Below are 234,490 nucleotides of genomic sequence, written 5' to 3'. Positions count from 1 at the left end.
ATGAAAATTACGCACATATAAGTGGCAAATGATTGTAAAAAAAGCATAGAGGAGCCTCTTATATAGCCAAAGTGCCAAACACATTCTTGAGTCAAACATTGAGGACATTTTATCTTGTTCTAAATTTTTTTTTTTTTTTTTTACACAAAATTTGACATCAACAACAATGTCATATATTTATACAGTTTTTTATTTTTATCGTTATTTGTCTCTCGCAAAGGTTTTTTATTGTTTCCTCTAATTCGACGTCCACAATCATTTGTATGTAGCGTTGAGATAAAATGCTAATTTTGTTTTTCTTCTAACAAACACATACGAAATTAGTTAAAAATAAAATAAAATAGAAGTCCAATGATCACGAATCATAGAGCTCACATAATCGTCACAATCAGAAAAATATATTCCAAACTTTTTTGAGAAGAACCAAAAAGTTTTTTTGAAAGGGGGGAGTGAAAAAGAGTCTTGAAGGGGAGAAATACTTCTATGGGCACAAGCTCAAATTATACTTGTTAGGCTCTCTCACAAAATATAATAAAAATAAAGCAAAATTGGTTAAAGTGATGTGACAACTTTATTTTTCTTTTAATTTTTTTAGTTTGTATGAGTGTGCCCAAGTTTTGTGCTCAAAAGTTTGTGCCCGAGCAAGTGTTGCTCCTTGAGGGGAATGAACACTTGGCCCAATTTTTGGAATTCAAATAAAGAAGAAATTGCTTGCTCGATGATGATTAGAACACACATTACCCTATTTTGAAAGCATTATTGGTTCTTTGCTCATCACACATTATAGTAAATGATAGATGAAGCTAATAATACTACTCTTAATATGTTTTGGTGATAAATTAAATCTTCTAGAATCAAATGCCAAAGAGGTGAGGCTAACCAGATTTGGGTAGGAAGGTCACGCACGACCTTTGTGGTCAATGAATTCCACATGCTCATCACCTCTAGGACAAATTAAAAATCACAATAGCATTGATATCGTGGCTAAAGAGTGGACCTTCTCAAGTTAATATTTTCATATTAAAAATAGGCAATTTTTTAAAAAAAAACTAAATTAGTCCATCCAAATTGACACCAGATATAATCAAACTTGAAATCTTAAGGAGAAGCACACTCTGAGGTCTCAAGCCAATACCACAAAACTAACTCAAACGAGTTTATAAATAGGTAAAATTACTTAAGAAGCTTTTAATTATTTTTACAACAATTAATGTTAGTATATTAATTATTAATTTGTTACTATTTATTGTTGACAATAAAACTCGAGATTACTCTAAGATATTGAACTCAAGTGGTTAATGAGTTCTCCATGAACGAATCGTTAAGAAGAACCCAAATCCGATTTTGGTGGGAACAATTCTTAGTCAGTTTTACTTACCTCGCAGCTGAACTCTAGATTACTAGAACGACGATAACATAAGTTTTCTCACATGAGGGTAGTATACTTGCAAACACTTTGACAATAAACAAAAAGTAAGAATCGCGATTATGAATATGTACATGCACGGACCTAAGCTATCGGTTAGACTTTGTAAGACAAAGATTCAAGTTTTAGGATCCAAAAACCTAATTGGGCAGTTGTCTCCAAAGACAATTATAGACAAATCACTATAATCCAATAATCACACAATGATGATTAGATCACCGACCCTAGTTAAATGTGTTTAATGGTACTATCAACAACATGTTTGAGGTGATCCGCTCCATCATTGAATTAGGTCCAATCTAAAACAAATTTAATTTGAAGTTTTAAATCCGTTTCTATCTTCTTGTTTTCTTATAAGTTGAATAGTAAAGCATTAGCATGCATTAGTTTTACTTTCATGTTTCAAATTAATATATTAAGTACTTAAAAGCATATGAAAAAAAGTTGGTTTTTTAGAAAAGAAACGATAGAAATAGCAAAGCAAAATAGAAATAGAAAAAACATATACATTGGTGAGTGGTGACCACTCCAGTCTCCTCTTGGCCTAATTATAGTGATCATTTGCAAGGAAAGTTCTTCTTTATGATTGATGTTGAAGTGGTAAATGGTCCTTATACAATGTTCCTTTGATCCCTTGACCATTAGTATTTATTAATATTAAGCATATTTATTTTATTTCACGTAAACAAAAACAAAGAAGCATTCAATTCAATTATTCTACAATTGTGGTTGGTAAGTCGGCAGAACAAGTCAGCTGAGTAAATTCTAAGCAAGTGTCAAGTGTGTGACCAAATTCTTGTATCTTTCCTTCCTTTTAGTGTGTTTGACCCAACAAACTTGTATTCATGCATTGTATTTTCTCTTCTATGTTGTTGAAACATTTAATGATGCACATGCCACTTTTGTCTTGATTTATTTAAATTTACGCCATATTGTTGAATATTGGGTAAGGTTTTAGTAACCTTGGGAGGATTCAATATATAAACAAAATAGTAGTGAAAAGAAATTAGTAAACTTGGATTGGAGAGATACCAGAGGTGCCTTCAATTATAATTTTTTTAAAAAGAAATTGGACCGAATATTAATTTTTCCATTAAAAAATTAATTGGTCTAAAGTCAACGCTTAAAATCTTTACAAACAAGTAATTTAATAGTTAATTTATATGATCATTGGACTATACTTAAAATTAAAGTGTTTCTAAAGTTACCAATTGAGTTACTACTTCAAAGGAGTGAATCTTCTAATGTTGAAAAAACATGAGGGAATCTATTTTTGTACCTCAATGATTACTTAAAACACTAACTTTAATGATAAATAAAAAAATTAATAGGGTAAATGTCTATTTACCCTCCTTGCAAAATTAAGGATTTTTCGTTTACCCCTGCGCGAATTTTTTTTCCGTTTACTCCCCCTGCAATGTCAAGTTTTTTTCATTTTTCTCCCTAGATAGACAAGTGGACATCTGACTGTGCATCTTTGCTGACGTGGCATGTACACGTGGAAATGAATTAAATTTTTATTTATTTTTAAAAATCCACGCTAGTTGATATATATTTTTTTTAAAAAATAATAATAAATTTTTTTCGAAAAAAATTCTTAAAAGTTTAATTTTTTTTTACTGCCAAAAAAAATTCTTACAAAACCAATTAAACATACATTTACTAATATAAAAAAAATAAAATTAAACATACATTTAGTGTGAAGGCACCACACCATATTAATAAAGTAAAAGTGACTAATCTCCACAACATAATAAATGAATCAACAATATTGATTCAACATTTAATTTAAGGGATGCTCATATTTAAATAGTATATTAAAGTCTTATTTTACTTACCCGTTGTCTCTTCTGCACCTATTGAGTATGTAAGTTGCATACACTTTTTACTTTATTTAACTTAGAAAATGTTTTAGGATATTGAATCGTACACTTATTCAAATACGTCAACTTTTATTCTACGGTACGTTTTGTTGATAGTCAACATAGCATTTGAATATGAATATTCACAAGCACAATCGAGTGATTGGTGGAGCAAACAAAGCCAAATCAATTTGAACTTTAATTATTCCACTAACTAATCATATATTTCAGAAAAAAGTTGCCAACTAAACCACAATATTAGTCTCAAATCGTTAATAAGCTCCTCTTATAAATTATTCAACGACGCATGTCCAAAAGTAAACCAATCCCTTAGGCTGCTACGAAAAACACCATCCGATTTTAAGAAGAACTCAAATTCGATTATATATAAAAATAATTTTTTATTAAATTTTATTTATCTCGCGGCCAAACTCTAAATTATTAAGAGTCCGAGTCTCTTTCCATCTCTTCCTCAAAAAAAATTGCCAACTAAAGCAATTTGAATGACACAAATATTTTATTAGAGATTCGTTTTTTAACTTTGTTGGTTTCTCGAATAATCCTTCCATTGGCCTATACTATCAAATTGGATTTCCATTCAAGTCACAATTCAAAGTCTCTCTAGTACCCCATCAAGATGTGATATTGGATTTTTTCTATTGAGAAACCGGTAAAGTAGATGGATCATAGAAAAAATGACAAATTAAGTTTTGGCTAAAGCTATACTCATTTTCAATATTGTTCCTATCACAATTCATCTCTCACAAAAGACTACAAAAAACATCTTAAGATGACAATTGACAAAGGTTCTAGAACATAAGGACATTTGAACTAGGAGGAAACAGACAGCCAAACAACATTCAAGTAAATTTCGGGTGAAAGAATTAGGGAAACTTTTGCCGCTTATTTGGGTCTCACAAGACTCGAGAGATTATTTTCTGTAATTGCGCGAAGAGGATACATTTTATTATCCTTAAATATGATGCTTATAGTAGGAAGACATGTAAATGGAAATAATTGAAAGAAAACTACAACTTCGAAAGAATATATTTTGAACGAATAATAGAAAGATTTGAGAAAATTAAATAATTAATCTTCCCACAGACAACGTCACTATCCTGAACGGATAAGAACTATTCGAAGGTGATTTTCACCACGCGAAGGTTCCACTACGGTGGAGGTAGGTCCAAAGCACGACATAAACTGGTCTTTAACAATGAGAAAAGGTATTTGGAAAAAAAGAAAGAAAGTCAGCACTCCAAAAACTCAAGTAGTGAGTGAATCGTACATTGGTGTGATTTGGCGCAAAATACTAGACACAGTTGACGGTTGATCCAACGATCTCAGCATAAAATCGCAAGATCTTGTATGGCAAAGTGCATAGAGTGTGCCATAGTCCATTGAGCTGAGCGAGTATTAGATGAATTGAACCTTGATGAATTGGACCTTGGCAATGTCTAAAACAAGATACTTAGTTTCTACAAAACACGATGTCACATGTAATTTTGACAAAATGATTCCTCATCCAAACATGCATAATAATTTGATCAAAAGATTAATAAATAATAGTAAAATATAATAATATGACAATATAGGACTCGTGAGTGGCTGGGAATGAAACCATGTGGATGACTAGTAGTAAAGTTAAGGCATGCTATTCCTGCGCTGCATACTTTCCGCAATTGCTACTAGTGGACACTGATTGCATGCGCTCCTTCAACTTTTCTTCTTGGACTATTGCATCAAACTCATTACATATATATGCCAATTTTTTTTAAAAAAAAGAAAAGCTGATGATTGAAGAGGGTAGTATAAATGTATAATGTGTTAAAGGATATATAAGATTGGCATGATGTGTGGATAGGTGGGACATAACTCTTTTGGCTTTGTTTTTGTTGGGTTGTGAGGTGGGAGTCTCGTTAGATTGAATCGATACATTGGACATTGAACAATTGTACAAGTGATTTTGACACCACACTTTCACATAAAATTTTAAGGCATTGAATTTATGGATCCTATCACATATAAAATTTTCAACCTCAACTCTTCCAACTAATGTGGGATTTAACTCACACATGATAGATCTCAACATCTATCTTTAAGTGCGAGTCTCTCGTCTCTCCATGCGCTCCTTCGCCACTCAGTTATTGCTCCTTCAACTAGGCTCTGATTGGGGATGGGGGGAGTCTTGCTAGGTTGGATCAACACATTGGACATTAGACAACTGTACAAGTGACGTTGACACCACACTTTTACTCAAAACCTTAATGCATTGAGTTTATGGATCACCTCATTTACTTATAAAGTGGTCCCCAACTCTTTCAATGAATGTGAGAATTACCTCTTACTTGATAGATTGCAATAGTTGGGAAGTTTGAAAAAGAAAGAGGGAAGAGTATTGGAAAAATAAAAGTCGATGGAAATAATATAGGATTTTAAGAATTTTGGGTGCTTGTATGATAAGTAGTCGCATGATAAATATAGAATAGTGTAAAATTATGAAAATTTCATGTATAAGAGATGTTTGCATGATAAGTAGATAACACAGTTCACATGATAAGTAGAGAACGGTGTTTTAATTTATAGATTTTACGTTTTGACAACGTCCGCTAGTTGTAGCTGAAGAGGTAACAATGGAAATGCATAAGATGCGCGAAAAGGATTAGGAGCACGAAAAGAAATTGCATAAAGTCCGTATACTGTATGGGCCTTAGAAAGCCCAATTTGAATTTTAAACCAAAATCCTTACAATGGTAAAAGTAAAGTGTCAATATCCAATTTGTTGTTAATTTGGATGCTTTTGTCAACATTGTCTACTTCAATCGTGTCTATTATATTTGCAACTTTAAAAGACTTAATTGCCTAATTTATTTTGAATGTGTAAACTTTTCCACATAAAGAAGGCCAATAAATTATAATGGATTAGACATAAGATTGTGAACTTGGAGATAAGCTTAAGTCATTTAAACTTTCAACTCAAGGAGTGTTTTAGATGCATCATAATCATAAGATAGTAAAGCTTTAATAACTCTTAAGTACTTCATGGGCCGATAGAGCTGTACATTTTTATTTTTTTATTTAATTTAATTTAAATAGACATATTGAAAGAAAAGACTAAGGCCCAATAGAGCCGAACTCAGGAGAAACAAATTAATACGCCAGGAGGGGGGTGTATTTAGATACAATGAAAAACTAAACTTTTTAAGTGTGTTTCTCTCCCCCCAAACCTCTCTCGTCTCCTGATTTTTCATAAATACTCCGCTCAAGTTATAACATCTAAACTAGTGAAATGACCAGTGGTCAAAGTCAGCCCTTGGCATTTTATGATTGGTTGCTGCAGGGGCGTTGTTTATTATCCGACGAATTGGTTGCCCTTCTCTCATCTATACATATTGCCCTTCATTCTTACTTTGAATCATTCATCCTCCTCTCATCTCTTCTCTCAATTATCTTCTTGTTGATTTTTTAAAAAAAATACGTGGATAAACAACTGCATAGTCTGTTGTTGACCAATCATAAAATTTTCATCGTTACTCTTTGATGATGAGGTATGAGAATATTATGTATCTTGCTTTACATTTTGAAGAAAGTGTTTATTACCTTATTTAACATAAATAATAGTCCCACTAAAAAAAAAGTGATTTTTTTTTTGTTTTTTGTTTTTTGGGGTCATTAATTTCAATTGGTCTTGAGACAGAATTTGAGAGATACAACTATACAACAATATTAATAAAAAATCTAACATTAATATAAACTGAGTTATTTTTCAGCTCCAACGTTTATATCACAAAGGAGTGCAATTTTCCAAATACTAATCATATTCATATCTAATATATTTTAAGAGTTTTGCTAAACAACTCAAAAATAAAAAATTTGTATTTAAAAAAGATACGTGTATTATTCTCCTAATTTTAATTACAAAATAAACCTACAACTATTGATAATTGATAATAACATTCCACTAAAATTTAATAGGAACTTTGTTACGTGAGTCAGGGGCAAATAGGTTTGAATACTACAGCCTATGATGTCATCAGTTGCATACTTGTACTTGCATGGATGGAAGAAACATAGCTGTCAAGGGCAAATTCTTATCTACCCATTTCATTAAATTGGGCTGGATTACCCATTTAAGTTGGCACTAATCTAAACCATCCAATTAATCTTCTATCATTTATGTCATCAAAAATATAAAAGTTGCAACTCTAGCAAGTTATAATTATGTAATTATAAAAATACCCACTGAATTTTAACAAATTTTCATTCCATCTACTTCAAAGTTCAGATTTTTTTAACTAAAAATTATCATTTTTCATCTTTTCTTAATTTCTAGTTCATTTTCGTTTTATTATTTTTTAAAATTTTGAACTTGGTATGCAACAAATTACAGTACAACATTAAGTAGTTTTGTGGATCATGATTTTACAAATTTAATGACACAAATTTTATATTTTTTCGACAATCATAGAGGGAGAAATCAAAGAAAAACCTCTTCTTTTATGGTGTTCACAAAATCACGAATTTTGTTTTAAATCTCACGTTTTGATGTTTAAAACTTGATAATTTTGTGTTAAAATCTTTAGAAGATTGAATTCTGGTCGAAACGCACCAAAAATCGCACGAAACAGGGCTGAAAACGCGGAGAAAATGGTGATGGAGCGCAACCCAGTTTTGACCCGTTTCTGGTCACGGGCCGACCCGCCAGAGGTTGAAGATACACTGTTCATGCTCCAGTGAGTCCCACTCGCGGGTCAGAGAGAGTGAGGGAGAGTGTGATAGCTACGAGCGTCCGATTTATATGCCGTTTTTTGTGTTGCGCTTTATTTAACAAGCTTTATTTTTATAATATATATTTCAAATTTATTTCCTGAATTAAATTTTATTTATAAAATATAACAACAATATTAATTAATTAAACATTTTTAAATAATGTTATCTATATATATAATTCCTAGATAGTTCTCCTACTATCCATCTTAACCCTAATCCACATCATCCATTTACATCCAATTAAATCACACAATAATGCCATATCACTTTCTTATATTATATCATTTTCATCTCTTTTTTTTTTTCACATCACTTTCTTATATTATATCATTCTCATCTCTATTTTTTTTTTATATTATATCAATCTCATAATAAATAATAAAGAATTATGATTCTCCAATTATCCAAAAATTGATGTCACAAGATGTTACAATTTTCTACATTATTATTGAATTCTACCTCTCCAATTATCCAAAAATTGATGTCAGAAGATGTTACACTCTTCTACATTATTATAACATTTCTTAGTGACAGTGAAGATGAACATAGTTGAATTCTCTTTCAACATTTATCCCATTTAAATGTCAACCGTTTTCATAGAAACAACAAAGAGTTTATAATTTAGTCACAAAAAAAAAAATACGAAGAGTGTATACATTATTGACTTAATTACATTATAATTTTAGAGAAGAGTGAAGATTATGCAAAAAGTTTGGTTATGAGATTGAAATATATAATAACCATTAGCATTATCATATTTCATTCAATTTTGATGGTCTGTACTCATTCTCTATACATATAGGTATATATATTGGTTGGAGGAAGTGATAAGTACATCACTTTTATATTATTATTATTATTATAATTTTCATTTTATAATACTTATTGTTACAATTTATACGAATAATTTTTCAACATTAGAATATAAAATATTACATAACACCTGTGCATCGCACGGGTGTGGGACTAGTTATGAAAAATATGTTAGAAATACAATATTATATATCGTCAACTTTATATTGATATTCACTTCCCTTAATAAAGATGATATGATTATGCTTACCACATTCTACCTTCTCTAATTATAACAAACTTAATTTTTTTAATTAACAAAATCCTACAATTAGATGCAAGTGAAAGGTTAGAAATAAGAAGAAAAAAAATGAATTTTGCACATTATCTTTCTTATATTATATCATTTTCATCTCTTTTTTTTTTCACATCACTTTCTTATATTATATCATTCTCATCTCTATTTTTTTTTATATTATATCAATCTCATAATAAATAATAAAGAATTATGATTCTCCAATTATCCAAAAATTGATGTCACAAGATGTTACAATTTTCTACATTATTATTGAATTCTACCTCTCCAATTATCCAAAAATTGATGTCAGAAGATGTTACACTCTTCTACATTATTATAACATTTCTTAGTGACAGTGAAGATGAACATAGTTGAATTCTCTTTCAACATTTATCCCATTTAAATGTCAACCGTTTTCATAGAAACAACAAAGAGTTTATAATTTAGTCACAAAAAAAAAAATACGAAGAGTGTATACATTATTGACTTAATTACATTATAATTTTAGAGAAGAGTGAAGATTATGCAAAAAGTTTGGTTATGAGATTGAAATATATAATAACCATTAGCATTATCATATTTCATTCAATTTTGATGGTCTGTACTCATTCTCTATACATATAGGTATATATATTGGTTGGAGGAAGTGATAAGTACATCACTTTTATATTATTATTATTATTATTATAATTTTCATTTTATAATACTTATTGTTACAATTTATACGAATAATTTTTCAACATTAGAATATAAAATATTACATAACACCTGTGCATCGCACGGGTGTGGGACTAGTTATGAAAAATATGTTAGAAATACAATATTATATATCGTCAACTTTATATTGATATTCACTTCCCTTAATAAAGATGATATGATTATGCTTACCACATTCTACCTTCTCTAATTATAACAAACTTAATTTTTTTAATTAACAAAATCCTACAATTAGATGCAAGTGAAAGGTTAGAAATAAGAAGAAAAAAAATGAATTTTGCACATTATCTTTCGTTTGGCATATTCTTGTGTCATGGCAAATAATTTAGAGGAGAGAGTTATCATATTACCGAGGGGATTAGAAATAGAGAAACAACTCCTGACATCGCAGGAGTCGGTGTTTAAACCTTGAACATTCCACTTATTCATCTTTAATATGAAATTTTTAACCACTAGGCTACTTGACAAGAAATAGAGAAACAACTCAATAATTGGCCTATTTTCAAAGCTAGACAGACGAAATCAACGAATTATATGGATATTGGGAGAGACTCGGTACAAATCAAATCTTATTGAAAGTTCAAAGCAACCCAGAACTAATCGAAAGCTTAGAATAACACTAGTACAAATATTACATATTACTTAACGGTTTTACATCAGTGGAAGCTATGTCAGATGTGAAAAGGAATATGGAGTAGTGTTTACATCTGGTATCCACATAAGTGAAAAATACATAGAGACAACTTTTTACATCTGAGCTTAATATCCCCGGATACAAAACTAAACGCGGTGGCAATCCTGTAATTATTTCCAAAATTCTCTAAAATATGTATACATCTGGCCCATAATATGCTCAGATGTAAAAAGTATTAAAGTATTTTTTTTTAATGGAAATTATTATAAGTCACGACATAACAAAAAACACCTCATCTTCTCTCAGCCACGCACGCGAAATCGAAACCAAACCTAGCCTTCATCTTCTCCGTTTCAGCAATCGGTGATTCTTCGCTACCTCACTTGATCTATCGTTCACTCTCTCACTAGATCGAACTCATTCTCTCTCTCTCTCTCTCCCTATCACACTCGTTCTCTCTCGAACCCTAGCCTCCAATCCCTTTCACTGAATCACAAATTCAATCCCTAATTGAAGAATCAAGGCTTACTGAACCCAAATCGAAAATCAGTGAAACGATTAAGGGTTGTTACAGAGTCATAATTGCACCGCCTCTGCTCTCGATCTAAAACTAGTGAGTTCTGACGATTAAGGGTTTTTACGTTTTAGCATATGCTTATCTTTCATTTTAATCTTTGATTTTGATGATTAAGGGTTTAATCTTGTGTAATTTTTTTGTAATCTCTTCTACTTTTGCTTTTAGTGTTGTGAAAATTTGATATTGATGTGAACTGGAAAATCTGAGATTCAAGTACTTTCAATACCTTAAGACAATAAATTTGACATTTAACAAAAATTTGCTTCTATCAAAACTTTTAAATTTGTTGTAGATAATAAGATAAAAAAATAGTATTATGTCACCACTAACCATTACATAGATGTTCAATATTTGTGCATCTTGTAGGCTATAAAGGTGGAAAATATGATAAAGCTAAATGATGAATTTGATTACAAAAGCTTATCAAGAAGGATAGACATATAAGTAGGTAAACTCATTATGCAACATGATAGACAGCAGAAGGCATTTGAGGATGAGATTGAAAGCTTAGGTACTGATGCACAACATCTGATACTTGAGGCTTAAAGAAACTTTGTAGATTCATTGGAGGTTGGTCCCTTATTGATTTTTTATGTTTGTCATATGTGTTGAAGTTTGTATGAAGGATGATTTAGTATATATAGCATAACTTAATTAATTGCCAACAAAATCACCTTATCACTTCTAAGTGTGTTAGATTTATTTGAGTTGTCTTTACATAGATTGCCAAGGTATCCTTGTCTAAGTGTTGAAATTTGTGGTATTGTAATGCTTGTGTTTGTGTTTTGTGTCTTTGGGGGCCTAGCAGAGTTTTACCAAACTGCTAATTTTAACGCCATGTGATGTGATTGACCACAACACAACGAAAATTTCCTACAGTTACTATCTCAGCCATTGGATGCAGGTTAAACCGTATATTTTTTACTTCAGAATATGAATCGTATGATCGTCATCCGGTGACTGATATAGTGATCGCATGATATTTTGTCGGAGTCAAATCAATTTGCTTTATTAGTTTCTTTATATGATATTCATCCACTTGATTAATTGATTATATTTCAAAGGTTTGTTATTCTTGAAGTTTAACAGTTTAAGTAATAATATATTAATGTAAAAGTGATGAAAGTGTTTATTTTAAGATGAATTGGATTAAGAGTAACTTGAATGCTGATTGCTATGTTATTTAACAGATGATGATAATTGACTCTAAATTACCTTATCCAAGTGGAACTGCTACAGGTGTTCTTATTAATGGATTCCATACTCCTTAAGAAAATGTCATGGCCAAGTATGATTACGAGGCCAATTATGTTTGTGTTATTTGTCTTCTATATTTGTAATTTCAAGATGAAAACATATAAAACTAGTTTGGCATCTTTGACAGGAAGTAACTTAAGGGTTTCACGCAATTCTTCTCACTCAGTTTGCTTTGGTCTTTCTTCCAATGGTTCTATGCTGGTGGAGACCAATGTGGATTTGGTCAGTTTCCTACTTTCGGGTGGAAAGCGTGGAAAAACACGTGTGTGCTTTGATTCTATCTCTTTTTTTAATAGGCAAATGTTAGTATATTAGTGTTATGTTAGTATTTTCTCTTTTGTCAGGGTTGAACCGGTCCTTTAACTTCAACTTCTGTAACTCTCTTTTTAGTTTTATGAATCGGAACTATGAAACATTTGTCGATTGTATTGATTTGAATGTTTGATTTTTTTGCAGATTATTTTACTTTGATTTCAGCATGACTTATGTTGGAGCAGGAATGATCTGTTCTCATCTTGTCAATTTATCATTGTTTTTCGGTGTTGTGGTTTCATGGGGCATTATGTGGCCATTGATCAGAGTACTTAAAGGAAGTTGGTTCTCTGAAAGTTTACCGGAGAGTAGCATGAAGAGTCTTAATGGTTATAAGGTCTTTGAATGAACACAAATTGAAGGACACACTATTAGAACTAACATGATTTCAGTTTTGATTTTTTTCCATTTTAAGCCTTAACTTTCCTTTATTTTCATGATGCAGGTTTTTATTTCCATTGCATTAATCCTTGGTGATGAACTCTACAATTTTATCAAAATTATATATTTTAGTGCCTTTTTATCTTCTCTTTATTTCTTGGTTTTGTTTCCCTTTTCTATTATGTTAATGGTGTTTCCCTTGTTGATGACTTTCTATATATAAAGTCTTAGTGTATGGAGATTGTCCATTTCTTGTTTCATACCTTCTTGATTTTTCAGCATCAACCTCGGGAGTAGATGGGAGCTTGTCGGTATCTAGATTTCCCGTTGATCATGAAATCAATTTGAGGATTTATTTGTAGATGGATTCTGTTGTAAATTCAACCAATGAGGTGTGAACAATCTTTCTTTTTTTTCTTCATTAGTTTGTCATTGATTGTTAGGTAGGAGTAGGAATGTAGACAAGAGAAATGGGAAATTGATAAAAACAAACAATGATAACAGTCAATATTATTGAATGATTTAGGATTCTCCTCATATGGCTTTGCATAAAACAGAGCCCTTGCTCAAATCACTAACCTGGTCCTAGAAATGTTAATTTATAAACCACATGACTAGTTCCCTTCTTAACAAGAGCTAGTATTAAAAAACTTGACCACATACATGCAAGGTTCACTGGTAGTGTAAAACTATATGTTCATTATAGGTAGTCCATTAATCAAGAGCTTGTTGCTGCGTTTTTCTGTTTTGGTTTTAGCTCGGCGTGTTGTGTGTGTTTGCAACTTTTTGGTGTGCTCGTTTGTTTGGGCTCCTTCACCCTTGTAACTTCCTAAGTACTTCTTGTAATAAGTGGCTGAATTAAGTTATTTACATATTGTAGGTGTTCAATGATCCCACGACATTAACAAAGGAGGAGCTGTATGATTTGCGAGACCGCTGGGCAACTTATTTTCTTGACCTATATAATCCTGAGGTAGATTATGATGATGCCGATGAGAAAGATTAGGAGCTAGCTAGCTTGGTTTGTGTGAAGTTACAATGGATTAGTATTAATTATGATGATGTTTTTATTTGTATTTTGAATGTTCAATGGTTGTATTTTAACGACATTATTACTATATGTTGAATGTTGAATTTTAGTATTATGTTCTTGATGCAAGTTATGTTATATTGTTGGCATTGTGAGTTAGACTTTTTTAATAAAAAAAAGGATTTAAAATATATTAAAAAAAACGCAGGTTTTTCAAAAAAAAAAATTAAATAAAGTTAAGATTTCACATCTGGTGGACTTGGTCAGATGTAAAAGGTCCAATTTAATTTTTAAAAAATAATATTTGATTTTCGCCTTGGTCAGAGGTAAAAAGTGTTTTTTTACATCAGACTCCGCCAGATGTAAAACATGTATACTTACTAAGTCTCGTGCGCCTACATCTGACATTTTTCAGATGTAAAAAGTGTTTTTCGCCAGATGTAAAAAAGCTTTTTTCTACTAGTGTAATAATCATCTCAAATATTAATTTGATTAAAGTTTTATTATAAACAAGTTTAGAGATTCGTGCATTCGCACAGATCCATTGATTTTTATGCAATATTTAAATTCATAATGATATTAATGCAAAAATATATTTAGGGTAAAATATTTTAAATTTTGTTATAAAATATAAGTGAAACTATTGTGCTATTTATTGTAAAACTTATTAAATTAGTAAAATTGATTTATTAAAGGTATTTTCCCGTGTATACTTTTAAATAAATTAAAATTAATACGTTCTAAATTTTAAGCATGTCATCTTTTTATTGTATTTATCTTATATTCTTTCTATTTTTTAATATTTATTTTAGTTAAATTACAATAAAGAATACAAAACTTGGAACGTGGTTAAAACTACTAAGGATAAATTAGCAAATTATATAGTAATCAATTTTATTATATTAGAAGTAGATAACTATTGAGCTCTTCCTTGTAAAACTTATTAAATTAATAAAATTATTAAAGGTATTTTCTCGTGTATACATTTAAATAAATTATAATTAATACATTCTAAATTTTAAGCATGTCATCTTTTTATTGTATTTATCTCATATTCTTTCTATTTTTTAAAAATATTTTTAATTTTAGTGAAATTACACATTGGGTATGTGGTCAATTGTCATCCCTAATTCCCAACCTTAACTATCAACTAATTTATCACTCTTCCGCTATTTTTACCAATTAAAGTTTATATTTATTCTGGTGAACACTCAAAGGGGGTTATATTATTAATAATGTGATGTTGGAATTACAATGTTTGATTCCTAATTCTGGGAATCTTAGTAAAAATGTCATATATCCTTTTACAATGAAAGCTTGATGTTATTTATAGACTGATATTCATTCTTCTCCAAGTTTAAACTCCTGGAGATTCGGCCATCACCGTCTTCTCCGGTGATTCAGCGCAAGAATAGGGGTAGTCATCTTTTCCTTCGTCCCCAAGCTATGGAGGTTACGAGGTGTTGATTTCTTCCACGCGAAGTTAAGCAGTTGACACATAGAAGAGGAAGAAGATATTTGGGCGCGACATACTTGCTAGCACCGTCTCGCCGCGTCATGTTGGCTCGCCTCCTCTCATGGATCATTTTGATTGGGCTTTGATACTTTGAGACTTATTGGGCCTAATGGATTTCTCCCTTTTAGCCCATTGCCCGGTCCAATATTATTTTTCACGATAATACTATTTAAAAAATGGTTAGCGGTGTAGTTTATTGTCTGTCTGCCTTTCATTAAACTGTATATTTTTCATGCATATAAACTTTATTATAAAAAAGTTTATAAATATTCAAATGTTACTTAATTAATTTGAATAAAAAAATAGGGTCAAGTAAGTTTTTGGTTACTGATGACGGATCGTCACACTCTCATAATCCATGCTTATTTGAGGGACATTAGACTCATTTTAGAGGGTTTTAAGCAATAAAATCAAGAGAAATCAACTCGGAAGCAAGGTTACTTGGAATACAAGAAAGCAGGAAATTATGCAGAAAAATACAGTTTTGCACTACGCTGGGGGCGTGGTCCATCACGCGCAGCGTGATGCTTATCACAGAGAGACCAAAAATACAGTTTTGCACTATGCTTTGATCACGCGCAGCGTGGGGACTGTCCACGCGCGGCGTGAAACTCTGACCTGAGAAGACTTGCTCACTGACTTAGTCACGCACGGCGTGAGATCAATCACGCGCGGCGTGAAGGAGAAAATTGCACTACGCTGGGGGCGTAGCCCATCTCACGCGCAGCGTAGTGTTAATTTCAGCAACCACGCGCAGCGTGGTAGATCTCACGCGCAGCGTGGTTGCAGTCAGTATATATGGAAAAGTCAGTTTTCTGGATCTGGGTTGGAAAATTCTGCAATATTCATCTATTCTCTGATTTCGAAAGCATCAAGATCCAGATCAAGGACTCCGTAGGATAGCTCCGAGCACCTCAATAGCATGGATTCTCAAGCCATGAAGTTGAAGCGAGGACGCGAATCAAGCAACATGAGGAGCTAAGCTTCTTTTGGAGGTAGGATCTAGGATAATCTAGGATGTAGATGAATCATTTGTAATCTGCTATATGTAAGAATGTACTCTGTTCATGGTGTTGATTCAATGCAAATCTATGTTTAATGCTTTATAATCCTTCATTAGTGTTGTAATGATTTCGAGTTAAGTCACGTGCGAGAGTATTGATTTAATTTCTGAACTGAATTGCATTGAGCACTCGAGTGTTTCCGGTCGAGAGATTGAGACATAGAGTGTAGCGAACGATCGACGCGCTTTCATATCATTCGTTGTAGGTAGCTTCCGCCCGAGAGATCGGGGGAGTATCGACAGCGAATAGAGTGAATTTTGACAAGAGATTGCGATTCACTAATTTGTTGATCTAGTTGTGAACACTTGAGTAGATTCCTATGATATAGTAGATTGCATATGGTTTAGCTATAGACTAAGTGATTCCGATGATTCTACCTCGCTTTTCCATTATATCAAAGCACGTTTTCTAACAATTCATCACTCAACATACCCCCAATTTATGTGTATTTCTTGCATAATGTTTATGAACACGATTAGACTCGTTTAATCACACAATCCCTGTGGATCGATATTTTTATTACTACGTGGTAATTCGTTCACTTGCGAAAATTATCCATCAAGTTTTTGGCGCCGTTGCCGGGGATTGTGATTGATTCGACAAGGCGATAGTGTTCATATTTTCTGTGTTTTCCTTATTTTTCTGTTTTATATTTTTCTCCCGGAGCGTTCTACTTGTGTGTTTCCTTGTGCATGCGGAGAACAGGTCCAATTGAGCTGGAAGTCGATCCTGAGATTGAGAAAACAGCAAGAGCAAATCGTAAAGCGGAAGGAAGGCATGTTTGAATCATACAATCAAGAGGCACTCTTAACTAGTTGCAAGTTCAATAATGTCTTTCTACAAATCATTACCAAACAACTAGAAGCTCAATGTTTGGTGCAAGCAACCTCTCAAAATAATCCTCATTTCAACACCTTCAACCTTGGAGTGAAGAATCACATGAATTGTTCTTATGGAGCTAATCTGAATCAAGCATTTCCTCAAGATCAACATTTTGAAGATCACCTTGAATCTTTTGAAGATACTCTTATCTTAGCCATGAAGATGACTCAAGGCAATTTTGAGGTGATGAAGGCAAACCAAGAAGTGTCAAGCAAACGTCATGAAGCCTCCATCAAAAATCTTGAAAACCAAATGGGTCAATTAGCAAGGCAAGTCTCTTCTCTACAAACTCAAAGTAGATTTTGTGGAGACACCACGGATCCTCGTAATGAAAGTTGTAATTCCATTAATTTGAGGAGTAGAGAAGTTTCATCACCGGAAGTAGTGGAGAATCCTACGAAGGATGAGAGTAAAAATGGTGTAGTTGAAAAGATGAGGGATGGTGTAGTTGAAAATAGAAAAGAAAATAAGAAAGAAGAAAAAAATAAGGAAGAAAAAGCTTATGAGGGAGAAGTTGAAAAGAGAGTGGAGCATGAGTCTAGTGCCAAGAAAGGCAAGAAACCTCTTGTGAAAGGCCTCAAGTTTCAAGTTCCTTCACCATATGCTAGAATGCCTTATCCTAGGATGAAGAGGGTCAAGAACCAAGACCTTGAATTTTGTGGAGTGGTATCCGAATGCTTCAAAGTGGAAGTGCTAGAGGAAGTGGTAAAAGATGGGAAAGAAGAAGAGTGGGATCATGAGATTGAAATTTTTCTTCAAAATTTGGATAACCCCCTAGAAGAGGAGAAAGAGCCAAAGGCAATAAAAAAGCCACCGGAATTGAAAGAACTTCCTCCTAAATGGAAGTATGTGTTTTTGGGTGGCGACTCTAGGAAACCCATGATCATAAGTGATTTGCTTACTCCACTAGAAGAGAATGACTTGTTAAAAGAAGCGGAGAAAGTGAATGACGACCTAGGATGGGACTTGGATGGTGTGGTTCCTATCTATTGTTTGCACAAGGTGGCCAAAGAAGAAGAGCCCAATCCGGTTGTCAATCCTCAAAAGTCTTCCACTTCAACATTGAAAGTTTCGGTGAAGAAAGGTTCTAAGAAATCTCCATCACGGTCTAGTAAGAAGGAAAGAACCAATTTGAAGGCCAAATGGGAAGGTCTCAAGAGTGATTCGGGAAGCGTGAAATCATTACTATTTGATATTAATATTGCTCCTTTGAATGAAGAGAACAAGAGGAGCCGGGTTGAATCAAAGTTGAAGTATCCTCCCTAACTTGTGATGATGAAGCGTCAAGCTAATGACGAGAAAGAAGCGCTTCATGGGAGGCAACCCATGAGTTTACGGTCCTTTCTTTCCTTTCACTCTTATGCTACTTTATGAATAATTGTTTGATGTTCCTTTGAATTGGCTGGATGAATGTACAAATCTTGAAAACCAAATGGGTCAATTAGCAAGGCAAGTCTCTTCTCTACAAACTCAAAGTAGATTTTGTGGAGACACCACGGATCCTCGTAATGAAAGTTGTAATTCCATTAATTTGAGGAGTAGAGAAGTTTCATCACCGGAAGTAGTGGAGAATCCTACGAAGGATGAGAGTAAAAATGGTGTAGTTGAAAAGATGAGGGATGGTGTAGTTGAAAATAGAAAAGAAAATAAGAAAGAAGAAAAAAATAAGGAAGAAAAAGCTTATGAGGGAGAAGTTGAAAAGAGAGTGGAGCATGAGTCTAGTGCCAAGAAAGGCAAGAAACCTCTTGTGAAAGGCCTCAAGTTTCAAGTTCCTTCACCATATGCTAGAATGCCTTATCCTAGGATGAAGAGGGTCAAGAACCAAGACCTTGAATTTTGTGGAGTGGTATCCGAATGCTTCAAAGTGGAAGTGCTAGAGGAAGTGGTAAAAGATGGGAAAGAAGAAGAGTGGGATCATGAGATTGAAATTTTTCTTCAAAATTTGGATAACCCCCTAGAAGAGGAGAAAGAGCCAAAGGCAATAAAAAAGCCACCGGAATTGAAAGAACTTCCTCCTAAATGGAAGTATGTGTTTTTGGGTGGCGACTCTAGGAAACCCATGATCATAAGTGATTTGCTTACTCCACTAGAAGAGAATGACTTGTTAAAAGAAGCGGAGAAAGTGAATGACGACCTAGGATGGGACTTGGATGGTGTGGTTCCTATCTATTGTTTGCACAAGGTGGCCAAAGAAGAAGAGCCCAATCCGGTTGTCAATCCTCAAAAGTCTTCCACTTCAACATTGAAAGTTTCGGTGAAGAAAGGTTCTAAGAAATCTCCATCACGGTCTAGTAAGAAGGAAAGAACCAATTTGAAGGCCAAATGGGAAGGTCTCAAGAGTGATTCGGGAAGCGTGAAATCATTACTATTTGATATTAATATTGCTCCTTTGAATGAAGAGAACAAGAGGAGCCGGGTTGAATCAAAGTTGAAGTATCCTCCCTAACTTGTGATGATGAAGCGTCAAGCTAATGACGAGAAAGAAGCGCTTCATGGGAGGCAACCCATGAGTTTACGGTCCTTTCTTTCCTTTCACTCTTATGCTACTTTATGAATAATTGTTTGATGTTCCTTTGAATTGGCTGGATGAATGTACTTTAAACTCTGAACTTGAATCTTTTTATGTTTGATTGTGGAATTTCTTTTACCTTTGGAATTTGTTTCGATATCTTGGCATGTTCTTTTTATTTACTTGAGTATCAATTGCTTGATTCTATCCGTGTGTGATTTGTGATACTTTCAGTGCAATTGCTTGTTGCACTCATGTGATCAAGAGGCAAAGGAAGGGAATGCACACTTTTTGACCGGCTCTTTGATTCGACCCAACCGTGAGGTATTGAGCCAAACACTTCTCATTCTTTCTATGTGTGATATCCACTCATGTATTGTCTCTCGATTTTGCTTGTCGTCTCTTTAATTGATTGGTAATTTTGTCGCACACATGAGGCATGTTGTTTTGGTACCTTTGAGCCTTTCTATCCACCCTTACATATATATATATATATATCATTTGCTTAACCAATTTGAGCTGAAAGAAAATATGTTATTTTTGCAAAACCTTAAGAAATTTTTGAAAAAAAAAGGAATGACTTTCTTGGAGGTTAGGCACCTAATTAGTGGTTGATGCGCAATGCTCACCACTAAGTTTGGGGTTGCTCTTTGGAATTAGCAAACAATGAAGTTTGGGGTGAGGGTACTAGAGAACTTACAAAAAGTTTTTGGTTGAATAAATTGAAATTTTTTCAAAGATTCAAGGCTTTAGAGAAGGATATGTTGAAAAGAAATGAAAAAATGAAAAAAGAGATGAATGTGAAAAAAATAGAAAAGAAGTACTAAAAGAAGTGATAGCCTTGAATTCAAAAGAATTGCAAAACTTTGTTTGATGATTTGAAAAAGTTCTCTAGTCCACTATAGTTAAAAAGAAAAGGGTTTTGGGTGTATAAATTTTTTGACCTTAGGGGGATCTAACTCCAAGTTTTTCTACTACTTATCCTAAAAAGTCACCATCCACCCTAGCCAAGCCACGTTATAACCCTAAAAGACCTCTAAAGTGTGTGCGCAAAGTGAACCGAATGAATTTGTAGACTACTTGCAAAATTATTGTTGACTTGCTTGATGTGTTGATTTGAGTGATTTACCATGATTGAAGAGTGTATGTGAGGATTGTGATGAAATCATAGAGCATTGGTTGAAAAGTGTGAGTTACTTGAAAATGCCTTGCGGGAACTATTGTGCAATTGAGTGTTGCTTGCGAGTGGACCATTGATCATCAGGTAAGTCTCACGCATGTATGATTCGAGTAATCTAAGGAAAATGCCAAGGTCTTGACACAAAAGCTTGAGGTAAAGGTTGTTTCCTTGAGGACAAGGAAAGGTTTAAGTTTGGGGTTGTGATGACGGATCGTCACACTCTCATAATCCATGCTTATTTGAGGGACATTAGACTCATTTTAGAGGGTTTTAAGCAATAAAATCAAGAGAAATCAACTCGGAAGCAAGGTTACTTAGAATACAAGAAAGCAGGAAATTATGCAGAAAAATACAGTTTTGCACTACGCTGGGGGCGTGGTCCATCACGCGCAGCGTGATGCTTATCACAGAGAGACCAAAAACCAGCTTTGATCACGCGCAGCGTGGGGACTGTCCACGCGCGGCATGAAACTCTGACCTGAGAAGACTTGCTCACTGACTTAGTCACGCGCGGCGTGAGATCTATCACGCGCGGCGTGAAGGAGAAAATTGCACTACGCTGGGGGCGTAGCCCATCTCACGCGCAGCGTAGTGTTAATTTCAGCAACCACGCGCAGCGTGGTAGATCTCACGCGCAGCGTGGTTGCAGTCAGTATATATGGAAAAGTCAGTTTTCTGGATCTGGGTTGGAAAATTCTGCAATATTCATCTATTCTCTGATTTCGGAAGCATCAAGATCCAGATCAAGGACTCCGTAGGATAGCTCCGAGCACCTCAATAGCATGGATTCTCAAGCCATGAAGTTGAAGCGAGGACGCGAATCAAGCAACATGAGGAGCTAAGCTTCTTTTGGAGGTAGGATCTAGGATAATCTAGGATGTAGATGAATCATTTGTAATCTGCTATATGTAAGAATGTACTCTGTTCATGGTGTTGATTCAATGCAAATCTATGTTTAATGCTTTATAATCCTTCATTAGTGTTGTAATGATTTCGAGTTAAGTCACGTGCGAGAGTATTGATTTAATTTCTGAACTGAATTGCATTGAGCACTCGAGTGTTTCCGGTCGAGAGATTGAGACATAGAGTGTAGCGAACGATCGACGCGCTTTCATATCATTCGTTGTAGGTAGCTTCCGCCCGAGAGATCGGGGGAGTATCGACAGCGAATAGAGTGAATTTTGACAAGAGATTGCGATTCACTAATTTGTTGATCTAGTTGTGAACACTTGAGTAGATTCCTATGATATAGTAGATTGCATATGGTTTAGCTATAGACTAAGTGATTCCGATGATTCTACCTCGCTTTTCCATTATATCAAAGCACGTTTTCTAACAATTCATCACTCAACATACCCCCAATTTATGTGTATTTCTTGCATAATGTTTATGAACACGATTAGACTCGTTTAATCACACAATCCCTGTGGATCGATATTTTTATTACTACGTGGTAATTCGTTCACTTGCGAAAATTATCCATCAAGTTTTTGGCGCCGTTGCCGGGGATTGTGATTGATTCGACAAGGCGATAGTGTTCATATTTTCTGTGTTTTCCTTATTTTTCTGTTTTATATTTTTCTCCCGGAGCGTTCTACTTGTGTGTTTCCTTGTGCATGCGGAGAACAGGTCCAATTGAGCTGGAAGTCGATCCTGAGATTGAGAAAACAGCAAGAGCAAATCGTAAAGCGGAAGGAAGGCATGTTTGAATCATACAATCAAGAGGCACTCTTAACTAGTTGCAAGTTCAATAATGTCTTTCTACAAATCATTACCAAACAACTAGAAGCTCAATGTTTGGTGCAAGCAACCTCTCAAAATAATCCTCATTTCAACACCTTCAATCTTGGAGTGAAGAATCACATGAATTGTTCTTATGGAGCTAATCTGAATCAAGCATTTCCTCAAGATCAACATTTTGAAGATCACCTTGAATCTTTTGAAGATACTCTTATCTTAGCCATGAAGATGACTCAAGGCAATTTTGAGGTGATGAAGGCAAACCAAGAAGTGTCAAGCAAACGTCATGAAGCCTCCATCAAAAATCTTGAAAACCAAATGGGTCAATTAGCAAGGCAAGTCTCTTCTCTACAAACTCAAAGTAGATTTTGTGGAGACACCACGGATCCTCGTAATGAAAGTTGTAATTCCATTAATTTGAGGAGTAGAGAAGTTTCATCACCGGAAGTAGTGGAGAATCCTACGAAGGATGAGAGTAAAAATGGTGTAGTTGAAAAGATGAGGGATGGTGTAGTTGAAAATAGAAAAGAAAATAAGAAAGAAGAAAAAAATAAGGAAGAAAAAGCTTATGAGGGAGAAGTTGAAAAGAGAGTGGAGCATGAGTCTAGTGCCAAGAAAGGCAAGAAACCTCTTGTGAAAGGCCCCAAGTTTCAAGTTCCTTCACCATATGCTAGAATGCCTTATCCTAGGATGAAGAGGGTCAAGAACCAAGACCTTGAATTTTGTGGAGTGGTATCCGAATGCTTCAAAGTGGAAGTGCTAGAGGAAGTGGTAAAAGATGGGAAAGAAGAAGAGTGGGATCATGAGATTGAAATTTTTCTTCAAAATTTGGATAACCCCCTAGAAGAGGAGAAAGAGCCAAAGGCAATAAAAAAGCCACCGGAATTGAAAGAACTTCCTCCTAAATGGAAGTATGTGTTTTTGGGTGGCGACTCTAGGAAACCCATGATCATAAGTGATTTGCTTACTCCACTAGAAGAGAATGACTTGTTAAAAGAAGCGGAGAAAGTGAATGACGACCTAGGATGGGACTTGGATGGTGTGGTTCCTATCTATTGTTTGCACAAGGTGGCCAAAGAAGAAGAGCCCAATCCGGTTGTCAATCCTCAAAAGTCTTCCACTTCAACATTGAAAGTTTCGGTGAAGAAAGGTTCTAAGAAATCTCCATCACGGTCTAGTAAGAAGGAAAGAACCAATTTGAAGGCCAAATGGGAAGGTCTCAAGAGTGATTCGGGAAGCGTGAAATCATTACTATTTGATATTAATATTGCTCCTTTGAATGAAGAGAACAAGAGGAGCCGGGTTGAATCAAAGTTGAAGTATCCTCCCTAACTTGTGATGATGAAGCGTCAAGCTAATGACGAGAAAGAAGCGCTTCATGGGAGGCAACCCATGAGTTTACGGTCCTTTCTTTCCTTTCACTCTTATGCTACTTTATGAATAATTGTTTGATGTTCCTTTGAATTGGCTGGATGAATGTACTTTAAACTCTGAACTTGAATCTTTTTATGTTTGATTGTGGAATTTCTTTTACCTTTGGAATTTGTTTCGATATCTTGGCATGTTCTTTTTATTTACTTGAGTATCAATTGCTTGATTCTATCCGTGTGTGATTTGTGATACTTTCAGTGCAATTGCTTGTTGCACTCATGTGATCAAGAGGCAAAGGAAGGGAATGCACACTTTTTGACCGGCTCTTTGATTCGACCCAACCGTGAGGTATTGAGCCAAACACTTCTCATTCTTTCTATGTGTGATATCCACTCATGTATTGTCTCTCGATTTTGCTTGTCGTCTCTTTAATTGATTGGTAATTTTGTCGCACACACGAGGCATGTTGTTTTGGTACCTTTGAGCCTTTCTATCCACCCTTACATATATATATATATATATATATATATATATATATATATATATATATATATATATATATATATCATTTGCTTAACCAATTTGAGCTGAAAGAAAATATGTTATTTTTGCAAAACCTTAAGAAATTTTTGAAAAAAAAAGGAATGACTTTCTTGGAGGTTAGGCACCTAATTAGTGGTTGATGCGCAATGCTCACCACTAAGTTTGGGGTTGCTCTTTGGAATTAGCAAACAATGAAGTTTGGGGTGAGGGTACTAGAGAACTTACAAAAAGTTTTTGGTTGAATAAATTGAAATTTTTTCAAAGATTCAAGGCTTTAGAGAAGGATATGTTGAAAAGAAATGAAAAAATGAAAAAAGAGATGAATGTGAAAAAAATAGAAAAGAAGTACTAAAAGAAGTGATAGCCTTGAATTCAAAAGAATTGCAAAACTTTGTTTGATGATTTGAAAAAGTTCTCTAGTCCACTATAGTTAAAAAGAAAAGGGTTTTGGGTGTATAAATTTTTTGACCTTAGGGGGATCTAACTCCAAGTTTTTCTACTACTTATCCTAAAAAGTCACCATCCACCCTAGCCAAGCCACGTTATAACCCTAAAAGACCTCTAAAGTGTGTGCGCAAAGTGAACCGAATGAATTTGTAGACTACTTGCAAAATTATTGTTGACTTGCTTGATGTGTTGATTTGAGTGATTTACCATGATTGAAGAGTGTATGTGAGGATTGTGATGAAATCATAGAGCATTGGTTGAAAAGTGTGAGTTACTTGAAAATGCCTTGCGGGAACTATTGTGCAATTGAGTGTTGCTTGCGAGTGGACCATTGATCATCAGGTAAGTCTCACGCATGTATGATTCGAGTAATCTAAGGAAAATGCCAAGGTCTTGACACAAAAGCTTGAGGTAAAGGTTGTTTCCTTGAGGACAAGGAAAGGTTTAAGTTTGGGGTTGTGATGACGGATCGTCACACTCTCATAATCCATGCTTATTTGAGGGACATTAGACTCATTTTAGAGGGTTTTAAGCAATAAAATCAAGAGAAATCAACTCGGAAGCAAGGTTACTTGGAATACAAGAAAGCAGGAAATTATGCAGAAAAATACAGTTTTGCACTACGCTGGGGGCGTGGTCCATCACGCGCAGCGTGATGCTTATCACAGAGAGACCAAAAACCAGCTTTGATCACGCGCAGCGTGGGGACTGTCCACGCGCGGCGTGAAACTCTGACCTGAGAAGACTTGCTCACTGACTTAGTCACGCGCGGCGTGAGATCTATCACGCGCGGCGTGAAGGAGAAAATTGCACTACGCTGGGGGCGTAGCCCATCTCACGCGCAGCGTAGTGTTAATTTCAGCAACCACGCGCAGCGTGGTAGATCTCACGCGCAACGTGGTTGCAGTCAGTATATATGGAAAAGTCAGTTTTCTGGATCTGGGTTGGAAAATTCTGCAATATTCATCTATTCTCTGATTTCGGAAGCATCAAGATCCAGATCAAGGACTCCGTAGGATAGCTCCGAGCACCTCAATAGCATGGATTCTCAAGCCATGAAGTTGAAGCGAGGACGCGAATCAAGCAACATGAGGAGCTAAGCTTCTTTTGGAGGTAGGATCTAGGATAATCTAGGATGTAGATGAATCATTTGTAATCTGCTATATGTAAGAATGTACTCTGTTCATGGTGTTGATTCAATGCAAATCTATGTTTAATGCTTTATAATCCTTCATTAGTGTTGTAATGATTTCGAGTTAAGTCACGTGCGAGAGTATTGATTTAATTTCTGAACTGAATTGCATTGAGCACTCGAGTGTTTCCGGTCGAGAGATTGAGACATAGAGTGTAGCGAACGATCGACGCGCTTTCATATCATTCGTTGTAGGTAGCTTCCGCCCGAGAGATCGGGGGAGTATCGACAACGAATAGAGTGGATTTTGACAAGAGATTGCGATTCACTAATTTGTTGATCTAGTTGTGAACACTTGAGTAGATTCCTATGATATAGTAGATTGCATATGGTTTAGCTATAGACTAGGTGATTCCGATGATTCTACCTCGCTTTTCCATTATATCAAAGCACGTTTTCTAACAATTCATCACTCAACATACCCCCAATTTATGTGTATTTCTTGCATAATGTTTATGAACACGATTAGACTCGTTTAATCACACAATCCCTGTGGATCGATATTTTTATTACTACGTGGTAATTCGTTCACTTGCGAAAATTATCCATCAGTTACGATAAATATCTCGAATTTTGTTTTTAGTTCCTATAAAAAATTTCTACAACTTTTAATCCCTCAAAAATTTTCTGCCACAACTTTTGGCCATTACTTTTAATAAACTTTTGTGTACTTCCACATTTTCGAATGATTTTTTGTATTCATATTTATATTTTTTATGCATTTATATTCATGTTTATAAGGTTATAAAAACCTCTCCCATAAAAATTTATTTTTTTAAGATGAATTATTCATCAATTTTTAAGCACGTAAAAAAAATAAAATAACATTTAATTCATTCATTGTCAAAAAATTTTAATTTTTGCAAGAGATATTCTTATGATGTACTAAATATTTAATGGAATAAAACTTGCTAAGAGGGACTAAAAATAAAATTTAAAAGTATATAAGAACTAAAAATATATTTAACTATAAAAAATATGATTTTCTCTATTAAAAATAAAAAATATGATTTAAAAAATATACAATTTCGTATGTTGTTTGCCTTTGTGAAAACAAACGAAAAATAGTGTCAAATTTTCAAAAAATAATGAAAAGGAGTACTAGTACCGTGAGTAAATTAATTAAAGAGAGTGTACCAAAAAAAAATTAATTAAAGAGAGGGAGTTTCAAAAAAAAAAAAAAAAAAGGCGATTGGTTTTTCATTGTAAACTACAACAGACCTTGAATTGTGTGGGTGTGATTTAATACTTCCCTTCATTAACTTTGGGGAAAATGTAACATTATTAAAAATTTCATTGCTACAATTAAAAATTACAAAGTTAATATCTCTTCACCACTCAATATTTGACAGCTCGGATGGGTAAAAGTAACCCAATTGCTATGGATGGGTAAAAGTAAACCTACAACTATTGATAATTGATAATAACATTCCACTAAAATTTAATAGGAACTTTGTTACGTGAGTCAGGGGCAAATAGGTTTGAATACTACAGCCTATGATGTCATCAGTTGCATACTTGTACATGCATGGATGGAAGAAACATAGCTGTCAAGATACAGTGACCCATTTAACTGTTGACACGTGCCAAAGATCAACTTGGATACAAGTGTCGGACATAACACGTGTAAGATCCTAAACAGTCCATTTTTGTATGTAGTTTGGGTCAATTACAAAGTCTAGCCGACACAATAGTAGTTTAACCTGACAAAGAAAAATACCAGAAACAATACAAAATAATAATAATAATGTACTTTTTTTTTTTGGGTATTATAATAATAATGTATTTTGTTTGTCCCGTTTTAGTACGGTGTTTATCCCGTTTTGGTACGGTGTTTGTTTTTGTTTAGATTTGTAGGTTTGTTTCAATCCAACCTCGATACAGATTCAATGACTTTAGCATCACGTTGCAGATCCAGATATGTGATTATTCCGGATATTTGAAGTTTGTCATATCATTTGTAGGTTTTGTCTTAGACATTAGACTGTTTTATGTTATTAACTCGGATGCTGTGAGTCTGTTTGCATATTCATCCTTATTAGTTTTTAGCGAAATTGAATTTGTAATGATTCGATTGATGTATTCCATATGAATTAGAATGAATTGTTTTTGAGTAAAAAAATAATAAAAAAATCAATACTAGTACAGTTTTTGTTGTTGCACTCCCACTTCATTTTTCTAAACTCGTTTATGATAATAAAATTTAGCTTAGAAGATTTATTACTATGCAGATTAATGTGACCTAATGTATGGTGAGTATGCAAACAAGATATATATAAATGACATTATCAACAAAAATAATGTGAAATGATAGAGACCTAACACATAATATAAACCGATAACAATTTCAATATTCCATTCATATATGAACGTGTCACATTAAAATATTAAATTGACACAACAATCTTAACTAATATTTCTCATTATTTTTAAATAAGTAAAGTTATAAACAAATTAACATGCCTTGGGAGTTGGGACATTATGAGAGATAGAGTTGGAGATAAATTATAGTAGTTAATTCGAAGTGTTGAAATAAAATAGTAACACACAACACAATAGACTTGTACTATCTCTAGGTAGGGATGAGAAAAAAACTCAAACCCGAGAGACCCACCCGAACCCAAATCCAAGTCAACGGGCGAAATCTGATTTGACTGGGTTTGAGTTTGGGTTCGGGTGACACCCGATAATATGAGTGTGGGTTTGGTATCAGTCAAACCCACACCCGAAACCCATAACCCACCCGAAATATTTTATAATTACCTAATTACCCTCATAGTCTCCCTCAATTTTCTTGGAAGATCTTAAATTTTAGTTATAATTTAATTTCTTGAAAGTCTATGTTGTAATTTCTTGAAAGTCTATCCGTTTGAATTTCCTTTGAAGACCTTAATTTTAGTTGTAATTTAATTCAAAGTCTATATTGGAATTTAATTTCTTAAATTTGCAAATTATTTTCAAATGTGCTGCGGGTTTGGGTTTGGGTGGAAGAAACCCGAACCCAATGGGTGTGGGCGTGGGTGTTGTTTTGCCACCCGAACAGCCTTTGGGTTTGAGTTCGGGTTTGGGTGATGATTTCGGGTGTGAGTTTGGTAAGTGTCAAACCCGCACCCATGGGCGCCCGTTGCCATCCCTATCTCTCGGTGAAATGACCAATGTTTAACTAATCGGTCCAAATAGATGTATTAATTTTCGTATTTTTATTTTTTTTCCTTTTTTTCTTCTCTCCTATCGAGTACACCTTTAAAATGGGTTTAAGAGTTTTAAATGTGACTAAATCGTGCGTTAAAATAATTAATTTCGTATATTATTGACACAATGATTAAAGTATATATGAGAGTTCGCAATAAACATCAATAGTTTGACTTATGATGAATAAAAAGTTTGTTCGATTGATAAAAGCACAAGAAAGATCGAGTCCAAAATATATTGTCAATTAAGAACCGTTGATTTTGAGTAATTTTACACATTATTTTATCTTTTTATCAATTACATATTGTGTAATAAGGTTTTGATTATTTTTATGCCCACGTTCAAGGACAGAGATAGAACGGACCAACAGAGGTCACATTTCCTCCTAAATATTTTTGAAATTATTTTTTATACTACTATGAAATTATATTATTGACTTAATTTTACATTTGGTCCTCCTGTTTTATTAATACGTATGTATGCTTATTTTCTTATATTTTTTACGGGGATTTATATTTCTACTCATATATATATATATATATATATATATATATAGAGGCTTTTCCTATCATGCACCAGCCATCTCTAACGTGCCATCAAAATTACCAAATTCAAGTAAATTTTTTCTTTGTATAAAAAATGAAATGACATGCAGATAATAATAACCAAGCTAAGCTCCAAAGCTAAAGAAAGTGAATTTGTCATCCTAACTCAAAAGTATGAAAAATCAAGGGCCTAACAAGCAAATAATAATAATAATAATAATAAATTCTCCCCTTTCACATTCTTCCCTCAAATAAAAATAGATCTTGAGATTTTTACATCAATCATAGTCTGCCAATACTTTAATTATTAAGTAGTACATGATAATAATGTAGACTTTTTATTTTTTTTATTTTATTTCTTTAGAGTCTTTTAAATCTCCTTTTCCATCTCTCTCATTTTGTGGTCTAGACTCCTCCCACCATTTCCATTCCCTAACAACCTCAAAACACACACACACACACACACTATCATTATACTATGATTGAATGAAATCTCTTAACTATGTTGTTTCATAACAAACTTCACCTCCATTAATATTAATCACATAAAATCAAATATTCCTACACACAATTAATTCCTTACCATGTTGAATAATAATCCAAATATTTCCACTAGCCATGTATCACATGAAAACCAAGAAGATGAACAAATAACTGAAATAAGAGAAATCCATGCCTTAACACCACCTAGACTTCCACCACCACCTCAACCACAAACCAACCGCGGCAGCGGCAGCAGCCATAGCCATCGTTCATCTTCGCTATCAACTACAAGCACCGATAGCGAAAACTTCACAACTATAAGCAGAGAATTCAATGCTCTTGTTCTAGCAGGATCAACTATTGATCACAATAACATAAGTCCTCATGAATATGAAACAAGTAACAACAATAACTTAGGGAGGATTAGAGAAGATGATCATATGATGGAAGAAACAAACCCTTTAGCTATTGTTGTAGATAACAATCCTTTAGATCCTATTCCATCTTCTGCTAGCCGACGAAATATCGATGGTGGTGGACGTACTCGTGTTGGTGGTCAAGGTGGAAGCGAAGAACATGCGTCGGTTGATAGAGTGAAGAAAGAGGAAGTTGATGCAAAGATTTCAGCTTGGCAGAATGCTAAAGTTGCTAAGATTAATAATAGGTTTAAGAGAGAAGATGCTGTTATTAATGGTTGGGAGAGTGAACAGGTTCAGAAAGCTACTTCATGGATGAAAAAAATTGAGGTAATTAATAAATGGTTTTTTCTGTTCTTTAATTTCTCACGGTGTTTTTTGCATGTAGCCATGTAGGTTGTTAAAATTTTGTTGTCAAATAGTACATCGATATTTGTTGTCAAATATAACTAAGTCATTAAGTTCAAGTGGTTAATGAGATTTACCAAAGGATGAATCGTTTGGAATAATCCGAGTTCAATTTATGGATGGAACAATTTCTTGATTAAATTTTACTTGTCTCCTGACCGAACTCCGGATTATTAGAGTTCTTTTCCAAAAAAATTATTGTCAGATATATTAATAGGTGTTAATTTGTGCATTTTTAAATAAAATGTGTGTGGAAAATAAAATTGCATTAGAGATAAACACATATTGTGTAAGTATTTTGATATTCAAATAATACAATCGTAATCGTAATTAGTAGGTTGATTATGCTTATTTGAGTTGATGATTACTATGAAGACTATAAGAGGATTTATGATCTGCTACCAACTTTAATCCAATCGATACGTGACTAATAAAGATGAGAAATAATATATCAACGCAAATTCTAGACACAAACCAAATAAATATACATCTTTTTATTTTTTAAATAATATAATGTTCTTTATAGATTTACGTGCACACTCATTTTCTCTTATATTTATACATTGTCAAATACGTGTCGGCCAAATTTATGTTTAAATAACACAGTTCAATAAAGATTGCCTAGCTAGCTGGGGTTACTTGGGCAATGATTGTTTCATTATTCTTAATGATGGATTTTTACATTAGTACTAATTATTAGAGTAAGAAAGTTTCGTTTTAAAGTTATACGTATGATTGTTGTAATTGATTTACAGTGTAAAATTTTACGTATAATATAGTATATCAAAAGTAAATTTACAATATAAAAAAGGTAGATAAAAGGTGAGGAATTACTTTCTGTTGGTTGTTGAGAAACCTGCCCCGGGCATGGGGGAAACTAGCTAGTAAAAGTATATGAATAAGAATAAGTCTTATTCCCTTAATCATCTCTTCATTTTGTTTATTACTTAATTTACAATTTACAAACAATTTACTGAACTAGCTACCCTTTTTATCTCTGGCATTTGCATGCATTGCTATTTGCTAGAAAATATTGTAAAGGCAACACATGAAACATAGCCAATTAGCCATTACAAAGTTGAATTAGAATCAAATCTTCAAGAGACACCTCAATTATAATTTAAATTTTAAAGTAAACAATTTCATTTAGAAGATAAATTTTTTTTTTCCTCCTCGAAGGATCAACTAATGAGAGGTTCTGAGTTCGATATCTGCTATTAACATTTTTCTCATCCACTAACAAACTAATAAGTAACAACCAATATTTGTTTGTTAAAATATATTCGAGTTTAGGCGAGGAAAACAACTTTAATGTCACGTACATTAGTACATATATATATGATAAAAATCATAGATATGTTAGATTATCAATGTCGATTTTCTCATTAAGAGTCGAAATTACTTATTTTATCCTATAAAGAGAATTATTCACTTCGGTCTCTGCATATATAATATGATGTCCATACTAATTGAACTAAGTTCACAGGGACCTCGTTAGAGTTGAAATTACTTATTCACAATCATTTATAAATTTGTTAGCACTAAATGATTACAGTTCTTGCTCATAATGAACCACAAAAATTGTGCAGAGAAAGCTGGAGGAGAAAAGAGCAAGAGCATTGGAGAAAACACAAAACAAGGTAGCAAAAGCTCATAGAAAAGCAGAGGAGAGGAAAGCATCAGCTGAGGCAAAAAGAGGAACTAAAGTGGCTAGAGTTCTTGAGATTGCTAACCTTATGAGAGCAGTTGGAAGACCTCCTGCCAAAAAATCTTTCTTCTAAGTTAGTTTCATCATATTTTAATTTTGAAAACACATTTTTATTTTAGACACAAAAAGGAAAAGTAAAAAAAATAAAACAACTTTTCCTTTTAAATTAGTTAAAGAGTGCATGAGTGATTGCAATGAGAAGTATATAAAAATAGGAAGATAAGTATCATAAAGAACCAATTAAAGTGTTTATATGTGATTGGTTAGTGTTTTGATTATGGTGAGTATTGAGTGGTGACATGCTTGTTTGTTTGATTGTGGTTGTTAAACACTTTGGTGTTTTGTACATTACTTTAATTTAATACTTTTTGGAAAGCATTTCCTTCCATCACTTGTAAGTGACCACACCACACCTAATTGTGCCTAATGCTCTCAACTACTTTTGATTTTTCTCTAAACTATGAATGGGATAATGGCTTATGCAACATTCTCTAACAAATCCACTTTATGACTTACTAATTCTTAAAAATCCTATATTAAGAGTTAGAAAATAATTGTTAAGCTTATGAATCAAAGGATTAAGATCAGACGATTCATATTTTAGCAGTATATTTTCAATTTTTTATTTTTTTTTAGATTGAAAATTGAGTAATCCAGTCAAAATATGAAATATGAATCCCTAACAGAACTTCGATTGATACCACATAAAGGTGGGGAAAGGCAATACATGCAACATTGTTATATTCCAAACATTAAGTTCAAACTATGAAGCAATTAGCTACTAAAACATAGGATGTGCCGATGGTTCAACATTAAATATGTAGTTTGGACATATTGTAAGTGCATCTCATATAATAGTTACAGATATATTTAATGTGCTGGAGCGTAAATCAAACTCATAATTCATCATTTTCCATATTAAATGTGTGAGATTCTTACATTTGAACCGTTAAGAAGTCCTACATCGGATGTGAGTTGGCATGAACAAAGTTTTATAAGTAACCGAAAACCAGTTACACAACTAAGCTATGACTGCTGACAGACACTCCAACGTTTTTCAACTGATCGGAAGGTTGCTTGAGACGTTGGCAATAGGCAGAAACATTAGAAAAATATTCAATGCGGGTAGATGTACAATGCTTTATAAGTACGAGTCAATCCTCACTTTACAAGTCGATTTTGTAGTGTTGAGTTATGCCCAACTTTCAATTCTAAGCGGGGACCTATCTTTGGTGGGAATAGTGAAAGAAAAGAAATAGAAGGGGAAGAAGCGGGGTAGTAGTTGGTTAACTCGTCGGGCTCATGAGGGAAAAGCAAAAATCTAGTTATGTTGTTGTTGTTTGCCGCCTCGACGCATTCCCTTCTCTCCCTGACATCGTCCCACACAGAAAGAAAGAGCGCAGAGCCCCAACCCGACCTCGATGAACTATTTGACAAAAAAAAAAGAAAAAAAAAGTAGTTTGAACCAAATTTGACTTATTAGCCAAACAACATTAGACCATTACCAAACAATTTTGAAATTTTGGGCCTCCTCCATTCAATCAGTTATTCTGGTGTGGCTATTACTCTTTGAGGCTTGACAGCCCACTAAACATCTATTACTCAAAACCTTCCACTAACAATAACACAAACTATTTTGATTGAGGCATTTTTCTTTGTTATGTAATTGTTTTAGATCTAAAAACCCTTGTTTTAGTAGTTTTGGGCCTCTGGCCAGCTCTGATCCTAAAAATCAGCACTCTTATGACTAAAATCCTATATTAATCTGAATAAAATTTGATTTGAATTCCTTAAGTAAGATCTCTATCTCAAATCTTGCAGATAAAGGGAGGTGATTAAGATAGAAGACTTCCAATCAAAGATTAATCATGTAAAATCAGCATATAGATATATTTCGCGCCTAATTACATTGGTCAGGAAAAAACTACGTCAAAGATTAATCCCTCGATATTTGCCTTGTCGAAAAAAGAAAAAAAAAACACAATGACTTATGGAAACTCTTCTATTAGATGTCATACTTCACTATTTCATGAGCTTTAGTGCTTTACATAAGCTTGCAATCTGAAGGAAAAAAAGAAAGAACTAAAGTTAAAAACAGTGTATTTGATTTCTGGTGCACCATGAATCATCAGTGGAAGGCTTTTGTGATCATTGCTAATATAGAAAAGGACTTGTTGCCGACAAGAGACACATCATCTAAACTGTCAACATAATCAATAACATACTATGGTTGAGATATAGATAAAATGTCTTTCTTTGGTAAAATATCTATCAACCAAAAAGGAAAAATCACATGCATCATCCATTACCACCGAAATTCTTGCCAATCATATACATGTCATTCTTAAAGTTTCTATTTTCCTCCTTTAATTCTTCATGATCATAAAAGTGAATCTGAACTCACTTTTGTTTTTTACATGCAGGTCCAATTATTAAAAGTTTTTGTAGATAAATAGTAAAATTGAAACAGTACTGTTTTTTTTTTTATGTTGAGTAATACATAGTAGTACTTATTTTAGCCTGATTCATGCATATATAATACGATGTCCCAACTAATTGAATTATGCTCACGGAGATTGAATAATACATGTCTAAATTCTGAATCGTGACAGAACGGTAAAAAGTGTTTTAAGTTATCACATATCAGAAACCTTATTTAATTTTCATAGTAAGCAGTAGTATTGATCCATAAATGTGTGAGCCTGGCCGTATTACTACGTATAGTTTCATTCCAAAATTAACATGAAATCTAGTTAATGAACAAAATTAACACAGAGAATGTGAAAGCAAACTTTAGTTTGTTTTATCTCCCCTGCATAATTAGAAGACCTTCATGTTTAGTTCAATCAACATATCCTTTGTCAGCAAAAAAAAAAAGTGAAATTAATTAAGCACTTTTTTCAAATAAACTACAGTATGTATTAGGAAAAACCATACATTATATGATGCTTATTTGCAGATACATTAATTGTGATAGAAAACTCTTACCTTACTCCCACAACTACCTTGAAATCATCTTCAAATGATCTTTTGATGGCTATCCAAATGTGCTTTATGTCCTCATCACTTTTGGTAGACTTTTGGAAATTAAATTTACTTCCAGGAGCTAGGTGTATCTATACATAACTGCCAGAAAAAGTAAGGTAGATATGGTTTTGACTTTTGAATGCTGGTCTGCAAGTGCAATTGCAACTGTGGCATACTTCCTCTTGTCCTTATTATAAGAACAAAAAATACTTTTTAGATTCAATAGAATGTTAGATGTATTTGGTCCATATTATAGACCAGATAATCAAATATTCTGTGAATCTAAAAAGTAAACTTCCTCTTGTAACGAGGACCGGAAGGAGTACTTTTTTTGGAGCTTGCTACAACTAGAACCGTGAGCGCATTTTGTCCTCAATAACAAAGCTCACAATGCAATCATGCATTATGCGACGACAATTTAAAATCATTTATACAATGAGAATAACATTGTTACAAATCTATAGAACAAATGGAAGAAGATCATAAGATTCATAGGCATAGGTGCATATTGATACATGTTTGACTTAAAAGATTTCATATTTTTCTTAATTTATTTGCAACATTTTGCAAGGTCAATTGATTCAAATTATACAGCACACAAAATATGTAGAGATTCAAATTATTGTGTTGACCGTGTGACTGCAAGAGTGTTGGGAGTCCATTTGACCCAGTCACACACAAAATTACCAAAAACAAATAAAACGATCATAATGGTTATGTTGCAAGTTGCATATATATATATATATATATGAGTCTGCCACTCGTATTTAAAAATGAATAAATGATGCATTATTTTGGATTCTAGGAGGAAATTATCAATTCTAGTAACTACCAAATTGGGTCCAGGTTGGGAATCATTTTTTAAGAAAAAGGGAAAGTGTCTAACAGTAATTTCAACGGTAATACGCGTAAGTTAGACTCAATTTAATCAAATATTCTTAATTAAGAAAGAAGCTTCCATGAAACATACTTTTGTCAACAAATATTAGTATTTAGCTAATGTTTGAGTAGGAATTATTTTTGGAGGTATATAACACGTGTATATGAATATAGTATGAGTATATACATTGCGGACTATGCCATCTTCACTCTCGTTTGATCTTAGTTGCTTTAATTAAACAATGTTGACTTTATATGGTTTAGACGGTTTCTAATTTGTAGAATCAAAGGAGTAACTACTTAATCTTCATCAATTAATCATCAAATTTTTTTTTTTGACTAATAATCATCAACTCTTTTATTGCATATTTAATATCCATGCCATTATTATTATTATTATTTTTATAAATAAGCATATATAGATACATGTAATTGTTGACTGACTTGGCTAAATACTTTGGAAGAATTATACTAACAAAGAGGGTTGGACTAGAAAGAAAAAGAAAAAAATATACTCGAAAATATGTAGTTCCTAGGGTTGTGCTAAAAACAAAAGGGGTAAGATTGAAAATATGATGAAATGGTGTATCTCTTCTCTCTTTATCATCAACTGGTTAAACTAATTGAGCTAAGGGTTAATGAGTTGGAACCCACTTGGGTTGGTGCATTGGTATTGGCTTGGGACCTGGGAGTGTGCTCCTCTTGAGGTCTGAGGTTCAATTCTCTCTGATGCCAATTTGAGTGGGCTAATTTAGCTTCTTCAAAAAAAAATGGTTAATGAGTTGGAGGTTCAGAGATTAAGTTATGACAAGAAAAAAAAACTAACATAACGTTGTAATATATTAATAATTTGCTTATAAAAAATGTGGAGATAAATATAAAAAGATTACAGACTATCCTTTTGCTAAGCCCTAGCGCCATATTAATTTTTCTTTTTTAGTTGACAAACCACATTTTTAGGGGTTAGTTTAGAGCAAAATTGAGGTTTTTAGAGGTTAGTTTAAGGTAAAATTGAAATATTTAGGAGTTAGCTTAGGACAAAACTGAGATTTTTTGTCGAGAAATTTGTGAAATTTTACCCAGGCTCTATGATTTTTCTGCCTTCGCCACTGAACTAAACCGATCGATTGTTGAGGAAGTTGTGAAAAAATTATTGATCATTAATTATTTAATCGTACAAGTAATATCAATATTATTTATTAAATATTTTTAATATTTAATACCAAGATTTTTTTTAAAGCATAAAACATACTAATGTAATGTCAATATATCTCTGAAGCATACACTCAATAAAATATTGCCACCTTATAAATTTATTTTCTACATTACTTGCATAAAAAGATATGATGATTCTTTGTAGTAAAATTATTTGCATTGTCTATAATAAAAAGATACGATGGCTGCAATGAACCAAACCTTTTATCTGTAAAAAAATCATTGTTTGACCATGTAGTGTGGTGTGTTAGTGCTAGTGCATATAATAAGCACATTTTTGTTTGTTTGACCAACCCAAAGTGCCACCTTTCAATTTTATTGGGAGTCAAAATCGTCGAGTTTGACCAATACTAAGCCAAAATAAAAATGTTTTGCATTTTGTAGGCACCTCAAGTTTATATTACTATTCTATTGGGTGTCAAAGTCGTCGCTGTTTGACTGGTAAGTCGCCAAAAAATTGAAATCACTTAAACAAAAATACTTTGTTTCATAATTTCTTTTCTTAGTAATTTATTAAAATTAAACTAAAATTTAAAACTATGTTTTAAATTTGAAAATTATCTCAAAAGCTAAAATTTGTGTAGGCTCCACAAAACATTAAATGGTGTATTATTGACTACTTGGATATGAGGAGCTACTATGATTTACAAGGAGGAGATAAGATAATGCTTGTTTGGCTTTCTTTCTAGGGTACATAATGTCCCTTGTCATTGGTAAATCCATAAGTTTATATATGTCCATTTTGAATTGTGGATGAGTTTTAGCAAAATTATATTTTTGTTGAAATATTAAAATACAATTTTTGTCAAAATTACGATCATGTATAATCCAAGCATATACTCCCTCCGGTCCTTTTTATAAGAAACACTTTGGAATTTTTATTTGGTCCTTTTTATAAGAAACACTTTGACACAATTCCATTTGTACCCTTATTAAATACAATCAAATAATTCATTATAATGCTAGTGCATTAATTAGAGAAGTTTATTTCCTATGCTAGTCAAAGGTTAGTTTTGGAATATAACATAAAATGTTAGAATCATTAATGAGAAAATTTACCTTCCTTGGTCTGTGTAATTTTATCAAAGTGTTTCTTATAATAAGGACCGGAGGGAGTATTTTACATTGGTTTATCGTCGAGCATGTTAGTAAAAAACAAGTTTGCCTTCAAATCTTGGTTGAGGGACAAAAGTATGGAGGCATAGCTTTTTCATCTTATTTTGTGTCTCGTCTTTTGAATATCGTTTAGAAAATAGAATTTTACGTCTATATGATGTTATGATACCATTATATCGAGATAATTGAAATGGAAGTTACAAAATTATTATGTAGTGCCTCTAACTTTGCCTGAATTTTCTATTTCTCACTTAACGACAAGAATATGTGGGTAAGGGTTGGAGAAGATGTGCAAATCAAAAGTGAACCAAACATATATATATAATGAAATGAAGGTATGGAAAGAAGACTTTGAAATTTGAACATGTGATTGAAATTTTGATTTCCTCCTCTCCTTATAAGTGATATTTATTAGGCTCATTCCCTGTATCTCTTTATACTTTCATTTTCACTTCTTGTAAATTGTAATTGTGGATCATTTCTTTTTTATATAGTCAATTTATTGAGAAAGTACATATTTCATTTTGTGTTTCTTAATTTTCTGAATAATTTATAAATATGCTACCTCTCATACATTATATCATATTTCTCTCTTTTTTTTTGGATGCAATATTTCTCTTATTTGTCTTAATGATTTCTTTGGTTTGTCTCATAAAAATTATCGTGATTCATGCTTATCTTACTGAAGTTTAAACGTGTATCATCCTTAATTTAACTTCAAAGCTTGTATTTTCAAGTATATATTGACTTGCTATACTGTTTAGAATTAGGAGAAATCTTGCGAAGAAAATTTGATCTCTCTTTTAATAAGAATGACACATGAGATAGATTTTCTCTTTGAGTTTTTAGATTTAAACTTGTTTGAATCTTATCAATGATTTTTTTACTATTGTCGTGATTTCTCATAGGATTTTAAATTTTAGAGGTTGTGGTGCCTTTTTCATATTATCAACATAATCAAAATAGAAAGAACTACTTAAAAGAAAGATGAACATTAAAGCACCTACCTTATGATTGAGAATCAGAGGGAGCCGTAGTAGGAACAAGCCTTAAAACTTACATGTCATGAAGAACACTTGCATTAATGTTTGACAGATTAGAATCTACTACCAGTCTACCACTATAGACTTACTCAGAGCCCCTAAAAGGAAATGAATCAACCACAACATTCTCGTGTTGCTCTTGATGGAAGAAAGTGTCAATTGAGTTTGTATCAGATGCTTTATCATAATTCTTAGTAATTTTTACTTGATCTAAGAGAGACTGAAGACTCTTTGCCTTGTATCTCGATAATGAGAATGTAATCGATAACTTGAGTATCTTTTACAATTATTACTGATGAGGGCTGATAGACAATAATTTTTTAGGAATATAATCTATTGCATTTTTCTCATCCTATTTTGAAGCTTCAATGAGACTGAAAACTTATTTTTCTTGCTTGTTATTCAATTTTTTTTTTGTTGTCACTGCCCCTCGATCATTCTCTCACATGTATAGCCTTTTAAAATATGTACGATCCCATATTCTTCATTAAATTATGGCAAACGCTAAATAGTGCTCCAGGGGCACTTGTTAAGGATTCAAATTTAGAAAGTTTTACTTAGAAATAGTGTAGTCAATACAACAAAAGTTTATATTTTGAAGTTTTCCATGCACAACTTTTATTTTATTTCTTCTTTTGGTTCCTTAACTAGTGCCCCGGGGCACTGGTTAACAAGACCCTTAAATTATTTATAGAAATAATTATTCCATATCTCCATTATATATTTTTCTAAACCAAAACTCTACGTTCTTCTTCCTAAATACACTTTAGTCTTAACTTGGTTCTTTTTTTTTTTTTTTTTTTTTTTTCTTTTCTTTCTTACATAATACATATTATTGATTACTTTTCTTAATTTTTGTTTACCTTTTTTTTTTGGTAAACTTCACGGAAAATGTTTGTTAAAGATACTATGACTATTGACCATGACATTTAATATATTAAAAATATTACTAATAATAATCATAGAAAATTAAAAGTATTAACAATAAAAAATCACATTTTTTAAGAAAAAAACCTTTTAATTTTAATATCTCATTAAATGTTGTTATCCACCCATTAATATTTAGCTTAGAAAACAAAATACATAGAAAGAAACTTGTAAAATTGTAACTTTATATTTCAAGAATATATTTAAAATAATTTCAGTTTTTCTCTATTACACCTTACATCTGAAAATGATCTGCACCCCCACCAAACAACTTGGCATTAATTAATAGGATCCATTTATATATTTATATACAACAATAATAACCAAAAAAAAAAAAGAGAAATAAAATTCAACTTTTAGGTAAGTGATGGTAATGGCTCATTGGCTGCTAAACTACATTGTTGACCTCCATTCCTTAAATTGCAATACCCAAATTATCCAAGTGGGAACATAACACTCCAAAAAAGCTCATGTTATGGTGAGTTTCCCTAAAAAAAAAATTATTCAATATTAAAAAAATTAGCGACAAAACTTATTATCCGTTTATCTTTTATTTACGTATAATTATTAAATCACTAATATTTTCCTTTACAATATCGGATGAATGAAATCACTATTATTAGTTATTTTAAACCATCTTTCCGTTTTTCAATATATATAACTTAAAAATCACAAATATATCTTAAATTATTGTTTTTCACCAATGCCAAATTAGTACATTAATTAAAGATTCCTATTTTTCACGTTAGTCTAGGATTATTATTTATTTTTTTTTTAAAACAAGTTCAGGATTAGTTTTGAAATAAAACATAAAATTTTAAAATTATTAATTGAGAAATTTTTTTCTTAATCCAAAGGATTTTTTTAACAAACAGGAAGATAATTACCAGAAACAAAAACAAAAACAAGAAACAAATTTGACAAAAAAAAAACAGCAATATTGAGTTGGCTTTTCTTTCTCACACAGAAAGAAAAGCTATGAAGAACAAAAATAAATTAAAAATCATAACAAGAAACAAAAAAGTCATCATAAAGAATAAGAAGAGAGAGAAAGAAATGGGTTAAGAAAAAAAAGAAAGAGATTAATAAAACGACGATTGACGAAGTCTCTGCGAAACAAGTTGAAAATTTTCATTAAACCCATTTTTCTCCCTTTTCTTCACCTTCCCAAACACGCCTTAAATTCATTTCCTCTTCTTTCAAAACCCCAACTCTCAAACACCAACAAAAAAAACACCCCAACAACTTTGAAACTTTTTCTTTCCAATTTTACCCTTATTCTTCTTCTTCAAATTTCAATTTCAGATCCAATTCAAAATCTCAAACCCAGATCTTAAGATTGAACCCTAGAAACTCATCTAAAGTCTCAAGATCATGGGAAATTGCTGTGTTACCCCTGCTGTAACTGGTGAAGAAATAACAAACAAGAAAAACAAAAAGGGCAAAAAAGAGAATCCATTCGCAATCGATTACGGATTCAACAACAACAACAACAACACCACATCGAAACTAACCGTTTTGAAAGATCCAACGGGTCGTGAAATCGAGAATCGTTACGAGTTAGGTAGAGAACTAGGAAGAGGTGAATTTGGTGTAACGTATTTATGTACAGATAAAGAAAGTAGAGAAGAACTAGCTTGTAAATCAATATCGAAGAAGAAACTTAGAACTGCAATTGATATTGAAGATGTTAGAAGAGAAGTTGAAATTATGAGACATATGCCACAGCATAATAATATTGTTACGTTGAAAGATACTTATGAAGATGATAATGCTGTTCATCTTGTTATGGAACTTTGTGAAGGTGGTGAACTTTTTGATCGGATTGTTGCTAGAGGTCATTATACTGAACGTGCTGCTGCTGCTGTTACCAAAACTATTGTTGAAGTTGTTCAGGTTAATTCTTTGTTTGGATCTGATTCTTATGCTTTTTTATTTTATTTGAATTATTGTTGTTAAGTTTAGATGAAGATTTTGATTAGGATTTTAGGGGGTAAGTTGACTTAAATTTATATACTTATTGTCAATTAATTAATTATTTTTATCTGAGCTGGAGTTTTTAAGATTATTTTTAATGAATTTGGTGATTAACTGATTTTGATCTTTTAGTGATGTTGAAATGATTTTTGAGCTAGGTAGGAGTTTAGAAGGTGATTAATTAATGGAGTTTACTTTGTTATTTTGTGCTAAAGAGTTGATTTTGGGAAGATTTTGTAATAAGTTAGTTTAATTAATGGAGTTTACTTTGTTTTCTTTTTTTTTTTTAACTAATGGAGTTTACTTTGTTAAGTTGTGTTAAAGAGTTGCTTTTGGGAAGCTTTTTTGTAATAAGTTGGTTTAATTAATGGAGTTTACTTTGTTATTTTGTGTTAAAGAGTTGATTTTGGGAAGATTCTTCGTAGTAAGTTAGTTTAATTAATGGATAAATAGTTGATTTTGGGAAGATTTTTGGTAATTAGTTGGTTTAATTAATGGAGTTTACTTTGTTATGTTGTGTTAAAGAGTTGATTTTGGGAAGCTTTTTTGTAATAAGGTAATTTAATTAATGGGGGTTTAGTTTAATTTTTTTTTTTGATAAGCGGGGTTTAGTTTAATTTGTTATGTTGTGCTAAGAGGTGTTTTGTGAAGCTTAGTTATTTTTTATATTTGGAAATTAATTGGTTTATTGTGTGAACAATAAATGTATGTTATTGGCTGTTTAAATAGGGATTTGACTGTGTATAATTTGGTTTTCAGTTTTATGCTGTGTGGATTCTTTGCTCTTCATTTGCATTGATGAGCTTCGACTTGTTCCATTTTTTTTTTTATGCTTTTGTAAAATGGGAATTGGACGTGATGAACTCATGGTTGTTTATTTTGTTGATTGTTTCAGATGTGCCACAAACATGGTGTGATGCATAGGGATCTCAAGCCTGAGAACTTTTTGTTTGCAAATAAGAAGGAAACGGCAGCATTGAAAGCTATTGATTTTGGATTGTCAGTGTTCTTTAAACCAGGTAAGGCTTTTGCATGGCAGTCAAGTTTGCATTGTTGCTTGATTTTCATCGTATTGATGGTTTCAAGGGTTTGCAATTTGCTGAAAGTTTGGCGTTTGATGCAGGTGAAAGATTTAATGAGATAGTTGGAAGTCCATATTACATGGCTCCCGAGGTGTTGAAGAGAAATTATGGCCCAGAAGTTGATATCTGGAGCGCTGGAGTTATTCTTTACATCTTACTTTGTGGAGTCCCTCCATTTTGGGCAGGTTAGTTTTTGCCTTGTGATTATGTGAATCTTGTTTATCGTCTTCTTAGAGATTGAAATCTTAATTGGTCCACTTTTTAGTCACTGTGAAGCTCATGCAACTAATGTACTAAAATATGTTCAAAGAAATTGTTGCAAGAAAAATAAATGCATGTCACTGAATTGTTAAAAGAGGGAGGATTTAAAAAATTAATATTGTTTTCTCCCCTTCACTTTAGAGCTATTCTTATTTAATCGTCGTTACTTGTCACTTTTTTTTTCGTCTGATTAATCTGGGTTTCTAAATCTTGTCTCTCTTGTTTGTTAAATGAAGAAACTGAGCAAGGAGTTGCACAAGCAATTATACGATCTGTTGTTGATTTCAAAAGGGATCCATGGCCAAAGGTTTCTGATAATGCAAAAGACCTTGTGAAGAAGATGCTCAATCCTGACCCAAAGCGGCGACTTACTGCACAAGAAGTGTTAGGTAGGTAACATGCAATTCATAGTCTGCACAAAATTGACATTTTTTTCCGCACAGAAATGTTAGGATGTAACATTGCTTGTTCACTAAATGCAGATCATCCATGGTTAATAAATGCAAAGAAAGCTCCGAATGTTTCTTTAGGAGAAACAGTTAGAGCAAGGCTAAAGCAGTTTTCTGTAATGAACAAGCTTAAGAAAAGAGCTTTAAGGGTAATTTTCTTAACGATATTTGAATGTTCCTTGGGGAATAATCCCTTAAACATTAATCCATTTGACCATTTTCATGAGTCACTCATGTTTCTTCTACAACTAATGTTTCTTGTATGAACAGGTTATTGCAGAGCATTTGTCGGTAGAAGAAGCTGCCGGACTAAAAGAGGGATTCAAACTTATGGATACAAGCAACAAAGGCAAGATCAACATTGATGAACTACGAGTAGGGTTGCATAAACTAGGCCATCAAATTCCTGATGCTGATGTCCAAATTCTTATGGAAGCTGTGAGTTTTACTTTCACCCTTTGTCTAGATTCCATTCTCCACATTTGATATTTAAAAATTAAGTAGCTTAGTCAAATTTGGAGGTCTGTTTAGTTTTTCCAGCATATTTTCTTTGCAATATTTTCGTTTGTCTCTTCAAGTTCTGACGTTTGAGGACTGCTGCTTTTACAGGGTGATGTAGATAGGGATGGATACCTAGATTACGGGGAGTATGTAGCCATTTCTGTTCATCTGAGAAAGATGGGAAATGATGAGCACCTTCATAAAGCCTTTGATTTTTTCGACCAAAACCAAAGTGGGTATATTGAGATGGACGAACTGCGGAATGCCTTATCTGATGAAATTGAAACAAACAGTGAAGAAGTCATTAATGCAATTATGCATGATGTGGACACAGATAAGGTTAGTGAGTCTATTTTCACACTAAAAATCATTTTCCTTCTATTTTTTGTGGTTATGCTTATAAAATAGTTTTTTTGGTCTTGTTTTATTTAACAAATAGATATTTAGACAACTTTGCTGCACTCTTAAGTATCTTAAGTTTCCTGTTTTGTCTTTTGTGCTTTGGAGGATACCTTATGGACAAGTTTTTTTTTATAACTCTAGTGATTTTTTGGGACCAGTTTTTGATCATATACTCCCTTTGAATTGCAGGATGGAAAGATAAGTTATGAGGAATTTACGAATATGATGAAGGCTGGTACAGATTGGAGAAAGGCATCAAGACAGTATTCGCGAGAAAGATTCAACAGTCTGAGTCTGAAATTGATGAAGGACGGATCATTGCAATTAAACAATGAAAGCAATGAAGGCAGATGACGATTTTGTTTAGAAAAATCCCAAAATTTACTTTTGGAAAAAGAAAACATGGTAAAGAAAGAAGTCTACTATTTTTTTAATTTTAACCTTCTCTTCATTGTAATTCTTTTCTCCAACACCACCCCATTTTTGGGTGAAAAAAAGAGAGGATGTTGGCCCCAGCAGTGTTGCTATGTTGTTTGTATGTGTTTTTAATTTTTTCTGGGTTTGTTGAGGTTGTGATGATAGGAAGACAAGGAGAGGGGTGGGAGAGACTAGACATGTCTTCATTTCTGGTTGTAAATATTTCTAAATTATCACGCTTTATATTAACGTCGCATTTTTAGGCAAACCTTGCCTGTTATTTCTGTTATCAACTGCAATGCTAGGGCATAGCATCCATCAAAGGCGTATGCATTTGTATTGCATTATTTACCAACTTTTATAAAACAAGCTTGGACTATTTTGATTAGGTAATTGATTAAGTAGAGTTTGTTTTCATTGGTGACTGACTGACTGGTGATATAGTATATTTATTGTCTTAAATTAAGTTCCTTTAAAAAATAAAAATGTAAGTTCAACATTCAAGATAATCTCTATGTTTATATAATGTTAGAGATAATAAAGCTTGGAACCTTTGTGTTTTTAGAACAGCCATTGATTAACATTACCAGCATACTAAAGGTGTCCAAACAAAATGAATTTCATAGACAGATTATTAGAGATATCATGTCCAAGAGTTTGTATTGAAAGCATAAGCATACGAAACGATCTCGAGTCCCTTCTGTAGTTCTGCTATTATCCTATTGTGACATTTTTTGACCAATTGTTACTAGTTGAACAGAGGATGATCTTAGAGTAACGACCATTTTTCTTGTCTTGTGAGAAATCTTATACAATTAGGACAGCACTTAATGCACTCATACTCCTGTTTCTTTCCCTCTAGCAAGAACCCAACAATCAAAAGATCAATTTTACGTTGTCGTTGCAGTCATATTTTCATTACCAGAGAGATGCACATAATTGAATGACAGAAAAACTGTGAGGTATCTGTTAGCAAGAGCTTGCTAGTTATTTAGTCTAGTTGTGCTGAGATAGTTTGAGAGAGAATAGATAAGGCATGGTGCTAATAAATTAAGAGGCATGCATGCATTTGAGAAGAATTTGGGGACGGCAATATGACATAGAGGTGTCAGTTTAAATGTCACTATATTTCACTATATTTTTAACTAGTTTAAATGTCAGTTTTGTTATGAGTGATTTCCTTGCTCTGCAGGTTAGTGAGTTTATGCAAATTCCACGCAAGTTTGTGCATACCAATACGCAAAAGTACCGCGAATTGGTTCAAGGTTATGTGACTATGCTCTAAGCCTCTAACCCATATGTCCCTCCGCCTAAACCACCAAGTCATCTTATCACTCTTCTAATTCATTTACCATACTACAAATTTTAGGCATCAAAGCTATGCAAATGATTGTAAAGCTAGAGCTTTAAATTTAACGTTGCTTTGCTTAGCAGAGGAAAAATAACAAATTGCTACAATTCAGAAATATTTCCATGTTGATATGACAACATACTATTTTGTCACTTTTATGAATATTCAATAATCTTTAGCACATAACTGTTAAATATGCTTGGATCTCAACCTCAAAAGCTAGCTCAAAGGGTGAGGTTGCCCTCACATATTTATACACTTCACATCCCGGGAACCTAAGCAATGTGAGACTTCAAACAATTCACATCCCGGGAACCTAAGCAATGTGAGACTTCAAACAATCTCCAACAACACAACAACATATTCAACACCCACCCTCACGCCTAGCGTGGTCCTGGGTCAAATGCCCACATTGCAGTCCTTAACCCAGCTCTGATACCATGTTAAATATGCTTGGATCTCAACCCCAAAAGCTAGCTCAAAGGGTGAGGTTGCCCTCACATATTTATACACTTCACATCCCGGGAACCTAAACAATGTGGGACTTCAAACAATCTCCAACAACACAACAACATATTCAACACAAGACTAGTAATTATGAAAGACTAAACAAAAGACTCTGAAATTGAGTTCCCCGAAGATAACGGAGAATACGAAGCACGGCTGCCCAATGTATTGTAGTGGGAGAAACATGTTACCATGTTAGATAATAATTATATTATTGTTGTAAGGGTAGTTTAGTCTTTCATAATTACTAGTTTATATACTCTATTGTATCTATTATTCTACATGACTTTTTTGGTTTATTGTAATGGAAAACCCTAGCCTCCTTTTTGAATAGTTTTACATGGTATCTAGAGCAAGGTTCGATCCGCCGCCTTGAACAATCCGTCGTTTCCGCTGTTGAGTTCCCAACAAAATTGGGAATATATTTGTTGCCGAAAATCTGATGAGAATGAATTTGGTTGAGTTCTTGCTGGGGCGCGTTTGATCTCTCTGGTGGTGATTTTCCGTTGCGGTAAATTTTGGACTTGTAGCTATTTTGTTGGTTTCGTTTGCTTTTAAGAAAGGGGAAGAGGTATATATATATATTGGAAATTTGCAAGCTGTTTGTTTGATTTAGAATGATGTGATGCTGATATATAATACCGTGTGGTATGTGATGCTGATATATATAATACCGTGTGGTATTTTGGTCTTCTATCCATGTCTCGGTTCTCTTTGGTTTGATTTTTTTTGTTATTGTTTAGAAGGTTGATTAAGTGACTGTTCGCTTTTATTTGAATTCCTTGTGATATTTCTATTGAGAAACAATTTGAGTCTAATTGGTTGGTTGGTATATTGTTGATTGAATTCCTTATTGATTGGCTCTATTGTTTTGGCATTGTTGGTGATTGGTTGGATTTCTACGATTGAAATAATTGTTTGTTGGTTCATTTGATTGTTAGATAATATGGCAATGTCTTTGGCTGCTCCTCTTCCTGTTAGCATTGGTATTGATCATGTATATCCACACAAGACTACTTCAAGAGTGTTTGATCTTGCTGCACAGTTTCAAAAGTTTCTCGCCACCCAGCCACATGCAACGTCTGTCTCCTCTATTAAAGGTTTGACCCCTTCTGATTATTCAAGTATTTCCTCGATATGGATCCTTGATTCTGGAGCATCGCACCATATGTCATATGATCGTAAGTCTTTTTTGTCTTTAAATTCTACACCATCCATCTCAGTTATGACTGCCGATGGAACTCCTATGCCATTAGCAGGAATTGGGTCAGTGTCCACATCTAATTTGTCTCTTTCTGATGTTTATTATATTCCTAATCTTACTTTGAGTCTTGCTTCTGTTAGTCAGTTATGTGATTCTGGATATTCTGTTACGTTTTCTTCTACTCATTGTCATGTGCAGGATCAACATTCAGGGAGGTTGATTGGGAAAGGTCGTACACATGGGGGACTTTATGTTCTGGATGAGCTTAGAGTTCCAGATATTGCAGCCTCAACTTCTACTTCGATTGATTTATCATCTTTTCGTTTGAATTCATCATCTTCTAACTTTTATTTGTGGCATTCTCGTCTTGGTCATGTTTCTGCATCTAGATTAAAATACTTGGCCTCTACTGGAGCTTTAGGAAAATTGCAAATTAGTGATATTTCTGATTGTTGCGGTTGCAAACTTGCTAAATTTTCCGCTTTGCCGTTTAATAAAAGTACTTCTAAGTCCAAAGCACCTTTTGATTTAGTTCATTCTGATGTATGGGGTCCATCACCGGTCCTTACCAAAGGTGGTTCTAGATATTATGTCTCTTTTATTGATGATCATACTCGTTATTGTTGGGTTTATCTAATGAAAAATCGTTCTGAGTTTTTTGGCATATATCAAAAGTTTCGTGCTATGGTTAAAACTCAACATAATGCTGTTATAAAGTGTTTCCGTTGTGATCAAGGTGGTGAATATACTTCTAATAAATTCTCTGAGTTGCTTGCTTATGATGGTACAATTCACCAGACCTCATGTACTGATACTCCTCAGCAAAATGGCGTTGCTGAAAGAAAACATCGTCATATTGTTGAAACTGCTCGTTCTCTTTTGTTGTCTGCTTCTGTTCCAAGTGAGTTTTGGGGTGAAGCAATTCTCACAGCTGTACATGCTATTAATAGAATTCCGTCGTCGGTGACCTCAGGTTTGTCTCCCTTTGAAAAATTGTATGGTTCTAGTCCTGATTATTCTTCTTTGAAGGTATTTGGTTCTACCTGTTTTGTTCTTCTCCCACAAGTAGAACGAAATAAACTGTCTCCTCGTTCTGTGATATGTGTTTTTCTTGGCTACGGGGATGGTCAAAAGGGTTATCGTTGTTATGACCCTTCAAGTAAAAAATTGTATGCTTCTCGTCATGTTGTGTTCCTTGAGCACATACCATTTTACTCTCTTTCGTCTGATACACATACTCCTAGCTTGTCTGAACTAACGAATATTGATCCTTTCGGTGTCGATAATGATATTTCTGCTGATTGTAATTTTGAGAACTGCAGGGATGATACTAGTGCTACTCCAGATACATATGCCCCTTTTGTCCCATCAACTAATCAACAACCTCCTCTGACTGTTGTTCTTACAGCACCACCTCCACCACCAACACCACCACCTCCTCCTCGTTATCCTTCTCGTGATCGTAAGTCTACTCAATTGCCTGATTTTGTTTATTCAATTTATTCTGCTTCCTTTGTTTCTTTTCTTACCTCTGTTCATAGTTTGTCTGAGCCTTCGTCCTATAAAGAAGCTATTCTTGATCCTCTTTGGCAAAAGGCTATGGCTGAGGAACTTGCAGCTTTGCACAAGACAAATACTTGGGACATAGTACCTCTTCCGCCAGGAAAACGTGCAATTGGGTCTCGTTGGGTATACAAGATTAAAACTAAGTCTGATGGGTCAGTTGAGCGTTACAAAGCTCGTCTTGTGGCTAAGGGATTCTCTCAACAATATGGTATGGATTATGAAGAAACATTTGCTCCTGTGGCCAAAATGACCACTATTCGCACTCTTATTGCTGTTGCATCTGTTCGTCAATGGGATATTTCTCAAATGGATGTTAAAAATGCATTTTTAAATGGTGATCTTCAGGAGGAAGTTTATATGGTACCTCCATCAGGTGTTTCTCATAATCAGGGTGAAGTATGTAAGTTAAAAAGAGCTCTATATGGTTTGAAACAAGCTCCAAGAGCTTGGTATGAGAAGTTTTCTACTGTGATTAGATCTCTTGGATTCTGCTCTAGTGATCACGATTCAGCTTTATTTGTTAGGACAACTTATCATGGTCGTATTATACTCTCTTTATATGTTGATGATATGATTATTACAGGTGATGATGTTGATGGAATTAATGAGTTGAAATTACAGTTAGCTAAAAGATTTGAGATGAAGGATTTAGGCCCTCTTCGCTACTTCTTAGGGATTGAAGTTGCCTATTCTCCTAAGGGCTATCTCTTATCTCAATCCAAGTACATTGCAAACATTCTTGAGCAAGCTCGTCTCTCTGATACTCGAGCAGTAGATAGTCCTTTAGAGTTGAATGTGAAATATGTTCCCTCTTATGGGATTCCTCTACCGGATCCTACTTTGTACCGTACTTTGGTTGGAAGCTTGGTATACCTTACTATTACTAGACCTGATATTGCTCATGCAGTGCATGTCGTTAGTCAGTTTGTTGTTTCTCCCACTACAATACATTGGGCAGCCGTGCTTCGTATTCTCCGTTATCTCCGGGGAACTCAATTTCAGAGTCTTTTGTTTCCGTCATCCTCTTCCTTAGAGTTACGTGCTTACTCTGATGCTGATTGGGCTGGTAATCCTACTGACCGTAAGTCTACCACAGGCTTTTGTATTTTTCTTGGAGATTCTCTCATCTCTTGGAAGAGTAAGAAACAAGACATCGTTTCCCGCTCTTCTACAGAAGCTGAGTATCGTGCTATGGCATCTACCACTACTGAAATAGTTTGGTTGCGTTGGTTACTTTGTGATATGGGTGTGCCTCTTTATGAACCAACCCCTATGTACTGTGATAACAAGAGTGCCATTCAAATTGCGCACAACTCTGTCTTTCATGAACGTACCAAACACATTGAGATTGATTATCACTTCACACGTCACCATCTTCAACATGGTACCATTACTTTGCCGTTTATTTCTTCCTCCTTGCAGATTGCTGATTTGTTCACGAAGACGCATTCTACTAAGCGTTTTCGTTTCTTAATTGACAAACTCTCGATGCTTCATGTTAACACATCGTGAGTTTGAGGGGAGATGTTAGATAATAATTATATTATTATTGTAAGGGTAGTTTAGTCTTTCATAATTACTAGTTTATATACTCTATTGTATCTATTATTCTACATGACTTTTTTGGTTTATTGTAATGAAAAATCCTAGCCTCTTTTTTGAATAGTTTTACAATAACTACTCTTCACCCAACTATAAGTTCAAAAAAGATCATATAATGAACAAATAAATCATATAATACACAAACCGTAGCCAGAACTAAAACACAAATAAAGAAACTCGAATTTGCTTGTACTAGCTAACGTGTTCTTAATAGTTGAAACCTCCTCCATTTGCTTTCCCTTAACCCATTCAGTAGCTGAAAATCAAGAAACTCGAATTAGAAACTAAAATATAAGAGAGGCTTTGATGCAAAAAAAAAATCTTAAGGTAAAATAAATAGTCTACATCCGCTGGTCTAGGGTCCTGCTTCGCCACTGGCTACGTGGCAATTGCTGAAACTCTCCCGAATCCTTGGAAAACTTTGAAGCCCAAAAGTGTCCTTGATCTGATTTGGATGCTGCTAACTACACCGTCATATATTACCAATCCCACCCCTATATAATGCATTTTTCATCTCGTGTTAAAATACTTTTATTTTTTCTTAAGTAGACTAGTAGCTAGACTCATGCTTAAATATGGTTATATAGGGAATTCGAGTTCTAACTTGTAACATCCTGAAAAATTAAAACTACTATATTAGTGTTTAATTAGAAACTAAATCTTCCTATAAGATTAGTTAGTGAACTTAAACCAATTAAAGTTAAGATTAAAAGTTAGAATATAAGAGCATCCACAATGGAGCTCCCCAAATTTGAGTACTTAACTGGGTCTCACGTGTACATATCACTAATTTATTATTTTTTAATAATAGACCTAATAAGGTTGTCAAAAAAAAAAAGACCTAATAAGTACTCAATCACTCCAACACAATACCTCTTAAAAAGTTCTAAATCGGTCCCACTAATAACTTTATATCGCATCAATAATACTACATCTTTATAAGTAGGTCCCACAAAAATATATTATAACGAGGAGAGAGAGGATACCTATTTGAGAAGCAGTACCTATTAGTATTAGGTACTCAATGAATTTTGCTTCAATGGTAGTACCTAATAAGTACCTATATAAGTACCTAATAGGTACTATCATTGGATATAGTCTAAGTAAATTAGTAGTTTTTTTTTTGACACCAAGTAAATTAGTAGTTAACTAGTAGTATAATATTGAACTAGTAATTAATTAGAAAAATAGCTAAGGACAATGAGGTAATAAATCATTGACGTATGGTTAAATCTTTATATAAGGGTAGCTCATGACTAAATTGAGAACACAAAATTCATTCATTAAGATATGTTTGATTTCCTTCTCAAGAATAGTTTTTTAATTTTTAAAAGTTAAAAACTAAAAAATTGATTGATAATTCAATTAAACAATTGAATTAGGTCCTAAGATTCCAATTGAATTAGGCACTATTTTTTATTTTTTAAGACAATGATAAATATTGAATTTTTTTCAATAATAACATTTTTTATGGTATAGATTAATGATCACAAACAACAAATTTAAGATTGTCGATTGAACAAATGTCATCCATGGATGAATGCCCGATTCAACCCAAAGATGTGTCAACACCAAGCACCCTTGAAAAACAATTTTTTTACCTTTCTACTTTCTTTCCAACTACACAAATAAATCTAATTATGGGTAAGACAAAATATAAACGTATTAGTATTGAAATGATTGAATGGGGTTAATCATTATCATTTTTTTTATTCAATGTACAAACACAGGTCAAAGTAGCTAGCTAAGGCAAGACAATGACATGAAAGAATAAGTAAGCAATATGCCACGTACTAATCCTCAATCATGCATGATAAATAGTATATAAGTTCTACAAATAGTAGTAATCTACTTCTGCTGATTTTGATTTTCATTCCCTCTTTTTTTATTGAATGATTTGGATTTCCTCTTTGTCAATAATCATCAAATATGTTTACATCATTACATATAGTAACAATGATAGGCAAATAGTATATTATTTCTGTCTTAACTTTTAAGTATTTTTGACCCACATTTTAAGTTTCAAAACATTTATACTATTGAGTATTGACGTTTTTATATGTTTTTGTTAATAAAACACATATGTGACTGACAAGATGTATAATCTTAATTAAACCTAGTAAAAAATGTTTTAGTAAAATAATATAGAAAACTCAAACATCTTATCGACCTAGAGACCATTCATTCTTTCTATGAAATTGGATTTTCTACGGTTACACTTCTCATCGATGTAAATTGATGGTTGAGACCATTTTATGTTAATTGTACATGTAATAACAAATATCAAGTTGTCCAACCAAGTCATTGAGCTCAAGTAGTTAATGAACTTCAGCAAAAACGATGAATTTTGGGAGAACCTGAGTTCAATTCCTGAGTGGAACAATTTATTGGCCAGACTTTACTTACCTCGCGGCCGAACTCTGGACTACTAGGGTTCATTTCCCCTAGGAACTAGAGGGTTATAAACAAAAAAAAAAATCAAGTTGTTCACAATTCCTAGTTCAATCGGCAAAACATGCCGAAATTCTTAAGTCGAACGCTATGATCAGAATTCGAACCTCGACTTTCTTACTTACGTGAGTTTATGATGGCCTCGCTATTTCTTCCATGCAGCAAAAAGAAATATATCAAGTTTTAGTTTATTTATTGCAAAGATGTCGATTAATTCGGGTCCATATTTAATTATGTAAGAATCTTTTTAGATCAAATAATTTAGTAATCGTATTTTTTAAAGTGAATAAATTAATGGATATTCACAAGTTTAAATCTCAACTCTACAGTTGTCAAAAAAAAAAATCTCAATTCTACATACAGTAATATTTCTACCAATTAATTGAGTTTTACTCGTGTTTATAGAAATATTATATAATTTTTTTCCATACTTAATATATATATATATATATATATATATATATATATGAGATGAATCAAATTACACCGATGTAACATTTGAGTAATGTTATACCGCTCAAAAACGCTTTAATGCATACAAATTTTATAAAATTCATCATTGGATTGAATGCTTATATCGTATAGATCATCCATGTTAAGTTTTATAAAAATCTAAAATCATTTGATATGTTTTTGAGATATGTCAAGATTAACGGTATTCAATAAAAACGCATAAACCATCAATCTTCATTGGTCTCAATAACATATCAAACGATTTTAGATTTTTGTAAAATTTAACATGGATGATCTATACGATATAAGCTTTCAATCCAACGGTGAATTTTGTAAAATTTGTATTCGTTAAATCGTTATTGAGCGGTGTAACATTACTCAAATATTACACCGGTGTAATTTGATCCCTCCCCTATATATATATATATATATATATATATATATATATATATATATATATATATATATATATATAACTTATAAGTACAGTTATTTTCAGCACCACAAAAAAAATGCACACCACCAAACAATAATGAGCTCAAAATTTTGTGACCCGCATATCTTGAGACCTATCAGACATCTGTTTTTTTTTTTTCCTTTCGTCTATCAAATAGTTTAATGACTAAAATTTTATATAAAATGAACATGTGGAATGTTTGAGTTGAAACTCCAATCCCTACTTAAATAATATATTGTTTCTATTAACTAAATGACCATGTTAAACAGTGCCCCGGGGACTCAAAAATGCTTAGATGGGAGGATACAAATTTCTACTAACTTGACTAAGACCCTAGCTGGCATACAATAACATTAAAACTGTTAACGAAAATTTACTGTCCAATTGAGTCTTACAAAACTCGGAAGTTTAGCCTTTCAAGTTACGCGCGGAAAGAATATTGTTGTTTAGTTCTTATGGGAATTTATTTATTTTTTCTATAGAAAAAGACAACGAAAGGTTGGGATGGGACTGCAGCGATCTCTAACAAAAGGCGGTGTAATGGCTGGTGGAACTTCTGTTACTGATTTTTTTAACAAAATCTTGAAAAGTATTGCAATTTGCAACTGTATCTGCTACTTGTTTTGGTCAAGTTACACTGCTTCTAGTCTAATAAATTTGGACTGTTATTCAATATTCTCAGTACCTGATGCTTCTACGCTGTTATTGCTGTTAAATTTTGTTTTTACTAAACTAATTTAAAGTCTTAAACCCGATTTATGGAATAATAAGGAGGTTCAATGTAGAAGCAACAGAAGTAAGTTATTATAAACAAGCACAAATAGTTTATTCAATTCATTCCAATAGTTTCCAACATGTTCAATCTATCTAGCAGATGAGTACATGAGTTTCGAGGCAAGCTTACCCAATAGTTTTCCGTGCCATTTCCATAATCCATGATCCACTATCCTCAGTTCTTTTCTAGTAGATTTTCTTGTTTAGTTGATATATATTTTTTTTTAATAAAGTTGTTTTGGACTAGGCCTAGAAGCACAATTGCCGATGAATTGTAAACTGGGCCATCGAGCAAGGCCCAACAGAGAGCAGCTCAAGAAGCAACCCTACGAGTCAAACGGTCACAATGCTTGATGCGTTGTAACGGCCGATCACTGGAATGATGAGCAATAACTACTCATCATGGCTAACCGTTTTCCGACAGCCACTTGATGACCATTAATGCCATAAGGGTCTTGGTCCAACGATGAGGGCTATATAAACAACCTCTCCATGCATTTGCCAGGTACATTATCTTTACTCTGAAAACCATTGCTTCACCCAAATCACCGACTTGAGCGTCGAAGCAACTGCAGGTACACAACCCCCACTCATTCCACCGGAGTTCGGAGCGGAGCAACGCCAAACACAATCGTCCTTTATGATCAGGTAAGATCAAAAGTAAAACTTTATTTTTTTAGTTTAATAAATAATCGATGTATATATAATAATGTACATGAAATATGTCAATTACTCAATTAATTTGTAATAGATAAATTTTTACGTTGGAAGGAGCATCTTAAAATAATTATGATCTTTAAATATAAATCGTTCAACCTCAATCAAGCGGTATTAATCTCATTGACCGCATGTGAAATTATGGGTGTTGACCGCATCCGATCCAGTTTCGTTTATGAGTATTACAGTACACATGTAACACAATAATGCAGAATAATTGAGGTTTATATTAAACCTCAGTCCAACTCAGGAACTCCCTCACATCATTATTTACCATTTTCTTGTGCCGCCAATGTGATGATATGATAGGTACTCTTAGTAAAAAAAAATAAAAAAATGTGATAGCTACTCGTTCGTTCTTTGCTTGCTGTCAGAAATTATGATAATTTAATTTAATAAAATAAGAATTAATTTATTGATTGGGTAATAGGATCCATCCATCCATCCAATGGGCGCCGCATTCCACGTGTAAGAATCGTGAGTCGTAGAAGTTGCTCGATATTTAACATGAAACTAGTATAAAAACCCAATTCAAATCAGAAACAAAAACAAAATATATATATCAGCGAATCAAACAACAAACTTGAGAGAAGCTGTGTTGGTAGTTTCGTGCTTGCGTGTTTTTATAGAAGCTGCATTCCCTCCTGGAATGCAAAACTTCTCATTTTCTTTTAATTAATAAATTGAATTACTTGGTCCAGTTCACATTTCTCCGATTCTCTCTCGATCGGCTATATAAAGTAGTTACGGTACGGTAACTTCATTTCCTTTATCATTCTTTATATTAGAATTTTGATTTTGTCTCCTACTTTCTTTTTTGGGAGGCGGTTATAGATTTTCCTCTAGTCACCGCCTTATATATGTATACATAGTTGCATACATACATACATACATACATACATACATACATGTTAGTATTATTGGCAAGGGTGTAACTGGGAAAAAATTAACAATTCTTGGATCAATATTTTTTTTTGACTAATTGGATCATTCATCTGCAAAAAAATGTTGATAGCGGATAAACTATAAGTTAGCTTATAGCGGGATAATCTAGCTGACTGAATGTGTAGTGTTCAGTAAAATTAGCGGTTGAATTATTTTATAAATATGAAATGAAATAAGAAAGATAATCTATTTATTAACATTTAATTTTTTTTAAGTAAGATAATATGGGTAAAATTGGAAAAAAAAACACTAAGCTATAAGCTAATTGAATCAGGGCCCGTTTGGAATAGCTTATATTTGAGCTTATGCAAATAAATAAGTTTTTATGTATTATTATTATGAGCTTTTCAAGGTAGTTTATGAGAAAACAACTTATGAAAGAGACAATTTTTGTTAGTGAAAACTAATGAATTAATATAAAACTTTATTTATTTGCATAAGCTATTTTTATAAGTTATAATTTAGTAAAAGTAAGTTATAAGTTAATGAAAAAGATGTTACCAAATAGTTTTTTTTTTTTGTCAATATGAACTTTTATAAGCTGTAAGTTATAATCCATAAGCTCAAAATGAAATGTTGGCAATATGTATTACATTACAAGATTTGGTGTTATGTTATGTTTGTTGGCAGCTTTTTGAACATTAATACATTCAATGTTTTCAACTATCTTATTCTTATGCTACTTATTGTTTGATATGATGATACAGCTATCAAGTACTGAAAGATGACGGTCACACCTAAGATCTCTGTTAACGATGGAAACTTAGTTGTCCATGGAAAGACCATACTGAAAGGAGTCCCAGAAAATGTTGTGTTTACTCCAGGTTCTGGTAATGGTCTTATTACTGGCGGTGCATTCATTGGTGCTACAGCTTCCCATACCAAAAGCCTCCATGTTTTTCCCATTGGTATCTTAGAGTAAGTTCTTCTAGCTCTCTATAGAAAGATGTTGAAGTCAAAATTGTTTAGGCAGACTTGTTTTGCTGATCATGATCTGTTTTCATTGAAACTAATAAAATTAATGAAACACTCGCACTTTATTTACAGGGGGCTGCGGTTCATGTGTTGTTTCCGGTTCAAGTTATGGTGGATGACACAGAGAATGGGAACTTGTGGAAGGGATATTCCGTTGGAGACTCAATTCATGCTTATAGAAAGCAAAGACAGTGAAGGGGAAGATGAAAATTCTCCAATCATCTACACTGTCTTGCTACCTCTATTGGAAGGTCCATTCCGATCTGTTCTACAAGGCAATGAAAAAAGCGAGATTGAGATTTGCTTTGAGAGTGGTGAGTAACTCTTTATCATGCGAAAAAACGGTTCTGTGTATAGGCTACATAATGCTTATAATTTAGTTATGTTTACTGTTAATTCAGTTCCTTTCGGTCTGCCAAAATTTGTGGGGTGGAGCTGTCATTAATGCAAATAGAATTGGGGCTGGATAATCCTCAATCAATTGTATCAAACAAATGGAGTTTATTGCTTTGGAGAAAATATATATGTAAGGTGGTATCCCAAACAAACTCCTTTTGGTATGTGATTTGGTTTTGCAGGGGATCATGCTGTTGAGACAAATCAAGGCCTTCACATGGTTTACATGCATGCTGGCACCAACCCTTTTGAAGTTATCAACCAAGCTGTCAAGTAAGACATTTTTCCCATTACATTAGGGCTGTTAGGATAGGCTTTGTTGAGCTTATCTAATGGCATAAACATTCGTGAAACTGTTTGGAAGAGCTTATGAAAAACACTTTTTATGACATGTCCATAAAATGTTTTTGCTTATTTCCATAAGCTCTTCAGGGTAACTTATGAAAACAACTTATAGCTTATGTGAAAACCGTTTTATTTTAATTTATTTTATCTTTCCCTATAGAAATAGTTTATACATAATGAATACTTATATGATAAATGTTAGGGTCAGTAAGTTAGTCCAGCACCTTGTTGGGCTAGCTGATGTGGTCCTATGCCCCTTACTATGAGCGCTTATGGTATAAGCTTTTAATTGAGCTGTTTATCTAAACAGGGCTTTTGTCTTGTGCTTCTCCCCTAAATTCCTGTACTAGTGTCCCCATAATCGTTTTAACTGACTGAACATCATGATACCTGGCCTTGTTTGCATTGAAGTAGTTAGAATATATTCTTCATTTTTAATTAAAAAAAAAAGAATATATTTTTCATTTGATGAATATTAGAATGTGTGTATTGAAATTTGAAAATTGTAGTTTTAATTGATTCTATTTGTTGTTTTATTGATTTAGGGCTGTGGAAAAGCACATGCAAACATTTCATCACCGTGAGAAGAAAAGAGTAAGACCCTCTTCCTTGAAGTATTACCAATGAATGTACAAGTATGCAAAGTATCTTATGGATCTTCTAATCTTGTTTTGTTGTTTTTATTTATGTAGCTACCATCTTTTCTTGACTGGTTTGGTTGGTGCACATGGGATGCTTTCTATACTGATGTAACATCTGAGGGTGTTGAGCAAGGCCTGAAAAGGTAATTAGCAAGAGAAATTTTATATTATGTTTGTTTCATTTCATATGAATGAAGTAAAGGTGAATTTGAAGATAATGTTTGAAGGTTAACTAAAAAAAAGAAATTTGTTAAAATGTAACTGCAGTCTATCAGAGGGAGGTACACCTCCACGGTTCCTCATCATTGATGATGGCTGGCAACAGATTGAAAGTAAAGCGAAGGATCCTGGTTGTGTTGTACAAGAAGGAGCACAGTAAGAATCTTATGTTCAGTTCTTCTCTTTTCTTGTTGATTACCATACCATTTAAAATACTTGTTTCGTAACTGACCTGAGTAAAGTACTTGCAGTTGATTAGTCGGAAAACGTAATTTTTACTATTAATGCAGGTTTGCTACAATGTTGACTGGGATTAAAGAGAATGTTAAATTTCAAAAGAAAAAGAACGGCCAGAACAACGAACAGCCCGAGCAGACATCGGGTCTTAAACATCTTGTAGACGGAGTAAAGCAACATCACAATGTGAAGTATGGGCCTAGTTCCTTAAAATTTGTAGATACTATTGTGACACAGTGCATTCTCTATTCTATATTCAAGACGCATTGTTTTATAAGTAGCTCGACCAATTAATTATCTGGATTCTTAATTGGTTACTTTTGTTATGGACAGAAATGTTTATGTATGGCATGCACTAGCTGGTTATTGGGGTGGAGTGAAGCCAGCAGCAACTGGGATGGAACATTACGACACTGCCTTGGCATACCCAGTACAGTCGCCAGGAGTACTCGGAAACCAACCAGACATTGTCATGGACAGCTTGTCTGTACACGGCCTCGGTCTAGTACATCCGAAGAAGGTTTTCAACTTCTACAACGAGCTCCATGCTTACTTAGCTTCATGTGGAGTAGACGGAGTGAAGGTAGATGTGCAAAATATTATTGAAACCCTTGGTGCTGGACATGGTGGCCGAGTCTCACTTACACGCAGCTATAATCATGCGCTCGAGGCTTCCATTTCTCGTAACTTTTCCGACAATGGATGCATCGCTTGTATGTGTCACAACACTGATGGCCTTTACAGTGCTAAACAGACTGCCGTTGTAAGAGCCTCTGATGATTTTTACCCGCGTGATCCCGCTTCCCACACCATCCATATTTCATCTGTTGCATACAATTCACTTTTCCTTGGAGAGTTTATGCAACCAGATTGGGACATGTTCCATGTAAGTGATAGTGAATTGATCTCTAATTTTAATTTAATTATTGATTGCTGTTGCATAAGTTAATTTTTCGTCATTCTAACAAAAATATTCTGTGATTTTAGAGTTTACATCCAGCAGCAGAATATCATGCTGCAGCTCGTGCAATTGGTGGATGTCCAATTTATGTCAGGTACGGAGATATTATCCAATTGCAAACATGTTCTTTATACATATACATGAAATGTACATAAATTTAACTAAGAAATTATTTTGTCTTTATGATGATTTTACAGTGATAAGCCAGGCAACCACAATTTTGATCTTCTTAAGAAACTGGTTCTTCCTGACGGTTCGGTTCTCCGTGCTAAGTTACCCGGCAGGCCTACACGCGACTCTCTCTTTGTTGATCCGGCAAGAGATAGGACTAGGTTTGTTTTTCTTAACTCTATAACATCTGCGATATTTTCAAAGCTGTGTATCATATACATAAGTTGAGGACCTGTTTATTAAATTGAGTTATGATTTTCAGCTTGCTCAAAATATGGAACATGAACAAATGTAATGGAGTTGTTGGTGTATTTAATTGCCAAGGTGCTGGGTGGTGCAAGGTAGAGAAGAAAACTCGCATCCACGATACATCTCCTGGTACACTCACTGGTTCTGTTTGTGCCTCTGATGTTGATTTCATCCACCAAGTAGCTGGTGCTGAATGGCATGGGGAGACTATTGTTTTTGCTTACAGATCAGGTACTATTAATCGTTCACAATTAATTTTACATATAAATAGTGTGTAAAAGAAAATGCATTTGTTTCTGACTTTCAAACGAGTTAACAATCAACATGAAAATTTTCAGGTGAGGTGATTCGACTACCGAAAGGGGTTTCGATTCCAGTGACACTAAAGGTTCTGGAGTTTGAACTTTTCCATTTCTGTCCAATCCAAGTAAGAACTCACCATCCGCAGCAGCTTACAATATTTCAGTGGTTTCTGGATATTTTCCACCTTTGTTTTTGTTATACTAACTGATGTGATGTTTTATTCGATAGGAAATAGCGCCAAGTATATCATTTGCAGCAATAGGTCTAATGGATATGTTCAACACTGGAGGAGCTGTGGAAGAGGTTGAAATCCACACAGCCTCTGATAACAAACAAGAACTATTTGACGGCGAGGTTGTATCGGAACTTACCACTTCTTCTCTTAGTCCTAACCGTACGACAACAGCAACTATTGCTCTAAAGGCCAGAGGAAGTGGCAAGTTTGGAGTTTACTCCTCTCAGCGTCCACTGAAGTGCACGGTAGATGGCGCTGTAACAGACTTCAACTATGAGTCAGAGACTGGGTTGACAACCTTCTCCATCCCAGTTCCTCAAGAAGAGATGTATAAATGGTTAATTGAGATCCAAGTTTAAGTCATCAACACTTGGTATTAACTGAATTCTGTAGGGAGAAGAGGTTTGTTGTAATAATTACCACACATTTGGTATCATGTAGCTGAGAGATGAGGAAAATGGGTCTTTTGTTGTTGTAATATTAATTAGAAGTCTATTGTTTCATGCATGTAGTGGGGTTAAGTGAGGTTGAGGGTTGTTATTGTAACTTATAACTCATGTAGCTGAGAGTTGCAAATCATGTCATCATTTAGGGAAAAGAATGATATTCTAATCCCATATGGATGTAATATGCTTTCTTTAAAATAAAATGTTCACATGTTTGAAAAGTTTAAGTGTATAATTCTGCTTATTTCATCATAAAATGGTATAGTGATACACAAGAAAACAGAAAAATAGAAAATAAAATTCTGAGGGTTTGGTTGAAATGTGATTTGAATTGAAAACTATATTGAATTAGGAACCTGTAAATTAACAAGTAGAAATTATTGTTAGAAAATTCCTATTTTGTTATTATATAAATTAAGCTACCTTTAGCCTTCTAAACAGAACATTGTTTATTTAGTCAAGAAAAGAAAAGAAAATAGAACATTGAAGAAGACTGTTGATAATACTGTTAACTGAAGGAACCATGCAGTCAGCAAAATGAAGCAATCCAAGAATTGAAACCAATTTATTGAAAGAAATAGGTAAGTGTTTTACTGCAATAATAGAAATGAAAAATGTGCAAATGCTGCAAACAAGTAAATAAGAAACTAAGCAGAATGAAATTGAAATTCACATGATTTACAGTTGCACCCTAAATTTTTTTCCTAATTAAAATAGTTAGGTAAATCTGTTAGTTAGGGTCTTAGGGAAGTTAGATCAATAATAGCCTTAACTAATATCATAACAGCATAATCCTATAGTAAGCTAGCCAAAGGGATATACTCCACACCCAATACTGCAAAAAAGGAAAGAAAAAAAAAAGTTGGTAAATCGAGGTATCCTGGACTGGGTCAAAGTCAAAGTCTAACTTTTACATTGAGCTCGGCCTGTCCAACGGTCGCAGAAGTCAATCCTTTTGTAACGGCCGACATCGAAATAATTGACATTTACTATCGATCATGACTTTTCAGCCGTTAGTCCGACAACCATTGATGTTGTGAATATGCATTGATGGCCTTGGCTCTGCATTGGAGATTATATATATATATATATATATATAGGGGTTTTCTAACTTAGACCCTAGTTAGGTCTAAGTTAGCAAGGTGCACCTTTTGAGTTGGACCAAAATACCCATTCTTTTAATTTTTGAAAGAATAGAGCAACAGGGGCATTTCTGTAATTTTACATAAAAAAAAAAATAAAGACACGCGCCCCCACCTTCTTAAAAATTAATAGACGTGGATCCAGTGTCGCGCGCGTACGGAAGGACCATGGTTACAGACCGTTGATTTCCATCAGACAGCCAAGATGTGATCTCATTAAGGCTGTCTGATTGATCAGACAGCCCAGATCATCCTACCATCATGTCTGCGCCACACTAGAATATAAGCTGGAGAGAGAAAATTTTACTTTTGAAAAAGGCAGCCACGTGTCAGCATATGACTGGGTCTGCCTGATTTTTTCCATTTTATGCTTTAAACTCGATTATTTCGTCGTAAATTAATTTTTTATTTTTTAATTTTTATACCAAAATTCATAATTTTTTTTTCTCTACAAATAGAGACTTGGTTCGTTTGATTTGGACACCGAAAAAAAAATGCGATTTTTCACTACTTTAAACTCGATTATTTCGTCGTAAATTAATTTTTTATTTTTTATTTTTTATACCAAAATTCATAATTTTTTTTTCTCTACAAATAGAGACTTGGTTCGTTTGATTTGGACACCGAAAAAAAAACGCGATTTTTCACTACTTTAAACTCGATTATTTCGTCGTAAATTAATTTTTTATTTTTTATTTTTTATACCAAAATTCATAATTTTTTTTTCCTACAAATAGAGACTTGGTTCGTTTGATTTGGACACCGAAATCCTTCTGAAACCATTTATATGGTAGAATGGTTTCAGAGAGTTGTAATCTGAAACCATTTTGCTGGTAGAATGGTTTCAGTAAGTTGATTACTAGTTATTTGCTTCTGAAACCATTTAGCTTGTAGAATGGTTGCACATAGTTGTATTCTGAAACCATTTTACTGGTAGAATGGTTTCAGTGAGTAATTTATTAATTGTGTTTGCTTCTGAAACCATTTATCTGGTACAATGGTTTCAGAGAGTTGTAATCTGAAACCATTTTGCTGGTAGAATGGTTTCAGTGAGTTGATTATTAGTTATTTGCTTCTGAAACCATTTAGCTTGTAGAATGGTTGCACATAGTTGTATTCTGAAACCATTTTACTGGTAGAATGGTTTCAGTGAGTAATTTATTAATTGTGTTTGCTTCTGAAACCATTTATCTGGTACAATGGTTTCAGAGAGTTGTAATCTGAAACCATTTTGCTGGTAGAATGGTTTCAGTAAGTTGATTATTAGTTATTTGCTTCTGAAACCATTTAGCTTGTAGAATGGTTGCACATAGTTGTACTCTGAAACCATTTTACTGGTAGAATGGTTTCAGTGAGTAATTTATTAATTGTGTTTGCTTCTGAAACCATTTATCTGGTACAATGGTTTCAGAGAGTTGTAATCTGAAACCATTTTCCTGGTAGGATGGTTTCAGTAAGTTGATTATTAGTTATTTGCTTCTCAAACCATTTACCTTGTAGAATGGTTGCACATAGTTGTATTCTGAAACCATTTTACTGGTAGAATGGTTTCAGTGAGTAATTTATTAATTGTGTTTGCTTCTGAAACCATTTATCTGGTAGAATGGTTTCAGAGAGTTGTAAACTGAAACCATTTTGCTGGTAAAATGGTTTCAGTAAGTTGATTATTAGTTATTTGATGAGATTAAGGTAGTGAAAAATTGAGTTTTTTTTTCTGTGTCCAAATCAAACGAACCAAGTCTCTATTTGTAGAGAAAAAAAAATTATGAATTTTGGTATAAAAAATAAAAAATAAAAAATTAATTTACGACGAAATAATCGAGTTTAAAGTAGTGAAAAATCGCGTTTTTTTTTCGGTGTCCAAATCAAACAAACCAAGTCTCTATTTGTAGAGAAAAAAAAATTATGAATTTTGGTATAAAAATTAAAAAATAAAAAATTAATTTACGATGAAATAATCGAGTTTAAAGTATAAAATGAAAAAAAATTAACGCAGCCAATTAAAATGTGACACGTGGCCTGCCTTTTAAAAAGGCTTTCTCTCTCCGCGTGTTCCTCTCCACCACGCGCGCCTGTCGGCGCGTGTGCTGCACGCGCGCGTTTTTTGTCAAATGAGAAGCTGCCACGTGTCTGGGGGGGGAAAAAGAAGTGGGGGGCCCGTGTAAAATTGCAGAAAATTACAGAAATGCCCCTGTTGCTCTTTTCTTCCAAAAAATTAAAAAATGGGTATTTTTGTCCAACTCAAAAGGTGCACCTTGCTAATTTAGACCCAACTGGGTCTAAATTAGCAGCCCCCATATATATATATATATATATATATATATATATATATATATATCTTCTTCTGCATAAGAGTCTGGTATGATTCATTCTACTCCAAAACGTTCACTTCACGCAACTACTAACTTGAGCATTGGAGTGTCTACATGTATAACCTTCTTCACCACCACCATATTGAAAGGCACACCATCTGCCACGTCAGTTCTAATCTTACCTGATTAAATCGAATTATAAACTAAATAATTAAAAGACTCGTATATCTATCACTAGCATCACATTATGTTGGTAATATGTTGCAAAATAGTATGATCAAGTGCACTAATTGATTACATATATCCAATCAAAAAGAGAGGTGAAATTTCGAGAGATATTAATGATAAGTTTAGGTTAGTCTTTGACACAAAAAGCTATTTATTGATATTAATGACAAGTTTTCAAATAACAAACTTCTACGGTTCTACTCTAAAACCATGCCAACCAACAAACCTTCCTTTCAAAGCTAAACACAATAATACTAACAAATATTCTTTGGGTCATCATACACTTGTTGAATAATAATTAATTAAGATCACAACCTGCATATGTTTCTTGATAATGATAATGATACTTCAACTGCACACGTTAATTAAAAAAAAAACCATGTTTGATAACAGCATACATACAAAGTCCCATATTTCTTACTAGTGTTGGCCAAAAAAGAATGTGAAATTTCCCCAAAATAAAATGAAATAAATTGTCCTTGTGAGCATAACTTAGTTGGTAGAGACATTACATTATATATGCAGAGGTTAAAGTTCAAAAACTCTGGACACTCTACTTACTATCTACCTTAAGAGTAAAATTTCAAACCATTAAACTACTTGACAAAAAAAAAAACCCAAATCAAATATTAACTCTTATTTCGCTAAGGTTAGTATCTGCACAAGACGACCATAGATTAGTATAAAAGAAACTACATAATAGAGTGTCGTATATATGCGGAACGCCAAAAAAACAAACACCATCTAATACAGGCCCACCTCCTAAACCAAAAATCAGAAAGGAACCCATCAGATTTCAGGCCACCAGAAAACACCAACCTAGCCCCAAAAGTTGCCACTAGATTGACACTAACTCCCGGTCTCAAATAAAAAATTATCGGTCCATTATTGAATCTGCACAAAATTTGGATCAAGGCAGAACAAAACAAACACCGTACTAAGACGGGAAATCAAAATGAACAACGTATCAAGACGGAAAGTCAAAAACTAACACTATACCAAGACGGGAAATCAAAACAAATTCCGCACTATGATGGAAGTAAAACAACACCCGACGTAAAAATCACAAAAAGGAAAATCAAACGAAACCTAAAACTATGTGAAAATCACTTATTTAAATAAAAATAAATAAAAATCATCAAGAAATGATCAAAAGGGTGATTCCAGATCAAAATTGATCATAAATCACATCTGCCTAATGAATGAGCAAGAAAAAAAATACAAAGAGAAATTAGGGTTTTGTTGAGTGGCAGTTGAGGAATATGGGATTTGGATTTTTACAGAAAAGCTATTGCATTTCAATATAGCTCCATGTCATAAAATTCAATAAATATTACTATTAAATTAAATAAAACTTATTACTCTGACTTAAATATATAAGTAAAAATTAAAATATATTTTGCTAAAATTTAAATCAAATACAATTTAACTTTTAGTTATTTAAATTTGAAGAGAGTAATCATTAATTATTTAATGGTAGAAAACAAATTTGTCTATGGTATAAAATTTACACATTAGACAAAGTCTATATAAAATGATAAGGCTATACAAATTCTTTCAGATTACTAGTGTTTTTGGGGTTGCATCTGAAAATGAATACAGCATAAAGTCGCTCCCCATTATATCAGTCGATATCTTCTGTTAAAAAAACTTTAAAAAAATTAACACTTAATTAGTATTTTAGTCCTTAATTTTTTTTTTTTAGTTTCGTACTTTAATGATTAAATATTTCTTTTTGGTGATATCTTCGTTTGTCATTGATCCTTTCTATTAATTATTTTTTTTGCAAAAAAAGTTAACTTTGAGGCCAATATAAAACCTATTAAACTAGATAAGAGACCAATATAAAATCTATTAAACTAGATACAGGACCAATATGAAACTAAAGTTAATGTTTTCTGCAAGAAATTTACAAAAGGGATCGATATAACAAACAGAGAATCAGAGACTAATGTGAAATCAAAGTTATCTTCAAAGGACTAAAAAGAACGTTTAATCGCCGAATGATTAATGTGAAACCAATTTTTTTAATTGACACAACCAAAATATTCTTTTAACAGACTAAAATACTAATTAAAATTAATTTAGAAGATACCCTTTGAAGTTTGAATACGTATACATGAGAATCGTACATGTATCAATTTTGAATACACGTACGGCACCCTATAGGCTATATATACTAACAATAATTTTGGAATTTTTTGGTTAATATATTTTTTAAGTCCATATTATTTTTATTTTATTTTGTTTCACATATAAAAGTGGTTATATTCAGATATGTCGAACATTACATATAAAAATATCTGCTTATAAAAAATATATATATAAAAATACCTTTCAATGAAAATTTTATTTTTCGTGTTTTAATTATCATTAATTATTTTATTTTTTAATACTTTTAAAATATTTGATGTAAAAAACTAAAAACATGAAAACGTTTTGTCATCATGAACAGTGTCACGTCATTAATAAGCATGACACATCAGCAAAAATTTGACTAAATTGAGTTCGGTGACTAAAATTCAAAAAAATCTAAAATAGGGGATCAAAACTTCAGGTTTTTCAAAATAAGGGGATCAAAAAGTTGGCTTTTAAAATAGGGAATCAAAAGTTCAGGTTTTTCAAAATAGGAGGATCGATCAAAAGTGCATTAAAACATATTTTGTTTATAAGCAAAAATTGAATTATAAGAAGTACAATGAATATTCAACCCTTACAATTCAAGAAACAATCGCCTTAAATACAACCTAGGCAAGCTAAGGGGTTGTTACACCATTGTGTGAGGAAAACAACATTATTATCACACTTTATACAATTTATAAACCAAAACCAAAAAATATACATAATTTGGTTTACAAAGAAATATACATAATTTTCTTTCAATTTCAAACATTGGTTCTTCACGTCGGTTAAATCCAACCATCATTTTTAAAACCTAAAATGATTATCATGGGAAAACTAAGTCTGAATATTTGAAAGTTTCAATACAGTACTCAATACTCATTTTATAAATACGCAATATATGATGTAGGCTCGAATGCACATGTAATCAATATGTCCATATGTCTCTTATCCATAAAAAATATGTCCAAGTCATGTATATTTTCCTGGGTCTTCCTTGCTAACGAGTGTCTCCGGGACACTTTTTAAACATTTCATTAAAAGAAATTTTTTATTTAAAAAATTAAACACTCCAATTTTCAATGCGTTGACTTTACGTATTTTTATAAAAATTTTATAAAAAACTTACTATTTAAATGCTTAAAGAGTATCTGGGAACACTATTTAGCATTTGCCTATTATCATAAATGGAAGTAAGATTGAATAATTGGTAGGTAGGGATAGCAATGATCCTAATAATCAACTGAAACATAACTACATAAGTTTGAAAATCGACTTACAAATAATTCCTTAAAGGAAAAATGCTAAATCTAGCAAAAATTAGTTTATATGATAAGTTCGCGAATATGGTGACAATATAACTTGTGTATTTTATTTACGTTCAAAAAAAAAAAAAACTTGTGTATTTTATTTGTTTTTCTTTTAGGCGTTTCCTTTTTCTATTGGTCTTCCTTTATCTCTTGTTTTCTTCTTCTAAAACCTCTAGGGACGGGGAGCCAGGATTTAAGGTTAGGAGGATCGAATTTAAAAGTATAATTCAATAACGAAAAAATTATGTTTTAAAAGCATAACATATACAAGAAAGTGTAAGATAAATCGAAAGTTAATATTGCGAATCTTTATTTTATGGGCAATTTTTTTTAAGTCGAACTTTTTGGCACCTCCACTTTTACATTTATTATAATTTTGTCTAAACTCATGTGTTTTGTCATAAAAATTGCGAGTTTTGTGTAAAAAAAAGTGAATATAATCTCAAAAGAGATATTTTGTCATTAAATTCAATATCGGGACAATAATACACACGTTTTTAGCAAAAAATATAGTCATCCAGCCAGCGGAAAGACCACTTAGCGCAGGAAATCGAGCACAACTTATATAATTTTTAGGGGGAAAACATCCGTTGAGATCAAATTTACAACAAATTTATAATATAGCCCAAAATGTTTAATTAATAAAGAGGGACCATTTTCATAAGTTTAATAAAATAAAGGGGACTAAAAGTGAAATTGAACTTATAGTATAACAACATACTAGTATAAGGGGGGACCATGGCCTCTACTGTGCTGGCCCCCCTATTAGCTCTGTCCCCAAAAACCTCGATCACCTCTGCCAAACATCATAAAATCACAGTATGTTTCGTTTCAATTCCATGTATGCTACGGAGGAGTGCCCACATATGTAATCTACAGGGGCGATCTACGGTTCACCACTAAGGGCAAAAAAAAAAAAAAATCCATTGAACAATGAAGAAAAGGGAAAAATGTAACAAAAAAAAAAGGAAAACTAAATTAAAGGTTAATTTACCAATGGCTCAATTTTTCTTATTTTTTAATTGTTAATTTCTTCTTCGTTAATTTGTATTTCATTTGTCAATTACTAATTATATGTTATTTTTATTTATCGGATCAACTTTAAATCGAACCTCCAAATAGTAAAAATAATCTGTCGGATAAGAAGGTTTCACCAACTATTCAAAGATTTGAATGTTGAGAAAAGACGAGAATTTATTCCTTTCCATAAAGTTTGCGTAGAATTTTTATCTTCCCAAAAGGTATTACACTATTACCAATCATCTATTTGGCGAGTTTCCAATCAATCAAAGCTTGCAGACCTAGACTAAAAAATTTAGTCCAGTGCTCTGGAGTATAATAGTTGTCCAAAATTCAGCAACTAATTCATCAGAATCTCACTATCAATAATCATCTTCCTCTTACTTCTTGATATGTTATTGAAATTTACTAAGGGTCCGTTTGATCTGCAAAATATAAGAACTGGATAGAACAGTACAAGACAGTACAAGAAAGAACAGTATAGGACAAACGTTTAAGATTTTGAAGAAACTTTGTGTTATACGATATTTTGTGGACAAAAGGTTATTTTGGTATTTTAGACAACTTGTGCAGAGGATAAAAAGTTGTCCCGTGGTTCTGTGTGGGACAAAAATTTCAGTTTTTGTCCTGTACATTAGCCTCAGTTTGTCCAGTACCATGAACAGTTTTAAAATCAAACACAGTACAACCGAAGTTGTCATTTCCAGACCCTTATTTTTTTAGCAGATCAAACGCACCCTAAGAGTAAATGTTTATGCATTTGTATAGAACATTATTAATCTTGACGTGCAATAATATATTAAATGATTTTAAATTTTTTAAAATTTTATATGAATGATCTATTGGTATTCGTTAACACGTTATTGAATGATGTAATATATCTCGAATTAATGTTACACACAACTAGAAAATCTCGCCTTTAGTGATTGAAATATGCCGGTCTCCAAATCAGTCACTTTTTTTTTTTTTCTTTTTCGGCTTTTCACCACCAGTTGAATCTGGTTCGGGGGTCAGTTGAATATGCTATAGAGTTGTTTATCGATCCCATGTACATAAAACATATATACATATATTTTTACAATTTTCTTCCTTTAAGAGCTTATATATGTTGATACACATACATAATAATAAATCACAATTTTGTTTTTGAATAACCCATAAATCAATCACATGTATGGAGCAAACGTTGTATGGAACAAAAGTCTGTCTAGAGTGTGGTATATAGATTGGCCATTTCGTCTCAATCTCTTATACCTTACCTATACTTCCATACCGTTATATATCTATATGTGGATCAAAATATGAAAAACCAATAACATGATATTTTTAATTTCCTTGTCTATAAATACACAATCACCCCCCTCATTAGTTCCATACCTCACTACATAGCTTTTGCTATATCTATACATTCTCATCAAACATTCCCACACCTTTCAAATTGTGCATCTATATATTTTAATTTTCTACATAATACAAATTAAAAGGAGGAAATTAAATTAACTATAATGGCTCTTCTAAGACATTTCCTCATCTCATTATTCACTATCATCATCATCATTTCTTTTGTTGCTTGTAATAGCAACTTGCAAGAGGACCCACTTATTACTACATACGTTGATGATTCACCTTCCAATGATGATGCTGACACATTATTATTCAAGAACTTCATCAACCAAAACACAAATAATATTTTGAGATTTGATGCCACTTCACGTTCACTAGAAATTGTTAATGTCAATGATTATGGAGCTAAAGGGAATGGTTATACTGATGATACACAGGTACATAAATATATATATTTTTTTTGGTATAACTATAGTATATAAATAATATACTAGTCCATGATATTTTGTTTATATTTTTTTTTTCAAATTAACATTGTACCAAAAAAAATTAACATAGAATTATTGATATTGCTAAATTTCATTTTTTTTCTTCTCTCTATTTTTTTTAAAAAAAATACATGTATTAATTTGGTTTTCTCATGATTAATGAAAAATATAATCAACATAATTTTTTTCATATTCAGGCATTCAAGAAGGCTTGGGAAGTAGTATGTTCTTCAGGAGAAGCAATTTTTGTGGTACCTGAAGATAATAATTATCTACTCAAACCAATCAGATTCTCTGGTCCATGTAAATCTAACATAACAGTCCAGGTCAGTTATATTATAAAAAAATTAAGCTAGTGATTAATTAATTAATTCTTCATTTTTTTATGCTTCACCTTTTAAGTTAATAAATTATAATTAATTAATATATCTTAGAAAGTAACTTTGACTATATATATATATTAATTAATTGTTAGATATCTGGAAGTCTTGAAGCATCAGATGATCGATCAGATTATAGTGAAGATCAAAGACATTGGCTTATATTTCACAATGTTCAAAAACTATTAGTTAATGGTGGTGGAACCATCAATGGAAAAGGAAGTATATGGTGGAAAAACTCATGTAAAAGGAACAAAAAGAAAGTAAGATATCACAATTAATCCAATATTTTAATCAAGTTAGTTAAGCATCATTGCATCTATGTAATTCATCATATTCAAATTTTGACCAATTTTTTTTATATTTTTCTTCTCCCTTTTGTAGCCTTGCAAGGATGCCCCAACGGTACGTAAAGCTCTGTCTAAAATTTCTCGACAGTTTAGTTTGTTCGGTCAAATCTCAGTCGTTGAATTGAAATTGAATTTTAATTTAACGACTGTAATTTGGTTGAACAGTTTAGAATCAAACTTACTAACTAACTCTTTTTTGTAGGCTCTAACATTTGATAATTGTGAGGACTTGATAGTTGAGAATTTGAAGATAGAAAATGCGCAACAAATCCATGTTTCATTCCAAGATTCGATTAACGTTAAAGCTTCCGATCTCAACGTGTCATCACCAGAGGATAGTCCTAACACCGATGGAATTCATGTCACCAATACCCAAAACATCAAAATCTCTAGCTCTATCATAGGAACTGGTATATATTCCTAATTAAATATCTAAAAAATTTCAAAGCAAAAGAATTAAAAAAATTAATTGAATTGAAATTCATATATGTATACTAGTATCTACTAATTAATTAATTAATTAATTAATTTGATTGTCCATGAATTTGTTTGTTTTAGGTGACGATTGTATATCAATTGTACATGGATCTAAGAATGTAGAAGCCACAAACATAACTTGTGGACCAGGCCATGGCATCAGGTAATTAACTTAAGTAACAAGTTATTTTTGTTGTGAATATTAGTTTTGTTATATTGTATTATTTGTATATAAATTTCATTTTATTTGCAAATGATTTATATATGTCAGTATTGGAAGCTTGGGGGCTGGAAAATCAAAAGAATTTGTTTCTGAAGTAACAGTGAATGGAGCTAAGATTTCTGGAACTAAAAATGGAGTTAGAATTAAAACATGGCCGGTAATTTTAAACTTTATTTTAATCTCCTTGCTTTGTATGTATGGATTGTAATGGGCTAGTTTGTGTTTTCAAGCGCGGAAGCGCATGGTCCAAATGTTGTGACAAACGGACTCGAGCGCGCTCTATTATTTATAAACACCTTAATTTTTCTTAATCTATACCTATGTGAGAATTCTTAATTAGTTTTGGTAGGTAAATATGTCTGTGTTGACGGTTAGTTTATTCGTCATTTTTTATAATTGCAAATGTTCACACGTCACTTTTTTTGCTATTCTTAATAAGGCGATCGGTTTATTCCAACCGTCTTATCAACTTAATTGAGTTATTGAGAAATCATGATTCATCCATGAAAAATAAGAATAACTCAATATGTTTGTCGGATTTTTGGAGTAATTATATAGTGGAGATGAATTTAACATTATAAAAATAAATATCTTTAATATGAAGATTTTAATCAGAAATTATTTTGAAATGCAAGCAGGGAGGTTCAGGAAGTGCCACCAACATAAAATTTCTGAACATTGAAATGGACAATGTGACCAATCCCATAATAATAGACCAGAATTACTGTGACAAGAAAAAAAAGCCATGCAAAAAATCGGTAAATTAATTTTCACAACTCTTTCTATACATATATACTATATATTGGCTAGTGGCTACGAATACACGCACGCGCGCGCGCACACATACACTTATGTTTAATGATTTTTTGTGGCTTATGCAGGACTCTGCTGTCCAAATTAGCAATGTGTTGTACCAGAATATAATAGGTAAAAGTGCTTCTGATGTAGCTGTGAAGTTTGATTGCAGTGAGAAATTTCCATGTAAGGAGATAGCATTGGAGAACATAGACTTGCAATATGATGAAGGAGAAGATGCTAAGGCTTTATGCAACAGTGTTGAATTGTTTTACACAGGACATGTTACCCCTCGCTGCTACTCATAGAAAAATACTCCCTTTAATCTTAAATATAAGAGACAGTTGAATTAACAAAAAATGATATCTCTGATCCAAAATTTGAATCAGATACATCAACTTTTGTTGACCAAATTATCTCTTATATTTTAGACTGGAGGTTGCACAAATTAAGACCTCTCTACATTATTCATCATGGAAAGACTCAATGTATATATAATTATAATTATGTGACCATACAATGCAATTAGTTCATCAATAATTGCTAGCTATATGTTAATACAATGTAAATTAATACCCAATAGACATTGATTTGTAGTGAATCATGTCATTCTTTAAACATGATTGTAATAAAATGATATTGCCATTGTTTCATCCATAAGTTTCAAACTATGTATTATTTAAACATGTAAATTCAAACTTTATATATTATCCAATATTGCAGTGTGGCATGTTCTTAACTTTCAAGTGTGGAGGTCAATGGACTAAAAGTTTGGACCAATAGACTAAAACTCTTCATCACTTATAATTTCCAACAACCCCCCTCAAGTTTGAACATTTTTTTTCTCCCTTTCTCCTCTTTTTAACCTTTTTGTGACTTGGATAGTAGTTTCTCCTCTTCTTTTGGGCTTGTTCTCAGCGGGAACAAGTCGTGTGTCCAACTATACCCTAATAATTATTTTTTATTGAGTCTTCGAATTATAATATTTTTTTTAGTTTGTGTTTTGGACTGGACCAAGGCTCAATTCGCTCAGATAATCCATCTAAGTGAACTACACCGTATGCAACAACACATTGAATCAATTCCTGTTATAAAATTATGACCCTCTGATGACAATCAGACAGTGATTCGTGAATCACACCAGATCTTTAGCATCCAAATAACCAGATTAAACTTATAAAAGATATCTAACAATTAGTTAAAGTTACATTTTCAACTCTGGTGAAAGCTCTAGCTCTCCTAAAACACTCAATGATTTAAGTGTTGGAGTCTTTGGAGATACATACACCACTCCCCTTTGAAGAGCAACTGTCCTCACATTAAATCAACTATGGTCACAGTCTTAAGTCCACTTTTGAATACTAGTTAGATTATTGCACAAGCCAATATGAAATGTGGCATATTAGTAGACTAGTTAATCAATTAATCTTCTTTAGTGTGGATATTTTGGTAGTCCAAAAGTTAGAACCAATAAACTAAAACTTTCCACCACTTATCATTTTCAAGATATCTACCCTCCAGTAGATATCTTGGACACGCATTTTATTTGAATATGTACCGTTATATCGTTGAAGGTGGATAATTGTGATAGATTTACAAATAGTATTTTATTTTATTAATTTTTGGACATATTAGAAGTATCTACCACAGCAGTGTACATGTACATATCTAAATAAGATGTGTAGAGGGGCGTTCACCTATTTCTAATATCACTCTCGTTAATTAATTGATTGATCTCAAGTGATTAATAAGCTCTAAGGAAGAATTATCGAGATAATCCAAATTCGATTCATAACTTGAACAATTTTTTACCAAATTTTACTTAACTCTTGTCCGGACTAGGATTTCCAGGTCCCTTCCCATGAAAACGGAACCTTGGGAGTTAACAAAAAAAAAAAAAACTAATATCCGTCAGAAAACATGTGGGACACGCGTAAATTCTTCGGCTTTGCTTCCAACCAAATGTTTTCCATACACAAAAACTAGCAACCAAGCCTCTGACAATTGCTTAAGGGGCACAAAATTTGCAATAATTCATTAATATTGGTAAATTTCACTCTCTTCTTGTACCATGTTAGCAAAGAGTTTACGGTCAAATACATACTACTAGTAGTATATTAAAGGTGTCACATTTTATTAATGTATTAAAATAAAATTATTTCTTTTAAAGTCGGTTTGATGATCAATAGCAACGGTAAGACCACTCCAATAAAGAAATGAAAGAAAGCTCGGAAACTTTGTTTGGCTTTTTTACAACATTAGCCAACGGTTTGGAGAGAGCTTTTGCTTTGTGCTGTTGAATTGGAACTTCATGCCAAATGTTAATCCTATGGGATCCAAAATCCTGATTTTTAAAGTAATCTCCGAAACAATTTTTGGGCACAAATTAAGCCTTTTCATGATAAGTAGTGGCTCCACGCCTCCACTTACTGACTTAAAAATGATAGCCTATATACTATTTGGTGGAACATTGAAATTTTTATGTTAGACCAACATTTTTCCTTTTCTCAAGACATGGTACAAAAATAAGTAGTAGATCCAGATAGATTCAAGTGGTGCATCTCTTTACCAAACATGGGTACTCCTAAAATAGGAAGTACTTGCATCGGGTATGTTATAACCGGTATCGGTACACATTTTGTACTCCGTAGTCCGTACTACTATTCCATACTCATTTTTATTTGCTTGATTTGAAGTGGTGAATACAATAAAAAATGTATAGGGTGTGTAAAAAGAAAATATTTTGATTTTTTATTGCAATTCAATTCACTTTTTTAATTTTGATGAAAATAGTGGTGTCAGTGAAAAAAAAACGCAAATCTTTAAAGCATGACTTAGTAATTAACTCAAATTTATTTTATATAGTATATTTTATGCTAACGCACCCGTATTTACATTTTTTTTAAAAAAAATTGTTGTATTTCGTACATGTAGCTGTGCTGAGTATTGGTACCGTAGCCGTACCTATCCATCGTAGCTTCGTATTGTTTTGATTCAACAAAACTAAAACATGTTGTCTCACAAGTACAAAATTAAGACGATGATAAAGAAGGAATTACAATATTGAATGACTAAGAGAGTAAAATTGAAATAGTAAGTAGGTGAGTTCAAATCCAATAACATCAATCTAGCTTAGGTTCTACAACTATCACATATTGATACTCTATAGTATATCACTTAAAAGCTGTGTAAACTTTTTTTTATCACTTAGCATTCACTAACAATAGTCAAAATAAACCATTCATCAAGTTCTATACTTACTAATTTATAAATAATGTTTGTGTTTCAATAGAATAATGCATCTAATATGAAACACTCATACAAACAAGGACATTGGACATGGCGCATCGACACATGTAATAATTTAAGAAAATAGAAAAATTTAATGTAACCATATGAGTCTTTGTCACATGCCTTCAATCAGAAGTGTCAGAGTCGGTGCTTGATTCTGATCCCTTTTTCATTTACTCACATCTCCTCCTGTTGCTGCAGCTTCTGGCTTTGGTTCTGCCTTTGGTTCTTCAGGTTTAGGTGCTTCCGGTGCCAGTGGTGGTGGTGGTGGTGAAGGAAGTCCTCCATCAATACAACTTCTACACTTCTTTTCAACCCAACCTTCTATATCATTCTCACCATTGCCTCCAAAGTGTCTTCCACCACACAACCTTGCTATCATTCCTGCAATTACACCTACTATAGTAATCACTGCTATGACCACTATAAGTGTCTCAATTGATCTATGTGAATAACGATTTGTTTCCGCCACTTTTGGTGGTGCCTCAACATAAGGCTGCATTTCACTCCCTTGTCTTCCATCCATGATTATGATGATGAATCTGCTCAGCTCAAACTTGAAGATGAATCTGAACTCTTAATTAGGCCTAGCCAAGACTCTTCTGGTTTTGCTATGTCAAGTATTATGGTATGTGATTTAATGCAGGACAGAGAAGTTAGTAAATAATTGTAGAGTGAGGAAATGAGACAGCACAAAGCTTGGATTCTGAATTATCTTATATAGATAGACCACAGTTAGTGTCAAGTGAGTTTGTTATATATCATGTTTACTAGTATGTTACATTTCTTTTTTTGAATTTTATTTTTTTGTTACAATGTTACATTTCTTTTAGTTTGTCTACTTTATTGAATGTTTTTTCCTGTTTAATTTCTAGATAATAAAAAATTAAAAGCAGGTGTGGCTTTTGAGGTGCAAAAAAAATAGATGAAGGCCAAAAGCTTCTGACATTAGCTCACTTAACATACCTCAATTAATAATATACGTGTATGGTTGGATTAACGGTGAGATCTGCAACGCGATATCAGGTGGCGCTGTTTTTTATCAAAACTTTAAAGTATAGGTTTTGTCAAAATTACGGTAGTCACCAATAATTTTCACTGCGGATCCAACATGTATATACTTGTAAAGCGAGGAGATGACTTATGCTCATTTATACAATCATGTTGTTGCAAATTTGGACCGTCTAAATAAAATCAGACTGTCAAAATTTGGATATTATGTTTTAGACCTATTTACCAAAGATAAAATATGAATCATTTGATTATGATTGAACGATTAAGATTAAGCGGCCGAGAAAATGCAGGGTTATCTTAATTGCAAGGAATCCAAGCATGTCAGCGGGGGTAGGGGGCTCATGGATTACAATCCAAACTAAGTCACAAAATATATTTTGATTTATCCTCCCAACCTTGTCCTTTTTTATGTCACATGTTAATGTCTCATCAATTAAGCTGCTAGCCTGTGACATTGACCCCTAAGAATATTGGTAATTTTGTTTGTTTTTGGTCTTGAAATTTTCCATACTATTTTCCTATAGCAGCATTATTGTCTTTTATATGTCATTAACAATTTGAGAGTTATGAGTTCTGGCTTCATCAGTGTCCAAAACTTGGTGGTTTGTCAATTTGTGGAAACTTTAATGGATACGAATCACCTGATGACTGAAGGAATAGTTATGACTCAAAGGAGACCCTTTAATGTGACTCTTCAGACTCTGCATGGCCTCTTTTAGAGCGTGGACCATGGACTATCATAATTTGCTTTGTTTGGAAATATTTTTGGAGTTATCATCATGTATTATAAGATCTCCAAATAATAGTTGAGCAATTCAAATTGACGACTTGTGTAATCATACACCCTAAAGAGAGAATGAGTTTATCTTCCAATTTCTTTATGTTTTTCTAAAGAGAATAAAGTTTAGCCCCCATAGACATTCAGTTAAGACAGTGTGCAATATATAACTATTAAATCTTTGTCTCAAACATGTTAAAAAACGTATTTTATTTCAGAATCTACCCCTTAAGCTAAAGCTTACTAAGCTTTGAACTTAGTACAAAATAAACCCTGAAAACAAACTAAATCAACTAATAGCTTCAGATTCAACTTCAGATTATGTAATACTCACAATTTGAAACTCTGAATCCGTGAGGGAATACTCACAATTTGAATCCGGTGAGAGAATACCCACAATCTGAATATTTGAATCCGGTGAGGGAATACTCACAATTTGAATCTAGTGAGGGAATATTCACAATCTGAATCCGGTGAGGGAATGCTCACAATTTGAATCCGGTGAGAGAATACTCACAATCTGAATATACGAATCCGGTGAGAGAATCCTCACAATTTGAATCCGGTGAGGGAATACTCACAATCTGAATCCGGTGAGGGAGTGCTCACAATCCGAAATCTGAAGCTGAAATCTGAACCTAAAATTCGAAATTTGAAGTTGAATCTGAAGCTATTAGTTGATTTAGTTTATTTTTAGGGTTGATTTTTTGATAAGCTCAAAGCTTAATAAGCTTTAGCTTGAGGGGTAGATTCTGAAATAAAATATTTAGTTTGAGTTAATATGATTTTCGTTTTTTGTTTGACAAACTCTCGATGATTATCTGTTAATCATCTTGAGTTTGAGCGGAAGTGTTAGATAATAGTATTATTAGGGCTTTAAGTATTGAGCTTTACGTGTTAGTAGTCTAGTAGCCCATTAGGAATTATTATAAATTCTCTTGTAATCCTTATTATGTTAAGCAATGTTATTATGATATTATTGAAACCCTAGCCGTTATTATGTTAAGCAATGTTATTCTGATATTATTGAAACCCTAGTCGTCACTTTGTTTTTATCTCTTAACTTTAACAGAAAGAAACACAAATCACGGCTAGGGTTTCAATAATATCATAATAACATTGCTTAACAAAATAAGGATGACAAAACAATTTATAATAATTCCTAATGGACTACTAGACTACTAACATATAAAGTCCAATACTTAAGGACCTAATAATACTATTATAACACTTCCCCTCAAACTCACGCATTAGCAGATAATCATCAAGAGTTATTGACCAACAAAAAAGCGAAAATCATACTAACTCTAACTAAATATTTTATTTCTAATACTACCCCTCAAGGTAAAGCTTACTAAACTTTGAGCTTGTCACAAAATCAACCCCGAAAATAAACTAAATTAACTAATAGCTTCAAATTCAACTTCAGATTTCAGCTTCAGATTGTGAGCATTTGCTCACTCAGAGTTTCAAAGTTTCAAATTGTGAGTATTTCCTCACCGGATTCAAATTATGACTATTCCCTCACCAGATTCATTGTGAGTATTCCCTCACCGGATTCAAATTGTGAGTATTCCCTCACTGGATTCAAATTGTTAGTATTCCTTCTAGATTCAAATTATGAGTATTTCATCACCGGATTCAAATTTCAGAGTTCCAAAGTTTCAAAGTGCGAGTGAGTATTATATATTGCCTCACTCAAACATCCAAAAGAAACTAAACAATTTTTTCCTTCCAATTTCTGCATCACAGCAACCACATGACCAGGATTCTTACTTTCCAACACACACGAGATCATCCCACGTCTAAACTTATTCAAAAGCTTATCATGTGCAGCCAACTTCACCTAGAATAGCAACGATATGCCATTTACAAATTCCATGTGAAAGATTAATCTCCACCGAACCAAATTCAATCAAATACAAACCACTTTCAATTCAACAAATTTCAAAGGATGTAAAATAAAGAGGATTAAACCAAGATTGCACGAACAGAATGAATAATCAAACTCAAACAAAAAACATTCCCAAATCAAATCAAACTAATTTAGACAACTAACCATAACTCAAAAATCCACAAACCCAATCATAATCTCGTTCTCAAATTTTTAAGAGCTCGACAGTAGAATAACATACAATCTAAGGAGGATCGAAACAAACTTGCATACCATGTTAAAGTTCAGAGAGAAACGCAAATAAGGACTATGGTTTCAATAATATCAGAATAATATTGTTTAACAAAATAAGGATTACAAGACAATTTATAATAATTTCTAATAGACTATTAGACTACTAACATATAAAACCCAATACATAGGGTCTGTTTGGTTCAAAAGAGTAGAAGGGGAGGGGAGGGATTTTTTTAGAGGGGAGGGGAGGGAAGGGGAGGGGAGGGAAAAAATTTAATTGCAGATGTGTTTGGTTCAAAAGAGGGAAGAGGAGGGGGAGGAGAGAGATTTTAATTGAAAATATGTTTGATTCACGAGGGGATGGGAGGGATGATATAATTAAATTACTTTTTTATCCTTATAATTTATAAGAGTCTCATAATTTTAAAATTTTTCACCTTATAAATATTTAAATATAAGAACTCAATAGACTCGAAACTCCACAAATGTAATTATTTGTTGATGTTAATTTTTTTTATTTTGATGGTTGATTGAATCTAATAAATAATTTATAAAAATTAAACTGCACACAAAAATTTAAAATTTAATCTTATAAAAAAAATTATATATATATACCTTTAACGTAATAGGCAAAGACAAAAAGTTATATAAAACAAATTAATCACATGCAACAAAATATAAACGTAGGCAAAACAATTATATAATAAAATTGTATATTCGATGCAACAGGTTGAAAATTGTGTGGAAATAATAAATATCAACGAATCAAAAAAAAAATTGAAAACAAATTATATATGTCTGTGTGAGTGAATAATAATTAACGTAAGCAAAAACCTAAACAAATAGCAAGATCTCTTTTTATAATAAAAAAGTAGCAAGTTTTTTTTTTACACAAAAAAATAGCAAGTTAGCAACATTAAAAATGCAAGTAAGGATGATTTTGGTATTTAAAAATAAATATAAGGATAATTATGTCAGCATAATTAAAATTGTAATAACATTTAATGCCTCCCCTCCCCTCCCCTCCAAATCCCCCCAATTTGGGGGGAAGCAAAAAGTGGTCTAAAATGTGTTTTGAATCCCTCCCCTCCCCTCACCTCCCCTCCTAAAAAATTGAACCAAACATAAAAAATTGAAAATATCACTTCACCTCCCCTTCCCTCCCCTCCCCTCCAAAACCCCCGAACCAAACAGACCCTTAATGGCATAATAATACTATTATCTAACAAAATATTCTGTGTGAATAATGTATATGTGATTAAAAAATTAACTTTAATTCTTTTGTAAAAAAATTATAAAAAAAAAAAATAAATTTGATTATGTTAACTGTGATTTTTTTTATAATCTGGTTCGCCAACACATGGGGAGGCTTAAGACGAAATTAAAATAACACCTTTTAATACATAATATTATTTTTTTATAGGATACCCTTTAAATATTCAATTACATCAATTATTTCATTATATTAGTTATGTTGCATATTTTTCTACAATCAACATATTTTTATAGGAGCATAACAATTTTTTTAAAAAGATACATTTATAAAAATAATATAATTGTTAAAAAGTTTAATCAACGAGGTATATTTTAATGGCTGATGTATATTTTAGAGGGTTGTCTTAAAAACTTTAAGGATTTGGTTTAATGGTAAAAATCTAGATATTGAATGGGAGAAGTCTTTCATTCGAGCTCTACTAATATACTTAGAGATAGATAAATATAAATATACTTTTGTAAGTAATTTTTCTATCTTAGACTGAACAATTATCTTCTCTCTAGTTTTGTGTTTGTAAAAAAGAGTGGGTTGCCGTTATATGTTGGGTCGGTTAGGATAATTAGCAATCCATAAGTTTAAACTTAGAGGCAGACATTTTTTGGTACAAAGAGGCAGACTTGCAACTTTGAAAATAGTACGTTGGTACTTGCAACTTTGTCTTGAGGTGTTTAAATAAACGATGGATAAATAATGCTTTCTTAGAGTTTTTTCTATGGCTCATGTTAACATGTGCATAAAAGGCACATGTTAATGTTCTAAATATAGAAAATTGCATTTATTATTAGAAAAAAATTTAATGCTTAAGAAGTTAAATGCACATATTTCAATATATTATTTCTACTTTTGATTCCTTAACATGTGTTTTTGGTGCACATGTTAACATTTTCCTTTTTATATAAACCACTGATTTTTAGGAAAAGCCGGGAGGAGACCCTAATAATTATAGGGTCTTGTTAAACAGTCCCCCGAGATACTCTTTAAGCATTCCTTTTAAAGAAATAATTTATCTAAAAAATGAAACATTTCGATTTCCAATGCGTTGAATTCACACATTTCTATAAAATTTTAACAAAAACTTACTATTTAAGATGCTTAAAGAGTGCCCGGGGGCACTGTTTAGCATTTTCCATAATTATATACCACACAAATAAGATACTACTAATAGTAGAGAAATACTTTTATGGTATTGATCACCATTTGATGACACACATATAATAAAACATACATATTATTTAATTACATGCAAGTATTTCTCACTAGTAGTATTTAACCACAGTAAAAGAAAAAAAATAGTATTTAACCATACACAAATTCTTTTTTAGCATTAAAAAACAATAAATCTAGTCATATTGTACTTGATCTAATTGTGAGAATTATTAATTCAAAAATAAATCGGATCATGTGTTTAATATACAATACAAGGTGTGGTTATGGTGTATAAGCTTCTTCCTTATGCACCATGCATAAACAATGAAAATTACTCAACACATCCCTCATTTACTCCACGCACCCCATATGCTACCTCACTACTCTGCGCGACCCCATATACTACTTCATTACTTGCCCTCCCCCCATTTACTCGCGCGCCCCCATTTGCTTAGCGCACCCCCCCAATTTTTTCCTTTTCTCCCCTAGATTTCTTACGAGCCCCCCAATTTTTTTTCCTCCTCCAGATTTGTAGCGTATCCCCAAATTTCTAACACATCCCCCATTTCCAATTAAATAATAACTTTTGTTCCTTTGAAGTACATATTATAAGAATATATTTTCAATTAATTGTGTTGGATGATTATATAGTCATATTTTAATTTAAAATTACATACTAAAACATGTACTGTAATTATGGTTTAATTTATTACAATTAACATAAATCATTAGACGAAACCATTGGTTTTTTGTTTTATTACAAAACCATTAGACAATTTTTGGTTTCACATAGAAAACTATCAAAACAAGTAAACCATACTTATGGTTTCAGTAATAATCAGTATTTAAAATCATTAAACCATTTAGTGTAAAACCATTTTACAATACAAATGGTTTTAGTGTATAACTATCTAAAACCATTTAACCAGCATAATGGTTTCCAGGATTTTTAAAACCATAAAAACACAATATTGGTTTCAGTAAACACATAAAACCATTTTACAATACAAATGGTTAAATTGCATTTTTGGCTCCCTATATTTCAAAAACTTACAATTTTGGCCTCCTATGTTTCAAAATAGCACTTCTACCCCCTATGTTTGTCCCCTTTTACAAAAGGTCAATTTTGACCAAGTCAATGCTGATGTGGCAAGTTACTTAAGTGACTCGTCTGCCACATCAATTTTTTTGTCACTTTTATAATTTAAAAAATGAAAATAAAAAAATATGAAAAGAAGAAGTCACGTAACAAAAAAGAAAAAAACATAACACGGACTTTGTTTCTTCTCTCTTCTCAATCCCAAAATTTTCTCAACAAAACATATAATTGGATGTTTAGGTCTTGAGTTGAATTATAACAAAACATATACAGGAATAAAAACATAACAATAACAAAAGTACATGAAATCAAAATAGAATAAAGACACTTTACGTGTTGCCGCCGTACTTACGGTCTTCATCTCCAACAAATGCACTTTAGGGTTCAAAACAAAATAGTAAGAAGGGAGAAATTGAACAACAAAACTTGTGATTGAGTCACGATAGAAATCGAACAACAGACCTTACAATTGATTCACAGTCGAAATTGAACAACATATTCTTTCTTTTTTTTAGATTTACGATTGATAAGAGAGAAATTTTTAGGATTGAGAAGAGAGAAGAAACAATGTTTTGCGTGTTATTTTTGTATTTTTTACTGATTTTGTAAATAAATAATATATGAGAATAAGCTTTTTTCTGTTTTTTTTTTAAAAATTATACTCCCTCCGTCCCGAATATTAGTCCTTTTGGACTTGGGCACAAAGATTAAGAAATGGTTAATTTTAAATCCTATGGCCTTATTTGCCCCTATGTTTTTTTTTTTGTTTTTTTTTTATTCGCATTTTTTATTATGGAAGATACAATTATTGCATGTCTTTCTATATGCCCAAAGCCACTTAAAGTTTCGTGTTTTTTTTCTTCAAAAAGTACCTAGTAAACATACCTTTGGTTTAATAATTTATTTAGAAAAAAGCTGATTTAGTAAGGGTATTAATGAAAAAAATATGTAATTGTTTCTTGGCTTCTTAAATGGACTAAAATTTTAAGACAAAACTAAAATCCTAAAAGTATCAAAGTTTTGGGACGGAGGGAGTAAGTGACAAAAAAAGTGATGTGGCAGCTAAGTCACTTAAGTGACTTGCCACATCAGCGTTGACTTGTTAAAAATTGACTTTTTACAAGAGGGGCCAAATATAGGGGACTAGAAGTGCTATTTTGAAACATAGGGGCCAAAATTGTAGGTTTCCGAAACATAAATGCCAAAAATGCAATTAAGCCAAATTGTTATTACTAATTTTATGATTAAAGCGTGGAATTAGGGAGGAGACGATTCCCTCCCATTCCTTGGAACAGACATGTCTTTTCTCCCTATATCCGCGTAATTCACAATTTCCCTTTCTTCTTTTTTTTTTTTTTTTTTTTCCTTTTCTAAATCCATTCCTGATTTTTGTTCTGGAAGGATTTCGTTGAATTTATCGGTGTTCAGCTTCAGATTGAGCTTGGTTTAGATCATGGGGACTCCTGAATTCCCAGATCTAGGCAAGCATTGTTCTGTTTCTGATTGCAGACAAATCGATTTCTTGCCTTTCACATGTGATCGCTGCAATCAGGTTTTTATCCTTCCACTCTCTGTTTTTTATTTTCTAAAGTCATCATGATTAATTAATGTGCTTATAGATCATAAATTTGTATGTCCTGTTGCATTTTTATTTTATTTTTTTTAAAATGTTGCATTCTATGTATTAATTCATTGCTTGTATTTTGAAGTAGTTTAGGTTAGGATACGTTTGATAAGCTCACAAACATAAGAAGATAGCTTATAGTTCAAGGTTTATAAGCTTTATGCTAAAAAGTTGTTTTCTAACGGTGATTTTCTGAGGAGCTTATAGTTTACTTTTACTATCTTATAATTTTTTTTTTTCTAAGTTATTTCAAGTCGGTTATAGCTTATCATTTTCTCTCATTTTTATCATTGTTATCTTAATTAAAAAAATTAAATAAATATTTATTAAACATATATTTTTTAGAAGAGGGATCCGTCGACTCTAGGAGTAAGTCTTCATTGACTTACCCCGCTTAATAACTCGATATCGGCATTATATTTCTTCAATTCAACCGTTGAATTCAAAAATCTCATTGAGTAGATCAACTCCACAAATTTTTATAAAAATTCAAAAAATGTAGTTATGTATTCAGACTATTGAAATTCAACGGTTTTTTTAAAAGTTTGTCGTACGTTCAATTGAAGTTATCAGAAAAAGTATCAAACAATTTTGAATTTTTATAAAAATTTGTAAAGTTGATCTACTCAATGAAATCTTTGAATTCAACGTTTGAATTAAATAAATATAATACCGATATCGAGTTATTAAGCAAAATAAGTCAATAGAGACTTATTCCTGAAGTCAACGGATCCCTACTCTATTTTTTATTATGTCATTTTATTTTTATAAGCTACCTTAACGTTGAGTTTATCAAATACTACAAATTCAGTTAACCAACTTACTACTCCGGTTCTGAATATAAGCAAAAAAACAACTTTGTAGATTTTTTAAATAAAACATGTATCTGAACCATTAAAAGGTTGTTTTTTTGCTTATATTCAGAACCGGAGGGAGTATATGTTATCAGCTATTCGCTATAAGTTCATTCGCTATAAGCTAACTTATCACTTATTCACTGTAAATAAGCTAGAAGAACCTTAGTCAAATTTAAATGATTGCTTGTATATTAGTGAAACAATTCTCTTAGTTTCCATATGAATGCATGATTGACTTCTGAGGATGTATATACATAGGATAGGATTGTGTATTACTATTTTACCTGTTTTTAGTTTAGGAACTCTTTTTGTGAGCTAACATTAACAAGATCTGCTCCATAATTTGATTTGCAGGTATATTGTTTGGAGCACCGAAGTTATATTAAACATCACTGTACAAAACCAAACAAAAATGATGTCACTGTTGTTATATGTCCACTTTGTGCCAAAGGGGTTCGTCTAATTCCTGATCAAGATCCAAACATAGTTTGGGATATTCATGTCAACACAGACTGTGACCCATCAAATTATGAAAAAGTCACAAAAAAGAAAAAGTGTCCTGTCCCAAGATGTAGAGAAACCTTGGTATTCTCAAACACAATCAAGTGTAGAGATTGTGAGGTAGATCATTGTTTGAAACATAGATTTGGACCTGATCACAAATGTTCTGGACCCAAAAAGTTGGAAACAAGTTTTTCATTTATGAGTCTTTTGAATAGTAGTAAAGAAGAATCAAAACCCAATTTAAATTCAACAACCACATCATCTAAATGGTCTTCAAGCTTTCTTGACTTGGCTTCTAAATTGAGTGGTGAAATTAACCAAGCATGGCGTGGAATAGGACAGAGTAGTGGCAGTGGTAATGCAAATAATCAAATGGAGAAGTGTCCATTATGTGATGCTAAGTTTTCCTCGGCGACTAGTTTGGTGAATCACGCGAAAAAAGTTCATCAAAGGAATGGTAGCAAGCGATATGGGGTAAAGAACGTATCGATCTCTGCATGTCCGAAGTGTAGTAAAGGTTTTTTGGACCCGGTTTCACTTGTGGAACATGTTGAGAGGGATCATGGTGGTAGTTCTTGAGTATAGGTATGGAGTTAAATAAGAATGAAATTCTGAGTTGATGAAGTATATAGAACTTTCTTTGATGAATGATAAGTTTGTAAACATTGTTTTGCCCTATTTGATAGCAAAAGGTTGTGTGAATACAAAATTACAATAATTCAAGTCCATACAAAATAAAATGATTTGTTGACACTATTTGAGAAAACTCTATAAAAAATTTCTACCTTCCTTGCCGTTATGACATTTCTTGCTATGAAGTAAGTTAAGTTCGTTCAATCTCTATTTTTCTTTCTTGCCTTATTATTGATTATATAAACATAAGACAAAAAAAAAATAAAGTTGAAACAAGAAACCTAACCTACTCCACAGAAAAAATGACAAGAATAGCAAGCAATGGAAAACAAGTTCTCGCCGCCGTTCTACACACATTTATGTGGAGGGTAAAAAAATTATTTAGAATAACATATTTAAAAATTTGCTATAAAATATCATTAAAATATAAGTAAACGCACATGTCCGTTAATAAAGTATTTAGAAACTATCACAAAAAAAAAAGTATTTAGAAATATCCCTTTAATATAAAAAAAAATTTAGAAATAAGGTATAAAATATTTTTAAAATATAAGTGTCAGTTTCATGTAAAATTTATTAAACGGATAAATTTATTTTATTAAAGCTATTGTCACGTGTATATTTTTATCATAAATTATAATTATCAATGACAAATATTTATTCAATTTTGTATATATATATATATATATATATATATATATATATATATATATATATATATATATATATAAGTGAGAAATAATGATCTAGTGTATTTTTTTAATCATAAATTAGAAATTTGATTAGGATTATTTAGGGAAATTTAGTGAATTTGATAGTAATTAAATTTATTATAATATTATTATTATTTGAAATTTGATTAGGAATATTTAGGATAATTTAATTAAAAAAAAAATGAACAAGCAAAAATGATATGTATTTGTTCTGGTAAAAAACAAGGGGGTTTGTATTATTGATCAAATGGTGTGATTACACTCAGTTCAATCCCAACAACCCTGGGAGTTTTATAAGTCAGAATTCGATCCATTTACAAATGAAAATATGGAACTATTTATAGAGCTTCTAGTCTTCTTCTCCAAGCAAGGGTTCCTAAAAATCCGGTCCTTAGCATCTTCTTCGGTGGTATGGCGTGAAAATAGGGATGAGAACCTTGGTCTCCAAGCTATGGCAGTTGCGAGAAGTTTATTTCTTTCTTCTCAAGGTAGCGGTTGATACAAGGAAGGAGAAGATTTTTTCAGTAACACAGAGTCCACCCTTTTTGGCGTTGCCCTAGAGATGCAGGTCACGCCCTAGCTCTAATCGCCTATTGGGTATTTTAGGGTTTACTTGATTTTGGGCTTATCATCCTTTTTACTTTAATTGGGCTTACCGGATATTCACTTAAGCCCATTGCCCAGTCCACAGCCCCCCAAGCACGAGGTCCAAAGGAATGAAGTGCTTGAGTAGGATTCGAATTTTCCCTCTAAAACCTGTAGCGCGGGAAGAATTTCATCACGTTCCTCCCACTTTCTGGCACACGTTCTTGTGCTCCTAAGCCATATCTATCAACCGCTTCTCCCCTCGCCGATACCACGATGGGATATTTTCTCTATAAAATGGAGCATTTGATAGAATTAACTCGTCACATTCTCACCTGCTCTCTTAAAAGTTTTCCTTCCGCAGTATGTCTCCTAAAAGCCTTCCCTTTGAATGTGGACAATCCCCTGCTTCCCCCGTCATCAAGCGGCTCCGCCGTATGTTGACCCTGAGTACGGAGGACTTAATGGATGATTTTGGTGAATTCTCGGAATTTGTCAAAGAGCTGAACGATTATTGCTGGAGGCTGACCAAGGAGGAGAAGCGTTTTCTTGACAGTGTGCTGCGTCTAGAGAGAGAGTTGAAGGATAGTGCATCCTTTGTGATTGCTGTGGAGAATGTCAAAGAATGCCATGCCGAAGTTACCGAAGCTGTCGACAGCCAGATAGAGATCACGAAAGAGACCATGGGTGTGCAGGAGGAAATCCTAGGGATATGCTTCAACGAGGAGCGTAGAGTGGACGATCGTTTGGCGCTGCTGAACAAGGAGATGAAGCCGCTCGTGAAGAGGAAGAGGGCTCTCCAAGGCGAGATTAGGGACGATGTTGCTAAGCTGATTTCAAGGCGCCATTCTTTGATGGACCTTTTAGACAAGCAGAACGAGCTGAGGGAGGATCTGAAGCCCATTGACGAGAATATGGTGAAGGCGAAGAGGGTGAAACGGGCATTGGAGGAAATGCACCGTATCGCCGTTGCCGATGCTGGTGAATTGGGGAGTTCTACCATGCCATGAAGTCTTTTGTTTGCTCATCTTTCCGTTTTGTGCTTTTCTTTCTAGTATTTGTAATTTGCTTCCGGATTTTTGGGGTCTTTGTTATTTTTATTCTGTTTCTTTGCTTCCGTTGTATTTCTTTTGTACGAACTTGAATGCTTAAGCAATTTCCTTTACTTATGTGTTGCTCTTCTGTCCTTTCTAGTACCGCCTTCCTCTAAAATCTCCATTAACTTAAACGGGTCAAACATTGACTCCTTGGAAAGATAAAAAATAACGGTTCTCAAGACAGTCAAACCAAAGTAGTTGCGACTGTCCAAGCATTAATTACGACCGTTAATAACGATGTTAGGGTTGGGCAAGATTGGCTATAAATATCAACTGTTATTCTCATATTTCATCAACTTGTTTTGAATCTTTATTATGGAAAATAACAATGCGAAAAAACCTGTTGCCAGAAGTACTCCGCCTCAGCGGAGGAAGAAAAGAGTTGAGGTTTCAACCTCTAATTCCACTCGCTCCCGAAGGTCTAAGGATGTCAAAAAGGTGGAGGTTATCGTTCTTTCTTCGGATACCTCCGATTCTGGTAGTGGTGATGAGGATTACGTTTCGTTTCTGGAGACCTACGTTCCTCCTGAGCTTCGTGCTTCCTCGTCCAGTGAAGAAGAGGGGTCCCGGGTCACCGTGGAATCCAAGATGACTTTCCCTGAGCCTGTGCCAAAGGATTCGGAGTCTGATTGATAGGATTTTAAGATTTCTCCATGTATTCTTGGTTTTTTCTCGTTGTACTTTCCATTTTCTGCTAATAATAAAGATTTTCTTTCTTGCTTTGAGTAGAATGCATTACTTTATGTCTTGTCTTTGCTTTATTTTATGTCTTGCTTCTCCTTGATTTTTGGCTTTTTCTCGTTTGGCGTTGTTTTGGATATCTTTGTCGCGCCCCTAAGGCGAATCAAACTTCAAAGAATGGCGCCACTCTCCCCGCCTGTAGGCGTCGTGTTTAATTATCTGACGATAAATCTTCTAAGGTTTATTCTCGAGATACGCGCTTTGACACGTATTTAATCCGACGACGCGTGCGTTACCTCTTGCTTCAACTTCTGGACTTCGAACAACCGAAAAGGTTTTTCTCTTTAAATATTACCTCTGTTTCCTTCCCTTTGCTTGTTTCTTCTCGCAAATCCGCACTCTTTTTCGCATATCCTTCTTCGATTCTCCAGCAAGCCTTTGTTCAACGCTACGTGTTAGGACGCTCCCAGCTTTGTCAATTTCTTTGAGGTATTCTTTCTTTTATACCTTATTCCTTTTCGCCGATTTGGCCTGTTTTGCGTAGGAACCCTAGTTTTCTGATTTAGGTTTAGGAAGATGGTTATTTTGAGAGAGTTAGACGATAATGATGGGAGGGTTCCTATTTCTGCTCCTAGTTATCTCGAATGGGCGCAACAAGTTCGCGCCCATTATACTAGGGCTAATGGTGTACTCAATAGCCGAGGATTTTACTCGGAATTATGGGGTTTTGATGTTGGGAGTAGTAGTAGTGATAGTGATAGTGATAGTAGTAGTGTTGATAGTGGTAATGACAGTGATTGCGTCATAATCTCCCCTTCCTCTTTCACAGGAAAGCGGAAGAATCCTTGTCGAGATCTGGTTGTTGCTGGTTATACTCCCGTCACCATGGAAGTTTCTTCAAAGTATACCAACACGGAAATGGTGAGGAGCTTTAGGAAAGCCGTCAAGCTTTCAGACCCCTCTCATGAAGACCTTATTATAACCGAACCCGTCAGAGAGGACGAGTTTGTATTTTCCAAGAATGACAACCCGCCGCATTATTTCTATCTTTATACCGGCGTAATACAACCCCTTAACATTTGGTTACCTTTTACTTCCTTTGAGGCGGAGATATTGAAGGTTCTCAACGTCGCCCCCACCCAACTCCATCCTAATAGTTGGGCCTTTATCAAAGCCTATGAGGTAATGTGTTCTGGCTTCGAATTGGAGCCTTCAATTGGCGTTTTTTTCTCTTTCTACCACATAAAGAACTTGAAGCCGCAAACTTTGGTCTCTCTTAGCAGTCAACCTAACCGTCGCCTTCTGAGTCTATACGCTTCCAACTTCAAGAACTTTAAGGATTCTTTCTTTCGAGTTCGTAGTGCTGAGAAATTTTCTGACTTGATGTATGATGAGGTTGATGATCCTCTATTCCCTTTCTACTGGACTGATAACCCTAGGCTTATCAAGGGTGCTATCTTTGAGGCCTTAAGCGATTTTGAGCAAGATACCGTCAACTTCCTTGACTCCTATGCCCTTATGGATACCGCCGATATCCTTAGGTGTGAGGGTAATAGTGAAGTCCTGACAGAGTATTTACGTAAGTAGCGCATTTGGTATTTTTCTACTTCTGTTTAATGTTGATCTCGCCTCATTATTAACTCTTGTGTTGTTTTTTTTTTTTTTGTCTCTTTTTACTTTTGCAGAGAGAATGAGGACTATTTCTAATGAGGAGAGGCTGGCATTCTTGGCTAAGGCTCGCCAGCAAAAGGCCAATCCTGTTGTCGCCGTGACTGATCCACTGAAAAAGCTGCAAGTGGAGGAAGCTGCTATGAAGGAAGGGCGGAGCAAGAAGAAGCATGAGGGGCGTATCCGTGTCGAGATCCCGGGAAAGACGGCCTCTGGAGTAGGGGAGACTGAGGGTGTTGCTCCTCCTCCTCCCAAAAAGCAAAAAGTTGAGAAGATTACTCAGAAGGCTGGGGGCGCTGACAAGGGCAAAGGCGCGGCTTCCAGTTCTTCTCAGCCTCCTGCTCAAGACGCTGAAACCGCTGCGCCCCTTTCCTGGAGCTCCTTCGATCCTTTGGAGTTTATTGAGAGAGGAGTAACTATGGTGGGCGACATGACTCGCTTCACCGACACTTCGACGGAAGACCTAAGGAAGAAGGCCTTAGAGTATGAAGTCAAGGGTACTCTTCTTAATTATCTACTGACAAACCGCCAAGAGCAAGAGGTTCTAGAGGCGAGGCAAAAAGTGAAGCTGGTTGATGATAATCTCGCTGACATTGAGAAGAGGTATTCCGAAACTAAGGCAAAGTTGGAAGGCGACATTAAGAAGCTGAAAGAAGAACGGGAGGGCGAGACAGAGAGACTGAAGAAAGAGTATGAGGAAAAGCTGTCTAAAGTTAAAGAAGGCTATGCCGCTTCGGAGGCCAAGCTCAAGGAGAATGCTGCTACCCAGAATGAGAAACTCTCTAAGCTATCCAAGGAGAAGGATGAAGCGGTACTGTCTGTTGGGACCTTAGCTGATGAGAAAGCTAGATTGGAGAGTGATGTCACAGAGCTTCAGCTCTATGCCGCCAACCAATATGACGAGGGCTTTTCCTTTGCTATAGAACAGGTTAAGCTTCTTTTTCCGGATCTTGATGCTAAGCGCCTTGGCGAAGCTGATGCAATGAATCAAATTGTTGACGGCAAGCTCGTTCCCTATGTTCCTCCTCAGTGAATGATCTTTTTGTAATGATTTTGTTTCTGCCCTTCTGTGGCTTTTTGTAATTATTTTGTATGCCCTTTTTGTGGCTTTGAACAATTTACCCCTTGGCTGGGTCCTTTATAAATTTCTTTATTCGCCTGATTTCTTCTCTTTATAACTTTATGGATTATTTTTGCATTACGTTGTGAGGTAACGTCTTCTGTTATTCTCGTCTAGGAAACTTTGTCCTTGCACCTGTGACATTTTCTACTTTCTATAATAATTGTAAATTGATACAAATAATCGTTATACCTGTTGACTTTTTGGCGTTATAATGAATTGCCCGCTTTGGTTGTGTACAAACTTCTTCTGGCGGTGTTGATAATCTCGCCCTTTTCTTTGCCGTATCTTTTTCTGACGTACCCCACTCGTAAGACTTACAGGTAACGCCAAGGCCTTTCAACCTTGTTTAATTTTGCTTTTTCTGACGTACCCAACTCGTAAGACTTACAGGTAACGCCAAGGCTTTTCAACCTTGTTTAATTTTGCTTTTTCTGACGTACCCAACTCGTAAGACTTACAGGTAACGCCAAGGCTTTTCAACCTTGTTTAATTTTGCTTTTTCTGACGTACCCGACTCGTAAGACTTACAGGTAACGCCAAGGCACTGTAACCCTTGTATAAAAATATTTATTTTTTTTTCTGACGTACCCAACTCGTAGGTGACGCCAAGGCACTGTAACCCTTGTTTAATAATTTTTTTTTCTGACGTACCCAACTCGTAGGTGACGCCAAGGCACTGTAACCCTTGTTTAATAATTTTTTTTTTTCTGACGTACCCAACTCGTAGGTGACGCCAAGGCACTGTAACCCTTGTTTAATAATTTTTTTTTCTGACGTACCCAACTCGTAGGTGACGCCAAGGCACTGTAACCCTTGTTTAATAATATTTATTTTTTTTTCTGACGTACCCAACTCGTAGGTGACGCCAAGGCACTGTAACCCTTGTTTAATAATTTTTTTTTCTGACGTACCCAACTCGTAGGTGACGCCAAGGCACTGTAACCCTTGTTTAATAATATTTATTTTTTTTCTGACGTACCCAACTCGTAGGTGACGCCAAGGCACTGTAACCCTTGTTTAATAATTTTTTTTTTCTGACGTACCCAACTCGTAGGTGACGCCAAGGCACTGTAACCCTTGTTTTTGGTTCAGCGCTCCAATCTGAGTTGATCTTTAAATAAAGATTCAGAGCTCAAGTTCGAGATAACCATTTTTTGTTGGTTCAGAGCCCGTAACTCAATCAGGTTGACCTTTATTGACGCAAATATTTTGGGATATGCAGGAAGATATAAACTACTAGAATTTTGAAATTCAATGAGCCTCGATAAAAACCCCGTTGAAACAGGGGAAAAGAGTGTCTCATTGTTTTTTATTCATTTATGAAAACGGTTCTTATACATCATTTGAAAATATTGTTAAAAGAAGAGAATGGTTTTACTTATTCTTCCACCGATAAAGTGATGCGCCGTGATTAGCTATAGTAGAACTTTAGGTTGGCTACGTTCCATGTCCTTGGGAGGATTTTTCCTTCCATGGTCTCTAGGCGATATGCTCCTCCTTCGAAAGCTTCTTGCACCCGAAAGGGGCCTTCCCAGTTTGCTGCGAACTTTCCTCCTTTATCCTTTCCCATAGGTCTTTTCAACACCAGGTCGCCTTCTTGAAAACTTCTTTGTTTGACTCTCGTATTATAACGCCTAGCGGCTCTTTGCTTTATGGCGAATTCCCTGAAATGCGCTCTTTCTCTTCTTTCCTCGATCATGTCCAGGTTCTCTTCCAGAGCTCTGTCGTTCTCTTCCTGCGTTGTGGTTTCTCTGCGCCAACTAGGAGGATTTATTTCCACCGGGATCATCGCGTCCGAACCATAGACCATTGTAAATGGCGCTTCTCCTGTCGAGGATTGGGGAGTGGTGTGATACGACCAGAGGATGGGTGAGATGTGGGCTACCCAAGCTTCGCCTTTACTATCTAGCCTTCTTTTTAAGGCTCTTAGTATCACCTTATTTGCTGACTCTGCTTGTCCGTTAGCTTGTGGATGCTCCACTGATATAAAGGTGTTTTTGATTCCTTTGCTTCGACAGAATTCAACGACCTTTTCGCTGGCGAACTGTGTACCGTTGTCGGATACGATGTATTTGGGCAATCCAAATCTGCAGATGATTTTCTTCCAATAAAAGATTTTTACCTGTTCCGCCGAGATGCTGGATACCGGCTCTGCTTCAATCCATTTTGTAAAGTAGTCTACGGCGACGATGATCCATCGCGCTTGTTTATAGCCAACCGGAAATGGACCAACGATATCTACACCCCACATGAAAAAGGGCCAAGGGGATAATACTGACTTTAGTGGCTCCCCTGGAACGTGATGCAGGTTGGCGTGTCTTTGACATTTGTCACAGTTTCTTACATACATGGCGGTATCATCATGTATATCTGGCCAATAAAATCCTGCTCTCAATATCTTTCCTGCTAATGCTCTTGAACCGATATGACTACCACATGATCCTTCGTGGACTTCATTCATGATGCGCTTGGCTTCTTCAGTACTGACGCATAAAAGGAGGGGGGACGCGAATCCCCTCTTATATAGCTTATCTCCTACCATTGAATACCATGCCGCCATTTTCCTCAGTTTAAAAGCCTTTTCCCTTTCTTTCGGTAGCTCATCCTTTTGGAGGTACCGGATAATGGGCGATCTCCAGTCTTCTTCTTCTATTACCATCATTACCTCTTCCCCGTTGATGCTGGGAGTTTTTATGGTTTCTTGGATAACGGTTCTATGACTTCCTGGTTTTTTGGTGCTCGCCAGCTTTGACAATAGATCTGCTCTCATGTTTTGTTCGCGGGGGACGTAAACTAATTCGAAGGAATCGAAATGCTTAGCTAGGTTTTGCACCTTCTCCACGTATTTGATTAACTGCGGCTCCTTCGTTTGAAACTTCCCTGATACTTGGTTGGTTACCAGTTGGGAATCACTCATGGCCTTTAGCTCTTTTACCTCCATATCGCTTGCCAACTTCATTCCTGCTATCAAAGCCTCGTATTCCGCTTGGTTGTTGCTAGCTTTGAAGGCGAAACGTAGTGATTGTTCTATCATCACGCCATCCGGTCCTTCCAGTACTATTCCGGCTCCACTTCCTCGCACATTGGAGGCCCCGTCAACTGAGAGTGTCCAAAACGCCGTTTTCTCTGTTGTTGGCGGAGTAGACATCTCCAATACAAAATCAGCTAGTCTTTGTGACTTAATGGCCCCTCTAGGTGAGAAGGTGATGTCAAATTCCGATAATTCCACGGACCACGCCACCATCCTTCCTGCCAAGTCTGGCTTTCGGAGGACGTTCTTGATAGGGTAATCTGTTTTAACAACTACCTGGTGGCTTTGAAAATACTGCCTTAACTTTCTGGCTGTGACAACTACCGCGAGAGATAACCTCTCTATTCTTTGATACCTAGTTTCTGCTCCCCTTAAGGTTCTACTTACAAAATATATAGGTTTTTCTTCGCCCTCTATTTCTTGAACTAGAGCTGAACTCAAAGCTCTATCCGAGACTGCGAGATATAGGTAAAGGGTGTTACCTGGTAATGGGCGTGTCAAGATGGGCGGTGATGCCAGGAACTCTTTTAGTTGTTTGAAGGCTTCTTCGCATTCTGGCGTCCAGGAAAATCTCTCATTTTTCCTAAGAGATGCGAAGAAGTGGAAACCCTTTTCGCCCGCACATGATAGGAATCTGGATAGTGCGGCTATTCTGCCTGTCAAGGTCTGTACCTCTTTCACGGATGTAGGGCTCCTCATGTCTATGATGGCTTGGCATTTTTCGGGGTTAGCCTCTATTCCTCTGCTGGTGAGCATAAACCCTAAGAATTTTCCGGCTTGTACCCCAAAGGAACACTTTGCTGGGTTCAGTCTCATGTTGTACTTTCTTACTGATCCCATGATGTCCAACAGATCATCATCATGGCGACTTCCCTCGGAAGTTTTTACTACCATGTCGTCGATATATACCTCTAAATTCTTCCCTATTTGCTCAGCAAAAACCCTGTCCATCAACCTTTGGTATGTTGCTCCCGCATTCTTCAGTCCAAAAGGCATGACGTTGTAAAAATAGTTGCAGGTATTCGACATAAAGGCTGTATGGCGGGCGTCGGAGGGGTTCATCTTTATTTGATTGTATCCGGAGTAGGCGTCCATAAAACTCAGCATCTTACACCCCGAGGCGCCATCAATTAACCTGTCTATGTTAGGTAGGGGATATGGGTCTTTGGGACACGCCTTGTTTAAGTCTGTGAAGTCCACGCACATTCTCCACTTCCCGTTGGCCTTTTTCACCATGACGACATTTGCCAACCATGAGGGATATTTTATTTCTTCGATGAATCCTGCTTCCTTTAGTTTCTCTACTTCCTCTGCTATAGCGACTCGCCTTTCTTCTCCCACCTTCCTTTTTCTTTGGGAAACTGGTTTTGTGCTGGGTGATATTGAGAGTTTATGTGTTATCACCCCTTCGTCAATCCCTGGCATATCTGAAGGTTTCCATGCGAATAGGTCAGCGTTATCCTTCAAGATTTTGATGATTCGTCTCCTCTCCTCGCTGGGCAACGCTGTTCCCAAGTTAGTTGTCTGGTGAGGGTAATCGCCAATTTGAACCTGCTCTAGGTCTTCTATAGGGCTTACCCTTCGATCTTGGAATTCCTCCCTTGGATCCATATCTGCGCTCTCTATCATGTTTATGCCGCCTGGAATTGCGGCTTGTCTTCTTTCGAATTTCCCGCTTGCGCCGGAAGTTCGGTGTCGTATTTTTAAGCTGGACTCGTAGCACTTCTTGGCGAGAATCTGATCGCCCCGTACTGTTCCTACTCCCCCATTCTCGAGGGGGTATTTTATTGCTAGGTACAAAGTGGACATGGCCGCCCCTAATGCGTTAAAGGCGGGCCTTCCTATAATAATATTATAGGAGGTAAAAGGAGTTTTAACTACCAGATATCGAACCTTGATAGTTTTGGCGTTGCTGCCTTCTCCAAACGTGGTAAGAAGAGAGGCGTAACCCATTACGTCCACTTGTTCGCCAGAGAACCCAACCAGGGTTCCGGAGTATGGTTGCAATTGCTCTTCTGCCAATTGCATGGCCTTGAAAGCTTCCCAGTACATGATGTCCGCTGAACTTCCCGAATCTATCAGTACTCTTTTTACATCACAGTTCAAAATTTGGACTTGTATCACTAAAGGATCATCGTCATGGGGTGCTACCTCCAAACCATCCTTTGCCGTGAATGCCAAGTCTGGTACGTCTAATGGCTGAGGCTGACTTACGAGGTATATCTCCGAGATGGCTCGGCGTACATACCTTTTTCTTGCTGAGCTTGATTCGCCCCCACCTGAGAATCCTCCCGCTATTGTATTCACGGAGATTCTCCCCTTGGGAGGCTCTCTGCTTGGCCCAGGAGGGTCTCGTGGCTCCTGCCGGGGGACTTTTGGCACGACAACCCGCCCTTGGGCGGCGTCGTCAATAAATTTGCGAAGGTGTCCGCTTTTGATTAGTTCTTCGATTAAATCTCTTAAGCGGAAGCATTTCTCCGTGGAGTGACCTCTACACCTGTGATATGCGCACCAGGCGTTATCGTCCAACCCCATGGGAATGTTACTGGTTCTCCTTGGGGGGAGGTTTGCCAAACCAGTGGCCAGAATCTCATTTAAAACGTAAACCTTTGAGGCGTTTAATGGCGTGAGGTCTTCATTGGCGGGATGATTCCTGAATTCTCTTCTGGGCGGTTGGCGGTAGGGCTTCCCATGGTGCCTCTGCCATGGATCCCCTTGGTGGCCTCCCGATTTTGGTCGTGGGTGTTCGGGCGCTCTAGTGGCACGGCCCACGTATTCCTTCTCCTTAACATCTCTTTGCCTTTTCTCGGCGTTACTTTCTTCGCCCTTTATATAACACTCCGCCCTCTTGTTCACCTCTTGCATTGACGAGGCTGGCTTTTGGGCTAAGGACTCGTTGAAATGTCCCGCTCTTAGCCCATTGTGGAAGGCTGCCACGAACATCTCCTGATTTGGATTTGAGACTTTGATGGTGGCTTCGCTAAATCTGGCGAGGAAGTTACGTAATGACTCGCCATGGTTTTGGCGGATGGAGAAAAGACTGGTTGATGTGACTTTCACGTGTTTCGATCCAGCGAACTGGTGAATGAATTTTTTATGAAAGTCAGCATAACTCTCGATTGAGTTTCTTGGAAGGTTCATGTACCAACGCAGGGCGACATCCTTGAAAGTGCCGGCCAGTAATTTACATTTCAGATGCTCCGGAGCGTTGATTATGGCAGTTTGTGTCCCAATTGCCATCAAGTGCTCCCTTGGATCCGTCTTTCCGTCGAAGGTAGGAAGGTGAGGAACCTTGATTGTTTCCACTACTTGGGCATCCCACAAGTGTTGTGCTAAGGGTTGTACGTCCATGACGCCCTCTCCCTCCTCCTCCTCCAAAATCAATTTCGCTCTTTCTTTTTCATTAGTTCTTTCGGCTTCGATGGCCGCAATTTGAGTTTGTAAGCGCCGAATCTCTACGACGGCGGCTTGCAGGGTGTTAACGTTAGAGTTGTCGTGGTTTTCGTGTTCTCCAGCCATGTGAAGATGTTTGATTTTTCGTCTAGTTGCTGTGATAGGCTGGGATCAAATGATTTTACCGCAGCCCCACGGTGGGCGCCAAAATGTTCTGGTAAAAAACAAGGGGGTTTGTATTATTGATCAAATGGTGTGATTACACTCAGTTCAATCCCAACAACCCTGGGAGTTTTATAAGTCAGAATTCGATCCATTTACAAATGAAAATATGGAACTATTTATAGAGCTTCTAGTCTTCTTCTCCAAGCAAGGGTTCCTAAAAATCCGGTCCTTAGCATCTTCTTCGGTGGTATGGCGTGAAAATAGGGATGAGAACCTTGGTCTCCAAGCTATGGCAGTTGCGAGAAGTTTATTTCTTTCTTCTCAAGGTAGCGGTTGATACAAGGAAGGAGAAGATTTTTTCAGTAACACAGAGTCCACCCTTTTTGGCGTTGCCCTAGAGATGCAGGTCACGCCCTAGCTCTAATCGCCTATTGGGTATTTTAGGGTTTACTTGATTTTGGGCTTATCATCCTTTTTACTTTAATTGGGCTTACCGGATATTCACTTAAGCCCATTGCCCAGTCCAGTATTAATCAAACAAAATAGTCTCTCCAGCATAAGGTGTGTCAAGAAAGACTACAAAAGCTTACAAATGAGAGATCGGAAGAACTACATGATACACAAAGGAATTTTTTTTTTTCTACCCTAACAATTGTCAATCTACCCCAACATTAATTTTGAATGGACGAATTTACCCTCATATATAAACTAAAACTCTGAAGAAAAAAATTTGGTTACCGGAACACTTTGGAAAAAAGTGTTCAGGTATATAAAATTTTTCTAATTTTTTTTTTACCTGAACACTTTGAAAAAAAGTGTGTAGGTATGTAAAATTTTTCTAAATTTATTTTGTTACCTACACACTTTGGAAAAAAGTGTTCAGATATGTAAAATTTTTCTAATTTTTTTTTGTTACCTAAACACTTTGAATAAAAGTGTGTAGGTATGTAAAATTTTTCCAAATTTATTTTGTTACCTACACACTTTGGAAAAAAGTGTTAAGGTATGTAAAATTTTTCTAATTTTTTTTGTTACCTGTTCACTTTGAAAAACATTGTGTAGGTATGTAAAATCTTTCCAAATTTATTTTGTTACCTACACACTTTTTTTCAAAGTGTTCAGGTAAAAAAAATTAGAAAAATTTTATATACCTGAACACTTTTTTTCCAAAGTGTTCCGGTAACCAAAAAAAATTTACATATCAGAACACTTTTTTCCAAAGTGTTCCGGTAACCAAATTTTTTTCTTCAGGGTTTTAGTTTATATATGAGGGTAACTTCGTCCATTCAAAATTAATGTTGGGGTAGATTGACAATTGTTGGGATAGAAAAAAAAATTTCTACAAAAAGTTAGTCAAGGCCCAAAGAAGTAAACGGGCTCGACCAAACAAGAGTTTTGTGATTTAAATAATCTAATTAATTAACAACCTATGTATGAATAATTTTCTTATAAGTGTAGTTTTTTTTTTGTCAAGTAGTTTAGTGGTTAGAAATTCCACCTTAAAGACGGATAAGTGGAGTGTTCGGGGTTCAAACCTCGGTTCATGCGTTTATAACACTATGTCCCTACCAACCAAATTAAGCTCACAAGGATTTACGAGTGTACTTTTGTTATTTACATATAATATAATATGTATCATACATCTATTTAGCTTATATAACATACATAGTAAAATTATTTAGTTACTATGTACCAAAAATAATAAAAAATTATTTAGTTACTCTTACTCATGATTTTGTGTAAAAGAATCAGAGGTGTTATTTAATAGTGTTAATGATTTCTTTTTAAAAATGATATAAAATTATTTCTTAGCGTGCCTCACAATAACTATTTTTTTGTTTTATTTTGAAAAACATAATAACTAATTAATTAATCAATTAATTTAATCAATCAATTATTAGCATAAACTATAGAGGAAGAAGAGAAGGAAAAGGAAGAGGGTAAATGTGGGTCCAGAAATCATTGCAATGTTCTTCACATTTGCCTTTCCTCCATTGTTCCCCCTTTTTTTCATTACAAACAAATCTTTCTCTAATAGCCCAACAACATAAATTCATATTCATATCATCACATTCTTCACATTATACCAATTTTTTTTAATTCTTTTTTCACAAACATTTTTCCTTGTTTTAAGGGATTCCTTCATGCATAACACATTGGTACATTCTTTTTCTTAAATTGTAACATTATCAACCTTCATTGTTTGTTACATTTTTATTTTCATATTTTTTTCTTATATCCTTTATTAAAGGATCAAATTCTAGTGCTGCATTTTCCCATTTCAGGCTAAACTTGATTACATTCAGATTTTGCTATCTGCAGGCTGGTGATTCAATTTGAAGCCTGCCCAATTGATGTTTTGGCCTTTCTTTCCCTTCTTTACGTTCAAAATCGGATTTTTCTGATTGGTGTAAGAAGGGAAAGAAAGCAGAATTTCATGCAAAACTTGGTTCAGATTTTTTAATTTTTTCAAAACTAATCAATTTATTGATATTTTTGGAATTCCAAAATGACTACGGCTGTATCCGGTGTTGTTTCCCGCCAAGTTCTGCCTGCTTGTGGTAACCTTTGTTTCTTCTGCCCTTCCTTGAGGGCAAGGTCTAGACAGCCTGTCAAGAGGTACAAAAAACTCATTGCTGACATTTTCCCTCGTAACCAGGTTCGATATTTCTATTTTCCGTTTTATTTCCTTTTCGGACGGTTCAATGTCTCTCTAGTCATGTCACATTGCATATATGTATGGTAGATTTCGGTTCGGTAACCTAAGCAATTCACTTTAGATGTAAAGTAAGTAATATCAACAGAAAATCAATATTCATGTTTCATTAATACATTCACCATTTGTTATATTTGTGTACATTGACCATTGATTTTCTCATCAACTGTTGAGAGAGATTACTTACTTGACTCTCTATAGGAAGTAATTACTTACATAGAATTGTAACTTATGTTGGTTTGATGTCAATTCTGGTATTTAACTAAGTTAGTGATGTTGAAGGCATGCAAATATTCCTATTTAAGTAATGCATATGCTTGTTTTGCTTCGAGGTAGTTAAAGAACGAAAGCGTGGTATTGTTATGTACTAATTGCGAGATCAATGCCTACATGATAGTGGCCTTTAGGCTTATGTAACATGATGCATATGTTGTTTTAATTGACTTTTTTTGTTGTTCTTATAGTACTTGTTTTTATGTTTCATGCAATGTTGGCTATACTGATTTTGTTTATGAGTTGACACAGGAGGAAGAACCAAATGACAGAAAAATAGGAAAACTTTGCGATTATTCTGCCAGAAATCCTTTACGCATCCCAAAGGTATGGAATATTTTAACAAAAAGCAGGAGCTTCTTGGTCATTAACATTGTTACATGTAATTTGTGATCAGATTGTGACTGCCCTTGAGCAAAGGTGTTACAAGGAGCTACGAAATGAGAATATTCGCGCAACAAAAATTGTCATGTGTATTTACAAGAAATTTCTGTTTTCTTGTAAAGAACAGTTGTGAGTTCATATCAGTTTGAAGTTAATAGCTGTTAAATTTACATGAAGTTATTTTTGTGCTCTTTGCTTAACGTCGCAAAATTAAGAGATTCAAAACAATTGATGCGTGTATTGTTTCTATGTTTATTGATAGGCCATTGTTTGCTAATAGCTTACTAAGTATTATCCACACACTGCTGGATCAAACACGGCAAGATGAAATGAGAGTTATCGGATGTAACATTCTTTTTGATTTTGTAAATAGTCAGGTTTGTTTCAATTCTTTTATTGATACAAGTTTTAATTTAAGTGAACTAATGATATAAAATAACCATTGAAGTTTCTTGTTATCCTTCTAAATTTTGGTCCGAAGAACGCTTGAGACTCACATGTATTTTATGTTTTGCAGGTTGATGGAAGTTACCTGTTCAACTTAGAAGGCATTATCCCAAAGCTTTGTCAATTAGCTCAAGAAATGGGGGAAGATGAAGAAATTAAAGTTCACCGTTCATCCGGTTTGAAAGCTCTTTCAGCAATGGTACTTATTTTATGATTCCGCGATTGTTCTTAAGATAAGATCTTGGACAACATGTTGCATATTTTTTTATGATTCCATCATTGTTCTTAACTCCTTTGTTCAAGGGTTGTATAATCTGTATACATATCCTCTAGAATTAAATCGACTACTTTGCTTTGTAGGTTCGATTTATGGGCCATCATTCTCACATATCAGTCGAGTTTGATAATGTAAGTACATAATTTACTTCTTTATCAGAAAACTTAGTCCATAAATCAAATATATTGTTTGATCTAAAGTGAAAATTTCTACTTCATTATAGATTGTTTCAGCTGTCTTAGAAAATTATGAAGTTCCTAAGGAAAACGAAGCTACTCTTGATCAAGAGGAACAAGGTAGTGAAAATAAGGGGGATGATGACACCACCAATGAGGGTGAATCCTCTCTATTGCTAGATGTCAAAAACAGAAATCCATCTTGGAGTAGAGTTGTTAACGACAAAGGCGAAGTAAATTTTACAATGTAATTGTTTTTATCAGCATAAAATCTTTAAAACCGATTGTCTTTTATTTATTTCATTAACTTCCAATGTTTATGTTTCATAAACTAATGCAGTGAAGAAGATAAGAATCCTTCTTTTTGGTCTGGTGTTTGCCTACATAATATGGCCAATTTAGCCAAGGAAGGGACTACTATACGACGTGTAATGGAATCTTTGTTCCGATACTTTGATAACGGCAATTTATGGTCTATAAACCACGGTCTTGCTATTTCTGTGTTGAAGGACATTCTATTTTTGATGGATGATTCTGGTATAGTATTTTTCTTGCTTGACTGTAAAGTTTTCCTATGTCATATAATCTTTTGTTAATTACTCCGAGTTATACCTATCATCTGGTTGTTGCAGAGAAAAATACGCATGTATTGCTGTCGATGCTAATTAAGCATCTAGATCATAAATCTGTCCTTAAAGAACCTAACATGCAGCTCGACATTGTTGAGGTTGCCACTTCACTTGCCGAATATGCAAAGGTTCAACCTTCTGTATCGATAATTGGTGCAGTAAGTGACATGATGAGACATTTACGGAAGACCATACATTGTTGCCTAGATAACTCAAATATGGACAATGATGCAATCAACTGGAATAAGAATTTCAGGCAAGTTGTGGATACATGCCTTGTTGAGTTGGCGAATAAGGTACCTCACTCTTGCCACAACTTTTAATATGTCCTAAACATTCACAATATTTAAAGTATTTATTGATTTGTTGGTGTTACGTTGTTTTTCAAACTTAGATCAATGATGTTATATATAGACCGATATCATTCTTTATTAGATTACGATAAAGGTATAAGGAGAAATATAAATTGCTACTCGTAAACATTAAACAGGTTGGAGAAGCAGACCCAATTATTGATGTTATGGCTGTGATGTTAGAGAATATCTCAACTATTACAATGACATCTAGAACCACGGTCTATGCTGTTTATCGGACCGCTCAAATTGTAGCCAACTTACCATCCTATCCGAAAAAGGCAAGGAATCAATATTCGTGCTTTAATTTTTTCGTCTATGATTTATGGCTGAGTTTCATGGATTAGTTTGATACTAAAATTAAAATTACTTTCCGCAATAGGCATTCCCTGAGGCATTGTTTCACCAACTACTCTTGGCTATGGTCCATCCAGATCATGAGACACGAGTGGTAGCTCACCGCATTTTTTCTGTCATTCTTGTGCCAACTGCTTCTGTGCCCAAAGCGTCAGGTGTTCCACGAACACTTTCAAGAGCAGTCTCTTTTTTCACTTCTTCAGCTTCCTTATTTGAGAAACTAAAACTGGAGAAACGTTCTTCAAGTTTAAGATTAAGTAAGTTTAACAAAGAAAATGTTGTCGGAGAGGTTGAACCAGCTAATGGCAATGTTGGGATCATAAGCAGATTGAAGTCAAGCAATAGTCGTGTTTCTAGCATGAATAGTCCCCGTTTTACGGATAAAATGGACGGAACTACTGCAAACAGTGATAATCAGAACATGGTGAGTCTTGCATTTGAGTTTACACTACGTGTACGATGTTATCATGGTTAAACTCCACTCTAACCACGATATGATATTTTTGTGTTAGCTTAAAATTTACGTTATCTTGGTTAACTTTACTGATGGTCTTATTTTCACTTGAGAATAGAAGGTTGTTGCCCTCAGGCTGAGTAGGCATCAGTTAAGCCGATTGGTATCATCAATTTGGACACAATCTATATCTCCTGAAAATATGCCTGCAAATTACGAAGCAATTGCTCTTACATACAGCTTGGTGTTAGTTGTTTCTAGAGCTAAGGTAATAACCGGATTCATGATTATGCTTTTCTTCTTAAAGGGTCCTTCTCTTTGTATGGTGCTATGTTTCCATTTTCATGGTAATGTGTTCCTTGAAATTTTTTTACAATATATTTTACACTTGATGTTTGAATATTAATGTCCACGATCCGACTTATAGTATGTCAGTTTGCATTGTTCAGGTATCACACTGCTGACATAGAGAAAATATTTAAGGTCGTCTACTTCTATACTTTTCCTTTAAATGACCTTCTAATTTTCTTTTACTTTGCAGAATTCTTTTCATGAGTTAATAGTTCAGAGTTTTCAGCTTGCGTTTTCTTTATGGAATATTTCTCTCAGAGAAGGTGAGTTTTCAGTTACGATAAACTTAAATTTGATTGTCCTTAGCACTGAATCTTGTCTGATAGGTTGGCACTGATTGCAGGGCCATTGCCACCATCTCGTCGGAGATCACTTTATACTTTGGCAGTTTCAATGATTATGCTTTCTTCAAAAGCATATAACATTGTCCCTCTTATCAATAATACCAAGCAAGTGCTTACGGAGAGAAAGGTAAGACGTTTATGAAATTTCCTGGATGTTATACCTCATGTTAGAAAATGTCTATTGGAAAGAAACATGTTAAATAAGGCACTGGTTAGCATTTTCCGTTAACTTTAAAGACGTGATCTTAGTTTTTACATTCTGGAATCAGATTGATCCCTTTCTTCAATTGGTTGACGACAAGTTGCAAGTTGTTAAATTTGCACCTGAAAATCTAACCATCAACTATGGATCCAAAGAAGATGATGAAAGGGCCTCACACACATTGTTGGAATTATTGGCTTCTGCACACCAAACACATGAAATCTTTGCTTCTGAAATCATTAGAAGCTTGGACATTTATTCAAAAGTAAAGCTTCTCGCTTCTTGTATATGCTTTGGACTGTAATGTGGTAAATATATTCTCATTTCTTGACATTGTGAACTTTTGGTCTTTTATGCAGGCTGAATTACTGTCAATAAAAGAGAAACTGTTAGAAGAATTCTCACCGGGCGAATCATGTGATCTTGGATCTCAGTTGACTGCGAATATTCCCAGAAAGGTGTGTCATGTTGATTTCCAAAACTAATACTCTCTTCGGTCCTTTTTATAAGAAATAACTAACTTTTTAGATTCATTAAATAACTGATGTATCTGGTGTATAATATAGATCAGATACATCAATTATTTAATGAATCTAAAAACTCAACTGTATCTTGTAAAAATGACCGGAGGTAGTAACCGTCTATATGCTATTTTCTTTGTTTATAATTGCAGCTTATGACCAATGTTGTTACTTTTACATTTTTCAGAATACTTCAACAACCGATGATGACTTTATTTATGAGTTATTTGAAAGTCAATTAAAAAACAGTCCAAGAATATCCATGGAGGTCCCTAGTCTTATGAGTGCTGATCAACTTTTAGAATTAGTACGTGACACATTTCTTGCCCTTGTATATTTTTGTATTCCAATTGTATTATAAGCTCTTCTCATATCAATGACACAAAATTTGGCATCACACTTATGCAGGTTTTCGACCCATCTACTCCTGCTGGGAGGATTTCTGTATCACCTGCATTTGATACGCCTTACGAGGATACGACTGATCACTGTGAGGTACATATGATGGGAAAGGACAAAGTGTCCAGATTGATGAGTACCACTCAGAATCAAGAATGTCCGGTGAACCACTCTTTACCAAAAGACGACAATGAAACAAAAACCATGGATTCGTCTTCCCATGAGGATCCTCAGAAGGTACTTCCTTTTGTATCCACATCTAGTAAACACATATGCTTACATTCCACTCAAATTAAGTTTATATATAATATGCAGGTGGAAAATTCTTTCTATGATGAGAATTTTGTGGAATTGTACCAACCAACTTCTGGCCCCATTCCGAATTTGTGTGGAGCAGAATATCAAGATCATCCTCACTTTTTCCAACTGCCAACAGCAAGTCCATTTGATAACTTTCTGAAAGCTGCTGGTTGTTGATCATGTAGTTGTGTTGAATTACAAATTCTATCAAGTGGTTAAGAAATCGTAATGAAGAAAGCAGCGATGTTTCTAAGTACTGTAATTTCACCGGTGCTAAGGTCAAGATATGTCTGGAAATATTATAGTGCTACTGTTTTGAACATAATGGGCTGTGTTTCTGAATTTTCGATATTGACAGTATTATATTTCAATGTACATATACAGAAACTGCAGTTTTTTTGGCGATAGCATAATATGAACATAAGAGATTTTAAATGAGTAAAAAATTTCAGTGTTTAATTTTGAACTATACTTCAATTTAATTGCCATTGACATACAAAAGATAGACGGAACTAATGAAGAACATAGACGCATACAAGTCTACAACCAGAAAAATGTATAGAAAAATAAAACTCTCCAATGAATTTTTTTCCTTGGCAGAAGCAATAGGACATGTTTCTTCAAATGGACCTAATCAATTTCCTCAACCTCCTCTGATGGCATTACTCACAGATTCTACTGCATAATCATCTCAGCACCGGTATGCAGATTCCGGCCAAAATGAGTGCATACTGAACTGAAAATAAATCCGCAACTATTTTATGTGAAAGAACCATCTGAAAACTTGCCTCAACTAAAAATACTATCATCAATTAGTCTGGCTATTTTTCATTAAACAAACTTGATGATCATCTTTTTTTCAATTTCATTATAGCATGGGAATTGAGAAGTGGTGCTTAAACAAACTTGTGTATGTGAGTTTCCGATAACTATTGTTAATCCGTCTACCAGCCGGAAAAAAAATCACAATTGACTAATACTAATTCCTGTATGAAAATGCTAACAGGGCACTAATTAGCATGACATTTTATCTATTAAGTTCCTCTCTTCGTTAACTTCTACAAAAATGTAGTATTAAAAATTCACTTGTCATATACTCCCTCCGGTCTTATAAGGAACACTTTGAAAAAATCACACAGACCAAGGAAACACATTTAACATAGTTATTTTCATTTAATACTCTTATAAATTTAAATTTATTCCATGTTTACCCTTATTTAATTACTTTTTATTCAACTAACTTACTTATTTTTAAATTCTCTTTCATAATAAATAAGGGCATAAGTGAAATTGAACATTTAGAACATTTGAAAATTGGTCAAAATTTCTTATAAAAAGGATCAATTTTTTTTTCCAAAGTGTTCCTTATAATAAGGACCGGAGGGAGTATTATAACCACGCAGTAGTAGAAAAAACATTTATAGTCCCCGAGAGCATAATTCAATTTGTAAAAACGTTACAATATACAAAGTTTGAAGTTCGAACCCATAATTCTCCACTCATTTAACTTAAAATATGAAACTCTGGCTACTATACTAATCGACAGAAAAGAAAAGAAAAAAAAATTTAACGCATTGATATTAATACCAAGTTGGGTGCAAATAGCAACCCCTAATCATATCTCAGTGTAATGTTAGAATTTGGGCCCAGTGGGTAAGCCCATATAAGAATTTTTTTATGTAAAATAACTTGAAAAGTTTCTGTCTCTCTCGCAATCGCGTTTCTCTGCAATCTTCTTCTTCATTTCGCGCACAATACAAACAGATCTAAAGCTTCAGGTACGAACCCTAACCCTACCAATCTTCTCTCTACGCTATCTCTCAAATATCTATTTCGTTACAATTTTAGTTTTGGTTTGTTTTTCCTCTCGATTGTTTTGATTTTAATTTTCGTCAATTGATTCTGCTAATTGACTAATTCTGTGTTTAATTTATATTGGAACATAGGTTAGTCGATTTATGCGTTGGATTTTTGTGCAATTTTGATTCCATTTCTTGATTTTCTATTCAATCTGATCTATATTACATTCCAAATTTTTTTTCCTTAATTTGGTTTTCTAAGATACACTGTTGTTATAGTGCTTTACACCTCTAATTTTTTTTCTGTACCCATGGCTCCAATGAAGCTACGATTTTGATCCTTGTAATTGATTTTATTGTGTAAATAAATGTCTTAATTTCTTCAATTAAGCCCTTAAATTCCTTTAGGTATCACTGTAGAAACTTGCATTCGTGTCAATTTCGTTATCGGGTTGGATTGTGCTTTGTACACAATCCACCATCCTGTAGATATATTGATTAATGTTTTTTTATCTATTTTCTTTTTCCTATGTAAAAAGTTAGTTAATTCGTTTATTTTCTGGAAAGGTCTAGAAATGTTTTCCATACACATTATAGGGGTTGTCAGATGTTAATCGTTTATCGACGTTGATCCTTGCTGGTAATATTTTGGATATATTGTGTATTTAATGGATATACAATGAAAGTATTTAATGGATATATAATGAGAGTGCATGCCCCTTTTACACTTTCATCCATTCAAATACCATGGTTTGTTCATATTGTCATCTTACTTTTAAAAATAATTTAGTTAAAATTAAGAATTGGAGAAACCATGAGATTTAATTGGATGACAGTACATAACCATTAAACTCTTTATCTGCAAATGTGGGTTGGAATCTATATCATTGGTTTCCTAGTTGTTAGGATATTGAGCATTTAGCAGCTAGTTTGGAGATTTAATATTAAAATTGATTTCGGTTGTTATGTGCATGTGTAAACAGGATTAGAAGAATCTTGTTTCCCTGCCACATTGGTTATTATGGTTCATGCTTTTAGTACACGGGCCCTTGTTGATATCACTATTTTCGTTAGTTTTATCCTTTGTATTCTGTTTAGAGATGGACACTTCTCTCCTTTAGCCATTCTCTTTATCTATTTCAAGGGAGTTGATTATATTTTGTTTGTATACAGTTTAGGTTTTAATCATGTCGGGCAAGTATATCATTGGTGCTATTGTTGGATCATTTGGAGTTGCATGGTTCTGTGATCATTATGTTTCAGACAAAAAAATATTTGGAGGTAAGTTGTGCTTTTCATAGCGATTAATTTGCAGTTTTTTGTGGCTGTTTCAGCTGTATGTAACTTCAAATTCTTTCTTCAGGTACTGTGTGTGGCACAGCTTCAAACAAAGAGTGGTTTGAAGAGACTGACAAAAAGTTTCAGGCATGGCCTCGCACTGCTGGTCCACCAGTCGTCATGAATCCTATCAGTCGCCAGAATTTCATTGTGAAGTCTCGCTCTGAGTCTTAAATTTGGTTGTTTATTGATTTTGAATTAATTGGTTCACCTTGGCCATAGAATATGTTGCCATAAATGATAGTTACTCTTGGGATGAAACTCTTGCAGTTCAATTAGTGTTTGGGGGGTTTTACCATGTGAATGCTTCTTTTGTCTAAATAAAATGTTTTAGCAATCTTCAATCGGTTGACGCATATTATTATTTTGAAATTCTATGTGCTAAGATTGGCACGAGTTTGTTTATGATTTGATTCTTCCTACTTACTTTACAGTAATTGTTTCTGCTACCAAATATTGTTTTGAAATTCTGTGTTAAGATTGGCACGGGTTGATTATGGTTTGATTATTCCTTTACTGCAATTGTCTCTGCTACTATACTGGTTTTTTATAGACAACATCGTTTAGAAAGGGCATCCACCGCGGGATGGCATTCCCTTTGCTGTAAACTGAGTCTGGGGTAGGAATCATTTGAAGTTAATGTTTTTGCTGGTAACTGGTAACAATAATGTTACTGAAGCAATCAAAACAACATTGCATGCTTGGTTTATTTTTCTGTGTGAAATGCTACAAATTATTGGTTGCATTATGACTCGTTGTCGGTAAACGAGTTAGTTACATATCAGGATATTGGAAATGCCAAAGTTTAGATTTAGCGTTAACTCCATGACTGTAAAGCTTCCCATTGAAAGCTCTTCTTTTATAGTCATATAAGCTGCATTCAATTGTTAGGAAATGAAGGATCGAAACCAATGGGGTTGGTCCTAGCTGAATGAGCTAGATTTTCACAATGTGGCAAACTAATCCGTATTTCGGCTGGAAAAGGAGCTCGCATTTGGTGTTTGCTATGTCTTGAATAGGGTAGGATTTTCTTCAAAATGACTGCTCGAATAATAATAATACAAATAAAACAAAAACATGAAATACATGATGGTCTTAAAATATATTTTTTCATTACAAAAGTTAAGTACTAATACATCTCTTCTTTAGTCATATATTATACAATGTCTTTAGGGCACTCATTAGCATTTGCCATAATTTTTTTTTTTTTTTTTGGTCAAGTAGCCTAGTGGCTTGAAATTCCACCTTTAAAGATGGATAAGTGGAGTGTCCAGGGTTCGAACCCTGGCTCCTGCATATAAAATGCTGATGTCCCAACCAATTGAGCTAAGCTCATGGGGACTGCCATAATTATTTTTTAATTGTACAACAGTAAAAGAAATAAAACCATTTTCTTAAAAAAAAACACCAATATCTTATTTAAAAATAACCATTTATTATTCAAAGAAAGAGATACTTAATATATTCTTCCTTTCTTTTGGTGACCATCTTCTCCCAACCTTTTCTCATCTTCAATTTTCACCAACTTCTCTTCCTATCTCCTCAAGGTTGTTTTCAATGTGCATTGATCATGATTCAAAGGATTCAGGCTTATCTTTGGAAGCTTTGTCGCGGTCGCCTCCTTACAAATGTTGAGTGCAAGATCTGTCATGTTGTTAATGATACTACCAGTATTTGATATTGTGCTTCGCACTTTTGTGTTCATCGCTGATTTTCATTTGTACTCCACTTTAAAGTAAGTGAACACTCCGATACTCAAGTTTTGCTATCCATCATTCAATCATTTAATATCATGTTATTTTTCATATTTAATTATTTTGAAGCGAACTATTTTTTTTTATTATTAATTTTGCTTACATGGTATCCAAAAAAAATCCTTTAATATTTTATATTTTTATAACTTCCTTAAAAACTAGAGGTAATAGTATCCTCTCTTGTTTTAAGGCAATGAAAATTGTTGAAATGTGCTACTGTGTCTAAAAAGTAACTTATATATCCAGTAAAATAAACATGACAGACACATCATGTATAGTCTACAACCACAATAAAAATGAACTAGAAATTTCAATTTCAATGCACACTAATTGACATCTGAATGCATGTCCCATATAAATTAAAATACATCATGGAAACTGAGGACAAGCTCATACTGATCAATAAGAACTGATATAAATATCCTGTATCAGTGTCTTTCCTTGCATGCATGTACTCAATAAGAACCTAATAATAATAATATAGTGTCCAACTCAAATTGATTTTCATGACTAATCATTTGGACAAACTACTAGAATGGTGAAGATCAATCAATTCCTATATAGCCTTGATTTTACTTGTTACAACACCTTCGTACCATGTAACATAATTCTTGATACAAGACTACTATTTATAGTTGTAACTTGTAATACATATCAGTTCTTCAGTATCCATTGCATGACAGGTTCACATACTTCAAATCTTGATGGCTTGAGTCCCTCGTTTTTTACTTGATTTCCCGTAGCATTTCTACAACATTCTTCATTTTCGGTCGTTTGGCTGGTGTGTTGTCGGTGCAAAGCAACGCAACCTTTAGAGCAGCAAGCATTTCTTTCCTCCAACCAAAGGAAACTGTGCTAAGTCTTGCATCAAGTATCTGCTCCGGAGTTTCCCCTCTAACAGGAGCGCTATGAACCCATTTCACCAAATCTACACCTTCGCCAAAATCTTCTTCAACAGGTTGTCGAGATGTAAGGATTTCCAGCAAAACAACACCATAGCTGTAAACATTTCCTGGTGCTGTCACTTGCATGGTGTATGCATATTCTGCATTACAAAAGAAAAGTATCATACAACATATACAAAACACAAATATGAAAATTAAATGGAAGAATTGCATGTCAGAAAATAGTATACCTGGTGGTATGTAACCGAAGGAACCAGCAACTGCACTAATACTTCCGGTGCCTCTGGTTGGATCCAAAAGTTTTGAAATCTCAATCTCTCCAACCAAAGGCTTGAAATTTGCATCCAAAAGAACATTTCCAGAAGAAATGTCAAGATGGATAATTGCGACATGATGAAGGAAAGCCAAACCTTCTGCGACACCGATGGCAATGGATAGCCTAGCTGGCCAATCAGGCTGATATTCAGGTTGCTTGGTAGATTCATGAAGAAGCTGAGATAATGTTCCGTTAGGAAAATAATTATGCAAGAGAAGAGCAACATCTTCGTAAATGACATAACCAATAGGTCGCACAAGATTATCGTGACAAACTTTGCTTAGCCTTTCAAGTTCTCGAATCATCTTGTTCTGATGGTGGATTATTGTCTTGTCCACAGATTTCAGTCTCCTAACTGATAAGACCACACCAGAAGGCATGGTTGCTTTGTAAACTGAGCTGAATGTTCCGCTGCTGATCTTATTTGAGTCTTTCATTGTTGCGTTAACAACGGCTTCAAGGTCTACTGCTTGTTTTAGATTATCGACAAAAACAGTCCCTGCTATTATAGTTGGTTTGTCATTGGTTGGATCATCAACAATACCGGCAGCCTCTTTGGCTGCTTTTTCTTGCCTCTCTCTGATCATAAACAGCATGACAACTATCGTTACCGACACAAAAACTGCCAAACCAGAACCAATTACGGCCAGTATGATTCTGTAAGAAACCTTGTGATGGTAACTACTCTGATCATCATTAATATCTCCACATGAAGAGTTCAATGGATCTCCACAAAGCCCTAAATTGCCTAAAAAACTCGAAGTAGGACTTTTCTGGAATGGAATGAATGTTGGTACAGGGCCTTCAAACAGATTATTCGAGAAATTCACCTCTATCAAGCTCAACATTCCCCTAAGCTCAGCTGGGATATTACCTGATAGCCGGTTGTTTGAAACATCGAGAGAAACAAGTTTATCGAGTTTTCCGAATTCTGGTGGCAGTGATCCATGGAGATGATTGAAGCTCAAATTTAAAGCTATCTGTAAGTTCCTGATGCGGCCGATCTCGGGAGGAATAGTTCCAGTCAAATAGTTACTCCCCAATTGCAACTCAAGAAGTTTTGTACAACTTCCAATTTCATGAGGGATCTCTCCTCTTATGGAATTCAGATTCAATAGCAAGTACTGCAGCCGAGAAATGTTGCAGATTTCATTTGGTATTGTCCCGTTGAATCTGTTGTTGCTAATATCAAGCTTGTTGAGACTTTTGCAACTGAGAATTGGTTTTGGAATATCACCAAATAGGCTATTTCCAGACAAAATTAATTCCTGAAGGTTCATAAGTTGTCCAAACTCCTGTGGAATAGTCCCGGAAAATCCATTTGAAGCTAAATTCAAGAGGGTGAGGTTAGAACACCGAGCAAACTCTGACACTAACTCACCAGAAAGATTATTATTATCGGCTTCAAAGTATGTTAGGCTACTAAGATTTCCAATGGTCTTAGGAATGCTACCTACAAGATGGTTGTTTCCAATTCTAATGCTTGAAAGGGCACGACAGTTCCCAATTTCCTCGGGTAGATCACCACTAAAATTATTCTGTGTGAGAACCAGAACTTCTAGCTTTCCCGAAGCGAAAATGCTTGATGGTATTGGACCTTCAAGCTGGTTAGAATGCAGGTTAAGTATTTTAAGTTCAGGAATCAAGCCTAGATTATCTGGAATTCTACCATCTAAACGGTTCTCATAAGCCGAAAAAACTCTCAAATTGGTTAAATTCCCCACCCAAGAAGGTATAAAACCACTCAATTGATTACTAGAAAGTTGCAAATCCTGCAATTTCTTTAAGCCATGAAGTTCAATTGGAAACTCACCAACAAGCAAATTATTAGAAAGGTTTAATGATTTTAAGCTTTTGAGACCACTAAACTGTGATGGAATTGAACCTTCAAACTTATTAGAAGACAAATCTAGAACTTCAAGCTCAGATAAAGTTCCAAAAGCAAGAGGAATAAATCCACCAAAATTATTATTTGAAAGGTCAAGTAACTTCAAACTTTTGAGTTCAGACATTAAAGTCACATTACCTCTAAGGTTCCTGTGAGAAAGATCAAGCTTCTCCACCATTGAATGATTGTCACATGAAACCCCTTGCCAAGAACAGTAACCTGAAATGTTTGCATCACTCCATTCAGGAACTTTAAGCTCTTGATTGATTGCATGTATTATAGCTTGGTCCTGTAACTCAGCACCTACAAACTCAACATTTGAAAGATACCAACCTAACACAATATGCAACAAGAACAGAATTTCCATCACTATACACTATGTACCACAAAACCAACAATTTTTTTTCTTGTTCTTTTCACTCAAAAAATCAAACTTTCCTTCACCCTTTTTCCTTTATTTCACAAATGTGAGGATTTGAAACAACTTTGCTACATCCATCACTTCTTCAAGGGAAAAAACTTTAGAATCTTTTAGCCCTGAAATGGAACAAACAACCCAATATCAAAATCAACATTTTGAAGAATACCCATTTGTGATTTGTATAAAATTATAATAAAAATATCATTTTTTTAATAAAAAGTTTTCACTTTCAGAAAAAGCAGAAACAAAAATATTAAAAAAAACAAAAGGGGTTGCTTTATGAAGAGTGAGAGTTGCATACTCTGTAACAGAAGAGGAGATAGAACTGAAGAAGCAACGGAGAAAGTGATTGATTATGCAGATGAAAACATGTTCCTTCTTCAGGGATGAAATGAGAGTGAATAGTACAATGATTTTTAGTAGTAGTACAGTGGTTCACGGATCAGGTGTTTTGTTGTGTCACACACACACACACACAGAGAGAGAGAGAGAGAGAGAGAGAGAGAGAGAGAGAGAGAGAGAGAGAGAGAGAGAGAGAGAGAGATTGTTTTGAGGAGATGGGAAGGAAATAGTGGGCACTACAATCCCATGTAGAGGGCTTTCACGAGAAATGGGCAGTGAATGAAAGCTGCATAAATCTCCTGTCTTTCTGACTCATGTGGGGTATACAACAACACAATGTGTTTGTATTTGTGTTTTGTTTTGGAGCATAAGCATAATAATACTACTGCATTGGGCGCCATCAATTTGTGAACAAAAATTATATGCTAATTTTCAAAAAATTTACTCATGATGCAAAAGGAAAAAATGTGTCCTAAAATATATTTTTTAACCGAAAATCAGGTATCATCTGCACGCAATTGCAGAGACTAATTTTTCGAACATTGTGGAATTTAAATGTGCGGCAAACTCTCTCTAATGTTGTTGTTTGCCCAAGACAAGAATCGAATCCAAAATCTTGGTTAAGTTAAAAAAAAATTATGTGAATAATTATGTCTCATGTGGGGTAGGTAATCAGGAAGCATCTAATTCTGACATCGAAACAAGGATAGGTGATCAGGAAGCCAGTCACAATGTCGACTTGTTGTTTGATAATTATGTGAATGAGCTTGAGGAAGATGAATGTTATGCTGTTAAGTTGAAATCAACCGGAGAGCGTTCCGAGTACAAGAATCCTCTTTTTGAAGAAGGCTTGGAATTGGAAACCTCTCATCATCAGGGACATATCAGCCCCCGGGCCGTGCTAGCTGAGGATGCAACTGTTGGGAAGGCGGCTCATGTGTCTGTCTGTGTCGACAAGGAGTTTGGTGATCCTTCTCAGGGGTCAGATGTAGGGAGTGGTAAAGCTCTTGAGGGGTCTAAGCATTTGGACGACAGGTCGTTGGCTCGGGTTAGGAACCCGTTTTGCAACAAACAATCTAAGTCTTGTCCCCCAGGTGTTAGTAGATCGGTGATGGCAGGACCCTGGAGCCTGGATTGGCTGCATGATCACAATCATGGGGATGCAGGGGTTATTTTTTCTACTAGGAAGAATTTTAAGGCAAGAAAGTCTCGTGGAGATGGTAATCTTAGGGATGCGCGAAAACCTCTCAAGAAGAGACACGGAGGAGGCAAGCCTCGCCATTCGCTACACACTCTCAAAAAGGTTGCTAGGATGCCTGGTAATGATCGTAAAGAGGCGTTGAAGGCTTTAAAGAAAAACGTGCGAAAACGTCAAGGAGTGCTAAGAGTCGACCGGTCTTGTGAGGTGGTTCATCAAGTGTCCTCCGAGGAGAATCAGTCGTCGGCCTCTGTTAACAATGACTGGGAAAATTGGGTGGTAATGCAGGGCAATAATCGGATGGCTGTGGAAGATGTTTGGGGTATTGGGAAAGCTATAGGGGTTAAGTTTAATAGTGTTAACTCGAATATGTTCAGTGTGTTATCTCGGGCAAGTAAGGGTAAGACCTCAGGGGGTGATTCGAGGACGAAGGGGTGTAAGAGCCTTCAATGAAGATTGTTTCTTGGAATATAAGGGGTCTTGGGGGGGGGGTTGAGAAGCGGAAAGAGGTAGGAAAGTTGGTGAGGGTTCAAAATCCTTTTATTGTTTGTCTTCAGGAAACTAAACTACAAGTGTGTGATACTTCTCTTAGTGGGGCTTTATGGGGGTCTTCACCCCATGATTTTTCTTTTCGTCCTTCAGTGGGGGCGTCAGGGGGCTTGCTAACTATTTGGGACTCGGCGGAGGTAGAGATGTGGTCGTCTGTAAGTTATGAGCATGTGTTGTGGAGTCATGGTCGCTTCTTAAAAAATGACGAGGAATTTTACATCGCAAACGTTTACGCGCCCTGTGATAATAGTGCGAAGCAACGGCTGTGGGACTCTTTATATAATCGGATTCAACTGCTGGATGGAAAGAGAGTGTGTGTTTGTGGGGACTTTAATGCTGTGAAGAGTGTGGAGGAAAGACGGTCCACTCGGGTAGGGCATAGTTCTCTGGATCATATTCCTTTTCAGCGTTTCATTGATGATAATTCTTTGATCGATCTGCCTTTGGGTGGCCGTAAGTTTACTTGGTATAAAGGGGATGGTTCGACGATGAGCCGCCTTGATAGGTTCTTACTTTCTGAGGAGTGGTGTATGGCTTGGCCCAATTGTGCGCAGGTGGCTCAAATGCGGGGTTTATCAGATCACTGTCCCTTGATCCTGTCTGCAAATGAGGAAGATTGGGGACCTCGCCCCGCAAGGATGCTCAAATGCTGGTCAGATATTCCTGGTTACACCTCTTTTGTGAGAGATAAGTTGAATTCCTTGCAGGTTGACGGCTGGGGGGGCTATGTCCTCAAAGAGAAGTTTAAATTGATTAAATCTGCTTTGAAGGATTGGCATGCGACTCATGCTCAAAACTTGCCTAGCAGGATCGACTCTCTAAAGAACCGGTTATCTGCTTTGGATACCAAGGGGGAAGAGGAGGATCTTTTAGCCACTGAGCTTGAGGAATTACATGGGATTACATCGAACATTCAATCGCTTTCGCGTTTGAACGCTAGTATTTGTTGGCAACAGTCCCGGTCGAAGTGGTTTAAGGAAGGAGATGCGAATTCAAAATATTTTCATTCGGTTCTTGCGAGTCGACGTAGGAGGAACTCTTTTTCTTCTATCCAAGTGGAGGGGGTTACTGTGGAGGGTGTGCATCCTATTCGTCAGGCTGTGACCTCACATTTCGCGTCTCATTTTAAGGCCATTAGTGTGGACCGGCCAGTGGTTGACAATCTTACTTTTAACAGATTGAGTCCGATGGAGGGTGGTAGTCTGACAAAGCCTTTTTCTGCCGCGGAAGTCAAGGCTGCGGTGTGGGACTGTGACAGTTTTAAAAGTCCTGGTCCTGATGGGGTAAATTTTGGTTTTATCAAGAGTTTTTGGGCAGAGCTTCAGGGAGATGTGATGCGCTTTATCTCGGAGTTTCATAGGAATGGAAAGTTGACTAAAGGCTTAAATTCTACTTTCATTGCCTTGATTCCTAAGGTGGAAAGTCCTCAGCGTCTGAATGACTTTAGGCCTATCTCGTTGGTGGGAAGTCTTTACAAGATCCTGGCTAAGGTGCTAGCTAATAGGCTGCGTCAGGTGATTGGTAGTGTTATTTCTGAGTCCCAATCTGCGTTTGTGAAGGATCGCCAGATTCTTGATGGTATTCTGGTTGCGAATGAGGTGGTGGATGAAGCTCGTAAGACTAAAAAGGAGCTGTTGTTATTTAAAGTTGATTTCGAGAAAGCGTATGATTCAGTGGATTGGGGTTACTTGGATGACGTGATGGGGAGAATGTCCTTTCCGTCTCTTTGGAGGAAATGGATCAAAGAGTGTATTTGTACGGCAACAACGTCTGTTTTAGTCAATGGTAGTCCTACTGATGAGTTCCCTCTTGAGAGGGGTCTCAGGCAAGGGGATCCACTTTCCCCTTTTCTCTTTTTGTTGGCTGCAGAAGGCTTGAATGTGTTGATGAAGGCAGTGGTGGAGCGTAACTTGTTTACTGGGTATAGTGTTGGCGGTCAAAATCCTGTTTCTGTGTCCCATCTTCAGTTTGCCGATGATACGTTGCTTATTGGGACCAAAAGTTGGGCGAATGTTCGTGCTTTGCAGGCTGTTCTGGTGTTGTTTGAGTCCCTGTCAGGGTTGAAGGTTAATTTTTCTAAAAGTATTTTGGTTGGGGTGAACATCCCTACGTCTTGGTTACATGAGGCTGCGTCTGCTCTTTGTTGTAAAGTGGGAAGGGTGCCTTTCCTTTACCTGGGTCTTCCTATTGGTGGCGATCCGACGCGCTTGGCTTTTTGGGATCCGGTGATTGCTCGTATAAAGAATAGATTATCTGGGTGGAAGAGCCGCTTTCTTTCTTTTGGTGGACGTCTGGTACTGCTTAAGTCTGTCTTAACCTCTCTACCTGTCTATGCTCTTTCCTTCTTCAAAGCTCCCTCAGGCTCATCTTCCAGATAGGTGGCTTTGGTTATTTGATCCTGATCATGGTTACTCTGTTCGTGATGCATATCAGCTTTTGACTTCTCTGGATTCAGTTACTTTTGATGCTTGTTATGATCTTGTTTGGCACAAGCAGGTACCCTTGAAGGTGTCTATTTTAGTTTGGCGTTTATTGCGGGATAGGTTGCCTACCAAAGTCAATCTGGTTTCCCGTGGCATCTTATCGTCTACAGCTACTTCTTGTGTTTCTGGTTGTGGAGGGGTGGAGTCGGCTCATCACTTGTTCCTCTCATGCGACATTTTCGGTTCTCTCTGGGCATTAGTTCGGTTGTGGATTGGCGTCCCTATGGTGGCTTACACTACTTTGGGTGATCATTTTGTCCAGTTCACTTCTTCAGCAGGTGGTTCCCGTGCTCGACGGTCTTTTATGCAGTTGATTTGGCTCGCCTGTGTTTGGGTTATTTGGACAGAAAGAAATCATAGATTATTTGGCGGTTCAACAAGTACTTCTCATCAATTATTGGATAAGATCAAGCTATTTTCCTATAGGTGGTTGAAGACGACGAGTGTGACTTTAGTCTCTAATTACCATAGTTGGTGGTCTGATCCTTTACTTTGTTTGGGCCTAGTTTGATTTTTTATGGTCTTTTTCGTGACTCTTTGTAAATAGTTTTAGTCGTTCTCAGTATACCTTGTGCTGGGAAGACTGTTTATTAATATATATATCTCATTTTAGCTTTTTCAAAAAAAAAGTTAAAAAAAAATTGCGCGATTTTATCTAAGCGTTTTTGGGTGTGTCCTAAAATATTTGATTTATTCAACTTTTAATACAATATTTTACTAGCGTGTTAAAAAAAATACAATATTTTACAATTATACCCTAATTACTAGTACTTTGGCAACTCTCGAGTAAGTCATCAATACTTTCTAAAGATAATTACGTAAAAGTCAATTTCTCTCTTTAATTATTACTCTTCTTTAAATGGCTTGGAGTATTTGCATGCATTATAACCTAACTAGTTGATTTAAATGGTTTGATGAATAGTTCGACCAACTCTTTGTATCGAAAGTCTTTATGACAAACGGTGGTCAGACGATGAGTCCCATTGAGCATATCAACGGTGGTATAAGTGTATATGTGGCTGAAAAGCATTCGTTTGAGAGGAAACATAATGAGTTAAATGACTGACACTTTAGGAGGAGATTGTTGTGGCAAGTGTGAGGTGAGTTAAATTCCACATTGATTGAAAAGTGGAGATTGAACATTTTATAAGTGATAGGACTCATAAACATAATGTCTTAAGGTTTTGGGTTAAGAAGTTGTGTTCAACTCACTTGTATAATTGTTCTAAGTCCAATATGGATCATTCCCTAGTTGTCCGCTTGTGACCCAACACCAAACACATATTCATACAATTTTGAGGTCTATTTGAGTGTATTTGTTATAAATTAGTGAGTAAGATGATGAACAAGATAAATGTTCATCACCATTTATGGTTTAATGAAATATTTCAAACTCTTCATATTTGTCAATTTTCAAACTTTTTATTATGTTACAAATAAATAAGATAAAACATTAACCTGTAAACGTTTATAATGATAAAGAACCTGTGTGAGAAAAATAAAATAAATGATTAACATATACATGTTTATAAAGATAAAAGCCTCATGTGAAAAGAAAAAAAAAAGAGATAAATAACAAAGTTATTACAAATAAATAGGATAAATAATTTCTTTCATGGTTTTTAGTTTTGTGAAGCTGTCTCTCTCAATATGCAATATTTATAAAGTGTCAGTATTTAAAGTAAATGAGCAAAATGGATAGGAGAGGAGTGGATGTCAGTACCTAGTAAATGTTTTGTTAGTCATGCAAGTGGTGAATGACAAAGGCCCTCATGGATGGGGAATTAATTTTGCAAATGCCCTCTTCTTAAAATTATCATTGATTTGGGAAGACAATAAAGTTGTCTTGCAAAAGCTCACTCACCTAATCCTAGGATTCCCTCAATGAATACTATATGGTTTGTTTTTATAATATACTAATCTAAAATATAATAATTAATATCCTAATTGGTTATTATGAGACTTGCTTTTACCACCATAAGAAGCATTTCAATTTATTTTTTAAATACACAACAAATTTATGCACAAGACAAGAGCTCTAGATTTCTGGGAGATGTGTCTTTTTTAAAGCCCTCTTTCACCTAAAAAAAAAGTCTCTTTGACCCACATGTTCATATTAATTTTGTACTTAACTATAAAATCATACTAATCTCTTCAAACTGGCCAGCTTTTCTAGTATTCATGAATTCATATTCACCAATTAGGAAAGTGAAATATTAACTTGCATGCATACAAAGATTTTAAATGGGAGAAATGTTTTTCTTAATTCTTTATTGAAATGAGTTTGACTACACCATATACCTTGAAAGAAAACATGTTGATTCCATCACCAAGTTACAATGTCAATTGTAAGGTACTTAGATGTTTTGGATTTTTATACCATATATCTTAATTCATATGTGAAACTTTCTTAATCCAAAATGTTCAAAAAAAAATAGTGTAGTCAATTACAAGGTATTTAAATGAATTTAATACCTACACAGCTACACTTCACCTAAAATTTTATTTTTTGAGAGATCAAAAAATAGTTGATGATTGAGTTATGTCCAAAAAAAAGAGTGCATATGATTGAGCTATCAAACTCTTTCCACCATTCCCTTCATGCTAAGATCATACTCTTTTTGCTAGTAAGAACATACCCTATTGGAGTATTGGACTTGATGCAATATTGTCTTTGGAAATACTAAATCTCTTGAATGGAGTGAAAAAAAATAAAAAGCTTTGCAAATTAAAGCAATGTGAGACAAATCATTAGCATTCCAACAATTGACTACATATAATAGTAGTCCATGATAAATCACACACAAATAAATTATTATTAATGCTTAGAGTACTACATAGAATATTTGGAGTACTACATATTAAATTTGTTAGATCATACTTGTAATGGAAAAAACCCCTACAAAGTATCTTTTTCTAAGGGGGAAAAATAACGAGTGTCAAAAAGCATATTTTGTCCTTTAATTGTTTTCTTGAGTCATCATTGCTACCATTAAATTATTTCACAAGTTACCGCTACATACTTTTTTTTTTTACTCAAACTATATAATATTGTATTATACTATAGAATAGATATGCGGTGTAAAAAAGTGTTGTACTTAAAGTCAAAATGGTTGTGGACCATTTGTGTGCAAAGATAGTGGAAAGGAGAAAATGTAATGTTTTTCGTTTGCAAAGCATGATGGCGATGAACATCACATTGAGGACAGTTGGATAAATATCACATATATAATATTTTTGAAAAGTGTAGAGTAAAAGAAAAGAGAAATAATGGAAGGGGTTTTGTCTATAATTAATTTTATGCATTTTTTGTGTGTACTAATTTAACCTTTGATGGTTAAACTCATACATTTTTTAAAATATAGAAAAATGTAAAATTTTAAATTCAAACCTAGATCATTATAGATTGGTGTTTTTTTAGCGATCAAATGAATTACACTTATTCAGTAGTACATTAATTAAACTTACAAGAATAGAATATTTAAAGTTTGAACTTCGATCTTTTAACAATATCCTTATAGTTAGTTATCAACTGAACTACTTTTATTGAAAAACATGAATCTATTTATTATTGCGAGTTTAGACTATCTACCTCGTATCATTTTGGTGTTCAATTTCTCATAAGCAAGACGCAAAATAAAATCATCAGAATAAAAGGAGCTAATAATCGATTTATTTGAAATGGTGAGTGGGGCCAATGGAATGGGCAAAGAGGAGAGGAAGATGCATCTTGTGGACAGGTAGGTCCAAATTATGTCTGTATTACACTAGGTTGGTCACCACTATATTACTATATATTATCATCGTTATGATATTATAGAGAAACAAAATTTAAGACTTATGTTGCAAAATTCAATTAGGAGTGCTAGCAACACACTCTTTAACAAAAACACATTCTCTTTTATTGGTTAAAATTTATATGAATCCCATAAAAGTTATATGGGTCCATATTTTTTTATGGGACTCATGTGAATTTTAACCAATAAAAGAGAGTGTGTTGGAGTGTGTTTGTTAAAGAGTGTGTTGCTAGCATTCAAATTCACATTCTTCCTTCAAAAAGTTTCTCCATATATTAACTTTGGTTAAGAAAGATAACAACTAGCAAATTCGACGTAAAGTATGGCTTAATATTTACTACCCGGGCTTTAGCCTTCATATTTATAAAACGTAATAATTTAAAATAAGTAAGCAATCATCAGTTTGTTCGGTAGTGATTGATGCCAAATTTATTAAGAAAGATCATAGTTCGATCCCTCACAACTACACCACTTGATGCTAAAATTGTCTGCCGAACCATATTAAACAATTCAGTGGGTCGAATTCCGATAGTAAAAACTAAGTAAACAAAAAAAATACTACCATCTTTATTAATTCCTATTATTATCTAGTCTAGTTTAAAGGACCTATGTGTGCATTATCAAAAAAAAAAAAAAAGGAACTATGTGTTTCTAGAGGAAAAAAAAGGACCTGTATTTAAGGAGGTAGATTAATTAATCTCCCTCCTTAAAAGATTAATTATATTAATTTTGTACAATATTTAAAGTGACTCCCAAATTCAAAGGCAATTCTAAACATACATTTATTTGATTTTATTTTTTCATAAAAGGTAAAAGAATAGTATTTTAGTCTAAAGCAAGAAAGATCTTAGACTCTTAAAATATTTAGAAATGTTATATTTACTCTAAGAGTACTAGTAGAGTTCGAACCCAAAACCTCTTAAATCTAATACCTGTTTTGTTACCTTAGATTAAGTCATTGGAGTTCAATAATCATGACTTTAGTATGTGGAGTTGGGAGTGATTGTTCAAAAGGATTGCTTTGAAGAAGATATTTAATTTATAAAACAAAATTAAAATGTGTAAAGCAAATTAATGACATGATTATCAATAAAACGGGTGCAATCTAGTAATAATTAGACCCTTAATACAAAACAAATCCCAAACAATATAAATACCCTACATGTCAGCACCTCCATTGACATAAACCTATGAAAATATTTGATGCATATAAAGTACAACTAAAAATTGTAATGTAAATCCGACCACACCCCAAAATCCATGTCCTTTAATTTTACACTTTTCTAAAGACATGACTCCACTAACTCCCTTACCTTCTACCAATTGCATGTGCATGGATGATGGGTGTGAGAGAAAGTGATTTGAGTGTGATTATATGACCCCCCTCAACATCTAAAAGCAATGAAAAAAGCATACTCCTATAAGATTTCACTATGGAATCTCTATTGATTGAGATTGGGCTCTCTCTTTAGTAGACATGCATCATGAGCTTTGTATCATTTCTTGTCTCACCTCTTTGATGCATCAAAACCACTTTCTATGTCTCTCTCTTATCTTTGCTTTCTTATTTGGAATTTTCTTAGGTTCTCTACTAGTCATTATAGTACATTTGGTTGTAATTTTATTATTCTATTGATTGATGTAGTACGACTTTTTGCCACCTTCATTTGTAAATGAAAAAAAAAATATTGAATTGAAAAACATAATGCCAATCAAGTAGAGTTATATATTTGATCAATATATTTTAATGAAGTTGAATGGTATAAGAAAAATCATAATCTTAAATTATACTAGTATGTCTGATGCATAATCAACTTTTAAGAAGGCCTAGTAGAATATATCGTAGTTTGCATTAGGAGTGTCAAAACTCAAAATATATAGTAATTATGCGTTAACAAAACTGTTTTCCTCTTCAATTTAATTTACGAAAATTTCTCATCCCACTACCCACTTTCTCACCACACCCTTGGAAATTCCATTTTTCCCCTTGGTCAAAAAATTCGGAACGCGTTTTCCGAAATTTTTTAGTTCAAATTTGGAAAAAATTCGGAAAACACATTCCGAAGTTGTTTTTGAAGGCAAAAAAAATTCGGAAAACGCGTTCCGAATTTTTGACCAAGGGCGAAAATGGAATTTCCAGGGGTGTGGTGAGAAAGTGGGTAGGTGGGATGAGAAATTTTCTTAATAGTTCGCAAGAATTTTTCCATTCATGCAATTATACCCAACTCAAGAATGTACCCAAAAAAAAATACACGACTCAAGAAATGTAACCAAAAAAAGATATGTAAGTGACAAAAAAACCCAACTCAAGAAATTACCCTAACATTACTTCCTAAAATATCAAGCTTCTTTTTGAATGAAAATATCAAACTTATCTATAGCAAAAAAAAAATCAAAACACACTTTGGAGTGATTGTTTGAATCGATCCTGAGCATAGGCGCATTGAGACCACGACTTAGGTTTCATATATGTAGAGGTTCAAATTTCCTTCTATCCCTGCAATTAACCATTTACCCTAGTATTTTAAAATTTTCTCATTTTACCTTTATCTTATTATATTATTTTTCACAATTTTTATATAGAGTTCCGGTATGAATACATAATACTCATGCCGGAACAAAGGTGTTATGGTATCTGTTCTGGGCCGAGCATCGATGCTCGGGCAGAAGAGGATGTCGAACAATAATGTCCCGAGCTAGCCTACCACGGAGAGCCCGCGAGCCCTGCTCGACTCACCAACGGTCTGATACTCTCACGTATCGTAACGACCGTAAACCGGAATGATGAGCATTTACTGCACATCAAGGCCTCCAAGCCGTTTTCCGGCAGCCACTTGATGGCCATTAATGCCATCAAGGGTCTTGGCCCAGCGCTGGGGGCTATATAAACGCAACTCCTTGTCATTTGTAAGGGACGCATTATTTTAGCACAGAAAACCTTCACTCCACACTAAAACTGACTTGAGCGTCGGAGTGCCTACATGTACACAACCCCCCTCCGCTTCAACAGGGGCTTTTCCAACATTAACGCCGACGCGGTCGCACTTCTGATCCGGTAAGATCAGTATCAACATTTATACCAAAAAACTCAAACAAAAGTGTTCCGGTAATAACTCAAACAGAAGTGTTCCGGTAAGAACTTTCAAACTTTTGATACGTGTTTAACCCACTCACTCTCTATTTTTCTTTAAAAGAACTTATTTTTTTGGAACTGGGTAGAAAGTGAAAAAGGGTTAATTGAGCGGGTAGAAGGAATTTTTTTTCTTTTATTATAAAAAAAAATATAGATTTCATGAAACAAAAGCGAGGCCGAAATAGCTGATGTTGTCTCTTTAAGCCCCCAACGTATCTTTTATACCAAAAACAAAATCCAATATTGCCCTTGATAAAAATTTCGGTTCGCAGAAACCGAATTTTATTGTAGTTCAAATTCAGGAAAAATTCGCTTAACATAAACTGAATTTTTTTTTTAAGGAAAAAAAAATACGGTTAGTAGAAATCGAAATTTTTATTGAAGGGCATAAAATCCAGGGGGGAAAGAATCATATGGGGTGGGCTAAACACAAACTTCAATTAGTTAATAGCTACACACACCCTCCACTTTTCCTTTCCACACCGGCTACCGGATTTTAAAACTAACTACTACGTGGTGAATGGTGATGGGTACGTAACGATTATTCAGTGTGCAGAAGCTTCTCTTATTTATACCTCTCAGTTCATGATGCTTCATTTCAGGTATTTGATTTTGAGCTACATAGTATTATGACTTATTAATTTAAACAATTCTTGTTGAACTTGTATATATGTTACTATGTTATAGAAGAAAAACAATGATTTTATATTGCCAGAGCTTTTTGCTTGTGGTTGCTTACATAAGTACAATTATCCATGAATTTGATTGGCTGAAGAAATTTTTAAATCTTATATTCTAATTGAGGTTTTCCAAGAAATAAATATTATATTTGTAAAATGGTGAAACTTTGTTTAGCATTTCTCAAAATGTTGTTGTGAATTGCATTCTAAATATTTGAATAGTGAACCAACAAACAATTCAAACGTATACAAACATTATGACTCGCGGGTCAAGAGATAATTCACTCTCAATATTTCAAAATAGAAACTCAATTTTTATGTCTCGGGGTCGGGGTTCGAACCCCAGAAACTCCATTTATCCACTTTATGGGTGGAATTTCTTGCCACTAGGCTATCTGACAAAAAAAAATCAATTTTTATAAACTTCAATATGCCAATACACCTGAAATAGTAATAGAAATTATTATATCAATGGAAACACAATTTAGTATAAATATAAATTGTCAAACATAGTGGCTTATAGTCAATAGTAGGTTGGTGCAATGAGGAAACTAACATGCTTAAGGTGCTGGCAATGGGAAAGGCTATGCAGTTCGATTTATGCCAACTTAATTTGTGTCACACTAGGAGGAGGAGAGGATAAAGTAGTTTTTGAACAAAGGAGAGGATAAGTAGTTAATGCATTGGTTTGGCATTATCCTGATGTTGCATTTCTTCACTGCAGCGCAAAGCACCTGAGAAGTTTTGATGTATGTATGAGATAGTTTGTGTGAACTCTAATATGCAGGGACTGAGGTTCGAACCCTGACACTCCTACTTATTCACCTTAAAAGGTGAAATTCTAGCCACTAGATTACTTAACAAAAAAAAGACAAAAATTGCATTTAATTATTAAAAAAGACCATTGACTTCAGAATGCAAGTTGCAAATATATGGACTAGCAGATAGGGTGTGTGTGCCTATGATATAACCAAAAATCATTGCTTATAACCAAACCAGTAGACCTGGACTTATGGATGCATTTGTCCTCTTCGGCTTGGCGGAGTCACTGATAACAAAGCTTGCTTCTCGGGCATTTGAAGAAGCTTGTCAGGTGCGGGATCTATATGTAGATCTTCAACAGTTCACACAGACTATTTCTTACATCAAATCTGTGTTGTTGGATGCTGACCAAAAGCAGAAGAAGCAAACCTTCTATGATGGCTTTGAGCTGAAGAATTGGTTGTGGCTAGTAGGAGTTGTCCTCTCTGATGCTGAAAATGTGCTTGATGAAATTGAGTTTCAGAACCTGCGAAAGAAAGTGATCAAAGATAATGGTGGCAGAATCTTAACCAAGGTAGATCACTTCTTCTCATATTCTAATCCACTTGCTTTTCGTTTTAGAATGGCTCGAAAAATTAAAGAAATCAACAAGCGACTAGACAAGATTGCAGCTGATAGGAATAAGTTTGGTTTTCAGATAATTGATATTCGAAATGACACGCATTTAGCACATAGGGGAGAAATGACATACTCCCGTGTGATTAATTCAGAAGTGATAGGAAGGGAACATGATAAAAAAAAGATCATAGATCTTTTAATTCAGCATGGTAATGATGAAAATCTATCTGTTATTCCTATAGTTGGGCTTGGTGGCCTCGGAAAGACCACACTTGCAAAGTTTGTGTTTAATGATGAAAAGATAAGTAGGAATTTCTCATTCAAGATGTGGGTGTGTGTTGCAGATTTTTATAGCTTTGACATTAAGGAAATAATTATTAAGATTATTAATTCTGCTAATGACTCTCCTAAAGGGGACGCTCCTACTTACCAACAAAATTATAGAGATTTAGATATTGAGCAACTGCAGAATCATCTTATAAACAAACTTAATGGTCAGAAGTTTCTACTAATCGTAGACGATGTGTGGGTTGTAGATCGTGTTAAATGGATTCAGGTGAGGGATTTAATACAAGTAGGTGCTCTAGGAAGTAAAATCATAGTTACTACACGTAATAACTCAGTTGCTTCCGTGATGGGAACCGTTTCCCCACACATTTTAGAAGGCCTTTCTCTGGAGGATTCATTATCTTTATTTGTCAAATGGGCCTTTAAAGAAGGAGTAGAGAGAAGGTATCCACAGTTGGTAAATATTGGGAGGGAAATTGTGAAAAAATGTGGTGGACATCCCTTGGCAGTGAGAACAGTAGGGGGTTTACTTTTTTCAAAATATGACTCAGTTGGGTTTTGGGAAAACGTCAGAGACAACGAAATTTGGAATTTACCAGGCACAGATGAGATTTTATCGGCGCTTAAGTTAAGCTATGCTCAAATGCCATCTGATATGAAGAAATGCTTTGCTACATTGTCTCTTTACCCAAGGGGTCATACATTTGATAGTTTTCATGTAACATCGCTATGGAGAGCACTTGGTCTCCTTCCAGCACCAAACGGTAACCAAAATCAAACATTGAAATATAGTGCTAACCATTATTTGTATGAACTGTTGTCAATATCTTTTCTTCAAGATTTTGTCGACTATGGCATTGGTTTTGCATTCAAAATAGATGATTTGGTGCATGAACTTGCTTCGTCAGTTGCAAGAGACTGCCTTCTAGCATATCACCCTAATCATTTCATGCTTGACAATGCCCAACATCTGTCTTTCCCTGAAAACCTACTGCTTGACGTATTTCCCATTGAAAAGTTTAAATATGTGAAGAGCATACTATTTCCTACAGCTGGAGTTGGACCAAACAGTAGAGATTTCTTGAATGCATGCACGTCAATTTATAAACACCTGCGATTTTTGGATTTAAGTGACTCTATGTATGAGACTTTGCCTAGGTCCATTGGCAACCTGAAACATTTAAGATATCTCAGTCTTGAGAATAATAGAAATATTAAGAAACTTCCGGATTCTATATGCAACCTTCTGATGTTAGAAATGTTGATACTCAGTGGATGTACAGAACTTGAAACACTTCCTAAAGGTTTAAAAAATTTGATCAGTCTCCAACAGTTGGAAATAACAACAAAGCAGTGTGTTTTACCTGAGGACGAGATTGCAAATCTGAGTTCTCTTCAGACTCTCAGAATCGAGTTTTGCAGCAATCTAGAGTCATTGTTTGGAGGGATAAAAAAGCTCCCTGTTCTTAGAGTATTGTGTGTTGCTAACTGTAGAAGTTTAAAGACTTTGCCACTTGATATTGAACATTTTCCTGCATTAGAGACTTTGCTAGTGGACAACTGTGACTTATTGGAATTTCCAGAGGGACACGAGGACCAAAACTCAAGCATGAGATTGAAGGTTGTAACTATTGTTTCTCTGGATCAGTTGGTGACATTGCCTCTTTGGCTTCGAGGGTCTGTGAATACATTACAATACTTGTCAATTTCAAGCTGCAACAATCTTGTGGCACTTCCACAGTGGCTGTCAGGTATGAACTATCTGAAAACATTATGTATCACAGGTTGTCCTAATGTAATGTCTCTCCCCAATGACATTCATTGCCTCCCCAGTCTCGAACGATTTGAAATCGATGGCTATCCTGAATTGCATAGAAAATCTCAGCTGGAAGTTGGAGAGTCTTCCCGCACACCCAATGGCATTGATGAACCAGATGAAATAGAAGAAGATTTGGAATAATTGCATGACAGATAAAGGGTGCAATTGGAGCAAAGACTCGATGATTATCAGCAAAAGCACCTCTTACACTATTTTTTGTGATGGCTTTTTCTCAAATTTGTGTTCTCTTTGTAATAATAATGCATGTTATTAGCTTCCACTTTTTGTTGAATTTAGCGTGTATTGTTTGTAAAGTCAATAGTAAGATGCATGAAAAACTTATCCACATCATTCTCTGTAACATTTACGAATCAACTTATCTGTGATTAATAAGGCCATTGCTTGAGGTTGCAAAATCTTATACAATGATCATAAATCAAGACTCTACGTGCATGTGTTCATAATAATTTTTTTTATTCAATGAGAAAGAGAGGTTAATAATAATTTAGTAACCTAAGGGATGAGTATCTATGCACCAATGACACCAAGATACATCCAGTATATCCTCCAATCTCACCATCAGTAGCAGTTCTATTCAGAGGTTGCTGCTGCTCCAATAGCTCAATTTCTATGCTAGTTACTTTCAATGAATAATATTTTGTTAATATAAATAATAGAAATGTTAGGCAGGATATAATCTAGTGTACGGTGTGGTGAAATGAAACTCAAAACGTTATGAACGCCCGAGCCCTCGGAGGTTCATTCTCATTGCTGAATCAATGCCTTATTGTCGAACTCCAGGTGCGTAGAAACTTGATCCTTTAATCTCCTATTATTCTTTCATTCTCCCGAAACGAGAAAATGTCTATTAACAAAGCTTTTTTCATTTGTGAACTTCTAATGCTTCCACTTATTGTCCAAACGAGAAAATGCCTAACAAGCTTTATTCATCTTTTTTCATTCAATTCAATGAAAATGAGAAATAAATGGGAAACAAATGTGAAATATATGATCTGTAAATTATTTTTAGGACAAATTTTGCCAATGATCATTAATTCTGATGATTTCAATTTGTTCTCATGAACTGCCGTGCGAATTTGGAATCAAGTAGGCAACTAGGCATTGAATCTTGAGCTAGGCATGGGAACAAATTAGGTTTATATTCTTCTTTTTTAAATTTAATGCACATTAGGTAGTTTATTGACTTCTGTATTTGGAATCCATGCATCAACATTGATCTATGCTTACAAGAATTCATTTCTATATTGTTTATACTTGTAATCTTGGTGTACTTCCTTTATGAAGTAGCTGCTTTATAGATGTATTTTTTCTTTTAAGCATCAAGCTTTATGATTACCTCACTGCCCTGCAGCCTATAGGTATCTTCTTGACAGAGTTACAAACTAATAAATTATCACTGTTTGGATGTGGTAAGGAGTTTAAAGACTAGTCGTAATGATTGTTAGTTTGTACAAGACTGTCTGAATTATATGTCACTTCATAATGCTTCATTTCAGGTATTTGAGAAACATATTATGATTTACTAATTTACACAATTCTTGTTGAACTTGTATATGTTACTATGTCATAAAAACAACAATGATTTATATTGCCAGAACTTTGCTTGTGGCTGCTTACATAAGTGCAATTTTCTGTGAATGAGATTGGTTGCATGAATTTTTAACTCCTATATTCTAATTGAGATCTTCACAATTAGAGACTTGAAGTTAATTATTGAACTTGAATATGTTATTAATACCAGAAAATTAGTATTTTAACTGTTTAAAATCAGTTTTGAATTGTTTTCGAAACAAGTTCCGAACACAGAAAGAACAGTTCGGTTTTTATAATCAATAACAGTTTAGTTAAAAAACATAAGACGTTCAGAACTGAAGAACTGGTTCAGTTCAGCCAATATGTTTTTGGCTTGTCAAACTTGGTTCATCCCAACTGATAAAAAACTTGGTTCATCCTTAATGTGGCATCAAAAAGAGGGGGGGGGGGGGGGGGGGGGGGGGGGGGGGGGTGTTTTTGGACACCTGCATGAATATTATCATTGTATCAACCAGATACATGCTTCTTAGTATTAAAGCTACAAATAATTCAAACTAAATTCAAATGTATGCAAACACTTACACTAGGCTATGAAAGCATCATAATAATCAGCAGGAATGGATGCTTATTACCTCATAATTATTATAAAATAAAAAGAGAAAACTCCAACATTTAAAAAGAGAAAAATGTTAATTACTAGAATGTAACTAAACAATTTGAATGTGAAAACTAAATTACATATTTAAACTGAGAGTTTTATAATCATAGGGTTAAAAAAGAGAAACGTGAAAGTTTTAGAAACATCGATCCATCTGAAAAATCATTAGGAGCTTAAGAAGTGCTTATGCTGACAATGCATAAGTTTTAGAAACATCCTTCTCTTCAAGTAGGGAAGTAACTCTTCCTTGTCTATTTCTCTCAATTGGGAGTTACTAAGTTCCCAGAAGTGATGACTTCCATTAATCTTACTATTGATTCTACAAACAAACAATAGACACTAATGAAATTCAAATAAAAGGGCAATGGGAGGAGGGCCAGGAATATAAGACATGCATCAGTTTGGCATAGTCTAGTTGCCATCACAAAGATCATTGGAAATCTGAAAATGTTATATAACAATTTCATCGATTCTTATTGCCTCAAAGAAAAGCAAAACCGCCAAACTAATAAGAGCAACAAATGTTAATTTACTATTTGTATGTTGTAACTAATAGAAAGCAACTGAATAATTTTGAAAATGGAAACTAAATCAAATATTAAGATGAAAAAGTTTATAATCACAAAATTACATAGATAAGATTAAAGTTTGAGAAACAGCCATCAGATATGGTACAACTGCCTAAGAAGTGCTTATGATGCTAATCCTTGAGCCTTGTTCTGCATGCCTTTAATTTAATTCTCCCCTTTTTTCGTTCCTTGCTCCGATGGTACACTATAAAACATTAAGACTAATAAATAAAAACAAAGATGGCGTCAAGAACCGTCAACATTTATCTGTGATGATAAAGCTTACCTTAGACATGCCGTTTGCTATCACTCCAGTTCTTCTTCCACTTCATCTGGCTCGTTAGTGGTACTGTGTGTGTGAGAAGACTCTCCAACTTCCTGCTGAGATTTTCTAAGTAATTCAGGATAACCATCAATTTCCAATCGTTCGAGGGTGGCGAGGCGATGAATGTCATTGGGAAAAGACATTATATTAGGACAACCTGTGATACAAATTGTTTTCAAACAATTCATAGCTGAAAGCCACTGAGGAAGTACCACAAGATTGTTGCAGCTTGAAATTGACAGGTATTGTAATGTATTCACGGACCCTTGAAGCCAATGAGGCAAAGTCACCAACTGGTGCAGAGAAACAATTGTTAGAACCTTCAACCTCATGTCGGAGATTTGGTCCTCACATCCCTCTGAAAATTCCAATGTGTCACAGTTGTCAACTAGAAGAGTCTCTAATGCAGGAACATGTTCAATATCAAGTGGCAACGACTTTAGATTCCTGCAATTAGCAACACACAATACTTTGAGAGCATGGAGTTTTATCTCTCCAAACAGTGATTCAAGATTGTTGCAAAACTCGATTCTGAGAGTTTGAAGAGAACTCAAGTTTGCAATCTCATCCTCAGGTAAAGCAAACTGCTTTGTTGTTATCTCCAAATGTTGGAGACTGATCAGTTTTCTCAAACCCTTAGGCAGTGTATCAAGTTCAGTACATCCACTAAGTATCAACATTTCTAACATTACAAGGTTGCAAATAGAATCAGGAAGTCTCTTAAGATTCCTATTATTCTCAAGACTGAGATATCTTAAATGTTTCAACTTGCCAATGGACTGAGGCAAGGTCTCATACGTAGAATCACTTAAATCCAAAAATCGTAGATGTTTGCAGCTTGACGTGCACGCAACCAAGAAAGCATCACTGTTGGCTCCAATTCCAGCAGTCGGAAATAGTATGCTTCTCAGTTTTTTAAATCTTTGAATGGGAAATTTGTCAAGTCCTTTGTTTTCGGGGAAAGACAGATGTCGAACAAAGACCCTGCGCCTTCCTTCAATGGAATCCGTTACAAGTTTGCATTCTACCAGTGCAATTCTTGCAGCACAAGAATGAACTAGATCGTGCATTTTAAAAGAAAAACCAATACCATAGTCGATGAAGTCTTGAAGGAAAGATATTGACAATAATTCAAACAAGAACTGGTTAGCACTGTATTTCATTGTTTGATTTATGATCGGTGGTGGAAGGAGATCGTGTGCTCTCCAAAGGGATGCTATATCAAAACTATCAAATGCATGGTCCTTTGGGTAAAGGGAGAACAAAGCAAAACATTCCTTGAGATAGCACGGCATTTGATAATAGCTTAACTTAAGTGCATGTAAAATGTTGCCCGTGTCTTCTGCATTCCGAATGTGGCAGTTCCAAATTTGGTTGTCTCTTACGCATTCCCACTCATCTGTATCGTATTTTGAAAATAGTGAACTCCCTAATGTTCTCAATGCCAAAGGTATTCCTCCACATTTTTTCACAATATCTCGCCCAATATCTACCAAATGTGGATACTTTTTCGCTTCCCCTTCTTTAAATGCCCATTTGACAAAAACTAACAAAGAATCCTCCAGGGAAAGGCCTACTAATATGTGAGAGGGAATGGTGCCCATCATGGAAGCAATCGAGTGATTACGTGTAGTCACTAAGAGTTGACATCCAACCGCGCCTACTTGTATTAAATCCTTCAACTCAACCCATTTAACACGATCTTCATTCCACACATCGTCCAAGACGAGTAGAAACATTTGACATTTAAGCTTACTTTTAAGATGATTTTGTAGCTGCTGGATATCCAAATCTCTTAAATTTTGTCGGTAAGTAGTTGCATCAATAGATTCATTAGCAGAACTGATGATTTTAATAATCACTTGCTTAATATCAAAGCTTCCCGAAACACACACCCACATTTTCAATGGAAAATACGCATCAATCCTTTCATCATTGAACACAAGCTTTGCAAGTGAGGTCTTTCCCACACCTCCAAGCCCCACAATGGGAACGATAGCGAGATTTTTGTTATTATCACGATGAATCAAAAGTTTTATGATCTTTTCCCTATCACGTTCCCTTCCTATCACTTCTGAATCAATCACACTCGAGTATGTAAGTTCTCTCCTATGCACAATATGGTTGTCAGCATCAACTATACTAAAACCAAACTTGTGCCTATCAGCAGCAATCTTATCTAATCTCGTGTTTATTTGTTTCATTTTCCGTGCCATCCTAAATCGAAAAACAAGTGGATTAGAACTGGAGAAGAAGTTATTTACCTTGGTTATTATCATGTTTCTGCTGCTGCTATGCGCTTTGATCACTTTCTTCCGTAAGTTTTCGAACTCAACTTCATCCAGCACATTTTTTGCATCAGATAAGACATCTCTAACCAGCCACAACCATTCACTTAGCTCAAAATTTTGATAATCATGATTTTGCTTTTGTTCAGCATCCAATAACACAGCTTTGATGTATGAGAGAGTTTGTGTGAAGTGTTGAAGATCGTTGTAAACACCAAGCACCTGAGAAGCTTCTACTAATGCCTGAGAAGCAAGTTGTGCTATGAGTGACTCTGCCATGCTGAAGAGGAACGATCCAACCAAAGACATCATGGTTATCAGGAAACAGGCAAAGATTATTGGTTTGGTGCTAAGTCCTAAAGTCTAAGGTATATGGAATGCTATAATTTGCATTCTAAAGTCAACGGTATTCTACTAGCAACGAATTGATGCAATTGGTAACTGTTTTGACTTTTGATCCTTTAAGCACCTGGGAGTTGCATTTCTGACTATATGCTTATGGAAAAAAAATTCGACTGCGAGAGGAGAACTTAACTTAACTTTTGTGGCCATAAGTTCTCCGACGGAGATTAGTCATATATCAATATCATTGTAATCCAAAAAAAAGTAATCGGTCTTTTTTTTTTCAATGATAATTATAAAATATTCCATTCGGTCATTTTTATAAGGAACACTTTGAAAAAAGATCAAGAAACACATCGTACATAGTTATTTTTATTTAATACTCTTATAAATTTAAATTTATTCTATTTATAACCTTATTTAATTACTTTTAATTCAACTAATTTATTTATTTATTTTTAATATTCTTTCTCATCATAAATAAGGACATAAATGATATTAAATATTTAAAAAATTTGAAAAATTAGTCAAATTTTAAAAAAAAAATCCAAAATATTTCTTATGAAAATGACCTGTGACTATTTAAATACATATTTTGCGAGGATTAGGATGAGTATTGAGTATGGTCTCAACATGATACAATATATTGATCTCCCTTCTTTTTTCTTGGAAGACACATGATACATTCCCTGCATTTGCATTTCAAAAAATTTACTGAATCACTTTTCTTAAAAAAAAAACTATTTTTTCTTAAAAAAAAAAATCACTTTTATCTTTTTTATTTTGTCAAGAATCACTTTTATCTTTAATAGTGTATATTTTAGATTTTTTAGAAAATCATTTTTAGCCTTGAAATGATTTTTACTTTTAAGCGTTGGATAAGTTTTCTAAAATTCATTTATTTTTTTTAAAAAAATAAATGACTTTATTTAAAAAATGACTTTATGTAGAAGCTTTACATTTTTAAAAAATGTTTTTTTATTAGTAAACAAATTGCGTAAAAAAAAAATTGTAAACAAATATAAAGTGACTTTATTTTTATTTTTTTAAGCTTAAACAAACACACTCGTAAAAGAATATTGATTAAAAATTGATGATTTCTTGTAAAATGTAGTTTTTTTAAAAAAAAAATAGTCAATTTTTAATTTATTCTTGTCAAGTATTAATAACGCAACTAATCAACTTTTAAATTTTTTTTACGGAACTAATCAAATTTTAATGTTAACGATATACTTCATCTGGTCTCATATATAAGCAACAAAAAAAAATGGGAAGTCTCAAATATAAGCAAAAGCTATTATAATCATTATATTTATTATCAATATTTCAATTTTACCCTTAGTTTCACTTTTACCCATAATAAATAGTAATTTAATTTAAAACAAAAAGTAACAGTAAAATTGAAAATAACATACTTTATCTAATCATTTACTCCATTATCTTAAAGAATGTGCCTTTTTTTTTGTTGCTTATATTCAAGACTCGACGAGTATAACATATGCTTGTACTACTTATTGTTGGACAATTTGTTATATTGAGAAGGAGAATGTTAACTTGTGCCCTTAAGGGCACATCTTAAGAAAATAAATGTGGAAAAAATTTATTGAATTTGTGGTGTATTCAATTATCTAAACATTAAATTATTTGTATCATTAAATACTATATTTCTATTTTTAGGTAGCTTAACATGTGCCCTTAGGGCACAAGTTAACATGACCTTGTTGAGAAATATACTTCCTCCAATCACATTTATAAATAAATTTAACTTTGGCTTAAATGCAGTTTTGCCCCCCTGTTTTGATTAAATCGGAATTTTACCCCCCTGTTTTAAAATGCGGACTTTTACCCCCCCCTGTTTTATAATTTTTTGGATTTTGCCCCCCACCAAAATTCTGCACAAAATCTGCTTTCAAGTCTCAACTTCAAAGTTTCGCACAGATTTCAATTTGGATCCATAATTCACCAAACTGGTACCGAAATGACCGCAATCGAGTTAATTATCCACAGAATCAAACTACACTAAATTTGGAGTTACACAGAGAGATTAATTATCATTTTAGTGAAGGTCTGTCCAAATTAATTATTGTACCGAACTACTATTGGTGTTTTTGTCACATCTCTCACCTTGTAGCTCATTTTTTAATAGTATTTACATGTCTGGAAAGCTAAAAAAATTACCCTTGTTGTCATTTCAATTTCTTCGAATTTGGAATTACGATGTGTTTGGTAGACGATGTTGAATTTGAAGGTCAGAAGTAGATTTCTGCAAAATTAGTAATTGGACAGATCTTCACTAAAACAGTAATTAATCTCTCTTTGTAACTCCAAATTTAGTGGGGTTTGATTATGTGGAAAGATAACTCGATTACGGTCATTTATCTATCCTTTTGGTGAATTATTAATCCAAATTGAGTTGTGTGCGAAGCTTTGAAGTTGTGACTCGAAAGCAGATTTTATGCAGAATTTTGGGTGACATACCTTCACTAAAACAGTAATTAATCTCTCTTTGTAACTCCAAATTTAGTTTGGTTTGATTCTGTGTAAAGATAACTCGATTACGGGCATTTCGGTATCCGTTTGGTGAATTATTGATCCAAATTGAGTTGTGTGCGAAGCTTTGAAGTTGTTACTCGAAAGCAGATTTTGTGCAGAATTTTGGAAGACATACCTTCACTAAAACGGTAATTAATCTCTCTCTGTAACTCCAAATTTATTGGGGTTTGATTCTGTAGAAATTTAACTCGATTACGGTCGTTTCGGTATCATTTTGGTGAATTATTGATCTAAATTGAGTTTTGTGCGAAGCTTTGAAGTTTAGACTCGAAAGCAGAATTTTAGGGGGGGCAAAATCCAAAACATTATAAAACAGGGGGGTAAAAGTCGGCATTTTAAAACAGGGGGGATAAAATTTCGATTTAATCAAAATAGAAGGGGTAAAACTGCATTTTAAGCCTTTAACTTTTTTGTTATATTGAGAAATGGAAGTATGTGGTCTATATGTGACCGGAGAGATTAGCAATGAAGCGATCACGATCGTCAGATCTTAACCCTAACCGATGACACGTTATGATTTAATGTTTCGAATTTAATCCAATTAAAAAATTAAAACGTCAATCGTATGATTCTAATCAAACGGTACGGATTACTTGACTGCAACAAACAGTACGTGATTGAAAGTGCAGCGATCCAGATTCCAAAACGACGAGTGATCGAACGAGTCAATTACACACTCATTTTATTTCACACCCTCGTTTTATTCCACATTGCACTGACTCGTAGCCCTCACTCACCGAGTCACCATGCTTCAACCACCAAGTAATAGCAACAACCAGGTCAGTTTCTCTTTGCATTTTTCTCTATTATCGTCTCTTTCTTAATTAACACCACACGAATGTTTCAATAACCATAGCCTTTGAAATTTACTGGCAATTTTTCTTCGTTAATTTTTTTGTTGAAAATCTCACGTTTACGATTCTAGAGGGTTTGAAAGGGTTTATGAAATTATCAATCGGAGAATTTTGTTCGGAAATAATGATTTTAATTACTCTGTTGTAGCTTAATTTAGGGTATATAGTTGTTCTTCGTGTATGGTAATAAAATCAGAAAAATTAAATTATTGTAATATAACCTACATTGGAGTTGCTATGTGAATTTGCATGTTAGAGAGGGCTATTTTATGATGGTAAATTCTTTGGTACCGGTATCCATAGGCAAAATTCATTTTAAACATGAATTTTTTAAATATAAATTAATATGAAAATATGACATGACATTGAATTTTGTCTATCGGTTACGGTACCCAACCATACGCAACGATATAAGTTGGGCATCGGAGTGTTCACCTTTTATTATATAGATTTAGTTTGTAGTGTTAAGAGAAAGGATTCTCTCAAGTGGAAAAAAATTGAGGAAATAATAGTGGGGATTTGGACCATTGAATTATAAATATAGAACAATATTTAAATTTAAAATAAATAGATAAAAGTTTATTAATGGTTGAGATGTGAAAATTGTGAAAAATTGAGAGGATCCATTCTCGTAGTGTTACTATAGAAATTTTACAAGGGTTGGGTCTAATAGAAGGGGGCTAAACTGCTGAAACATGTATCTAACAGAAGGGGCTAAACTGCGGAAACACGTATCTAACAGAAGGGGATAACTTGTTTTGAGGGATATAACTGTTGTGGATAATCAGATTGATGATTTACCAGAGAAACAAGACAATGTTGTTAAATAGCTGCTATAGCATATCGTAATTTGGACAAAACGATACTGTTCCACTATACGCTGTTTAATACAAAATGTCGTCTAATAGACACTATAGTGGTGCTTTAGCACTACTGGACAGTGGAATTTTAACAATCTGCTATTTTCCGCTATCCACAATTGACAACACTGAAACAAGATTTGTCTCGCTCAATGATATCTAGCTTAAAGAGGAGATGAGAACGTGAATAAGATGAATAGAATGGGAGAGTGGGGTAAATGAAGAGTACGTGAAAAAGGTTAATGGGGCAGAGAGGTTGATTTTACAAATTGAATTTCATAACAGGGGTATTTGGGACATTTTGGGGCGTAATTGGATTATTAAGGCGTGTTACTAGAAAAAATCTTATTGTTATTGATATAATATGCTGCCTAAAATGCATACAACTGTGTCTAATGAAGGATTAAATGAATAAGAAATTTAGACACACCAATACATGCGTCAATAGCATGATTCTATGAGTTTAAACTTCCAAATCCCTCTTTTGTTAAAGACTGGTTAGTTCTCATTCGCTTGAGGGTGGACAGGCTTTTTGGAAAATCTACCTGCTGAAGTAGTATAGTACCTAATAATTATTTATTTTTTCGTGTGAGCAAGCATTATCCGTATTTATTATGTTAGTGAATAAGTTTTTCATGTGCAGCATTTGGTTCATACAAAGGCATTGTCTGTCCAAGGGACCTCAGCATTGGTGACAGTGGATTTGAATGAAAACTCCATGGACACAAAGGACGGTGTGAAAAATGGAGAATTTATTCAAGCAGAAATCATCATCCGGCAGTCCCAGGTTGCTTATATTTTATGTTGTTTTTATAAACAGAAAATGTTGCTTTTTATGTTGTTTTTATAAACAGAAAATGTTGCTTCTGTGCACTGTGTGCGTGTGTGTGTGTGTGTGTATAATATATTGGCATACTATTTTGTTAAGATTCTGGATTTCAAATGAGTCATTTAGATTTGTACCATATTAACTACGCCTAAATAATATTTGTAGACACTACAAGATGATCTACATATGCTTGGGATGAAAATTAAGCAGCATGAGGATAGAGTGCGTCTTTTGAACACTGAAAAAGTCAAATTAGACGACTCCATTCGTCTTTTGCAAGGTAAATTTTTTTGTACTTTTTAAGGTCACTTTTCTTCTTTGTTTGGCAAGTGGATTAGAAGCTACTTATCATAAAAAATATTGACAATCCAATTCTGTTAAGTGCATTAAGGACCATCCCTTATATTTAGGGTGCTCTGTGCTAACTAAAATAATGGTATCCCAGTATCTCACTAATTATTTGAATATTATTCTTCAAAGAATAGAGAATGGGTAAACCTTTTTTGTTTCTAGGGCTCTGATTAAGAATGTAATTGAGATTTAAGACGGGGGATTGTTAATATGTTTTGGTATGCTTAGACTGAAAATTGAAGTACATGTCTCAACTATTCACTATTACGATGCAATAAACTTCAAATCGTCACTCTTGAGTTTTATTTTAAATGAAATGATCTTTTGTTCATTTTTTCTGTAATAGTTCACTATCAAAAAAAGTAGGTGTCGTTTATGCTTTTCCTTTCTTATTCATAGGTGCTATTGGGAAATCAAAGTCTTCACATACAACCAAGATTGAGATTGGTAATGCTGACGATCCCCGCATTACAACTGAGGAGGAGGTAAATAAACAGATATTGCAGCATGAAAAATCCGGTGCTGGTATTTTGTGGCAGGTGAAGACTCGTCATGGAGAACAAGCTTCTCTTCTTACACTAATAAAGGATGTTGTAGGTATTGTTGCTATGTTGGGAAAAGTTGAGGATGACAATCTTAGCAGGTACTTTTTGTATATATGTTTTCTTTTTGGCTTGTGAAATCATGCACTCATTTCAATCTTGTTATAGCTTCTTTGTTTCCCGGGTCTGTCATTATCTTAAAGCAAGATGAAAGTTTTTTTTTTGCTTCGTTAATATCTATGAAATGTAATCATACATACAAATAGTTTCACTCTACTCATTTGGAATGCAGACTTTTCTCAGAGTATCTAGGAGTGGAGACTATGCTGGCAATTGTTTGTAGAACATATGAAGGAGTCAAAGCTCTTGAAATGTACGGTAGTGAAGGCTGCATAAATAAAAATGTTGGTCTTCATGGGCTAGGTGCCTCTATTGGAAGGACTTTGGATGATCGATTTCTAGTGATATGTCTTGAATCTCTAAGGTACGACTACAAGAATCTGGTTTTTGTCTTTTATTTGTGGTTGTGGATAAATCAGTGTTTTTTTTTTAAAAAAATCTATTTTGTTTTAGGCCTTATGCTGGTAAATATGTGGTGGATGACTCACAACGGAAGCTGGACATTTTAAACCCAAGATTGCCCAACGGGGAGTGTCCTGCTGGGTTTATTGGGTTTGCTGTCAATATGATTAATATAGACAGCTTTAACCTATTTTGTGTAACACCGAGTGGTTATGGCCTCAGAGAAACTCTGTTTTATAATCTATTTTCTCGTCTACAAGTATATAAGACAAGGGCTGAAATGATACAAGCACTTCCTTGTATAAGTGATGGAGCTCTTTCTTTAGATGGAGGAATGGTTAGAAGTTCTGGTGTATTTTCCTTGGGCAATAGGTATGAATATGAAAAGCTGATTTATTTATAAATTATGTATTAACTCATTTTAAGTATATTCTGAAAATTATGACAGGCTGAAAACTTTAGCATCCTGGGAATGGAAATAACATCAGTGTTTCCATTTTTATAAGAAAGAAGAATAATGGGAGAATAATCTTTCTTGGAACTGTATCTTGTAGAAATCTTTTCCTTAATCTCTCAAGAGGTGGTTTTTCTAGATTAACTGCAGTTTACTGGAACAATGCTATCCAAAATAGGACCTGACAATGCCAATTATTTCAATCTTTTACTACAATTATAACTTGTATAGCAACTTGTACAATATGAACTATGTAAGTCTGATATGTTTTACAACATGGAACCTCAATGAATAATCAATGAAATTTGTGAAATTAAAATTTTGTAGGTTCTTGAATTGATATATTTATATATATTGTTTTTACTGATAAACTGTTATGTATTTTCAAATATGTTTAAAAATTCATTAAAACAATATAAGCTTCATTTTAGAAACATCAACTTGCTGTTTGTTGTAATTTGTTTTTAGAAGAGTACAATCATCAAATATGTGAACTGAAAAAAAAAAAAAACTGTTTGGGCCTGCAGGGAAGATGTTAATGTGAGATTCCCCAGACCAGAAAGATCAGTGGGGCTTGATGACCATATTGAAAATGAGAGGCAAATGAAGGACATCCAATGGAAGAAGGAAAAACTTATGGAAGAAATAAAAAGGGAAAACATGTTGTTGGACATGGCAAAGTACAACTTCAATAAAAAGAAGAGTGATTTTCTTAAATTTTTATCGTCAAGTTCATCATATGCAACTCAGGTAATCTTTCTGGATATTTGAATTTTAACCCTAGGTGATTTATAAACATTGAGTGTAGTTTGATAGCTGGTTTTTTCTGTTGTTTCACCCTTATCTAAGTTGTTTTGACTGTTACTTAAAACAGTTTAAATGACTTCTACTAATATTTTAGGAATTTATTATTAAGAGAGCTGAAAATCCTCTCTCTCTCTCTAAGGTAGTTTTGTGATAATTATATTTAAAATTATTACCAAACTCTGCAATGGTTATTGACTATTGATTAATCAACAATTGAATTTCTGACTGATGCATGCTTATTACATTATCTAACTACAAGTTTATGCAAATATCGGGTTCACATAGTTATTTCATTTGAGGCGAGCTTTCCAGTAAGATTGCTTGAGATTATGATATAATGGCACTATCACCATTGCTAAATGATTGATTAAAGCTTTCCCGTAAACTTGAGTTATGATATAATTCACCATTGCTAAAATTTTCTTTAATTTGATGACGCTATCAGGTTCAGACTGCTCCTTACATACTACCTCAATGATGAAATTAAGCTTGATGATAAAGTCATGAAGAACATAGCCTGTGGCTAACAACTTAATTTTGTTATCGAGTATATAGCTGAATTTTGTAGTCTGACTCTGGAAGGAGAATGTTCTCATTCTGATGAAGGTAAATTTTGGTTAAGAAAAGGAAGCACACTGTTTTTTAAAGCTAGATGCTTTTTGTAAGTTTCGTAAGCTACGGCTTCTATTATCTTCTTCCAAGACACTGGTATGAGCGTAAGGTATGCATGATTAACCCTTTCCAGAAAAAACATAGTTAATGGGTAGGCACTGTTTTCTTGGTTCCTTGTAATTAGCTTGTTATACTGTTTATGTAGTGAGTGTGATTGGATGCTGTGAATTTTGTAGGTTTTTGTTAAGCCTATTTGACCTTAGCTGTTTGTAGAAATTTCAGTTATTCTTCTCTACAGTTTTTGGAGGTTGATAGTTTAATCACTTTAATGGAGTCTGAATCATTTGAAACGTGGTAATAGAGCTTCAGCAATAGCATTGATTTGATAAAAATGGATGAATTTTATTTACCAAAAACACTGGATGATAAATCTTTTTTGTCTTAATTTTCCTGTTCCCATAATAAAATGATGATGATAATTTGGAGTTTGGTAAGGAGATAAATGAAGTATAAGATAATTCTATGAAAGATGAACTCAAAATACAAGTATTCATTATTATTATTTTTTTTTTAGGAACCTTTAAACATTTTATCATTTACTAGTGTGCAGTGTGTGTTCGTTTTTTCTATCCTGCTAACTAAACGTGTGTAAAAAATTATTGGCTTAAATGCAGTTTTGACCCCCCAAGTTTCACAATTGCTTGATTTTGGTCCCCCACATTTTAATTGCTTGATTTTAACCCCCTAAGTTTCACAATTGCTTGATTTTAGCCCTCCAAGTTTCAATTGCTCGATTTTGGCCCCCCAAGTTTACCCCCTTTTGCATTTGCTAGCCCCCCGTTGAATATTTTCATTAAAAATTGGTTATGTGACATTTTAAAATTAAATAAGTATTTAAAAATAAATAAATAAATTACAAATTGTTTTTTAAAAACTAAATTATAATTTTTTTTTTATTATATGTAGTTTGTAAAATAATTTTGTTATATAAAAAAGTAAAAAAAACATTTTATGAATTATTTTTTAAAAACTTTGTAAACTTTTTTTTAAATAAAAAATAATTATTAAACTTTTTATTAAAAAAACAATTTTTAATACATTTTTATAAAAACAAATATTATTATTTTTTAATTAAAACATATTTTTAATTTTTTTAAAATGTCACACAAGCAATTTATAGTAAAAAAAGTCAACGGGGGGCTAGCAAATGCAAAATGGGGTAAACTTGGAGGGCCAAAATCGAGCAATTGAAACTTGGAGGGCTAAAATCAAGCAATTGTGAAACTTAGAGGGTTAAAATCAAGCAATTGAAATGTGGGGGGCCAAAATCAAGCAATTGTGAAACTTGAGGGACCAAAACTGCATTTAAGCCAAAATTATTCACAATTTTTCATATATCTCCTTTTTTATGAATAGTTGACTTTTGAAAAACAATAAATTAAGCCACATAGAGATATTAAATCCAATGTGAAAATCTCTCAAGTTAAAAAATGAGAACCAAAATTTCTAATAGGGATATTGTCCGTGGCCATTAACATCTCAAAAAAAGCGAGGACAAAATTTTCAATTATTTTAAGTAAGAAAAAAATGCACTTAAACTATATCTACGCTTTTTTTATTGTCAAATAGTCTAGTGGCTAAACGCACAATTCAAGTTTTGAGAAATGGAAAATTCAGGATTTGAACTTAGGCCTATTTATATTGCGTAAAATTGATCTTAATTTTTTTACATATACCTTCATTTATTAAAATTGGCTTCTTTTCGTGATGATATGAATAATTAGGTTTTGAAAAACATCAAATTGTTTTTTTTTTGGTACATCGAAAAGCATCAAATTAATTGACATAATATTCACAATGCAAAACATAAATAATCAATGGAATCATATAATAAATCTATGAAAGGGAGATACTATGGAAATTCCTTTTCTACCCTTTGCCACATGTTGTTTTTTTATGTTGTACCATTTTTTATTTTATAATTATACCATGTTTTGCTTTTAATAAATTTATATGATATAATTATATGAGAGAGTAAGCAAGCACTTCCACACATAATTGTTGAAAGAATCAAACATGAAGGACACAAAAATGCTGATAATAAAGAAAAAAAAGTAGGAAGACAAAATCATATTAATTACCTAATTTATGTCATTAGATGAGAGCTTTTTCTTTGTGAATAGAGATAAGAGAGAACCCCATGTCATTCTCTAATGATTCTAAGGTGAAATATTATTTAATGATATAATATATTTAACAATTAATTTAACAAGCCTAAAAAAGAAAAATTCTTTTTCTTACATGCCAATACAAGTGATGCAAAAAGTGAAAAAATTTATTTGCAAATATAATGTGATAAGTACTTTATAAAGGTAGAATATTTCTTTTGTTTCCACTTATATTATTGCCAAGTTGAGAAAAAAAATCTGAGGAGTTTAAAAATTATGTATTTGTGTTTGTTAATTATTTGAATTAATGCATCTCAAAAAGTAATAATATTTGGACAATAGTAATATATGAATTTAACAATGACCATTTGCTTTTTCAAAAACATGTTCAAAGAATTAGTATGAATTATATTTATCACTTACTCTACTCTTTTTCCATAGTAGATTTTATACAAACAAATACAACACTAATTGACTATGTTAGTCATTGATATATAAAAATAACATGATGCACATATCTGTCATTGATAATTAAAACAAAAACATTTGTTTTTAATAATTCTTTCCTTTCTCCGGGCACCTGAAGCTTTTACTTAAGAATATGATAAATGTTTGACATTGATACATCGAAAAAGAAAATAAACAAAATATATTCATCTTTGATAATTATAAATAAAAAATACAACATAGATATTTGTCATTGATACATAAAATAAAACGATCCAAAATGATGGAAAAATAGTTTTTAGGCATATTATCATAAGTAATCTTACTGTACTGTATGTAGATATGATGAGAGTTGATCCTATAAACTATATTATGGAAATCTTATCTCATTTCAAATCTTTTTAATTGTATTTTAAATTTTTTTAATGGGCTCGAAATAATTTTTTTTCCTACTTTTATTTTTGTAGAACACATAGATGATAAATTGCAATTATTAAAATGAGAAATATCACTCTAACAAGTTAAATATTTTTTTTGAACAAGCCAACAAGTTAAATATTATTCATATATGAACAAGTTGTCGGTGATAAATTTGACAATTATAACTATCATACAACGGACAACAATCATTCAATGGCGAGTAATTTTATAACAGGACTAAGTTCACACTATACAATATTCACCCTTAAATTTAAAAAAATCGCGGCAATGCCGTGACCCGTGCGCAAGCACGGGTTACACACGGGTATTATACTAGTATAATATATGAATGTTATATGAAAAAAAATTTCTTCTACCCCTACATTTATTCCTTTACCCCAACATATTTTCAAATTTTCCCATTCTACCCTTACTTATTATAGAATATTTTATTATTTTTTTACTTTATTGTTTTCTCATTTTTCCGGTAAACCGGTCACCCCTTCAAACACAGTGTTCCGATAAACTTTCAAGTGTTCCGGTACGATATTTTCCAGTTTGCAAAAATTTTCATAATTTTCATCGTTTTTACCGGAACACTAATAACAAGTGTTCCAATTTGTATTTTATTCGGAACCTATTATAATTGGTTACCGGAACACTTTTCACACTTTGAAAATGTGTTCCGGTACAGGAAAAATTGCAGAAAATTTTGGTCGTTACCGGAATAATTCTTTAAAAGTGTGTTATGTTAAATCGGAACACTTTGTTATTACCGGAACACTTTTTCTAAATCTATTATTATTTAGCAACCGATGTTCTGGATTGATAGTTTATCACTTTATCTGGTACTTATCATCCATTCTCCTTTGGACAATGTACATTCTTTAATCTTCTGTAGTATATGTCTTGTCTTTCACCATAACCTGGACGTATTCTTTTGCAGATTGATTTAATTATTTTTTCTTTCGTGTTTTATACTTGAAGAAATAATTATTGTTTGTGTTATTTCTTGTGGTGTCTATGCACTCAATATAGACATGTTTTGTATTTCAATTATCACGGGTTTCTTTTGGGGAAGGGTGTTGAGTGCTTGATTAAACATGGGAAGAAGATCACCTAATGGTGAGTGTAGTTCTTGGAACTAAAGATATATTCTATTGCATACAAGATGAGAATATGTTGGATTTTCTGGATACAAACATGTATTGCTCTCCAATTGACTCAGTGATGAGGTGAGAGCTGTTCATTCAATATGTTGGTCTTGTTCTACGTTTAACATACCGGAACACACTTTAAAAAAGTGTTCCGGTAACAACAAAATTCTTTTTGCAATTTTTCCTATACCAGAACACATTTTCAAAGTGTTCCGTTGAGCAATTATAATAGGTTCCGAATAAAATACCGGAACACTTATTATAAGTGTTCTGGTAAAAACGATGAAAATTCTAAAAAATTTTGCAAACTGTTAAATATTGTATCGGAACACTTTTGAAAAATATTCCGATAAAATTAACAAACCGGGAAAAAACACTTACCGGAACACTGTGTTTTTTTTATCGGTCGGAACATTGTGTTTGAAGGGGAGTACAGTTTATCGGAATATTGAGAAATCGACAAAGTAAAAAATAATAAAATAAACTATATTAAGATAAGGGTATAATAGGAATATTTTAAAATATGTTGGAGTAAAGTGATAAATGTAGGGGTCGAAAAAAAATTTCTCATATTATATTTGCTTGGCCGAGAGGCCCATCATTCAAAGTGATCAAAATTTTCATCCAGAAAACAAACATCTTATCTATACAAAGAAGGAAAAAAAACCAGAGAAGAGCATCATTCAATAACATGAGAAAGCACTTCATACCATATTTTCAGTACCAGAGAATGCTGTTCTAGTTGAAAAAATATTTACTTTTTAGATTAGTTGTAGATTTGATGTATCTAAAACGAGATTCACGAACCACAAATTACTTTCCACCGGTGCCACAAAGAGATATGTTTTTAGATCTCGCATCTGAAATCCTCCTTTAGTGCTAAAATGTTTTTTTTTATTATTGATTAATATAAAAAATGACATTCAGACCAGTTCAATTCTTCTACTTCTTAGATTAGATTTTAGACTATATTATTTTGTCTAGATACATCAATTTTATAATAAAAATCAAAAGTCAACATTCTTTTATATTAAGAACTGAATATAATATAACTTATGATAATTTAGAAATGCAATTGATAGAAAGAGAAAGAAAATACATCGTAAATGTTTTAACTACTCCCTTCGATCATTTTCTACTTTTTTGTTTTGTTTTCACTACCTGTATCCGGTCCACTGGACAGACTAATCTAGTTTGAGGCATCCTTTTGATAAGAAACCACTCCCTCGATCCTTTTGATAAGAAACAAAAGTAGCAAATTTTATTTTTGTCATTTTTATAATTTTTTTTGACTAATTTTAAAATCTATCAGATGTGTAATTTCACTTGTATTCTTATTTATTAAGAGATAATATATTAAAATTAAAAGTAAATAAATTAGGAGAATTAAAGGTAATTAAATAGAGATATGTATGTAACAAATTTAAATTTATAGGAGTATTAAGATGTATTTCTTTGATTTTAGGGATTTATATTTTTTGATTTTATAAAAAAAAATGGGGAGGAGTATTTCGTAAAGAGGAGGGATCCGTCGACTCCAATAACTCGATATCGACATTATATTTCTTTAATCCAACCGTTGAATTCAAATATCTCATTGAGTAGATCAACGCCACAAATTTTTATAAAAATTCAAAATCGTTTGATACTTTTTCCGATAACTTCAATTGAATGTACAACAAACTTAAAAAAAAAAAACCGTTGAATTTCGATAGTCTGAACACATAACTACATTTTTTGAATTTTTATAAAAATTTGTGGAGGTGATCTACTCAATTAGATATTTGAATTCAACGATTGGAATGAAAAAATATAATGTTAATATCGAGTTATTAAGCGGAGTAAGTCGATGGAAACTTACTCCTAGGGTCAACGGATCCTCCTCTTTTGGTAAATAACAAAATTAATTAATATCTAAAAATTAGATTAAGTTGCGTATTTACTCCAAAAACTAACAAAAGGAAAAAACCAAGTTTTGGGTGGCGCTATTACCACTTTCACTTTGAAGTTGTAGTAATCTTTCAACAATGGCATACTTGAGCATGGGTGAATCCCACAGAAGAATAACAGAATTTCTCAACCGTTTCTCCGACGCCGTTTCTTACCAAAACGGAGTTTCCTTCAAATCTCTCTTCGCTCTTTCTTCCAACTCTCACTTTCTTCTTTCTCTCGCCGATGCCCTCTCCCTCTTCAACGATGCCAATAGACTCATCAATCAAAACGAAAACTTCTCTCAGTTCGCTGATATCATTGTTCCTCTTTTCCGATCACTTCAACATTATAAGCAGTCTAATTTTGTTGAAGCATATAACGCTTTCGAGAAAACTGCAAAGTATGTATTCGTTCGTTCGTTTGTTGATTTGGTTTTAATTTTAATTTTTGTTTGTTTTTGAATTGGATTTGAATGAATTGTAATTGTGGAAATTTTCAGTGCGTTTGTTCAGGAATTTCGTAATTGGGAATCTGCGTGGGCTCTTGAAGCTTTGTTTGTCATTGTTTATGAGATTAGGGTTCTTGCTGAAAAGGTATGTTGTGTATTAATTATAAGCTGAACTTCTTTTGTGACTGTTTGGTTCATATTATTTTCAGCTCAAAATTGAAAATTGCACCTCAAAATCGCTTTTTTTGGGTGTTAACCCTTCTGTTCTCCGGGGAAGGGGCCTAGTAATGTGGAGTTCGGTAAAGTCTGGCCAAGAATTGTATTCGGATTCCCCGAATGATTCGCCCTAGGGGGAACTCATTAAACACTTGAGAGTGTATGATTGTGTTTGGTTACAAAAAACAAAATAAGAAAAACTCAATTTTGAGATGTCTAGAAGTGATTATTTACAAAAGCAACTTTCTTTTTTGATAGGATAGAGACAATTTCTTTTGTATGTTTATATTATGCTTATGAGTTTGGTTGGATTTTATGTTATGTTCTTTTATTGAAGTGCAGATTTTGTGTGTTTTTTGCTTTTAGGCTGACAGACAATTGGCTTCAAATGGAAAATCACCTGAGAAGTTGAAAGGTGCTGGTTCTTTACTCATGAAAGTTTTTGGCATCCTTGCGGTATGTAAACATTTTCGTCTACCCATTTTAATTTGAAATCCAAGTAGTAGCTCAAGTGGTGGAGCTCGAAGGAGTTTGAGAAGGAGGTGTAGGATTCAAATCTTAGCTATTACTAACATAACATGCTAACAATTTATATTTTCTATAAAAAAAGTGGAAACCCAATTATATTTGTTTCTTGAAATTTAGTTTCGAATCAATAATGATTTGTTTAGGGTCATTAATCATTAACCACTCTACTAAACACTGCTAAATGAATAAGCTTGAGGGCTGAGGCCTTTGGTTTCTAATGCATCCCCTCACCCACCCACACAGACAGAGTCACATTAGGGATTAAAGCGCACCAAACATGAGAGATAGCAGTCAAGTACCAAAATAAATATATACTAAATAGTTGTTTTGTTAAGATACCACATGGACCCGAGATATGACAAAAGTAGTCCTTATATAATTTATAAAACTTGAAACTTCCTGACTGTTTTAGCTTGCTGTTAAAGCTGAGTTAGACTTTAGCCCAAATTTTCAGCCAATGATTTGGCCAATTTTAGCCTATTCATTCATGTATTGCTCATGGAAAGAAAATTACTCGTGTCTGCATAGTCTTCTACATACTTTGGAACAAGGCAGGAATTGTAATCATATCAACCCTTTCTAAGCAAAAATCTCAACGTTTTGTGTTGTTATTGTGAAACATATGCTTCCATGCTGCACTGCAATAATATTACTGATTGTGTGAAATTTCACTTTCCGAGGTGCTCTACTAACTATTTTATGCCTTGATTGTATTCCAGGGAAAAGGTGCTAAGCGTGTTGGAGCATTGTATGTAACCTGTCAGTTATTCAAGATTTACTTTAAGGTATTTCTTGTTCTTTTTGCTTTCTTATCGGGGATTTATAACACTCTTGATAAAAACTTATGATCGCATTTATTGACATGTGTTGGCACTAATATGAAATTCTAGCTTCTGGGGTTGATCAAATATACATCTTAATGTTAGCTAAGGTTAGGGTTTTGACTTTTATTCTATGACAAATGTTTTGCAGCTTGGTACGGTTCACCTTTGCCGCAGTGTAATCAGAAGTATTGAAACTGCTCGCATATTTGATTTTGAAGAATTTCCTAAAAGAGACAAGGTTAGAATCTGTATATGCATATGTATGCATGTTTGTATGTATATGCATGACATATGTTCCAGATTATTTATCTTTACTATATGTTTCAGGTCACATACATGTACTATACTGGTCGTCTCGAAGTTTTCAATGAAAATTTTCCATCTGTAAGTAATCTACATCTAAATTTCACTTAAAATAATTTATGACATGATTCTATTCTGAGTTCCAACACACCTTATGTAAGCATGCTGCTGGCTTTGTAATTTTCTATGATGGTTCCTTCTGGTTTAAATTATTTGCAGTTGACACTACTTTCAACATAAAACCGCATTTCTATACAATTGCAATCTCAAATGAATTAAACTATTGCTTTATTATTATTATTGATGCTGTTGAAGTCATCATCATTATTATAAAGGGGATTCCTAATTTGGTCACGGCCCTTCCCTTCCATTATTTAATCCACAGTTTTGTTAATCACATGCTGTCAATATACTTTCATTTCGAAACAATTGAAAAGAAAAGACAAAATAGTAAAGTAACAATATTATTACTATTTTCAAATTATTTCTTTTGATAATCAAAAGTAACTACTTTGAAAATTAAATATGAAGAGTTCAAAAGCTGCACGTTATACTGACTATGCTTTCTTTCAAGAATATTTTAAAAAACATTTTAGGCATCCTTGTCGATGCACTAGCTGATGTTGTTATCTCATGCATTTTTCGTCTCCAAATTTTCCTGAATTGTACTTAATCAGTCAATCAACAGCAGAAAACATGGAAAACATACTTGTAAAATTTATAAACCATTCATATAGTTTACATTTGTGACTTGACAGGCTGATTATAAACTATCGTATGCTTTGAAGCATTGCAACCCACAGCATGAAGCCAATATAAGGTATGGTTCAGGTGTATCAACTGTGTGCATTGCATTTTCATGAAGTGAGCTTTCTTTTAGGTTGTATTTAATTTGCCTAAAATGGAACATGCATCTGTGGATGGGGCAGGAGTTGGCTTTAGAATATGATTGCTTAGCTCATGCACTTAGAAATTGTTTCTTAAATCAAATTTCTGCAAAAACATTTATGAGTTGAATATTCTTATTGGTGTTAAGCCAAAAAGGAAGTATTTATGAGTAGGAATGTTTTATGCTAGTTAGTGCCAACTACCTTAGAAACTCCAAAATCCAAATCTTAGCTTCTTACCATAGTAAAGAAAAGTGGGGACATAAATTGTTCATCTATGAAGGGCTTTACCAATTGTTTATCTCATTATCAAAAGACAGCAAGAAAAGAAAGCCACATTTAACTCTGTCCTTATATATGACGATCTGTAACTAGTTTTTGTTTGACATAGGATGATTCTTAAATATCTGATTCCAGTGAAGCTTTCAATAGGCATATTACCCAATCATGGACTATTGGAGAAGTACAATTTACTTGAGGTATGTTTGATGCGCATTGATGATTTGTTCTCTTCTGCTCTCTCTTTGTTGTGTACTGTAAAAGTTTATGTCTTAGTTTTTTAAATTGCAAACCTTTTAGAGATTGTAGGTGCCAACTCAGTTATGTTTCTTTCTGAGCAGTAACTTACGTTACTTTTATGACTAGGCTCACTGGTGAGCTAGTTTAGATAAGCCAGAACAAATATATCAATAAAAAGGGACTGTTATTTTCCATTTGCCAGTTCGCAGGCAGTATTCTCATTAAGTATCTGATGGGATACACCCTTTGCCCTTTTTGTTTAAAATCTTACAATAACCACTCCTTATGACAATAATTTTTCTACAAAATGTTATCCTCACATTATTGATAATGTCTCATCCTATTTATGTTTTATACCAGTTAATCCCCAATCAGTAAGGACATAGTCAGTTACCTTTTCGAATTTTGTGATCACTCTTTTTATTATGGTTACTTTGCTGTGAAGTTTGGTTATTCATAGGGAAATTTTCAATAAATAGATCTTTCAAATCAAACACTTGGAGGGAATAGCATTTTTCCCAAAAATACATGCAATGCAACAACCTGATTGCATTTGGTAGTTGATGTTTACAGTATTTGCAAATTTCTATGATGTGCCTCAGAAGTGTCTTATGTAAGTAATTGTTTTTTCTTTTGGACAGTATGGCAATATTGTACAAGCTCTAAAAAGGGGTGATCCTCGACTTCTTCGGTGTGCACTCCAAGATCACGAGGACTGGTAGGTTTGCTCATCATTGTTTCGTAATGAGGATTGTTGTTCCAAAGTTTTCCCTGGAGAGAATATTCAAATTCATTTTTTTGTTATAGGTTCTTGAGATCAGGTGTATATCTTGTTCTAGAGAAGATAGAACTTCAAGTATACCAGAGATTAGTAAAGAAGATGTAAGTATCTAGTATCACCTTGCCCCCTCTTCCATTTCGATGTATATTAGGCTTCATAAATTACTTAGCTGTTTACTCAAACCACTAATTTATTATTGCTTGATTGTAACATGACAGTTACATCATTCAAAAGCAGAGAGACCCAGCGAGAGCTCACCAGGTGAAGTTGGAGGTTATTGTTAAAGCATTGAAATGGCTTGATATTGACATGGATGTGGACGAGGTAATTTCTTTAGGTTCTTCCTCATTCTGTCCTACTTTCAATTTGTTTATATCTTTTGAAAAACAAATAAAGGAAGATATTCCTGTTTTTGATTAATTGATATTTGATGCATCTGCAGGTAGAGTGTATAATGGCCATACTGATATACAAGAATCTTGTGAAAGGTTACTTTGCCCACAAAAGCAAAGTGGCTGTATTGAGCAAGCAAGACCCTTTCCCCAAGTTAAATGGAAAACCTGTCAATTCATAGGGACTGTCTGGACATCACTCCTGATTCTAAATTTTGAGGTGTAAGAAAGCCTGATAGTAGCAGGGTAATCTGTTAAGAGGGTTCTTCAGCCACGAGTTTGTTGTATTGAATGCTCAAGAACCCCGGAATGTGTTTTTGTTGTTAAAATATTGCAGTACTGCTTCAGTTTCAGAACAAGCTACTGTCTAGTTAAGATGATACCCACTCTTGCAATTTAGATTGTGGTTTAGTTTCCAGTTCCACCTGTAGGGTTGTATTGCTGGCTTCATAAGGGCTATCAGTGGAAGTGGAAGTCACTGACCTAGTTGCAATAACCTGTATTTTTAGCCTGGATATTATTACCGTGTCAAAAGAAAGAGCTTGGATATTATATTACTATTGACATAATTATTGTTATATGTTGAATTAGTTAACATTATGCCTATATGTTTTGTAAATTAAATTTTATATTTGTGGCAAAAGCAATACTGCCTATGTTAGAAAGATCCAGAGATTAATAAGTTGCATAGAAACATGGTCTATGATAGAATGTTATGACGATGTTTGATCCATGTAGCCGATCCCACTTAGTGAGATAAGATTTGCTGGTTGTTGGTTGTATATTTATGCAAAAGCATGGACAAAGATTGTAAAAGAAAATGTATCTTGTGTAAGTTGGAAACACACTCCAACTTTTTTTCTTATTTGACATTGTTGTCTTCTCATGTCTTCACAAGCTCCATGAATCCACTCGTTTGTACCATTTTCAGCTCTATTAGCTGTCGGCCACCATTGTCTCTGTTGCTCAGCTAGCTAATCACTTTCCTCTTCCCCATCACCCTTTACTCCTTTCGCTTCTTACATTGCAACTATTCCGCTCATCACCTTGACCTTTCAGGGTCCAAGTTCAATTCTCTTCGTATCATCAATTATTTTCCTATACCCATATTATATTCAACCTATTTCGTTTTTCATTCCTTTTTTAATGATAAATTGTCTTGTATTGGGTAATTTTTTTATGGATTTGTTAAATATCAATTGAAAACAAAAACCTAATCACACAACCTTTTGAGAAAACAAAAGGTTGTTGGCCATTGAGTGAAAAGTTGCAGTAGGATGAACATAGAGCAAGTGTAAAAGAAGATGAAGAGTTAATATCAAAATAATGATAATAATAATAAAAGTAAAATAAATGGCTATAAATTGAAACCGGTAACCGGTAACCGGTAACCGGCAATAGAAACACAAGTGATGAAGTACATAAAAAGATTGGGGGCATGTTTAAAGAGTGTATTAAAGGGGGTAACCTATGAAGCCCCGATACGTGACAAGGAGAAAAATTAACATAACAATATAATATACTAATAATTTGCTTATAAAAAAAATAGACACTACTCAAAGACATAGTTAGTAACATCATACTCTAACATTCAATATTTTAACAGAAAACACGAATTGTATCGGAGAAGTATCCGACACATATCGGTTATATTTTTTTTTTTAAAAAATATAATTAATTTATGATACTTTTCCGATACGTGTATCGGAGAGTATCAAACGAGTATTAGTATCGAGTACGTATTGGACACGATACTTCGTCATTTTTGGAGTATCGGGACTTCACAGGGTGTAACGGTTCTCTTTAAGCCTATGTTTGGGTTGTACAGTGCAAATTCTCCAAATGCCCTTTACTGATTTTACTTCTGTTTTTAAAATGCAAAGGAAATAATTGTCAAGAAAAAAAATGCTAGGAAATAAACATCAAACTGGTTTTGGTAATTACACACTTAAAATCCAAATCAACCACACCACATAAACGGAAGTGAAACTAATAAGACAATATTATTAGACTTTGAATGAATGGAAGTAAACTAGTAAGACAATATTATTAGACTTTGAAATGGAATAAATTGCAGTGAGACATACTCAATTCTTTGATAATGTGAGGGTAATTATCTCACATGAGAAGATTTGTATGTGATACATACAATTAGCTTGTAACAATTTAATTTGTTAATCGGTTCAATGGTAATTGACGCTAGACTTGGTAGGAGAACTACGGTTCAATTTCCCGCAATTGCGATCGAGAGGGGCTAAAAATTACTTGATGCCATAACTGATCCCAAACCATATTAAGCGGTCTAGTGGACCGGACACCAGTGGTGAAAACAAAAACAAAAACTTGTAATCAACTTTTATTTCAGATGCATATGAGTTGTTTTCATTGGTTGTTGACTAAATACCCCTAAATTATTAAGGGGTAGTTTTAAAAGTAAAAAATCACAACTCTTATAGCTTTTACAACTAATGACATAATTAACTAGGCTAAGAGACCGGACAAAAAGCTGAAATTCTTGTTCGCCACTAAACCGTGAAATAACTTTTTGTACAAGTTGTCTAAAATAACAAAATAACATTTTCTCATTTAAACTTCAGAAAAGAAAAAATTTGTTAGATATCTTCAATTTTGTCCTGTATTATTCTATCTTTTACTGTTCTGTCCGGCTTACAAATCAAATATACCCGTACTTTCAAATAATAACACATTGCAAATAAAATTTTAAATATTTTTTAAACACAGTTATCATGTGGGTTATATTAGAATTTTCCTAGTAGTCTTTTGATTTGCTAAAAAAATAGGGGACTAAATTTAACAACTTTTGTTGTATCCTGTTTGATTTGAAACTAGTTATGACACCGGACAAATTAGGTAGCAAATGACAAAACAAAAACAAGATTTTTTATCCCTCACTAAACCACATGACAACTTTTTATCCACAGTATAACGATAAAAAATGAGAAAATACTTATTTTATTTTCAAATATAAAAATATTATTGCCCTATACTCTTTGGTGCAGTTGTATCCTATTCTGTATTAACTTCTTCTATCCTTGCTGTTTTAGTAATCAAACATATAATCAGGAATTAATGAAGACGAACCTAACCAAAATGCACAGTGACAGTGTGCGGTTGTTGGTTAGATTAAACAGCGCATGATACACGCCAGATGAAAAGTACCGTCGTAGTGTGATGATGTAACAAGAAACGAACAAAGACTATACTTTGGAACAACCAAAACCAAACCCCACGCTATTTATTTATTTATTTATTTATTTATTTAGATATTTCGATTCAGATAATAACAATAATAATCTTTTTCTCAATTCCACTTTCGACCCTAACCAAACTTCCACAACTGCGTGCACGAGATACCGAAGAAGAAGAACAACAACAATGGCGGTTGAAAACGAAAACGCAGAAATCGTAAAAGCACGTATCGACAAAAGGAATTACAAAAGAATCGTTCTCCGTAACTCTCTTCAAGTTCTCCTCATCAGCGATCCCGATACCGATAAGGTTTCATTTCTCTTCGATCTCCGTTTTCTTTTTCCATTTCATCGCGAAACGTTCATATCTATGCTTTCTATATCTGATTTCGATTTTGTTTTTGTTGAAGTGTGCTGCTTCCATGAGCGTTGGCGTCGGTTACTTCTCTGATCCTGCTGGTCTTGAAGGCCTCGCGCATTTTCTAGGTCTTCATTGTTTTTCACTTCGCTTTGATTCTAATCCGATTACAATTCAATTCAGTTTTTGTAGATTAGTGATAATAACAAGTTAACAATGGATTTTGGATGTGGACTTCAAAAAATTGAGCTAGTATTTCGATATGTTTGTATTGATACTTTGGGAATTATGACCTTTATGTAGTGTAGTATGGAACTGAATGATAGAAATAAAAGTGAAGTTCTAGAATTTGGATACGGTTATTTTTATTATTATTATTATTATTATTATTATTTTTGAAATGGCAAAATATTATTAATAATAACCGGTCTCTGCACAAGACGAACAGAGGCCGGGATAAATGGAAGATATGGTTATTATTTAATAAAATTTTATTTTGAAAGCTTAAGATATAATAGCTTATTAGGGTGGGAATGTGATGATGAATATTTATTGATTTCAATTTTGTTTTATGGTTGAAATTGTTTGTTTTTTTGTTGACAGAGCACATGCTGTTTTATGCTAGCGAAAAGTACCCTGAGGAAGATAGCTACTCCAAGTATATTACTGAGGTACTGTAATTTTTTTATGTCTGACCCTGTTTCTTCCTGAGAAAGATGTTTGGCATTGGATTTTGTTGTCTTTCTGGATGGAGGTGGTTGCCAGATTTTTAGCCTTTTGTTCTTTATAAACTTTAGCACTTCAATTATATTCTTTGAAAATACTATGAAGACGAGGAGGTTGAAGGAAATTTCCGCTTCTTGTTAGAACATACCTTGGTCTTATTGGTACTTTGGGGTAGGATGTTAGTCACTGTTGAAATTTTCCTGAAATCATTACTTGGAAAAGGAAGATCGGGTTTTTGAGTTGCCTGAGGGAATTCCTGGAATGATTGAGCGTGGACAACATTTTCCGATCTCTAATTTCAAGAAACTTGGAAAATAATAAAATAATTAAAAAACTATGCCAATCATATTTTAACAACAGCATGTTGATATGGAGATATTTTCCCTAGATAAGAGAAACTTTTTAACACTATCCCTCAAGCCGGAGCGGGCAAACAATATACAGTAAGATTTTTATTACTAATAAAGTGGCTTTGAGGACCATAAAGAGACCTCGTGAGGATATTTGCATGCTGATTACTTGATTTGATTTTAGTGATTAAAATACCTAATAGTCATTTTCTTGGAAAGAACTTTCTCATAGACAAAGTCACAATCAAGTTATATATATATTTATTTCCTTTAATGCAAGACTGAATTTGAGGTGATTTGTAAAACTGCTTGATTATCAAAATATAATTTAATATGATCAACATCTCTAAATCTTATCCCACAAAGTAACTGTTTTACCCATATAAGCTCCCAAGTGGCCTTGCTTGATATTCAGGCTCTAAGTTGGATTGGATCAAGCAACATCATTTTCCCTTTTCATGATATACAAGGAAACTGCTAAAAGAGAGTATCCTGAAATATACCTCCTGTCAACAGGAAATCCAGTTCAATCTACATTGAAATATACCTCCTTTCAGTTTTTCCTTTTGTCTTCACATAGCAATCCTTTGCCATTAAAAAATATGTATTCCAATTTTTTTACCATGACATTCTTATTGTAAGAGTTTAGTTTCCCAACAAACTAGATGCACTTGCCAGGATTTGGACAAGGTTCTATTAAGAACTTTCTCTCCATTTGAGTGTCAATAGGTTTAAGGTGTCTTATCTTGTTAGATCATCAAATGGAGCTTAAAAACTGAAACAGTTTTTGCATTTATTTTTCATTTTAAGTTATTCTTACATTTGTTTGCTAATTGCTTTTGTTTGGTCATTGCCGTGATTTGCCTCCCTCACACAGCATGGAGGAAGCACCAATGCTTTTACATCTTCTGAGAACACCAATTATTATTTTGATGTAAACACAGATGGTTTTGAAGAGGCTTTGGATAGGTAGATCCCATTTTTCTGATATCCATATTTATTTTCTTGTAACAAAATACTATTGTAGCAATTGTGATTTGGAGTATGGTTTTTCTTCCAGATTTGCTCAATTCTTCACTAAACCATTGATGTCTGCTGATGCCACCATGAGGGAAATTAAAGCTGTTGACTCTGGTTAGCTAATTTTTTTACTTATTTGTTGCCTTCAGTTTTGTTTTTCTTGTTATTTATATGTATATTTTATCTGCTTTGTTTTTTACAGAAAACCAGAAAAATTTATTATCTGATGGGTGGAGAATGAATCAGGTATCTCTTATTGCTTTTACAGTGGGTTTTTGAGTATTGTTTCGTAAATTTGGTTGTTTTTTTCAGTGCATTAAAATGTGCTGTTACGAGAATAGTATTACAGTGGAGAAAATGATCTGTATTTGTTTAGGATGGATATGGAGTATAGTTTTAATATTCACGATCTTTTCTGTATCCATCAAACTATTTTGAACTGATATGCTTGATTGGATGAAAAGGTTGTAGATTATGTTTCAAATATGTAAATAACTCATTTATTAAAATCAGATGCAGGGCATAGTTTGCCAAGACAAGTGTGTACTTGTTATATCATTTTAACCAAGCTGCATTAATTAGGCAGTTTTTATTGGTGGTTATTCGATTAAAATGTGATGCAGTCTTTCTTTGGATACAATTTAATTTTTCTTATATTATTGCTTTAAATATCCACTTTCTTGAAATAGTCTTGTCCTTGTTTTCAATTGTGAAAGGGTTGTATAGCTTTTACTAATCCTGCTGCATTGTTGAATTTGACGAAACTCATTGAAACTGAGTTTGTCAATTATTGACGCTCAAACTTGAGGTCAGGGTCTCTTAAATTATATGGACTAAGGATTCCTAATTCATATAAGGATATGAAATTGGAAGAACTTTTGTCTTCCAGCTGGATCAGGTGTTTAGCAAAGTTGAGGAAAGGTCAATGGATTACCTGTTTTGTCTCTCATCATAGGATTTGGCTAATTTTATCAATCTTGCATATACTTAATAGTTAGTGTGTGTGGTTAGGTGAGCGTTTGGCAAAAGTAGTTTTGAATGAACTGGATTCTATAAACTGGTTTAGTTAAAAACGGGTTTAAAGTAAAGTGCTTTATGTTTGGATATTTTCAAAAATAAAGCAAACATGTTTCCAATATTTTCAAAAATCACATTTTTGAATTTTGAAATCACAGTTTGGGTACTGCAAATGCAACACAAAACATGCTCGAAATGGATTTGCGAGTGTTTTTTGTTGTTCAAGGCAATTGTACTGGTTTGTTTCATTTCCAGTTCTCTTAGTTTATCCTCCTCCCATAGTTGTTTTTTCGTCAATATGTACTTTGCTACTTTACTGACATTGCTTGTTATGTTTTATGGCCCTTGAAAAAATATTTACGATCTCTCTTTTTTCTCCTCTTGTAAAACATTAGCTTCAGAAACATCTCACTGCTGAAGATCACCCATATCATAAATTTAGCACAGGTGCGTGATTGACTTATTTATTTTTATAACTCTAAAACTGCTGAACTTTGAATATTTGCAGCATGCCGGTTGCACTATTAATTTTTTACTATTCATCATTCACTCAATGAACATGTTTGCAGAGAAAAATGCATGTTCTCATTGATGCAATGTTAGTTTTGTTAACTTTTACCTTTTTTTCTTCCTATTATAGTTAATCGAAGAACTAGTACTGAACTCTGCTTTTTCTTGTCCAAAATCTTTTAAAATATTGTGATATTATATTTCTTCCTAAGACTGCGTTTGGAAGAGCTTACTTACAAATTATTTAAGCTTATCTTATGACATAAACACTTTTTTAAGTGCCTGGATTTCAGTTTATTTCAACAAGCTCTCTGAGATAGCTTAAAGGAAAACATCTTACAACTTATATGAAAACAGTTTTTCATATTTCCTTTTTAATTATATAAATATCTTATATATAAGCGCTTATATGATGGCAAACACTTATTTAATAAGTAGTTTACCCAAACACATCCTAATAAAAATTTCTTTTTTGAAAATACTTGGCTGATTGACAAATATGACAGTGTATATCAAGACCTAGATTTTGTACTTTTTCAGACTTGTGTTTATTTTAGCTTTGTCAGAAATTGAAGACATATGTGGATATATCTTTTAATGTTATACCAAAACATTATGAAGTATTTGCATACTGTTTACATTTTAATGCATCTCTTAACCTTTGTTATTCCTAGTCGGTGTTCATTAGTTCTTAAATGAACATTAATTTAATGTGTGTGCATGAGTCCTATGTTGTTAATATGATCTTACATGTATCTTGCTCTGGTGACTAGTGTTTTTTTGTTTTTTTGACAGATATTTTAGTGTTTGAAACTCTATAAGTATGCTTAACTTTGTTATAGTTTATTCAATATTTTCACATTATTGAAATATATGTCATTACTATCATGGTTCTGATGTAGGAGGATTTCTTGTGTATATTATTATTTTAGTTAGATTTAGTTTTATTATATTTTAGGTTGATTTCTTATTTTTATATTTCACCTAGGTTAGTTATTTTTTATATTTTAGGTAGATTTGTAATTTTTATTTAGCTAGGTTTGTTGTTTTTATTTTTACAATCTTTTAGGAGATTTGTTAATTTTATTTTTCACTCCTATTTAAACTAAATTATTGTAGCCTTGAAGGCAACCTTTTGATTTAATAAAATTCAGAGATTTTTCTCAAATTTGGTGGATTCCAAATTACTCTTTCGGTGGACTCCGAAACCCTATTTTGACAAGTTTGTGTTTGCGGCTTGTCTTTATCCATTAGGTTTAGCGTTTTGCTAACCTAGCGCTTCCGTACTGCGTCAGTTGGTATCAGAGCAGGTTTCTCCTGTTCTTTTTCTAACGTGATCAGATGGGAGATCACCCGGTGACGAAAGCAGAGTTTTACGGTGCCATGACGGCTTTAACCGCGGCCATCACAGCTCTGACAACACAGGTGACAAAGTTATCCAACAACACCACCACTCAAAAAACTCAATTCAATTCCTCCGCCACCGCCTCTCTCACCATGGCCGCCGCCAACGATCCAAACAACCAAACTCAGATGGCGTTAATTCTCGGCCAAGATTCCACTCACTTCGAATCCCTAATTACAAATCTCATGTCAACCTCCAACGACCACCGTTCCCAAGCCGAAAATCTCTTCAATTTATGCAAACAAACTTACCCTGATTCCTTGGTGGATATTGAAGATGATCCTGCTTGGCATGCTGCACTGACCGAGGATGAGGATGCTGGTGAGACTACTAACTATGGATTTGGACAGGAATGTTTGGACAGACTTTCAATTTCTTTGGGTGGGAACACGCTTGTGCCGGTTGCGTCTGAGTTGTTGCCGACTTACTTGGTTTCCCCTGAATGGCAAAAGCACAATGCTGCGCTCGTTGCCATCGCACAAATTGCAGAGGGTTGTTCAAAAGTGATGACAAAGAATCTGGAGCATGTATTGTCAATGGTTTTGAATTCATTTTCTCACCCACACCCTAGGGTGCGATGGACGGCTATAAACGCAATTGGGCAGTTGTCCACAGATTTAGGGCCAGACTTGCAAGTTAAATATCACCACTTAGTGCTTTCGGCATTAGCTGGTGCCATGGATGATTTTGAAAATGCTCGAGTACAGGCTCATGCTGCTTCTGCAGTGCTAAACTTCACTGAGAATTGCACCCCAGATATTCTAATACCTCGTTTGGATGTGTTGACACGAGACAGGTCCTCTCACTTCATTCAATGGGATCCAGGAGGGTGGTCTCTTGTTCATTGGAGGAGTCAACCTGCAAAGGAAGCTCTTTATCAAGACAAGAACTCGGGGACGAGTTCTTTTGAGGTAGAGGAGACTGATGTAGGAGGATTTCTTGTGTATATTATTATTTTAGTTAGATTTAGTTTTATTATATTTTATGTTGATTTCTTATTTTTATATTTCACCTAGGTTAGTTATTTTTTATATTTTAGGTAGATTTGTAATTTTTATTTAGCTAGGTTTGTTGTTTTTATTTTTACAATCTTTTAGGAGATTTGTTAATTTTATTTTTCACTCCTATTTAAACTAAATTATTGTAGCTTTGAAGGCAACCTTTTGATTTAATAAAATTCAGAGATTTTTCTCAAATTTGGTGGATTCCAAATTACTCTTTCGGTGGACTCCGAAACCCTATTTTGACAAGTTTGTGTTTGCGGCTTGTCTTTATCCATTAGGTTTAGCGTTTTGCTAACCTAGCGCTTCCGTACTGCGTCAGTTCTCATCATTACCACTACTCTTAGTGCTCTAAAATATCTGTTCTGTTAGGGAACTGGGACACTTTGGAAGTCAGACCAAAAGCAAAAGGAATAGACACAAGGAACGAGCTTATCAAATTCCATGAAGAAAACTATTCTGCTAATCTAATGCACCTAGTTGTATATACAAATGGTAACAAATATTTTGTGGTGAAAATGCATGTTCAACATATTATTATTATTATTATTATTATTATTATTATTAGTATTATTTTTAAATGCTCACAATACAATTATTGTGTATGGATATTTTCAGAAAGCCTTGATAAAATTCAAATCCTTGTTGAAGAAAAGTTCCAGGATATTAGAAACACCAATAAAGGGTGTTTTCGCACCTCTGGTCAGCCGTGCAAAGCAGAGCATTTACAGGTATTAGTTTTCAACTTGTTACTCAATAATAAATTCTAAACAATTCCTTCCATATTGATTCTAATGCATATTCCATTTGGTTTTCTGTTATAGATTATTGTCAGGACTGTCCCAATAAAACAAGGTCATAAATTAAGAATTGTATGGCCAGTCACCCCTGAAATTCGTCATTACATGGAAGGGCCATGCAGGTATCTTGGTCATCTTATTGGCCATGAAGGAGAAGGGTCTTTATATTACATTCTGAAAAAATTGGGTGGGTACTGTACCTCTGTTGCATATTTCATTATCAACTCTCTCAGAAATTTGAAACTGATCCTAGATAAAAAATATCTAGATTCACAATACTGCATTCTCCCCAGTCCTCTCTGTTACCACAGATGTCAAAATATAAATAAAGGAGGATGAGCAGGATTAGTTTTATTGAAATAATTTAGCAGGCCATTTTTTTTAGGGTGGGCATTTGTTAAAAAACTAAAAGAAGGAAGTTTTGTGTTGAAAAAAAAGTAATTTTTGAACTTTTAAGAAGTTGATTACACAAATTTCTTAGCATAAGCATCCTCTTTTTCCTTTCCTCATTTTCTTTTTCCCAAGGCATTGATACTTCACTCTTAAAAATCTTATGTAATAAATAACTTCATAGGAGTTGGTTAAAATTTGCATGTAGACATAACCCTTGGCAAAAATTGGCAAAATGCCTCGTGTCTAGAAGTTGATCAGTGTGAGAAATTGTGCTACCCCAATCGTGGGGTAAAAAGCATAACACAAGCTTAAGAGGGACTGCTTTGTGTGATGGTATAATCATTAGCATTAATGAACAATAGTGCCAACAAATGAAAAACTTCACTCAAGTCGGAACATTAGTAAGAGACGGAAAGGTGTTATATGAATTATTCGGCTTATATATAGGTTAGAAAGAAAATTCACATTTCTTTTAAAAAAGTAAATTAATCAAGAGCCTTCTATATGATTGAAGGTATGAATTTGAACTTTTGATCGACCAAACATAAATGTAGAATCTATTGCTGATGTAAAGAAAACACAAAAGCCATTTTGTAATTTTGGATTATAGACTTATTAGCTTGCGTCATATTCTTAGAATTGGGAGTTGGGCCTAACTCAACCCTACAAAACTGGCTTGTAAGGTGAGGGTTGCCTCTACTTATAAATCCATATTTAGGCTATCACACATCCGATGCGGGACTTCTTAACATATTATTATCATTATTATTTGAAACTTTATTTGCGGTTTATATTTATATAATTGCCTGAACATAATAGTTGAATGGTTCTTCCAAAAGAATCGTTTCTCCCTCTCACATTCTTTCTCCCTCATTTGTTCTCTTTCTGCATGGAATGAATCAGAGCCATTTAAAGGCCGGCTCTCAATTCTTAACATAATGATGATGTACTTTCTGCCCCCTCTGCCTTCATCATGAATATGCAGATGATCCCCTGCAGTCTTCATCAATGTTTTTTTGATAAATTCTTATAGACATATTCTAGCTTCATGTATTGAGTTGTCTCGTTTTACTAAAAAATAAAATCCAATTTGCAGGATGGGCAACGAGCTTGTCTGCGGGTGAATCAGACTTGAGTTTAGACTTTTCCTTTTTTAAAGTTGTGATTGATCTTACTGATGCTGGTCATGGTTAGATTTCTCTTCCCCTCAATCTTCTCTCCTTTTCTTATTTGTTACACATTGTTCTTCACTTTCAAAAAGTTGAACCATGTTAACTCTTAAGCATGGAGCATGCTCTTCATGGAAAGCATTGCATAACCATTAATGCTTTTTTCCCCAAACTGAATTCAAGCTCTATTATGTGTTGTTTGCTGATTCAATAAAATCATTGCTGCTTTTGGCTTGGGTTTGTAGAACACATGCAAGATATCATCGGGTTGTTGTTCAAGTACATTAAGCTTCTACAACAGTCTGGTGTTTGCAAATGGATATTTGAAGAGGTATGGATATAGGCTATGTGTTATGGTGTAATATATCTTAAACAGTTGTTCTTTTTCTACTTGCTTAGCTTCTATACCTTTTACCAAGAAAACCTATTATTATTATTATTATTATTATTATTATTATTATTATTATTATATGTAAAAGATACTCAAAACAAAACACAGGACAAATTGTTATACTATTTTATTTGTCTAGTCCATTGCCTTCCAAACAAAATACAGGACAAAATGTTGTGCTGTGACTCAAGAATTTGTCTTGTGATGTTCTTTTTGCCATGTATCTCAATGCATATCAAGCACACCCTAATATATAATTATGGTTTATGAGATATTTTATGATGTTTGCTTTCAATTTTGGTACTTGAACTTTTTTTTTTTTTATATAATCATCTCAAGTTTCTTTTCCTCCTCAGGTATTAAGATTTTCTTTTTGCAAATTAAAAAAGCTCTGAAATAATTACTTGAAAGATATGATTGTAAAAATTAATAAAGATTTTGATATGGTTTGAGTGTTTAGTTGACACTACTTGAAATCACTATCTTCATTGATGATAGTGAGTTTCTTCTATGGTAGTAGGCCTATAGCTTGCTATACAACACACTGAACTACAGTAAATTTGGTATCAATTTCTCTTGTTTACGTTTCTGCTTGTACACCTGGTTTTAAGGGATTCTAATGCAATTTCCCCTGTTCATGAAGCTTTCAGCGGTATGTGAGACTAAGTTTCACTATCAGGACAAAATTCGTCCTAGTGATTATGTCGTTAATATTGCATCAAATATGCAGGTACACCATCTTTTTCTTTAGATCAATGACTTCTCAGTGGGGATGTATGTTGTTTACCTGAAATTCTTGTGAGTAAACAATTTTCTTGATGAATCTTTGTTATTTTACAGTACTATCCTCCAAAAGATTGGTTGGCAGGATCGTCCCTGCCTTCTAAGTTTAGCCCTAGTGTTATCCAAATGGTACTAGATCAGCTTTCTCCAAACAATGTTCGGTAAGTCTACTAAAATAAAAGGTGTAATTTTATCTATATGAAGAATGTGAAGGACCAACCCTCCTAAAAGCTCAAGGAATTATTTCATTCAATGGAAATAAAAAAGATTGAAGTGTTAGGTAGAGGTTCATAAATAAGGCCAACTCATTTGTTTCACTTGATCTTTTATGTGCTCTGTCATAGTTTTTTTCCGAAAAATAATTGAGAAAGGATGTTTAAGGTTGGTCCAGTGTGCAAATATTTTGTTTAAGGTGGGCGCCAGATTGTGTTGCAGGCCACTAAGTCCTATTAGATCTTTATGAATTCATTGAGAAATTTATCCTCTATGCGGTGTATCAGAAACCTATCCAGTAGTACCTGGAGTTCAAATTTTAGCTTCGTTATTTAGTTTTTAAGTTATTTGCAAAAAGATAACCTTTTCATCTTTGTTTATATTTATTATTATTATTATCATTTGTGATTGTGTAATGGTGGGATTTGAGCCTTTGACTTTGTCTGGATTAAAATTAATCTAACCCATTCTGTTATGCAGAATTTTTTGGGAATCAAAAGGTTTTGAAGGGCATACTGATAAGGTGGAACCATGGTATGGAACTGCATATTCAATTGAAAAGATTACTGCCTCGGCCATTCAGGTCTGTTTTTTGGGAAAATTGTGGTTTTGTTTTTTTGGACTGGATTAGTAATTTGAAGTGTTTTCTTTGTGCACTTGGGGGTTTGTTATGACCACTTTCATAGTGAAATTTCCTGGAAAGAATGGAACTTAATGGTTCTATGTATGTTTGTATTTGCAGGGGTGGGTGCTTTCTGCTCCTGAAGAAAATATTCATCTTCCAGCTCCTAACAAATTCATTCCAACTGACTTGTCACTTAAAATTGTGCCAGAGAAAGTATTGCATATTTTCCACTTTTATCTAGTTATCTATGATTTTCTCCATGGCGTTATTTGGACTAAATTATTGATACTTTTTGAAGCAGGTGAAATTTCCAGTTTTGTTAAGCAGGTCATCTTATTCAGCATTATGGTACAAGCCAGATACATTGTTTTCCACACCAAAGGCTTATGTTAAGATTAATTTCAATTGCCCATATGCTGGAAACTCTCCTGAGGCTGAAATTTTGACACATATTTTCACTCAGTTATTGATGGATTATTTGAATGATTATGGTAGGTTTTATTTTTAAGCTTACTTTGCCTTGTTCAAAGTGATTTCTGCATTAGTTTGTCTATTCAGTTTCTAAATTCAGGTTGAAGACATGCTTACTGTATTTCATTTTTCAGCTTATTATGCTCAGGTTGCTGGTTTGTATTATAGCATAAGTCATACAGATGCTGGTTTCCAGGTATTTGGTTTTAGTATAAGTTAGTTAATCTACATTTTTATGATTGATTTAGACAGAAGACATCATTTAAAACTTCCCTATAGGGTTATTGATTCATAGATTTTGGTATAACTCATCTTGACAAAACCAGCTTTTAAGGAAATGATTACCTAAGCTTTTTAAACTCTAGGCCATATCTCTAGCCAATGTGGGACTTAAGTTTTACTCCAGTAAATGTACCCTCTCACTCCCAGGGCTATTTGGCCTTGTGCGTGGATAATGCAGGGGGCCCAACAATGGACCGAGGATATGCTCTTTTAGAGTTTGTGCGTAATTCATCTTTGCATAACTGGCTTGAAAAATGAAGATTGCTCAAATATTATAGACTCTATTTAGGCCAATCTCTAGCGAATGTGAGACTAAATAATGCTGATAGTCATGAATTCGAAAGCACAATAACCTGGTTAAATTGATTATTATATCAAGGATTATAATGTTGACATAATTTAGGACTCCTCCACTCATCATAACAAACTCAGGTTTTATTTTGTATCAGCTCTTCTGTATCTTAATTAAGCATTCTACTAAATGCTATTTTTTCAGCTACCGTGCATGATAAATTTTGTGTAGGAATATAAATGAAAATAGAATTCTACCCAAAAAAAAAAAAAATGAAAATAGAAAACAGACGAAGTCTCTGTTCCTGTGTCTTCAAATGATTGTATGTATTGAGAATTGCCATCTTTTTTCAGGTGAATCTCCTTGGTTATAATCACAAGTTAAGGATTCTACTTGAAACTATAGTTGAAGAGATTGCAACATTCAGAGTGAAAACTGACAGGTTCTCAGTTATCAAGGTACTGTTCAAAGCTCTTCTCATATGACATTTAGTTAATTCTTCATTGCCATTTAAATCCTCAGCTCATGGAATTCAAAATATTAATTATTGCATAGTTGTCCCTAGTCCCTCACATTTTACTCATCCTTTCGGCCACCGGGCTTGTCTTCCATAATTATCTTTCAGATAAAGTTACACCACTCAACATCAAGTATATTTGATTCATTTTTAAACAATTAATGTATATCACCATCACGATGAGGTTCACCCACATCGTAAAATGTGAGTTTGACTATACAAATTCTTCTTCATGTGTTACAAATGAGGAATGACCTTTACTATCAAAGCTAGCTACTATTGTATTTCTGTCACATTTACTATTTCAGAATATTTGCTAAATTTTAACTGTTGATTGAAATGAAGGGGATCTAATCAGATATGTTTAAAGTAAACTCACTTTGTAATTTAATTACCATATTTTTCTATTTTTAATTGTCTCTGAACCCAATATATTGTGAGATAATTTCTTTTAAAACTTAACAATATAAACCTGTTTAAACAAGATTAAAAATTAATTCGGTCTAATAAATTATATGAAAATAATTTAAAAAATGGTGAAACTAATATATCAAATTGACAGATGCATATTGTAGTTGTATTTTTATGAAAAGAATAAGATCAAACCTGTACTCATGTTGGTAACAAAAGAATAAGAGCTCATGTTCAGTATTTTTTTTTATCAGTTCATGTTCAGTATTTGATTTAAAATGTATTCCTTTCAGCATTTTTTAAAATAAAAAATTGTCTTGGTGTTTATATTTAGTTTACTCAAATTTATTTATTTGCTTTTTATACCTTTTTATCAGGAAATGGTGACCAAGGAATACCAAAATTTCAAGTACCAACAACCCTATCAGCAGGCTATGTACTATTGCTCTTTGATACTACAAGATCAAACCTGGCCTTGGGTAGAACAACTAGAAGTACTTCCTGGTCTTCAAGCTGAAGATCTTGCTAAATTTGTGCCAGTAATGCTCTCAAGGACCTTTTTAGAGTGCTATATAGCAGGTTTCTAGGATTTTCTCTCTCTCTCTCTCTCTCTCTCTCTCTCTCTCTCTAGCTGGTTAGATAATTTTATTTGAGTTAGAGTGAAATTTCCTATACAGGAAACATTGAAAGCCAAGAAGCAGAGGCAATGGTGCGGCACTTAGAAGATGTTCTCTTTAAGTGTTCAAAACCTCTATGCCAACCTTTATTCCCATCTCAGCATTTGACAAATCGGGTTACTAAACTTGAAAGTGGCATAAATTACTTTTACACTTCAGAATGTCTTAATCCCGATGATGAGAATTCTGCTTTAGTGCACTATATACAGGTAAACTTGCCTGTTTGTAATATTTATTTGATATTCATTTTTATTATGGTATGTTTGGCTGCCCATACTGAATAGTGAATTCTGTTAGACCCACGGTTATTAGGAGAGGATGTGATGGGAAATATTAAATTTTTTTTCTCAATATGGGCAGGAATATAATAGAATGTATGGAAAGGTGGAAATTAGGGATTTGCAGGGTGTGATTTTGTAATAATGGGAAATGAGGTGAGGTGGTTATAAAGGGAGTGAAGGGGGGAACACAGGGGTATGAAATTATTTTGGGCAAAGGTTTGGGCAAGCTGTTTAGCTGAAGGAGGATTCTATCCTATTGTCTTCTTTCTTTTTCTGCATTTCTATATTTTGATTTCTGTTTTACAGAGTTACAGAGGGATAGACCTCAGTTTGTGTAAGTAGCATAGCTCCACTATTTTTTTTTATTTCTGTTTTTAGTATATGGTTTCTATTGGATTTCATCGATCTATATAAATATTATTGTTTTGGATGGAACCTAGTTGTTTACAGTATCTATGTTTCATGTAATTTATTTTGTCTGTTCATATAGTTCCAAATTGATGCCAACAACTTCTGCGTAAATTGGTCAAACCTAGTTTTTAAACAAATATAGTTTATAAAAAGTACTATATTGCTTCAGGTGGATTCTTTTATCTAGTCATGGAAATGGAGTCTTGTTAATAATTTTCACTAGGGGCCCTAGCCTTCAATATCAAGTTTTTTTTTTTTTTTTTCTTTTGAAACAACCTTCAATATCAAGTTGTTCATTTGAATTAGTGGGGAAAAGTATTGTTATATATTTAGGCAAATATGCTTCTGAATATATTTTCACTCCTCTTTATCTGCCTTACCGTGTCACATTATACATGTTTTAAGGCTTTTTTTGGCATTACCAATGTGGCTTAGGCCATCCATCTTGTCTTGCTGAATAACTGAAGTTCTGTTGCATGCTTGTTCATTATTTTGTAGGCCACCAAAGATCTCGTTTTTTTTTTTGGTGTATATATATAGACTTATTTTCTCCTACCTTTTGGCCTTATCATTTGGTTGGATGAATTGTTCATCATTGCATTTATAAGCTACTATTGTTTGTAACCCTGCTGAGAAATCTCTAGGTTGGTCGAGATGACTTCAAGCTGAATGCAAAACTTCAGCTTTTTGCCCTTGTTGCAAAGCAACCAACCTTTCACCAGCTTCGATCAGTTGAGCAGCTGGGGTACATTACTGTGCTCATGCAGAGGTCTGTGAATCTGTAGCATCTCTAATATCCATATTCAGCATCGAAGAATTGCTCACACTTGTTTTTAACTTCGGTTTTGAAATTGTCTAGGAATGATTGCGGTGTACGTGGACTACAGTTTATCATTCAGTCCACAGTAAAGGTAATTACCTATTTGGAATACAGATAATTTATAACTGACATTCTACAACCTTGTTGCTTAATCCTATTCCTCACTTTTTAGGCTCCTGGAAGTATCGAACAGAGAGTTGAGGCATTTCTCGAGATGTTTGAGACCAAACTTAAGGAGATGACAATTGAAGAATTCAAGGTTTGATTGATAGTTTTAATGATACTTTAGTTAGTTGTTTTCTAGATCTTGTGTGTGTTTTGAATTACCTTCTCACTTGAAACATGAATTTATTTGCATGTTCATGTAGTTACAATTAGGAATTCATACACATGCGTTCACGTCTTAGAGTGTAGGAATTCATACACATTATTCTGTATACAGGACAACAATATTCGCACCTCATTTAGTTCACTGATGTTTTACACTATTACAAGACTCTAACTTGTAATCAAATATGTTTCAAAAAAAAAAACTTGTAATCAAATACGATTAAAAAAAAAAAAACTTGTAATCAAATATTGAAATTAGCATGATTATCATCCTAATCCTTTATCTTTTTTATTTGTAACATATAGGTCCTTTATTTTTATAAATAAATAAGATAAGGGACCAAAGTGTTACAAATAAATAAGATAAGGGACCAAAGTGTTACAAAAAAAAGGACTAAAGTGTTGCAAATAAAAAAAGATAAAGGACGAAAATGTTGAAAAAAAAAAAGATAAAGAACCAAAGTGTTACAAAAAAAAAAGATAAAGGACCAAAGTGTTACAAAAAAAATAAGATAAAGGACCTGCAGTGTAATTTTGCCATTTTAAATAATAAGCTGAAGCATGTCAAGTGTATGTATGCAAACATTAATAGAAGTGTTTATGTAATGACACAACCAATTAAGTTTTTACAAACGTTACCATAGTCTGTGTTGGTAATGTGTTCTAAATATCAGCTATTCATCTGACTTCTGTATTGATTGTATGCAGAGTAATGTAAATGCTTTGATTGATATGAAATTAGAGAAGCACAAGAACTTGAGGGAAGAATCAACATTTTTCTGGCGAGAGATTAAGGATGGTACTTTGAGATTTGATAGGAGAGACTTTGAGGTATAACTGCAAACTTCTATATATTTTTATTTTTTTTATTTTTAGGTCTCCTTTTGTTCCCCAGGGTCTGTGGTATATCTGTTTGAGTGTGTAGCGGGTGATTTGGCTTGAAATAAATACCGGAAATCGGAAAATATGAGTTAATAATGAATTTTTAGCTTTAGCATATACTTGAGCAGGATTAACGATTCTATTGTGTGGCTCTGCAACAGATTGAAGATTTAAGGAAGCTCACTCTTCAAGAATTGATAGATTTCTTCAATGAATATGTCAAAGTTGGTGCTCCTCGAAAGAGGACTTTAAGTGTACGAGTTCATGGAAACCTCCATTCTTCTGAATACAAATCAGAAGCTTCAGAACCACACTTGGCTAGAATAGATAATATTTTCAGTTTTAGAAAATCACAGTCTCTTTATGGTTCATTTAAAGGTCTTACTGGGCAGGTGAAATTGTAATCACTGGATCCTTTAGGTTTGTAAACTTATTCAGCTTATAGAAACACTTGAATGAAAGAGTACATGTAATATCAGTCAGTTTGAACTAAAACTAAATCCTTTCACATTCACTGAAATGATAAATGCCGTTTATTTGGATTTGAATGATTAGAGCGGTAATTTATCAGCATAAAATATGAATATCATTTCTTCAACCTCTGATGAGGGAGGATAAAACTCTTGGAGCATAATCTCCAGTGAGAAAATAAATAAATAAACAGATTATACCAAAACCAAAAGGGATACAACATGGGAATAATCTCCAATGCGCTCATTTTCTCGACTCCACCAGAAATAGACAAAGCAACTGGTGCAGCTAGTAACACTATATTCACTAAATCATATAACCAGATTCAAATCTTGTGGAACAATTTTGTCCTCCATGTCTGATGTAGGAAAAATATCTTCATTCAATTTATGACTATAACCATGAAATTTTACGCTCATGAATTTCAGTTATATCCTTACACTTACTAGGATTTGGGTTGCATGTGGTCAGGATATCAGTTGTTAGATCCAAATCTAACGGTATAAAAAAAATGCAAATTTTGATATCTTTATATAAATATAAAATTAAACTTACTCCGTATACTGTTTTAACTTGATCTAATGACTATTGATGTCCTGACTACATGGATAAATGGGAAGCTATCCAAATCCTACTCAATTATAGTTGTGACAACAAGACATCATCTCTCATATTTTGTCTAGAGTGTGGAGTGGCTTAATCAAATAATTTTGTAATAAACATTTAGGATTGATTAATAAACATTTTTTGACTTTTGTATTTAATTTTCTGGACAGTTGCTTTTTTGGAGGCAACTATAACACACAGTATCAAATATTTATAGAATTCAAAGTCTGACTCCAACTGGCAACTAAGTCCCTTTATCCACTGATTGTTCTTGTACTCTTGTGAGTCTTGTCCCAAAAAATGCTTGAAATTCAACATTCAGCTACACCAGTTGGAATGAATTTGCACAAGAAAGCTATTCTTCTGCCTCTATTGTTATAAATCATGGTGGACTGTTATTCCCAAAGTTGCCTTAAGGTTAATCAGTATTGGTAAACTTTTTTTTAAATCTTTTCAAGCTTCATGCATCCATATAGATCGATAGAATTTGCAAATTTTTGCCTGATGGAAACAGATAAGGCTGACCGTAACAAGAGGGGATTCACCACCATTAGTCTCCATTCTTTCAGCGGAGAAGAATATTAACAAAAGATATAGCCAGTTAAATTAGTTTCACTTCAAAAAATGATAATTGCTCAATTTTCGTATATATGCTTCGAGTTCAAGTACTATGAATAATACATATAGTAATGGAATGAAACAGTGAATAATCAGTTGAAGTTATTCGACAACATGTCAAACATACTGATTAAGGAAACAATTATTTTTCATTCCCGATAATCTATAGCCTCCTCCTGACTTCCATCTTCTGCAACACTATCAACCACTGGCATACTCTCTCTTGTACTGGACCTGAAACAACGCTTGTATTCCCTAATCTGTCTCCTCAGCCACTACATGTCACTCTTCTGCACTTTCCTTTGCTCTCATTGTTTCCCTTTCACAAACCTGAAAATGAAGAACATGACTCAAATCTAATCTTTTACCTTGATTCTCACTAATACTATGTTACTATTTGAATTCCTTATCTCATTCAACTATGAAAATGGAACTTTAAATTTTGGCCGCGGTCGGAATTCACAATCCTTGTTATTATGCAATAATGTGGTTCATGATATCACCAAACTGACCAAACTGCAATCGCGAGCAAAGACAGTCAAGTGATGAATCTTTTCAAATATATTGAGACCAGTTTTCTTAATTTGATGAGATATAAGTGAACTTGTCTTACACTAATCAGGAAGGATCAATAAGTTTTTTGTTTTCTTGACAGTAATAACTTAAAAATTTTCTGTTAATCTTTCAAACTTATGCATCTATAGATTGGTGCTACTTGCAAAGGTTCGACAGTTGGAACTCCCAACTTGTTTATCTGCTTAAATCATGACCTATAATTAGGTTCAGTTCTTTCTGTTGTGAGTTCAACAAGAAAAATGGACCAAAAAACAATGATAACCAAAACTAAATTGTCCGGAAAATAAAGATTTAAGCTTGAACGAGTCTAGAACCAATGTGTAGAAACAATCCAAACAATCAAACCAAAGACAAGAGATAAAGAGTAGACACTTTTTTATTGCAAAGTCTCTACCTGTGTCCCTTCACGTTCAGCCTTTTCATCTCCCTCTTCTATGGTTGACTCTAGGCTCATCATTACCTTTCCTGAAAATGAGAAACATGTATATAAAAAAAAAAACTTCGGTGAAACCTTGTTTGCATTATACATATTATCCCTATCAAAACACTATCTTACTATTTGTACCTGCAAAATTATTCGGTAAAGCGCATATAGCAGGGCAAGATTTTAATTTTGATTGCAGTCACATATGCGTTTAAGTCATGATATTTGATATTACGAAAAAGTGCAGCCGTAATTGTGATAACAATGCAACAAGCATATTTGTTTGAAATGATATAAAAATAAATATAAATACAGAGTCTAAGAAGATTTAGTAATTTGTTTTGCTTCATACCAAACATGTTATAAATAACAAAATTGAAAAGTGTCTCAAAGGTCAAGCTAAGTTAAATAAATAGTACTAGTAATGTTTTTACCAAAGGGACGGTAGATCAGGGGAGCTAAAGACCCGTCCTTCCTGAGGTTCCTCCACTCCTGGTTCTCCAATGGAAACACATTTAATGTGAGAAATCATGGGCCAGTACTCACCGGCATGTGGCTGACATTGTTGACATAATTTAGGACAACCATCTATAGTCAAAGCTTCAAGGGCAGTGAGTTGCTGCATGCCACTTGGAAGATAATACAAAAGAGGACAGTCAGCGATATGGAGCATTTTAAGACGAGTCATTCTTGTCAAACACTCTGGAAGCATCCTAAGTTCATACAAATTTATAAGTATCAAGGTCTGTAAAGTCTCAACAACTCCTTCAATCCATTTAGGCAAAGTCCATAGCCATGGGGTTTCATTCTGAAGATGAAGAAAAGTCATTTTCCATATTCCGGTTGGATTTTGAAGAGTGTGATTCTCTGGTGGGCTGAGGTCTAAACTCTTACAATCAATGACTAACAGAGCCTCCAATCTTGGGAGAATATATAAAGGTAAAGATATAATACTTCCACAAGAACGAACAATCAATGTTTCAAGAGAAGTAAATTGTACCCTATCGAACAACAACTCCAAACGGTCACAATATTCAAAACACAAAGTTTGAAGATTGGTCAAGTTTGCAAATACATTCTGTGATATCACAGACTGTTTCGTAGTTATATACAGTTGCCGAAGGCTGATCAAGTTACCTAATTCTTTAGGCAATGTTTCAAACTCCATGCAACCACTGAGTGACAAAACTTCCAAACTTTGGAGTTTGTGAATAGAATGGGGAAGTCTTTTGATTTTACGGTTATTAGAAAGGTTGAGAACACGTAAGTGCTTCAATTTAGTGATTGAATTAGGCAGAGTCTCAAATGAAGAATCACTTAAATCTAAAAACCGTAAGTATTTGCATCTTAATACCCATGTATCCAACATAGATTTACTTTCAAGACCCACTCCTTCAATGGGAAATAGTATAGTTCTCACACTTCTGGTCTTGGGGAATAAATCACTGTCAAGTGAACCATTTTCAACAATTGAAAAATGCCTTACTTGCTCAGATATATTCCGAGTATGTGAGTCTACTACTACACACTCATCTTTCGCAACATACAATGCAAGATCATGCAACAAATCGTGTACTTTGAAATAGTAGAAATGGCCGAAGTCCTCAAAATCTTGAAGAAATGACCTTGAATGTAACTCATCAATATAATCTCTTGCAATATTCTCTGGTGTTTGATTGCCATCTTTTGATTGTAGTAATCCCAGTGCCATCCAGAGTTTAGTGATTTGAACACTAGTGAAGCCAAAATCTTTTGGATAAATGGAAAAGTATGTGAAGCAATGCCTCAAATGAGATGGCATTTGATCATAGCTTAACTTAAGCACAGGTAAAATGTCATCTTCATTTTGTTTTAAATTCCATATTTCAGAGTCTCTAACAAATATCCACTTATTTAAATCAAATTTTAAGAACAAGGAACTTCCTAATGTTCTCACTGCTAGTGGAACCCCTCGACATTTTCTCACAATTTCTTTTCCGGTCTCCACTAGATTTGGATATTTTTCTTCTTCACCTTCTTTAAATGCCCATTTGAGGAAAAGAGATAAACAATTATCTTGAGAAAGGCCCTCTAAAACATATGAGGGGAAAGTACCCATCATTGAAGCAATTGAGTTACTACGTGTTGTTGCTATGATTTTGCTTCCTCGTGCACCACCCTTTATTAATTCTTTTAATTTAATCCATTTTGCACGATCTTCATTCCATATATCATCCAATACAAGCAAAAACTTTTGACCAGAAAGCTTATATCGAAGACGACTTTGTAGTTGCTCAATATCTAAATTGTTAATGTTTTCTTGGTGAGCAAGAGCCGCCGTCGAAGCTGAAGGTAAAGCATAAGCAGAGTTGATGATTTTAATAATTATTTGCTTAATGTCAAATTCATCAGAAACACACACCCACATCTTCAATTGGAAAAGATCATCCACCCTCTTATCATTGAACACCAACTTAGCAAGTGTGGTCTTCCCCAATCCTCCAATTCCCACTATGGGAATAACACACAAACTTTTATCACCATCACCATCACCCTGAGGATGGGGCTGCATCAAAAGCTTGATAATTTCTTCCCTATCATTCTCCCTTCCTATCACATCTGAAGCATCAACATGGGAATGAGTCATTTCTCTCCTATGCACAACAAGTCCTAAATCAATACTGATTGTTGCAAGACCAAACCTGGTCCCGTCAGCTGCCACCTTATCCAATCTATCCCTAATCTCTTTGATTTGCTGTGCCATCCTAAAACGGAAAGCAAGTGGACTAGAGGAAGAAAACAAGTAGCTTACCTTCATCACGGTGCTACCAGAAGCTTCAACAACTTGTTTTCGCTTGTGTTGCAACTCAAATCCATCGAATATATTTTCAGCATCAGAGCATATGTTATGAATCTGCCTCAGCCATTCTTGCACCCCATGCTTATTTTCCTTCTCCTCAGCATCCAACAGCAGACCTCTGACAATTGACAAAGTGTCTTTGATCCGTTGGAGATCTTCATACAGACCATAGGCACGAGAAGCTTCTTCAAAAGCATAGGAACCAAGCTTCCCTAGGAGTGAATTAGCAATATCAAAGATAAATTTTTCGGTCATGATGTCAAAGTTTATCAAGAAAGAGATGGAATGGAGTTGGGTATGCAAAAGTATGCGGTACCTTTTTGTTTTTTTTTTTGGTCAAGTCGGTACCTTTTTGTTTAATCACAGGAAAAAGAACTTTGCCTTTAGAGTTTAGATATATACAGAAGTCAACTAAGTGGGATACATTCAATATTTTAAGAACCGGACCGGAGGTCGAACCGTTGTGACAACTGGTTCAAGGGTCAACTGGTCGGATCGGTTCAACCGTTATTGAACCGTTTATATTAAACCGTTAATAAAATATAATAGAATTTTTTTTAAGGTATAGAATTAGAATTTTTATGATAGTTTTTTATTATTATGTTACTAAATTTGGTTAAGCCCAAGCCCACTTATAATATTATATGTTATATAACCCTAATATTAAAAGTTTCTCTCTCATACTACACACACAACCGCCACCCTCATCTTCTTGCTTTCTTTCCCATTTTTTTTTTTTGATAATTTTTCTCTATTATGTTCTTCATATTTCTCTCTTCTTCTCAACTTAATGCTAGTTTGATTTTTCATTCAACACAAAACATAATTTCAAAAAAACAGAGAAAATATTTTAGATTGTAAAACAATGTTCTTCCTCTTTTATTCAAAAAGTTTCTTTCATCAATTTCCTTCCTTTCTTGGCCCAAGGATGAATACTAACAACAAATCATCGATAGATTCAATACAGTAGTACACATCATGGAAGGTGGAAGGATACTGCTTCAAAAAGAATGGATTCACAAAGAAGAGAAAAATGGGTTTCATTTTGTTTCACAAAAGTGAAAAAAAAAAAAAAAAACTGAAAAACTGAAGAAAAGAAATTGAATTTTCCTTTCTTTTTTCTTTTTTCCCCAACTGGATTCCGAACCGACCGGTTTTCCAAAACCGTCCCCGGTTCAACGGTTTCAACGGTTCAGGGCGGTTCAATCCGGTTCAGAGCAGTTTTTATCCGGTTTTACTGACTGCCGGTTCTTGGCCTCCATCCGGACCGCTGATGTTCCCGGTTCACGGTTGAATTGGTCGAACCGGCCGGTCCGGTCCGGTTCTTAAAACATTGGATACATTATTATTATTATTATTAGAAAAACCAAAAATGTGGAAACCGATGCATTAAAAGTCTTCTAAGTAAATTAAGCAGCACAACAAGTTTGAACAATTATTCATGCCAACCTGTCCGTACATTCATTTTTGGGGCTTTCTCATTCCCTGTCCCTCCTTATAATAAGGATCAAGTTCTAATGTTGGCACTGAAAAACCTTAACCAGATTTTTAAATAAAACGTTTTGTGAGAAAGATATAAAAAAAGTCTTGGATTGATTAAACTACCAGTTTTTTTTTTTAGATAACAAGGTAGTATAAAATAACATTTGGCCTACCAATCGTTAGTTGGTTCAGTGATGATTGACACTGAACTTGGTAGGGAGGACCGCGATTCGATCCCCCGCAACTGTGACTCGGAGGGGGCTGGAACCACTTGATGCCAGAACTGACCACCGAACCAGATTCAACTAGTGCTGAAAGCCAAAAATAAAAATAAAAATAACACTTGGTCTGAATTAGTGATTGTATGTATAACTCCATTGCGTGGTTCACTATTCAAGAATTTGATTGAAATCTTCAATGTATAATTCTAAAATTTGTGTTGGAATCAGTGATACACAAACATATTCAAGTAGCACTAATGTTCCATACACAAGTTATTCTTCTATCTCTACATTATACTCTTTCTGTGTTCCAATTCACACCCTATACTTTCAATATGCTATTTATGCTTTCTGATTGAATGCAGAAATACCTTAAAAGTTGGATCAGTTGACTTGAAATTAGTACAGAAACTCACAATTTATGAGCTGATAATTGGTTTTTAACTACAAAACTACACTTGGAACTTGGACTGAATTAGTGATTGTATAACTCTTTTGTGTAGTTCTGATTCTAAAACAGGTTGAAGCATGAAGGCAGCTCACTCTATTCACTAATTAATTGAAATCTTCATTTAATATATCGAAGTCGGTGCGCTTCGAAACAGCACTTTCTATGAACTGATGAAATTGGGAACCTCCATTTTTCTGAAAACAAATTCCCTGCGAACAAATTTACATAAGCTGCAAGGATTCGACCTTTGCTGATAACAAAGTTTTCCACCCCATAACAAGCAAACTATTAACATTTGTCTATAAAAAAAATATATATGCAAAAGCTGATATGATTTTTTGTGTTTTTGGTATTGCGGAATTTGGTGGGATATGATTTTAGAGAGAAAACTCTCCCCAAGTATAGAGTTATATGAAGAAAACTAAAGTTCTTATTTTATTCATTATGCTTATGGCTTTATATATAGAGCTACATAAAAACAAATCATATATTTTTTAAAACAAAACTAATCCTATAATAAATTCTAAACAAATCTTAAATATTCTAAACAGAAATATAAATCATAAATTCTAATATTATTTTATTTCAAATATAAATATAAAACTATATTTAAATATAAAATCTTTCAAAAAAGATATTTAGGCATTATTCCCAACACTCCTCCTTGACTGAATATCATTTTGTTGTATCCGATCTGAGATTTGCGCTGAAAAAACCTTTTTTTTTTTTAACACTCATCCTCGACTGAATATCTTTGTCTTGTATCTAGCGTGAGATTCATGTTGATTTTTGTTTTTGTTGTTGTTGTCTTCTTTTATTCATCTACATTCTTTACGAATGAGTATGTTTCTTGTAACAATAGGATGTTACCCATGGATGTTGTTATTTTCTACATCTTCATATGAGACTTGAGCTTTTTCAATGTATTTGTTATGATTATAGGTTATATAATACATGAAACTATCTCGCATATAACATATGAAAGATGCAGGTTATGGTTATGGTTTTTCTACAACTTCATATGAGACTTGAGCTTTTTTCATGTATTTGTTATGGTTATGGGTTATATAATACATGAAACCATCTCGCATATAATGGGTTATATAACATGAAACTATCTCGCATATAACGTATGAAAGGTGTAGGTTATGGTTTTTGGCTATGGATTATTTTTCTCTTCTTTTTCACATCTTCATAATAAAGATGCAGTCAAGGTTATGGGTTGTTGATTTCATGGTTTCTTCTTTTTCTTCGTCTTCATCATCTTCTTCCATCTTCACGGATCTGAACCTTAGCGCTCTGATGCCACTGATATGATTTTTTGTGTTTTTGGTATTGCGGAATTTGGTGGGATATGATTTTAGAGAGAAAACTCTCCCCAAGTATAGGGTTATATGAAGAAAACTAAAGTTCTTATTTTATTCATTATGCTTATGGCTTTATATATAGAGATACATAAAAACAAATCATATATTTTTTAAAACAAAACTAATCCTATAATAAATTCTAAACAAATCTTAAATATTCTAAACAGAAATATAAATCATAAACCCTAATATTATTTTATTTCAAATATAAATATAAAACTATATTTAAATATAAAATCTTCCAAAAAAGATATTTAGACATTATTCCCGACAAAAGCTTCATAATCCCATGGTTCATTTAAAGGTACGGTTTTGTGATTGTTCTCAATTTGTTTGCAGAGGATCAATAAGGTTTTTGGTCAATCTTTCAAGCTTCATACATGCATATATTCCATGAAGATTTTATGCTAATTGAAAAGGTTTAATAATTGTGGTATGCAACTAAAAAAAGGTTGTACTACAAACTCCCAACTTGTTTAGCTAATTAAATCATGGCCTACAATTAAGGACAGCAATGAATATGCCTATGATCCATTAAATGTTCAGATCATATATAGTATAGTTCACAAGTCTACTTTTGAGAAAATACAGAGTAGATTCACATTTGTCTCCATTGCTTCAGTGGGAAAGAATGTGTCTGTCTCCCACTTACTAAAACTAACAAAATCATACAGATATCTTTCGATACCGGAAATATAGGATAAAAGAAAATATGTCCCTTCAAATTTGCTCTTCTCATTTCCACTCCAGCTTCATCATACCTAGTCCAGTATATAAAGCAAACATCACGTTCAAAAAAACTTCCCTTTTATTGATATATCAAAGAAATCCTTATTTGCTTTTTCTGAAACTACATCATTTTGAAAATTCACATAATGTTTACTTTTGGAATTCTGCGATCTCATTCTATTGGTAACAATGACACTTCAAAGAAATGGTTAAATTTGCTGTGAAGGTGTAATGTTACAGGAAGCTATTAGCTAACAAACTCAACAAAATAACTAATCATCTTACTTATAAAACATTGTAGAACTCATTAAACTAGGTGACACCAGGTGTCATCATAGTTGATAGTCACATTTAGAGTTCTAGTTAAATGCTATTAAAATTATGCAATATCATGATTGCAATACATATAAAAATTTCAAAATATAACTCTAACCTTAAACTTTCAAATGGAAACTGTCAATGTCTTCATTCCTCCTCCTCTTCATCTTCTTCTTCTTCTTCTTCTTCTTCTTCTTCTTCTTCTTCTTCTTCTTCTTCTTTAATGATAATACTTTTGATGTGAGCAATCATGGGCCAGTACTCACCAGACTGTGGCTGACATTTTCTGCACAATTCAGGACAACCATCTATGTACAATCCTTCAAGGGCGGTGAGATTATGTATGCCACTAGGAAGGCTCGATAGTTTAGGACAACCCCTAATGACGAGCCTTTTAAGATGAGTCATTGTTGTCAGACACTCAGGAAACGTTTGAAGATTAGGAAGTTCATAAATTCTCAAGATCTCTAAAGTTTCTGCAGCACCTTCAATCCATCCAAGCAATGTCAAAAGCCTTGGAATATTGTCAATAAGCAAATGTTTCAGCATCAATTTTTGGACTGGGCTTTCATTGTGCAACGACAGGTTTAACATCTTGGAGCTCCTAATTGCTAGACACTGTAATTTTGGAAAAATATAGAGAGGTAAGGATTCTAGGCTCCCACAGTTATCCAGATACAATGTTTCAATGGAAGTGAGCTGTTGTGCACCATTTAATACAAACTTCATATTTTTACAATCTTCAAATACCAAAACCTGAAGATTGATCAAGTTTGCAAATTCAGTCAACGACAAAACTGATTGTTTGGTCGTTATCCACAAATGTCGAAGGCTAGTCAACTTCCCTAATCCTCTTGGCAATGTTTCAAGCTCTGGGCATCCGTTTAATGCCAAGTATTGCAATTTATGGAGTTCGAAAATAGAATCCGGAAGTCTTTTGATTTTCTTGTTATTAGATACAAAAAGAATATGCAGGTGCTTCAATTTACCAATTGAGTTAGGCAGGGTCTCAACTGAAGAATAATCCAAATCTAAAAATCGCAAGTATTTATATCTTGATACTCATATATCCAACAATGATTCATTGTCAAGGCCCACCCCTTCAACGGGAAATAAAATAGTTCTTACACTTTTGTACTTAGGGAACAAAACACAATCAAGTGAATCATTTTCAATAATCGATATATGCCTTGCTTGTTCCGATATTTTCCGAGTATTTGAGTCTACTGTTACAAACTCCTCTTTTGCAACATACAATGCAAGATCATGTATCAAATCATGCAGTTTGAATACGCTAAGGCCCCCAAATTCAATGAAATCCTGAAGCAATGATCTTGAATGTAACTCATGTATATATTCCCTAGCAATATGCTCTAGCTCTTCATTTCCATTAGTGGATTTAACTAATCCATGGGCCATCCACAGAGTAGTAATTTCTATGACATCAATGGATCGATTTTTGGGATACATGGAAAAATAAGCAAAACATTGTCTCAAATAGGATGACATTTCATCATAGCTTAATTTTAATGCAGGTAAAATGTCATCTTTCTTCTGTTCCAAATCCCATATCTCATGGTCTCTTACGAATATCCACTTATTTAAATCATATTTTGAGAACAAGGAACTTCCCAAAGTTTTGACGGCCAACGGAACTCCTGCACATTTTTTCACAATTTCTTTTCCGGTCTCAACTAAATTTGAATATTTTTCTTCTTCTCCATCCTTGAACGCACATTTCACAAACAAAGACAAACAATTCTTTTGTGAAAGTCCTTCCAAAAGATATGAAGGAACATTACCCATCATGGAAGCAATTGAGTTGCTACGTGTCGTGACTATGATTTTACTTTCTCCTGCACCAACTTTGATCATATCAGCCAACTCAATCCATTTTGTACGATCATCATTCCATATATCATCTAGCACGAGGATAAACTTTTGACCATCAAGTTTATGTCTTAGACGAATTTGCAGTTGCTCAATATCAAAGTGGTTAATATCTTCTTGGTGAGCAATAGCAACACCAGGTGGAGGTGAAGCTGAAAGGAAGGCAGAGTTGATAATTTTGATAATTATTTTCCTAATATCAAAATCATTGGACACACATACCCAAATCTTCAATTGGAAAACATCATCTATCCTCTTATCATTGAATACCAACTTTGCAAGTGTGGTCTTCCCAAGTCCTCCGATTCCCACAATGGGAATGACACACATACATTTATCACCGCCACTGTGGGGATTGGATTCCATCAAAAGCTTGATAATTGTTTCTTTGTCGTTCTCCCTCCCGATGACACTTGAAGCATCAACATGGGAATGAGTGAATTGTCTCCTTTGCAGAGAATGTTCGGGTTCAACATCGATTTTCACAAGTCCAAACATGGTTCCATCAGCCGCTACCTTATTCAATCTATCCCTGATCTCTTTGATTTGACGTGCCATCTTAAATCGGAAAGCAAGTGGATTAGAGGGAGAAAAGAAGCGGCGTACCTTCCTCCTAGTGCTGCCAGAAACTTCCAGATCTTGTTTTTTCTTGTGTTGCAACTCAAATTCATCCAATACATCTTCTGCATCATAGCAGATGTTTTGAATCTGCCTTAGCCATTCACGCAAGGCATGTTGTTGGTTCTTCTTGTGCTCAGCATCCAACAACAGACCTTTGACAATTGACAGAGTATCTTTGATCCCTTGTAGATCTTCATACACACCATAGGCACGAGAAGCTTCTTCATAAGCATAAGAAGCAAGTTTCCCTAAGAGTGAATCAGCAATATTAAAAACAAATGATTCTGCCATATTGGTAATGAGGAAAGAGCAGAAATGGTGTTAGTATCTAAGTTTCTGGTTTGTGTATATCAAAATAAACCAATAGTCAACATTGGTAATAGACGTTGCTATGTATATTAATATTGTGTGTACTGCAGAACTTTAATGAGTGGAACCATAACCAACTCATTGGTAAGTATGTATATTATTATTGTGACTATAGAACATTAATGAGTGGAACCATAACCAACTGTTCATGCAGTACATGAGTTATTATGTTCAGAAATGGGCAAAATATCATGATATTTTTTTAAGCAATAGTAAGTTATATTGCTTTCCTTTATTACCTATGGATGGAAGCATCGTTTGGTAATTGCAGTCTTCTTCACTCCATTTTAAATATTTTAGGACGTTGAGGATTGAAATCAGATTAAGCTCTGACAATATTAAAAAAAATTAAATAAATAATAAAATAATTTGATTGCATGAATTATAAAAATCAAATAGTGGATTAAGAAAGAACATTACTATCGAAAATGGTTCATTTATATTTTGCATGCTATATGGCAACAGGCTTAAAACTCCATCAGCAACTTATCAATGATTTAATAAATGGAATCAACTGGTCAAGTGAAGTATCTCTTCAAATAGAATTGAAATGAAGTTAAATGTGGCTTTCTAGTCTCAGAATTGTTCCAGATCGAGTTGCCTTTGAGGCTGATCTCAGGCTTCATAATTTTTTGGTTGATATTTCAAGCTCCAAGCTTTCTATAGATAAGCACTAGTTCCAAAGGTCCAATGGTGATTCTCCTCCCTCTATTTTCATTGCTTGACCATGTTATCACTGAGTGTGCACAGTATGTATAATTAACAAAGCACAGTATGCACAGTCCCTATGGTAGGTACTATACCTAAGTTTGATCCAAACATGAACACGATATCGATTACCAACCATATAGGCTCCCTGTAAAAGAGGAGATTCACTGCCATTAGTCTCAATTCCTTCAGTGGGGAGGAATGTTAACAAAAGCCATAGCCAGTTAAATTACCTTCAACTTTTCAACAAATGATAAATATTGAGTTTTCTAATATGTTCTACCATTCCCTAATACAGATTGAAAACGCTCTAAGTGTTGCAACAAGCAGCACCTATTTTTTCCAAAAGATATAAAAAGAAACTTAAATACAGTCTACAATACTAGTGAAAGAAGATTTATTTATTAATTTGTTTTGCTTCATACCAAACATGTTCTAAATAACAGAATTGGTAAGTCTCTCAAAGCTGATTAAGAGTTCCAGTAGCTCAACATAATTCTCGTCCTCAATGATCACTCTTTTGATGTGAGCAATCATGGGCCAGTACTCACCAGATTGTGGCTGACATTTTCTGCACAATTCAGGACAGCCATCTATGTACAATTCTTCAAGGGCGGTGAGATGATGTATGCCACTAGGAAGGCTCAATAGTTGAGGACAACCCCTAATGACGAGCCTTTTAAGATGAGTCATTGTTGTCAGACACTCGGGAAAAGTTTGAAGATTAGAAAGGTCATAAATTGTCAAGGTCTCTAAATTTTCTGCTGCACATATCCATCCAGGCAATGTCAAAAGCCCTGGAATATCGTTAACAAACAAATGTTTCATCATCAATTTTTTGACTGGGCTTTCGTTGTTCAACGACAAGTTTAACATCTTGCAGTCTGCAATTACTAGAGACTGTAATTTCGGAAAAATATGGAGAGGTAAGGATTCTAGGCTCCCACATGAATACAAACACAGTGTTTCAATGGAAGTGAGCTGTTGTTCCCCACTGAATACAAACTTCATATTTTTACAATATTGAAATACCAAACACTTAAGATGGTTCAAGTTTACAAATTCAGTCAATGTCAAAACTGATTGTTTGGTTGTTATACTCAACAGTCGAAGGTTAGTCATCTTTCCTAATCCTCTTGGCAAAGTTTCGAGCTCTGTGCATCCATCGAGGTACAAGAATTGCAAATTATGGAGTTTGAAAATAGAATGAGGAAGTCTTTTGAGTTTATTGTTATTAGATAGACCAAGACCACGCAGGTGTTTCAATTCACCAATTGAGTTAGGCAGAGTGTCAAATGAAGAATCAGTCAAATCTAAAAATCGCAAGTATTTATATCTTGATATCCATAGATCCAACAATGATTCATTGTCAAGGCCAACCCCTTTAACTGGAAATAAAATAGTTCTTACACTTTTGGACTTGGAGAACAAAACACGGTCAAGAGAATCATTTTCAATTATCGATAAATGTCTTGCTTGTTCAGACATATTCCGATTATTTGAGTCTACAATTACAAACTTCTCTTTCGCAACATACAATGCAAGATCATGTATCAAATCATGCATTTTGAAAAAGCTAAGGTCCCCCTTGTCCGTGAAATCCTGAAGAAAGGATCTTGAATGTAACTCATGTATATATTCTCTAGCAATATGCTCTAGTTCTTCACTTTCATTCGTGGATTCAACTAATCCAAGGGCTATCCACAAAGTAGTAATATTTATGACAATAATGGCATCATTTTTGGGAAACAAGGAAAAATAAGCAAAACATTGTCTCAAATAGGATGGCATTTCATCGTAACTTAATTTTAATGCAGGTAAAATGTCATCTTTCTTCTGTTCTAACTTCCATATCTCATGGTCTCTTACGAATATCCACTTATTTAAATCATATTTTGAGAACAAAGAACTTCCTAATGTTCTGACAGCCAACGGAACTCCTGCACATTTTTTCACAATTTCTTTTCCGATCTCAACTAGATTTGAATATTTTTCTTCATCTCCATCCTTAAATGCCCATTTCACAAACAAAGACAAACAATTATCCAGAGAAAGACCTTCCAAAACATATGGGGAAACAGTGCCCATCATTGAAGCAATTGAGTTGCTACGTGTCGTCACTATGATTTTACTTTCTGCTGCACCAACATTGATCAAATCTGTCAACTCAATCCATTTTGCACGATCATCATTCCATATATCATCTAGTACGAGGATAAACTTTTGACCATAAAGTTTATGTCTTAGACAAATTTGTAGCTGCTCAATGTCAAAGTGGTTAATGTCTTCTTGGTGAGCAAAAGCAACACTTGGTGGAGCTGAAGTTGAAGAAAAAGCTGAGTTGATAATTTTGATAATTATCTTCCTAATATCAAAATCATCAGGGACGCACACCCATATCTTCAATTGGAAAACTTCATCTATCTTCTTATCGTTGAATACCAATTTTGCAAGTGTGGTTTTCCCCAATCCTCCGATTCCCACAATGGGAATAACAGACATACTTTTCGTACCAAGACCCCGAGGATTGGATTCCATCAAAAGCTTTATAATTGATTCCTTTTCGTTCTCCCTCCCTATGAGACTTGAAGCATCAACATGGGAATGAGTCAATTCTCTTCTTTGCACAGCAAGTCTTGGCTCATCATGTATTCTCACAAGTCCAAATCCAGTTCCATCAGCTGCTACCTTATTTAATCTATTTTTGAGCTTTTTGAGTTGATGTGCCATCTTAAAACGGAAAGCTAGTGGACTAGAGGAAGAAAACAAGTGACTTACCTTTACCATAGTGCTGCCAGAAGCTTCCAGAACTTGTTTTTTCTTGTGTTGTAACTCAAATTCATCCAATACATCTTCTGCATCATAGCAGATGTTTTGAATCTGCTTTAGCCATTCACGCAAGGCATGTTGTTGGTTCTTCTTGTGCTCAGCATCCAACAACAAACCTCTGACAATTGACAGAGTATCTTTGATCCGTTGTAGATCTTTAGACACACCATAGGCACGAGAAGCTTCTTCATAAACATATGAAGCAAGTTTCCCTAAGAGTGAATCAGTGATATCAAACACAAATGATTCTGCCATGTCAATATCAACAAGGTAAGGATAGTTTGGGATGTAAAAGTTTGTGTATAGTTGCCAGAATGTGGTTGTGTTGTGTTGTGTTGTAGATAACAAGGAGATACTTCAACTCCAAGTTTGTGGTTGTGTTGTGGTCAACTCTAGACTTGGCAACCACCCAAGTCAAGCAAATCAATCATGTGCACTCTACAAAATAGACTGTTCGATTAATCCAAGCAGTGCTCTAATGTACACAGCACAGATCTTGTAAATGGAGATGACTGAGAATATATATATATATATATATATATATATATATATATATATATATATATATATATATATATTGTTAGAATATAGAAAATATTATATTATTTGTTGAGAAAATATCTCTATGATTTGGTTTGTTTATTCTTAGCCCTATAATAAAGGGATTTAGTTTAGATTTAAGTTTATTCACTTGGTTATAAATAACAAGGTAGTCATACTATTTTATTCATGTAAATAATAATGTAAATAATGTAAATATTGTAATTAGGGTTATTGACATTATTATCAATAATATTTTATTGTTCCTTATTATTTTCTCCTATTCTTTCACCTAAATTACCACAAATTTCAACATGGTATCAGAGCCATGGTATCCACCTTGAAACATAATTCCGCTTCAATTTTCCCCGAGATTTAACTCTCGATTATTCTTCGTTTTACTTACCTTTTTGTTCATATATGCTTTACTTAACCTTTTTTTCATATAAACCCTAGCCGTCATTGAAATTTCTTTTTATTTTGTTACCCGTTTGTGATTCTTTAATTTGCGGGCATACCCCGTTTGTTATCCCTTAATCCGCGGGCATACCCCGTTTGTGATCCCTTAATCCGCGGGCATACCCCGTTTGTGATACCTTAATCAGCGGGCATACCCCGTTTGTTTTCCATTAATCCGCGGGCATACCCCGTTTGTGATCCCTTAATTTGCGGGCATACCCCGTTTGTTATCCCTTAATCCGCGGGCATACCCCGTTTGTGATCCCTTAATCCGCGGGCATACCCCGTTTGTGATACCTTAATCAGCGGGCATACCCCATTTGTTTTCCCTTAATCCGCGGCATACCCCGTTTGTGATACGTTAATCCGCGGGCATACCCCGTTTGTAATACTTTAATCTGCGAACATTTTTACTTAATTTGATATGGATTCATCTCTTCGGTCGCTGCTTTACTATTTCTTTGATTGCTGCTCTTTATGGCTTGCTATCAATGGATTTAATTTATTTTTAGGGTTAATTTTGTAACAAGCTTAAAGCTTAGTAAGCTTTAGCTTGAGGGGGAGTGTTAGAATATAGAAAATATTATATTATTTGTTGAGAAAATATCTCTATGATTTGGTTTGTTTATTCTTAGCCCTATAATAAAGGGATTTAGTTTAGATTTAAGTTTATTCACTTGGTTATAAATACCAAGGTAGTCATACTATTTTATTCATGTAAATAGTAATGTAAATATTGTAATTAGGGTTATTGACATTATTATCAATAATATTTTATTGTTCCTTATTATTTTCTCCTATTCTTTCACCTAAATTACCCCAAATTTCAACATATATATATATATATATATATATATATATATATATATATATGAAATTATTTCCATTTTGATGATCGTAGATACACAATTGGTATACTTGTCATAGTGGTTGGAAATATTGCCTTGCACTGAAGGGTTGAGGGTTCGAATCTTAGTCAAGATAAAAAAAAATGATCGTAGATGAGAAAATTGATTCAATTATTTTTGTTTCCTGTTTTATTATAAAGTTTCGGAAATATAAATACAAAAGTGTGATATTAAATAAGGTCAAATCACTTTTATACATCCTAAATATTTAAAAACTTTAATAATAGAAGAAATATAAATAATGCATTTTATCCAATGGATAAAAGATATGGTGCATTGATGAGAGATATGTTAAGATCTCCCACCCTAGAATCCACCACATACGGTGTATATAATTGATAACACCCTTTTTTTGTTTCAATTACACTATATTTGACAAATCCATTACACTATCTTGAAATAAAGAAAAATATAATTTAAAAAAAAAAGAATATAATCAACCAAATGGATTGAAAGTAACCAAATATGAAGAAAACATAAAAAAATTCGCATGTGAGGAGAAAACATAAAAAAGTATAAACAAAATAAGACATAAAAAACAATTATTCAAAGACACAAAAATCAACCCAAAGCAAATCATTGTAGAAAAAAAAAAGTTGAATATCAAGACAATATAAATCTAGAACCAACATACGGTGTATATAATTGATAACACCCTTCTTCTTTTTTTCAATTACACTATATTTGACAAATCCATTACACTATCTTGAAATAAAGAAAAATATAATTTAAAAAAAAGAAAAAAAAGAATACAATCAACCAAATGGATTGAAAGTAACCAAATATGATGAAAGTAACCAAATTAGATGGCATTTGATCGTAGCTTAACTTGAGCACAGGTAAAATGTCATCTTTGTTTGTCTTAAATTCCATATCTTAGAGTCTCTAACAAATATCCACTTATTTAAATCAAATTTTGAAAACAATGAACTTTCTAAAATTTACCTATACAACAAAAAGAAATAAAAAAGCTGAAGCTTCAGAATTCCACAGCACATTTAATGGACATTCTTCTGTACGAATGAAATTATAGCCCATGAATCTTCCAAGTTTTTAAACTTTCTTAGAAATTAGTCAGGTCATTTCTCAACCGATGTGAGACTTTTAACAAACTTCTTCATCACCTTAAAGAAACACTTGACTGAATGTAGACCAGTGATATAGGCCAGTTTGAAAGAAAGTAAAAGTTTACTGCTGTTTATTTGGATTTTATTTGAACAATCAGTTAGGTAATTTACACAAGTTGTGAGAATTTTGGTAGCCATTTAGGCAGAAATTTTACAAGATCTGCAATTACTATGCTATATACTGAGGTTTGACAGTTAGGAAATGCAAGTAGAAACAATAGTGGAAAAGGGCCATCACAGTTTCTCAATTTTCTTATATACGAAAATGCTTCAGTTTTTTTAATACTATTTCTGCCAGGGCTTCAAACTCCAACAGTTGCTAACAAAGGCAGTCAAGTTTTCATAATTTTAAGAGATGTCAAATGTGTTTTTCTAGTCTCAGGAAAACATACTGTTTTGTGGATTTGCCCAACTTGTATGAGACTAACCAGACCAATAAATTGTTGATTAATCTTCCTAGCTTCATGCATGCATCTATACAGTGGTGCTACTTGAATATGTTTGTATATCACTGATTCAAACAAATTAAATACATGGTCCACTAAATCACATTTAAATTCAACAAATGATAAATGATAAGTTTTCATACAGATATCTTTCTGTATTGGAAATATAAGATGGAAGAAAATAAAAAATTTCAATTATTTGGTTACATCAAATGTGCTGATGGAAACATCTTGGCAATCTTGTTGATTACTGGACCTGCTTTACTCATGAAAGTTATACTGCATATGTCCCTTCAAATTTGCTTTTCTCTTTTCATCATACCTAGTCCAGTAAATAAAGCAAACATCATTGTCAATTCAAGTGATGTTAAAATCATACAACATCAATTCAACTAGATGATAATCAATTCAAGTGATGTTAAAATCATACAACATCAAGATTACATCACATATAAATTTTCAAGTGGAAAAAGGTTGTGGAGGTGCAATCAACTCTTATTTAATACAAAATTATAAGTTTACCTTTGAAGTCTGATGTCTTCGTTCCTCCTCCTGTCCTCTTGGTTCTCCGATGGAAACATTTTTTATGCTAGCAATCATAGGCTGGTGTTCACCAGATTGCGGCTTACATTTTCGGCACAACTCAGGACAATCTTCTATGACCAAATCTTCAAGGGAAGTTAGATGATGTATGTCACATGGAAGGCTCGATATTTGAGGACAATCATAAATATAGAGCTTTTTAAGACGGGTCAATGTTGTCAGACACATAGGAAGCGTCTTAAGATTAGGAAATTTATAAATTGTCAAGGTCTCTAAAGTTTCTGCAGCACCTTCAATCCATCCGGGCAATGTCAAAAGCCTTGGAAAATCCCCTATACACAAATGTTTCAACCTCAATTTTTGAATTGTGTTTTCATTGTTCAACGACATATTTAACATCTTGCAGTCTACAATTATTAGAGTCTGCAATTTTGGAAAAATATGAAGAGGTAATGATTTCAGGTTCCAACACGAATACAAAGACAATGTTTCAAGAGAGGTGAGTTGATGTGCCATGCTGAAAAAAAAATTCATATTTTTACAGTAACTGAAAGCCAAAAACTGAAGATGGTTCAAGTTTGCAAATTCATCCAATGACAGAATTGATTGTTTGGTGGTTATAGATAAATATTGAAGGCTGATCATCTTCTCTAATCCTTTTGGCAATGTTTCAAGCTTTGTGCATCCACTGAGATCCAAGATTTGCAAATTAAGGAGTTTGAAAATAGAATGAGGAAGTCTCTTGATTTTGATATTATTATTGAGAATGAAAACACGCAGGTGCTCCAATTTAGCAATAGAGTTAGGAAGAGTCTCAAATGAATAATCACTTAAATCTAAATACCGCAAGTATTTATATCTTGATAGCCATGTATGCAACAATGTTTCGTTGTCAAGGCCCACACCTTCAACCGGAGATAGAATAGTTCTTACACTTTTGGAGTTAGGGCATATAACATGACCAAGTGAATCATTTTCAACAATTGATAAATGTCTTGCGTGGTCTGATATATTCTGTGTATTTGAGTCTACCATTACAAACTCCTCTTTTGCAACATATAATGCAAGATCATGTATCAAATCATGCACTTTGAAGTCACAATTGAACTCATAATCATTGAAATCCTGAAGAAACGATCTTGAAAGTAAATCATCAATACATTCTCTTGCAATATTCTCTGGCTTTTCAATTCCATTTCTGGGTCGAACTAGTCCAAGGGCTATCCACAAAGTAGTAATTGAAGCGACATTAAAGATATAATCTTTTGGATACAAAGAAAAAAAAGCAAAACATTGTCTCAAATAGGATGGCATTTGATCATAGCTTAATTTTAATGCAGGTAAAATATCATCTTTCTTCTGTTCCAAATTCCATATCTCATGGTCTCTTACGAATATCCACTTATTTAAATCATATTTTGGGAACAAGGAACTTCCTAGAGTTCTGACAGCCAGCGGAACACCTGCACATTTTTTCACAATTTCTTTTCCGATCTCAACCAGATTTGAATATTTTTCTTCTTCCCCGTCCTTGAATGCCCATTTCACAAATAGAGACAGACAGTTCTCTTCCGAAAGACCTTCCAAAACATATGAAGGAACAGTACCCATCATTGAAGCAATTGGGTTGCTACGTGTTGTCACTATGATTTTACTTTCTGCAGCACCAACTTTAAGCAAATCTAACAACTCAATCCATTTTGCACGATCATCACTCCATATATCATCTAACACGAGGATAAACTTTTGACTAGAAAGTTTATGTCTTAGACGAATCTGTAGCTGCTCAATATCAAAGTGGTTAATGTCTTCTTGGTGAGAAATAGAAACACTAGGTGGAGGTGAAGATGAAAGAAAAGCAGAGTTAATAATTTTGATAATTATGTGCCTAATATCAAAATCATTGGAGACACACACCCAAATCTTCATTTGGAAGACTTCATCTATCCTCTTATCATTGAACACCAACTTTGCAAGTGTGGTTTTCCCCAATCCTCCAATTCCCACTATGGGAATAACAGATAGACTTTTATCACCAAGACCCTTTGGATTAGACTCCATCAAAAGTTGGATAATTGCTTCCTTGTCATTCTCCCTCCCTATTACACTTGAAACATCAACATGGGAATGAGTCAATTCCCTTCTTTGCACAGAAAGTCCAGGCTCATCATCGATTCTCATGAGTCCAAACCTAGTTCCATCAGCTGCTACCTTATCCAATCTATCCTTAATCTCTTTGATTTGGCATGACATCTTAAATCGGAAAGCAAGTGGATTAGAGGAAGAAAAGAAGTGGCGTACCTTCATCGAAGTGCTACCAAAAACTTTCATAACCTGTTTTTTCTTGTCTTGCAACTCAAATCCATCCAATACATCTTCAGCATCAGAGCATATGTTACGAATCTGCCTCAGCCATTCACGCAAGGCATGTTGTTTGTTCTTCTTCTCCTCAGCATCCAGCAGTAGACCTTTGACAATTGACAAAGTATCTTTAATCCGTTGGAGATCTTCATACACACCATAGGCACGAGAAGCCTCTTCATAAGCATATGATGCAAGCTTCCCTAACAGTGAATCAGCAACACCAAACACAAATGATTCAGCCATGTCAATGTTAACTAGAAGGAAATATATAGCAGAAATATTGAAGTTGTGGTAGTAAATTAGTAATTGTGGTTTCGGATCAACTAACAAGAATAGCCAATCTACCAACTTAAAAGTTCATGTGTTTATTTGTTTGCATTATGATTGTTAGAAGAATCAAATAAGTGGTTCACAGAATAATCATATTATTGCTTTATAAAAGAAAAGAAAGCACAAGCTCCACTTAAGTAAAATAAGAATTAAGCAGCACAACAAGTTTGAATATGCTAACCTCCAATCAGCATTATACAAAATGTGAAGCATGCAACGGGAAGGCCCAGCAGCTAATATAATATCCTTAAGGTTGTTGTGGCATTTGACTTTTGTTGACTCTGCATTCTTCCGTGTGGTGGAGGAGACTTAGATGATACTCTTTCCCATTTTCACATGGGAATGAATAGGTTTAGACAGCCAAAAATGTTTTATGGACACTTAACTTTTCCTACACATGCGACATTTAATTAATCACCTTTAAAATTATGACTAGTTCAATTGTGTAGATGATTAATTTAGATTTTGTTCAAAATTCTGATATTGTGGAACTAACCACAAGTTTTACTATGAATTCAATTAATTAACCATAAATTCAATTGAATTAACCATATTTTTAAGGGAGATTCTATGGTGCATTCCCTTTTTGGACTGTTTTGGTGCAGTCTTTTTTTTTTTACCAATATTTTTGTTGAAAATAAAAATATAATATAAAACTATACTTGGGCTGAATTAGTGATTGTACAACTCTATCATTTGGTCAAAATTGGTGCACTTCTAAACAACACTGTCTGTGTACCGGTGAAATTGGGCACCTCTGTTATTCTGAAAAAAGTATTTCCTGCTAACAAATTTTCTGCTAAAAAGTTTTCCCTCCCAACAAACTAATCGTTAACCTTATCCTATTTAAAGAAACTTCAGAATCTCACAGCACATCTAAAAGACATTCTTCTGTACGAATGAAATTGTAGCCCGTGAATCTTACAAGTTTATAAACTCAAGCATCATCTTAAAGAAACAATTGATTGAATGAACACCAGTGGTATAGGCCAGTTTGAAAGGGAAAAATCTTTTTCAGTTCATCCGAATGAAATGTGCTTTTCTACTCTTAGGAAAACATATTGTTTTGTGGCCGTTCCCAACTTGTCTGAGACTAATCAGGATCAATAAGTATTTGGTTAATATTTCAAGTTTCATGCACCTATAGATTGATGCTACTTGCAAAGGTTTGACAATTGAAGTTTACAAGTCAAAACATTCTTCTTCTTGTAAGAAAAGTGGTATGTTAAAACAAAGTATATGTCACTTTTGAGAAAATACAAAGGAGATTCACCATTGGCTTCAATTACTTCATTGGGAAAGAAAATAAAAAATCCATGGTCCATTAAATCACATTTACCTTCAAATTCAAGAAAAATAAAAAATGCTAAGTACACATAAAAGATGTTTTTGAGTACTGGGAATATAGGATGAAAAAGAATAATCTTTTCAATTATTTGACTACATCTAAAGGCTCTCAATGACATTCCTCTTCTCCAACACCATCACTTGCTGCTTTGCTCTATCATACTGAATGCTGCATATATGTCCCTTCAAATTTGATTTTCCCTTTTCATCATACCTAGTCCAGTAAATAAACCAAACATCACTCTCAAATAAACTTCTCTTTTATTGATATAACAAATATAACTTTTTTCTGTTTTCTGTGATCTCATTCTATTGGTAAAAATGACACTCAAAAGAAATGGTTAAAGTTACTGAGAAGGTGTAGTGTTACATGAATCTATTAGCTAACAAACTCATGGAAATAATTAATCCCTAACTAACCATCTTACTCATAAAACCTTGTAGAGCTCATTAAAAAGGTTGACACCGGGTTTCATCATAGTTGATAGTCACTTCTAGAGTTCTAGTTAAATGCTGTTAAAATCAGGCAACATATAATGATTACAAGTTACAACACATATATAAGTTTCCAAATTTAATTCTAACCTTAAATTTTCAATTAAAAACTAGTTTAGGAGGGGCAATCAATACTTATTTGATACAAAATGATAAGCTTACCTTCAAGGTTAATGTCTCCATTCATCCTCCTCCTCATCCTGTTCCTCCTCTTTCTTCTCATCCACCACCTCCTCCTCCTCCTCCTCCTCCTACTCCTCCCCTATAAGTTCAATGAAAACATTTTTGATGTGTGCAATAATAGGCCAGTACTCACCAAATTGCGGCTTACATTTTCTGCACAATTCAGGACAACCTGCTATGTGCAACTCTTTAAGGGCAGTGAGGTGATGTATGTCACTTGGAAGGTTCAAGAGTTGAGGACAACCAATAATGTCAAGCCATTTAAGATGAGTCATTGTTGTCAGACACTCAGGAAGCATCAGAAGGTTAGGAAGTTCATAAATTACCAAGGTCTCTATAGTTTGTGCAGCACCTTCAATCCATTCAGGCAATGTTGAAATCCCTGGAAAATCCCCAATATACAAATTTTTCAACCTCAATTTGTGAATTGGACTTTCACTGTTGAACGACGTGCGTAATATCTTGCAGTCTGAAATTAATAGAGACTCTAAATTCGGAAAAAGATGAAGAGGCAGTGATTCCAAGCTCCAACATGACTGCAAAGACAGTGTTACAATGGAGGTGAACTGTTGTACCCTGCTGAATAACAACTTCATATTTTTACAACAATGAAAAGCCAAAACTTGAAGATGTTTCAAGTTAACAAATTCAGCCAATGACAGAACTGATTGTTTGGTGGTTATCACCAAATATTGAAGGCCGATCATCTTCCCTAACCCTCTTGGCAATGCTTCAAGCTCTGTGCATCCATCGAATTGCAAAACTTGCAAATTATGGAGTTTGGAAACTGAATGAGGAAGTCTTTTGATGTTTCTATTATTAGTAAGAACAAGAATACGCAAATGCTTCAATTTAGATATTGAATCAGGTAGAGTTTCAAATGAAGAAACATTTATATCTAAATATCGCAGGTACTTATATCTTGATACCCATGTATCTAACAATGCTTCATTGTCAAGGCCCGCTCCTTTGCTGAAAAGTAGAATAGTTCGTACACTTGTAGACATGGGGAACAAAACATGCTCGAGTGAATCATTTTCAATAATCGATAAATGTCTTGCTTGTTCTGATATATTCCGAGTATTTGAGTCTACCCTTACAAACTCCTCTTTTGCAACATACAGTGCAAGATCATGTATCAAATCATGCATTTTGAAATCAGAATTGTACACAAAGTCATTGAAATCTTGAAGCAATGACCTTGAATGTAACTCATGTATATATTCTCTGGCAATATGCTCAAGCTTTTCACTTCCATTCATGGATTGAACTAATCCAAGGCCTATCCACATAAAAGCCATTTCAAAGACATTAAAGGTATGATCTTTAGGAAACAAGGAAAAATAGGCAAAACATTGCCTCAGATAGGATGGCATTTCATCATAGCTTAATTTTAATGCAGGTAAAATATCATCTTTCTTTTGTTCTAAATTCCATATCTCGTGGTCTCTTACGAATAACCACTTATTTAAATCAAATTTTGAGAATAGGGAACTTCCTAATGTTCTGACAGCCAGCGGAACTCCTGCACATTTTTTCACAATTTCTTTACCAATCTCAACTAGATTTGGATATTGTTCTTCTTCTCCATCCTTGAATGCCCATTTCACAAATAGAGTCAAACAATTCTCTGGCGAAAGACCTCCCAAAACATATGAAGGAACAGTACCCATCATTGAAGCAATTGAGTTGATACGTGTTGTCACTATGATTTTACTTTCCGCTGCACCAACTTTGATCAAATCTATCAACTCAATCCATTTCGCACGATCATCATTCCATATATCATCTAGTACTAGGATAAACTTTTGACCAGAAAGTTTATTTCTTAGACTAATTTGTAACTGCTCAATATCAAAGTGGTTAATGTCTTCTTGCTGAGCAATAACAGTACAACCAACACTTGGTGGAGTTGATGCTGAAACATAAGCAGAGTTGATCATTTTGATAATTATGTGCCTAATATCAAAACCATTGGAGACACACACCCAACTTTTCAATTGAAAAACTTCATCTATCCTCTTGTCATTGAACACCAACTTTGCAAGTGTCGTCTTCCCCAATCCTCCAATTCCCACTATGGGAATGACACAAAGACTTTTATCACTGTCACCCTGAGGATTGGATTCCCCCAAAAGCTGGATAATAGCTTCCTTGTCATCTTCTCTTCCTATTACACTCAAAGCATCAACATGGGAATGAGTGAATTCTCTCCTTTGGACAGTAGGTCTGGGCTCAACATCGATTATTATAAGTCCAAACCTGGTTCCATCAGCTGCTACCTTATCCAATCTATCCTTGATCTCTTTGATTTGGTGGGACATTTTAAATCGGAAAGCAAGTGGATTAGAGGAAGAAAGGTAGTGGCGTACCTTCATCCAATTGCTACCAAAAGTTTCCAGAACTTGCTTTTTCTTGTCTTGCAACTCAAATCCATCAAATACATCTTCAGCGTCATAGCATATGTTACGAATCTGCCTCAGCCATTCACGCAATGCATGTTGTTGGTTTTTCTTCTCCTCAGCATCCAACAACAGACCTCTTACAATTGACAAAGTGTCTTTGATCCGTTGGAGATCTTCGTACAGACCATAGGCACGAGAAGCTTCTTCATAAGTATAAGAAGCAAGTTTCCCTAACAGTGAATTAGCAACATCAAACACAAATGATTCAGCCATTTCAAATAATCAGGAAATAGAAGAAATATAGTTGTGATAGCAAAGTAGTAACTGTGCCTTCAGATTAACTAACAAGAACAAATACATTAAAAGCTGTGTTTATTTGTTTACGTTATCATTGTTAGAAGAATCAAATAAGTGGTTCATACAATAATAATAATAATAATAATAATAATAATAATAATAATAATAATAATAATAATAATAATAATAATAATAATAATAATAATAATAAGGAAAATGCTAAACAGTGCCCCCGGACACTAGTTAAGGATACAAATATAGAAGTTTTATCTCGTAAATTGTGCATTCAATGTTTTAATGATATGAAAAGTTATTCTCTCTCATCATTAACTTTATCATTTGTTTCTTTTTTTAGTATGTTTAACTAGTGCCCCAAGAGCACTGTTTAGCATGACCCAATAAGGAAAATAATATTATTGCTTTATAAAAGAAAAGAAGGCACAAGCTTGCTTTAGAAAAGTAAAGTAAGCATCAAAGCAGCACAACAAATTTGAACAATTTATCATGCCAGCCTCCAATTAGCATTATAATAATAACATTATTAACATGTGAAGTATAAGGTTGTTGATGGACTACATAGTTTTCCCAATTTTGAGATAGAAACTAGTCCCACACCCGTGCGATGCACGGGTATTATGAGGTATTTTATATTGTAATGTTGAAAAATTATTCGTATAAATTGAAATAATAATTATTATGAAAATAATAATAATAACATCAACAACAACAAAATAATAATAAAAAAAAAAGTGATGTAAATATAAGATAGATATTAAAGATGTGTTTATACTTTTCGAAAAGATTACAATGGATCCTATTGCGTCTACCAAAATAAGTTGGTAATCCATAAATTGTCATGTCGCTATGAAAACGGTTTGTGGTCATACTCATACATTGTGCATTTGATTCTTAATTGAACACTATAATTCAATATATAGTATAAAAGATTAATTAGTGCGTATAATTTAGTAAAACCTATTATTATTAGTTGAGTGAGTGTATAATGAAAAGTCATAGGTATATAAATGTATGATATGAAAAAATGTATAGAGATGACAATGATGTAAGTAGAAGTGATGTGACATTATTGGGTGGTTTAATTGGATATAAGTAACTGACGTGGATTAGGGTTAGATTAGTGGTTGCATAACTATCTAGGAATTATATATATAGATGTTTATACATTTAAAAAACTTATTTATACATCACATTTGAAGTTACTTTGGTATCTTCTTCATTAACATTGATTAACAATATCTTTAACTCATTCTTCAAAATAACTATGGAAATGAACATATAATTGACCATGGAAAACAATCGATGTTGAAACATAAGTTTTTATTTATATTATAAATCTTATTGGAGGATTCTGAGTTGGATAAACTACTTCATTATCTCTTACCAAAAAACTACTGTATTATCGAATTTGACATTTATATTAATTTGAAACTTATTGGAGTAAAGATAAATCAACTTAACTCATATTCAAATATCGAATATGATAAAAATCATACAGGGCGACCAACTCCTTATATTTATAAAGATTGGACAAAAGATTATTAGCAAAAACATTAACTTTTTTGAAAAAAAGACAATAAAATACACAAAATAAAAAAATAAAAAAAATAATTTAAAATGAATAATAACCCAAAATATTAATAATAATAATTACAATTAGTACCCCACATTAAATAGATGTAAGTGGATGATGTGGCTAAATGAAAGGTTTTCATTGGTTTGTGGATTAGGGTTTAGATAGGCAATTCCACAACTATCTAGGATTTATATATATAGATAGATGTTGCATGGCTAATTTCCTGTTTAGTTCTGCAACATAAATGAGTAAACGCGTTATCTAGTGTTGCATTCACCGTAATTTATAGAAGTTAGATTTTAATACTATACTCCCTCCGTCCCAAATTATAAGGGAAAATAAAAAAATCACACTTATTAAGAAAAAGTAAAACATGAGAATTTGAAATATATTTTTGTGGGTTTTCCTTGGAATAAGTTGTATAGGAAGATGTAAAAACAATTTTTATTGGTTGTTGTTTATTGAGAAAATGAGAGAGAGAAGAAATTAAATGCAATTTGCATTTAATTTTATGAAAATAAGGAAAAAACATTTTTGAAAATAATTTTTTCTCTTATAATTTGGGATAAAAAAATAAGCTTTTTTCCCTTATAATTTGGGACGGAGGGAGTAGCTTGTTTGGCTTGACGATAAGAGTGGCAATCTCGCGTCCCCAAACATTCTAGCCATAAAATTAAGGAAGCTAAAAATTGTAGCTTCACATAATCACATTGAACGCGTGTTAGATGTGCTGCCAACCTTAAAGCAGACAGATACTAAGAACTTCTGCAGCGGCAACGCGGTTTTTCATAATGAATTTGGTGTACTGAATGCTTAAGCAAACATATGAGTGTGGTCTCTTCAAAAATATTAAGGCTCAAATGAAGCATATTATCCGTAATAGTTTTACTTTAAGTATATATGACTTCACCTTTTTAAAGTTTGTTAGGACATGTTAGATTTAGTTAAAGCATATTTCATATCAAAGTCATTAGTTAAACAATTTAGCATATTTTTAAATAGATTATAGATTTAATAAATCAATGAAATTAACTCTTGTTTTTAGATTTAATATTGTACTTTTTAGAGAATCTAAATATATAATTTTTTGTGTGAATCGAATATTCTCTATGTGTAACTGCATAAACTAATCTTTTCAAAAAGAGACAATTATCTTAAAATATTAGTAAAAAAAAAAAAAAGTTATTTTAAAACAGATAATAAACTGATGAAAATTACAAATAATACACTAGAGTAGTACCTTAACCTTTGACTTTGAGTAGAGTAGAGCATAGGTTGGTTCTACAGTGGAGAAAGGACGTGTATGGTGTATGGTGGACTTTGTTTGAAAACCATTGGATCAAACAGTGAGTGAGTCCGTGCAGCAGATTAGTGTTTTTCCCTCTCATTCATTCATTCATTCATTAAATCCTGCAAGGACAATTTGAGTGACAGATCTGAATAGAGATGGCAGAGCATTTTGCAAATCAGGGAAAGGAATATGCAGATTCAAGGCCAACTTATCCACCACAACTCTTCCAATTCATTGCTTCTAAAACTCCCTCTCACCACCTCGCTTGGGATGTTGCCACCGGAACTGGTCAAGCTGCCAAATCTGTGCGTCTCTTATCCTTAGTATTATTTTATTCAATGTGTATTAATACTTTAATCTACTTATTATATGTTGCATGATATACCAACACAAGTGTTATATTAGCTTACAAATATAATAAATCATAATCGTCAACGATGAATTGGTTTAAGTGGTAAAGGTCTTTAGCCCTTAAGCAAGTGGTCAGAGGTTGGAAGGAGAGAATTCATTGGGGATGTCAATTTGATCTGTAAATAGGAATTTTTTTTCCCAGAGAGATGGGGATGAGGTTAGGGTAGTTACAATTGATTAGTTCTGAGTTTCTTACAGATGTTAACTGAATCTGATATGGAAGTTCTGTGTATTGGAATTATCAGACTAATCAATAGGACTCGGTTATTTATAGTACATGGCAGTTACAGGATATTAGTTAGGTGTTGGTCACAGTTGCTGAAAGTTGTAACTAACTCGAGCAGTCTAAAGGTTATACTATGCACATAACAGGGTATAGTAGAGTACATGAACAGTTTAATCTTACTCTATAGATTCTTTTTTTTTTTTTTACAATGGAATTGAGGATCGAATCTAGGACCTCTTGCATACTACCCAAACCCCTCACCACTAGACCAAACCGTGGCTTCGATTGCACATAGATTTGTATGCTACATTCTCCACAACTACAAGGAATGCTTAGCAAATTTCTGTTAAATATGCTTGGATCTCATCCAAAAAATAGCTCAAAGGGTGAAGTTGTCCTCACATATTTATACACTTAACCGCCCGGGAGCCTGAGGGACTTCAAACAAACCAACAACACAACTACACATTCAACAATTTCCACACACACACATGATACATTTTTTGTTCATACAAGTTTTTTTTACTATGACGAAAACTAATTTGTGAATATTTCAGTTAGCTACACTGTACGAGAATGTGATAGCCACAGATGCTAGTGAGAAACAACTTGAATTTGCAGCCAAGCTTCCTAATATACGATACCAACACACCCCATCAACAATGTCCATGACTGAGCTTGAACAATTGGTGTCACCTCAAGGAACCATAGACCTTGTGACCATTGCTCAAGCCCTTCACTGGCTTGATCTATCAACCTTCTACAAACAAGTCAATTGGGTTCTCAAGAAACCTCATGGTGTTATTGCTATTTGGTGTTACACTTCACCAAGTATTAATGATGCAGTTGATGCTTTACATCATACGTTATATTCTTTTGATGCGAGACCTCATTGGGATCCAAGACGCGAATTACTTGAGGATAATTATAGAAACATTGATTTTCCGTTTGAGCCTGTGGAAGGAGTTGATCACACAGGACCATTTGAGTTTGAGGCGGAGACTGTGATGGATGTTGATGATTTCTTGAATTATATAAGATCGAGGTCAGGTTATCAGATATCAAAGAATAAAGGGGTTGAGCTTCTTAAGGATGATGTTGTTGAAAAATTCAAACTTGCTTGGGGAGAAGATGGTAAAAAGATTGCCAAGTTTCAAGTATATTTGAGAATTGGAAGAGTAAGAGATGCTTGAAAATATGCAAATGATTGTTCTCGTTAGTGTGATCAGAAACATATGTTAAGTGGTTCTGTTAATTTGATGTCCCTCCTTATAATAAGGATCAAGTTCTAATGTTATTTGTGCTTTTGATTGAATGCAGAAATACCATTACAGGATAAAATATATGACTTTAAAAGTTGGATCAGTTCACTTGAAATTAGTACAGAAACTCACAATTTATGAATTGGAAATTAACAATATTCAATAAAAACTCATAAACTATTAATTTTGATTCGTCTCAATAACATATCAAATTATTTTCAATTTTTCTAAAGAAAATATTATGGATAATCTATACGATATAAATTTTCAATACAACGTTGAATTTTATAAAATTTGTATTCATTATAATATTATTCAAACTATACTTTCAAGTTAATTGACATTAGAAGATCCTCTTTTGGTGATGTTCCCACCTTCAGCCATGACAAATTGGTATACTACACCTTATTAGATGACAGGATGAACCTGATGGAAATGGACATAACTTCTTTAAGGATGCACTTATCATATAGTAATGTTATTTTTAACGTATATTAATTAGAATATCTCAAATAAATTGTTCTTAGCTTCTTCTTTTTTGTTACATGTTGTTCTTAACGTTTAAGAACAATTAAGAATATATAGTCCTTAATTTTTCACAAAATTGAAGATAAGTGAATTGACATCCACAAGTAATTAAGGATAATTTCCAAAGTGAAGACCAAAGTGAAGGCTTCCATAGTGTACAAGTTGTAAAAAAACATCATAACGAATACGAATTTTATAAAATTCACCGTTTGATTGAATGTTTATATCATATTGATCATCCATAAAAGTTTTTAAGAAAATTGCAAATCATTTGATATGTTATTGAGATCCATCAAGATTAACGGTGATTTTGTAAAATTCGTATTTGTTATGATGTTTTCCACAACTTGTGTACCATGGAAGACTTCATGTTACAACTAGTTATTAACAATTATATTGTTTACAGCAACGGAAGGAGGGGGGCATTAGAGTTGAGAATAGGTTAGGTCGAGTTAGACTTTGCCAATTTTGAGTTTGGTTTGTCACGAAATGGAAGGGCTGGGTTATAAGCTTATTTTTAAGGTCTGTGTGTGGCCTTTTGAAAGCAGGACATGGTCTATTAACTCAGTTTTCATTAGTTTCTTTTTTTGTTGTCTCTCTTCTGTTTCGATAAACAAAGAGAGAGAGAGTAAAAGTGACTTACTTAGCAAAATGTGAAAAACAAACAGTTCATGTTTAATCGTGGCGGAGACTCAACAACTACCATTGATTTTCCTTTCTACAACATTGGATTGTTCAGATTTGTCACCCCTTCAGTCGTTTTCATTTCCTTCAAACCTTCTTCCGCCTTTATCACCAGTCACCATTGATTTCTCAGTTTTCATTCGTTTCTTTTTTTTTTTTCTCTCTTATGTTTCGATAAACAAAGAGAGAGTGAGTAAGTGACTTACTTATATCCTCTTGCTAAATGTGAAAACAAACGGTTCATGTTTAATCGTGGCGGAGACTCAACAGCTACCATCGATTTTCCTTTCTTCAGCATTGGATTCTTAAGATCTGTCACTCCTTCAATCGTTTCCATTTCCGACAATTGATCAGTAGCATTTGAAACTTGAACTTTACTAATCTACATGAAATCAATAAACTCTAGTAGAAGAAATTTAAAACTTCAATCTCTGAAATTAAATTTCCTCTCCTAGGGTTTATTGATTTCTTATAGATTAGTAAAATGATTTTAGTAAATCATCATCGGTTCAAGTTTCAAATGTTGATGATTAATTGGCAGACATGTACGAAAGCATACAAAAGTTATAGGACAGACTCTATGATATTAACAACAAGATGACTGATCTGGAATTGCAAGGAATATCATCCGGATGATCTGAATCTTCACAGGAAGGCGAAAAAGGTATATATGTTCTTCTTTTTCACATAGGTGTTTTTCATCCCGTTAGTAAATTCCTTGTGTAGTGTAATAATTAATAAAATTGTTGTGTTATGCATAAAATTTTGTTAAATGCATATGAAGACCATGTTTCTCGCGAAACGGGCGCTCCCTCGAATGAGTGTTTGAAGGAAGAACGAGAGAGTCGAAATGCAAATTGACACCAAAGAGAGAAGCTCGAATCCTTCTGCCGCCACCACAACCTTTGAAATTTTAGGGAGTGTTTTAATTTATTTGCATGTTTTTTATTAATTATTAAAAATATTTACAAGAGGGGGGAAAGTTAATTTTTTTATTAGTGTGTTTGACAAGATGTTGAATCTTGCTCCTACGTATTCTCTGGTGCGATGGGAAATTCAAAGCTACGTAGTTCTGGGTAGAAAATGTTTATTTTTCGGTTGATTTTAGGGAACAACGTTTAGGTCACATTCGAGTGGTTAAACATAGCTTGTCAGCTCGCGTATGGGAGACTTAAGCTTTTGTTTGTATTCGCGTAGAATGGTTAAACATTGTTCGTTTATGAAAAGAGATTTTTATTTTTTACTTGGGTCATACTACATGTTAAGGATACTTCAAATAGCAATTATGAACAAATTGATTGTGATCACAATCTTTGAAGGATACATTGAATAACCCGCTCCATGTGATGCATTGCTTGAGTAAACTTCAAATCTAGAGAAAGGCAAACTGTTCCCTTACCATGTGAAATTAATGCCCAACTGTTCCCTTGTCATGCTAACCAGTGCCCCCGGGCACTAGTTAAGGAACTAAAAAGGGAAAGAAAAGAAAAAAATTGTATTGAGAAAATAAAAATTTAAACTTTTAAGATGTTGACTTCACAAGTTTCAAGATAATATTACTATCTTTAGTTATCTTAACCAGTGCCCCGGGGCACCGGTTAGCATTTTCCTAATTTTAATATGGTAGCAAATTGATGAACTTGTGAATAGATGGCCTGAGATAGTGTCTAAAATTTTATTGGAGACTTGGAATTATTATTGCACTACAACAAAAGATATATGAAATTTTTAGTAAGCTTTTCTAAACATGGAAATGCAAATTAGGGTATCATGTCATCATTAAAAATTCATGTTAAACTACTGTAAAAAAAATAATAAAAAAAAAATCATGTTAAACTGTTAGAGGAGTGTGGGCTGATCTATTGGACTTGTGGACTTCCAAACTTGATATACATTTTGATTTTGTTCATTCTTGTCAATGTTGTTTGATGTTTTCTCTCCCCACCCCCTGTGTTTCTTTTATCCCCCTGAGTTTCCAATTTTGCCCTTGAAAAAACTTCGGTTCGTAGAAACCGAAGTTTTTTTTTGCCTTGAAAACAAATTTCGGTTTCTAAAAACCGAAATTTACTCTGAATTTGCACTAGAAAAAATTCGGTTTCTGCGAACCGAATTTTTCACAAGGGCAAAATTGGAATATTGGAGGGTATAAAAGAAACACGGGGGGCCCGAAGAGAAAACATCATGTTGTTTCCTCACTTCAAATTGGTTAAAACCAAGGCTGTAAGTCTAAACTGAAGAGTGAAGACTATCCTGATAATCTTGCATAATTAATATGCAGTGTTTTGAGAAAAAACACAAGTTGACCATGACACAACAGTGATCTTTAGATAAAAAAATGGAAATGCTAGTTCTCGCAGAAAACTTTTCACGAAAACATCACGATAGAGAGAAATGATACTATAGTAGACCTTTTTCATTTACTTCCAACCATGCACCCATGTTTTCTGGTAAAAAGAAGATCACGCACGCTCACAATTGATTCACGATAGTTTCATTATTAATAGTTTTCGCTATCATTAAAACATGTAAACATGTAAGCAGTTGTATCAAAAAATGATAAACAAATTAAACTAGGAATAGGATGAAGGAAGAATGTTTTATTTAAAGAAGTGATCAAATAAAGCACATGCATTTATTTGTTTGGTTCTTTAATAAGATTGAGTTGAAGAGAAATTTCTTCTATGACATAGATATGGATTACAAATACAAAGTTACTGATATGATTTAATAATCAAGAACTCACATGTTAACAAGTGAAGTGACTTGGTATCTTGCGTTTCAGTTTGATATAGATCATTGAATTGATTTCAAACGATATCATATCATTAGTGAAAGCAACATGGGACTTACGTCATAACAATATTGTCGGTATACATAGCATAATATATCGCAAGTTCCCTCACATAAGATCATAATAACTTGGTGTCACAGCACACCTTATTCCATGCCATATTTTAGAAATCAAATTTATTATCAATTTACATGGTTAACTATCACAGCTTTGAAGGGGATTGATACCAGCCCCACTGATCACCAGATATGTACGTCGTAACTTGCTTCACACTCAAGTAGTTATCAAGTCCCCTGTATCCAAAAACAACAACAAAAATTTAGACTAATTCTCAAATTCCTTTTCTACATTTAACAATATTAGAGAAGAATTTTCCTGATTTTAGGAAATAAGATCTGTCATACCATTCTCCTAATTCGCGACCAAAACCGCTACGTTTAATGCCTCCCCATGGAGCTTGAATAAAGCTTGGTTGAGCACAATTGATCCATACAATTCCAGCTTGTAGAGCCTGCAGAAAATCGATATAAAGTTAAAACCATTCCATTAGTAACAATGTAATCATTTTGTTGTTTATATATGAAAATAAAATATCTTGGATCAGTCTCACCTGAGATACGCGTTCACATCTTTCTAAATCATTTGACATTACAGCTGACCCCAAGCCATAGCTGTGAAATATCAAGTTTTTGGCTTTAATATCAATCGACAAGTGACGAGAAAAATTGTTTACAAGAGAAGTTAATATCAGTTCAGAAACTCACTGTGTGTCATTTGCTAGATCAATAGCTTCTTCTTCAGTGCTAAATGTTTTAACAGAGAGTACAGGTCCAAAAACTTCTTCTCTCCAAATTTGCATTGAGGTAGTCACATCGGATACAATGGTTGGTTCAACAAAGTATCCCTTCTGTAAATGCTGTCATCGAATTTGAAAAGATATTATTTATCAAGACAGATGCAGAAAAACTGAACTGAGCACACCTCACATACTTGAGGGTAAAATTTAATCATACCTCTGGCCGACGCCCACCAGTCAAAATTGTTGCACCCTCGCTCTTAGCCGTTGCGATAAAATTCAATACTTTCTTATACTGAATCATATAACACAAATATTTTGGATTACATATCAACTGAATGTTTTAAGCAAAATAAAGCCACTGATTAACAGCAAACATACCTGTGCTTCACTGACAATAGGGCCTAGCCTGCAACCTTCTTCCAACGGATCAGAAATTTTGATGTTTTCGGCCCATTTCACAAGTTTATTCACAAATTTTTTTGCTATACTTTCCTGAAACAGAAAAAGTGTTTTACTTTATCCATTTTTGAAAAATCAAAGCTAATGGTTTTGTGACAAAATTCTACCACAGTGCAAGGAAAACTAACCCTCCTATTTATGCAGAAAAAATAAAGTGCGTCTATTAAACTTACATGCACAATAAGGCGAGATGTTGCACTGCACATCTGACCATTTGTAAAGAAGCAGCCAAAGATGGTCCATTCAGCAACTGTTTTATGATGGAGAACAGATCAATAAACTATAAACGGTATATGAGTGAATGTTTTAGATCATGTCAATACGTCATAGGTTTCGGATACCCAAAATTCACAATGCAATAAATTAAAATATGGGGTTGTCCATAAAATGTGATGCCAAAATGCAAGAAAATGTGGTTTCATAAACTAGACATATTTGAGAAGGCACACACACTAACCCTTGTCAAGGTCAACATCCTCAAAAACAAGGATTGGGCTCTTTCCACCAAGCTCGAGTGAAACAGGCTGCAAACAAGAAAACACAAATTTGATATTACATGAACTAACAATAGTTTGCAGATAATTATGCTTAAAAATACCTTGATTAGCTGCGCCGCAGCTGTCATAATCCTGCTCCCAGTTGCAGAGCTACCAGTAAAGGCAATCTATCAAATAGTGGGAACAATGGTACAATATCTTAGCAAAGTCATAGACAAACATGATAACAACACTTGCGAGATATAGAACAAGATCTAACTCCATATAGTTTTGATTCCACTAATGACTAAAATCATTTGAAGTTTCGAACCTTATCTACGTCAGGATGAGATGCTAAAGAAGCACCAGCTTCATGGCCTAATCCAGAGAGAATATTTAAGACACCAGGAGGAAGGCCAACTTCTCTACATATTTCGCCTAACTCCAAACAGGTCCTAAAATTGTAAACAATATGAAAACATTGATAAATCAAACTTAACAAATATTCAAGTTTGTGACTATGAAGCACAGACACAAACACACACACCGGACACTGACACGTCGACACCAATAATAATTTGAGAAGATGATATAATTCAATGTAATCATAAGTGTCGGTGTTAGACACCAACGCGTGTCCGACACCGGGACACGCCTAATCCGAGGAGTGTCCGTTCTTCATAGGTTTGTGATGATAGTTTATGAGAACATACACAGATGCTAATTCAGACGGCTTCAATATTGCAGCACAACCAGCAGCCAGAGCTGGAGCAACTTTCCATGTTGCCATTAAGAGAGGATAGTTCCTAATATATAACAATCATTACATCAATTTCTGAAAAGAATTCATACGCAACTAAGATGAAGAAAAAGCAGATATCACACCATGGAGTAATTAACGCAACAACACCAATAGGCTCCTTGAGAACATGACTCTTGAAGGTATCCATAGGAAGAGATACAGGAGTCTTTTGCTTTGCATCTAACCCTTCAGCAAGCCCGGCATAGTACTCAAAACAAGCAATAACATCATCCTAGACAATCAAACCAAAACAGGTCCTATATAAACGCAAACAATACATGGCAAAATGTTTTTCCAACGAGAAATAGTGAAATACTAATTACCAGATCCGCGAGTGCTTCCTCCAGTGGTTTTCCACTATCAATTGATTCCAGTTTGCCTAGTTCATTTTTTTTCTCAGTTATCTGTAAGAAAAAGAAAAAGCAAAGCCAGGTCTCAAGACATGCACAACTTTATCAATCAAACAGTAAATAAATTAACTAAATAACCATGTTAACAAGTGAATCACCGATTTAGTCCTAAAATTGTAAGCTTCTCATAATTCCGTCCCTCAAATCAACGAAATTCTAAAATGATCTCAGAAATTAAAAATCATGGGTCAAACAATTACTTTCGTCAGAAATTCTAAAGGACTAATGTGATCTAGGATTTTCAATTTCATGGATTATTTCACAATTTTATTAATTTCAAGACCAACTTGTGTAAGCTACAGTTTCAAGGAATAAAATTGACAATTCAAATTATAGAATAAAATTTATCAATCCTTCAATCCATTAAGAACATAAATACAAATGAAATGACAACCTTTGCAGCGATGGCTCGAAGATAGCCAGCACGAACGGAGCCAGAAGCAGTAGACCAATCTCTACCTTTGTTCTGAGACAAGGCTCTTTTAGCAGCCTCCACAGCAAAGTCAACATCTTCCTTAGTAGCAGCAGGTATATCCCCTGCATGTATATCAAGCATTCACATAATGCCACAACTTAGAAGTAGTTATATTAAATATTATTATTATCATATATAATATACTCCATCATACTTGATTTCATCAAATAAAATTATTAGAAAGTGATATACTCCTATAGTATATTGCAAGAGAAGATCATAAGAGTGATTAAGGTATGTACATAACATACCTATGATGTTTTCAGTGGAGGGATTGATGATTGGAATTCTTTTGTTGAGGATAGGAGCTTTCCACTCTCCATCAATGAATAATTGTCTACTTGGTACTGTTATCGCCATTTTCTCCACTCTGTCACGCACTCTCACTCAGCTAGCTAGCTTGTGTAGATAGATGATAATGATATGCTTCTCTCTTTTTATTTTCAATTTCAAAGGATTGTTGGATCAATAATAGTGATCCATCATATCATTGATAGTGATAATATATATTATTAATAAGCTTGATGCTGCGTCACCTTTGACCACTGTTTTTATTTATTTATTTATTTATTTATTTATTTATTTATTTGCTCTTTCTTTAATATATATTTTCTAACTTTTCATTCAATGTGTATAATTAAGGCTGTTATTTTCTTAACTAATTTCAGTTAATTAAAATCCGACTAATATTTTTCAAATCAACAAAAGATGAATGTGTGTGTGTATATTGTGTAATTTTTTTTGTACAAATTTATTCCTATTTTTTGGTTTACAATATTGGTAATAAGTATCGAACATAAGACCTGCATACTACTACCCAACCACTAGATTAAACCTAGTGGATTTAAGTAGAGCTGAACAAAGTAAAATATTTTAAATGTACGGTGAGCTTATCTTAATTGACATGACATTGCATTATGTATACCGTGGTTCTAAGTTCAAATTTCAATTATCCTTTTTTTTGGTCAAATCAGTTATCCCATTTATCTATCTTAAAAATGAATATTTTAGTTCGAATTTTGTAGCTTATTTTTAAAGAATAAAATAAAGATCCAATTAATATGATTTATTTTGAATGGCTACCCAATTAATATGTTGAAACTTCAACCCACTTGGATTGATGCATTGATATTGGCTTGTGACCTGGAAGTGTGCTCCTCTTAAGATCTGAGGTTCGATTTTCTCTGGCACCAATTTAAGTGGACTAATTTAGCTTCTTAAAAAAAATATGGGGAAACTTAAATTTTAGTTTTCTCTATTGTGGGCAACCATTTTGTTACTCTCCACTCCACTGGTGTTAGACTGCCAGGTGTGTAACAGATCAATAATGACCAACTATTGCCATTAAAATGTTTTTGCACTTGCATTGATTTGCTAAATATCTTATTAAAATAAAAAATAGATAGGATTCTCCGGCTGTTGTGTTAAATAAAATTAATTTTAGGCTTAAATGCACTTTTGGTCCCCTTATTTTTTAAAAAATGAAGTTTTGGTCCCCTTATTTAAAAAATCAGTTTTTTAGTCCCCCTATTTTCATTTTTTTTAGTTTTGATCCCTCATCCCATTTTGGGGTTAATTTTGTTGATGTGGCTTTGCAACTAATGATGTGGCAACATTCATGTGGACAAATTTAATATCCATGTCATTATTATATTTTTAAATTCAATAAAACTTTATTTATAAAATATTTTAATTATTAAAATTATATATTCAACTGAAATAATAATTGTCAAATCTTATAAAATATGAAATTTGAAACCCTAATTATCAAACCTTCAACTACTAGAATTTTATTCACCGTGAGAGAGAATCCTTCCTTATGGATTTCACCAATTCTATGGTTTCCGTTTAAACTCAACAATTTCTGGATTTTTAAAAACGAAAAGAAATTAGAGATGATTTTGTGTTTCAATAGAAATTAGTCATACTCTTTAAACTATCTATGACTTTGGATGGGTTTGAATGAAAATCCAGAAATTGTTTTAAGTTTGAAGTTGAATTATAGATTGGTTTTATATAAAGTTGGATGATGATGAAAGTTTGAGGTTTTTGAAACACAAAACTTGCTTTCAATATGCAATTGTTTGATTTGAATCAAAGAGGACCATGTCCATGTTATGATTGTTTGTTTTTTCTTAGGTTTAATAAATTAGAGGTTGTGAATTTTTGGAATTTTTATTTTAATGAGTTTACGATGATGATATGATGATGAAACATGATTATTTTGTTTTCTGAGTTGGTAAGAAGAATAAGGATAAGTGGATAAGTGGATGATGATAATGGGAGCTATGGATTGTTTGGTTTGATTTTTGATGTTTTTGAATTATTTTTTGATTGATTTCTTTTTAAAAAATACTATAATTTTAATAATTAAAATATTTTATAAAATAAGTTTTATTGAATTAAAAATAAATAATGACATGGATATTAAATTTGTCCATGTGGACGTTGATATGCATTAGTGGCAATGCCACATCAATAAAATTAGCCTTAAAATGGGATGAGAGATCAAAACTAAAAAAAAAAAAAAAAAATTGGGGGACTAAAAAGTTGGTTTTTAAAATAGGGGGACCAAAGCTTCATTTTTTTGAAAATAGGGGGATCAAAAGTGCATTTAAGCCTTAATTTTATAATAACTATAGTTAATTTAGAAAATAAATAAATTTTTCTACCAAAAAAAAAAAGAAAATAAATAAATTTTCAACATTAACCGCACATTTATAAAAATTTCAAAACATATTTTGTATTTAAAAGTGAACGAGTAATCCTTTTAAGAAAGTATATACTCCATTCGTCCTAAATTATAAGGGAAAAAAATTAAATTTATGAAGAAAAAGTAAAACATGATAATTTGAAATATGTTTTTGTGAATTTTTCTTGGAATAAGTTGCATAAAAAGATGTAAAAACATTTTTTATTGGTTATTTTTTATTGAGAAAATGGGAGAGAAAGAAAATTAAATGTGATTAAACAACTCTTATTTTAGGGTACTTAACACTATTTTAGGTTTTTCAGCCGATTTATGGTTTTTGACCGATTTTGGATTTTTTCGCCGATTTTGGGTTTTTGACCGATTTTGAGTTTTTCGGCCGATTTTTGGGTTTTCCGGCCATATTTTGGGTTTAAGGTCAATTTTATTAAAATAAATAAAATTAAAGGAAGGAAATTCGATTACATTACCCAAACAAAGAATTTTAGAATTGATGGAATTTTAACACTTTATCCAAACACTAAAATTTGAAAATTAAGGGAATTCAATTGAATTAATTGAATTGCCTAATATTTAAAATCCCTTGCATTTCTAGAATCTCTCGTCCAAACACACTCTTAAGGAATTGAGAGATTTTGCTCCATCCACATATTCTTATTTTAGGGTACTTAACACTATTCATTAGGTCCCACAATACCACATATATTTATATTATTTATTTTTACCTAATTTTGTTTAAAATTAAATATTAATTTATTTTGATATAATTAATATTTAAATGAGTATGCTATGAATAAAATTGAACAAGGTAAAAAAAAAATACATTATATTATATATTTAAAGAAGAAAAGAATAAAAAAGAAAATATCTTTGTGCATGAAAAAAAATTAATGAATTTACTTTTCAATAAATAAATAAAAGGTTAAATATGGTTAGTCCTTAATGTGCAAAAGTTTGGCATGTTTTTGACATTTTTTGTACATAATATGAACTTATATAAATTGAATTTAAAGAATATAAGTAGACTATGTAAGTTGGATTATACCATTTTGCCATGTCAATATTTTTTATTTATTTAAAATATTTAAAAAGTTAATTTGTCTCTGCCAACCACTTTTCCTTATTTTTCCGTTAAAATTGCAAATTCCCCAAACTATTCATCTCTCACCGATCACTACAAGAAAACATGCATTTACTGAGGGCCTTTGGCCCTCAGTAATGCACAAATTTCGTCTAAAATGCATGCATTACTGACGGCCTTGGGCCCTCTGTAATTAGCTCGCCAGTAATGGTTACTGACGGCCCAGGACCGTCAATAACGTTACTGACGGCCTGGAGCCGTCAATAATACACACTGGTCAATTCAAAAGGCCACGCATTTGTGACGGCCTGGAGCCGTCAGTATGGCATGTTCTTTTCACACATTGTGACGGCCTGGAGCCGTCAGTAATGTTGAACGATTTAAAAAAAAATTAATAATTTAATTATTTAAAAATCAGTATTTGATTTTTAAATAATTAAATTATTAATTTTTTTTTAAAAAAATTAATATTAAAATTAAAATTTAATAAAAAGCATAATAAAAATACTTAACATAAGCATAATTAAATATAATGATAATATTGTCATTACAAAAAGAAAACAATTAAACAAATAATAATCAACAACAGATTATTAAAATTACACATCAACGTTGGTCAGACGGCTGATATAGTGGTCGCTTCCCCTTGCCAGTGTCTGTTGGCTGACGCGACCTTCCTCGGCCTCGGCCTCGGCCTCTACCTTCCTCGTGTATTATGACTCCGGGGAGTGACGTTCGCGAAGGAGGTCGTGCCACAGGCCTATGAACGAAGTTAATTGGGGCTTGATTTGGGAAGAAGTTGCCTTGGGGTTGATTTGGGTTTTCATGTGGGATTATGAAGTCTTGTTGTGGATTTAATGATCTCTGGTATTCGGTGAAAGCAGTTTGTTGATTATTTCTACCGCTTCCGCCACTACTGCTTCCACTTGTTTGCCCAGTAGGATCAAAAAATTGTAAATGAACTGGTTCATTAAGCATCTGACTCATATCCTCTATGCTCATACTCAGTACTGGATCACCCTCTCGGTACTCCGGCAGCTGATTCAAATTAACCATGCTACTCAAATCCGGTCGATATTCTTGTTCACCGGCATTTTGATTTTGTCGTGCCGAAGCCTGAGATGATGATCCAACCCCCCCCCCCCCCCCCCCCCCCGCCGGCGCCCTCTGCTGTGCAAAGAATTCCTGCAATATATGTTGGACCCGTAGGTCCACCCGGTCATCAAATGATGCTTCGAACTCGTCGCGGAATTCTTCTCTATACGTGGCCCTCATTCGCGCTTCATACTCATCATCGGTTTCCTCTCTTTGAGTTGGACGAGAGCGTCCTGTACTCGATGAAGATGAAGATGTGTAAGTGACATCTCTCAAACCAGTTGGGTCACTTGCATATAGAGAAGATGTACACCCAGCAGCGAATTTGCGACCTCGAGTCGCACCACCAGCATTCTTAACAAAAGCCAACGACATCTTGTTTCGACGAACATCCTCATTATCTCGCCTATGAGGTGGTAGTCGTAGTTGGCTTGCATTATATTCTTCAACCCAAATTTGCGTCAACCTCTACAATAAATTAAAAAAAATTAATAATTAATTAATTATAATGTTTAGATATAATTATATAATGTTTAAAAAATAATGTTATACGAAATAAATAATAAATAATATATATAATTAAATACTTACCGACACTTCTTGCGCCCTTGCCCCCGTCCACTGACCGGAATCTGCATACCGGTGCATCATGTCATTCATCTCCATAAAGGTGGGTGGACGACCAAATTGTTGGATGAACTCAAGACGAAGCGTTCCGGCAGATTTAGACCCTCCAGAGTGTACGCACGCACGATTGGCTTCATCAGTATTTCTGTTGGCTTTGTTCTTTATACACTTTGCAATATACTCTTCCTCTTCCCATCTGCGGCAGAGCATAGGGTATGAATTGCCAGCGAGCCAAAGTGGTGGTTTTGAAGGATCCTTTTTAATCTTTTTCCGCGCTTCAAAAAGTAAGGTCGACAGACGCTTGGTGGCTTTTTTGTTGAATATACGCTCAATAGCCGCTGTGTGGTGATTCAGCCAAGTTACTTGCGACTACGAAAAATAAAGAAAAATTGTTAATAAATTAGTAAATATATGTTTAGTAACAAAATTGATTGGATAAAAAAGTAATTATAAATAAAAACGTACCCTGAAGCCATTCCAAAATTGTTGATATCCACGCTCATCTGCCCCGACCTCCGTCCAGTTGAGATATGGAGCCTGGAATTTGGATTTCAATGCATTATTGATTGCCTTATTCGCCGGATTTTGGGGTTGCAAACTGCACAATATATATATATTAGTTAAGAATAATTATCATATATATCCAATTAATTTATTAAACACAAATTCTTAATAATAATTAACTTACTCTGTGGCGGTATATGGCATGATGATGGGTCTACCATGCCGGTCAATCAACAATTCATTTTGAGGAGCTAAAAGTGCAATATCGGCTATTTCCTCGTCCTCGTGGTCATCATCGTCGTCGTAGGAGTCGTACTCCTCTTCCACACCGTCTACGGTTCGAGACTTGGGCATACCCTCCAACCATCGATTCCGAACAACGCGGCGGGGTAAAGCACGTCTACGTGGAGCGCGTCCGCGTCCGACACCCGGTGCTGGTGGAATATCATCAATGTCATCATCGACATTGTCATCATCAAAATTTTCTTCATCTGGATTCATCTATAATAAAAAAATATATGATAAATATATTTATATAATTAAGAAATACATGACAAATATATATATAATTAAGAAATACATGACAAATATATATATAATTAATTAAGAAATACATGACATATATTGTTTTATAATTCATCATCATTAAACGATAAACAAATGCAACCAAAAACAAATATTCAAGTACAACGATTAATATTATTACAACGCGGATAACTATATTATAAAATTAATTGTCATCCCAATCTGATACATCTTCATCATCACTGCCTTCATCATCACCATTAGCTTCGACGTCCTCTTCATCAACATCACCATCAGAAGGTACTTCTTCGGCTTCTTCTTGTACACAAAGTTGATTAAAAGTTTCAACTGCAATGACATCATCAACATTGGACATCTCATCTTCCTGATATGGTTCATCTTCACGTTCATCTATCTCATTTTTTTCAATCAGACCCCTTGGTTTTGATGTTATTGCGGCACACCAACCTCGCTTATCCCTTGTAGTCGATGGATAAGGGACATAGTGAACTTGTCTGACGTAATGCGAACAAAAGTAAATTGTTTCGCGGTGTAAGTATGTTGCACAAGTCGGACATTCCGTGGCTCCGAAGCAAATTCAGGATAAACTTGATCAAAATGCTTCCAAGCCATTCCATCAGAAGGATGTCGCAACTCACCTGACATTTTTCTCCTTTCATAGTTTTCACGATGCCATGTCATTTTACTGGCTGTTTGCATCGATGCATACAACCTTTGCAACCTTGGTATTATGGGTAAATAGAACATCGCCTTTCTTGGGATTGGCTTCCTTCTGACTGACCGTGAATTTCTTGTTACACGATATCTTGGTTCTTGACAAAATTTACATTCAAGTAATGCACCGTCATCTACACCAAATTCGTTGCTATAGTACAACATACACCCGTTAACACAACAGTCAATTCTCTTCGCTCCGAGTCCTAACTTTGCAACCAATTGTCTTGCTTCGTAATAATTTTTTGGCAAATCAAGAGGACGGTCTATTGTTATATCCAACATCAGTTTTGTTATCAAGTCCATGGTGTATTCTGAAACAAGACATTCAGACTTGATACCCAAAAGTCTAATACACACCGTTAACTTTGAGTCTCGAGAGCCTTCACACAACGGTGTATTTGTCTCTTTCAAAAGATCAAAAAATCGCTGGGCTTCCTCATTTGGTCTCTCGACGTTAACATTAGCGTCATATTCATCATCAGCAGGGTCGTCGACATCATTTGGCACATAAATCGGCGTATTAAACCCAAGGGCATTAGTTATCATATTGTCCATCTCATTAAACGGATCATAATGCTGATGATAATATTGGGGAACAACAACGGGCTGAAAAACACTGCTTGAAGCACGATTTTGATTCACGGGAACAGTCGTGGAACATCCTTCGCCATGACTTGACCAAACCCAATAATTAGGTTGGAATCCCTTTTTATATAAATGAGACCTAATTTCATCTTCGCTCTGTATTCTTGTACATCGATAAAGTACACACGGACATCTAATTCCCCCTTCACGTATCACAATGTCATTATATTTTACTGTATTGATAAACATTTCGACCCCTATTTTAAATTCCTCTTTAACCCGGCCCCTCTTTCCAGGATTATGTCTATCGTACATCCAATTACGATTGCTAAAATCCATATCTGTGTAGTTTAATTAATATATAATTAGATCGATATATGTATTAAATTTATTACTTTATTTTTCAAAAGTATTTTGGACATATATATATATGTCTACTCAACAATAACATATAAACTTTTAACATTTTATTTTTAAAGTTTATGGTTTATTAAATCTAAAAAATACTAAGTTTTTTAGTTGACAAAACTACCAACTTTTTAACATATATATTATAATTTTTTAAAATATAATTGTTTTTCTTTTTTTAAATACATAGTAATAATAAAATGCTAGTAACTATTTCTAAGTGTACGGTAAAAATAAAACTATCACTAAATATTATAAATTAAAATTACATATATTACTTACTTGGGTGCCGGGTAGAGTCTTACTTGGCGCGCGCTCCTAACCACAAACTCCGCTCCTAACCCACGACCTCCGATGACCACGAGAATTTGCTAATAAAAATTGTAAATAACAAATTATTAGAACATATACATTTAAATAACAAAGTAAAAATTTTAACTTTAAAAGTAAAACACAAACACTTACCACTTTTTAGATGGAGATATGAAAATTACATCACTTTTTTAAAAATACACAAACTGTTAAAAAATTTCTTTTATAAATTTTTTTTAAAAAAATTTCGTTTTTTTAAAAAATAATATAAATATACTGTTTTTTTGAAAAAAAAAAATACTTATTTAAAAAAAATAATTCTGTTTTCGAAATAAACAAAATTAAATATATTTTTTTAATTTTTTTTACAAAAACAATAACTTTATACATAGTGATAAGAAAATATTAGTAATAAATTACAAAGTATTAATTAATAACTATTACTAAGTATACGATAAAAAAAAACTATCACTATATAAATTAAAATTATGTTACTTACTTGGGTGCCGAGTAGATTCTTACTTGGCGCGCACCTAGCCCACGAACTCCGCTCCTCACGAGAATAAGACTTGCTATTAAAAATGGTAAAACACAAATATTAGAACATATACATTTAAATAACAAAACAAAAATTTTAAATTCGTAAAAGTAAAACACAAACACTTACCACTTTTTGTATGGAGATTAAGTTGAAAGTATGAAATTAGAGAAAATTTAAGAGAGAAGTTAGATAAAATTTAGAGAGAGAATGGAAATGAAAAAATGAAGTGAATGAGTAGTAATATATAGGAGTAGTCATAATTGACCGTTACAATTTAAAATTCAAAATCAACCAATTACTGACGGCCATAAGCCGTCATAATTGTCCAACGGAAATGTCCTTACTGACGGCCTGGGACCGTCATAAATCACATGCGTTACTGACGGCCCAGGACCGTCATAAATGCTTAACGGCTAGTGCGATACTGACGGCCTGGGACCGTCTGAAATAGGCAGTTCAATACTGACGGCCCAGGACCGTCACTAATGCTTAATAGTTAATTTTTTAATTATTTCCGTTCTTCAAGACTACTTACTGACGGCCATAAGCCTTCAATATCCCACAAATGCATTACTGAGGGCTTTTAGCCCTCAATAAGTTTGGTCAGTAATATTATGTTTTCTTGTAGTGGATATTTTTCATCTATTTCATATTCACCCTCCCCTAATTTCTATGAATATCTTGAAAATAGTGTATTTAATGCATTAAAATGTTAAAAAAAAATCTTTTTTATTATAAATTTTTGTTTTTATTTATATTTTTATATCCTTAATCATTGTTTCGGAAAAACCATTTAGCATGACCAATATATATCTTTGACGAGGGGTGAGGTATCATTAATTTTGTTGAACAAGGATGTGAGGTGTCACCGGGTATACTCATTAATCTCTGAAAGTTGTAATTGTTGATTTTCAAGCCTTATGGGTGGCAAACACAAGACATAAAGGGAAACTATAAAATTGAAAACTCAAACTTTATATTATATATATTTTTTTTTACTAAACTTTATATTATATGGTGACAACTTCTATACCCATTACATCAAAATGGGCAGAATTAGTCCATCCTAGTTGGCATTAATCAAGACCATTCATTTCATCTTCCATCATTTATGATATAAAAAACATGAAAATACTAAATTAAAATAGTATAATTGCAAAAATACCCACTAAATTTTAACATTCATTTTTCATCCCATCTTCTTCTTGAAAATTGCAAATAAACTTCATTTTCTTTTTCAACAAAACTAAAATATTCATCTTTTTATATGATTTTCGTTTTCTTATTTTTCAAATTTTCGAATTTTAATATGCAACAAGCTGAAGTGAAAAATTATAAGGCTTATGAAGACCATGATTATTGTACGAATCTAACGCCACAAATTTTGAGTTTTTTCAACGAACATGGAGGAAGAAATCAAAGAAAAACCAACTCTTTAATGGGGTTAATAGATTAACGAATTTCTCATTAGATCTCACGTTTTGATGTTTGATACTTTATAATTTTGTGTTAGAATCAATAGAAATCGTATCCCGATCAAAACGCACAAAAAATCACGAAAAACGGAGCTGAAAAACGCAAGATACTGCAGCTGGAGCATGACCCGCGTTTGACACGTCACTGTTCATGGGTTGACCCGCTAGAGGTTGAAGACAACACTGTTCATGTGTAAACAAAACCCACTCGCGGATAAAGAGTGTGAGGGAGAGTGTAACCTCTACGAGCGTCCGTTTTTTGCGTTGTACTCTATTTAACGTGATTTATTTTTCTAACATTTTTTTTGAATTGTTTTCCAAAATTTAAGATTTTTTATAAAATATAACATCTTATATTACTTAATTATATATTTTTAAAATTAAATTATTATAAAAAATATGTTATAAATCTAATACTATATATTATGGATTGTATCTTAATATTCACTTTCCTTTGTAAAATATTATATGATCAAGTATGGTTAATTTTTTAGTCATTGTTTATCATATACTCACTCGATCTCTTATTTCGATTCTTTGTATAATTTTATTTTCAACTCAAACCTTTTGATTCTTTTAAAGAATTCAGGTATAATTTTATTTGTTGTTTGGCGAGCATAATGAATTATCTTATAACTTATAATTTCATATGACTAAATAACACCCATTTGAAAACTATAATTTTCTCGCGATCTAAATGTTATAGTTATTTTTAGGGTAAATGGGTTTATATATATTTTTTTTAAACCAAAAGAGGTGGAGTCAAAATGCACTCCACCCGAAAATATATTAAGCAAGCAAACTGGAAAAAACAAAATACATGGAGGGGACAAAACCAAAACTCCATTAAAAGGAGCATAATCTAAAACAAGGTATACCTAACTTGTTTTTATCAAAACAGTCCCTAATAAACAAAGGAGCTTCTTGCCAATATGCTATCGAAATTAAAGTAAGACCATGGTTAGCCATAAGATCAGCCACTTGATTCCCTTCTCTAAAGATGTGAGTGACAATGAAATTCATGGATTTTGCCAAGTGAAGAACATTTTTCCATCTGTTTCTTAAAGACCAAAAAATTGGTTTATCAGGATTTTGAAAAGCTGAAACAACCAAAGTGGAGTCAATTTCAATCCAGATATTGTGCCAATTATTTTGAGAAGCAATTTCAAAAGCCCTCATTGCTCCATAAAGTTCAGCAAAGTAGGAAGTGGTAATACCTAGAGGTTCAGCAAAACCAAAAACAAACTCTGCAGAATGATTCCTAAAAATACCTCCACAAGAGGCATTACCTGGGTTTCCATTTGATGCACCATCAATATTGCATTTTAACCAGTTCACAAGAGGAGGGAACCAGCAGACTTCTTTAAAATAAGTAGGTTTGGGCTGGTGAATATTAACTCTAAAAAACTTCAAGAAGTTGAAATCTCTTATAGAATTAGAAGAAGATTTGCAAGTGTTGTTACCTGTAAGAGTGGTATTAGCTATGATCATTGCAATAGCAGAATCCCAAGACATCAACTTGTTGTTAAATCTAGCTTGATTTCTGACAAACCATAAAGTATTGATCAAGTTTATGATGGCAGCAGTTAAGGTAGTCTTGCACTGAGGAGACCAGTTTAAATCACATAGCTTCCATATGTCCTCAATGGAGGAAAATTGAAGGACCAAGTTTAGACAACCAGCCAGCCAAGACCAAGTTCTTACGGCAAAGCTACATTCAAAGAAAATATGAAATGAAGATTCCACTTGACTTTTGCAAATGCTGCACATAGAAGGCATATAACAACCTCTGATCATAAGATTCTCATTAGTTGGCACTTTATTAAGCATTAGTCTCCAAACAAGAAGAGATTTGGATGGAGGTATAACAGAATTCCAAATAGTTTTTGCCCAATGGAGGTCTTGAAAATTCTGCATTTTGAACTGGTATGCTGCCTTGATTTGCAAGTCCCCTGTGTCTGTATGATTCCAAAGCAAATGATCCTGGCAGGGTTCCAAAGGGATGGTTACTTGATTAACAATAGCAATCAAGTTGTTGAAAGCTTGAGTCAATTGTGGAGGTATAACCCAGTGACCGTTAACCAAGTAGTCACTAACCGTTGAAGTAAGCAACTGACTAATGTGAGTTGGTATTCTAAAGAGATCACTAAGAGAAGTGCCACACCAATTATCGTTCCAAAAATTGATATCCTCACCATTACCAAGGATCCAAGTTGAGTTATCCATAATGACACCAAATTCATCTTTGATGCTACTCCATAAAGAAGAAAATATGTGATGTTTAATAATTCTTTTTTTTCTAAAAACTCTGTCTTTTAATAACGTGGCCCAAGAAGATTGAGAATTCATAAGAGACCAGCACAACGTAAGATTAGTGGCTTTGTTTAACTTGGAGAGAGATCTGAGGTTTAAACCCCCTTGAGCAAAAGGTTTGCAAATTTTCTTCCATGATGTAGTGACTAGTTTTCTCTTATCAATATCTCCACTCCATATAAAATTTCTCATACATTTCTCAATGTCTTTTAGCAAAGCCTTAGGCCAAGAGTAAACAGATATACTATAGGTAAGCATACTTTGGATCACAGTTCTAACCAATTGAACTCTACCAGCTATGGAAAGTAGTGCAGCTTTCCAAGCTGAGAACTTTAATTTTTATTTTATCTGCTATTGGTTGAAGATGACTGACACGAGGCTTACCTTTAAAAATTGGAACACCCAAATAGTTGAAAGGTAGTGATCCTATGGAGAAGTTCAAGAGTTGCACAATCATAGCTAACCTCCTTGGAGTTATAGAACCAGAGAAAATTGTTGATTTTGAAGTATTTATCACCTGACCAGGGTAAATGGGTTTATACCCTCAGCATAGTAGGCGAATTTCTTGGATTACAAATTTTTTTTTTGGATTACTCCTGTAATGTGAAGATTATCTGCTTTACCCTCCGCATGAAAAATGTTGACCTAAGATTCCACAAAAATGATGATGTGGCATGGTCAGTCATTACAGGGGGCAAAAGCACAGTATCTTACGTCAACATTTTCCATGAGGGGGTAAACAAGATAATCTTCACATTAAAGGGGTAATAAAAAAAATATTGTAGGGGGTAAACCAAAACTCGCCTAATTTGTGGGGGGTAAAAACCTATTTACCTTATTTTTATTAGTTAATAGTTGTTGTTTTTTTTTTTTTATAAATTACTTCAAGTAGTTTATAACTTATCATTTTTTCGGTAAATTTTACCTTTATTGTGTTTATTAAAAAATATTAATTAGACATTTTTTTACGACATTCAATATTCATAAAACATTCCCAACTATTAATTTTATCGAACTAAACTTTGATTGCTAATTTTTTTCAAGTCTTGTTATTTATTTATTCTTTACTGAAAATTGATACCTTGAAAAAAAAATGAAGAAAATAATGTACCGAGATATATTAAAAAAACTATATTAAAATTTAAATGATGTATTTTTTAATGAGTTTTAGAGATAATATGTAACAGCCCAGGGCCCACCACCTTAGGTGGTCCCGGCACTGCCACCTCACGATCTTCTCTACCCCCCTCACTAGTAGAGTTTTTGCCTTCTGTGGGAATCGAACCACGTACCCTGGGGTTCAAGTACATGTTCAATCCATTCCCAACTTTTGTTTTACTCTGTTTGATTTGAAATTTGTTATGGGACTGGACAAATTAGATAGCAAGGGATAGGACAAAAACAAGATTTTTTGTCCCTCACTAAACCACGGGACAACTTTTTGTCCACAGTACAAATATAAAAAATACGAAAATACCCATTTTATTTTCGAATATAAAAATATTATCATTCTATATCTTTCCGGTACAAGTTTGTTCTGTCCTGTATTATCTTGTTCTGTTCTGTACTGTTTTGTCCAGTCCTTGCTGTTTTACGAATCAAACGCACCCATAAGAGAAGAAACTCTTTATAGCAAGAGTATAAACTCTGTATATAATTGGTTGAAGAGTATATATAATCCATTCCACTAATGAGTTCCGACGGCAGTAGGAAAAAAAAAAAAGTCAGAGCATGAACAATCTCAGGGTTTGGAGTGAATTTATTTGAGGAGTGTAGTATTTATACTTTCAACTAACAAGTCTCGTGAAATCCATTTCATAACAAAATCCATCAAAATCGGTAGACTTTTGAATACCAATGGACATTCTATAAATAACAAAAAAATCTCAATTGAATA

The 234,490-nt window shown here is 33.8% G+C and overlaps 22 protein-coding genes, 1 long non-coding RNA gene and 1 pseudogene across 29 annotated transcripts; 13 read left to right on the top strand and 11 right to left on the bottom strand.

Annotated features, from left to right (window-relative positions):
* The first annotated feature begins 12,390 nt into the window (after window positions 1-12,390).
* LOC123888353 lies at window positions 12,391-13,972 on the top strand. Its single transcript, XR_006802043.1, has 3 exons — window positions 12,391-12,595; window positions 12,811-13,418; window positions 13,907-13,972. It is a non-coding gene; the product is annotated as an uncharacterized LOC123888353 (long non-coding RNA).
* A 16,514-nt stretch (window positions 13,973-30,486) lies between these two features.
* Window positions 30,487-33,643, top strand: LOC123888352 (remorin 4.2-like). Its single transcript, XM_045937385.1, has 2 exons — window positions 30,487-31,466; window positions 33,134-33,643. The coding sequence occupies exons 1-2, from the start codon at window positions 30,822-30,824 to the stop codon at window positions 33,323-33,325; spliced, it is 837 nt and encodes a 278-aa protein (XP_045793341.1). The 5' UTR covers window positions 30,487-30,821; the 3' UTR covers window positions 33,326-33,643.
* An 8,648-nt stretch (window positions 33,644-42,291) lies between these two features.
* Window positions 42,292-46,828, top strand: LOC123888351 (calcium-dependent protein kinase 32-like). The gene is made up of 8 exons (XM_045937384.1): window positions 42,292-43,355; window positions 44,332-44,455; window positions 44,560-44,703; window positions 45,016-45,168; window positions 45,262-45,377; window positions 45,499-45,666; window positions 45,838-46,068; window positions 46,321-46,828. Exons 1-8 carry the CDS (start codon window positions 42,834-42,836, stop codon window positions 46,483-46,485), a joined length of 1,623 nt encoding a protein of 540 aa, XP_045793340.1. The 5' UTR covers window positions 42,292-42,833; the 3' UTR covers window positions 46,486-46,828.
* Window positions 46,829-58,158: 11,330 nt separating this feature from the next.
* On the top strand, window positions 58,159-63,974 carry LOC123888349 (probable galactinol--sucrose galactosyltransferase 2). 2 transcript variants are annotated; one of them, XM_045937381.1, is made up of 14 exons: window positions 58,159-58,379; window positions 59,283-59,493; window positions 59,623-59,864; window positions 60,129-60,219; window positions 60,837-60,885; window positions 60,984-61,075; window positions 61,200-61,307; window positions 61,442-61,579; window positions 61,722-62,274; window positions 62,376-62,443; window positions 62,547-62,681; window positions 62,783-63,000; window positions 63,108-63,196; window positions 63,301-63,974. In XM_045937381.1, the coding sequence occupies exons 2-14, from the start codon at window positions 59,300-59,302 to the stop codon at window positions 63,664-63,666; spliced, it is 2,343 nt and encodes a 780-aa protein (XP_045793337.1). In that variant the 5' UTR covers window positions 58,159-58,379; window positions 59,283-59,299; the 3' UTR covers window positions 63,667-63,974. The 2 variants fall into 2 exon arrangements, with proteins under 2 accessions (XP_045793337.1, XP_045793338.1); XM_045937382.1 differs by lacking the exons at window positions 58,159-58,379; window positions 59,283-59,493 and having other exon boundaries at window positions 59,723-59,864; window positions 59,952-60,219.
* Window positions 63,975-72,920: 8,946 nt separating this feature from the next.
* LOC123888348 (polygalacturonase-like) lies at window positions 72,921-76,598 on the top strand. The gene is made up of 9 exons (XM_045937380.1): window positions 72,921-73,667; window positions 73,916-74,044; window positions 74,194-74,361; window positions 74,483-74,503; window positions 74,651-74,858; window positions 75,007-75,088; window positions 75,197-75,305; window positions 75,787-75,906; window positions 76,030-76,598. The coding sequence occupies exons 1-9, from the start codon at window positions 73,392-73,394 to the stop codon at window positions 76,249-76,251; spliced, it is 1,335 nt and encodes a 444-aa protein (XP_045793336.1). The 5' UTR covers window positions 72,921-73,391; the 3' UTR covers window positions 76,252-76,598.
* Window positions 76,599-79,073: 2,475 nt separating this feature from the next.
* Window positions 79,074-79,965, bottom strand: LOC123888347. The gene has a single exon (XM_045937379.1). It carries the CDS (start codon window positions 79,758-79,760, stop codon window positions 79,404-79,406), a length of 357 nt encoding a protein of 118 aa, XP_045793335.1. The 5' UTR covers window positions 79,761-79,965; the 3' UTR covers window positions 79,074-79,403.
* A 7,938-nt stretch (window positions 79,966-87,903) lies between these two features.
* LOC123888345 (zinc finger AN1 and C2H2 domain-containing stress-associated protein 13-like) lies at window positions 87,904-90,362 on the top strand. Of its 2 annotated transcripts, XM_045937378.1 has the most exons (3): window positions 87,977-87,995; window positions 88,077-88,227; window positions 89,511-90,362. In XM_045937378.1, the coding sequence occupies exons 2-3, from the start codon at window positions 88,129-88,131 to the stop codon at window positions 90,237-90,239; spliced, it is 828 nt and encodes a 275-aa protein (XP_045793334.1). In that variant the 5' UTR covers window positions 87,977-87,995; window positions 88,077-88,128; the 3' UTR covers window positions 90,240-90,362. The 2 variants fall into 2 exon arrangements, with proteins under 2 accessions (XP_045793333.1, XP_045793334.1); XM_045937377.1 differs by having other exon boundaries at window positions 87,904-88,227.
* Window positions 90,363-96,260: 5,898 nt separating this feature from the next.
* On the bottom strand, window positions 96,261-101,726 carry LOC123891820. Its single transcript, XM_045941704.1, has 2 exons — window positions 100,770-101,726; window positions 96,261-96,311 (listed from the first exon to the last, which is right to left on the bottom strand). The coding sequence occupies exons 1-2, from the start codon at window positions 101,724-101,726 to the stop codon at window positions 96,261-96,263; spliced, it is 1,008 nt and encodes a 335-aa protein (XP_045797660.1).
* Window positions 101,727-105,182: 3,456 nt separating this feature from the next.
* On the top strand, window positions 105,183-111,358 carry LOC123888344 (protein SEMI-ROLLED LEAF 2-like). The gene is made up of 19 exons (XM_045937376.1): window positions 105,183-105,408; window positions 105,991-106,065; window positions 106,136-106,251; window positions 106,385-106,499; window positions 106,640-106,768; window positions 106,930-106,977; window positions 107,070-107,269; window positions 107,363-107,559; window positions 107,655-107,947; window positions 108,142-108,285; window positions 108,387-108,785; window positions 108,934-109,083; window positions 109,357-109,429; window positions 109,510-109,637; window positions 109,780-109,977; window positions 110,072-110,170; window positions 110,421-110,540; window positions 110,642-110,869; window positions 110,948-111,358. The coding sequence occupies exons 1-19, from the start codon at window positions 105,259-105,261 to the stop codon at window positions 111,107-111,109; spliced, it is 3,024 nt and encodes a 1,007-aa protein (XP_045793332.1). The 5' UTR covers window positions 105,183-105,258; the 3' UTR covers window positions 111,110-111,358.
* Window positions 111,359-112,563: 1,205 nt separating this feature from the next.
* LOC123888343 lies at window positions 112,564-114,474 on the top strand. Of its 2 annotated transcripts, none has more exons than XM_045937374.1 (3): window positions 112,564-112,710; window positions 113,905-114,012; window positions 114,095-114,474. In XM_045937374.1, exons 2-3 carry the CDS (start codon window positions 113,919-113,921, stop codon window positions 114,241-114,243), a joined length of 243 nt encoding a protein of 80 aa, XP_045793330.1. In that variant the 5' UTR covers window positions 112,564-112,710; window positions 113,905-113,918; the 3' UTR covers window positions 114,244-114,474. The 2 variants fall into 2 exon arrangements, with proteins under 2 accessions (XP_045793330.1, XP_045793331.1); XM_045937375.1 differs by having other exon boundaries at window positions 112,568-112,710; window positions 113,910-114,012.
* A 1,721-nt stretch (window positions 114,475-116,195) lies between these two features.
* Window positions 116,196-120,082, bottom strand: LOC123888342 (leucine-rich repeat receptor-like tyrosine-protein kinase PXC3). The gene is made up of 3 exons (XM_045937373.1): window positions 119,655-120,082; window positions 116,959-119,469; window positions 116,196-116,868 (listed from the first exon to the last, which is right to left on the bottom strand). The coding sequence occupies exons 2-3, from the start codon at window positions 119,297-119,299 to the stop codon at window positions 116,549-116,551; spliced, it is 2,661 nt and encodes an 886-aa protein (XP_045793329.1). The 5' UTR covers window positions 119,300-119,469; window positions 119,655-120,082; the 3' UTR covers window positions 116,196-116,548.
* A 12,344-nt stretch (window positions 120,083-132,426) lies between these two features.
* On the top strand, window positions 132,427-135,489 carry LOC123888341 (putative disease resistance protein RGA1). The gene is made up of 2 exons (XM_045937371.1): window positions 132,427-132,871; window positions 132,995-135,489. Exons 1-2 carry the CDS (start codon window positions 132,548-132,550, stop codon window positions 135,161-135,163), a joined length of 2,493 nt encoding a protein of 830 aa, XP_045793327.1. The 5' UTR covers window positions 132,427-132,547; the 3' UTR covers window positions 135,164-135,489.
* Window positions 135,490-137,626: 2,137 nt separating this feature from the next.
* LOC123888340 (putative disease resistance protein RGA1) lies at window positions 137,627-140,886 on the bottom strand. Its single transcript, XM_045937370.1, has 2 exons — window positions 138,090-140,886; window positions 137,627-138,008 (listed from the first exon to the last, which is right to left on the bottom strand). The coding sequence occupies exon 1, from the start codon at window positions 140,726-140,728 to the stop codon at window positions 138,110-138,112; it is 2,619 nt and encodes an 872-aa protein (XP_045793326.1). The 5' UTR covers window positions 140,729-140,886; the 3' UTR covers window positions 137,627-138,008; window positions 138,090-138,109.
* Window positions 140,887-143,939: 3,053 nt separating this feature from the next.
* On the top strand, window positions 143,940-149,439 carry LOC123888339 (protein DEFECTIVE IN MERISTEM SILENCING 3). Its single transcript, XM_045937369.1, has 8 exons — window positions 143,940-144,090; window positions 145,669-145,812; window positions 146,020-146,134; window positions 146,605-146,848; window positions 147,040-147,231; window positions 147,321-147,641; window positions 148,251-148,473; window positions 148,976-149,439. Exons 1-8 carry the CDS (start codon window positions 144,058-144,060, stop codon window positions 149,006-149,008), a joined length of 1,305 nt encoding a protein of 434 aa, XP_045793325.1. The 5' UTR covers window positions 143,940-144,057; the 3' UTR covers window positions 149,009-149,439.
* A 5,830-nt stretch (window positions 149,440-155,269) lies between these two features.
* On the top strand, window positions 155,270-161,038 carry LOC123888337 (enhanced ethylene response protein 5). Of its 2 annotated transcripts, XR_006802042.1 has the most exons (13): window positions 155,270-155,666; window positions 155,766-155,859; window positions 156,297-156,386; window positions 157,178-157,243; window positions 157,431-157,520; window positions 157,610-157,666; window positions 158,344-158,405; window positions 158,864-158,951; window positions 159,633-159,709; window positions 159,799-159,873; window positions 159,991-160,096; window positions 160,215-160,442; window positions 160,923-161,038. XR_006802042.1 is itself a non-coding variant. In XM_045937368.1 (12 exons), the coding sequence occupies exons 1-12, from the start codon at window positions 155,362-155,364 to the stop codon at window positions 160,344-160,346; spliced, it is 1,242 nt and encodes a 413-aa protein (XP_045793324.1). In that variant the 5' UTR covers window positions 155,270-155,361; the 3' UTR covers window positions 160,347-160,764. The 2 variants fall into 2 exon arrangements, 1 of the variants encoding a protein (XP_045793324.1); XM_045937368.1 differs by lacking the exon at window positions 160,923-161,038 and having other exon boundaries at window positions 160,215-160,764.
* A 2,150-nt stretch (window positions 161,039-163,188) lies between these two features.
* On the top strand, window positions 163,189-180,056 carry LOC123888334 (insulin-degrading enzyme-like 1, peroxisomal). Of its 2 annotated transcripts, none has more exons than XM_045937366.1 (26): window positions 163,189-163,683; window positions 163,784-163,859; window positions 164,335-164,402; window positions 165,685-165,776; window positions 165,868-165,941; window positions 166,030-166,073; window positions 167,240-167,291; window positions 170,133-170,255; window positions 170,379-170,491; window positions 170,585-170,747; window positions 172,050-172,142; window positions 172,368-172,453; window positions 173,157-173,243; window positions 173,354-173,457; window positions 173,990-174,092; window positions 174,252-174,347; window positions 174,436-174,625; window positions 174,740-174,801; window positions 175,533-175,637; window positions 176,485-176,686; window positions 176,785-176,993; window positions 178,121-178,245; window positions 178,336-178,387; window positions 178,469-178,555; window positions 179,335-179,457; window positions 179,670-180,056. In XM_045937366.1, the coding sequence occupies exons 1-26, from the start codon at window positions 163,561-163,563 to the stop codon at window positions 179,910-179,912; spliced, it is 2,895 nt and encodes a 964-aa protein (XP_045793322.1). In that variant the 5' UTR covers window positions 163,189-163,560; the 3' UTR covers window positions 179,913-180,056. The 2 variants fall into 2 exon arrangements, with proteins under 2 accessions (XP_045793322.1, XP_045793321.1); XM_045937365.1 differs by having other exon boundaries at window positions 163,220-163,683; window positions 174,433-174,625.
* A 1,104-nt stretch (window positions 180,057-181,160) lies between these two features.
* LOC123888335 (disease resistance protein RGA2-like) lies at window positions 181,161-185,449 on the bottom strand. Its single transcript, XM_045937367.1, has 4 exons — window positions 185,391-185,449; window positions 182,638-185,358; window positions 182,174-182,244; window positions 181,161-181,533 (listed from the first exon to the last, which is right to left on the bottom strand). The coding sequence occupies exons 2-3, from the start codon at window positions 185,295-185,297 to the stop codon at window positions 182,199-182,201; spliced, it is 2,706 nt and encodes a 901-aa protein (XP_045793323.1). The 5' UTR covers window positions 185,298-185,358; window positions 185,391-185,449; the 3' UTR covers window positions 181,161-181,533; window positions 182,174-182,198.
* Window positions 185,450-189,020: 3,571 nt separating this feature from the next.
* Window positions 189,021-192,498, bottom strand: LOC123888336 (annotated as a pseudogene).
* Window positions 192,499-192,906: 408 nt separating this feature from the next.
* Window positions 192,907-196,490, bottom strand: LOC123888333 (disease resistance protein RGA2-like). Of its 2 annotated transcripts, none has more exons than XM_045937363.1 (2): window positions 193,624-196,490; window positions 192,907-193,346 (listed from the first exon to the last, which is right to left on the bottom strand). In XM_045937363.1, the coding sequence occupies exon 1, from the start codon at window positions 196,280-196,282 to the stop codon at window positions 193,634-193,636; it is 2,649 nt and encodes an 882-aa protein (XP_045793319.1). In that variant the 5' UTR covers window positions 196,283-196,490; the 3' UTR covers window positions 192,907-193,346; window positions 193,624-193,633. The 2 variants fall into 2 exon arrangements, with proteins under 2 accessions (XP_045793319.1, XP_045793320.1); XM_045937364.1 differs by having other exon boundaries at window positions 193,750-196,490.
* Window positions 196,491-199,641: 3,151 nt separating this feature from the next.
* LOC123888332 (disease resistance protein RGA2-like) lies at window positions 199,642-202,870 on the bottom strand. The gene is made up of 2 exons (XM_045937362.1): window positions 200,030-202,870; window positions 199,642-199,829 (listed from the first exon to the last, which is right to left on the bottom strand). The coding sequence occupies exons 1-2, from the start codon at window positions 202,655-202,657 to the stop codon at window positions 199,824-199,826; spliced, it is 2,634 nt and encodes an 877-aa protein (XP_045793318.1). The 5' UTR covers window positions 202,658-202,870; the 3' UTR covers window positions 199,642-199,823.
* A 1,967-nt stretch (window positions 202,871-204,837) lies between these two features.
* On the bottom strand, window positions 204,838-210,456 carry LOC123888330 (disease resistance protein RGA2-like). The gene is made up of 2 exons (XM_045937360.1): window positions 210,312-210,456; window positions 204,838-207,404 (listed from the first exon to the last, which is right to left on the bottom strand). Exons 1-2 carry the CDS (start codon window positions 210,451-210,453, stop codon window positions 204,838-204,840), a joined length of 2,709 nt encoding a protein of 902 aa, XP_045793316.1. The 5' UTR covers window positions 210,454-210,456.
* Window positions 210,449-212,290, top strand: LOC123888331 (putative methyltransferase DDB_G0268948). Its single transcript, XM_045937361.1, has 2 exons — window positions 210,449-210,661; window positions 211,551-212,290. The coding sequence occupies exons 1-2, from the start codon at window positions 210,512-210,514 to the stop codon at window positions 212,184-212,186; spliced, it is 786 nt and encodes a 261-aa protein (XP_045793317.1). The 5' UTR covers window positions 210,449-210,511; the 3' UTR covers window positions 212,187-212,290.
* A 3,978-nt stretch (window positions 212,291-216,268) lies between these two features.
* LOC123888329 (betaine aldehyde dehydrogenase 1, chloroplastic-like) lies at window positions 216,269-220,273 on the bottom strand. Its single transcript, XM_045937359.1, has 15 exons — window positions 219,931-220,273; window positions 219,599-219,741; window positions 219,118-219,198; window positions 218,878-219,026; window positions 218,706-218,798; window positions 218,324-218,447; window positions 218,115-218,180; window positions 217,974-218,040; window positions 217,690-217,766; window positions 217,436-217,549; window positions 217,272-217,349; window positions 217,023-217,174; window positions 216,869-216,929; window positions 216,663-216,769; window positions 216,269-216,551 (listed from the first exon to the last, which is right to left on the bottom strand). The coding sequence occupies exons 1-15, from the start codon at window positions 220,037-220,039 to the stop codon at window positions 216,461-216,463; spliced, it is 1,512 nt and encodes a 503-aa protein (XP_045793315.1). The 5' UTR covers window positions 220,040-220,273; the 3' UTR covers window positions 216,269-216,460.
* Window positions 220,274-224,076: 3,803 nt separating this feature from the next.
* On the bottom strand, window positions 224,077-228,293 carry LOC123891819. The gene is made up of 5 exons (XM_045941702.1): window positions 228,235-228,293; window positions 225,881-226,197; window positions 225,658-225,790; window positions 225,157-225,561; window positions 224,077-225,033 (listed from the first exon to the last, which is right to left on the bottom strand). Exons 2-5 carry the CDS (start codon window positions 226,195-226,197, stop codon window positions 224,077-224,079), a joined length of 1,812 nt encoding a protein of 603 aa, XP_045797658.1. The 5' UTR covers window positions 228,235-228,293.
* Between the last annotated feature and the right edge of the window lie 6,197 nt (window positions 228,294-234,490).

The sequence above is a fragment of the Trifolium pratense genome, linkage group LG6 (genome assembly GCF_020283565.1).
Source record: "Trifolium pratense cultivar HEN17-A07 linkage group LG6, ARS_RC_1.1, whole genome shotgun sequence".
Lineage (NCBI taxonomy): Eukaryota > Viridiplantae > Streptophyta > Magnoliopsida > Fabales > Fabaceae > Trifolium > Trifolium pratense.
Note: the sequence above shows the minus strand (reverse complement) of the source record. Positions and strands in the feature narration are given on the sequence as shown.

What these genes read in the sequence shown, in the direction of transcription:
- LOC123888352 (XM_045937385.1), top strand. Translation starts at nt 30,822, where the DNA reads ATGTTGAATAATAATCCAAATATTTCCACTAGCCATGTATCACATGAA. An exon ending in CATGGATGAAAAAAATTGAG is followed by an intron (nt 31,467 to 33,133) that starts GTAATTAATAAA and finishes AAAATTGTGCAG; the next exon opens with AGAAAGCTGGAGGAGAAAAG.
- LOC123888351 (XM_045937384.1), top strand. Translation starts at nt 42,834, where the DNA reads ATGGGAAATTGCTGTGTTACCCCTGCTGTAACTGGTGAAGAAATAACA. An exon ending in TACTGCACAAGAAGTGTTAG is followed by an intron (nt 45,169 to 45,261) that starts GTAGGTAACATG and finishes CACTAAATGCAG; the next exon opens with ATCATCCATGGTTAATAAAT. An exon ending in TCCAAATTCTTATGGAAGCT is followed by an intron (nt 45,667 to 45,837) that starts GTGAGTTTTACT and finishes CTGCTTTTACAG; the next exon opens with GGTGATGTAGATAGGGATGG.
- LOC123888349 (XM_045937381.1), top strand. Translation starts at nt 59,300, where the DNA reads ATGACGGTCACACCTAAGATCTCTGTTAACGATGGAAACTTAGTTGTC. An exon ending in AAGCAACATCACAATGTGAA is followed by an intron (nt 61,580 to 61,721) that starts GTATGGGCCTAG and finishes TGTTATGGACAG; the next exon opens with AAATGTTTATGTATGGCATG. An exon ending in TCCATTTCTGTCCAATCCAA is followed by an intron (nt 63,197 to 63,300) that starts GTAAGAACTCAC and finishes TTTATTCGATAG; the next exon opens with GAAATAGCGCCAAGTATATC.
- LOC123888348 (XM_045937380.1), top strand. Translation starts at nt 73,392, where the DNA reads ATGGCTCTTCTAAGACATTTCCTCATCTCATTATTCACTATCATCATC. An exon ending in GTAAAAGGAACAAAAAGAAA is followed by an intron (nt 74,362 to 74,482) that starts GTAAGATATCAC and finishes TCCCTTTTGTAG; the next exon opens with CCTTGCAAGGATGCCCCAAC. An exon ending in CTTGCAAGGATGCCCCAACG is followed by an intron (nt 74,504 to 74,650) that starts GTACGTAAAGCT and finishes TCTTTTTTGTAG; the next exon opens with GCTCTAACATTTGATAATTG.
- LOC123888347 (XM_045937379.1), bottom strand. Translation starts at nt 79,760, where the DNA reads ATGGATGGAAGACAAGGGAGTGAAATGCAGCCTTATGTTGAGGCACCA.
- LOC123888345 (XM_045937377.1), top strand. Translation starts at nt 88,129, where the DNA reads ATGGGGACTCCTGAATTCCCAGATCTAGGCAAGCATTGTTCTGTTTCT. An exon ending in CATGTGATCGCTGCAATCAG is followed by an intron (nt 88,228 to 89,510) that starts GTTTTTATCCTT and finishes TTTGATTTGCAG; the next exon opens with GTATATTGTTTGGAGCACCG.
- LOC123891820 (XM_045941704.1), bottom strand. Translation starts at nt 101,726, where the DNA reads ATGGGGTTGGACGATAACGCCTGGTGCGCATATCACAGGTGTAGAGGT. An exon ending in AGGAATTCCAAGATCGAAGG is followed by an intron (nt 96,312 to 100,769) that starts GTAAGCCCTATA and finishes CAATTATTATAG; the next exon opens with AAAGTAGAAAATGTCACAGG.
- LOC123888344 (XM_045937376.1), top strand. Translation starts at nt 105,259, where the DNA reads ATGACTACGGCTGTATCCGGTGTTGTTTCCCGCCAAGTTCTGCCTGCT. An exon ending in TTTTCTTGTAAAGAACAGTT is followed by an intron (nt 106,252 to 106,384) that starts GTGAGTTCATAT and finishes GTTTATTGATAG; the next exon opens with GCCATTGTTTGCTAATAGCT. An exon ending in AAGTGCTTACGGAGAGAAAG is followed by an intron (nt 109,638 to 109,779) that starts GTAAGACGTTTA and finishes TTCTGGAATCAG; the next exon opens with ATTGATCCCTTTCTTCAATT.
- LOC123888343 (XM_045937374.1), top strand. Translation starts at nt 113,919, where the DNA reads ATGTCGGGCAAGTATATCATTGGTGCTATTGTTGGATCATTTGGAGTT. An exon ending in AGACAAAAAAATATTTGGAG is followed by an intron (nt 114,013 to 114,094) that starts GTAAGTTGTGCT and finishes TTCTTTCTTCAG; the next exon opens with GTACTGTGTGTGGCACAGCT.
- LOC123888342 (XM_045937373.1), bottom strand. Translation starts at nt 119,299, where the DNA reads ATGGAAATTCTGTTCTTGTTGCATATTGTGTTAGGTTGGTATCTTTCA. An exon ending in CTTCGGTTACATACCACCAG is followed by an intron (nt 116,869 to 116,958) that starts GTATACTATTTT and finishes TTTGTAATGCAG; the next exon opens with AATATGCATACACCATGCAA.
- LOC123888341 (XM_045937371.1), top strand. Translation starts at nt 132,548, where the DNA reads ATGGATGCATTTGTCCTCTTCGGCTTGGCGGAGTCACTGATAACAAAG. An exon ending in GTGGCAGAATCTTAACCAAG is followed by an intron (nt 132,872 to 132,994) that starts GTAGATCACTTC and finishes TTTGGTTTTCAG; the next exon opens with ATAATTGATATTCGAAATGA.
- LOC123888340 (XM_045937370.1), bottom strand. Translation starts at nt 140,728, where the DNA reads ATGATGTCTTTGGTTGGATCGTTCCTCTTCAGCATGGCAGAGTCACTC.
- LOC123888339 (XM_045937369.1), top strand. Translation starts at nt 144,058, where the DNA reads ATGCTTCAACCACCAAGTAATAGCAACAACCAG. An exon ending in TCATCATCCGGCAGTCCCAG is followed by an intron (nt 145,813 to 146,019) that starts GTTGCTTATATT and finishes TAATATTTGTAG; the next exon opens with ACACTACAAGATGATCTACA. An exon ending in GTTCATCATATGCAACTCAG is followed by an intron (nt 148,474 to 148,975) that starts GTAATCTTTCTG and finishes TGACGCTATCAG; the next exon opens with GTTCAGACTGCTCCTTACAT.
- LOC123888337 (XM_045937368.1), top strand. Translation starts at nt 155,362, where the DNA reads ATGGCATACTTGAGCATGGGTGAATCCCACAGAAGAATAACAGAATTT. An exon ending in GCTTTCGAGAAAACTGCAAA is followed by an intron (nt 155,667 to 155,765) that starts GTATGTATTCGT and finishes GGAAATTTTCAG; the next exon opens with TGCGTTTGTTCAGGAATTTC. An exon ending in CAGAGATTAGTAAAGAAGAT is followed by an intron (nt 159,874 to 159,990) that starts GTAAGTATCTAG and finishes GTAACATGACAG; the next exon opens with TTACATCATTCAAAAGCAGA.
- LOC123888334 (XM_045937365.1), top strand. Translation starts at nt 163,561, where the DNA reads ATGGCGGTTGAAAACGAAAACGCAGAAATCGTAAAAGCACGTATCGAC. An exon ending in AATTAAAGCTGTTGACTCTG is followed by an intron (nt 165,942 to 166,029) that starts GTTAGCTAATTT and finishes TGTTTTTTACAG; the next exon opens with AAAACCAGAAAAATTTATTA. An exon ending in TTTAGAGTGCTATATAGCAG is followed by an intron (nt 176,687 to 176,784) that starts GTTTCTAGGATT and finishes TTTCCTATACAG; the next exon opens with GAAACATTGAAAGCCAAGAA.
- LOC123888335 (XM_045937367.1), bottom strand. Translation starts at nt 185,297, where the DNA reads ATGACCGAAAAATTTATCTTTGATATTGCTAATTCACTCCTAGGGAAG. An exon ending in CCTGATCTACCGTCCCTTTG is followed by an intron (nt 182,245 to 182,637) that starts GTAAAAACATTA and finishes TCTCATTTTCAG; the next exon opens with GAAAGGTAATGATGAGCCTA.
- LOC123888333 (XM_045937363.1), bottom strand. Translation starts at nt 196,282, where the DNA reads ATGGCAGAATCATTTGTGTTTGATATCACTGATTCACTCTTAGGGAAA.
- LOC123888332 (XM_045937362.1), bottom strand. Translation starts at nt 202,657, where the DNA reads ATGGCTGAATCATTTGTGTTTGGTGTTGCTGATTCACTGTTAGGGAAG.
- LOC123888330 (XM_045937360.1), bottom strand. Translation starts at nt 210,453, where the DNA reads ATGAGAGGGAAAAACACTAATCTGCTGCACGGACTCACTCACTGTTTG. An exon ending in TACTCTACTCAAAGTCAAAG is followed by an intron (nt 207,405 to 210,311) that starts GTTAAGGTACTA and finishes ATTCACTGTTAG; the next exon opens with GGAAACTTGCTTCTTATACT.
- LOC123888331 (XM_045937361.1), top strand. Translation starts at nt 210,512, where the DNA reads ATGGCAGAGCATTTTGCAAATCAGGGAAAGGAATATGCAGATTCAAGG. An exon ending in CTGGTCAAGCTGCCAAATCT is followed by an intron (nt 210,662 to 211,550) that starts GTGCGTCTCTTA and finishes TGAATATTTCAG; the next exon opens with TTAGCTACACTGTACGAGAA.
- LOC123888329 (XM_045937359.1), bottom strand. Translation starts at nt 220,039, where the DNA reads ATGGCGATAACAGTACCAAGTAGACAATTATTCATTGATGGAGAGTGG. An exon ending in AGGAAGCACTCGCGGATCTG is followed by an intron (nt 219,027 to 219,117) that starts GTAATTAGTATT and finishes TTGATTGTCTAG; the next exon opens with GATGATGTTATTGCTTGTTT. An exon ending in GTTGCGTTAATTACTCCATG is followed by an intron (nt 218,799 to 218,877) that starts GTGTGATATCTG and finishes GTTATATATTAG; the next exon opens with GAACTATCCTCTCTTAATGG.
- LOC123891819 (XM_045941702.1), bottom strand. Translation starts at nt 226,197, where the DNA reads ATGAATCCAGATGAAGAAAATTTTGATGATGACAATGTCGATGATGAC. An exon ending in ATGCCATATACCGCCACAGA is followed by an intron (nt 225,791 to 225,880) that starts GTAAGTTAATTA and finishes TATATTGTGCAG; the next exon opens with TTTGCAACCCCAAAATCCGG. An exon ending in CAAGGGCGCAAGAAGTGTCG is followed by an intron (nt 225,034 to 225,156) that starts GTAAGTATTTAA and finishes AATTTATTGTAG; the next exon opens with AGGTTGACGCAAATTTGGGT.